A 243793-nucleotide genomic window follows, 5' to 3' on the forward strand; every position below is an offset into this window, starting at 1 on the left:
AGTGGCCACACCAGAGCCCTCGGACAGTTACCAGCCGCGACCCCGCGGTGTGAAGACAGAGATAAGACTCTGTTCACTGCGGTCTGGAAGGGAGGCAACATTACAGACCAGCTATTTGTGAGGCTTGGATGAGCGTTCGCTTTGGACCAAGGAAATTACAGACAGCTGCCCAAGGTGTGGGAAGGAAGCTTGTGGCACATCACCCAGTGTGGAGAGGAAGCTTACAGCACATCACAGAGGCTGGTGGAAAGAAGCTTGCAGCACCTGATGAGAGCCAGAGAGGAGGATGCTTGATTCTAGTCCTTGAAGGTGAGATCAAATCCCCTCTAGGCTCCAGAGAGCCAGAGAGGAGGATGCTTGATTCTAGTCCTTGAAGGTGAGATCAAATCCCCTCTAGGCTCCTCCCTTGCGCTGTGGGAGCCTGTACAAGCAGTAACTGGGAAGAGAGGCCAGTGAAGCAGACCCCACCTTTATTTTTGTGAACTCTGAGGGTATCAGGGTGAACTGGCACTCTGCCCAGCCACTACCCTTCTTCAGCTTGCCAGTGGCTACTGGACTAGTGGGACTCCAGTAAACTGTGCCAAGACATCCGGCACCTCTGATCAGATCCCTGACACCTCTAGAGCAGTGTCCTCACTCACAATGGGAGGGCACTTCTGTTGCTTTGGGTGGGGGGTTATGGGCCTGATCACGACCATTTGACTTTGCATCATATGCTGAAACTATATCCTTTCAATACAAAGTTTGGTATCAAGGCTCTATTGAATGAGAACAGCCCTGTGTAACATGATCTGTAATATGCAATGCTTACTGTGTGTTTTTATGTTAACTGTGTTTTTATAGTGCTTGGCGTCTAGGCGCTATAATACTGTTCGGGGTCAGAACTCTGCCCCAGAGGGTTGTAGAGACTTCTGGTTTTCACTGTTTATCCTAGTTTTATGTGTAGAATAATTATCTTATGTGTATTAAAGTACTTTTCTTTTATAAAAAGTAAAGCACTGACTGGACATTGAGTTTATCAGCTGGTGGTACGGTTTACACTGTAATCTGAATGTCTAACCCCACCTCACCTCCTTGAGTAAGCCTTGGACTGCTCTGTCTCGCTATCCTGAGAGAGTCAAGTGCTGGAGAGGAGTACTTGGTTATCCAGTTTTGGGTCCTTTAGTACTGAGGCCCCAGGACATCAGTGAGGGAACACTCCAGTTGATGCGATTGGAGCGCAGTTACCCCTGAGTGTCCTGGTGCCCAGGAAGCCGAATCTAACATTGGTGGCAAGCGGTGACGGATCACTAGACTTCAGACTCAGTGGACACTGAGGCCAGTTGATAATTCCAGTAGATATCCATAAGCTATATGTAAAATGGCAGATAACATTGGAGAGGAATTGGAATTGCAGAACTTGACTGTGGAGCAATTAAAGCAAATGTGTGCTGAAAGGGGGTGGAAGGTCCCAAGGTCTAATGACAGGGAACACCTGATTAGCCACATGAGAAAATGCTTTGAAGAAGAAGTCACTGTTGTGCAAGAGTTGGAGAGCACTGATACCACAAGCCTGCCAAGTCAGTCAGGGCAGGCTTCTCCTGTACCAGCCCCAAGGCATTCCCCAAGGCTTTCCCCCATGCTTTTCCCTAGGTATTCCCCTAGACCTGCCCCTAGACTTTCACCTCCCCCTATCTCCAGGGCTACCTTTTCCCCTGTCCCAGGATTCGTCTCCTTAGGAGGGACAGAGCTAGCAGAGACCCTTAAACTTCAGCTGAAACTCCAGGAAGCTAAGGATTTAGCAGAGGAGAAAGCAAGGGAGTTTGAAAGGGAGAAGCTAAGGATGGCCCGCCAGGCAGAAGAGGAGCAGCGAAGGGTCAGACAGGAAGAGTGGGCTTGGAAGGAGAAGGAGAGGGAAAGGGAGAGGCTGGAAAAAGAAAGGGAGAGACAGGAGAAAGAGAAGGAGAGGGAATGGGAGATGCTGGAGAAAGAAAGGGAGAGACAGGAGAAAGAGAAGGATAGGGAATTGGAGAAAGAGCGGATAGCCCTAGAGAAAGAGAAGCTCAAGTTAGCAGCTGATAGAGGGCTTAGCTCTGTGGATGGTGCATCCACTTCAAAGTCCCAGGGAAAGGAAAACACCACCAAGGTACCAAAAGAATTGATACACATGTATGTCCCTGGCACTGATATTCTCAGTTGGATGCGTGCCTTTCATTTAGCATGTAAGGCTCAAGGTCTTAATGGTCAGTCCAAAGCAGCGACTTTACTGAGTCGCCTCCCTCGGGAAGGGACTGAAGTGATTGAAAGGATGCCTGAGAAAGACAGTCTGGCATATGAGTGCATGAAGGATGCTTTGATTAGGCGGTTTGGGTTGAAACCACCCAGTACTTGCAGAGGTTCCGTGAGAACAAGAAGGCAGAGGGGGTTCCTTTTGAGAATTGGGTCCATGACATAGTGAGAGACTGGAATGAGTGGGTGAGAGGGATGGAAGCAAATGATTACCAGTCCCTAAATCAGGTGATGATTGCAGAGCGTCTCCGGGAGGAGTGCTCTGTCCCACTCAGACAGTATTTGTCTGACCTTCCTGAGAGGGATCCTGAGAAACTTGCAGTGATGGCAGATAAGTGGCTTGCCAACAGAGTGAACAGGGGGCAGGGGCAACCCCTTTCCAAGCCCAAGGGGGAGAAAAACTCCCAGCAGGCTCGCCCTAAACCAGAGGGGAAGGGCCAAAACGGTTCCCAAGGCTCTCAGTCAGGACAAGAGTCTAAGGGGAACGGGGCCTCTAGTCAGTACCAGGAGGGGAAAGGAGGTAAGGCTCCTTTCACTCCAAAGGTGATTACATGCTATAAGTGCCACCGAGAGGGTCACTTAAATCCAGACTGCCCAGTGAAGGACGTGGTGCCAGTGGTACCCGTGATAGCAAGTGTGCTTTCAGTGGGGGCAGACATGAAGGGAGGCCCAAGTGAGTTTAACTTAGTCACCAGGGACATCTGGGAACTTGACCCAGAAGCCCTTAAGCATGTTCACCCTAACTCAACGGGGTATATGAGTGTGGCAAGTATCAATGGAAGGAAGGTTCCTGCCATGAGGGATACTGGTGCCCACAGGACTATGGTTGAACGCAAATATCTCAAACCTGAAGAGATCATTCCTGGTTCCAAGGGGTATGGACTTGTAGCTAGTGGTGATGACATGGAGTACCCTCTTGCTAGAGTGCAGGTAGGGGTGAATGGCAAGAATGCCATGGTCAATGTCGGGGTGCGAGAGAAGCAGGGTGCTAGGTGCTTTCTGGGGAATGATCTTGTTGAACCCGGGTTAGTACCAGGCCCTGAGGCCTATATGGCCTGGATTTCATCAGCTGTGCTCACTAGGGCACAGACTGAAAAACTGCTTCCTAGTGAAGTGTGGACCGCTCTAGTGGAAGAGACACTAGAGGGGAACAGGCCAGAACAAGAACTAAGGGCAGATTCTGAGAAGGCACCTGTCCTGGTGTCTGCACCTCCTGCTCCTGTTGGAGAGGAGGGTGTGCATCCAGAGGCGGATAAGGTGTTGGAGTCTGGGTCCCTGCCAGAGCTGCAGGAGCTGCTTGTGGCAGGAGGACCGTCCCGTGAGGAGTTTTGTAAGGCACAGGCTGAGTGTCCTATACTTGTTGGCCTGCGGACGACTGCTCAGGAGCAGGTCTCCACTGGAGTAGTCGGAAAGCACAAGGTGGCTTGGGAAGATGGACTCCTTTACAGTGAGCCTCCTGACCCAGAGCCAGGAACCAGCAAAAGGTTGGTGGTTCCCCAGGTGCACAGGAATTTCCTGCTGCAGCTAGCCTATGATGGACCCCTAGCTGGGCACTTGGGCATCAAAAAGACAAAGGACAGGTTAGCACCTCTGTTTTACTGGCCAGGAGTAGGTCAGGATGTGGAGAGGTTTTGCCATACCTGTCTGGTCTGTCAGGCCAGCAGCATGTCTGGTGGCCCGATGAAGGCACCCTTGGTTCCTCTACCAGTCGTGGAGGTACACTTAGAGAGGGTGGTGTGTCTTCCCAGGAATGACACGGTTTCTTTACTTGTAATGGCTGAAGAGTTAGAAGAGGAGACTGAGTCCCTCCCTGACTTATTGCAAGGTGATGAGAAGGATGGTTCATTTGAGGGAGTTACGCTTGCCTCTGAACTGACACCTGAACAGCAGGTGGAGTGTAAAGAGCTGCTGGGGAGATTGTCCCGTCTCTTTTCACTTACCCCTGGGCTGACGCCTGTCTGTGCGCTTGACACAGACACAGGGGACACCCTGCCTGCTAAGAAGCAGCCCAGGAAGGTGATCTGGACTGAAGAGTGTCAGAAGGCATTTGATGGATTGAAGGCTGCACTATGCAATGCACCTGTACTGAAGGCCCCTGATTACAGTCAGACCTTCATTGTGCAGACGGATGCTTCAGACAAGGGAGTTGGGGCAGTTCTTGCCCAGCTCAATGAAAAGGGAAGGGAGCATCCGGTGGCCTTTATCAGCCGCCGACTACTCCCCAGGGAGCAGAACTGGTCTGCAGTTGAAAAAGAATGCTTTGCCATAGTGTGGGCCCTTCGAAGAGTCAGGCCTTACTTGTTTGGTGCAAAGTTTGTGGTTCAAACAGATCACAAGCCCCTCAAGTGGCTTATGGCAATGAAAGGTGAGAATCCCAAGTCGCTCAGGTGGTCCATATCTCTGCAGGGACTAGATTTTACAGTGGAACATAAAGCAGGCTTACAGCATGGTAATGCAGATGAACTTTCCCGCCGGTTTGTCCAATCAGATGATCGGTCTTCTCCCACTGGGAAGTAAGTACCGGCCATTCTGATCTGGGGAGGGCATATGTTTGGACGGAAAGTCTCCTGCATGTCTCTGGAGAGAGTGCTTCCCCTGCCTTATGCTAATCTCCAGGCAAGTCACTCAAAAAGCTACTGTATAGTTTCTAGATCCCTACCTCAGTGAGCATGACAATCATACATGTCCACTGAGGGTCTCCCTGTTTACCTGGATTGAGACCCTAGAGCTGGGCTCTGAGGTCGAGGGGGCATGCCTAGTGCACCCCTATTTTTCAGAAAGTGGCTACTGCCCTCTCTATTAAGGCTGTGGTAGACTGACAGTGGTGGCAGCAATAAATCTATAGTCAGGAGGAGTGAGTCCCTAGGCACCCTCCTGACCAAGTCTGTGCAGTTTGCCATGCCTGTGGGCCTGTTGCCGTTGTCTGGCTGATGTGTGTTTGAGAGCCCGTGGGTGGACAGGGGCGGAATGGTGATTTGAGCCAGTGTGAGGAATGCGAGCTGTCCTGCTGGACATCCCAGCTCCCCCGTCCCGTCCCTATTTTCTTGGAAAGGCCTGGTGGGCTGGGGGAGACCCTCAGCTCTTATCTGGGTTTAGCTGCACTAACTGTGTGTATAGGACCCTCCCTCACTTGTCAGGGCCTCCTGGGCTGGAGTTAATTAAAATTCCTCTCTAGAGGGTTGCGCAGCCTGATACCAGAACACGACCTGCTACATGCTTTACCCATGCATTGAACACGCGGTGAATGGTCTGTGATTGGAGGTGTAAAAAGTAGCAGACCCTCTGATTGGATGAGCCTATCAATCAGAGGTGATAAAAGTCTGGCCTGAGTGGTCAGCTGTTGTTCAAAACTGGTCTATGACTGTCAAGTGGCCACACCAGAGCCCTCGGACAGTTACCAGCCGCGACCCCGCGGTGTGAAGACAGAGATAAGACTCTGTTCACTGCGGTCTGGAAGGAAGGCAACATTACAGACCAGCTGTTTGTGAGGCTTGGATGAGCGTTCGCTTTGGACCAAGGAAATTACAGACAGCTGCCCAAGGTGTGGGAAGGAAGCTTGCGGCACATCACCCAGTGTGGAGAGGAAGCTTACAGCACATCACAGAGGCTGGTGGAAAGAAGCTTGCAGCACCTGACGAGAGCCAGAGAGGAGGATGCTTGATTCTAGTCCTTGAAGGTGAGATCAAATCCCCTCTAGGCTCCTCCCTTGCGCTGTGGGAGCCTGTACAAGCAGTAACTGGGTGGAGAGGCCAGTGAAGCAGACCCCAATTTTCTTTTTGTGAACTCTGAGGGTATCAGGGTGAACTTGCACTCTGCCCAGCCACTACCCTTCTTCAGCTAGCCAGTGGCTACTGGACTAGTGGGACTCCAGTAAACTGTGCCAAGACATCCGGCACCTCTGATCAGATCCCTGACACCTCTAGAGCAGTGTCCTCACTCACAATGGGAGGGCACTTCTGTTGCTTTGGGTGGGGGGTTATGGGCCTGATCACGACCATTTGACTTTGCATCATATGCTGAAAATATATCCTTTCAATACAAAGTTTGGTATCAAGGCTCTAGTGAATGAGAACAGCCCTGTGTAACATGATCTGTAATATGCAATGCTTACTGTGTGTTTTCATGTTAACTGTGCTTTTATAGTGCTTGGCGTCTAGGCGCTATAATACTGTTCGGGGTCAGAACTCTGCCCCAGAGGGTTGTAGAGACTTCTGGTTTTCACTGTTTATCCTAGTTTTATGTGTAGAATAATTATCTTATGTGTATTAAAGTACTTTTCTTTTATAAAAAGTAAAGCACTGACTGGACATTGAGTTTATCAGCTGGTGGTACGGTTTACACTGTAATCTGAATGTCTAACCCCACCTCACCTCCTTGAGTATGCCTTGGATTGCTCTGTCTCGCTACCCTGAGAGAGTCAAGTGCTGGAGAGGAGTACTTGGTTATCCAGTTTTGGGTCCTTTAGTACTGAGGCCCCAGGACATCAGTGAGGGAACACTCCAGTTGATGCGATTGGAGCGCAGTTACCCCTGAGTGCCCTGGTGCCCAGGAAGCCGGGTCTAACAACATGTGTATTTGTAAAGCACAGGTTCACCACTACGGGTATCTGAATAACAGATGTTTGTTGTTACCCAACTCAATGGTACCCATTTTATCGACCTCATATGGATGAAAGGCTGAGTGGACCAGCCGGGATTTGAACCTGTGAACATGCTGTCGAACACAGGCCACTGCAGTAGACGCATTAGTTCACTGAGTCACCAGACCCGGCCTTGCTCCTCATGAACTGCCAGATCAAATATGTCCCATCATCCTGCTTTCACACACTATGCCTGCTCTGTAGGATCTTCAAGTGGATCCCCACCGAGTCCAGAAAGACGGTCATTCATGCACTTATCAGCAGCAGAATCGACTACAGAAACGCACTCCACGCCAACATCACCCAGAAACTCTTCAAGAAACTACAGAACATTCAGAACGCCTCCGCCAGACTCATCCTCAACATCCCCTGCTGCTGCCACATCACCTGCCACCGGAGAGACATCCACTGGCTCCCAGTCAACAAAAGAATCACCTTCAAGCTCCTCAAACACACCTACAAAGCCCTAGACAACACAGGACCTGCGTACCTTAACCAACACCTCGCATTCCACACACCCGCCAAAGACCTCCGTTTCACCCAACTGGCCCTGGTCACCGGCCTCCATATCTGCAAGACCACGGCTGGAGGAAGATCGTTCTCCTTCCTCACAGCAAAGACCTGAAACACCCTGACTCTCCACCTTAGGCAATCACCATCACTGCCTCAAATCAGGAAGGGCCTCAAGACCTGGCTGTTCGACTGAACCACAGCACCTTCGAGGGATCAGCAGTCCCCCTCTCCAGTACCTTGAGACCCTTACGGGTGAGTAGACCCGCTTTACAAGACACTTGATTAATTGATTCATATCACAGTAAGAATTTATGTTTAAGAGAAACCAAATTATGACTGGGTTTAAGTGATTATTAATGAAGAAATGCTCACTGGAACTTGGTGGATTTATGGATATGAATGTATGTTGATGTTAACCTTCTAATGGAACATACCATAGGGGACTGGTATTGGAGTTTTTGGTACCCAGTTATTTAGTCCAGTACCCTGCATGATTGCTTTTGCAGTGTCAGCCACGGTGTCTCCTCATCCCAGCGCATCTTTAATGTATCCAGTTTTACCCTGCTCCCTTTTCCTGCCACGCACCAATGATATGAGCAGCTTACCCAAATCTGTAAAGAGATGCAGCTTCAATGGGCACATAAAATCTTGTATTGCTTAAAAACAACTGGGAAGAAAAACTGTCTTCACTAATGACAGCGCGCCCATAACTGAACGTGGCAGAATATATCCAGAATCGCATTGAGATTTTCAGTCCCTCTAGTAACCTTCTTATTTTCGAGTGCATGTGTAACTTGGATCTCCAGATATCAGAATCAATATATATCCAAATACAGACCCACTTCAGCGTATTTGGGCTTTGACAAACCAGGCATTCTCCCTGGTGAATATAATATACATTTCTCCTGGTTGATATATTGACCCCACATTGCCCGAAACAATTCCAATAACAGTACTGGCATTGAACTTTTCAGATGTCCTATGTAAATGAACGAATCGTCATCATGAAATGAAACAGGGTGCTTGGTGACACCTATTTTTATCTTCCAGTCCTGGGAGTGGTCAAATCCTCACACCCATAGGTTCAATTGCTAATGTGAGCAACAAGAGCAAGAGCAGACATCCCTGCCTTGTTGTCCCTTGCACTGATAAAGAGTATAATATTTTCACCCATCCAAGGAACTTGTGCCCACACCCCATTCTCTCAGCACCTGTATCATACAGCCCCATCTCAAAGTCTGTCTTTGTCTAGCACTGTAAGTGCATAAGAATGATCAGAGCTCTGAAATGCATGCAACAAATGTGTAAACCGATACAACTTTTGTGTGCTGCTACAGCCCGAGTTAAACCTACACTGATCCTGATTACCAGTTCAAGATTTTCATTTCAATAATAATCATTGCGAGTGAGTTCATATCAGGCTTGGTGATCAATGATAACAAGGCCTCCCTTCACGGTATCTGGCAAAACCCGACATCCAAGTCCTCCACCAAAATTTCTAGAAGCTTCTCTGAGAGAATGCCTTAAAACGTGTGATATATATATTTACATGGAAATCATCACTCACAGGTACCTTCCCACACAGTAAGTCTGGTATCGATTTCATTAGTACTTCTTTGGACAAGGTGGATTCAGCATCTTAACCTGCTCTGCTATCAATCTAGGTAAACTCAGCCCATCCAAAGAGGCACAAGCTGTGTGCACCCGGAAGTGACTTCTGATACACTGGAATTAAGAGGTCCAATCATTATTATTAGCTTGTGTGATTGCCTAACCACCATACTTACTACTCACATTTACAATTAGTGTATGTTGGACTTGACCCTTTTTACAGGGTCATCCCTGAACTTTTTGCCTTCCTTCTAGCCTTTGTTCTGACATGGTGTTGGTGGTTCTAGGACTCTGGGCACTTTAGCCTTGCTGTTCAGTGTAAAGTGTGTGTGTTCTCTGTGATAAACATGGTAAGATTGGTCTACACCTGTTTGGCTTATCTGATTAACTGTCAGTACCTTGTAGAGTGGTATCTCATATACCCAGCGCTGGTAAATTAAATGCAACTGGTGTGCTTGCTGCGCTGATTGTGCCACCCACCAAAGTTGCTTTGCAAACCTGTCTCAGGCCTCTGCCACTGCAGAGCCTGTGCGCGCATTGTTACTGCCGCTGTGACATGGCACCTAAAGTGTAAGCCATGTCTGTAACCCCTCTTTTACTGCATGTCAATCACTCATAAGGTAGGCCCTAGCTAGCCCTATGGGCAGGGTGCATTGTTGGTAAAAGGTAGGACATGTAACTTAAGTGTGTGACATGTCCTGGTAGTGACAAACAGCCATTTTGTTTTCTCACTGCGGTGAGGCTGCGGTCCCATAGGAATGCATTGGGGATTCCATGATAAGTTTTTCAGTGGTAATTCCTTATATCAGAGGAGCAGCGTGGTCAAGTTTGGTATATATGGAATAGTGATAATAAGTTGCTACACAATGGTGTGACAGATTTATTATATCTATTTTATAAGTGCCACTTCTAGAAGTTGGCATTTCTGTGTGCTATGTGTCTGCCTGCCTTATGTGTATTGCATGTCTGGCTTTGGAGTGACAGGGGCTGGTGAGGTGTGTGTGGCATGAAAAAACAAGAGGGAGAGCAAGGGTTATTGTTCACATAGGTGAACAGGGAGTACTCCTGTACCCCTGGGTATATCAGTAGAAACAAAGAGAGGAGTACCACCAACGAGAAATCACAGATTCCTAATGGGGTGTGTGGTTGGACAAAAGTGAGAAGTTCTCCTTTTGTTAAAAAAACCCTCACTCATCACCTAGTGATGACATGCTTCATCATCGGGGTCCACCCTAATGACCTAGCGTCATCAGGGTGTGCTACAACACCTGTTTACAGTGGAGCAGGTTGTGAGTGAAGGTGCGTGAAAAGAAAAGGTAGGTGTGTTAAAAATTGTCCTGGTTTGAACTTGAGAAAAATAAATTTTATTTGCAAGCAACTGGACAATGTTAAAATCGTGGCGAGATAAATTGAGGGTAACTATGAACCCGTGTATCTCTGTATGTGTCTGGTCTACATGTTTCAACCATGAAGGTTTGGATTAACCAGGTTTTCTTCAGGACCAAAATCCAGTAGAGTGGATGGTCTGCGTCCCCTAAAAGACGCACCCGGTCCTACTCTCTGGACCACTGAATGGCAAAAATGTGCCAGTGGTGTCAGCTAGCACCTCATTGGGTGAGCTTAAAAAGTCAAAAATACTCTCAATGGAGTAATGATTGACATCATAGGGCAGGGGAGGTTATCCTCGTTCTGAAACGTATTAGTTTAGCTGCGAGGTTTATGGCTGATAACCTACTTCCGTCCGCCGCCCAGGGCGGGGACGGGGTGCGTCTTTTAGGGGATGCAGACCATCCACTCTACTGGATTTTGGTCCTGAAGAAAACCTGGTTAATCCAAACCTTCAATCCAAATCCCTAAAAAAATGTCAGCCAACTGTGTCCTAACCTACTCTGAGAATTCATCAAACCAAGGTTATTGCCCCAGGACCTTCCTTCCACATCTTCAGCTCTATTTTCCAGAAAGTGAGTAACCTCTGACAAGCAAGGAACATTTGTTCTCAGATTTATTACTTTGCTTCTTAGTTGATCCGCTGTTTTTTCTGTAGGGATCAGTCAATCGATGTACACAGATCTACCCTGAGCAGGCCCCAGAGATCCTCAACGTACTCAATTCCCAGTACTCTGGACCCCAGCCACTAAGTCCCTTGTGATGTGAATTGTTACTGTTGTTCATTCAGGTGTCCCATATTCTACTAATACAGACAGCTCCCTTCCACCGTTTCATTAGACTATCTGACAGGCTTGAAATCGGGCTCCCCTTTAGATCCTTGCCCGATTTCCTGTCTTAATAAAATAGCCTTTGTGCTAAATGGACCCATAAACTCCATTTTGAACTCCTCACTATCGTCTGGCATTGTCCCACAGGCCTGGAAGAGTGCTCTTATTCTTCCATTAATTAAAAAACCAAATCTTGATCCCATCATACACGCCAACTATAGGCCTATCTCTCTCCTCCCCGCTCTGGCGAAGGTGGCGGAAAAACATGTGCATCGATCTATCTCGGATTTTATCGAGAATAACAACTTGTTGCACAGTACGCAATCTGGGTTTCGTGCGAATTACAGCACAGAGACCGCATTGCTGGAAGTCACCACCGCCATTAGAGAGGTCTTAGACTCGGGTGGCAAGGCCATGTTGGTTATGTTAGACCTGTCGGCGGCGTTTGACACCGTCCCCCATGATACCCTCCTAATTCGACTCTGGGAGTGTGGTCTTAGGGGGACGGTGTGGAACTGGCTTAAGTCATTTCTAGCCAGCCGTCGGCAAACGATCTGGGCGCCACCTCACTCCGCGGCTATGTCAGCCCTGGAAGTGGGGGTCCCTCAGGGGTCTATTCTTAGTCCCCTGCTTTTCAACATCTTTATGGCCCCCCTTGCAGAGGTTGCGGTGTCGTTTGGCGCTCAGATCGTGTCTTACGCTGATGACACCCAGCTCTTGTTCACTCAGAACAAGAACGAGATGTTTGATGGGACCCGTATCAGAGGCTGCTTAGAAGCAGTCTTTGATTGGTTCAAGAGACACGGCCTGAAATGCAACTCCGACAAATCGGAGCTGCTTTTTTTCGGGTGCGTCTCTGAACCAAACTGGAAAAGTTGGTGGCCTCAGGATCTGTTTCCCCCTGCCAATGCTAGCACCAAGGCTAAAAATCTGGGCATTATTGTCGACAACGAGTTGACTTTTGGACCCCAAATAGCCTGTCTTGCTGGGAAATGCTTTGGCATCCTGAGGATGCTCAGGAAATTCCTCCCTTTGATTTCCGTGAACCATCGCAGGGTTATCGTCCAAGCATTGGTAGGGTCACGTATGGATTATGTTAACGTCCTTTATCTGGGTCTCCCCAAATACCTAGTAAGGAGACTTCAGGTTGTGCAAAACTCAGCCGCTCGGGCTATCTATGGTCTCCCTAGAAGAGCTAGTGCCTCTAACTTGCTGAGGGAATTGCACTGGCTCCCCATTGCCAAAAGGGTGTTGTTTAAGAGCTTGACGTTAACTTATAAGGCTCTTCATGACTCAGGCCCCGGGTACATCAAAAAGCGTCTTGTGTTGTATAAACCGAGCAGAACTCTTCGTTCTGCCTCCTTGTTTCTAATGTCCGTTCCTTCCATCAAACGAACTAGACAAGGGGGGCGCTCTTTTCACTACCTGGCCCCACACGCGTGGAATAGATTGCCTCTTGCCCTTAGACAAGCCCCCAGCTTGATGTCCTTCAGGAAGGCATTAAAAACCTGGCTTTTTACTTGTGAATTGTGAAGTCTTTTAACCTTAGTTATGTTTCCTTTCCAATAAAGGTCCTCTTCGCCAAAGCGCCGGGACACTCCATTGCGAGTAGCCGTTGCGCTATAGAAGAACCCAATTAACATAACATAACATAACCGAGTACTCCTCAGGCTCCTCAATTGCACAGTTTGTTTGTGGTGCCACCGCCGAATTGAATGAGAACTATTGCTGGTCCCTCAAGAACTACCACATGCCTGTTGTTACCCTGGTGGGCTACAAACATCTCCCGGAAACGGTTTGCTCTAAAACCCAGGCAAAACCCCTCCCACAGTCTCTGACAAGCTTAGCTGCTCACACCCACACGTTGCTTGCTCTAAGTACCAACACCTGGTCCAGTCGCCAGCAGCTAATCGATACACGTGGTGCCTGTGCTCTCTTCGTCAATATGCCTCTCACCTTAGACCCTTCTCTAATTGGGTCTGTCACCTCATAGGACAGAGCCTCTCATTTGTTCACCATTCTGCGGCTGTTGATCTTGACCCAATGAGACCCACCCTCCCGGTCTTACATCGGCACCACAGAAGCCCAAACCAGCATTACACTCTCAAGTCCAGGCCTGTCAACACAGCTCATACTTCTCTTCCTTCTGTTCTACTGCTGCATTTGCTTCTGCCATTTTCAGGTCACTTTTTAGCATTTTATCTGTATAAGACTGAGCACAATTCCACAGGATATTGTTGTGGCTTCAGAGCTCCTCACTAGTGTGATCAGTAATCTTGCCAGGCCACGTTCCCTACATTAACAGAGTTAAGATATCCTGCCAAAGAAGACTGTCCTGAAAAGGAGTCAGAAGATGATTTGTCAGAGCAGAATTTGAAAGGCATACACAACATTTTGTATAGTAGATACCTTTTTTTAAGCATGTCTTTAATTTATGAACAGAAAAGGCTCTAAATAAGGAAATATGTTAAACGCAGACCTTTAAATGGGCCAGTTCACTTCTCGTCTCAGACCCAGTAGTAATTTAAAACGGACATTGAAACAGGACCTTTTCGTGCCCTGTATTTGTGTCAATGCAAAACATGGGACCCCCTCCATTAATTTGTTAAACAGGGTAGGGAACAAAGGCTAAAATATAGAATAGAGATCCCCATTCTGACCTTACTCTTTCATCTCCATCCGTCTTCAATTGTACATAATGTGTAAAAGGCTCAAAACAGTTTTAATTAACATCAAATTGTACTTATTTCATCATCTCTCAATTTATTTATCGACGATGAGGTAATCTTTTCTTTTCCCTCACATACATGTCCTAACACCGATCTAAGAATAAGATAACAATTATTTCAAACATATTGGGTACACATGCAGCCAGTTCCTATCATACAAACTGATTCATCTTGCTCCCACTTTCCTCACAGAGTAATTCCATGTACAAAAAGCCAAATTTACTGCTCAATTCTTGCAGTTCTCACTTATTTCAAATGCTGCTGAGTGATATCATTAATGATGTTCAATGCTAGACTTCTCTTTTTTCTAATTACACAGTAGAACAGTTAATGCTTCAACACTTCATCTATAATGTAATTTGCACAGTTTTATAATTTAATCTTCTTAATTTTTCTGTTGTTATTGTTAATTTCTGATGTGGTTTAACTAATCATCCTCAACACGCGTTTCAGCTAAAACACCTTTCTCGGGAGTGCCAGATAACTGACACCACATAACATCCAGTGCCTGCAATCAAATAATGTAAAAATACTGCTGAGCCACACATTCAAAAATGCACTGAACACTAAGGGCCAGATGTATGACCCTTTCATTTAGCGCCTCGCAATTTGCGACACATTGCGAGTCGCATATTGCGAGGTGCTAAATGAAATGTACAACACTGTCATTACACTGTTTTGCGATTCCCAATAGGGTTGCAAATTGCGAGGCTCATTAATGTTAATGAGCCTCTTGCAATTTGCGAGCCCATTGGGAATGCCAGCCCTCCCAGCAGACCACCATGTGTTGAACTGCTTTTCAATAAAGCAGCTCTTTTTGTTTAAATGCAGCCCGTTTTCCTTAAAGTAAAACAGGATTCATTTAAAAAAAAAAAAATGAAACATTTCTTTTCATTTTTTAAGGGCATGCAGTGGTCCCTGGGACCACTGCATGCCCTTAAAATATATTTTTAGATACAGTCACAAAGTGGAAGGGATCCCCAGGCAACTGCATTACCACCTCTTGACGAGGGTGGTAATTTGTGAGTATTTTGCGACCGCAATTGTGGTCACAAAACATTCACACATAGCATTGCGGACGCAATTAGGAAAAGAACGCCCTTCCTAATTTTGACTCGCAATTCCTAAATAGCGAGTCGCAAATAAATTGTGACTCGCTCTTTAGGAATTGTACATGGCCAACAGCGATTTTGCATGCGCAAACGGGTTCTGCGCATACAAAATCACGCCATACATCTGGCCCCATGTGCTTCTTTTGGATAAAAATGTACACCAAAGGTGTCCACCACCAGAAGAGTGAAATCAATGAAGATTTTGATCTAAAACACCTCTTAAGCCCAAAAAAGACCAAGTAAATAAAAAATTATCCCAAAAATGAAACGTGTTTGACAGAAACAGCTATTGCATGACCAAACCCCGCTTTCACCAATAGCTGCATTCCTGTAGATATATTATAAAAAGATAGCCATGCATACCGACCACAAGTAGAAGTGATCACTAGCCTTGGGGGCTCGACATAGTTCACGTAAAAGTGGCTCACGGAAATTAAGCTTGGAAGCTTCCAATGTAAACCTGCTCGGGCTCATTAACCGGATGTATTCTCTAGAAACAGGAAACATATCGTTACTCGATGTATATGGATACAATAGGCTGTGTATGAGAGATGCTTATATAACACACTAACTCAATTTCCACATCTAAATATAAACTGGCTTAGTTCCATAGCAAAGATGAAATACTGTTGAAGGTCATAGACCTTGTACTCCTTATTGTATAAGCAGCCCGTTCTGAAATAACAATTAGCACACATTTGTCAGACTGTGTGACTATTCAGCATTGGAGCATGATAAGAGGCCACAACGACCTTGCCTGATTGTGGCATGCCACCCAAATTGCCACAAGAGGTATAGTGCTCTAGCACTGCAATACCTGCGCATATGTATGTATCTATGCAGTATGGACATGAGAGAGCGCAAATCAAGAAAACATAGAAGTGCACCATATTTACAAGCACGTTGTATTAGTTAGTTAACATTATATAAGAGTGTTGAATCTATAGAGTGAAACCACATAAGAGTGTTTAATTAAAATAGAATACTTATATCAAGTGTGAAGAACTAATGTAGATGTTTGTAGTGATGTTAGAATGCTGTTGAAATCCCATGTTATGTGGCGGTGGTAGGGGAAAATGTAATGCTGCTAAACGTAGAAATGTGTAGGCCACATGGCAGTTCACATAGAGTACAAGATGCTGTTACACTCTTACACGATGGTGGATTTCAATGTTATTGTAATTCAAAGTAGTATTGATCCTAGAACTGAAATATGTTTTATAGACGTTTCATATAATCATTGTGTGTGTAATAAGTTAGAATATTGTTTAGAAGAAATTAAATGTTTTGCAGAGTGCACAGGCCCGTTCATGTAATTCTAGATAGGCCTGAATAGACAAAGTCATTTCGTTTGATCTGTATGTGCTCGTTAGAGAAAGGTCGTGCTAGGCACAATTTGTGGAGCTTGTTCGAATGGTTTACGACTTAAAGATATGGTGGAGGCCGGAATTTGGGGCCCACAGTACAAGTGTCTGTTTGCAGGTGCGAGGAGGTTTTAATCAAGAGAGTGATGAATAGACTTTTGTTCAAGAGAGCCAGGCACAGGCCTGGAGGAGTCTTCAGGAATTTCCTGGGGGTACCGTCTTGCCGGAGAGGAGCCTGGGAAGCAAGGTAAACGCTAACGATGGGCCCAGAGGAGTACCAGCATGGAACATACCAGAACCAACACCACGTGAGGGGCGTCTCTAAGGGGTGTCTCCAAAGGGCGTTTCTATTGTAAATGTGACTTTGTATTAGGGACAGTACCCCGGGGTGGAGTTAAGGCAGATGATCTGAGGAACCTAGGAGAGCGGATGGGTAGGCAGATAGGGAACTGCGAGACATCGTTTTTGAACCAAAGACTAAGGAAAGTGTGTGATCTTCTTTGGAAGTCACCACTGCTGACACCTTTTTAGGTTAAGATCTTGCTAAGTAGGGATGTCACTTAGTCTAGTGTAGGGACAGTCTAATCTGATTTTCTTCCTTTCTGTAAATGACTCATAAGCTACAGCTTGTGTCTATTCTTGCAACTTTGATGATTTTTGAATTGGTTTTGGTAATATTCTTCTGCCGACTAAGAGCATTTAGAAAATTCATGTTTGTATTGATACCCGTATATCTTTTGAACCTTATATTGAGATGTTTGTATCTCCAGTTAAGTTTGGCTTTGTAATAAACTTTTAAACTTTTTAAGCTTAAGTGGTTCTTTGGAGTGGAGTAAGTTATTAACTGATTGACCTAGTAGTGGATTGCCTTTTACTCTATGACAGGTACCAACGGTTCAGTCGACCGGAGTTGGGATCTAGATCTATAACAATAGACCAGAAATCCCGCGTTAACAGACACAGTATTGAGTCTGTGGACACCAGGAATTATACAATGTCATGTCCTTTCCAATAGCATATAATTGCTCCGGTCTCAATGCGGCTCCATGACTGAAAGGGCAGTCTATTGTGTTTCTTCAAGGAAGTTTGGTATTGAATATCATGTGTCTATTAAACCCCTAAATTGGATAAGGAGTCATCCTCATTGAACTATTGTAGTTTGTGCATCTTCTATTTTTACAAATCTAGCACGCCACGTAAAATCGCCGTCTAAGGGCACAAGGCTCTTTACTTACAAGGCAGCGCTTCTTTATCTCTACGCCTAGTAGACATTACAAAAAAGCATTGCCATGCTCCATGACCGTTGCGGGGGACCTCTTACCTACATCCACATTTGATCATCTTCGTAAAGTGTCAGATGCCGAAAACCTGCTGAACGCATTCACTTCTTTAAACACCTTTTTAAATAAACCAAACAGAGCCATATGGCCAAACCTGCCCCTCTTCAGTGGATAAGAACTAATACCTTGGCGGCAATCATCAAAAGGGAAAAGCCCAAATGTAAAACAACATCTTAAGTATCAAAATCAAATAGACCAAAACAAAATTGAGCCTGCCACGGGGACGCCATGAATACAACACACCCATGTGGCAATCTTTACAGTCCGTTGAGTTCTGAGAATTGAAAGGAACCAAACAATTCACTTAGGGCCAGATGTAGATAAATGTCATTTACCGATTCTTAAATACCGAATTTTACCGAATAGGTATTCAAAAATCGGTAAATGAGATGTAGGGAAAAAATCGGTATTTTTTAAGGATTCGGTAAAATTCGGTATCGGACTTTCGGAATTTACCGAATCGTTATTTACCGAATCGGTAATTCCCATTCATCCCTATGGGCCAAAAGGCCCATAGGAATGCATTGGAAATACCGAACCGGTAAATACCGATTCGGTAAATACCGAATCGGTAAATTCCGAATCGGAAAGCAAGCAAAAGTGAAACTAATGAAAACAGCCAATCAGGCGCTACCACCCTCCTCCTCCCTACAAGGAAGTGGCTACCCAGGCAGCTGCAACTCATTAGAAGGTTCTGGAGAGGCAGTCAGAGCTGAGCAGAGACACAGAGCAGCAGGGAGTGTTTTGTGGAAAGTTTACTACAGGAAAAATGGCAAGCAGCAGTGAGAGTCAGAAGGCAGAGAGGAAAATAAAAATTAAGTTCAGCAGCATGGAGCTGCAGGTACTGGTGGAGGAGGTTGTGAGGGTGCACAAGCAACTATTTGGCAGGCACTCCCTCACTGTTCCTGAGTCTGCTAAACGTAAAATGTGGCTTGCAATTGTAGAAAAAGTAAATGCAGTGGGAGTCACAAGCAGGAATATTGAGGCTTTGACGCTTTTATGACATCAGGAGCCACACCAAGAAGAAGATGTCTGAAATACAAAAGCAGGCTGGTGTCACCGGTGGAGGCAGGAACCCAGCGCCCCCCCCTGACTGACCTGGAGGAGTTGGTGGCCTCAACCATCGAGCCAGACAGCGTTGTGGGACTTGGAGATGTGGACAGCTCAGCCAGAGCAACCAGAAAAGGTAAGACGCATGTGCAGCATGACACCCCATACCAACCTGCTCCCCTTTACCCTCTGTGGACAGGCCAACCCCAGCCCAGTACTGCTAGCACTATACAGGAGCAATGCATTATGGGAAATGTAGTCAGCTAATGTAAGACCATGTGTAACTGCGCAGACTTCAGCAAGGCACTGAAAGTAATGCAGAAAAATGAAAGTTAAATGTGTAAAGCATTTATTGTAGTGACTGTGACACAGTAGCACTCAGTTGACATACGCTTATTTACACCTAGGGGCAACATCAGGCAGTCGACCCACAGCAACAGAAGGGACTGCACCAGCAAGGGAGGAGAGTGAGGAGGCAGGGCCAAGCCAAGTACAAGCCTCGCAGGAGGAAGATGACACGACTGCCATCTCCCATGAAGATGAGACAGTACAGACCCCAGAGTTTCCGCACTCCCCACACCTTTCACAATCCCCTCCATTGGTTTTCTCACCTGAAACCTCCCCATAACTGTTCCTGTCTGCACCTGCAACCTCACCAGCCAGGAGGCGTGTCGTGGCCCCACTGCCAGTAATGGAGGCAGCAGAGGGTGAGGCTCAAGCCACTGTACATGTGAGTCCTGCTGCACTGCAGTCCACCAATGAGCCAGTCATCTTGCGCAGAAGGCAACGCGGACCCAGCAGTGCAGGTGGACCTGGAGATGGCACTGTGTTCCGTGGGCTGGAGGGGAGCATGGTGCGCATACAACGGATGCAGGGTAAAGCCATTCAAGCCTGCCATCGCCAATTTCGAGTCCTAAATGAACAAATAGGAGACATGGGGAAGGGCATCAGAGACATTGTTGATTCCAATAAGGAGGTTGCAAAAACAAATGCGGACATTGCAGCAGGAATGCAGCAAATGAGCAACTCCATCACCCAGCTCTGCTCAAAACTAGACAGTATGGAACACACAAGGCGCAGGGATGCCCGTGTCCACAATACGGCCATTAATCGTCTGGCCACTGCCACATCACAGCTATGCCGTAGAGGCATTAATATGCAGGAGAGCCTGACACAGAACACGGCCGAGGTCACCAGGGGCATGGCCATGATCACAAGTGCACTGGAGACTATGCTCATTTCACACACTGCACAGAATCCTGCCCTGGATGTGGCAGAGGCAGATGACAGCAGTAGCCGCAGCAGCTTGGCAAGCGCTGGAGTGGAGCCACGTAGGAGTAGCAGGCGCCCGGCTGAGGCTGCAGGCCATGCTGAAAGCAGCGACCAACATCCCAGTGGCTCAGGGAAGCGCGGGGGCGCAAGTGACATTGCGGGTCTGGGTGAAGTAACCCGGGACATACAGTCCCCACGTTTATAATGTTTATTTTGTTGCACTTCAGTGCATGAACGTTGTGGCAACATAAAATGTCACAGTTCTCATTCACAACCTGTCTGTGTCTCATTACTTACTCCGAAATAGTTGCGTGTAATCTCCTCACGTCTGTATCTGCCACCACTTGGTGTTGACACTCCAGCAGGTTGTGTTTCTGGCACAGCAATGTCATCGTCATGATCCTCATAGTTTGACAACTCCACCTCAGTACCCTTCTTCACAGCAAGGTTGTGCAACATGGCACACGCAGCAATGATCTCACAGCAGGTGATGGGGGTATACTGCCTTGCACCTCCGCTCTTGTGCAAGCATCTGAACCTGCTTTTCCAGATACCAAACGTACGTTCAACGACATTCCTTGTGCTCTTGTGGGCCCGGTTATATCTCCTTTGGCTGGGTGTTGAGGGGTGGAGGTATGGGGTGAGTATGAAGGAGCGGAGGGCATATGCACTGTCTCCTAAAATGAAATGGAAATACGTTACTCACATGCATACTTGTACTTCTTACTGCAATAGGTGTTATGGGGGTCGCACACTGTGTCTCACCTAGGACGTATCCTTCTCCAAATTCCCCTGCAGTCAGCCGTGCATAGATGCCGCTGTTTTGAAATATATATAGGAGTCGTGGGTACTCCCAGGGAATTTTGCAACAAGGTCAGTGATGGTGCACTTTGCATTGCAAATCACCTGCACATTGATGGTGTGCGTTGACTTCCTATTCCTGTAGATATATTCTGTGGCAGCAGGGGGACAAATGGGAATGTGCGTGCCATCAATGCAGCCAATTATATTGGGGAATCGTGCCATCTGGTAAAAGTCAGATTTTGTTTGGACCAGTTCAGCATGGGTTGCAGGAAAAGATATATAATGCTCCATCCTATGTAACATGGCGTCAAGGAATTTGTGGAAAAACCTTGACAGGCTGCTCTGGGTCACCCCACCTACCGCAGCTACCACACTCTGGTAGCTTCCAGACGCTAGCAGGTGTAGGCTGCACAGCACCTGCACGTGGGGTGGAATAGCGTGTGCCCTTAGGGTAGTATGCTCCAACAGTGGGTGGAGGTCCCTGATGAGTTCCGTGATGGTGTCTGGGGCCAACCTGTACCTCTGGAGTATCTCTGCCTCTGTGAGCATGAACAGAGTGATCCTCTGTCTGTAGACCTGCTCCTCTCTCTGCCATTCCCTCTCTCCTTCCACCTGTAGCCGTAGCCGTCTTGCAATGACATAAAATGCCGCCATTGTGCAAGTCGAATTGCATTTTGGGTCCATTTTTATAGGTTGCACCTGGTTATCACCTGATTTCAATCCATGGTAAATACTGACTCTTAAATACCGAATTTCAAGCAAATTCGGTATTTAAGAGCTTCCCTACATCTCAATATTCATTTTTACCACTTCTTATTTACCGATTCGGTATTTTACCGAATCAGTAACTTTACCGATTCGGTAAATTTACCGAATCGCAAACCGTTGCGATTCGGTAAATTTACCGATTCGGTAATTTTTCTGATTCGGTATTTTACCGATTCGGTAACTTTACCGATTCGGTAAATTTACCGAATCTGCCGATTTTCTATTTCCTACATTCCTATTGCTCAATACCGGTCGGTAACGGCCGAAAATACCGATTTTGGGCCGTTACCGACCGGTAAATGGCTACCTACATCTGGCCCTAAGTGTATAGACAGTTTATTATATACAGGGATTCACCCACTTGAACCCTAGCTGGATATCTGGTATGACAATCAAAAGAAATGTGCCACTGGTGCAAAGGGTTTGTTGTAATCGATTATACTGATAATATCTCATGCTATTGACAGTGCCAATGTACATCCCATCTGCACTCATGATAACTTATGTAGGAAACTATGGACCTGAATGAGAGACAAGGGGAATTTTCATAGGGACCCCTGACTATAAATGGCTCTCTAGGTGTACCAATAGCATTTCCCTATGGTATCTCACTATTGAGTCCTCTTGAGTGGGTTTGGAGAGTTAAAATCTAAAATACCTCTCTCCTTTTCCTCACTTCGTATCTAACATAGTCCTCCTTTGGAGACACTTTTCTCTAGAATAAGCCATTTGAGACTTTCAGGTGAGTGTCACTTTTTGATGCACTATAGGGGTGCCGTTAGTTCGTGGGTTTTGATGGCGAATCTGTGTTCAGTCAATCGTGTATAAAAACTTCTATCTGTTTCACCCACGTAACCTTGGCCACACGAACATAACAGTAGGTATATAACATTTTGAGCTTTGCATTTTGTCATCCTCTGTAAATGGCCATTGTGTGTCCAGGTATCTGTTTCGATAGCGCTATCGCAAGCCATGCACTGGCCACATTTGAAATCTCCCACCACCGGATTGTTCCTATCGATATACATATGAGGCGTTGATGCATTAACTGTTTTACTGTGTAATTGGAAAAAAAAGGTCTACTATTGAGCATCTTTAATGATATCACTCGGCAGTATTTGAGCTAAGTGAGACCCGCAAGAGGTGAACAGTAAATTTGTTTTTTTGTATATGGAATTACTGTGTGAGGAATGTGGGACCAAGATGAATGGGTGTGTATGAAAGGACTGGCTGCATGTGTTCTCAATAGGTTTTTCATCATTTTATTCTTAGATTTGTGTTAGGATATGTATGTAAAGGAAAAGAAAAGATTACCTCATCGTAAATAAAAAAAAATGATATGTACATTGGAGATAATGAAACGAATATATTTTAATTTTAATCCAAACGTTTTTGAGCCTTTTACACATTCATTTGCAATTGAAGAGGGATGACGATTAAGGAGTAAGGTCTAATGGGGGTTCTCTTTTGTATATTTCAGTTGTGCCCTTAACTCTTCATGCAAAACACTGATCTATTTCTAAACAATGGGTGTAAAAAACATTAAGGTGATCCATGTCGTTGCTGCTCATATTTCACAAGCTTTACTTAATCTTGTATTCCCTATAAGTGATTGCTTTTCGAAGATGTTGTATTACTGTTTTTTTCAGGCAGCATAATACTCTTGTCTAGTGTATAATTTTAATTCACATGTATCCAGTTGTGTATAACGGGGCACAATTGAGTTGTGGAAGGCAGTGCCTGTCAGAGGCAAAAAGGTGTTCAGAATACATGGCCATCCAATCATTGGCCTCTCTGCAAGCTGCACAGAGCAATGGTCAGGTGCAAATACGTGTATGGAGTGGCACTCAACTTTAATGTATATGTTTAAGGAACATGCTTAACTATATAGGCCACGCCCCTTTCAGGGACCCACCCCGCCACCCCTTTTTTTTTCATCCCACTTGAAACCCTGGTTAAATGTCATGACCTTGATGACCAGCCTCTCTAAGCAATGGCAAGCCATGGAAAAAATAAATGAAAGCCAATGGTTGGAGAGGGGTTACCCAAAGCCCACAACCCCTTTGTACTTGTTCTTATTGTATTTTTCTGAGAATTGATGATGAGTTCTTCCAGGCAGTTAAAGTTCACTACAGTCAGACCTGAAGAGGATGTTTATGTGCAAATTAACATTTGCATACCATTACCACATCCAGAAATTTCGACCAGAAGTAAATGAAGTATTCCTAAATGTTTTGCACGGATATCTAAATATATGTTAGATTTCTTTTAGGTACTGCTCGGATCTTTTGTGTTCTCTAATTAATTTAGTACTGCGATTGTGATTTTCCTAATATTTGCCTGTGGTCTTTGGGATCTGGGGAAAACTGCACAAATGGTGTTCCTCCTGCGATTTGTTATTGTAAAAAGTTGATAACTACTATACATTTTGACATTTTTAAAAGCACTTCCCGCACATGTGGGGGAAGCCATTTCAATTTGGCAATATTGCAAGAAAGATCAATGGAAGAGGGAAGTAAGGGATCAAAACTTATGAATCCTTTCTCGTCACGCCTTGTTGTGCCTCTTGCTTTCATGATACCTTCCGTAAAGTTGCAAGACACTTCACGTCTTTATACTTAGATTCCAAATTTTAAAAAAACTTTCAGATCTCCAATTAGAAAGGTATTTTCTTCTTGCCTACCCTGAGCGATGTTATATAATGTTTTCTGTTTATCCAATTTAAGCAGAGTCTATTAGTCTTACAATTTATCGAAGAAATAAAGGCCTGGATTATGTAAATCTTCAGTGTGCCACTGAAGATTGGGTTAAATATTGGGCAATTCGGCATTTACAAAGAGTAGCACAGAGATTATACCATCGGTTTTATTTATACAAAGAACGCCATTGCTAAGCATTGCACCAGGGAGCAAAGTGAAAAGGGCGGTGCCTTTTGCGAGATCTGTATTAATTTCTCCGTGCAGACACCCGCCCGCACATGTATGTAAGTCAGTAGGGTTCATTGCTGTGGGGAACGCAGGATCTACGCTCCACACCCAGATGCACAGCGTAACTGGATACTAGATCCAACCGTTTAATCCATATTTCTCTTTACTCAAATTTAATCTGTGATTTATCTGTAATTATTCCTTTTATCTTTCTCATGTCCACATCAATCATCATTTGCATTTTTGGAAGCTTCATATATTTTCGTCTGCCCATCCAGACCTTCACTGAAATATGATCCAAATACAACCAATAGTTTCGAGCAGTATTTCTTTATTGAAAGCTCAATGCATTTCGGGCTGCGTCATGTTACGAGGGTGGTATTATTTAATCATGGGTTAGTGGGGGGACAAATGAATAAAGGGGAACTGGGTGAAGATTACGGTAATTGAGCACCTTTTTTACTTGATGAATCGGATTTAGAACATAAAAATGTATAATATTAAATTGAAAATTTCGTGTATAATGTGATAAACTGTATAATCTATTACTGATGGGTTTTCCTTGATTGGTTAATTTGCAGTTACCCCTGACGAAGGGCTGGTGACACAGCCCCAAATGCATTAGACAATTATCGCCGCTTTAGCGGCCGTTTTCGGCCGCTAAGTGGCGATAATTCTATCGCTCTATTAGCAAGCTGTCGCTAACAGCAGTTAGCGACAGCTTGAGGAGATAGCGAGCGGTTTGGGTCCCGCTTTGCATATCAGCGATATTTATCGCTAATGACTTGCAAAGTGGGCGTACCCAACCTGATAGCGACTGAAAGCAGTCGCTAACGTCGCTATCGCCTATTAGCATGGCAGGCGTAGCAATGGAAATATTCCCGCTATCGCCAAAAACTAACGCCTGCTCTGACCAGTTCTTAGCCATGTTATCCAAAGGGAGGTGGATAACATGGCTAAAAGCATTTTGTCGCTAATGCGTGAATATCGCTGTATTCTCAGCGATATTCACGCTATCGCCGGAAAATGTATCGCTTTGGAGATAACGTTGCTAATAGCACGTTATCTCAGCGATAATTTCCGGCGATGCTTAGCGATAAAAAATTTGTTGCTAAGTCTAGTTAGTGATAAATATCGCTAATCGTTGGTAATATGCCTCTAGATATGTTATATTTATATAGTGCACTTCTGGCCGAAAAGTAACAGAACACTGTAATGGATCCAAGGCAAAGACACAGACAACGTGATTGTAGGGGTAGCTGGTTTCTATGAGCAAAGGTAGATTGTTACATTATAATGATGTAATGATTTTTAAAGAGGTGTGTCTTTTTTGTAATTGTTTTGTCTTTATTTATCTTCAGGTACCGATATTGCACTGGGATGGCTTTAAGCACCTGAAGATTCCTGGAAAAACCATATGGGACCACTGAGAACTTTATTCGAGAGTCAATTGAGCAATTAGCTTAATCATTGGATAAATGCACCCTTAATTACATGTCCTCCACTCCAAGAAGCATGACCATGACATAGTTGTTCTCCTGTTATGTTGACAATAGTCCATGGAGGACACTCTATCTACTGCCTTTAACCAGTTATGCACGGTAGGTAGTTCAGAGTTTAGCCAAGTAACACAGATCTCTCCCCTGGCAATACGCATTAGGTAGGAAAGGCATTTCTGACAAGCCACCGAGATGCAGTTCCCCAGCTGCAAAACAGCATGTCAGAAATTATATTTCTTACTGCTTTGAGGCAGGACAACTCAGAAACATATGTTCGTCAATTGCTCCCTCTTCTCTACACCATCTGCCTCTAGGCACCACACCTATACTGAATCTCATCACTTTCCTCTGCGTCACATAGATTCTGTGCAAAATAAAGAAATGATTCTTCTTTAAGGCGGCAAGGTTAACTATAACTGGGTAAAGTTCACACATTAACTTAGAGAAAGCGGAGCACTTCATGACATGGCCCTTGTTGTCTTATTTTTGCTTCATGCTTTTTATGTTGTTCTTTGTTTTGGTGGCCTGGCTGCAGGTATGCCAAGAACCCCTGAATATGGTGAGATTATCGGCAAAAACAGGCAGAGGATCATAAATACCGAATTTTTCTTAATCTCAATTGGTTGTGCCCAGTTTATTTTACAATAATAACACACAAAGCCAGGTCATGCTATGTTAGTAGATCTGGTTTTGCGTACATTTCAAGTGTTTGCACTGTTTCAGCCCATTTATTCCATCTTTACATACATAGAACAGCATTTCAGTGCTAAAGAAATGTATGTAAAAATTGGTTTATGCAGCAACTTGTGCCACTCGGCACTGCCTAAGGGCTGCCACTAAAGTATATTAAATCCATACTGCATGTGTATTCGTGGGTAGGGGTACCTGAAAAGGAAAAGTACTGTGTTTTCTTGGAGCCCATGTAGCTGTACACTCAGCACAGTGCACCCTCTGTCAAACAACGTTTTGGGAGTCAGGGAAGGCCTTGTGCTGGTCTTATCTTTCCAGCATGAAGACAACTGACATGTAACAAGCTTTTGAACTCCTCTGCAGCAACCTTGAAAACATTGGAGCTGATCTCCGAACCATCAGATATGCTGACAACAAGCATTTCTCAGGCCCAGATTTGACATGGAGATCAAACGCTGTTTCAGGGAATCAATTATTACTTTTTTGTGGAGACTTTTTGAAGTCTGGAGATAATTTCCTCTGAAGGAGTTTGTGAGAGAGGTCTCTTAGGATTCCAACAAAGTACTCTAAAAAACATATCCATCCCGTCCATGAAAGTACAATGTTAACATGTATTTTTTCACACTGAATCATATTGCTTTATTGAGATGGTATTATTTAAGAAAATAAATATAGATCCATCTGCTGAATCACTTATATTTGTGCAAATATAAATGAATCAGGAGGGTCCTGAACTGCATTTGACATAGTGTGGTTGTAAAATATGAATAAAACATCAATGCCTAAATAGTGGTAACAAAGCATGAGGTTTTTGACAAGGTTTGGATTAGGGTTAATTTTTAATTTAATGGCACATACATGTCCTTCCAAAAAGGTTCATACATTTCAGAAATAGTTAGTTCCATGGATTAAGTTGTCAGTAATTTCAGCTGTGTGCATGTGCCCCTCTGATTGCTTCAAAGATGTGGAACATTGGGCCTGTTGTACTATTTCCATTGGAAAACTAGAAGTGTGCAATGTGTTATTTGTAAATGGGAATGTAATTTGTGATTCAATATATGCACTATTAGGTCTTATCGCAAACTGTGCTCGCAAAACAACCTGCCTACTCAATATTAATTGGGTCGCAATTTTTAACCCATTGTTTTTGACCAGAAAGGTGGATGGCGGCCTGCAAGGGACAGCAGATCCCCATCCCTGCACTGGCATTTGCAAATGTGAAAAAGCGATTTTAAAAGCAGCCATTGTCCATTAAAGGGATAGGTGCTTCTTTTAAAAATAACGCTTCCCATTTGTGAAGAAATCAGATAAAGCCTGAAGATGGTCTGATTTTATGGGCCACTGCCTGCTTCCCCCAAGGCTGCTGACATGCATTCCAAAAGGGAGGTAGGGACGGTTTCTCATTTGCAAATCTGCTACCACCCCAACATGGTGGATGGTAACTTCTCAATTGTTTGCAGCTCAGTTATGGTTACATGCCCATGATACATTTCATCACAGGTCCCAAATGAGAGGGGGGTTCCCTTTTTACATGCCCTCATATTTATGATTTATAGTGGATTTTAGAAGCATTTTTGTAGGAAGCTGGCTCTTTATATAGCGGTTCAAAAAGAGGTACACTGTGCAAGGAGTCCAGGCAAACCCCAAAAGAATTACAGAGGCACACATTACACTCCACATGCTCTCCTTTTTGGGTCTCGCTGGTAATGCATCCGCAAGGATGCATGTGTCCAGCTGGAGACGTATAGTGATCAGTCTGGGGGGAAGGACGGACAAGAAAGTGGTACGCGCTTTCTTCCTGGATTTGTGTGCGCGAACGCGCACGTCCCGTCCCGCGCCAGACAGACACTCGCTCACACACACACCCCCTCCCCCAGTCACACACACGCACTCCAAGACACATACACACACACACGCACGCACGCACACACACATACACAGCCCCCCCCCGCACGCGCGCGCGCACACACATGCCCCCCCCTCCCCCACCCCCACCACTTACCGGGCTCTTTCGGCGTGTTCAGTGTCTCATCTACGGCAGCGCTGGTACCAGGGGGCAGGACTTCACTTCCAGGGTTCCCTCCAGCACCTGGGAGTCCCGGGCTGCGGAGAGGCGATCAGTCGGCCGGCTCCACACTTCTTCCTCGGCGGCGGCGGGCGGGACTTCCTGCCGGATTGCAGGCCCCGCCCCCGTCTCAGGCAAAAGTGCCTGACTTCCGTTATTTTTGCTTAAGGCAAGACAGGCATACAGAAGGGACCAGTAAAAATGCATTTGGTCAGGAAAGTATTTTTGCTCTGCTCGGATTTGAAGCATTTGACATAATTGAGGAATGTTGGTGAAAGGGGCTATATCGCCACACACATTACTGATCTGCAGATTCATTAAAACATTAAAAATAGATCGCTTTCACACTGGAATACATCCTTGCTTGCCTAACCTACATCCTAAAATCAAGACACAAGCAGACGTAGGGCATTTGCGTTTCTTCAAATGTCACCTTTTTTGCTTCAGAGAAATCAAGCTAAATAAGAAAGGTCATCAACACCACGGCATTCCGGACAAAGGGCTCCCTTTACTGCTGGCCCATTCTTCTGTCATCTCTTTCAGCAAGGGAGGTCACCAACATAAACTAATTCACTTATTCTTGAAATTACCGTAAATATATTGGCTATTGATAACTGCAGTACATTTGTTTCTGCATGCGGTGGCTGTGATGGAAGAGATGATAGGGAAGGTAATGAAGTACTGACAACGGTATTCTTGGCTGCTGGACTCAGTTAAAAAGCAATAATATTTTTATTTTTCAAATGGCTGCCTTACATTAACCATTACTCGGAGACCAGTAAGAATGCCCATGTAATGAAGACTTGGCACGGTGGATATTGTACAGTTCGTTATTAAAAACTTTGCACGCAGTGTAAGGCATATAACAACATCACAGTGTGCAGTGTTTTCAGTAGGACATAACTGCACACGTAAGTATGCACTGACATAGGAAAGCTTACTCTCTGTGCTTTACCAAGAAGCTTGTTCCTTTATTTTTCAAATGTTTCCTTTTTTAGATGCTTCCGTTGCGCTTCTGGGATGCCATCTAAGTCATGTAAATACAAAACATATTGCATTACAAATGCTATAGGTATCACATTTGCAAAAGTTATAACGATTGGCATTGTAAATGACACAGCTATTAATTTAGCTATTTAAAAAAAAAACATAAATAAAAACTTTGCCATTTACAATACCAATAGCTCAAACTTTCCTAATGCGAGACCCATTGCGTTGCAAATGCTTGTTTGGTAATGTGGGCGAGCAGAGAGGGCAGTGCTAAGCATTTATTATATACACAGAGCCAGTAAGTGAGACACACTCAATAAAGAAACCAACAACAATTTATAAAAAATAACACACGCTTTTGTATGAATTTAGATACCTAGATCATCGGAATCAGGAAGTACATTTCCAGTTATGAATTTTTACAATTTTCAAAAGTTGACAGTGCAATTTTTGGGAGCGGTAATGTTTTCCTACGTAGGGAAAAACATGTACTGCATTTGGGCACTGGACAGCGACTTTTGGGACTGCTCTTCTGGCCTTAAGGTGAGTATGGGGCAAGGTCCAAGGCCACACCAACAGGTAACCTCAGGAGGTTATGAGGTGACCGGGTGCAGAGGTGTGTTACTGCGTCAGGTATCCCATGCACTTCAATGGAAGAACGATCCGGTTGGGAAGAGGATGCAAGCTGGGAATGGGGACCAGTCTGGGGGAACCTACAGGGGTGCTCAGGCATGGGGGACACTGCTGATCCACTTCCCCTTGGGCTGTAGGGCTTTGGTGCAGTGGTGTCTTTTTGCTCCAAGTTTCTGTGCTGTAGTCACTCACTGTTGGTAGGGAGCTGCAGAAAGAGGCTGCAGGCAGTGAAACCGAAGGATTTGCTCAGCTCTTGTGGGTCTGGGGACCTCGTTGGCATGTCACCTCCCTTGTACTCGGGCTGTGAAGTGCTGGTGCCGAGGTATTTTGAGGCGTCCGGTGGCAGCGGTCGAAGATTCATTTCTTTCTCTTGGTTTCTGCTGAAGAGGGGCGAACAGGACAGCTGGACTACTCCCAATGTGGGTCTCACTGTCCCTAAAGTCCCTCAATGTGCAGGTCGGTTTTTCTCAGCGTTAGTATCTGGTCTGGACACAACAAGCATTGGTTGCTGCAAGGAGTCCAGTGCCACAGGTGTTGGTGTTGTGTGGCTCCGGTCAGTCCAGGCATCCCCACACTTGGAGGGAGAACGATTCTGATCTGTAGGAGCACAGCTACCGCTTCCTGGGAGGCTGCTGCATCGGTAGTCTCCTAGGCGCAGGTCGGTATATGAGGTCTTCTTTGGTGCCTCCGGGTGCAGGGGAGTAGCTCTTTGTCAATTGGCAAAGCACTGGAAGCTCTCTGGGTTAGAGTTTGCACAGTTGTAGGATGAGTCGGTTGCTCCACAAGGTTGCGTGCAACAAGCAGGCTGGCAGGGTTAGTGCCAAGTCAGCCGTGCTCCTTGGTTCTCAGGTCATTAGTCTTTTTTTATCCACTTTTTTTTCTGCAGATTTATATAGCGCAAACTCAACCCAAAAGTTTTGAAGCACTTTACATGAGAACTAGTTGCGTTACACAAGGACACATTCATTTTTGTGGTAGGCACGGGTAGATTAAGTTATTTGCCCAGAATCACAGGATGTGTAGTCGACCCTGAGGCTTAAACCTTGGTTTCCCAGCTTCAGAGTTGGCAGTCTAGCCGTGAGACCACATCCTCTCTTTCTTTTGTGTGTGTTGAAAGCTCAAGTCCTGGTATCAGGTAGTTTACTAAATACTAAATTTAGGGGCCCTATGGGGAGTGAAGGGTAGTAGCCAATGGAATACTTACCCTGGGTTCACTACACCCCCTACCACTTCCTTTTGTGAGTAGGCATCACTCTGTCACTGAGTTCCTAATTCCATCACACCCAAGATGGTAGAATTTCTAAGTTTGTGTTGACTTCAGAATTGTGTGCAGCCTGGCAGCGCAACACACTTCCTGCATGGCTAATTTTCCCACGTGTCCTGGTGCCAGATGAGCCCAGGGCAGGGAGTAGCATCTCCCCTCTCTGGGGAAGCCTTGGGTCACAAATCAAAGGTCGCAGAGTTCTTTGAAGCCTCCTGTCTTGATATGCTGATTTACTGACCTTCCTGGGAGAGGAGATGACTATGCACCTCCCCACTGGAGGCATTGTTTCTGCCCTCTGAGAGCAAGACTCTCACCTCCTAGGGGGTCAGAAACTCATCTGTGGTGGCAGGCTGGACTGGACCAGCCAGCCAGCACACTAGTAGTAGGGTTCTTGGTGTACCTCTAAGGTCTAACCTCTGGGTGTATTTATTAATACATCCATCAAGATCTATGACTGAGGGTGAGTGTCTGAAAAGTTTCAGCGCTCCATCCATTATATCTTTGTGTTAGCTTTGTTCGCCCTAACTTGGCAGGGTATAACCAGACGTGGGTCCCTTGCTCACTTTGCCATTGGATTCAAGCTAGCTTGGCTGATGAGAGGTGTTACCCCGAAACCGGTCCCAGGATCATTGTTTCCGGTTCAGGGAAGACCTGGCTTGGCAGTTCAGGCTGGACTGTTCCCATGAGACAAAGGGTCAAGACTGATTTGAACATAGCTGGGTCTGAACTGGGATGGCGAAGTGAGCTAAAGAATGATGATGGATTCAACCCGGAAATGTGACTGGGGTGAGTGTCTGAAAAGTTTCAGTGCTCCGCCCATCATCTCTTTGTGTTTGGTTTGATACCAAACACCATATGTTTCCGTAAAACCATTATATAGCTGGGAAACTTGTTTTGACCAGTACCCAGTGCATACCTTAAGATGGCTTACCTATTCACTTGTACTGTCAGTAATTCAAATAGCCAGCACGGGCACACCTACTCATGCAGATATGTACTCACCTGTAATATAATGCACCCTACGGTAGGATTGTAAGGCCTAATGTAGGGGTGTCTACCAAATATTACATGCAGTGTTAGGGGACGTGGCATACAGGGGGTGTGCCATGTCATGTTTTCACTTTTTAGAGCACCTTGACACACATCCTACAGTGGCAGCCTGTATGAATTTGCTCCTGGGTCCCTTAGAGTGGCATAAGATATGCTGCCGCTCTTAAGGAACCTCATTAGTACCTATGCCCTAAGTAAAAGAGGTACCACTTACTATGAACGTACAGTGGTGCTACAGGCATGACCAGTTGGGGATAAATTGACTAGTTGGTATGGGGAAGAACACTTGCACTGGAAACCTGGCTAGCAGGAACCCAGAGCACATCAGTCAAAGTTACATCAAATACCAGGCCAAAGGTGTGGGACCTACTACCACAAAAACCCACATTCCTACACCTCTTAGGAGTCAGAAAGTACTTTCTAATTCTTAAAAGGACTGTTATACATTATAAAAATTGTTGTCGCAAACACTATGTGCAAAATGCATGCTTTGTTCATGGAAAATAACTTCTTGCTTGATTCTTTAGCCTTAATAGGTGTAAATGGAGTGAAGCAGCTGTATTGTAATTTTCAATTTGTAATGCTTCAGTATAGCACTGATGGGGATTTTGGTAGCAGTTGGACTCTGTGGCTTCGAGAAAGGAGCAGGAAATGCTGGTTCATAAATAGTTTTTGAATGATGATTGGAAGCAATTTATGTATTTTATCCATTTATTTAAAATAGTATTACTGAGGAACTACCGGTGTCACGCTGAATAGCAAAAGCCAGAGATTATACTTTTTGAGTAGCGCATATTTTAGGTTAGACTGCATCTGGGTTCTTGTGCTTTAACACACTGAAGGATATAGTTATCCATAGTGAAGATCACAAGATATAGGGGCATATGTAGGTAGCCGTTTGCGATTCGCAAATTTCGGCGTTTTGCTATGTAGGTGCATATTAGCAAAATAAGGAATTGCAAAAATTGTGATTCCTTATTTTACTCAAGCATTTCAGGAATCGCAATTTTGCGATTCCTTAAATGCTATGTAGGAGTCAATTAAAAAATGCGATTCAGGCTTAAGGAATCGCAAAATACCACCTACTTCAAGTAGATGGTATTTTGCGATTTCCTTTAAAAATGCATTTTTTTTAAAAATTCAAAGTGCCATGTGGCGCACAGAGATGCCCTTAGGGCATGTCTGTGCGCCACATGTACTTACAGGCACATTCCAAGGGTGCAACAGGTGTCCTTTGGACACCCTGGCACCCTTGGAATTGCGATTCTCAAATTGCGATTTTCTCATAGAAAATCGCAATTTCAGAATGTATCCCCCTTCATTCCTATGGGCCTCTTGGCCCATAGGAATGAATGGGACACTCATTCCTTAATTGCGATTCGCAATTTCCTAATCGCAATTAAGGAATATTAGGTAATCGCAAAAAAATCTGAATTATTGCCTACATTCCATTTTGCGATTCTCAAATAGCGATTCCTTAAACAATCACTATTTCAGAATCGCAAAATGGAGATTACCTACATATGCCCCATAGTGCGAAACCTCGAGATTCTGAATGTGTGGAACGTAATTAACTATCAATACAAAGCATAAAAGGATTAGATAAATATATCATATTTAACTAAACTTCAGACACCTTAAAGAATGGACAGGATCACCCACAAAGGCAAAAGACGCATGTTCTCCTGAAGGAAAACTAAAGTGAAAAAGACAAGACTGGGAGTGCTTGAATTGGATACATTTAGATTAATCCATTCCTATCCACAGGACAAAATGTACTGAAAGAAATATGTAGACAGCAAAAGCCGTGTCTAGACTTGGGTAAACTTTTATGGGGCTTTTGAATTTAGCTTTGTTTGTATATTCTAGTTTTACAGCATGTGGTCTCTGCCCTAGTACTGAAACAACATTTATCAATATTAATAGAAAAACATGATCACTGTGTAATACCTGTGGCAGCACACTCCTACCAGTATGCTAAAAAGGAACATGCCACATACACCCTGTGCCATCACAAGAGAGGATAAGGTAGTTACATATGACTTTGCCCACGCCACTCTTGGGGGTTTCATTTTTAAGGTTAGAAGTGTAGACTTTTCTTCTAGTGGCATAATCAAACGCGGGCCTACCATGAAAAGTACATGAAAGACTCCCCCCTCCTCCGACCCAGTCAGGAGCTCTCAGGCCAGGGGCCTGCCACCAGTGCACAGTGCCATGGAGGGCCCCTCTGGACCTCATAACCCCATCCCCTGCACCGTGGTGGCTAATGTTACGCCACTGTTTTCATCCTGTGCATTCTCTATCTACTGTTGATTCACAATGTCATGATTGTGGGGGGTTGGGAGGCGCTTATTGAGGGAGGGGTTGCCACTGCAATTTATTAAAAGGACCTCTTGCATTTTAGGTTGGGTATTAAAACAAAAATATACAATTTCCTTAACTTTTCTACACCATTTCTGAACTGCACCTTGAAGAAGCCAGCAAAGACATCCACACCAAAATGCAAGGCTACATTATAAAGTAAATAATTATGAGAGTAATTTAGACTCTGGTAGATGGTCCGCCAATCTGCCAGGAGGGCGGAGGCAATGATTTATGCAACCCTTGTGAGCATCATCCACCACGCTTACTTGGCGAGGGTCTCTGTACTGTGAGGGGAGCCACTGCTACGTCCACTCTACATTTGCCAAGTACATGTGATGTTTAAAGGACTCACTTGGCAAACATTTTTGTTTACAGAAAACAAACTCGAAAATGAGAGTTTGTTTACTGTAAACAATAAGCAAATAGCACCAACAGGAGGAGTGAAGATTCTCCCTCCACTTGGAGCCATTCTGCATTTTTCCTGCCTGCGTCCATGGTGCCTCACATGGCAGACATGGACAAGGAAAATGAGCAATGATTGCCTTGCCCTGAAAGGAATAGGGTGACCATCACTGCAACCTGGTGGTCTCTTGGCAATCAGGATACCATGTCTGAGGTTTACACTGGTAGAGCCAATGGGGGCTCCATTGGTGTAAACGTAGCACTTCCCCAACATGCCTGTTTCCTTTATAACCATGGATGTCATTTAGGGGTTGCCAAGGGTTGCAGCTCAAAACCCTAGCTTGCTCCTTGCAACCCCTGGCACTGCCTTTGCGACCCAAGCCTTAGGTGGCAAAATCAGTGCCAAGAACACAGGGGTGTCTTGCATTATCAGAGTCAGGCTCTAACCTCATTTTCTGCTCAGTCTTATTACATTATTAGTGAATAATAGTTTATTAGTCACTATTAGCGTAATAGAAAGTGGAGAAGCAAGATCTGGACTTCAGATAATAAATTGGTTTTAATGTATGATGTATGTGTACATGTGGGTGAGAGTGGGTTTATGTGAGAGAGCATGTATATGTGTGAGCATGTATGTTTGTATGTGAGATTGTGGATGTTGGTGTCAAAAGGAGTAAGTCTAAGTGAATCAGAGTAAGAGTGAGTGAGAGAGTGCAAATGGGGTCACAACAGTAGGTGAAAATGAAGGCGTGCAAGTCACTGCTAATGATAGGATGAGTGTAAGTGAATATAAGTGAGCATGTGTTGTTATGCTTGCAGGTCCGCTGTTGGACCGGTCATGCTTCTTTGCTTATAGTGAGCATCCTTGACAAAATATTGGCACTGGAATACTGGAGGCAATATTTGCATATGGGATACCCTCTGCAAAATGCTACTGCTGGCACTCTGTAGGCACATTTTGTCATGAAGCTCCGATTAAAATATTGCCAGCCCTGGCCTGCTAGAGGAAATTCTTGGGATAGTTGGCACCTGTGGCAAATTGCTTGTGATGGCACACTGGAGGAAGGTATTGGCATATGGAAGGTCATTGGGCCATTCATGACAAAATGTGGTCCTTGACATATTATACATGACCTTTTGTACAAGGGACCTCCATAGTGCAAGAGAAGCAGTATTAGGAAAATTCTGACACTGGCATATAGAATATAATGTCCAGGCAAAAGGGGCCTCCATGGCAAAATGCTGGTCCTAGCAATGGAGGACATTTTTGACATAAGGGGGCCCTCCTAGGACATTTTTAAAACAGAAATAGGTGAACTCATGCGGGCTGTCAGATTTCAGTAGCACAGCACACCATGAAAGGACATGAATATTTAGTGAGTGTTTTAAAAGCCTATGGTTTTTTAGCAAACTTATTTAAAAATTGGGCATTAAAATGCACTAGTAAACCTATTTGTTTCAACATTTTCTCATGGAAGAGAATCCACCACCGTTTGTTTTCCCATAGAAACATATATAATATTCATTGTGCAATTATGTAACTTCAGCAATGTTAAATATTGTGATATAATCAGGATTAAGGTTATGTGACATCGTTTCATGGGATGATGCAGGGTCAAAGTCATATAATGTCACTTCATGTGACATCTTTAAGGTCAAAGGGTATACGATGTCACTTCCGCTACCCCTATAAATCGACGTCCATGTGTATCACTGTGCATCAACTCCAAAGCACACTAAAAGTTTTCATTGTATTGCTTCCATGCTGTGATTAGAAAATCCTGCAAAATTCAATTAAACTAAACTGAGTGGCAATAAGGTGAAGCCATTTCTGTCCTTCTAAACACATTTAAATTAATATTACCCACAAGTATGCCCCGTGCCCCAAGGTGAGAGTTATTACAAGCAATTTACAATTCACTGTAACCACAAGGCTAAGCATCCAGCACTTTTCTTTGCAATTTTAATTTCAAACAGAAAGGCATTTTCACATTATCAACTTTCTACAACATTATGGCAGTACATACTACTGTTTGTTAGAAGCATTCCTTGTTCTGTTCTTGTCAAATAAAAGATGGATCAGCGAATCAACTTTTTATGTTTAAGCATTAATGTTCATTTGTAGATAAGATATGGAGACTGGGGACCTGAAAGCAGTTTTTCACCTGGGCCATGCAAAAGCTTCTGATGGTATTACATACACTTAACACAGAACAAATATGCCTTACAGTGCCCTATCACGTTGCACTCAACAGCACTTGCCACCAAGATCCACAAAACACAGAGCGCAATAAAGCACATAAGCCAGGGAATCTAAAAAGCACCAACCAAGCTCAAAGATGTCACAAAGCCAACAACACCAGGCATAGTCTATCTGTAATCAACATGCAAAGGAGATGTTACCCATCTAACAGATATGTAAACATTTGGTAAAGTTCACTGGTGATGTGCATCACTAAAATAAATGAAATGAAATTCCAGCATATGTAAAGTGCACAGCTACCTCTGGAGAGGTGTCCCAGCACTGGGGACAATCGGGAAGATTAAGCGAGCTATTGCCCAGAGTCACATGGTACTGGGCTAACCTGCCACCAGTGCCGGGGATCGAGGCATGAACCCCATTGTCCGGAGTCAGGCACCCTGGCCGCTTCCACAGGTTCATGAACACTAACAGCTCATTGAGCATGACCCAGACACTCAACAAGAGACAGGCCTGAATGTAATACAAAAAACATATTTTTGAAGGATTACAAAGACTGCTGCCTGCAAAGGAACCACCAAACATGTGCATTATGATCCCATAATAGTGGCAGATTGTGTGGTGTGCAAATGCCAACTACATAGCACCACATGATCACACCACTATACCCTCTAGCTTCATGAGCAGGATTTAGAGCACACTTTTTCAGAAGCAAAAAAGGCAAAGTATAATGTATTTTTCGCCCCACATCCTTCTCTTGTGATACCAATTCAATATTATTTCGTCACATGTTGTTAAAACTGCCAATTTCTTACCACAGTGAGACAATGCAGTTTCATTTGAATAGACCAGAGGCTTATATTATGGCTCACTTTTTTGCTTTATTAACTACCTTCATCACCAGAGAGTTAGCAATATAAGAAAAGATTGAATGAATTACAAGAAAAAAGTATTTGAAATTACACTACCCAGAAATCAAGGGCTTCGGTGGTGGCAGCATACTGCATTTTTGGATCTTGTTGACCAGACTTTTTTATATGTAGCACAGAGACTGTTGCTTCCTGTCCCATCTTGTGCAAAGTTCCACTGTTATGTGAAACTTAGAACGGTAAACTGTTTGTCGGGTGAGTGAACATGTATAGTGTACATGGAGTTAATGAGTGGCAGTAGGACTGTGTGTATGTGTTAGTCTGAGTATTGTAGCTGATGGGATCAACTATCGATTCCTCTGGGTGTAGCATGGCATAGGATGGAGGCTGAGGATAACTTCCCCAGACAGTTGCAGTGTATTACCTGCATGCTTGTGGCTAAAGGGTGGAGATCTAGATTTTGAAGTGAGGAGGATGAAGAGAGGCTTAACTTTAGAAAACTATGAAGAGTTTCTTGGGAAGAAGCTGCTGATTAGTTCTTCCTGACCACTGCTATTTAATACATGGTAGATGTAAAACGTTAGAGTGTACTTTCTGTTGTTCAAGTTACAGAAGTTACTAGGTCAGACATGTTCTTTTGTCTGTTCTTGATTACTGCTTTAAAGAGTCTGGTGGCAGCCAGGACCTGAAGCCTCACACTTTATTGGGCCACATGGTGAATGCCCCAGTTTGGAGACACACCCAGTGCTACCTGCTGTAAGAAGCATCACTTTACACAAAGGCTGTGTCTAGAGAGCAGCCTTAGGAGGATACCTGAAAGGGAACGACCCCAAGGTGGTTCTGAAGTTTAAGACAGTTGATCCACAACCCCTGTCTAGAAGTTTGTATAAAACTGGAACCAGAACAGCTCCACTTTCTTCCTTTTCTAAGTTCTTCACTAGCATGAAAGGGAGTGTTCCACTGAGTACTTGAAGGACTGCTGGGTTACAGAGGCCTGTGTCTGTCTAATAGCCAGTCACCTTGAAGTGAGGGAATATTACCTGAAATCTGTACTTTTCGGCTGGAGGAACTGAGAGTCTGTCTAATGCTAAAAGCCTGCCTGCCTGCTGAGAGAGGAAAGGAATCTGCCTCACTCTGCAGGAAGATATCTAGATATTAAGTTGAGTGATATCTTTCATGGAGGAAATATTCACATTCAGCTGAGTGCCAATGTGGTATGCCAGGTTCACTTGTTTGAAGTCTTGGACTAGGAACAGAAAATGCGAGGTGAAAACATGGCTCGGCAGAGCCCCTGAAATACAATGTCAAACTCAAATTAGTCAACTCTCCACTGGCCACGCCACATCCGTTCATGCACGAAATAAAAAATGTAGGCTTTAGTTCAAAACTCTTAAAAAATTCTTGAAGATGCATTAGCATTAAAAGTATTTTTGCAACAAAGCTTGTATATTTTTTCTTAAATATTTTACATTGTTGGAAAATATTCGAAAACCCGGACAAAACCGCATTTTTTATTAAACTACTTGCAGTGTTTATTACTTTCAACAAGTTTGCGGAGTGTAAAAAACCTCAATAAACATTTGCCTTCCCCGTCCACGTCAATCGTCACATGGCAATCAACATGTGCTTTATCCCTCTTTGTTTTGCAGGCTAGTCCATGGGAGGGCACTTGCAAGTCAATCAGACAGGCTTGTCTATCAGATTCCGGCAATACCTTGCCTTTCAGCCTTGATGGACATACTTTCCTGTCTCTTTTGATCTTTTTCGTTTCATGTTTGGTCTGCAAAGCACATGAAATCGTTTGCGAAGGTGCAGGTAAAAATGATTTACTCCTCAGCCTTCAAGGCCTATTTAGAGTTTTTTGATATTTTATTAAAAGAATTTCATGCATCAGATTATCATCAGTTTCTCAGAGCCCAGCACAGTTCCCAACCTGTAGACAATAAATGCAGTGTTTATCTCTATGGCAAGGAGTAAGAATCAGGCGTGACACTGGAGCATGGCGGTCAATTTCAGCCGCGGCACGTGGAGGGTGTTTCGGTGGGGCAAAGAGGCGGGGTGGGGGAGGGTTAGGGGTGGGGGGTGCTAAAAACCGGAGTATGGATAATTGAAGGTAAGTAAACAATTTATTAAATAAAACGAATTTCGTAGTGCGCCCTGCATCGCAAAATGTGATGCAGGGTGCGCTCCGAAATTCGTTTTATTTATTACATTGTTTACTTAACTTCAATATTCCATACTCCGGTTATTAGCACCCCCCCACCCTGCCCCTCCCCCGCCCGCCTCTCCGCCCCACCGAAACTCCCTCCACGGGCCGTGGCTGGTCAATTTACCAAAATGCCAGAGGTAGTGGAAGTAACATCACATCCCATTTGACTAGCACATACACACACACACACACACACACACACACACACACACACATACACACGCCGGCACGCCCGCCCGCACACATACACACACACTCTTTCCTGTAAACGCACTGCCACCCTCAAGGACACATTTAAAAGCGTTTTCTTTACTTGCCTTAGCAGCCTGAGAAGGTCATATTGAAGCTACTTATTTATTACATTAATAGTGTAAGATGTCATATTATTCCCCATTAGTGAAATAAAAAAAATTTACAGTAAACAAAGGGGCCGATTCCGAAGTCGGACGGACTTGAGTCCGTCCGACATCGGGCAGGAGCTGTAACCGACCGACCTGCTGTCGTCGGTTACAGCCCTGCTAGTACAAACCATGTTTGGTCGCATTCGGATACTTAACAATACAAGCATGCATTCCGAGCAGAATGCATGCCTGTATTGTTGAAAGCAGGGTGAAGTTCATCCCTGCACCTTGTGGCCGGCACCCCAAGGTGCCTGCCACCGGGTGCAGGGATCAACAGCGGGGCACCATAGGTGCCCCCAGGCTGCCATTTGGCGGCCTAGCACCTATGGGGGCCCTGCTGGGGGCCCCCAGAGGCAGTTTCCGACTGCCTTTTTGTGCCGGAGAAACCGGCACATAAAGTCAGTGAAAAACTGCCATCGTACTCCCTTGGTCGCAAAGAGGCGGCCGGGGGAGTACTGGTGGATTTCCGGACGGCGGACGGGCTCTCCGAGCCTGTCGTCCGCAATTCGGAAATCAGAGTTTGATTCCTTTCCAACCGAGCCCATCAGAATGGCTCGGTCGGAAAGGAATCCGGGCCACACTCTAAAAAACAAACAGCTTGATTTAGAGCAGCTTAGTAAGGATTAATTCACTAAAAATGTACTGTTAATACCTGCTTGTTTGATAACTGCTGATTGAACTCATGATTCTGAGTTTGGCGATACTCGTGATATTTGCTGCCCTCACTAATACAGATTTGCAGATGTGAAGTATTTACCAGATATGGTATATGCCTCTGAATATGAGTTTTGTCTGGGGAAATTATGAAAAATTAAGTGCAAAAAGAGGTGCTTACTGTGCCCATTTCTGCATGTATCATAACCTTTATACACTCTAGCCCCTGACAAATGACCTTTGTAAAAAGGAAATTGTGGCAGTACAGAGTTTAGCACAAATCATAACATTTTGCATAAACTCCTCTTTGAGCAGGAATCGTAATTTACTTCCCCACTCAGAATACGCGGCTTGGAGTTTAGCGGTGTATGGACATCCTGTGGCGTTGATTCTGTTCCCTCTGTCACGAGCTCTAGCAAGCAGATAAATGGGCAGATTTCCTAATATTTGGTGCAACGCAATGCGAAAAGTCACCTTGCTACACTGCGTGAAATATAGAACTAAGATATGGCGTGTTCCAGCTCTCTCTCTGCGTAGTCGCATTTGTGGCTGAAAAGCACCAACGCAGGCACCCATATACCACAGTGCAAGGGTACCTGTGTAGTAGAAAGGATTGTTTTTGTGTAGGAAAGGGCGCCTTCCTGCACAAAAACAATCCTCTGTGGCTTTTTCCTCTTTTTCTATGTGTGTTGGAGAATGCAGCACTTATCGAGGAAAAAACAAGGAGAAATAAACATACTTCTCCTACTTATACCTCCCCTTAAAAGCCGTACCATTTTGAGGCATTCCCAGGTTTACAAGTATTAGTAAATCTGGGAATGTGCCAAAAACCATACGTGGGAACACCCACAATCTACCCATGGAACACATTCCCAGGGCACAGTAAGGGAAGGCAGCGACTTGCTCTGCCTTGCGTTACTCCAGATTTTCCACATGGAAGGTGGCTCTGTGTGGCATAGTAAATCTCAGTGGCCTTCTGTTGCCCTTGTGTCACCTTACATGACACAGGTGCAATGTAATGCAACTCCTTGATAAATCTGGCCCAGAGTCACTCAATCTGGAATGGTGGCGGATTAACAATCTAATTTAATAGGTCTGGTTCACAACAATGTCTTGAGAAATTACCTTTATGCAAGCCCACCACAGAAAGATTAGTCAGGGAAAAATAAGTATGGGGTCCTTAAAATGTAGGCACCCACTTTTGGACTGCATTTATACTGTCTATTTAGTATGGTTGACATTATGTTAGCAGAGACTTGGTGGATTTTCTTCCAAGAGTTTCCCAGCCTTTGAACTCCTCTGACGATACAGTAGAAACCTCCATTGCCGTGGTGGAGTTCTGATAATATGCCAGATTGTCCTTTTCCACAATGGCTGAGGAGTATGCAGCAAGGCTAGAGAGGTTTCCACCGTCCAAACTCTAATTCAGGTCAACTATTTTTTTTCTGGCTAAAAATGACATAACCTAGACCTACAGTTTATAAAGAAATATATACAGACCGAGATAAAGATATTTCCTCAAGCTCTCCCAATTTGCTCAACAACACAAGTTGTCTACTGAACACTCTAATATTAGACCAACATCTTTATTTTTATTTTTATAAGTGTTATATTATGCTAACGATGCCACTGGCAAAATGGCTGAAAGAAAACTCGCTCCAGTTTAACAGCGGGAAAATGGAGATCCTACAGTGCAAGGTGGGGGGGATCCCCCGAAGCCTGCCAGCCGACTTCTGGCCGTTAGCATCAGATGGCCCACTGATATCGGTGAACACAGTGCGTAATTTGGGGGTCAGTTTCAACGTAAAGTTAAATCTGGAGACCCATGTTAATAAACTGGTGGGAAGTTGCTTCACCATAATACGAGGCCTTCGGAGGCTGCTGCCTTTGCTACCTGTACAGGCAAGAACAACAGTAGTCAGGAGTACCATCCTTAGCCGCCTGCACTACTGTAATGCCCTGTTATTGGAATCTCCGGGATATCTGATTGCCAGACTACAGAGTATCCAGGCGGCAGCAGCTAAGTTAGCACTCTCACGAACCCGTCGATCCACAACCACACATGCATTAGCAGACCTACATTGGCTCCCAGTACCTCAAAGGATCCTATTTAAGTCCTTATGCATTGTGTTCCGAGCATTGCATGGTCAGGGTCCCAAGCCACTTCAGAACAAGTTCCAGTGGTATGAGCCCACCCGGACCCTCCGCTCCTCCTCCACCAACCTTGTGAGAATACCCAGGGTAAAGAAAGTGACCCAGGGCAGAAGAGCGTTAAGTGTAGCAGCGGCCCGCCTTTTTTAATAGCCTCCCGCTTGAAATCAGGAAAACACATGAACTGCTGCAGGAAAATCAAGACCTTGGTATTTCCGAGGGCATAATCATCCCAGGTGCGATAGCAATAGCTTCTGCTGGTACACTTTCTGCTTGTTTTCACAGCTGACCACCTTTTTTCGATCTATCTCTCAGCGCCAGGATGCCTGCAGGGTTACAGTGCACTCTAAAAATTATATAAATAAATAAATAAAATAGCCAATTTGATTGCACTGTTGATCGGACAATATATGCTAGCTCTCTATCCCCTCAGCACGATGCACAAAGCTCCATCGGAGGACCAAGTCAACACTTAAAGTAGAGTAGAAGGAATGATCCAGCCAGAGAGGTATATATCGTCAGGAGAAGATAAAATTGTACCAGGTCCAATTCACTGGTTATGCTAAGCAGTGCACACAACATATGCCAGAACTCATTCCACCTGCCATGTTTTGTACTTGGTAGTCATTCTTTATTTCCTGTGCCATTTTCAAATTTTGAAATGTGTGTTTTGTTTTGAGTTTTTTACATAGTGGTTGACGTGTTGCATACCATAGTTGTCGAATTAAACTAGTTTTGGATGTTTGAGCCAGAACCATATCTCAAAAACTGTGGGGGGGAGTTCTAAATTTCATGGGATTTTTTTAAATGTACTTAATTTACAATCCCTCCCTTAACCTAATGTAGGGGTTAGACTCAGAGCCTGGAGCAAAGCCCTACATCCAACCTTCTGCTACTCTCCTACCCCAGTTGCAAATGGGCTATCAGTGGAGCCTGGGGTCTGCCACCAAAAAAGGCACTGCATTCTCCGGGTGCCATTTTCGGTGTCATGGTAATTTACATCCCAAAAAGGATCTGCAGACCATGCAACTCTTTATGTTTTTAACATTTTAAAAATAGGGGGCATTTGAGAGTACCCCCACTTTGCCCTAGGGGTCCGGGTGCACTCACCTTACCCCCTAATATATGGCCATTATTTCAGTACTCGAGGTCTGTGTCCTACCTCCTGAAATTGCAGCATCAAGAGACATTTTTCTCTTGAAACCAGCCAATAAGACCACAGGGATCCATGGTTCCATGTTATAGGAGGCCTTGTTTTTTAGTTTTTTTTATTCACAGATTGTAATGATGTTTCTGACTCAGGAAGTAGAAAAGTAATACTTTTATTCAGGAGCAAGCAGGTACATGTTATCACAGCAGTAGCTCCACACCAACTGGTACTCTCACCATATTCTAGAATCCAGCTATGTAGTATGCTTCCAGTTACCATGGCACTGGAAGCACCAAACCCAGGATGTCACAACCTCTCCCTATACATTGAAACAATAAGTAATACAAGACAGTATTTTAAATTAAATCCATACTGATGACAAAAGGAGGCAAGGCGCAACGTTATTCACAAAAGTAAATCACTGTGCAAAGTTAATCACAAAAGTAAATCACAGCAGTCACCATACCTCCTGCTTAATCACTTTTTTTTGTGTCACATAACATAACTCCTGTATTTTACAGACAAGTGCACTGGTCTGCCAGTGCATGTCACTTCATTGTTACTGCAAGAAGGTTGTACAACACTCTCAGTAGTACTCCCTCTCTGAGTATTAGGACGTTGAAAATCTTTCCCTTCATCAGTGACATCATTCCACATCCAATTTATTGATGATGTCTTCTTCTTGATATTGCTTCCTGAGTAGGTGCAATCTTGCTCACATTTGTCCATTCTACTGTGGTGCCATATTATGTTATCACTTACCTTGGCACATCTAGAATAAGTGTGTAAAAATTGTAGGGGCACAGAATAGCTCCTTTCCCCTTTTTTTACTTTTGTTCCAAGCTATATTTTAACTCAATCACCGACCTTCAGATCAGCATCCTTTGTGCAATGGCTCTTATCAAAGTTGATCTTGTAGGATTCATGTATTTTACGTAAGTTAGAGCGAACAACAGCAGGTGACTATTTGCCACAAATTTTCTCACAATTTCATGCTACATTGTCCTTGGTAAAGGGTTCTCTGCCTGTTAAAATCCTAAAAGGACTATAACTGGTATAGGTGGGTGTGATTCTGTACGCCCATATGGTGCTAAACAAGTCCTTTTCCCAATCTTTACCTGCACTCATTGAAGCTTGTACACTACCCATAATAACCCTATTGAAGCCCTTAACTATACCATTCCCAGCTGGGTGGTAGACAGGATTTTTTTTTACAAATACCATTCCTTTTTAAAAACTGTAAGAATTGTTCTGATGTTTACTGTGGGCCATTATCACTGAGGATACTCTTTGGTATGCCTTCTCGTATGAATAGTTTTTCCAAAAAATGTATGACTTCCTTGGAGTCAAAGTTCTCCGTAATCTCAATTTCAGTCCACTTGGAGTAGTTGTCAATGATGACAAGAATATGTTTCGTACTACCACTATCATCCAAGATAGGACCCAGCCAATTAATACTTAGGTCCTCTGTTAGAAATGGGATTTTTGGCAGGCTAGGGCATGTGCCAAAGCCAATCAGAAGCCACCACTCTAGTAAGGATAAGGGAGTTACACTCCTAAAATAACCCCTGCTCACCCCCTTGGTAGCTTGGCACGAACAGTCAGGTTTATGTTAGAGGCAATGTGTAAAGCATTTGCACATAGCCCACAGTAATACAGTGAAAGCAATACAAAAAGGCACCACACCAGTTAAAAAAAATCCAATATTTTTATATTATTAAGACAAGACCAAAAACTATACAAATCCACAATACAGTACTTAAGAATCTTCAGTTATCAAAAAAACCTTAAAGACAGTTCCTTGATGTCTATAGCTCCGTCCGTGGCTGTCACGGCGTCGTGAGCAAACAAATCCAAACAGTTCTGGCTGACCGCAGCCTCGCAGGTCAACTACGGTGTCGGGAAAATCCCCAAACAGTACCTTTAAGAAATGCAGGGCGTTGATGACCTCTAGTTGAGCTTCCGAAAACATGGCATCCGCAGGCGTTGGTTCCGGAGGTCGGTGCAGGAGTCGTCTGCGCCCTCGAAGTCACACGCGTTGCAGGTCGATCTCCTCTCTGATGGAGTCAGGAGCTCTGGTGTCGGCAGGCATTTTGCCTGCGGTGAGAAGTGCAGTGGTGCAGTGTGTGGTGCCCTCAAGACGCGTGCGAACAGCGGCTCGGTGGCAGCGTCATATGGCATCAGATGTGAGACCAGGGTCACGGTGCGAGATGAAGGCGCTGCTCGTCACGTTGCTGGCAGGTCACGGTGCACGCAGCATCTTCGTCATTGCTAAAGCGCAGTCGTCGGCTGACGAACTGGAGTAGATGGCATTGGTGTCGGTAGGCCAAGGCTGTGGTGTGGGATGAGGGTGTTGCATCATGTAACTTTACGAGCAGTGCCCTCGAACCACGGTGATACCAAGGCGTAGTCGTGAAGCGAGGTGGTGTGGAGTGCGGTTCCCACAGGTCGGAGTGTGAGCAGCGGCTCTGTGGGGGCATCAGCAGGCGTCGCCGGTGAGACCAGGGTCACGATGCGGCGTTATGGCAGTGCCCTCTGTGGTGCCGCCAGGACACGGAGTCGGCAGCGGCGTTGTAGACGTTGTCGAGTGGCATTTTCTCTGTTGCAGCAGAAAACACACAGTCCCCATCGCTGCCAGTGAAAGAGCTTGAAGTCTTTGTTGTTCCTGAGACTTCTTGAACAGGTGGCTAGCTCTACCTCAAGCCCTTGGAGAAACTCCAAAAGCAGATTACAGAAAGTTCAGTCCAGTCCTTTCAATGCCCAAGACAGACGCAGGCACTGCAGGCCAACACAGCAAAGCACACAGCAAAGTGGTAGGTCCTCCTCACAGCTTCTCCAGCTCTTCTTCTTAGCAGTCTTCTTGATCCAAAAGAGTTCTAAAGTTCAGGGGTCTGGGCCCCAATATTTATATCCCCAAATCCTTTGATCTCTTAGGCAGAGAGTGTCTGTGCCCTGCCAGAACCAGTTCTACCTTCTCTGGTGTAAATTCCTGGCAAGAGGTGGAAGCAGAATTGTCAGAGGCAGAGCAGGCCCTTTGAGGTTCAAGGAAATCTCCTCTCCCTTCCCCCATTGCAGCCCAGATCTATTCTGCCCTTTCCTGACCTTACCTAGACTATCTGGAGCCACTTCTGATCCCCAGTCTTCTGTCATCCAAAACCCAGACAGGCAATCCACATTCCAGCAGAGGCACACGGGATGAGTGAGCAAGAAAATACCTACTTTCTAAAAGTGGTATTTTCAAACACAGAATGTAAAAATCACCTTCACTAAAAGATGCATCTTTAGATTCTGAGTTCAGGCATACTAAACTTTATTTTCCTACCTAGTTCACAGGGCCTGTTATGTTTATAAGGTGTTATAAACAAACGTCTATCCTATGGGGAACAGGTAGCCTTGCCATAGTGAAAATTAAAATGGGCTGTAAATCACTATCAGGACATGCCACACACACCAGGGCATGTCCTACCTTTCACATACACTGCACCCTGCCCACATGGGTACCTTGGGCCTTCCTTGGGGTGCATGACATGTAAGAAAAGGGAAGGTTAGGGACTGGCAAGTGTGTGCATTGGCCAAGTCGACATGGCAGTTACAAACTGTGCACAGACTCTGCAATTTCAGATCTGAGTTACCTTTTTAGGGCTACTCACATGGGTCGCAAAATCCGTGCTGCAGGCCCACTAGTAGCATTTGATTAACAGGTCCTTGCACACTCACCGCACTTTACAAGGGACTACCAAGTAAATCAAATATCCAATCATGGCAACACCAATCCATAACACAATTTACACAGAGGGCATATGCACGTTAGCACTGATTAGCCGTGGTAACGTGCCCAGAGTCCTAAAACCAACACAAACAGGTCAGGAAAAAATAGGAGGAAGAAGCAAAAGGTTTGGGGATAACCCTGCAAAAGGGCCATTTCCAACATCCTCCCGAGAATGATCAGGAATATGTCTGGAGCCAAAGGTGGGTTTAAATATGAGTTGAGTCTTGTCAGAGTTCCTACAAATAGAACATTTCTTTAAAAACTTTTCAGTATCTTTATCAATCCCAGGCCACCAGTTGGACATCTTTATTTTATTTTTTAGATTGATGATACCTAGATGGCCCTCATGATTGATCTCTAAAATTCTGGGGCGTAATTGTGACGGTGGGACAACTCTTTCACCCCTGCATAAGTAGTTACTATTGTCAACAGATAATTCCTTTTTGATCTCCCACATTGCTCTTAAGTCACCATGCAAATCAATTTTGTTGGTCCAACCTTTAACAGCATAGATGACAACATCACACAGTACTTCATCATGATCACATTCAGTGTCCCATTCTTTTTTAGAACTTGCATTTGCAGAGTCATAAACAATAGCTACATTGAAATCGTCCCAATTGGCACTTCCTGTTTCTTGTAGGGGTAAAGGAGTCCTGCTGAGATAATCAGCCATGTGGTTCCTTTTACCTGGTAAATATTCAAATTCTTAAGTAAATTCTCTCATCTTCAAACTCATCCTAGCTAACCTGGGAGTAGCCTTAAGTATGCCTTCGGATGTCAAAACTTTGAGTAGGGGTTTGTGGTCAGTGCGTAACATAAATTGTGTGCCCCAAACAAACTGTCTGAATTTCTCCATGGCCCAAACAGTGGCCAAAATCTCTTTCTCTATAATGGAGAATTTCTCCTCAGTGAGAGATAGAGAACGAGATGCGAAAGCTATTGTCACTTTTAAGCCTTCTTTATTGACTTAAGACAGAACTGCGCCGAGTCCTTTGCCACTAGCATCAGTGGTGATGATGCTGTGGGCAAGGCTGTCAAATGCTTGTAAGGGAAATGCTGAGACTAAATCCTGTCTTATCTTATTCAAATCTTCCTGCATTTCTGTGTTCCAATAAAATTCTTGTTTTATTTTGAGCAGTTGTCTAAGATTATAAGTTTTGGTTGCAAAATTCTGTACATACTTGGAATAAAACTCAGCTAGGCCAAAAAAGGATCTTACATCGTCTTTTGATTTGGCCACGGGAGCATTACTGATCACTGTGATCAATTTCTTTTTGGGGGAAATCCCATCACCACTTACCTCATGCTTAGGTAAGTGACTGATTTCATTGCAAACGTACATATTTTAAACTCTGAGGTAAGTCTCTTTTTGCTAGAACGCTTAGCACAGCGGTGAGCTTATCGTCACACACAGTACGTGGAATAATTGTATAGGGAGATCCCGAATCTGGTACAATTTGTAATTGTATACCACCAATTGATATGTCACAAACAGGTTTTTTTCTTTGATTTAACATTCACATTTAAATCAACATTCTCAGGCTCACATGCATCTTCTATGCACAACATGCCATCATCACTAGAAGAATCAGAGTTGGTTTCACCTTCTATAACCATATCTTCAGTGCATCCTACTACAACTTTCTTGTTACTTCTATTTATTTTCTCCTGCAAACTTTTGCAAAATGTCAAATTTTGCCGCAAAATATGCACTTGGATCTTAAAGCAGGACACCTCTTATTATTTACGAAGTGACCATTCAACCAAATCTGTAACAAATAGAACTTTGTTTTCTACCTCACCTTTGCCAGATGAGGTGTATTTCTTACTCCTAACAATGAGTGATCGTTTATCATTTCTTTTTGCTTCAGATTTGCTTTTTGTAACTTTACTGACAACAAGTCCCTCATCGTTGTTCTTCAATGCAACTTTGGCACACCTTTTTGACATGCCAGCCTTTTTTACAATGGCAATGATTTCATTTAAAGGTGCATCACCACACAGCCACAACTTTTCTTGAATAGAAGAATTGTTTGTATGCATAACAAGTTGGTCTCTCACAAAGCTATCATGTAAAGTACCAAACTCACAGTTTATAGCTAATTTCTTCAATGCAGAAACATAGTCTTCAACACACTCCGATTTGTTTTGTTCCCTTTGGAAGAATTCATTCCTGTTGATTCCTACACATACAGTGGGGTAAAAGTGAGAGTCTAAATCATCTAGGGCTTCCAAGAAAACATTGACATTTTCAGAGGGTCTTACCTTCTGCTCCATCTGATTAAATACTCGGTTACCCTCTGGCCCCAAACTATGTTACCCTTTGGTCCCAAAGCATTTTTTTCTAGAAGGAGTAAATTCATCTTTATTCTCCTCTTCAAGTGCAGCTATATAATTTAAATAAATAATCTTTCCAGTCAGGCCATTTTAGTAGTGGTTCTCCTGGACGGGGTAGGAAAGGAACAGGTGGAGCTAACCCACACCCTGGAGATGCCATCTATACACGTTAAGTATAACAATGTACTATATATTAAGATATTATTGTGATAACAGCAGGTACACTTTTTATGTTGTAAAAATCATATGTAAATATTAAATACTTTTTAAAACACTATAATGTAATCTTTCCGTAGGTGTACACATCACCGTGTGCATAGACAGTCTGACTGTAAAATTGCGTAGAAAGTAGTGAAGAAAATTTTACATTGTGCATAAAATTATAGTAGATATGCGGTGTGTATATCAGAGTGGAATAAACCTCATTACGCTGGGTTAATTCTGTTAATATAAATATTCTTTTTTGAAGAAAGCAGAAGTCTTCTCAGGCCTTCTTGCAAAGCTGCATCTGCTTGTTGCCTGGTTACAAATGTGAAGTAAAGATGGCCGCCACGCAGGGTCACTTTGTGCGACCTTACATGATGACCAGGATGTATTCCGATGATATTCTAAAGTGTAGACTCAAGTCACTGAGGGAGACATTCGGAGGAAGAAGACGTCTTGAAGATTTTCCCTTCAGAGCAAATGATGCAGCCGATGGAGATAAGAGTAGAATCCAACCTCAGCTTGAATGATACGGCCAGAAAGGAATTCCACCAACGGTTCTCTTCCAGGTATGAGTCCAGTGTCTCAAAAAAAAAAAAATATCGCAAAATTATCCAATTTCAATACAGTCCAAGAACATGACGACTGATGAGTTACCCTAAGCAGGTAGCTGTGACAGTGCTGAGGTCATCATAAGGATTGTGAACTTTGTAGATCCTAGGATAAGTTGCTTCTGATCCACAATGGAAGTGGTGATTCTATTACAGGACTGGAGGCTTCGGATTATGCTTTCTCTTTCTGTTTATTGACACTCACAGCAGCCAATCAAAACTTTTTTGTATGCACAAAAACACTACATATCCCATGATGCTTTGGATACATCACTTCCTGTATGACCGTATAAGAGCCACCACAACTATTACATGAGCCTCTTTCTTTGCTGCTCACGCAGGAAGTAATTGCTCTATGATTTTATTTCATTACGTTGTGCTGTAAGGCATATTTTATGCATGTGCTACAATGTCAATGGCTATAGGTGTTTACCTTGGTCTAATGACTTTTGCATTGTTTGAATTCCTTTCATACGTGTGACTCGCGCTGTAGAATCAAGAAAAGCTCACCTCAAGGAGGAGTGGGGGCTTGGCGGTGTGGGAATCACCCGAGTCTACTCTTACCCTCCTTATATAATAAAGTGGACCCAGAAACCTTTGTCTGCAGAGAGAACCACCTTCATTACAATAGCCCGAGCTATGGAACAGAGTCCCAAGCTAGTCAGAGACAAAACCAAGGAGGCTGCTGCTTTACTCCACAGCAAACAAGCCTTATATACATTTTTATTCCACTCTTTTAGCATTCAGCCCATTGTTCAATCAGGGCGGTGTTTGTAGTTGATGACCTGATCAAGGCGGTGTTTGTAGTTGATGACCTGATCAAGGCTCGGCATTCAGACCATTGTTCAATCAGCTTGATCAAGACTCGGCATTCAGACCATTTTTCAATCAGCTTGATCAAGGCTCGGTCAGTCAGACCATTGTTCAATCATCTTGATCAAGGCTCGGTCAGTCAGACCATTATCCAGGGATCACTGACACAACATCGACAGACAAAATATCGAGAGGACAAAATATAGAAGTAAGAATATCGACTGCAAAAATATCGTCTTCCTATCTTCAAACAGGTAAGTACAAAAATATCGACTCCAAAGTATCGAGTGTAAAAAATATAGACTGTCAAAATATCGATTTTTTTAAATGTCTTAAAAGTACATTAGAAGAAATATAATAATAAATTAAATTAATTTAAACATATTTAAAATACTTAAATAAACGCAAAATTGAGAAATAATTAATGTAACTAAAAAATATATATATATTTTAAATACATATATATATATACATATTATTTACAATACATATACAATATTTGTACCGTAGGATAGCGAAAGGGTTAAAAATACTATTCAAACTCCAGTGAGTGCAACAGTAGGGAAAGCGTTGGATAGCGTAGGGTTAAAAATTACTATTACAACTCCAGAGAGTGCAACAGTAGGAAAAGCGTTGGATAGCGTAGGGGTAAAAATTAACCCTGGGCGAAGAACTACGCTCCGTTCGCGGAGCTTGCGGAGTTTCGGCAGCTCCGCGTTCCGCGGAGAACGCGTAGCTGTTGATAACTCCGCGATCCGGTGCGTAGCGTAGTTCTCGCGCGCTGAATAACATTATCGCGTGCGCGGCAATGGCTTACCTTCGTTCTGCGTTCGTTTTTTCCTGGTCGCTTGTGCCACCATGTTTGGAAACACTCTCGCACAGTCCCGTGCGACTGTGCGAACGCGATAACGTCATTTTGATGCGAGATAGCGTCATAAGGATGCGCGAGGATGCTTTTTGGTAAGATCGAGTTGCCGAACACGCAGAAACTGCATTCTTGCACAGAATAACTCGCGAGCATGTTAAAACCATAATAAATTACCATTTTGGTTAGGAAAAAAAAGCAAAAAACCTTAAAGATGTACCTTTGGCTTTATTTTTAGGGGGGAAGGACCCCTCTTTTTGTTTCTACTCTTGTTTTGCAGAGTAAGGAGGAAGGGCTTTTGAGTTTACAACTTCCTGTTCCTGTCCACCAGGCTCCTCCCAGTGCTTTGTCCATGTGGTGCTCACTTTCCTTTGGATTTTGAGCTGGAAGGATCACTTTCTGTCTGTGTTGGCTGCATTACTGATTTACCTTGGATTTAATGAGGACTTTTTGAATTGGAATTCTCTTTTTCAAGTAAGTTTGTGTAATGTATGAGTGATGTAGACTTGTGCTTGTTTGATTAGATTTTTTTTTTAACAACAGTATTCAATCCTGGAATGAAATTATTGATGGAGGCCTGTACTTTCATGAGGTCCCAAATTGTAATTTTTTTCTAACATTGCATTTTGTGGAATTTAAAATGTTTCTAATTTTTAAGCCAATATCTGACCCTAGTACCCCATGTAGTTAGTGTGTAGGCATGCATGAGTTCATTGTATTAACTTTCTGTGGTTGGCCTGGCCATGTGTTGGCGGCCATTTAATGTTTCCAGCCACTTTGCTCTTGCCATAGGCCTCCAACCTTGTGGCCTACTCTGGCAGTAGGCCATAGGTACTACTCATAGGGTCATGAAAGTTAATCAACTGTTTTTGTGGTGTACCCTTAATGTGAAAATCATGGATGTCTTGGATTGATATAGAAAATCTTATTTTTATGTGTGGGGTATTTCTGGTTTTGGGTGTGTTTAAACTTTAAATACTCTGTCAATTTCTGCCATTAGGTAACCCTAGGAATACAGCTTGGGTAGTTTTGGTAACTTCGCACCATGTGAGCACGTGAACTTACATTTTTTGTCTTGTTCGCGCACTCAATGTACTTGCTCGGGAACGCGAACACGACTTTTTATTCCGTTCGCGCTGCCGAACATGCCGATTTAGCATTCTCGCGGACAATATGTCCCGAGTTGCATAAAAGTTTCTCAAAAATGTTGGAGGTCTTTCTTGTGCACCTAAAAATTCCTCATTTATGTTATGTTCTCATTTTGGTAGTAGTTTTCTCTTTTTGGAGCATGGACCACTTCCATTTTCTCTCCTCTGTTATTTATTTTTTTTTTTTGGGGTGGGGTGACCAATTTGGGCGGTGGTGTGGTGTGTCCATTTTCTGAAGCAAAGCATTGTCCCTTTGCCATAGGCATTATTGTCTGTCTTCTCTTTCTTGTCATGTTGTTGTTGGTGGCCAGGCCATGTGGTGGCGGCCATTTTGTGTATGCTTCCTTTGTGATTTATTTTGCCATGTTGTTGTTGGTGGCCAGGCCATGTGGTGGAGGCCATTTTGTAAAGTTGTCCATGTTGTTGTTGGTGGCCAGGCCCTATGGTGGTGATCTTTTTGTGTATGCTTCCTTTGTGATTTATTTTGCCATGTTGTTGTTGGTGGCCAGGCCATGTGGTGGAGGCCATTTTGTGTGTCCTTCCTTTGTGCTTTTGCCATGTTGTTGTTGGTGGCCAGGCCATGTGGTGGCGGCCATTTTGTGTATGCTTCCTTTGTGATATATTTTGCCATGTTGTTGTTGGTGGCCAGGCCATGTGGTGGAGGCCATTTTGTAAAGTTGTCCATGTTGTTGTTGGTGGCCAGGCCCTATGGTGGTGATCTTTTTGTGTATGCTTCCTTTGTGATTTATTTTGCCATGTTGTTGTTGGTGGCCAGGCCATGTGGTGGAGGCCATTTTGTGTATACATCCTTTGTGATTTTGCCATGTTGTTGTTGGTGGCCAGGCCCTATGTCGGCGGCCATTTTGTGTGTCCTTCCTTTGTGCTTTTGCCATAGGCATAGGCCTCCAACCTTGTGGCCTACTCTGGCAGTAGGCCATAGGTACTACTCATAGTAGGGTCATGAAAGTTAATCAACTGTTTTTGTGGTGTACCCTTAATGTGAAAATCATGGATGTCTTGGATTGATATAGAAAATCTTATTTTTATGTGTGGGGTATTTCTGGTTTTGGGTGTGTTTAAACTTTAAATACTCTGTCAATTTCTGCCATTAGGTAACCCTAGGAATACAGCTTGGGTAGTTTTGGTAACTTCGCACCATGTGAGCACGTGAACTTACATTTTTTGTCGTGTTCGCGCACTCAATGTACTTGCTCGGGAACGCGAACACGACTTTTTATTCCGTTCGCGCTGCCGAACATGCCGATTTAGCATTCTCGCTGACAATATGTCCCGAGTTGCATAAAAGTTTCTCAAAAATATTGCAGGTCTTTCTTGTGCACCCAAAAAAACAGAATTTGTCATTTGGTTGTTGTTTTGGGAGCCTGGGCAGGGGTTTCTTTGTATGTGTTTTTGCGGTGTTATGTTTACAACCTCTGTCTTAGCCATGGGCTATTTATTCCTTGCACATTAACCTGTCATGTGCAGCAGGCATCCTCGTTTTTCTGTCCATATTGGTATCTATAGGCCTGCTTGACTTTATTGGTTCTTTCTGGACTTCATGTGGCCTTTGAGCTGTGGTGCTGCTGTACTGGTATTATTAGTCTTCTGTTTTGTCTTTTATACATTGACCTGTGTGTCTTTCAATTGTTCATGTTGCCTTACTGCTTGTTTGACTGATGTTGTTCTGCCTTCTTTACTTGTAGGTGCACAAAAAAGACTGAGGAGGTGCTGGTTGTTTTTTCATCCATCGCTCGTTCTACCGCCAGACGGACGTCCTTCAGTTGTACGCCACGTGTGGTGTGTGACTCATCTGACCAGACATCTCTGCAATTTGTGCTGCTGTGAGCTGACTGACATCAGAAGAAGATGGGCCCTAAGAAAGCTACCAGGTCCTCCACCACAAAGAAAGTTGCTGCGAAGAAGGAACAGCAGAAGGAAGTGTCACTTAAGTCTGGTATGGACCCCAAAACCTTTTTTGGCACCCCAAAAGTTACGCCTGCAGCAGCGGGGTCTGGGGTGCAAGCTGGGACCAGCACATCTGCATTAGTGGGGGCAAGCCAGCATCCCAGGGCCAAGCACATGATGAGGGTCGAAGAGGTAGCCAGCCTTCTGCTTGCGAGCAGTGATACTGAGCCAGAACTAAACTTATCGCTGTCTCAAAGTAGTACACAATCCACGCAAGATGGAAGTGCTCAACAACCACCGCCAGCAGTAGATGTTCAACAACCACAACCACCGCCCGCAATAGGAGTTGTTCACCCACAACCACAACCACTTCCCGCAACAGTTGTTGAACAACCACAACCACCGCCCGCAACAGTTGTTGTTGAAAAACCCCAGCCCGCAATAGTACTTCCTCAAGAACAACAACCACCATCTCCGCACCAAATAGTAGTAGTTGATCCTCCCGAAGTCGGGGCAGTTCAGGAAGTAGAGCCTCCTTCCGAGCAAGAAGAAGAGGAAGCCACTTCTGTAGGTGATCTATTTCCTTTGAATTCACCAAGGGAAAGGAGGGTTAGTGCATCGAGTTCTTCGCAAAGCATCCCTTCCGATGACCTTGATACGGATTGGCAGCCACAACTATCTGCGCATTCAAAGGAGAGACATCCCAAGAAGACCATGCTAGGAAAAAGGAAGTTTCCAGGCAGGCTTGAACTTATGGAGGTCGATGTAGGTGAGCAGGATACTGCTGGTGATAAAGACGGGTCTGACACTGTCATCATCACAAGCGTTATTCCTGGTGCAGAGGATGTAGAGACAAACATTTTCACCCTATCCAGAAATGCTGCAATGACTGATGAGCAGGTACCACGCATAACTCCTACACACTCAACACCCACAGTAACACCAGCTCCAATTTTTTCAACAGCGAAGGCCCGGCAGCATCCGACATCCAGCAGAAGCGCCACTTCAACAGAAGGAGGTAGTGGCAGTACTAGGACTGAGCTGTCCCATAGTGAAATTCCACAATCCTCCAGTCCATCCGGCATTGGCAGTGGGTCCTCCTCTTCCTATGGCAGGAGACAAAAGTTTACCTCCCCAGTGTGGGACTTCTTTACGGTTCACCCAGTTCAGGAGAACATTGCTGTATGCACCATTTGTCATGCCAATGTTAGTCGTGGTAAGCTTGGTACAAACTATGGGATTGGAGGCCAAACGACCCATTTGAAAAAAACACACGTGATCAGGTGGGAGAACCACCTTGCAAGCTTAAAAAATGTTAGCACTCGTGTTGGTGGGGATACAGTGGTACAAGGTCCACTCATGGTTGATCAGGAGGTAGAAGAAGAGGGAGACGATGACCTTCTATCTAGGAGTGGTACACAATCGACCCCTGTCGCCAGCACTGGAGTGGTAAAGACCACATCCTCCGCATCTGCAACTTCTCAGTGGCACCAGAGTCAGCTGGAAACACCAAGGAGTGCAAAGTCTGCGATGCAAGGTGGTCCGTCTAGCACAACTCAAAGACATGCAAAGCAGCTTACCATTCCTAGCATGTTAAGGCAGGAGGGAAAGTACGAGCGGAACCACCCAGTAGCACGTTTATACAATGCCAAACTTGCGAAAATGTTAGCACTGGACCTTCTCCCATTTTCATTTGTTGAGGCTGTTGGATTTCTGGAATTAGTGGCAACCCTCTGCCCAAAATGGAACGTTCCCAGTCGCTACTATTTTGCCCGAGTGGCTGTTCCAGCACTACACCACGATGTGCTGGAATTGATTGGGAAAGCCTTACAACAGAGTGTTGTCCATTGTATCCACCTGACAACAGACATGTGGAGCAGTTGCGATGCTACAGATTTCATGTGCATCACCGCACACTGGATCTCTTTTGCAGGTGTTAAAGACAAGTTAACTTCAGGCCTCCGTGACGTTGCTGGAATTTTTAATGATACGCGCAGACATGCAACTATAGCCATGTTTGGTATGGACAAAAGTCATACTGCTGAAAACATTTTGTCTGACTTTAATGACAAGGTCTTTGAATGGCTGAAACCAAGAGGCCTTAAGATTGGTTTTGTTTCCACCGACAATGGCAGTAATGTAGTGAAGGCAATGAGAGAAGGACATTATTTCAGGGTACCCTGTTTGGCACACTGCATAAACTTAGTCGTGCAAGACTTTCTGAAAAATGAAGCCAAAGTCAGCAACATAATGGCCATCTGCAGAAGAATATGCACGCACTTTAACCATTCTTTCAAAGGACGGAAGCTGCTACGGGTCATTCAGCAAGAGCATAGGTTGCCAGTCAAAGCACTGATACAGGAGGTCCCAACACGTTGGAACTCAACTTATTTCATGCTTGAGCGTCTCTTTGAGCAGTACATCCCACTGAATGCTTATGTCATGTCAAGAAGATTAGGGGATCCTACTGTTAATCTTAAAGCCCTGACCATTGAGATGTGGCAGTGGGACCTCATTAAATGCATCACAGAGATGCTACAACCCTTTGAGGTCTTCACACGTGCAGTTAGCAGGGAGGACTGTACTATGGGCCAAGCCATCCCATTGTTGTACATGCTTGAGCAACAGGTGAAGGAGGTCTGTGAAACATACGAAGGTGACGAACAAAAAGTTGATGCATATACCTTAGCCAAGGGCTTAGTCAACCGCTTGTGTGAAAATGTAAGGCTCAACAATATTGTGTCAGGTGAACATTACATAACTGCAACAATCTTGGATCCACGGTACAAATTATTTGTCAGCAGTAACGAAGTAATTCCATTTTCAGATGAGGATGTTGACAAGTACAAAACTTCCATAGCTGCGGAAGCTAATGAGTTAGAAACTGAACGGCTGTTACTTAAAGGCCTGCCACTGCCAGCCCAGGCCAGTCCAAGTACTCCTGACGCAAGTTCTTCACAGCGTGAGAGCAGTGCGTCTGCTTTCCAGCAGGCACCAACAGTACCAAAAGCAGCACCTACACGATCTGATTCAGCAGACCCAACCAAAAGCATAACTGCTTTTTTTCTACAGAAAGGGATGGGTAAGTCCGTTGCTGTTGCAAAGGGAAAAGAGGACCAGCAAAGCCGAGCACCAATGAACATTGAGCGGATGGTTCAGGCCTATCTGGATGACACAACAGAGGTGTTCATGGAGCAAAGCCCATTGGTCTATTGGTATGAAAGAAGGAGACAGTGGCCAGTGCTGAGCAGGCTGGCGATAAAGTATCTGGCTTGTCCTGTAGCCAGTGTCTCCTCTGAGCGGGTTTTCAGTGCTGCTGGTGCCATTGTCACATCGAAAAGGACTAGTCTCTCCCCCAAAAGCGTGGAGCGGCTGACAATGATAAAAATGAATCAACGCTTCATACCACCAGACTATCAAGTACGTGAATCACCGCCGGATGAAGAAAGCGAGTGTGAAGAAGACGTCCTCACTACTGGGTTACATGACCTACTTCTGTCTGAACGCACAGAGTTTGAGGACGAGCTCCTCTTCCCTGACAACTAGGACAGGTATATTAAAGGAATGATGCAATGCATTGCATAGGATTGTTTAGCCGACTCTGAGCAAATGTGCATGGAATTAAAGTATACTAGTAGTAACTTCAGACTCACGTGATGGGCAATTTTCCCATGTTATTTAATAATATAAATTATTTATGCACTTGTAACCCTACTACTACAGGTGCAGTCAGTACTTAATTTATCGTTCGTAGTTCATGTTCATGTTGCACAACGTACATTATTTGGTGAAACAGTCCCCCCTCCACCCCCCCAACAAACACAAATGAACTTCAAATGTTTTCTTGTGAAAATATCTTTGTTTTATTTTTATATTTTCATAATGATAATAGAAAAATAAAATATATAACAAATGTAACCCCCTGACCCAGAGCTGTCCCTACCCTCCCCTAACCCCAACCAAATTTCAACCCAAATGTACACCCCAACTCCCACATCCCACCCACCAACAAAAGGATTAAAAAAGGGGCAAAAAACAGGGTCCATTTCAAAGCCGGCGGGCTTTCAGGTGTTTGTCCACCAGTATCTTCACACGCTCCTCTAGACCGTCCTCCTGCTTCTTCCGCTCCTCCTCCAACTTCGCTACCCGGCGGAGAATCTTTGCTTTGAAATCCCGGCACCTACACTTGCATGCATGTTGTTGTTGTTGTTGTTGTGGGGGGGCCGCCGAAGATGTAACAATGCGGCGGCGGGCGGCTGCCTGACCACGGCGACGTAGTCCTGCAGGCTTGGGGCCCGGGGCATTGGAAGAGGCAGCAGCTGCTGCCGCCGCCTCCTCCTCCTCCTCCTCGGCCTGATCCACCAGCCGGCGGTAGGCCTCTACAATTGCCTGCAGTTTCCGCTGCCGGGCCCGGACTGCCAACTCCTTCCTGGTTGGTTTTTGGGAAGGAGTAACTATAAAGAAAGAAACAGAATTGTTAATCCAAACTCCCCGCAAATCAAGAACACAACATTGATTCAACACATAGTGGGCGGCACAGTAGCACTAGCAAGCAAGCTGAGTACCAGAAATTGTGTTGCGTCTATCTTGAACATTCTACAGCCTCTATTAATTTTTCGGACTTTTTGTCACGGCATTATGCCTGCCCTATTAGCATGGGTGTACTTCAACGGTCACACACATTAGAACGAACACCTGTCTTTTACATATCTCCTTTTGTTCCGGGAAGGCGGGAACACTCTCAAAGTAACATTAATTAACAGGGGGCAGCTAGTAGCACATGTCTAGTAAAGACTATAATACTTTATACCGCGCAACAAACCTTATTTGGTTTGTGTTTCACCAGCAACGACCCATGCACCCAGTCGTCCCCTCCTTCCCTTGCCTTTGGGTTTGCCCAAAACACCGCTGCTGCTGAGACTATCCACTAACCACCGGTATTGGGTGTGTCTCCCAACCACGCTGGCAGCTGTGTTTTCCCCTTTACATGCTTTAACAACAACCCATGCATCCGACTGCTATCAGGCACTTGCATTACTGTAGTGGTAATGCTTAGCATGCTAATGACAAGTAAAGGTAACATCATATATTTTCCAGTAGAGTACAGTGAGAAAGTTTTCCCCTCCCACCAAGTAATGCAGATCACTATTGAATGTAACTTACCATCGCCCGCCGCTGTTGGCTCCCCCCCCACTGCTGCTGGTGTAGGTGCCTCAGTTCCTCCTGTCCCCGCCGGGAGCGCTGAAGCTGCGCCGCTGTCCCCGTCGGCACTGGTCGATGGTAAGGGTTCTGCACCTATAAAAATAAGTACACCTTTTTAGATGATTGCACAGCCCCCTTTGTACTTGTTCACCAAGAATGGAGTTCTTCAAAACAGTTAAGTCCAACGTACGTAATCAGTATGAGTCCACATTGCATAGTACAGCAGAGTCACTACACATATTATTAGCATTCATTGTTATGGTATGGTACCCAAGCTCATCTCATCTGTCCTGCTACTCTAGTCCTTGGAAATTGGAAGTGAACTATGTAACCTTTGTACATCAATGTATCCAGTTTTGCGCATGTGTTAACTCGCAGCTTGTTGCGCAGTACGAGAAGACGCTCTGGGGCAACACATCATTGTTCAATGCATACACCTGAAGAGGTGGGAAAGTAAAAGGGCCCGTATTTAAGTTTTCTATGTGGATTGTGGGATAGAGTTTGCTTACAGGTTACAACTTCTTTTTAGCATGGCTGCATAAAACTGGCATAAATGTATTTAATACTGTCTAACGTGCACCACTTTTGTCATTATTTTTCGGCAGGTGAGAAGATTGCCTTCTACGAAGCGGACATTTCCATAGCTTACAAAAAAAGAGGAATATCTGACCAGTATACGTTGGTGAGAGGTCTCCGATAGTTGCCACATTTCCCTATTGTGCACTAGTAGCTGTACAAATGTTGATTACTTTATTATGCCTGTTTTAACTCTGGATTTTTTCTGGTGGGCCCTTCAACGTATTGGACGGAACAACTTAAAAACATTGATGTTACTTACTTACTTCTAACAAAATAAAGCTTTTGAATGACCACTTTGACTCTGAAGTTTATTTTCAGTGTCTGTTGTCTTAGAGACTCACACGAGTGAGTGAGCAAAAGGGGGTTTCTTAGGTAACGGTTTGTGTCCTAAAAGCATTCGGCATCTTGGTATTGGGGTTCAGGAGTGTGATTTGAACAATAGACCAATGACTCAGGCCATATAGGCTGACGTTCAGTGAATTGTGCGTTCCTCAGAGTTCTGTGACTGAGGTGTAAGTAAGGTCCAACCTGCCTATCAGTACCAACAACATCCAATTTTCGTGTGCATAGTTACATAGTTGTGTAATATGTATATAACTCCATAGGAGATAGAAGAATACCCACAAGACTAGTAGTGGTATACTAACGTTTACAAAAATACTAGACAAACATCATTCTGGATGCCTACTTGGTTGCTGTCAATTGACAAAGCACTGCAGACACATTACAGAGGAAAAAACAAGCACTGTTGGACTTACTGGGGACAGCAGCAGGATCCTCAGTAGAGGAGCTCTGTGTAACTAGTGGTTCACCCGCCGACTCGGTCCCTGTATTCTGCTTGCCCCTGGGTTCTGTGGTTCATGTAAAAATTAAAATAATAAACAAAGATAAAAACATTGAGTGATGTGAAACATAGACATCATTGCAAATCACACTGCTACAGTGGAACAGAGCCGGAGGCAACAAATCCATGCCAGGGGCCGCAACGCAAATATGTATCCATCCTTAGAGTATTATTAAATTAAGGATATCTATTGGTGCGGTGGCCCCTGAAGTTTGGTGCCCCTGTGCAGTTGCACAACTTGCACATGCCCCCTAGAGCCGGCCCTGGCTGAGGTAAGAAGAACAAAGTAACGTTAGCATTCTTTGCAAGAAAAGGATTCCATTCATGCAGAAGAGAAGGCCGTGAAAAAAATGCTACAATATGCAAACAACGTACAATTATCCATCCACCGCTATTTCACTGACGGACAAAGGAAGGACAAGACTCTATTAATAGCATTAACTAACTTCAGTTCTCAGCAATAAAGAAAATCTCACATCAATAAACAGCAACAGCTAGCGCCAAGTTGAAACAACACGCAAGAGCCAGTGAAGAAGAAGAACACTGTCATACAATGACAGTAGATATACCGGAATACATCGCAAATGTAACTAGGGGCAACAGTCATCGCGTTACTTATTCAGCCAATATTTACAAAGATACAATAACAATATTTATACAACTATATATATATATATGTATATATATATATATATATATATATATATATATATCTATATGTATATAAATATATATATATATATATATATATATATATATATATATATATATATATATATATATATATATACACACTTTATTTTTGGGGTAGCCACTCACCAAGACCCACAACCTCCACACCAAGCAGGTCCAACAGGTCCTGCTCCCGGTCCAAAATGTCGGCCCAGCGGTGGGACAGCTGATGGTGGGTACGCCGGATACCGGAGCAGCGGAAGACTGCACGGCGCACCTTCGCCCACCGCCGGAGACGCTCTTCAATGCGCTGGTATCCGGAGCCGGGCCTGCCGCCTGCTGCCAAAGTCAAGGGGAGGTGACGTTGGATAAAAAAGACCAGGGCGGCCACCTCCTCCTCCCCAAAAAGTTGGCGGGGCGTCACTCCTGCCGGGCGCATTCTGCCGCAAGGCAGCCTGGTTTTTTTAGGCACAGCCGCCTTGCCCTTTGAGCCGCCGATTCTGCTGGCACCCTTCACCATGGTTCTGGGTGGAGGGGAGAAGGAAAGTTGAAGACAAAAAGGTTAGGGGAAGAAAGAAGAAAGATAAAAGAAGGAAGTAATATAAAACAAGAGAAAAGTTGCAAAAAAAGTGGTAAAAGTAAAAATAAAATGAGAAATATAAACCTAGGCACAGACAGAAATAGGTAAGAAGTAAAGAAAGTTAGAAAAACTGAGGGAAAAGACCAGGATGGAAGAGATAGGAGTGAGATGCTGAAGTAGGCCCAAAACCATAGCCAGAGTGTGAAATCGAAGATGGCTCTGCCCGTCGCGACCGCCGCGGTAAGTTCGCGCGATATTTGACGCGATCACGCACTTTGGCAGTGCGAACGAGAAGATGAGTTCCCGAACATGTCTAACACAACGCGAACACGTTACTTGTGACCCGGAACCGGAAATAAGGGAACGCAAGCGGGCAGGACAAACCTCATTGAGTAACTTAGCGCGCTAGCTATTGCGAGCATGCAGGCAGCGCCCCGAACACGCGCACCGCGCTCCCGAAGACGAAAAACGGCGCGCGAACGGGTCTAGCAAGCTACTACGCATGTCCGCGGAGCTACACGTAGCTCGCGGAGTGCAAGTGCGTCTTCGCGTATCTTCGCGGAGTGCGGCTACGCGAACTACGCCCAGGGTTAGTAAAAATTACTATTCCAACTCCAGTGAGTGTAACAGTAGGGTAAGCGTTGGATAGCGTACGGATAAAAATTACTATTCCAACTCCAGAGAGTGCAACAGTAGGAAAAACATTGGATAGCATAGGGGTAAAAATTACTATTCCCACTCCAGAGAGTGCAACCGTAGGGAAAGCGTTGGATAGCGTAGGGGTAAAAATGACTATTCCCACTCCAGCGAATGCAACAGTAGGGAAAGCGTTGGATAGCGTAAGTGTAAAAATTACTATTCCCTCTCCAGTGAGTGCAACAGTAGGGAAAGCGTTGGATAGCGTAGGGGTAAAAATTACTATTCCCACTCCAGAGAGTGCAACAGTAGGGAAAGCCCTGGATAGCATGGGGTACATTTTAATATCCCCACTCTAGTGAAAATAAATTAATATAAATCACATATTTATAAGTTAAACAATTAATACATTTTAATTACCCCTTAATAATTTATTAATTACCAATTAAAAATTAATTAACAAATTATTTAAAATAAATACCAATTAATTAATTATCATGTTTAATTAATTATATTAAATTACTTCCCGCCCTATTCCCCTATAAACCCACAACCCGCTACTAAAAATAAAATAATATTATTCACATAATTATCAATTAATCAAATAATAACATTTAATTATCAATTAACAATTAATTAATTACCAATTAAAAATTAATTGACAAGTTATTCAAAATAAATACCAATCTATTAATTAATTAACATATTTAATTAATTATAATTAAATTACTTCCCACCCTATTCCCCTATAAACCCACAACCCGCTACAGAAAATAAATTACTAAAATTAAAATATTTAACAATTAATCAATTAAAATTAATTACCAATTACATTTTAATTAATTACCAATTAATAATTAATTAACAATTAATTCAAAATAAATACCACTTAATTAATTAACATATTTATTTAATTATAATTAAATTACTTCCCACCCTATTCCCCTATAAACCCACAACCCGCTACAGAATTATATTACACAAAAAATAAAAATTAATATTAACTTACCCAAAATTAGATATTTTTGTTGTCTATATTATGTCTAGTCGATTTTATGTCCATTCTATATTTTTTACTCGATATTATGTCTAGTCGAGATAAAAAACTTGATATTTTGACTCTACACCATTGTCCAGATGACGGCGTCAAGGATATTTACCAAGCAGGGAGCAGAAGATGAAACATAAGCTTGTTTACACTGGGCGTTGGTGTGTCATGGCTTTCTGTTGATGAATTGATCCCTCATCCCCATCTGGAAAGGAGGCCCCAAATCCAGCGCATGAGGGACCAGTCGTCTTGTTGTTGCTGAATCTCAGAGGAAAGTTTATGCAGACGTTGGATAGCTTGATAGACTGATGGAGCTTGATAGACTGATCAGGTATGTAAATGCAGCAGCTGGAGCCGATTAGTTTACATACACCACCACGGTCAGCAAGGATGATGTCAAGTACCATTCGATGTTGTAGTGTCATCAGGCGGTCCGCCTGAAGCTTTGCAGGGATGTTGCCCAATGCCCCTTCTGTTTCATTAATGGTTGCCTCCACCACTCGGGTAAGGTGTCGTATGTTGCGGCTGTTGACCATAGGACCAAAGAACGGCAGGAAACATTTGAAGAAGTCCCCCGCCTCCTGTCCTGCAGTGTCATCGGCCTCAATTACTCCCCTAGGCATACGGTGGTGGAGGTGGGGATTGGTCAAGTGATGTGTCCCAACAGCAGTAAAGGTAGGGGGAAGAAAAAAGGCCGAATAACACACACCTGACCAATTTCCTGGAAGCCAGGTATAAGCAGACTGTCCACAAACAAAATAGGTATTTGGAGCAGCGATTAGGAGTGGTGGTGAGGTAATATTCAGTGTACTGCCTAATGCGCAGTCACTGACTCCTACCTCCCGGGTCCCCAGTCCTTTTATGCACACTTGGCCATGCGTGTTTATCATACTGAAAGCCTGCACTTTGGTGGGAACTTTGTGTCTGGACCGAAAGCGGGAGAAGATTATTCTACTTGAGGTGTTGAACACAACCATCTCATTGCGTTCAGCACGACAGATGTTCAAGATGTCAGATGTCGTAGTAGGGCAGAAAGGATTACTGACATTCCCTGTTCTGTTTCGGGTGAAAGTGTCATAAAAATTGCCAATGATGGAGCTCGTTGTTCCATTCATCGTATATGCATCGGTGACAAGCATCCTCCAAGCCAGACAGGACCCAAAAACAGAAAATGGATAGACAAAATAGGGAACAGTGTGTGTCATACAGTGTGGCATGAGCCCACATACCCAACAGTTCGAGGTATTAATCACAAGCTGATGCTGGTGCAATAATTGTACAAAAGTATTGTTCATGAATTACAGGCGTCGTGGTAGTTCATGGGGTGACAAGGTGGCGTGGAGATGTTCTGCAGGTGTTGGTGTCATAGCCAGAGGAGGTGGGGAAAAGGTCAGTAACAGAAACCATCCCACTACCAGCAGGATGAGAAGAGCAAAAAGTATAACTATCTTGGGAAGGAAGCATTTATTGTTCAGAAGTTTGACATATTCCTTGTGCGCTTCAGACCCTCGGACCGCTGCCATTGTGCTCAGCCTGTTGTCACTAGCGGCTGTCTGTGATTGGTGGTTGCTTCACTGGATGTGGATACCAAGAGTCCTACGGACTTCCCATTGGTCTAGCATACCAGCACCGGTCTCAGCCGGAGATATCACAGCCCCACAGCCTATTAGACACCAGACAAAGTCAAGGGCCAGCCCCCTTTCTTGGTCTCAAGTTGTAGTGAGTGGAAGAAGATATGGAGTGGTCTGGAAAGAGAGCTTCTTGTTCCTTTCTCTCGTCCTGCAGAGGAGGGATGACTGGACCCCCCTAAGATTCAGTTTTGGCTTCCGTAGTGGTGTAATGAAGCTGAGCATCACTGAAAGGGACAAAGGTCGGTACTACTTCTGTGTCGCAATCCGCAGTCCTTCTTTCACCCATTGGTCGTACGGGAGGGGAAGAGGCACCCTTTTACAATGGGTAACATGTATCCAGTTCTTTCTCCCTTTGACTTTCACATTAGTGCGGGAGGCCAGAAGAACCTGTCAGAGGTGCGACCAGCGGGGCTCCAGACACTGGTACGCTGAAAATTTCAGGTCACCACCCAGTCATCTGGTTGAATGGTGTGACCTGGGCCTTCGCTCTTGTCGGGGATAGCAGTGTGTATGGCGGTCTGGTAATTGGGATTTCAATTGAAGAACATCCACTCTTTTCCATGGGACATGCACCCACATCCTAAGCCAGTGGGCTGGGGCTGCTCCAACATCCTGGTTATGGGCGAGCACTGCAGGGATAAAGACGGGAGCTGTCTCTCTCATAGGCATAGCTTTGTCATTCGGAGATGGCGGAAAAGCTGTTGTGTCTCTGAACGCAATCATGTTAACAAGGCTTCATGCAAATCATCTCCCTGAACATGACCCTTGGCAATAGTTAGTTTTAAATCAATCAATCCCCTAGGAGTATCTATGAACAATGCTTTGTATCTTTTCATTATAAGTGTGCACATGTACTCGGCCATGTCTGTTTGTTGTATGGCCGTCCTTGTCTAAACGTCGACCAGATATCTTTAACGCCATAAATATTACCATTATTTACCCAAAATGCACATTGTTTTCGCATAGCCCCCCTTTCACTACCCCCAGCGAGTTTAGCAGACCTCAAAGACTCCTTTCTAGGGGTACCGAAGAATCCAAACAGGGTATTGGGCATAAGGGAGGACCATCTTGTTCGGTCCGGAGTGGCATAGGGGTCAACAACAGGGGTACCAATAGACTGATTATCAAGCAGACGGGAATGTATGGTCGGGGTTGAGTCAATAGGTGGTGCGGTATGAACTGTTGGAGGGAGGGGTGCTGGCAGGACAACAGGAGTCAAAGGATTAGGCAGTGGTACAATGGGTGGGGCAGCCTGAACCACCGCTGGTGGGGGTGGAGCGTTAGGAACATTTTGAGGAAGAGCGGGATACATAGGAGCCGGAGCATAGGCAGGAGGTGGACCTTCAAGAATAGCATTCAACAACGAGTCCCCCTCTTCTCCTTCAACCTCAAGGTCCCTGGGAGAACGAGCTGGGTAACATTTTGTCGCCTTAGCCCTATGATGCCTATCGGCCATTTCAACCCCTTCCTGAAACTTATTTTCTAAATGAGCTTTCGCATGATCAGCCATAGACATCCTCTCTTTCTTTTTATTCAATGCTTGCTTTTTTTCATTTTTTGATCTATTTCTTTCCTCCACAACGCAGTGGCATCAAAAATGGTTTGACGAGACCGTTTTCGGAGCAGCTGCTCCTCCAGGCTCGAGAGGGCCTGAAGATCAAAGGAGCCAAACTGTGGCCACTTGTCAGATGCTGTGCTTCCACAATGCACAGGAGCAGAATGACGCTATTCCCAATGCCCCTCAGCAGATTCCCAGCACGCGCAATTACTAACTAGGCAATGCCAAGAAACCCACAGAGGGGAAAGGGGAAGGGACAGAGAAGAGACTGCTCACACCCGTCTGATTCTTTCTTCAGCCTCAGACACAGAGTTCTGCTTCTTCTGGCAACTTTCTGTTTTGCTGTAAAATATAATCATATACTGAAAACCTTTAACACCTCACAATACCCTACTCCACACCCGCTGACCTTTTCCTTACCCTGAAGTGGTGTAAACTGAGCTCCTCTTCTATTGTATGTGTTACTTGACTTTCTCTTATCCTAGAAGGTAATTAATATGTGTTAATGCTTCTTTCAATTTTGAATTTGTAATCTTATCTTTTTCCTATTCACAGATGCTTCACCTCCAGTAATACTTGCTGCCTTTTCTGTATTGTAGGTAAGAGTTCTTCTTATTCTTTTAATTATGTTTTTACTTCTTTCTTTCATTTGTACATATTATCACCAGAACCTTTCATTTGAATGCTTCCTTGTTAGCTAGAAGTTGAACTCACTTCTTACTCAAGTATGCTGGTGCTACAGTATTTATTTGAGTTCTCCCAGGAATGCTAGAAGTTGAACTCCCTTCTTGCTCTGGAATGCCAGTACTGCGATAAATGTTCCTTTACATTTAGCTCCTCCAAATAGTCGTCTTTTCCCTTGCACCAAACCGGGAAAAATACTTGTGCTGTCTCTGCCCTAAAAACGAACTAACTAAGAATTACTAAATGCGCATGCTCGGAAACACTACACTAACTTGCTGTATCATGCGCAGTACAATATTTGGAACAGTCTTACTGAAAATGCTGAGTCTGCCGCTTCACAACACTGAGCTCCTCAAACATTTTCTCTTCAGGAATACTTGACACGGAGATATTCAGAAAATGTCCTTGCCGCCTAACGGTTCAGGTGAAGTGCGCCAGAGAGCAGCCTCAACACCTGAACATTTCTGATTGCCGCTTAGCACTAGAACGCTCACTCACGTTCTCCGGTGCAGAATCTATGGTCGCCATTTTAGGTAAGTAATGTGATCGCTTGAACTGCCTCTGCTTTAGTCTTGACTTTAACATGATTACACTCACTGCGTATCTCTTTTTAAATGGGGCTTTAGTGTTCCAGACACCACTGTAATTCAACATTGCTTTGTTTTGTATATTTTACCCATAAGGAAGAAAAAATGATGGCAGATGGTTCATATTTAACATACATCTCATAACTTGGAGTTCCTTCTGGAGGAAGCGGGCAGGCTGCCTCCAAAAGGGAGTCCTCTGTACATACTCAACAACATAACTTTGGGAACTTACTACTGACTGGCATATTTTTACTTCAGGCAGACAACAGTGGGAGAAAAACACTCACCTCACTGGCTTGGCAAGTGGTGGATGATTACCCAAAAATGTTGTTCTCTTTTGCAGACGTAGGCACGAGTCCAGATCCAGACAGAGACTGCACTAAAGGGGCACCAGCGGCAAATAGTCAGGTGGCCCATACCGGATGGGGAAGACCGTGTGCAAGACTTCTGGTCTACCGGACTCAAAATGGTCCCTCGGGTAGGATACCTCCGTCGAACTTCCACCACGGGCCCCCTCATGACCACCGGGCCAGACCTATGTCTAAGCATGGGCGTAAAATCCGTTCCGCTCGCGGATTTTGCGGATTTTCAGTAAATTCGCAATCCGCAAACTCTCGCGAACTTACCGAAAATTCGTAAATCCGTGCGAAGCTGATTTTTTAGCTTGGTCGCACTTGCCAACTAGAATACTATACAATTTCGCGGGAGTAAACACTTGCGAAAACGTAGATGCGGCGGGCAGCGACAATCTCGCAATTGCGAGATTGCAAAATTTGCAATTTCGCACAAGAAATCCACCAGCAGGCAGCATAAACCTTGAAAATTATGATTTTTATCAGAATAACTCCTCAGGTTGACATTTGCCTGCACTTTTTTTTTGCAAGGAGTCCATTTTGGGGGGGGGGGGGTGGGAGGAAGGAAGTGCCCCACAGTCTCCAACTTCCTGTTCCTGTCCAGCAGGCTCCTCTCAGTGCTTTCTTCATGTGCTGGTCACTTTGATTTGGATCTTGACCTGGAAGCACTCAGCAGGTGCAAAAGTTCAATCTTATCATTAGTAACCATTCCCTGTAGTGCCTGGAAGGATTACTTTTTGTGGATGCTGCTGGATATTTGGATTTTTGCAAAACTGAAAGCACTCAGCAGGTGCAAAAGTTCAATCTTATCATTAGTAACCATTCCCTGTAGTGCTTCCTGAGGGGCCCCTTCAGAGTTCAGTTGCCTACTTGCAACTATTATATGACCCTGCTCTGACCCTCACAGCAGACTCAGAAAAAGCAATTACAGATAAGGAAGCAGGTTCCAGCCAGGAAGTTCAAATTCAGAAACACATTAATCAGCCCCTAATTCATTTATGTCAGTTGAGGCAGGGCAGGTGTGCTTTTCCACCCATAATCTACAGTGATGAACTAGAGGGTGGCATGGGTGAGCCAGAGGGTGGCATGGGTGAGCCAGAGGGTGGCAGTGGTGAAACAGAGGGTGGCAGTGGTGAAACAGAGGGTGCTGTGATGAACCAGATGTAGAAACAACATGTTCGCGACCGTTGCTACCCGAAAAGTAAGTTCGCGTTTGCGAACTGGTACAAAATCCTCGCGAACTGGCAGAAATCCTTGCGAACACAAAAAAATAAAAAATCCGCAAATTCGCGAGAGTTCGCGGATTTTGCGGATTGCGAATCCGTAAATACGCAATTTCGAGGATTGCCAATTCGCAAAATCCGCCCATGCTTACCTACGTCTCAGTGGTGTACCTGTTCAGGCACCATTCGTAGAACCAAGAAAAGCCCACCTCAAGGAGGAGTGGGGGCTTGGTGGTGTGGGAATCACCCGAGTCTACTCTTACCCTCCTTATATAATAAAGTGGACCCGGAAACCTTCGTCTGCAGAGAGAACCACCTTTATTACAATAGCCCGGGCTATGGAACAGAGTCCCAAGCTAGTCAGAGACAAAACCCAGGAGGCTGCTGCTCTACTCCAGAGTGAACAAGCCTTATATATATTTTTATTCCACTCTTTTGGTATTCAGTCCATTGTTCACTCAGGGCGGTGTTTGTAGATGATGAGCTGATCAAGGCGGTGTTTGTAGTTGATGACCTGATCAAGGCTCGGCATTCAGACCATTGTTCAATCAGCTTGATCAAGACTCTGTGTTAGACCTGACACCTTTGGCGTGGTTCTTCCCCCATCTTTTTGCCTCTGACTCATGTGTTTTGATGCTGTGCTGGATTTCGTTTTTGCTGATTTAGATGCTTTGGACACTCTGCCACTGCTGATCAGTGCCAGAGTGTAAGTGCTCCCTCTGTAAATTGCAAGATTGATTAAATATACCTGATTGGCATATTTGCATCACCCTGAAGTCCCTAGTAAAGAGCACTGTGTGTGCCAGGGCTGGTGATGACAGATGCTACTAGTGGGCCTGCAGCGCAGATTGCGCCACCCACATGAGTAGCCCTAAAAAGGTGACTCAGGCCTGCCAGCGCAGGGCCTGTGTGCAGTCAGCGACTGCCTGTCCCCCTGGCCAGTGTCTCCACTGGCTGGGCCTAACCCTTCCCTGTCTGTGCACCTCAGTCACCCCTATGGAAGGCTCAAGGTACACCCCTGGGCAGGGTGCAGTGTATGGATAAGGTAGAGCATGTACTAGTGCAGGTCACATGCTCTGGTAGTGGGCAGCAGCCATTTTATGTGCTCACTGCTGTAAGGCTCTCTTGCTCCATAGAGTAACATGGAGGTGGCTGGCCCCATGTGATGCCAGCCTATCTCCCCATAGGAACAAGATGGGACATAAGTGAAAGATATCCCTGATCTCAGAATTTAATGACACATCTTCTAGTGAAGGGTGTTTTTGAATCCTGTGTTGGAGAATAGCACTTTTAGAAAGTGGCTGTTCTCTTGTCTAAAACCTTTCTGTGTGCCTGGGTTTGTGGAATGCCTGTCTGGTCTGGGTGTGACAGGGGGGCTGCAGAGCCCCCGGAGGAGAGGGTCGGAGCCAGCCCGGGGATGAAAGGGCACATCTGCTGCCAGGGAGGTGGGAGGAAGAAAAGCCTGATAGTGCTGGGCTGTGCCTGCCTGCCCCCCCATGCTAGCTCCCTCCTGCCGGCCAACTGACACCTCTGACCCTGGAGCTGACAGGAAGAAGAAAACCAGAAACACCTCAGTGCTTCAGCAACCCCCAGAACTGGTTTACACTGGAGTCAGGGTCGCTTGCACAAAGACTTCAAAGGACTTCAAAGACATTGAGGGGTATAAGGAAAGGACCCCTGACTACAGAAGTTTAGATTCTAAGATCCTACAAGCAAGAAGGAACCTCTGCTGGAAGGAGGACGGCTGGAGAACTAAAGGAAGATTGCCTTGCTGTGTGCTCTAAGGGCTGACCTGTTCTGCTGTCTAACTGAAAGCTGAGGAGGAGAAAGGGACTTTGCTGTGTGCTGTGACCCTGCCTGCTTGAAACTGCCAAGACTTTTCTGTGTGCTGTGTCTGCAACTTGAATCTCCAAGGGCCTGAGAAGAGCTGGCCCCCTGTCTGCAACCCAGGGACATAAAGGTTGCCCAAGGACTACAAGACCCTGCTGTGCCCTCTGAAGCTGCTGCGTGGCGAGGAGATCGTGAAACCCTGTAGTTTGCCTGCTTAGCGCACGGGCTGCTCTCTAATCTGCTTGAGAGCGTCGCGCTGACCCAGCCTGCTGCGTGGCCAAGATCGACGTGTTCATCGACACATGTGTGTGGCAGACCGGAGACTTGTGGGCCTTCCCAGTGCAAGACGCACTGAAAACAACTGTGAGCGGTGTCACCGCCGCTGCCCGGGGCCAGGAATACCCCCCCCCCAAGATCGCCGAGCGTTGGGGAGCTGAAGCGGCGAAGAACGAAGCCGCCGTGCTCCCATTGGTTGAGGGAGCCGAGCCCCCTCACTAACGCCGCGACGGGATTGGCCCGTGCGGCGCAGCGTCATCCGTGGTGTTGGACCGTGATTGGCCGAAGGAGCGGAGCGTCATTGTTTGCCTGTCCCGGGAGCCGCTCTGCCATTGGCTGACTCCCGGGTGCTGCTGGAGGCTCGCCCCATTTGCCGCAACGGGATTGGCTGGTCCCAGCGAGGAGAGAAGAAGGAGAGAAGACGCCCCGTCCGCGAGAGCCGACCTCGCCGAGGGAATTGGAGCCGTCCTGCACCCCTGGCCAGCCGTCCCCCACCAGGTGAGCCGCACCGCCTCCCCCGCCGCTCGTTGGATTGTCGAGAGCGGGCGGGAGAGGACAGGGGACCGGCCGGGGTGGGGACGCGGGCGCTCTGCACGGCCCGTGGCGCCTGAGGCTCAGGAAGGAGCAAGGCGGCACCGGGGGAAAAGAAAGAGTCCCCGAGCCTCGCGCAGAAGCGCATTGACAGCGCTTGGAGCCCCTAGGTGGGATCACAAGGGGGCATTGTGTCTACTGCTCGTTTTTAGAGCTTACCTCACAGAAATCAGTATCCCTCGTTTTTGGGTATTGAGAAAGCCAGAGACTTGAGACTGTTTTGTTTTTCAGAACTTCCTATTCACAAGTACCATCCTAACAATTAAGTGCAACCATTAATATTAAGTGATACACCTTTCTAAAGAAGTGCTTATCGAGTAACTGCTTGATTTACATGCTGAAACTAGATAAAGTTATATATTTTTATAAAATATACTTACCTGTGTGGTCTCAGTTTGTGGTGGATTGGGGATCATTGTTGTGTTAAGTGCAAATGTTATCCACATTGCCTCTGTTTAGCCTAGACTGCTCGTGCCAAGCTACCTAGAGGGTGAGCAGGGGTTATCTCAGAGGGTTATTCCTTCACCCTGACTAGAAGCAAGGGTCCCTATTTGGTCTAAGGTACTTACCTCTGCCAACTAGAGACCCCCGGTTCTAACATTTGGTGGCAGCGGTGGGATTTTGAACTAATAGTTGCACTTGACCTGCAGTGATTTCTTGTACATCACTAGTCTAGTTTAGCAGCACAGGTTGCGCAAGATTTTTTCTTTTTGGGTGAAACCTTTTTAGTTGAAAAGGTTAGGAAGCATCATGTCTCAGAAAACGCCAAGCATGAATGGAGAAGTAGAAGTGGAATTTGAAATCCAGGAGTTGTTTACCTATAACAAGGAGCAACTGAGAAAATTCTGCAAACGTCTTGAATGCCCAGTAAGGGGCAGCGCAAACAAGGAAGAGCTACAGAAAGCTCTGAGGGCCTGGTGGGAGGCCAAACATGGTGATCCAGAAGCTGCTACTGGAGAGGAAGGCGCACAGGAGAATGCTTTTTTGCCCAGTGAGTTGCCAGTGACGAAGGCAGTGTCTAGGACTGGCAGCAACCACTCCGGTAGGATTATTTCTCTAGAGGAAGTGGAGGAGAATCAGAGAGCTAGGGCCCATGAGATTGAGCTTTTGAAGCTCAGAGCGCAAGCCGATGAGAAGAGACTACGCCTGGAAGTTGAGAAAGAGGCGCAGGAGAGAGCGGCGCAGGAGAGAAGACATACTCTCGCTTTGGAGGAGAAGAAACTCCAATTGGCTCATGAGTTGAGCATGAAGGAGTTGGACATCAAATTTAAAAAGGTGGTGTCCAGTTCTAATGGTGGCAGCGCACAACCAGTACAGGCGGGTAAGGTATACATACCAAAGGATCGGGTACAGAATTATCAGAGGGGTGAGGATATTTATGCGTGGTTCAGAGCGTATGAACTTGCCTTAAGGATGAATGAAGTGCCTGAGAAGAATTGGGGGGCAGGATTATGGAAGCATTTTGAGGCCTCTGGGAGGGATGTTTTGGCACCCTTAGAAGCAGAGGATGCTTTATCCTACCCCGCTATGAAGGAGGCTTTGTGCCTCAGGTATGGGCTCACTTCAGAACAGTACCGCCAGAGGTTTAGGAACTTCAAGAAGCTTGATTCAAGTACTTGGGTGGAGTGTGTGAGTATGTACACGCGTGCACTGGAAGGTTGGATAAAGGGCAGCAAAGTTACTGATTATGTGGGGTTGTGTCACTTGATTAGTAGGGAGCACTTAAGTAGTTTATGTGTCCCAGAGCTGCGCCAGCATCTTTTGGATAGCAAGTTAACTGATCCCAGTGAGCTTGCTAAAGAGGCGGACCGGTGGACTAACACCAGGGTCCACAAGGGGGTGGTAAGTACCCCAGCCAAAGGTGGACCGGGTCCCCAGCAGAAGAGTTGGGGGGACATGGGTAATCACAAGGAGTCTTCTAAAGGGCCCAAAAATGGTTCCCAGGAGAAGGTGTCTCAACCCCCCCAGCCTAAGAAGTCCTGGCCCCCTAAGGGCACGCAGGACAGAAGGGCCCCACTTACTTGCTATTCATGTAGGGAGGTGGGGCACATTGCCCCCAAATGTCCAAAGAAGAAATCAGCACCCACTGGTGCTCCAGCTCCAGCTCCGGCGTTAGCCAGTGTAGCTTTGGGAGGGGATTTGATTTCTAGTGGGGAGAAGGGGTTAGCATTGATGACCCTTGTCTCTCTAGGAGACCAAGAGATGGCCCCGGAAACCTTGCTGCCCCAAAACACTAAGAAATACGGGCGTAAGGTGACCATCAATGGACAGGAGGTAGAGGCTCTGAGAGACACGGGGCCAGCGTGACATCTGTCAGGTGTCGGTGGGTGTCTGAAGAGCAAATTGTTCCCAAGGTACTCCGGCCTGTGGTGGCAGCTGACAGTTCAGTGCGCTACTGCAAGTTGGCAAAGGTTCCATTTGAATGAGGAGGAGTCTCCGGTATTTTGGAAATTGTTATAAGTGATGCCTTGCCTGTAGATTGTCTATTAGGTAATGACCTGGAGAGCTCCCCATGGAAAGAGGTGGAGCACAGGACTCACTTGGAGATGTTGGGTTTGCCTGCGTGGATCTGTGTGTCCACCCGTGCAATGACAGCCAGAGAGGGCGGTCTAGCAGAACTGGAGCCTGGAACAATGGCCCAGGAACCTGCCAAGAGAGGAAGGGGTAGAGGGCGCGGGAAACCGGCCCCCACTGTTCCCCCGGTCCAGGTGGAGGCAGACCCAGAGGGGGATGCCCTGGAACCTACAGGGGAGCAGGTGGCCGAACTAGGGGAATTGCCTGAGCTGTCCCAGTGGCAGCAAGAGGGTGGTCCCTCCAGGGAGGAATTCTGCCAGGCTCAGAAGGAGTGCCCTTCTCTCATTGGTGTGCGTCAGCAGGCGGCAGACCAGGCAGCAGTCATGGGGTCCAAGGAGCATTTGATCTACTGGGAGGATGACTTACTTTATAGTGAGCCTAAGTTCGCTGAGCCCGGTGCAGCCCGTGTGCTGGTAGTACCGGAGCGCTTCAGGAACTTCCTACTGGGTCTGGCTCATGACGTGCCTCTCGCAGGACATCTGGGGCAAGACAAGACCTATCACAGGCTTGTCACCCATTTCTACTGGCCCCAGATGAAGACGCACGTCTCTGCCTTTTGTAAATCTTGCCAGACTTGTCAGGCCAGTGGCAAGAGCGGAGGGAAGCGCGTGGCCCCCCTCCAACCCTTTCCCGTGGTGAGCACCCCTTTTGAGCGGGTGGGCATTGACATCGTGGGGCCCCTGGATCCCAAGACAGCCCTAGGCAACAGGTTTATCCTGGTCTTGGTGGACCATGCCACTCGGTACCCGGAAGCCATCCCGCTCAGGACAGTCACAGCCCCAGTGGTGGGCCGTGCCCTGGTGGGGGTCTTTTCCCGTGTGGGATTTCCCAGGGAGGTGGTCTCAGACAGAGGGACAAACTTAATTTCTAGGTATATGAAGTCCCTGTGGAGTGAGTGTGGGGTGACATACAAATTCACCACTCCTTACCACCCTCAAGGAAATGGGCTGGTTGAGAGATTCAACCGCACATTGAAGGGCATGATTATGGGCCTGGAAGAGCCCATGAGGCGGAAATGGGACGTCTTGTTACCATGCCTGTTGTTTGCCTACAGGGAGGTGCCTCAGAAATCCTTAGGGTTCAGTCCCTTTGAGTTGCTGTATGGCCACCCTGTCAGAGGGCCTCTTACTCTGGTGAAGGAGGGGTGGGAGAAATCCCGTGGGAAAACCCCTCAGGATGTGTTCAGCTATGTGCTGGCCATTCGCAACCAGACCAAGCGCTTCCGGAAGCTCGCTCAAGAGAACCTGGAGGCTAGCCAGGAGGAAATGAAGAGGTGGTATGACCAGAACACTTCTCTGGTTGAGTTCCACCCTGGTCAGAAAATGTGGGTGATGGCGCCAGTGGAGCCTTGTGCGCTCCGTGACAAGTGGTCTGGGCCATATGAGGTGGTGGAGCGCAAGAGCGAGGTTACCTATTTGGTTAACCTGAAGACTCCCAGGCAGCCCCTGAGAGTGCTACATGTGAACCGCCTCAAACCCCACTTTGAGAGGACCGAAGTGACTATACTTATGGCTACAGATGCTGGAGGGGAGGAGGATAGTGATCCTCTCCCTGACCTCCTGGCAGTCAAAGAGCAAGATGGGTCAGTGGATGGTGTGGTCCTCTCCCCCACCCTGACTCCAGAGCAGCAGGATGGCTGTCGCCAAGTCTTGGGTCAGTTCGCCCCCCTGTTCTCCCTGACCCCAGGTGTCACCAAGTGGTGCGTCCACGACGTGGATACTGGAGACAGTCTGCCTGTGAAACAGAAGTTTTACAGGGTGGCTGACAAGGTCAGAGCCAGCATCAAGGAAGAAGTTTCCAAGATGTTGACGCTAGGGGTTATTGAGCCCTCCAGCAGCCCCTGGGCTAGCCCAGTGGTCTTAGTGCCTAAGAAAGCTGCTACCCCAGACGGTACCCCAGAACTCCGGTTCTGCGTGGACTACCGGGAGCTCAATGCGGTCACCAAGACTGACGCGCACCCCATCCCCAGAGCTGATGAGCTGGTGGATCGGTTGGGAGCTGCCCAGTACCTGAGCACTTTTGATTTGACTTCAGGTTACTGGCAGATTGCCTTAACCGAGGGGGCCAAGGAGAGGTCAGCATTTTCCACGCCAGAGGGGCACTTCCAGTTCCGTGTCATGCCCTTTGGGTTGAAAAATGCTCCCGCCACATTTCAGAGATTGGTCAACCAGGTGCTGGCGGGGCTGGAGCAATTCAGCGCAGCCTACCTGGATGACATTGCTGTGTTCAGCTCCACTTGGGAGGAACACCTGCAACACCTCACTGAAGTGTTGAAGGCTCTGCAGAAGGCAGGCCTCACTATCAAGGCCAGTAAATGCCAGATAGGGCAGGGATCGGTGGTGTACTTGGGACACCAGGTGGGGAGCGGCCAGGTGGCGCCCCTACAGGCAAAGATTGATACCATCCTGGCTTGGGAACCCCCCAAGACCCAGACTGCGGTGAGAGCCTTTTTAGGTCTCACCGGGTATTACAGACGGTTTGTCAAAGGTTATGGCACCATTGTGGCCCCCTTGACAGAGCTGACATCTAGAAATCAGCCCAGGAAAGTGAATTGGACCGAGGCCTGTCAAACTGCTTTTGACATCCTCAAAACTGCCATGTGCACAGCACCGGTGCTTAAGGCACCTGACTTTTCCAGTGAGTTCATTGTGCAAACTGACGCTTCAGAGCAAGGCGTGGGAGCAGTACTCTCACAGATCAACGAGGAGGGAGGAGATCAACCAGTGGCTTTCATTAGCCGGAGGCTAATCCCCAGGGAACAGAAATGGAGTGCCATTGAAAGAGAAGCTTTCGCTGTGGTCTGGGCTCTGAAGAAGCTGAGGCCCTACCTGTTTGGGACTCACTTCCGTGTTCAGACCGACCACAGGCCCCTCAGATGGTTAATGCAGATGAGGGGTGAGAATCCGAAATTGTTGAGGTGGTCCATTTCCCTACAGGGGATGGACTTTACGGTGGAGCACCGCCCTGGTACAGAACACGCCAATGCTGACGGTCTGTCCAGATTCTTCCGCCTTAGTGATGAGGACTCCCAAGAGATTGGGTAGTTCTCCCCACTTTCAGCTGGAGGGGACACGTGTTAGACCTGACACCTTTGGCGTGGTTCTTCCCCCATCTTTTTGCCTCTGACTCATGTGTTTTGATGCTGTGCTGGATTTCGTTTTTGCTGATTTAGATGCTTTGGACACTCTGCCACTGCCGATCAGTGCCAGAGTGTAAGTGCTCCCTCTGTAAATTGCAAGATTGATTAAATATACCTGATTGGCATATTTGCATCACCCTGAAGTCCCTAGTAAAGAGCACTGTGTGTGCCAGGGCTGGTGATGACAGATGCTACTAGTGGGCCTGCAGCGCAGATTGCGCCACCCACATGAGTAGCCCTAAAAAGGTGACTCAGGCCTGCCAGCGCAGGGCCTGTGTGCAGTCAGCGACTGCCTGTCCCCCTGGCCAGTGTCTCCACTGGCTGGGCCTAACCCTTCCCTGTCTGTGCACCTCAGTCACCCCTATGGAAAGCTCAAGGTACACCCCTGGGCAGGGTGCAGTGTATGGATAAGGTAGAGCATGTACTAGTGCAGGTCACATGCTCTGGTAGTGGGCAGCAGCCATTTTATGTGCTCACTGCTGTAAGGCTCTCTTGCTCCATAGAGTAACATGGAGGTGGCTGGCCCCATGTGATGCCAGCCTATCTCCCCATAGGAACAAGATGGGACATAAGTGAAAGATATCCCTGAACTCAGAATTTAATGACACATCTTTTAGTGAAGGGTGTTTTTTAATCCTGTGTTGGAGAATAGCACTTTTAGAAAGTGGCTGTTCTCTTGTCTAAAACCTTTCTGTGTGCCTGGGTTTGTGGAATGCCTGTCTGGTCTGGGTGTGACAGGGGGGCTGCAGAGCCCCCGGAGGAGAGGGTCGGAGCCAGCCCGGGGATGAAAGGGCACATCTGCTGCCAGGGAGGTGGGAGGAAGAAAAGCCTGATAGTGCTGGGCTGTGCCTGCCTGCCCCCCCCATGCTAGCTCCCTCCTGCCGGCCAACTGACACCTCTGACCCTGGAGCTGACAGGAAGAAGAAAACCAGAAACACCTCAGTGCTTCAGCAACCCCCAGAACTGGTTTAGACTGGAGTCAGGGCCGCTTGCACAAAGACTTCAAAGGACTTCAAAGACATTGAGGGGTATAAGGAAAGGACCCCTGACTACAGAAGTTTAGATTCTAAGATCCTACAAGCAAGAAGGAACCTCTGCTGGAAGGAGGACGACTGGAGAACTAAAGGAAGATTGCCTTGCTGTGTGCTCTAAGGGCTGACCTGTTCTGCTGTCTAACTGAAAGCTGAGGAGGAGAAAGGGACTTTGCTGTGTGCTGTGACCCTGCCTGCTTGAAACTGCCAAGACTTTGCTGTGTGCTGTGTCTGCAACTTGAATCTCCAAGGGCCTGAGAAGAGCTGGCCCCCTGTCTGCAACCCAGGGACATAAAGGTTGCCCAAGGACTACAAGACCCTGCTGTGCCCTCTGAAGCTGCTGTGTGGCGAGGAGATCGTGAAACCCTGTAGTTTGCCTGCTTAGCGCACGGGCTGCTCTCTAATCTGCTTGAGAGCGCCGCGCTGACCCAGCCTGCTGCGTGGCCAAGATCGACGTGTTCATCGACACGTGTGTGTGGCAGACCGGAGACTTGTGGGCCTTCCCAGTGCAAGACGCACTGAAAACAACTGTGAGCGGTGTCACAGCCGCTGCCCGGGGGCCAGGAATACCCCCCCCAAGATCGCCGAGCGTTGGGGAGCTGAAGCGGCGAAGAACGAAGCCGCCGCGCTCCCATTGGTTGAGGGAGCCGAGCCCCCTCACTAACGCCGCGACGGGATTGGCCCGTGCGGCGCAGCGTCATCCGTGGTGTTGGGCCGTGATTGGCCGAAGGAGCGGAGCGTCATTGTTTGCCTGTCCCGGGAGCCGCTCTGCCATTGGCTGACTCCCGGGTGCTGCTGGAGGCTCGCCCCATTTGCCGCAACGGGATTGGCTGGTCCCAGCGAGGAGAGAAGAAGGAGAGGAGACGCCCCGTCCGCGAGAGCCGACCTCGCCGAGGGAATTGGAGCCGTCCTGCACCCCTGGCCAGCCGTCCCCCACCAGGTGAGCCGCACCGCCTCCCCCACCGCTCGTTGGATTGTCGAGAGCGGGCGGGAGAGGACAGGGGACCGGCCGGGGTGGGGACGCGGGCGCTCTGCACGGCCCGTGGCGCCTGAGGCTCAGGAAGGAGCAAGGCGGCACCGGGGGAAAAGAAAGAGTCCCCGAGCCTCGCGCAGAAGCGCATTGACAGCGCTTGGAGCCCTAGGTGGGATCACAAGGGGGCATTGTGTCTACTGCTCGTTTTTAGAGCTTACCTCACAGAAATCAGTATCCCTCGTTTTTGGGTATTGAGAAAGCCAGAGACTTGAGACTGTTTTGTTTTTCAGAACTTCCTATTCACAAGTACCATCCTAACAATTAAGTGCAACCATTAATATTAAGTGATACACCTTTCTAAAGAAGTGCTTATCGAGTAACTGCTTGATTTACATGCTGAAACTAGATAAAGTTATATATTTTTATAAAATATACTTACCTGTGTGGTCTCAGTTTGTGGTGGATTGGGGATCATTGTTGTGTTAAGTGCAAATGTTATCCACATTGCCTCTGTTTAGCCTAGACTGCTCGTGCCAAGCTACCTAGAGGGTGAACATGGGTTATCTCAGAAGGTTATTCCTTCACCCTGACTAGAAGCAAGGGTCCCTATTTGGTCTAAGGTACTTACCTCTGCCAACTACAGACCCCCGGTTCTAACACTCTGCATTCAGACCATTGTTCAATCAGCTTGATCAAGGCTCAGTCAGTCAGACCATTGTTCAATCAGCTTGATCAAGGCTCGGTCAGTCAGATCATTGTTCAGATGACCTGATCACGGTGTCAAGGATGTTTACCAAGCAGGGAGCAGAAGATGAAAAACAAGCTAGTTTACACAGGGCGTAGGTGTTTTATGACTTTCTGTTGATGAATTGGTAACTGCAAAGAACAGGGGGTTTAGGTATGTGATCGTTTTTTTAGCGTCAGCAGAAATGGAGGCTGTAGGCAGGGTTTTGTCACGAGATGGCGAGAAATGCAGGGATGTAAGGAAATTAATAGGACCTAGTAAAAATTTATTTTCTTCAGTGATGTGTGTTCACCGATGCGTGACTCGCACTGTACATATTTATTCCCTGCTGTGCTTCTTCCATTAAATGTTAGCACATGCTTCGCGCTCCAATTCAGACCCCCGGACGCTCCGCCGATCGCGCTAAGTAGAGCTCATTGTGTTTTGAATGTGGGCAGCCCGGTCAAGCTTTTAAGTGCTCCCACGAGGCTCTGGGGTACTGCACTACTGCCGGCAGTGTCCAGCGGCCTGAAATTGCCGCTACAGGGCCCCCCTAGTAGCCGGTGCATCCTATTTTGGGAGCTTTTACAGATTCGACGTGCGTAGCCCAATTGGGATATTTTTTTTATAGGATTGGGCTAAGCACGTGCTATTCTTCCCCAGGTTGCTCCAGAGCTCATTAGCTCGGCATTTTTTCACATAGAGACACTCTGTTTTACGCCTGAGGGGGCTGCAAGAAAAATCTGGCCTTGGAGTGGGCACAAACTACTTAGATCTTGTTTCTTGCCTCGCCCTACACCCCTCTGTGGGCTGTAAGAATACTTATACAACTTTGCTGAGGAGCTAGGTACACTTATATATTTGTATTGTGGGTTAGCTCCCCCGTTACTCCTCTGATCTGTCCAATTTGAGTTTAATTCCTCCCTACAATGGAAGATTGGGTCAGTTATGAGGATGATAACTTATATGAGGAGGAAGTGTCTACCCCTTCCTAGGAGGATAATATTGTGGAAACCCTAGACGCTACCGTCCAGGAGTCCGTCAATAAGGCCATTGAAAAGGCAGTCCCTGGGACAGTGCAGCAGACACTGGCAGCTGCTTTGAAGCCGATAACAAAACAACCGGAACTCTTTGCCAAGCACCACAGCTTTACCTCCCCTGCTGATCCAACAAAGGATGCCACAGCTAGTGGGCCTCAGTATAAGTCTTGGTCACATGCTGATGCTCTTTCCTCTTTGCCCCCTCTGGAAAATTCAAATGCCCTGACACTGACACGGGCACGGGAACTGATACTACAGGGACTGACCCTGATGAGGACCCCCCCCAAAGAAAAAGGCCAAGAAAACTAAACACACAGAGCAAGACCTATCTCACTCTATGTCTACTCCATTCACTTTCAACCCTGCCAACATAGTCCACCCTAGGTCTTCGGACTGTGCTCCTGCGCCCGAAGTGGCGGCATATCTGCATGATAACATCCGACGGAGCTTTGATAAAGAGGTGCGTAATAGACTGCGCTTTGAATGTCCCAGACCGGATATTCCGGACAAAGTTGCAGATACTCCTGATATCGACGCAAACCTACTTACCTTCCTCAAGCAGTTCGCCAAGGACCCGAAGAAAGGTATTGATCGGGTCTGGCGGGCTGCCAGGACAAACTCCTGGATGTGGCTGGCCCTCTTGCCAAAATCCTAGAGATGGCCCTAGAGGCTCAGCAGTCGGGCACGGCAGTGGACCCAGACGTCCTTGCAGGGTGGACCCTATGGGCCATTTGTTTACTGGGTAATGCAAATTGCGCCATATCGACGGAACATTGCATGTCCCTTGTCATGTGGATGGACTCCAACCTTACTAAGTTGGCGGCAGCAGAGCCAGGGTCACTGGCAGATTGCAAGCTCTTCGGAGAACGCTTCGTCAAAGATGTCTCCAAGTACGTAGGCACATTCACGACTCTGGATAAGACCCAGTCTGGCATCAAACAAGTTTTTCAGACTGGCCTTTTTTTCCGGGCCCGAGCGAGGCCGAGGACACTCGCCAGGCCGCCAATTCTCCCACGGTCCTCATCGAGGAAATTACGGAAGGGGGTGCAGAGAGTTGGACTCCACCCGTGGGGGAACATTTTACCCTACCAGACAACGCTTCAATCAGAGGTGCTTCCACAGAGGTGGCCATCGAGGGGGCTTCCAAACCCCGGATTCTGCAGGTGAGTACTTCCCTTGGGGGGGGTCGTACTCAATTTTTCTATCACAATTGGTTTCGAATCTCTCAGGATGCATGGATCCTGCAACCGATTCAGGGGTTCCACTTAGATGTCTATCAGAAACCTTATCAATGCAGACAACCCCGGCAGCTTTCTTTTTCCCAACTAGAATGCGATTTTATTGATTCCGAACTAGACGAATTGCTGTGGAAACGCGCGATAGCACATTGCGAAGAGGGCCCTCAAAGTTTTTGCAGCAATATTTTCTTAGTGCAGAAGAAGGGCGGAGGTCACAGGTTAGTATTGAATTTAGTAGTTCAACCAATTCATGATCTACAAGCACTTCAAGATGGAGGGCATCCATCTCCTGAAAGAGGGAGACTGGATGGTCCGGCTGGACCTGAAGGACGTCTACCTGTCAATACCTATTTTCTTCCTCACAGCCGCTTCGTCCAATTTCGATGGCGGAACCAGTGGTTCAAGTACTTGGTCCTTTTTTTCGGACTCTCCTCAGCACCATGGTGCTTCACCAAGGTGATGAAACCAGTGATAGCTCATCTACGAGAGCAAGGTATTCGCATGATAGTGTATCTAGACAACATACTTACCAAGGCTCAATCTCCTCTGATAGCTGGCCAACAATTACAAATGACCATAGCTATTTTGCAAAACCTGGGGTTCATGATTAACGAACCCAAGTCAGCCCTTTCACCCTTGCAAACTGTGTATTTCCTTGGGTTCGTCAAAGAGTCCTAGATGGCCCAGTTGAGCTTTTCCCACTCCAAGTTGAAAACAATCAGAAAGGAGCTCTCCACCCTAATATAAAACAAAACAGTTTCACTCAGAGTAATTGCCAGGATCGTGGGTCTCTGGCATCCTCCATTTAGGCAATCTTCCCGGGTCCTCTTCATTATCGTGCCCTTCCGAGGTTGAAGATACAGCATCTTCAGAGAGGTCTCTCCTACACGGACGTCGTACCTCTCTCTCAGGAAGTGCGGGAAGAAATTCAGTGGTGGCTAAGCCACGTAGAGGCATGGAACGGCAGGGCTATTTTCAGCTCTCAGCCAGAAGTGGTTACAGAATACGACACGAGCCGTTGGGGCTGGGGTGCGCGTTACGGCGATATCTCCACAGGCGGACGATGGTCCCTACGCAAACTCGATCTGCATATCAATTGCCTAGAGCTCTTAGCGGGATCGTTCACGATCTGGACTCTGTCACCCAAAAGACTCTCTTGTTGCATCCTGCTTTGGATGGACAACCTCTCGGCGGTGAGGTACATCAACAAATTGGGAGGCAGGAGGTCCTCTCTGTTGGCGGAGATTGCGAAGGACTTCTGGCATTACTGCCTAAGTCATCAGATATTGGTTATTGCCGAATATATCCCGGGACAGTCGAACATAGTGGCGGACTGGAATTCCTGACATCTCAAGGATTACAGCGAGTGGCAACTCCAGCCGCAGATATTCAAATGGCTGCAAGCGATCTTTGGCAACTGCGAAATAGACTTATTTGCGTCCAGACTGAATCGACAGTTGGAGAAGTTCTTCAGCTGGAGACCGGATCCGTTAGCACTGGCGACGGATGCGTTTTCTCAGGATTGGTCTCAGGGCCTAAATCATGCCTGTATCCCGTTCATACTCATCCCCAGGGTGACTACCCAGGTATCTCGCCATCTGGTGGAAGTGATTCTAGTAACTCCCATGTAGAAGTCACAGCCTTGGTTCCCAATATTACTGTAGATGAGCTGCGACTTCCCCAGGATGATTTCGTCATCCTCGATGGCACTCCAGGGCCCTCATGGAGAGATGCACCCGATGATGTTAACAGGACAGTTGTCATTGATGGCCTGGAGACTTTCAGGCAACATTGGCAATTGCCGAGATGTTCTGACGCAGCTATGGCTTTCATCAACCAAGCCTTGGCTCCCTCCACCAGGAAACGATATTCTTCGGCCTGGAAAGGCTGTGTTCGTTGGTGCGTGGAATGGCACCTGGAACCCGTGGGGCAGACTTACCCCACATTGTAAATGTCCTTTCTGAAAAAGCATCAGAATGTCTAACATACCACTAGGTTAATAATTTTTGTTCGTCCATTTCAGCTGGTCATTCTCAGATAGATGGAAAGTCGGTAGGTATGCATCCAGTAATGTGTAAGGTATTAAAAGGTATTAGGGTAGCAAATCCCCCTAAACCAAAGTATTCCTCTCTGTGGGATGTAACTTTAGTTCTTTCCTTATTTGACAAAATGGCTACATAACAACATGTTTACGCAGAAACAACTATCGTGTAAGTTAGCTATGCTCTTATGTTTATCTGCCTGTCGGCGGCCCTCCAATGTGAAGGCACTGGACCTTACAGGTATTTACTCCGGAAGGAGTTTCCTTTAACATTACAGTCAGTACTAAGACTTAGTCAAGATGTGTTGAATACCATGCTTTTCCTGGTAATGCAAAGTTATGTGCAGTTCAATGTCTTAAACCTTATGAAGAATGTACAAGCTCTGTAAGACCTGATGGTGGAGCTCAATTGTTAATTGCACTGCATAAACCTTATAAACCTGTGTCTAGGGCTACTTTAGCCCGATGGTTAAAATGTGGCATGCAAGAAGTGGGTATTGATGCCCAGGTGTATGGAGGGCATTCTGTCAATGGAGCTATGGCCTCCAAATCATTTATGTTGGGTTCTACTGTCCAAGATATCATGCGATCTGCTGATTCTTCTTCTGAATCAACTTTCAAACTGTTTTATTATAAACCGGTGGGTGATATAGCTTCAGTTGTGTTTGATAAGCGCTAAGCTAGCATAATCCGAAGCCTCCGGTCTTGTAATAGAATAAAAAATTAGCTAGCATTTGCGCCAAGAATTTTCAATTCTATTAAGGACACAGAGACGAGGATTATCCCACCCGGATGTATTACAGTATACGCAATGTTTACCCACCTGTATGTATTGATTATTGTTTTGGCAGAACTTACGGGTTTCTTGTATCTCCCTCCTTCCAGGTTTTGAGAAGAAGATGGAGTAGCGGTATTTCTCGTTAGGAAGATGTTAACTTTCCAGTTTGTTCTTCTCCGTTAAAGGATTTGTTTGGACTTGTATTATTCTTTGGACTAAAAACGTTTAAGCAAAGAAAGAGGCTCATGTAATAGTTACGGTGGCTCTCATACGGTCAAACAGGAAGTGATGTATCCAAAGCATCATGGGATATGTAGTTTTTTATGCGCATACAAAAAAGTTTTGATTGGCTGCTCTGAGCGGCAATAAATGGTACGAGAAAGCATAATGCTAGCCTCCATGTCCTTAATAGAATTGAAAATTCTTGGCGCGAATGCTAGCTAATTTTTTATTCTTCTTGCGTCTTTTTTTTTTGTAAAAACTACAGAATCCACGTACAGTCCAACTCTTGCAAAGTCTCATTTGCACAATATTCAACGAGTCACCCGGTTCCTTGTGTAACAACGAAAGTAGATACAAACGTTAAAATCTGTATAGAGGTTTATGGGTACGACGAGTGCCTTCCTCTGCTTGCTTCTTGTAGTTGTAGTGACTATCGATCGTCGCCAAAATGTAATGATGCTTCTGACTCAGGAAGTAGAAAAATAATACTTTTATTGATGAGCAAGCAGGTACATGGTATCACAGCAGTAGCTCCACACCAACTGTTACTCTAACCGTATTCTAGAATTCAGCTATGTAGTATGCTTCCAGTTACCATGGCATTGGAAGCACCATGGCCAGGATGTCACACAGATATCTGCGTATCACATTTTCTAATCCTCCTATTAAAAAAGCAAAGATATACAAAAATGTTAACCCTTTAAATACGTATCGTAAACTTTTATGGCTGCTTATATCTCAAAATCTATGGAACAGACATATTGAATCTATAAAAGCACGTTTTCTGGCCAGTTTTCTGGCCAAAGTTCACCTTTCCTCCAAGTTTGGTGTAAATCCCTTTATCAATTGTGTCTGTAAGTGCGAGCAAAATATCCTATGGACCATAAAATGAGAAAGCACATCTTTTTGTTACACCCATTAATTTTTAGTTTGCGCAATTTATTGCTCTGAACTTATTACATGTGACCAAACTCTCTTGAACAAGCGGCTTTCTCACAATGCATGTTGTGTACTGGAGCGTGAAGCTTCCCCAGGCGCGCGCTTTGCCTCACTCACACCCCATATGCCTGCTCCCCCTCCCCCGCCCCCCACGCCTCGAACCAGACTCCCCCGCCGCTTGCCATATGCTCGTTCCCTCCCACTGGCAGCCTGTGGCCACTGCCGAGAAGCTTGTTTTAGGTGGTCCCTACGATGCTTGTAAATCATGCTTTATCTCCTTTCATTTACTGTGCATTTAAAGATCGAGCCCAAATGTTACCAGCAGTTTTGGAGTGGCCTCTTCCCTAGTAAAGCTTCTGGGTCTTTAAAGCGCACTGCTGTCAGAGTAAACTTCCTGCAAGGAAAGAACACTGCCTCAGCTTTGGGAGCGCGTGAACGTCAATGTTCACTTATTATTTACCGGAGCACTTCACAGAAGTTCCTGCGCTGCTGTTAAATCCTGGCTGAAAGCTCTGGCTGAGTGCGCGCACACACGTCTGCTAGCGTGGCATGGGCAAAGTACCTTATATATGATTGCATTTTCCCAGGCCGTCCGATCTAGCACAACCTCCCCCTCCCCCACCCCCTCCGCTGGGTATTTACTTGAGTCACCACCAGTCCCTCCCTTCCTCCTCTCACGTCTCTGCTTTTAACTCCCGCCCAGTCTCCTGTGTGTTGCTGCTCATTAACGCCCCCCCCACTACTACCCCGCCCTTGTTGCTTTATTCCGAGCAGGTCATTGCATGTGAACGTTAACAGATGCATGTTTCAGCTGTGGGAGCGCGTGAACGTCAATGCTCACTTATTATTTACCGGAGCACTTCACAGAAGTTCCTACACTGCTGTTAAATCCTGGCTGAAAGCTCTGGTTGTGTGCGCGCACACACGTCTGCTAGCGTGGCATGTGCAAAGTACCTTATATACGATTCAATTTTCCCAGGCCGTCCGATCAAGCACAACCTCCACCCCCCCACCCCCACCCACTCTGCTAGGTATTTACTTGAGTCACCACCAGTCCTTCCCTTCCTCCTCTCACGCCTCTGCTTTTAACTCCAACCCGGTCTCCGGTGTGTTGCTGCTCATTAACGCCCCCCCTCTGCTACTACCCCGCCCTTGTTGCTTTATTCCGAGCAGGTCATTGAATGTGAACGTTAACAGATGCATGTATCTGCTGTAAAATAAACAGCTTTTCGACATGCCATTACCTTTATCTTAAGAGCATCTTTTCTGCTTGTTTTACCTGGTTCATCTAGAGAGATCGTACCACGCCCACTGTGGAGTTTGTACTGAGGCTTTTAGCAGGAGAAGATTCTCTGAGATCTGCCCCCAAAGAATCGCATGCTAAGAAACCCTGCAGTGTTCATGCAGGGGCATGTGAACATGAAAGCCAGGGGTTGCAAAAATGTATTTATTTGGATGTAGGTTGTAATCAAAATGTGACACGGGCCTACAAATCACAGTTAGGAAGCAGCAGTATTCATACATGTGGATATGTCAGGGCCCGGAGTTAATGAGAGGTTTCAATAACAAGGACATTCCAGGGCTTCTCCATTTTAGTTACAGCTAAAAGTGGCAGTGACGTGAGGCCTCGAGGGCAATGGCGGTCTAGCGCTTACCTAGCGCCATCACCAGGCTACCACCAGGCACTTCGCGTAAGCCGTGAGGGCAACGGCAGAGACTACACTTCCCGGCTGCCCCGTGGGAACACCAGCGCACCTCTGATGCTCCCGACGCGCCCGGAGGCGCTACAAGAGCAGGGAGCGCCGAGAGTGCTGAGGGGGCTCTAAGTGGCAGTGACGTGAGGCCGTGAGGGCAATGGCGGTCTAGCGCTTACCTAGCGCCATCACCAGGCTACCACCAGGCACTTCGCGTAAGCCATGAGGGCAACGGCAGAGACTACACTTCCCGGCTGCCCCGGGGGAACACCAGCGCACCTCTTATGCTCCCGCCGCGCCCGGAGGTGCTACAAGAGCGGGGAATGCCTCCCGCCCCGCGGGACGCGCACTGGCGAAGCCCGGGCAAAGGGCGGGCCGTCTGTGGCCGTCCGGGGCCAGAGGAGGCCGGGCTGGGCCTCCTCCCTTGGCATTTCGAGAGAGGAGCAGTGGTTTATCGCAGCAAGGTAACATTTACCCTAAGTATCATAGCTAGCGACCATGTCCTCATTGAGCAAGCGAAAGGGAGCCGCGGGCACTCTGGATGACTTTATTGTAAGGGCTGAGTCTGTACTCATTCACCAAATCCAAGCCACGGAGAGACAGTTATCCTTAGACCTTGCAGTGTCCCAACCTCGCTTGTCCAGTGGGGGAACAAAGGAGCTACTCCCTGCTTCTCAATCAGGAGCAAAATCTGTCCGACTGAGCCCTGACATACAGATAATAAATGCCCCTTTGACTGTGTCACAGACCGCCCAAGTCCCAGCCAGTAATACCCGAGGCAAGCTAACTAAATGACAGGCACTGACTGCTTCAGCATCGACCAGTAAAACTCTAACCAGAGGGAATATAGAAGAAAATCACAAGACCCCGTTATGGATACTATGGGAAAGAATTAAGGAGGAGCCGACACTGAACTATTCAATGCTAGATTGACTAACTCTATCTCCACCCAAACTGTCTTTTCTCCAGCCATTGACTCTCAGGCAAAAGATTTGGGGATTGAAATCCTGAACACTTTGATGGAGGGTTTCGAATCTAGGTTGGATGATTTAGTGGGGGTGTTTGCTACGAAACTTGACGGTTTGTGGAAAGAAATACACAAAATGAATGATGTTGCAGCAATTATAAAAAGGGTGGGAGAGGGTATAATTGCTCTGGAACCTACATTGTTTGGTAAATTAAACTGTGATAAAGCCCCTAACCCCGATAGAGCACCCGATGTTATAACATCTTCTCCACTAACTCAGGGTGATAGTCGTGGGGAGAGAGGGAGCCCACGCAAAGAAAATGCTGTTAACCGCATACCCCCCAAGCCCATCTTAGAGCCAAATAATGGCAATAAAGATGCAACCCAAATAACTTAAGAATTAAGTGTTAGTTATAATCAGGATGTTTTGCATCTCCCACCGGACTCCGCACCATATGTACTGGTCCTAAGTGGAGTCCCCCCATTAAAAAGAGGCCAGAGGGAGTCTTGGCCAGATCTGCAAAGAAAGTCAGTGGGCTGGCTTTGTAAGCAAAAATGTTTTGCTAATAGAAGGAATGATATAATTATGGCCAGACGAGTTGGGTGGATAGGTCCCACCCACAAAGACATCCAGGGGGACTGTGTGGTCTTAAATTTTAGAAGGCCCCAGCAGGTTCGCCATCTTTTGTCTATTAACGATGCAACCTTTAATCCTTATACTGATATTAGTGCCCTTCCTTTGGGCCATTTTTACAAACCCCGTATTTTATCCAACTGTGGCACTGGAACACCTATACCCCTGTCCAACAACTTTCATGTCCTTCAAAGTTTGGATCGACAAGACTGACCACCAACACCTCTAGACTTAGATGATTGTATCAGTTTCCCATCTAGAATAGCACTGACAACAGCACCCCAAGGGAGGAAAGCCCCAGTAAGAAGAAATGATGGGACAAGTCTGAGAATACTTAGTTGGAACGTAGCAGGCCTTCGATCGAAAATTGATGACATTGAATGGTTAAATGTTGTCAAGGAACATGATATTTTGTTGTTCCAAGAAACTTGGGCTACCGAAAACTTATACATTGAGGGCTTTCACTGTCATAGTGTCCTTTCACAAATACCAAGGAAGGGAAGGCCCTCAGGGGGTCTGTTCATAGGATTCAAGGTGACAGCTGGTGGGACATTTGAAATAATCCCAACACATAGCCTAGATTTTCAAGTTGCATTGTTTAATAGGGGCATTCAATTTTATCTATTACATTTTTATAATAATGATTTTCAGTCAGTCCCTAACAAAAGCTTTTTAAAGTTATTTGATTTTATGTCCGATTTAGATAACCGGTCCGCAAAAGGAGATACTTTGGGCATCTTATTAGGCGGCGACTTTAATGCCAAATTCCAAAGCCATGGCATTGATGTGTTAACAGCATCCTGCACTCAACCCCCCTATATTAGAGGCCGAGAACTTGCAAGACTTATTGATTCGCATAATCTTTCTAATGCTATGAAGCTAGTTGCAAGTTCTCATAGGATTAACCATCCGACATATAGAGGAAGGGGGAAAGGCTTCACATTAGACCATGTCTTTGTATGCCCCCTAATTGGAAAATTGGTGACTTCTGCTGCCGTGATACCGTCTGATTTTGGTGACCACAACCCGATTAAGGTAGTATTAAAAGCAGCTAGATGGACTATTACTCATAGTGATTGTGTAGCGTCAAACTTATTAGTCTCAACAGATAATTTAAGAATATGCTGGTAAGGGGCAGATAATGCGGAAGTTTTTAAGGCATTGGCACAAAATAACATGTCTTTGATCGAGTCTTGGCACCTGAGCATATAATTGAGGACTTCGGCAAGATATGTTCGACTGTTAAAAGCCTTATATCTAAACCACCCAAAAAGGCAGCACCAGCCCCCAGTTGGTTCAATCGAGACTGCTCAAAAGCAAATAGGAACCTTCTCAGGGCTTTAACTACTACCCCGAGATGCCCCATAACGGTTAGGCAGGCTAGAAATAATTATAAGGTTGCAATTAAAAGCAGGAGAAATTAAGTCCTAAAGGAGCAATGGGACAAGTTGTCTGACGCTGCCAACCTTAATAATGCAAACATTTTCTGGGCGGCAGTGAGGGAAGGGCGTTCCATGGGGCAGTCACTGACCCCCATTAGCTGCAATATAACTAGCGAAGCCTGGGTGGCCCATTTTGCATCTATTTATAGTGCCCCACCCTTATCTGACCTAGCCCCCATTCTTGGTAATCCTACACCTATAGACATTGGCATTGCAGAAGTAATAGAAGCAATTGACCAAAGCTTGGGCAACAAAGCACCCGGCCCTGATGGGCTGCCAATAGATTTAATTAAATGGAATCCGGTGTTTTGGGCCCCCCTACTTCTGAATATTTTTAACAATTTGACTTTGGCGAAAATTCCAGAAACATGGGCCAGAAGTGTAATAGTCCCGATTTTTAAAAAAGGCGATAGATCACTACCGTGCAACTATCGACCTATCTCCCTAATAGATAACACCCTCAAAATCTTAGGTAGAGTTCTTTACAATAAAATTTTAGATTGGGCAGAGGAAACAAACATCTTGGACCCTTGTCATCTGGGCTTCAGGAATAAGGTAGGAACAAGAGAGCAATGCCTTAACCTGAATCTAATTATTAACAAATACGCTATTGCAAAGAAATCCCCGGTCTATATGGCTTTTATGGATTTATCCACAGCTTTTGACCTAGTCAATAGGTCTAAGCTGTGGGCAATCCTTTTATCCAAGGGCCTGGATGAAACTCTGGTTAATTTCCTGGCTTATTTACACAGAGATCTTAAGGCCCAAGTAAGAATGGGGGCGGGAGGAGAGGTGTCAGGGTTTATTGATATTGGCAGGGGGGTTAGACAAGAATGTGTTCTGGCTCCCCTGCTCTTTATTATATATATCAATGACCTAAACGCCTCCGTGAAATTGGCCACGCAAGACGTCCCATGTATTAACAAAGAACCTATTCCTGCGTTGCTCTATGCCGACGACGCGGTTTTAATAGGGCATACATCAAATTCATTACGCCTCCTTGTCGAAGGTTTTAACATTTTTATGAAAAAACTAGATTTACAAGTTAATTTAAAAAAATCCTTTTTAATGAGCATTGGTCTTGGTAAACGGGCCATACGCCCGATTAGAGTAGATGACCATAAGATGACGGTGGTAAAATCCTTTCCATATCTGGGTTTGGTCTTTGCTGCGAATGGCTCCTGGAGTGAGCAATTAACTCACGCCAGGAGCAAGTTCTCAAAGGACAATAACTCGATTTTAAGCATCCCACTCCCTAAGACGATGTGTGTAGTATTAGCCGTTCAAAGGATCTATAAACATCAGTGTGCCCCGGTAGCGACCTATGGCGCTGAGATCTGGGGGACGGTTAACTGCACCGGTATACAGCAGGAGGAGAATAGATTTTGCAGAAAATTATTGAACGTTCCAATCTCAACCTCCCACTATATATCTCATAAAGAGCTCAATATTAGTTTTATTACCGATTTTATCAGGACTCGCCCAGCCCTTATGTGGATTGCTATATGGAAGAACGAAGCAGGCACCCTGACCCAGTCAATTATTAAGGATTGGCTAGGATGTGCTAGGGGTCTTGACATCCCATGGCTGGATGGAGTGTTGAGCAGTTTGCGCAGTATTAATATGGAAAGTATTTTCTGGGACCCTTCACTTGCTGCTTTGGTTTCAAAAAAGGATTTGCAGAATGCCCTGTACTCCTTATATAAGACCGAGCGCGAGGCAGTGGAGGTCAACAAAACCACTGTGCGTAACTATATGACTATCGAACATTATAGCCATCCACTCCACACCTACTTGTTATTACCAATGACTCGCTGGGAGACAAGTTTATTGTTTTGTTTAAGGGCTGGCACAATTTGTTTTGCATTCTCCTTCCCACTTGGTTATAGCTCTAATTTAAACTTAATCCCATGTCCGTGCGATAGGAGGAGTGAGCAAACTATAAAGCACTTTATATTCTCCTGTAAATTTTATATTAAATATTTTAGGCAGTTTTTATGTTCCTATTTTAATAAGAGAAAACCAATTAGCTTAGCGGCAGCATTTGACTCCATGTTAATTTTAGATGACAAGGACCTCATTTTCCGCACTTGCACTTTCCTAAAAATGGCAGTAAGGGCACGCAGATCTATGGTTGAAGATTGAGAGTGATGTAAATAGTCTTTTTTAATTGCGATGTTCCTAAATTTTGCACTATGTGATTTATGATCTGTATAATGAATGTATTTAAACCGGTATAATTTTACTTGTATGTAATGTATTGTGCTTTTATGGGTACTGTGGTATCCAAATAAAGTTGATTGACTGACTGACTTTAGTTACAGCCCTTGTCTGGCTCCATTCCCCAGCGATGAATGGTGCCACCGAGGAAATCAAGCACAGTACTCCTCAATACTTAATATTGGATAAATTCCCATCCACCCCCCCACTCCATCCCCCCATCCATCCATCCCCCCACTCCATCCATCCCCCATCCATCCATCCCCCCACTCCATCCCCCATCCATCCATCCCCCCACTCCATCCCCCATCCATCCACCCCCCAGTCCATCCCCCCACTCCATCCCCCAACTCCATCATTCCATCCATCCCCCACTCCATCCTCCCCAGTCCATCCATCCATCCACCCCCACTCCATCCATCCATCCATCCAACCATCCCCCCATTTCACCTATCCCACTCCATCCATCCATCCCACTCCATCCATCCATCCATCCCCCACTCCATCCCCCACTCCATCCATCCCCCACTCCATCCATCCATCCATCCCACTCCATCCATCCATTCATCCCACTCCATCCATCCATCCATCCATTCCACCCACTCCATACATCCATCCCCCCACTCCATCCAGCCATCCATCACCCCACTCCATCCATCCATCCATCCCCCTACTCCATCCATCCATCCATCCATCCATTACCCCGACTCCATCCATCCATCCATCCCTCCCCCGCCCCACAATCCATCCCTCCCCCGCCCCACACCCCATTCCTCCCCCGCCCAACACTCCATCCCTCCCCCGACCCACACTCCATCCTGTAGGATTGTGTGATGTAGTCTAGTGGCTGGGGGGGTGGAGTTGAAGGGAGGAGCAGGAACGGGAGGAGCCGGGGACAGGAACTAAGTTAGTTAGAGTAGGGGCAGGGAAGATACTGGATGTGGATAATAAAGCTACAGTAAGATACCAAGAAGTGTCTGTATTTATTTGTAGCACGATGCTACAACTGGCGACGAGGGTGGGATGGGCATGAACACAGCCCACAGAACCCCACAAGAGTGCCCTGTCCCGTGCAGCGCCGAAAGGAAGAAAACGCTGCCGTGTGGAGCTGCCGCCTAAGGAGATAGCCTAGCTGCAGGTGACCCTGTCCCTCCAGTAGTGGCAAGGGAGTGAAGAGGGAGCCGCAGCAACGAGCGCCGAAACGCTCGAGAGAGGTGCAGCAGCAAGCGCTGGAACGCTCGAGGAGAAAGAGCAGTTCGCGCCGAAACGTGACCCCGCCGGAAGCATGTAATCCGGCGTGTGCGGAGAAAACAGAGGTCGGGAGCCCACTCCGACTCTGTCCAGTGTCCCCAAGAAGTGTAGGACCACTGCCCTGGGTGAAGAAAGCTGCCCCAAAGAAGTCCGGCGGTCAGCGCAGTCGAGCGCGGTAGAACCGGAGCTTGAAGAGCCGCCGGCATCGGAAATCTCACGCCCGATGCGTGAGTTTTGGCACCGTGTCGCCGAGTAGACGCGGGACCAAGCAAAGCAAGTCAAAGAGGAAACTGGGAGCCCACCCCAGCCCTCTTGAGGCGCCCTGAGGAGTGAGGGGTGTCCAGAGAAGCGAGAGACCCTGAGGAGGCGCCGGAAGAAAAGCGCCGATCCTGCCGACATCGGGGCTCACCCCCGATGCGTGAGAGACGGCACGTGGGCACGTGGGCACAAGGAAGAAATCGGGAGTCCATCCCTGGCCTACCTGAAGGGTGGAAAGTGGCCAAAGATCGTGGGCTGCGCTGGAAAGGACCTGCTGGCCGCGGAAGAAGCTCCCGGTGAGTGTCTGGTGTGACTCGGTGAGCAGGAGACTGAATGTATCCCAAATCTCGTGGAGAGTGAGATGTTCGGGCGGCCATCTTGGAGTCAGGCAGGTTTTGTCCCAAACCCTGTCAAGAATCCAGAGCAGCCATTTTGAGGTCAGGCAGGCAGAGGTGGAAACAAGCATTGGCAACTGTGATGAAGTAAGCATTGGTGACTGTAACCAACAAGCATTAACACATGCAAACAAGCATTGGCGAATGCAAGTGAAGAATAATAAAGCGCTGAAAAGACAAACGAACAAGCACGAGTCAGTGCAAGGAAGAAACAGCAAACAAGCACGAGCACCTACAAAAGTGATGCAACAAACACTGGCCAACGCAAGTGAGGAAAAGAAACAAGCCCAAGCAGACGCAAGAGGCCTAATAAGGAAACATAAACAAGCACTGGAGAGAAGAAGCAAACAAGCATAAGCAAACGCAAGCAACAGGTAAAGGTGATGGTGAACACACACCGAAGAGCGTAAAAGGGAGAAGAGTTGCTGGACAGAATCGCATGAGATTCAGCAGAGGGCAAGACTGCGAAGGACAGTCCCAGGAACAAGCACAACATACACTGAAGTGACTGGAGGACTTGCACTAGTGTAAAGGGAACGCCCGAACGAACAAAGATGTCAAATGTGCCCAGCATCACCGCGGAAGAGTCGGTAACCACCTGCCACTAGCATGCGACTCGAAAGAGAAGGAGCCCTGTGTATAGCACCGTGCAGCTGAGTGGTGGACATCTCGGAACGCAAGAAACCTAAGCTTTATTCTCTGGCGCATACTGTGATGGTTGCAAAGATTATCAACGTCCCAGCAAATGACCAGACCGAAGGCCTCGACTAAAGAAGATCAACTAAGAAGACGAGGAGCCGAGTGAACAGCCCGTGCCCTGCGAATATAATTGATCAGAATCCTCCTCTCATGGCGGGGGAAGAAGTAGCACAATGATTCAACCCCTGCCTTAAAGTACCACCCCCAGGGGTGCAGACTGACACTTGGAGTCTGTGTCTCAAACGGAACCAATGGCTGGCAACATTGGGTGACTTCCTGGACGCCAATGGTGAACAAAGAGAGAGAAAATGTCTAATGCTACTCCTCCATCTGGTGGGTCCTGAGGGCCGATGCCCAATCAGAACATTTTCCAAAGAAGACACAGAAATCTATGAAAGACTCCAAGAGAAGCTATGTGCCCATCTCTCCGCACAAGCAGATGTGGATCATGATCGCATCGTTTTCAACACAGCTCGGCAGGAACCAGGCGAACCATTGCCAACCTTCATCATTCGGTTGCAAAACCTGGTACAAGGCTGCCACTTCAACACCTTTACGAATGAGGTCGCAGTTCGACTCCGGATAATTGAAGGCTGCGCAAACCCCGACACAAAGCGCAAGATCCTGCGAGAGCATTGGTCGTTAGAAGAAATAATTAGGAAGGCTGAAATTGGAATGCACGTCACGGCAAGAGACAGATCAAAAGACCTAGCTCTGAAGGCAGAATGTCAAGATGCCTGGACAGATAAAACTCGGAAAACAAACAAAACGAAAAGGAGAGAGAGGGAAGGCAGACCAGTGAAAAGACAACGGGAGAGACAAAGTGACAAGGAGTACTCCGAGTCAACCAGTCAAAGGACAACCCCAAGGAGTTCTTCACCCTCAAGGTGTCATTCAAAGTCTGACGAGGAGGGAGCATCAAGTGGGACAGATCGCACCCCTGACAAGATGGCAACCTGCACAACAAGAGGGTAAGGAAGACCAACTATAGAAGAAGAGATCAAAATGGTCAATACTGGAAGTCGGCGCAGGAACACTCTTCGCCAAGTTGTGAAGATGAGTCCGAGGGAACATCCAGCAGGAGAACGCATCACACCCGCATCATAGGTGTCCGAGCACCAAAGAAGTGGGAAGAAGAAATAGGTCGCATAAGACGAACTGATCCTCCCCAACAACGAACAGGAAAAGACCAACGCATCAATGGCACCCGTGACAACAAAGAAATTGAGAAGAAGTCGTTGACCTCATGTGAGAAGGGCAAAGATGAAAAACCTCGAGATCAAACACAAAGAACAAGCACGTGGTTGTTGAACAACTTCTCAAATGAAACAACGTCAAAGACAAGTCGACGAAGGTGCCCGGAGAAGCCTTTTAAAGACAACCCTGAGTCAAAGAACAACGTGTCACAGCCTACTCATTTCAGAAATCCATTATTCGATACACTCTCAAAGGAACGTCTTAAAAAGAATATGGCTAGGAACTCCTCTAATTCAGAGAGCGCGTCTGTCCGATCCTGGAAGTCGACAAAAGACTTCTCTGACTCAGAAAGCATGTCTGTCCAATCCCTTGAGTCGACCGAGTCATGGTCCCGACAACAGCCATGGCGTCAACCACCCGAACGCACCATGGAACCAAAGGACATCCTTTCCGTCAAGAGCAACATGTCCCACCCTAAGGTCTCTGAATACTCAGTCACTCCACAAGACAACCTGTCATGTCAGTCACAAGTACATCCAGACATAGTTCATACACCGTCACCCCTGAAGGGGTCCGCGAGGCTGACTCAAAGGGCCTACAAAAGGAAACCAGAGATAGTGGACCTTAGTCACCGGTTGGGAAGGGATCAGCCAGTCACTCCGCAAGGAAAGCCGGACGTGTCAGTAGAGAGAGATCATCATCGGATGAGAGAGGAACATGCCTATGCACAGATAGCCCAAGAGTTCGCCAGACAACCCGAGGCCGCGAATGAGTTACCGAACCAAACCAAGACAATCTCTTCAGATAGTGTCTGGTATACATGACCCTGAACTGGAGGGCAGTGATTGCCCTCGACCGCACAAGACAAAAGGAAGTAAAAGTAGATGCGGGTGCTCGGAAGAAAACCAGAACATTATCCACTCATGAAATAGATCGAGCATCTGAGCCAACAGCAGTTACACCACAAGAAGGAAACATGATGACTGCGGAATGTGAGAATAAACAGTTCACACGCAACGTAGTGAAGTATGCCCTGATTAAGACAACGGAAAGATTGACCAAAGCCAAGCCCACCACTGATTCGACACTACTGAGGCTTGAAGAACAGGCTGTCCGCCGACCCGTGTGGTGGATTGAAGAATTGCGAACACTGTGGAAATTAAGCTCATTTTGTTAAGAAAGGGGGAGATGTAGGATTGTGTGATGTAGTCTAGTGGTTGGGGGTGGAGTTGAAGGGAGGAGCAGGAACGGGAGGAGCCGGGGACAGGAACTAAGTTAGTTAGAGTAGGGACAGGGAAGATACTGGATGTGGATAATAAAGCTCCAGTAAGATACCAAGAAGTGTCTGTATTTATTTGTAGCACGATGCTACACATCCCTCACCCGACCCACACTTCATCCCTCGCCCACACTCCATCCCTCGCCCACACTCCATCCCTCGCCCACACTCCATCCCTCGCCCAACCTCTATCCCTCGCCCTTCCTCTATCTCTCGCTCTCCCTCTATCTCTCGCCCTCCCTCTATCTCTCTCTCGCCCTCCCTCTATCTCTCTCTCGCCCTTGCTCTATCTCTTGCCCTCCCTCTATCTCACGCCCTCCCTCTATCTATCTCTCGCCCTCCCTCTATCTCTCGCCCTCCCTCTATCTATCTTTTGCCCTCCCTCTATCTATCTTTTGCCCTCCCTCTATCTATCTTTCGCCCTCCCTCTATCTATGTATCGCCCTCACTATCTATCGCATCACCACAGCATCACTCGGCACCACCACAGCATCACTCAGGGGTACCACAACATCACTATGCGCTACCACAGCATCACTGAACGCTACAGCATCACTCGTCGCCGCCACAACATCATTCAGCGCCACCACAGCATCAATCTGTGCAACCATTCAACAACAACTGATTCAAATATGTTCTCTCAATGTTCTCTCAATGTTTCAAGCTTTATTACAAATGTCACAAAAAGATGTTGATATTTCACTTCGGTTCTTGGATTGTGTCACAATAAAATACACTGAACATAATCTTCACAAAAGTTATTTACAAAAATGTAAGCTATTAAGCTATTGCCATTATAAATTACAATACCTCTTATTTAAGTATTAATTATTTAAAAAAATTAAAAGCCATTGTTATTTCTAATATCATCTAAGTCACTTAAATACAACACATATTGCATTACAAATGCTATAGGTGTCACATTTGCGAAAGTTAAAACTATTGGCATTGTAAATGACAAAGCTATTAATTTCGCTATTTTCAAAACCAACACATAAGTAAAAAATGTGTCATTTACAATACCAATAGCTCAAACTTTCCTGATGCGAGACCTATTGCATTGCAAATGCTTGTTTTGCTCCTGCATTGGTTGACACAAAAGTTTGCATATGTCGGACTTTAGCTGATTACGCCAAGCACATGCCAAATTTCATGCAGACCGGTACACGGAGTCAAACGTTACAGGCAAACCAAAAAATGCCTTTTCAAAGGAACGTGCAGCTGAACCAAAAATACACAGTGACTTTTTATACTTACTCATCATTTGGATTCCTTCATCTGTACTTCTTTACCTGGATTTTGTAGTGTGCGCATTCTAGCTTATGCATGTCACGTAGACGTGACGTGCGGCGGCCATGTTGGCGCGCTGCGCGCGCACCTCGTATTGCGCGCCGAGCAACGAGAAGGATCGGCAGCGCCGGCCGGCGCTCCTTAATTAAGCTTGTTTACTTTATTAATAAATATAATACTGCAGAACCTTACCTAGCAGTCTGCCCATCATTATTGCATCTACAAACTTTACAGTGGCGACGAGGACGGGAGGCTCCAGTCGGGGAAGTCGAAGAAAATAACGGACCCCCCCACGTGGGCAGAAGCAGGGTAGGCAACCCTCCAAACCCCCAGTCATAGCGCAGAGCTGCCCTACACAACCCAATGGCACACAGCATAAGGGGGCACAGCTGTACCACCTAGACACGACAAGCTTGAGGAGCGTGGCAGAGCCACAGCCACCCCGGAGGCGGCGAAGGGGCCGGAGAGACAGCAACAAGCCCCGGGGAAGATAAGCCCACCGTGCAATCCTTCCCACGACACCGCGCCAGGGAGGAACAGCGCTGGCTACCAAAGAGGAGGAGGCGGGGACCAGTATTGAGAGTCCCCAGGAGGACACCAACACAGAAGCAAAGGACAGCACCCCAGGGAGTCCCACCAGCAAAGACGTCAAAGCGACAGCGATCAGGGAGGTGAGAATGAGCACGCCAGCAGGCTATGCGATTGCACCAGTGCAATTTCTACCGAAACCAGGGGACCCCCTGATGAAGTGGGAGGACTGGAAAGAATATATTGATAATTTCATAGGGGTCCTGGAGGATGAAAATGAAGAATCATTCACCCCCCAAAGAAAGAAACGAATCCTGTTGCTGAACCTGGGACCGGAGGGTCTCAGGATTTACAAGAGTCTGGTGCCCAAGAAGAGGGAGGATGCTGATAAGGATGTATATGCCCATGCTTTGGAAGACTTGGACGAACGTTATCGCCCCACCATCTGCGTGTCAGTGGACAGGTTTAACTTCCAGCAGAGAAAACAACGGGCTGGAGAAACCATAGAAGAATACGTAGGGGCCTTGAGGAAGCTGGCTGCCCCGTGTAAATACGCACTGTGGGAAGACGAATTCATAAAGGACCAGATCGTGATGCATACCACGAGCACAAATGTCCAAGACAAATTATGGGCAAGCGGCGACACCACACTCAAGGATGTAATGGTCATCGTAAAGAAGGCGGAACTCGCAAGGAGGTGCGCTGACGCAACAAAGAAAGACATAGCCCCCCCTATGATGGTGAACAGGATACAAGAAGAAGACCACCGCAAAGACCAGAGAGGCAAAGACCCAGCGACCAAAGGAACAAACAGATGGCAGGGAAAGCAGACGGGTACCGATGGCAGGAAATCATGCTACAGATGCGGCAGTTGGTCCCACGATGCACGTGATAGAAGATGTCCAGCGTTCCGAGCCAAGTGTCTACACTGTGGCATCTTAGGCCACTATGAGAAGGTGTGTAGGAAGAAACATTCCAAGGGAATGGTGAAATGTATCGATCAAGGCGAAGAAGATCTGGAGGAGGTTGCAGAGTAAGAGGTGGTCACCGTCTTATGTATATATGACCAGGTACTAAGCGTAGAAGGGAAGAAATCTACAAAACCCATCCTGGACATGTCTATGGGCGGGATCACCATCACTGTAGTGGCAGACACCGGATCCCCATTCACTATAGTCCAACGGGCAGTGTGGGAAGAAACGTTCAGACCCAAGTTGGGCCCAGAATTGGAGAAACTAGACATTCGACCGGTCACCTACAACGGCGACCGTATTCCAATGGTGGGGTTCCGACGCCTGTTGTTTGAATTTAGAGGCCGATCAGCGTGGTGCAAGCTGTACATTGCAGAAAAAGGACCCTCCGTTCTAGGATGGCTAGACCAGGGTGATCTAGGAATAAAGCTGGACCCAGGAGGGAAGGAGCAAATATTACTCACAGAGCAAGAGGAATGGCCAGACCTAAACAAATGGAAGGAGACTTACCCAAAAGTGTTTGGAGGCACGGTGGGACGGATGGAGAAATTCCAACACAAGATCGTGCTCAAGGAAGGGGCCATCCCGGTAGCTCACAAAGTGAGGAACGTACCAATTGCGGTGAGAGAGGCAGTCCAGAAAGAACTCCAAGAGTTGGAGCAGAAAGGAATAATAGAACCGATAACCTGTGCAGAATGGTTGGCGCCCTTAGTGGTTGTGATGAAGCCAAATGGGAAGGTCCGGCTCTGTGTGGACCTGAGAGAACTGAACAAAAATATTGTGGTGGAGAAATTTCCCCTCCCCAGAATCGAAGAAATGTTGGCCAAGACCAGAGGAGTAAGGTGGTACTCCACTATCGATTTGACATCGGCCTACCACCAAATAGCTCTTCACCCGGACAGCAAGAGTCTCACATCCTTCATCACTCCATTTGGGTGTTACCAGTTCTGTCGTATGCCATTTGGGCTGGCCTCGGCGGCTGCAGTTTTCCAGAAAATGATGCACCAACTATTCAGAGACTGCGAGGACGTCCAATATTTCCAGGACGACATCCTGGTGATGCGGCGGGACAGGCAGGATCACGATCAGAAGCTGGGGAAAGTGTTACAAACGCTGGAGAACAAGGGCCTTACGGCGGAGTGGACAAAGTGCCGGTTGGGCCTACAATCGGTGACGTACCTAGGACATGAGATTGGACAACAAGGCGTTACACCCAAGTCGGAAAATGTGAAGGCCATCGCTGAAGCACCGCCCCCCAGGAACAAGGAAGAAGTAAGGTCGTTCTTGGGGATGGCGGAGTACTACAGCAAGTTTGTGGTACACTTCGCCTCCAAGACCCACCACATGAGGCTGCTGACCAGGGAAAGCACCGTGTTCCAGTGGACACCGGAAGCCCAAGCAGAGTTCGAAACCATCAAGAAAGATGTCACAGGAGCTGTCCCCCTCAAGGGTTATGACCCTCAAGGCAACCCTTGTACTGACGACTGATGCAAGTGACAAGGGCCTTGGCGCTGTACTCATGCAAGACAGAGGAAGAGGGGAAATGGACACAATCAGTTTTGCGTCCAGAGCACTGACGGACACAGAGAGCAAATACAGCGTGATTGAAAAGGAGATGCTGGCAGTAGTATGGGCCATGGCGAGATTCCGGCAATTTCTGTGGGGAACACGTTTTCTGCTCAAAACAGATCACAAGCCCTTGGTAAAGGTGCTAACGTCGAGTGGACACGCCAGTGCCACCCCCAGGATATCCAAAATGTCCCTAAAGTTACTCGAGTTTAGGTATGACGTGAAGTACATTCCGGGGAACCGGAACCGAGTAGCAGATTACCTAAGTAGAGCAGTCGCCATGGAACCTGGAGAGGAAGATCCTGCAGGCAGTGGGGAGTTGGTAGCTCTCATAGAAGACCAAGAGAGATTAATTAGCCAACAAGAATGGACAGAGGCATACGAGGAGGACACCGACATGAAGGAAGTGAAGGTGCACATTGTACAAGGATGGCCAGAGAAAAGAAATGTGAGGGCGAACCTCAGGCCCTACTATGAAGTGCGGGAAGAACTGTCGGTAGGAGACAAGGGGGTATTCATTTACAGAGGAGACAAGGTGATCCCCCCAAGGAACCTCACCACAAAACTTTTGGACCTGCTACATGAAGGCCACTTGGGCATAGGGAAACTCAAGGCAAGGGCGAAACAGAACTACTGGTGGCCAGGCATGGACATAAGGGCCGAAAGGCATGTCAGGGAATGTCCACAATGTCAGCGAGCAGACAAGACCTTAAAACCCTTGAGGCCAGCGATAGGGAAGTTTGACCCCCCTTCAAACCCATGGGAAGAACTATCTGTTGACATATTGGGACCGGTCCTAGATGACCAAGGCACGCAGAAATATGTGTGTGTACTCATGGACAGATATTCAAAATGGCCGGAGTTGAGAGTGGATGAGTCCATGGACACAGAGAACATCATAAAGTTTCTGTCAGAGACATTCACCAGGGAAGGAATACCCAAATCAATTTTGAGTGACAATGGACCCCAGTTCACGTCGGAAAGGTGGAACAAGTTCATGCAAAGAAATGGCATCACTATCAAACACACGGCCATTTACCATCCGGCCGGTAACGGCCTAGTGGAGCGTTTTAACAGGGTAGTGATGGGAGCCATACAAGCCGCCATATCAAGTGAACAGAACTGGGAGAAGGCGCTTGAGAACATGGTGTGGGCCTACAGAATAACCCCCACTGGCACGGGGTACAGTCCATTCCAAATATTGAGGGGGCGTGAACCATTCACGCACGACAACAGGATTTGGAAGGAAAAGGTCGTCACCAGCGAATGGTCCCCTGCTGTGGTGCGGGCCAACCTGGAAAGAGCACAGACAATTTACAGTAATCATTACAACAAGCGAAGGAATGTCAGAAGGACAGGCCTGGAACAAGGAGAGTGGGTGAGAGTAAAGTTAGCCACGCTACAGAAGAAAGGAGACAGCAAGTATAGCAAGCCGATGCAAGTTGTGGAAGTGTATGATCGAGCGGCCCGGCTGAGGGATGGGAACGTGTGGTCCCAGGACCGCATGGCCAGGTGCAACAAAGTCCTGGGCTGGGAGCAACATGGAACCGAATGGGAAGACGCAGATGATTCGAACATAGAGAGGAGACAAGATGCCGGTGAGCAGCAAGATGGAGTAAGAGCGGGGACGGAAGGAGAAGAAGAAGAAGAAGAGAACGGAAGTCAAGGAACAGAAATGGACAGGTGGGAGAGAAGCAGGAATGAAGGGGGAGCTGTGAGTGAAGGAGCAGAAGGCCATGAAACGCAGAGCCAAGAGACTATGGAGAACCCCGTCAGAGTTACAAGGAGTGGAAGGCAGGTGGTAAGACCTTCCAGATATCGAGATTTCGAATTGGACACTGAACTGTAAGTGACTCAGCAAAGCTTGGTAAAAAAGGGGAGATATGTAGTGTGCGCATTCTAGCTTATGCACGCCACGTAGACGTGACGTGCGGCGGCCATGTTGGCGCGCAGCGCGCGCACCTCGTATTGCGCGCCGAGCAACGAGAAGGATCGGCAGCGCCGGCCGGCGCTCCTTAATTAAGCTTGTTTACTTTATTAATAAATATAATACTGCAGAACCTTACCTAGCAGTCTGCCCATCATTATTGCATCTACAAACTTTACAGATTTGTAAGAGCGTTTCATTTTAAAGGTGGATGTAAACAGCTATTAAGGTGTGCTGCATTACGTATGCACGTATATTTTATAGTACGTTTAAGGTTATGTGTTAAGAGTTCTATAGAAAACTAATGTTCTTGGTACCGTTTTCTTAACATTTAATGTGGCTATATTTCACGATAAGGTAACCAATATTTACGGGGTTGTGTGACCTTGCATACAGAACTCCGAGCACCATGCCTTCAGGGTTCCTTCCTATCCCTCGCAGACTCAGTCCTGCCTAGTCTTGTCTGACCTGACCCCCCACAAAGGCCTCCTCCCCTCCTACCGGCAGTAGTTGCTAAGGCTGAGAGAGTCCATAGCAACCTGCACAACCCGGAACCCTGGTAGGCATTCCTTTACTCATCCTTCACTCAGATAGGCTCCGATCGTTCCCTGATCCGCCCTTGTCGTGAGAATCCGATTGTCAATTGGTTTAGTCGACTGCCACTTCGTTAACGTCACAATGGTTAAGGTTCGTCTGCCTTGGAGGTTGGTGTGAGAGCGCAAAGATGCCAGAGCTGTGTCAGTGCAGGAAAGACAAGAGAGGCAGGAGGAAAGGGACCCAGGCAGCTCGAAGGGGCATCGCCAGGTGAGTTAGAGCTACCAGGAAATAAAAGCCCAATTTAACCCGAACTCTTCAGTTGACATCTTAGGGGCGAGAATGGGATATTGAGAATTATATTTCTTTCATGGGATACACGTTTCATTATTTTATTTTAAATTCAAAACACCAACACAATATATATATATATATATATATATATATATATATATATATATATATATATATATATATATATATATATATATATATATATATATATATATATATATATATATATATATATATATATTTCTAGTACAGTATTTAGGTGGAGTATGATTTTTTTTTAAAGAAAGTTAAACCTGTTATTTTTTCAAAACGGAAAACCATATTTTAAAGTAGATTGTAATTTTCAATGACAATACATAGATACTTTCAGTGACAAATTATATTCGTCATGTTTCACGCTTAAACTTATGACTGCTTTTCGCGGAGGAGCACTTTGCCGGATGTCTTCAGATGAACAACTACATTAAATCTGGAAAATGCACAAGGAACCTGCATTCCATTGCCTAAAATGATGAAAACTACCTAGATTAGATGACGATGTTGCAAATGAGAAAGACATTCTAGGAAGAGAACATTGAATAAAAGACTATAAACGAACAGTTTCTGCCACGAACTGACTTTTTCACATTCGGAGTGCCTGAGATCTTAAAAGAGAAAATATACCATATATAGATTATGATCGAAAGCCACACCGAACATTTTAGGTGGGTCGACCTATTTCATACCTCCCTCCTCGCCGCAGCCCGGACACAGGATGCCCCAGTGGTTGAGCCTGTTTATTTTCATAAGCATAGTTGTTCCAGGACCAGTCTGAAATATTTATAGCGCCAAGAAGCCCCTATGAAAACATTTAGGGGATTTACAGATACCATAGTACTATACGCAAACTATGACTGGGCATAACTTATAGTGACGTGTGGCATATAAAATAAAATAACAAATATCGTAATTTGCATAGCATAGCATTGGATTTCAGGATAGCACATTACATATCATGATCGCACATAACATCGGTACAACACAAATAGCAGTAGGTGTTGCTGAAAAGGAGCTCGGTTTCCATTGTAACTGTTGTATTGCAGCCACAGATAAATATATCAGACCTCTGCAACCTGCACATTGTGTAATAAATCGTTTCGCGGAGCTAGCAAAGGTAAACATTTGAGTTGAAAGTATAGCTACCGTATTCCGAACCCAGAATTATTCTATTTTACTAAATACGTTACGTTGGTTTGGAGAAAAGGTTGTTGCATTTTCAAAGTGTGCACCAGTGCCTTCTGTGCCCAGGGCACAGCGCCAGGCATATTAGCAGGTGTGGGATATCTTTGTGTACAGTAAGTACATATTTGTATAAGATTGCCATGATAACAGTAGCCTGTTTATTTTAGATTGCTAATGACCTCAGGGACGAGGAACAATGAAACGTAAAAGGCAGCCTTATTGCAGGTGCACCTCCCTTGTGGTTCTTGGCTGGCTCCAGGGAATTAATGGCTGAGTACGAGTTGTGTGAATGTGACATGTGCACCAAACTGCCCATCAGTATCATTGCATCCCCCAGCAACATGAGTGCATACAACTATAACACAAATCGCTTCTTTATATGCATCAGTTTTGTCTCAAGCGTTTCACTTGGACATTTTTTTACAATCAGTTTGCCAAGTTGAAATATGTACTCATATTATCAGCCCCTTGCTCACTACCTGGCCCTTTAATTGGCTTATATTTTATATTGCTGAATGTCCATAACACTATACTTTTTATTATAAAGTATGTTCTTGGTACTGGGCCTCCTTGGTGTTCGGAAAGATTGTTTGCAGATGTCATAAGTCTAGTCATTGTCTCTGTTGCACTAGTAAATGTCAGCTTAATTTCTCCTGCTCAGCAGCATTCTGAAGGTCGGAAATTTGCTCTCATTTACAAAAGAGTGTTTTGTGGAGCACTCTCTGGGCTCTGGTACAGCTTCTCAGTTGTCTGGAGCCAGGGGCTGTATTATGCATGGATGCTACACAGACATTTTACCCTGAAATACCTTTGCACCAGGAGAAACCCTTTACTGACGAGTTGACGCAATAGAGTGTGCAACTTGAGCTGAGCACACCAGCTGGACTATGATCATGTTTTTTGTAATATTATGGTAGCAGAGGCCATATTGTGTATAGGAAACCTCAATAATTTCAGGAAGGAGCAGGGAGGAAGCCCTAGTCTCTGATGCAAACTGGTCTAGCACCCCTGGATGGGCATTAATACGGTCTTCAAAATGGTCTGATCCAAATGGACATTGTAAATATGGGAGCCCCTGAAAAATGTGTGCAAGAGGATGGGGGCAAACCAAAATATCAGGTATACGTAGGGCGAAGTCCTCCATTATATAAAGAACAACCTTTTCTGGGGCCAGGTGGGCACTACTCTGGAGTGTGCCTCAGTGGGTGACAGTCTGATCAGTCAATCAATGTGTGCTGGATGACCCACCAGCCTATAGATGTACCTGAGGGGCCCTACAATGGCAATTGCTGTCAATCACAGCACTTGTCTTGGAGAGGGACTCGAACTCCCAGCAAAACCATAGATTAATTTGCCCTTTTGCATCTACCTGCTAAGGGCCCATATTGTGTTTTCTATACATCTGCTGGTGAACCTTGGGGCTAGCTTTTGATTGTCGACCAACCAAAAAATGGGGCTTATAGTCCTCCTTGCATTTTCCACAAATGTAGACCACTCCTATTTTGCATATATTTTGTGCTCTTTTCGCATAGGTAAGGTTTCCTGGGGTCGTGATAGTCCACAATCTAACAAGACCCATGGGAAGGGCAGTTTTATTTCTTTACAGGGGTACTGTCCCGCATCAAAACAAGTGGCGGGTGTAACTCGCGTAATTTGTTGTACTGTAATGACGCTAAATTACAGCGAACATACATGAGATTACACAGAATTACACAAGGATCAAAATCCAGTATTTAGCACTATTTGCTTAGCACAAAATGCACCCTTGCATCCAAAATGAACCCAAGGATCCATACTGCGGCAGAGCTCAAACAGCAGCAGCCATCAGTCTCTCACCCTGACTAAATTACAGCGGCGGCTGCCATAAACAAAGGGTGGTGGGGTGTGTTGGGTCATGCGGGATGGGTTGGGGGGCGTTAGAAAGTAAAATACATTATTTAAACAAAAAAAACATACTTTTGCCACCGCCCGCCTCCAGCTCATGTGTGTATTGGTCGGTTTGAGACGGCTGGCCAAAACACATATGCGCCCTTAGGGCGTGGAGTGCACGTAGCACTCCTCCACCCCTGTCCCATGCCTAGGCCCCACCCCTCCCAACACCGCTGGCTAAGAGCTGGCAAATGCAAAATACAACGATGCAAGAACATGGTTTTATTTTACATTTGCTGGCTCTGTGCCAGGCAGTAGGAGCTAGGCAGTAGGAGCCCATTTCCATCTTTCATAGGAAGTTCATCCCACAACCATCATTTTGTCTTTCATAGACTGAGACATCTGTGGACCTCCCAATAGGCCTTCTACGGGAGAAACGTCCCTCATGTGAAAACAAAGTATGGAAATTTATGAAGGCTTATTCTGCTTTGTATCTATAAACAATAATGTTGTTGTATGTTGAGTTATGCTCTAAACCTGTACCACTGATGTGTTCTTACGACTTGGTAGGGAGCAGTTAAGTTTAGCAGATTTATAGCCAGGTGGTTATAAAACCGTGGCTCCTAGCTCTTTCTTCACATAGTATATGTGCCAGCTCGAGGTGTCACCATGCTCTTCAGGTCGCTTTTCAAGTTGATATGAGATGAATGGCAGGTGGGCCTCTCCCCAATGGAAGTTGACAATTTGGAGAACACTTTATTTATAGGATTTTTAATGCGCAGCTAATACCCGAGGGTGTCTAGGCGCAGAAGATACTCTAGGATACGATGATCAGCGCACAAACTTATTGGTTGAAGAGCCAGGTCTTCAAGGCCCTACGGAAACAGATGAGAGTGGGGGCAGTTTTGATGTTTGGAGGGAGGGAATTCCACAATCTAGGAGTTGCTACCAGGAATCGTCTGTCTCCCCAGGTAGCAGTTCTTGTTCGGGGAACAGATAGTAGGCAACTAGCTGCTGATCTTAGGTTCCTTATAGGGGTAAATACCTGAAATGCCTCCTTTAGAAACTTCGGGCCAGTATGATGAATGGCCTTATAGGCAATGCATAAGGCCACTCATCATTTTCCCTGAGACTCAACTTTTCCCTGGTAACACAAGTCTGAAGTAAACCTTTTTGTTAATGTATTCCAAGCTCCCAAACTCTGTTTTAGGTATTTTACATCGTTATCCATGTAACCAAAGTTACACACGTGGTCTATGTGCATGCCACACACTCTTGACGCTGTCTGTCTTTGTATGACAGATTACTTCGACCCTACTCACAATGGCTACTGCACAGCTCCAAGCTGACCAAGTGCTCCTGGCTCTTCACAATGTCTGCCCATATGCCCTAAACTCAACACACTGTCTGTCTATGTGTGTTTGGCACTTCCCACTGTCTGCGCATGTCCCAAACTCATGTATTTTGGTGCACTGACCATCCTCTTACATAATTTGATCACGCATGTGAAACAATGTGATAAGTCACTTTTGGTTCAAAAGTCACACTGGCTTTTTATGCACAGATTGTTTACATTCATTTAATTTTGCTGTCATTCACCGTTGAGAATGTCGTTTTCACTTGATTTACCTGTTAATGCTATGCTGGTACAAACTTAGATCGTTCTCATTCCTTCACAGAGCTCCTTGAGAAAGAGTTTTCAACTCGAAATGCATTGGAGCAATGTTGTTTTTGTGTAAAGGATAAACCTGGATGAAAAACAATCCATTAATGAAAATATGAATTTCAATTCAAACCAATAAATGTTTGAACAAAAACAGAGGAGTCCTTTTTGTGAACCAGAGGGAGTGCCCACTATACTGGGATGTGCGCATTGATTTGCTCACACATATCTTTAGTCCAAACTCATGTATCCCAGGATCTTCACACTGTCTGCACATGCTTCTAACACAACACACTGGCTTCCCACGTGTCCCGGCATCTTTATACTGTCTGCACATGCCATTAACAGAACACACTGTCTGTCCATATGTCCCGGGGTCTTTATACTGTCTGCACATGCCGCTATTTCAACACACTGACTGTCTATAGGTCCATGTATGTTCACGCTTCTTGCATGTGCCCATGCTCAACACACTATCTATAACACACTATCTATAACCATATATCAAAGGGTCTTACACTGTCTGCACATGCCTCTAGCTCAACACACTGACTGTCTTTGTGCCCTGGGATCTTCATAATGCTAACACATGTCCAAACAAATCACAATATTCAACCTTGTGTTAAATGGTCTTACACTGTCTGCCCTTGTCCCTAGCTCAGCATACTGACTGTCCATGTGTCCCAGGCTATTCACACTGCCTACACATGCTGCTAACTCAACATTCTGACTGTCCATGTGGCCCAGGCTCTTCACACTGGCTGTACATGTCCGAACTCATCACATTGTCCATCTGTGTGCCCATGGCTCATCTTGCAGTGGAGGTCTTTTTAGCACCAAGTTTAGATTTTATTGTTAAAAATCTATGGCAAAAGAAGATTTTGTTTTGTGCTTGTTTTGCACCCATTTGTTATGATATGTGTGCTTCATTTTACCACAAGCTCATGTCTGATAAGAAATCGGAGTACAAAATCTGGTCAAGGTAGTACTATTGTTATTTGCCATGTAATTAGAACAATGGTGAAAGCAGATACAACTAATATGTTTTGAGCCTAAAGATGGTCCTATCAGTTTATGTACCCCTTCATTCTCAATCTCTCTCAAATTCCTGTCTAGGTGCCTCGACCACATCATATGGTCTATCAATGCGTCCCTGAACTCTTCACAGTGTCTGTATGTGTGTCTATATGTGTCACGGCCTCCGCATTCTGTTAATGCACCCTTAGCTCCTCTCACTGTCGCTTAATATGCTTTTAGCTCAATGCACTATCTGTCTGACCATGCACAACCGGATCCTTGCATTATCTGTTTATGCCTCCGGGGTACTCACAATGTCTGTCCAACCTCCTCAGCTCTTCCAAGGTGGCAGCAAGGAGTCTGTAGCAGAACTCAAGCAACAAGAGAGCAGCAAAACCATGTTGTACGTCATGAGTTTTGTGGAAATACTCTTACTGTCCCTCACTAAGAAAGTAATCAAATCCACCCAACTCTTCCCCACCTAAGAGGGCATATTGGAAGTCGTCCTACTTTCCCTCACCAGGAGAGAATAGCCAAATTCACCCTGCTCTTGTTCTGTGGAGGAGGCAGTAGTGGAAGCCTTATCTCCTCCACCAAAGACGGAGTAGCTGCAACTATGCTTACTCCTCGTTGATTAGAGGGTGGAGCTCAAGGAGACTGCTCAGTTGCTTAGTTACTCACACGCTTACCCACCCACACACTCGTTCACTCACAGAACAACGGCGGTCATCCTTCTCAGTCCTATTTAAGAGACTGGACAAACATGGCTACAGTTTCCATGCATCAGAAAAAGTGGTAGTAGCCATATGACGCTCTACAACCAAGAGAGACTAAAGGGAACCATCCTTGTCTCCCCTCCTCTAAAAGGTAAGTTGAATCCAAGATAGATTAGTACAAGCAATCCCTTCCTCACCATCTTACATACAGCCCAGTTATGTTGTGTTATGTTAGAGGGATTTATAGAGCGTATGGTGACCTGGAGGCATCCAAGTGTTAGTTGAACGAACACAGACTATAGACGCAGGCTCCAAGGAGTTAGTTCACAAACAGAAAGGGTTTGCGCCATTTTCTGTAAAAGAGTGCATTTTCAATTGTCCGCAAGGTAAGGGGCAGGGTGTTCCAGAGGTTTGCCACATGGTAAATAAAAGATGCTCCTCCTTTTCTAGCCCTCTTAATGAGTGGAATTATAGCCCACGGCGTGTTAGAGTATCTGAGATCTCTGCCAGGTTTGTAAGGAGCAATCATTCGTCAGGTGATGGAGGGACATTGGCCTCAAAAGGCACTGTGTGCAAAGCAAAGTGCCTTGAAATTGATTTTCTGCATGACTGGGAGCCAATGAAGGTTGGCCAGGGCCTGACATGCTGACTGGTGTCTAGTGATATTTAAAACAGTCCTTTGCCGCTGCATTCTGTACCACCTGAAGTTTACCAATCTTTTAAGAGCTCCCAAAGTAGAGGGAATTTCCATAATCCAGGAGAAAGAAAATCAAAGGCTGGACTACTAGCCTACTAGAAAGCTTGGGGATCAAGGGCAGTAAGTTTGCAGAATTCTAAGAATCATGTAGCAGCAGAGTGAAAGTTTGGTTGCTTGGGTCTCCATGGAGAGGGAATGATCAAGCCATACCCCCAAACTTATCACTACAGATTTGGGGGCAGGGGGAGGGACAAGATGTGTAGGCCAGCCCAGGAACATGTAAGGATTTACATTGTTGCCTAATATCATCAGATTGGTTTTGTTAGCATTGAGCTTGAGACAGGACTTGTTCTTCTATCTGGCTACCCTCTTCAGGCAGTATGTAAGGGAAGGAGTCGGGTCGCTATGGTCAAGGAGGAGGATGTTGGCTACTGTACCTCCTCAATCCAATTTCATTTTTGCCTTCTCTGTGACCGCCAAAAGGGTGGTTTCGGTGCTAGGCTTTGGCCAGAACCCTGTCTGTGTGGGATGCAGAATGTTGTTGGCCTCTATGGAGTCCGAGTGGTCCAAGTCAACGTATTTATCCAGCACCTTACTCAATCCCAGAAGAAGAGAGATAGGTCGAAAATTCTTAGGGCAACATGGGTCAAGATTAGTTTTTGTTAATACATAGATCTTACCATAGCGTGTTTCCATACTACGGGTATGATTCCCTTCTCAAGGGATAGGTTTGCCATATCAGTAAAGACTGGGAGAAGGGTGTTAGCTGCTTTTAGAAGAATATGAGGGGGTCACGGTCTAGTGGAGAGCCCGATTTAACTTTCGTTAAAGTCTATCATAATTCTCATGGGAGATGCATGGAAATTCCATGAGTCTTGGTATATAATCGTCTCTTTCTGTCTGGAGGGCTCCTGCTCTGGATCTCCTCCAAAGTCCAGAAATATCAAGTAATTGTCCTTTATTTATTTTTTAAAGAAGAGAACAAGGTCATTGAATCTCGCATTTGAGAGGTTGAGAATCGGGGCCCTAGAGGAAGGTTCTAATAGTGAATTAGTAATTCTGAACATTTCCCTGGTAGAGTTAGCAGCCCCCTGGACTTTAGTTTAATAATGGAAGGCCTTTGATGAATGAATTTCAGAATGATAGTGCCTGACTACCTCTAGATATATTTCTTCCTATTGGATTTTGTGTATTTTTTTCTCCATTGTCTTTCTGCAATTTTGCATTGTTTTTAGAGACATTAAATGGGGGGGTATACCAGGGAACAGTTTTCAGATTTATCGTCAAATTTCTTGGTTTGGGTGGATATATGGATGATCTGGTCCAGAGAATGTTTGATCAATCTGAACATGCACATTTGAAGTCATGCCCCAACTCTGATCTAGCTTAACAGAGGGCTGTAGCCTATTGAACCTCATTCAGCTTAGACCATCTGCGGCCCCTCCAATTGAAGGGTTTAGGGTAAGGGGGTCAGCAAGGCATTATCAAAGTGAATGGGACCAAGAAATGGTTTGACCAAGTACTAGCTCCTCTGCATTTAAGTAAGGATAGTTAGCGAAGATAGGATCAAGTAATTGATCCTTTTATGGGTGGGGCTGTGTACCCTCTGGGTGAGCTGAATAGTAGCAAGATCATGTAGGAACCCCACAACTTGAGGGTTGATGTGAACCTCTAGATGCATATTAAGGTCACCTAACACCACAAAGTGGGCTTTATTTATCACTGGGCAAGCAATCAGGTCTGGAACAGTTTGATTAAATCAGCCAGGGGGTGCCGGAGGCCGGTAAATAAGTGCACAGAAAAAAGTAAATTTGGGAGAAAATGAGATAGCGAAAGTATAACTTTTGCAATCCGGCAGCTGTAGGGGTTTGACTAGACCCTTTAACGAATCCTTGAGTATGCAATTCTCCTACCCTTTTGGCGGCTAATGTAATAATCTGGGGAAGGAGCCTGATGGATATCTGGATAAGATTCATCAGGAAGCCAGGTTTCAGTCAGGAAGATCACATCAGGCTTTTTGTCCTCCAAGAGTGGGAACATTTCCAGTCTGTAGCAGGGTAGGGATCTACAATTGACTAGGTAAATTTTCTACTTGAGTGTATCCTTGATGTGATTGCTGATTGTGGGGATACAAGGAAGAGTATGCAAGCAGGAGTTGCTTGTAAATTTTCCCAGAGCCAGGTATAGTGAATGCAAGCAGTTAATTTGACGGACCCGCCCCCCCCCCCATGGGCGTGAAGTTGAGAGGCCGAATACCTGAGCAACTCAGGTTTGGCAGGAACAGGATTCCTGGCTCCTGGTCCAGTCGGGTGTTGATGGGTGCAGACGAGCTTGCCTTTGGTACACCATCAGTGCACCAGTGGTGGGCGCGCTGCATGTGCCCACTTACCACACCTGCTACATGACCGCACCCCTAGCTCCATTTTATGCTGCAGGAAGGAATGAACAGCTAGAACCACCACCTGTATTCTGTCTGCCTGTGTCCATGTCCCCTCTACTACTGTGCAGTGCTTTTAGAACAGAGCGTCAAGTGGTGGCTGCCATCTATCTCTCTTTCGCTCGTTCTCTATCTCTATCTTGCTCGCTCTATCTCTTCAAACTGTGAAGCCTGTGAATGCCTGTGAATGTCCAAAGGTGATACACTCTATTTACATGGCATTTCATTGGGGAGATAAGTTAGAACGCAGCTCTTTGTCATTCTTTCAAGCTCAGAACTCCCCTAATGGTTATGAACTGCATTCCATGAAGTGTGCAATACCAGGTATGCAAATTTATTTTCAGTGTTGGTGTCTGTGTCTGTAAATGGATAGGTTCTTTGTCCCTTTAGAGTTACTGATCTCATGATTACCTCTCTCATATTTTGCCTGCAGGAGCCACGTTGAATGAAGAAGTTGCACTATGGAACTTCTAGGATCAACGTTAACCGCAACCTATGGCCGCCCCAGGCCCACACCCACCAACTTCCTGCCTGCAATCTCCACAATGACCTCAAGTTACAAGAACCGGATTCCTCACTACTCAATGAACCAGAGCTTGACCCTTCCATGGAGGCCCAGCACCTACTACAAGGTAGCATCGGTCACCCCCTGCTTGGCTCCCTTCACAAAAACCTCTGGGAGTGTCACCCCATCCAAGCTCCTGCCCTTTCCCTCCAATAGGACTGCCCTCTTCACCCGGTACTCTCACGACGACTGGTACAAATCCAACCAGCTCAACTATAGGGAATCTGAGTCCTCTCGGCACAGTGCCGAAAGATTGCGAGTCGACACCAGCCGCCTGCTGCAGGATAAGGACCAGCAGACCCGAAGGACCCAGACAGACACCAGCAAAAACATTGGTGAGCGCGTCAACGACATCGCCTTCTGGAAATCAGAGATCAATCATGAAATTGACCAGATCATTGGAGAGACAAATTCCCTGTCTGACATGAAGAGGAGAATAGAAAGAGCCTTGGCGGAAACAGAAGGACCCCTTCAGGTAAAGCAAGGAGTGCAGGGCAGGGTTGGTCCTACTTTGCAGGGTATACCTCCCAGCATGAGCGACACGGTCGCCTAGCAGTGACGGTCAACAGTGCATCGGCCTTCCTATCTGGTGTCATGGTTCATGTTATGTCTGCAGGGTGTTTGCAGTGAGGTTGTTAGCCATAATGGAAGTAAACAAGCCATCTGATACATAGTAACTAAAGACAATAGGCAGGACTGCGTGTCAGTATTAGGTGACAGCATCCGCCATGAAAGGCATGCTCGAAGCCTACACAGTTAAGTGCAGGCTTTGTCTCACTCCATAGCAACGGGAGCCTGCCAATGTGTGTGCAAATAGCATTACTTCGCAAAATGAGCAATGTTCGAGCTGTCATAATAATATGACAGGACAGGAACAGGGTGAGACCTTTGATTTCCATACAATGATGCATTTTTTTTTTTTTTTTTTAATAAATGTGTACCTTTCAGTTCCTCTTCCTTTGGCTCCTAGAGTGGTGCCTCTCACGTTACTGGGATATTCAGTGACATTATTTGAAATAGAGCCAAAATGCCACCTGTTCGACCTGTATTTTAAGCCGCTAAGGCAACTCAGCGGGTGGCGCGCTTGCTGTTGAGTTCTATGTGTGTAGCCTAAGGTGCAAGGTACCTCAATATTTCATCCACCCGAGGCCGGTAAAACGAGTACCAAATTGATAATCATTGTACATCAGAAAGTTCTATGTAAATCGCTTTGGATAAAAGCCCCACGGTAATAACAGATTTTTATTTATAAATGGGGGAATCAAGTGGTCTAATGATTGAAGCGTGGACTTCAGATCCACAACACAGGGGTTCACTATCTAATTACGCCAATTAATACTCTGTGTGATCTTTGGGGTATGACATGCAGCCCCCTTCTAATTACAAGAAATGGGGGTTTGCCTCTCATAAAGCGCTAAAGAACCTGCCATACTCATTGACTGCAACAAAGCGCTCTTTATTCATGGGCAAAATAAACCGTCTGTTTCACTCCCCAGTTGCCAGCTACCGATCAAAAACTACAGCTCGAACGGGTAGGTGCTGAAAACTCCTGAATGGATGAATGGATGAGTGAATGAATGAAGTTCAAGTTCAAGTTCAGGCATTTATATAGCGCACTACTCACCCAGAGGGTCTCAAGGCGCTAGAGGGAAGGGTTCATTGTTTATCGAAAAGCCAAGTTTTCAATTCTTTTCTGAAGGAGATGTGATTTTGAGTGAGGCGGAGGTGGGTGGGGAGTGAGTTCCAGGCCTTGGCAGCCAGGAAGGAGAAGGATCTGCCGCCCATGGTGGTTTTTCGGATGCGCGGGACTGCGGCGAGGGCTTGACCGGATGATCTAAGTTGGCGGGTGGGATAGTAGAAGGACAGTCGGGAGTTGAGGCATTCTGGTCCTAGATTATAGAGGGCCTTGTGTGCGTGGGTAAGAAGGCGGAAAGTGATTCTCTTGTTGACGGGAAGCCAGTGGAGGTTTTTTAAGTGTCCGGTGATGTGCTCTTGGCGCGGGATGTCTAATATGAGTCTCGCTGATGCGTTTTGGATGCGCTGGAGCTTTTTCTGTAATTTTGTTGTAATTCCGGCGTAGAGAGTGTTGCCATAGTCCAGTCGACTTGTGACCAGTGCATGGGTGACAGTCTTTCTTGTTTCGAGGGGGATCCAGCGGAAGATCTTTTTGAGGATGCGAAGGACGTTGAAGCAGGAGGACGATACGGCGTTGACTTGTCTGGACATTGAGAGAGAGGAGTCTAGAATGAAGCCAAGGTTACGTGCATGGTCAGTGGGAGTGGGCGCTGATCCCAGAGTGGAAGGCCACCAAGAGTCGTCCCACGCTGAGGGGGAGGATCCAAGGATGAGCACTTCAGTTTTGTCTGAGTTGAGTTTTAAGCGGCTCTGTTGCATCCATTCGGCTACTTCTTTCATGCCTTCGTGAAGATTGTCCTTGGCGGTGTTGGGGTCTTTGGTGAGGGAAAGTATCAGCTGGGTGTCGTCTGCGTAGGAGATGATGTTGAGGTTGTGTCGACGTGCGATGGGGGCGAGGGGACTCATGTAGACGTTGAAGAGGGTGGGACTGAGTGAGGAGCCTTGAGGTACGCCGCAGATGACTTCGGTGGGCTCTGAGTAGAAGGGGGGGAGTCGGACTCTCTGGGTTCTCCCGGCTAGGAATGAGCTAATCCAGTCTAAGGCTTTTCCTTGTATGCCGATGTTGTTGAGGCTTGTATGAGGGTGCTGTGACAGACAGTGTCGAAGGCGGCGGAGAGGTCGAGGAGAATGAGGGCCACTGTTTCACCGTTGTCCAAGAGTGCACGGATGTCGTCGGTCGCCGCAATGAGGGCGGTCTCGGTGCTGTGTTTGGCTCGAAAGCCGTTCTGTGAGGGATCCAGGGAGTTGTTGGATTCAAGGAAGGCTGCGAGTTGGCTGTTGACGGCTTTCTCGATGACTTTGGCCGGGAAAGGGAGGAGGGAGATGGGTCGGTAGTTTTTCAGTTCTGAGGGGTCTGCTGTTGGTTTTTTCAGAAGGGCGCTGAGATCGGCGTGTTTCCATATTTCTGGAAAGGAGGCTGAGTTGTAGGAGCAGTTGATGACATCACGGAGTTGGGGAGCGATGATGGAGTCCGCTTTGTTGAAGATGTAGTGGGGGCAGGGGTCAGAAGGTGAGCCAGAGTGGATTGAGTTCATGAGGCGAATGGTGTCTTCAATGGTGATTGGGTTCCAGGAATTGAGGTAGATAGTTGGAGGGGTGGGATCGGAAGGGGGTGGGGTGAGTTGGTCATTGGGAGTGTTCTTGAAGCTGTTGTGGATGTCGGCAATTTTGTTGTAGAAGAAGGAGGATAGCGCATTGCAGAGGTCTTGGGAGGGGGTGATGTCGTTGGATGCTGCGGGAGGGTTGGTGAATTCTTTGACGATATTGAAGAGTTCCTTGCTGTTGTGAGAGTTGTTGTCGAGACGGTCCTTAAATGCTGATTTCTTTGCGGAACGAATCAGTTGGTGGTGTTTGCGGGTGGCTGTCTTGAGAGAGGTCATGTTGTCTGAGGTTGGTTCTTTCCTCCAAATCTTCTCGAGGGTGCGGCAAGTCTTCTTGGATTTTTTAAGGTCATCATTGAACCAGGGAGCCTTTTTGCTGAATGATTTCAACTGGTGTTTTTTCAGGGGTGCTAGTTCGTCTGCGCTGTGTGTAATCCATTGCCTGAGGTTTGTGGCCGCTTGGTCTGGGTCCGTTGTTAGGGTGGGAGTGTTTTGGCTGAGGGATGTGAGGAGTTGGTCGATGGTGATTTTGTTCCAATTTCTTCGGGGTATGGGTTGTGGACGGTTGTGGGTCAGGGTTGTTTTGTAGCTGAAGTGGACACAGCTGTGATCCGTCCAGTGGAGAGCTGTAGTGTGATCGAAGGAAATGTGCTTGCTGGAGGTGAAGATGAATGGATGGGTGAGCCAATGAGTGAGTGAATGAATGAATGGATGAATTAATGCATACATTAATTTCATTCCACGCACCACCGCTTCCAGCCTGGCCTCTTTGACTGTGCCCTAGAACATATCAAGCCGCACTCTTGAGAGGCCAGATGGGTTGATGGACAGATAGTGACAGTCCAGCTCCTAGTAGCTTTTTGGAAATGTGGCTTCCACCACCTCAGCCGCACTCGTCTATCAGAGGGACCGGTCTGTCTCGAAGTCTCCCAGCTGGCCCTCCTTTGAACACTTTTGACTTATTGGACAATACATCTATTGTGTGCGCTGGGCTTTGTTCCACAGTATACTCTGGCCTTACTGAGTGCTGTGGAGTTTTGAGTCAAATTGTGACTGATTTGCCAGTGGGCTGTAGGCCGCTCCGCAGCTTAACTGTGAATCTGTTATTTGTGAACAATTTGTGACCCCGTGTGAAGATTGAGGATTAGCTCTGAAGAGCACATTAAACCTAGGGTGGCTTTCAAGAAAAATAAATCAACCATGATCGACAACAAAAGATGCCTTCCCTCCTGCCGACAGGGGATATGAACGAAACACGCCACGGGAGCCAGTGTATCTTGTAGCAGCTTGAGAACGTTTATTTGTGTAACACTAAACCACATTTTCAAAAGCCACACAACATGAAAAGTGAAAGTGGATGTGCGTTCGGACACGTCAGTAGACACACAAACCTTTACTGAGGAGCCTCACTAGGGTTATGTCGTGTCCAGACTCAGTGAAGACAGACACGATATATCTTTATAAGGATCTTTATTTACCACGTCCTTCTCCTTCCATGTCCCTACTCTAACTGCCCTAGTTCCCGTCCCTGGCTCCTCCTGTTCCTGCTCCTCCCTTTTACTCCACCCGCCAACCACTAGACTACATCACACAATCTTACATCTCCCCCTTTCTTAACAAAATGAACTTAATTTCCACAGTGTTCGCAATTCTTTAATCAGCCACACAGGTCGGCGGACAGCCTGTTCTTCAAGCATCAGTAGTGTCGAATCAGTGGTGGGCCTAACTTTGGTCGATCTTTCTTGTTGTGTGACTGCTACTGGCTCAGCTCGGCAGTGGCAGTCTGTTTTCCTTGGTGGCTCTTGTTCTATTGACGCTCGATCTCCTTCATGAGTGGATGATGTTCTGGTTCTCTTCCGAGCTCCCACCTGTAAGGTTACTTCTTTTTGTCTTGTCCGGTTGGGAGCAGCACTGTTCTTCTGTTCACTGTCAGGCATGCCAGACGTTAATGTGCTATCTGAAATGGGTGTCCTGGTTTGATCCTTGGACTCATTTGCTGCCTCTGTTTGTCTCACCCACTCGTGTTTGAGACTGGGGCACCCCTTGGCCATCCAGGCATGTACCTGTTTCTTTCTCATCCGGTGACAATCTATCTCTGTCACCACACCTGGTCTTCCTTGCAGGGTGACAGGATAGTCCTTTTCCACCTGGTAGATGCTGTCCCATCTCTTTGTTTTCCTTCGGTCAGTCCTTTGAGTCAGCCTCGCTGACCCCATCAGGGGTGACGGTATGTTACTCATGTCTTGATATGGCGATGACTGACATGAAACGTTGTCCTTTGGTTCTATTGTGCGTTCGGGTGATTGATGCCATGGACGTAGTCGGGACCATGATTTTGTTGACCCGAGTGATCGGACAGACATGCTTTCCCAGTCAGAGAAGTCGTTCGCCGATTCCCTTTGAGAACGTTCCTTTGGGAGTGTCTTGACTGGTAAGTTCATTGCATTGGTAGTCTGTGATGACATGCACCTGGAGTCAGAGCTATCTGTAGGACATTCCTTTGGGTATGTCTCTTTACATGTCTTCAGTGTTGTTGCTGTGGAAAGGTTGTTTGCTAACCACGCGTTTACTTCTTTAGTTTGATCTTGGAACATTTGGTCCTTGCCCCTCTCACGTGACATCAATTGTCTCTTCTCCGTTTTCTCATCGCCATGACAGTCTCGAGTGCACATGCCTCTCCCTTTTTGGTGTCTGAGTGGCTTACCACTCCTCATGTGGTTAGTTTCTTCTTCTCGCTTGTTGGGTGTACTGAAGTCCGTGCCATTGGGGTGATGTGTCCCACTGCTTGATGCTTCCTCGGACTCATCTGCAGAATTTGGCGAATAGTGGGAGGATGCCCGGGGGTGTTCGTGTGCCGATTTCCAGTGTTGACAGGATTGGTCCCATCTTCTGTAGTTTGTCTTTCTTGCCCGCTTGTTGGGCAGGCTGACATCTTGTCCATGGGTGCGATCTGTCCCACTTGACGCTTCATCCTCTTCAGAATAGTTTGTGCTATACTTTGAATGACTCCTTGAGGTTGAATGCCTCCTTGAGGTTGTGTCAGTGAGACTCTCACAATCCTGGATTGTCCCGGTCTGTTTTATTGTTGACTCTGAGTATTCCATGTCACTTTGTCTCTCCCTCTGTCTTCTCTCTGGTCTGCCTTCACCCTCCCTCTTTCTGGTTTTGTTTGGTTCTTGGGCATTGTTCCCAGACATGAGGGAAGTCTCTTTCCTGGTACCTTTGTGTCTGGCCTTTGGGTGCAATTCTTTTGATATGTCTCTTGCTTCGACCCGCACTCCAACCTCGGCCCTTCTGATGATTCTCCTTAGCGACCACTGCCCCTGAAGCATCTTGCGCTTCGTGTCTGCATTTGAACAGCCTTCGATTATCCGAAGCCGAACGGCTTCTTCATTTGTAAAGGTATTGAAGTAGCAGCCGGGTACCAAGCTTTGCAACCGGGAGATGAATTTTGGCAATGGTTCTCCTGGTTCCTGCCGTGCTGTGGTGAAGGCGATGCGAGCATGATCCACGTCTACCGGTGCATGGAAATGGGTACGTAGCTTCTTTTGGAGTCTCTCATAGGTCTCTGTGTCCTTTTCAGGGAATGTTCTGACTAAACGTCGGCCCTCCTGACCTACCAGCTGGAGGAGTAGTGTCAGACATTTTCTATCTCTTCGTTCAATGATTCCAGCCACCGGTTCCATTTGGGGCCCAAACTCTGACTGTCAGTCTGTGTCACTGGGGGAGGTACTTAAAGCAGGGATTGGACCGATGGGTTGCTGTAACCACCGCCATGAGGGAGGAAAGGTTTCGTCTGCTGCCGACGCAGGATTGTTCACTTTGCCTCCCGTCTTATTTGCTGACCTTCTTCCGCCGAGATCCTGTGTCTAGTCGTCTCCTTTGGTTTTGGGAAGGTTTGCCACTCCTGGGTGACTACTGTATTCTGTCCACCCTTAGTACGACTGTCTCGGCAGGCTTCAATGAGTTGGGCCTGGAGTCCTGATTTCGAAATGGCCACTACTCCGATCATTTGATCTCTTAGCTCTTCTTACTGTTGATCATTTATCTTCGCGTGGTGCTGGAAATTTACTTCGGTACTTGCCTTTGCTCGTGTTTGTTGCGTTCAGGATTTGCATTTGCTTGTGTTAGTTTCGTTCGAGATTTGTGTGGGCTAGTGCTTGTTTGCGTCGAGGCTTGCATTTGCTCGGGCTTGTTTATACTTGAAGCATGTGCTTGTCTGTGCTTGTTTCCAATGTATCTCTTGCACTTGCCAGTGCTTGTTGTGTTTATTGTTGTCTTTATTTGTATCTTGCATTTGTTTATGCTCGTTTTGTTACTCTTCTTGCGTTCGATTATGCTTGTTCTGCTGCACTTCTTGTAGTTGCCTGTGCTTGTGTATTCGTTTCATTTCTTGCCTTAGCTTGTGCTTGTTTTCTTGTTGCACCTCTTGTACTCGCTCGTGTTTGTTTTGTGTCTGTCCCATGCATTCGCTTATGCTTGTTTTCTTGCTTCACTTCTTGTATTGGCTCGTGCTTGATAGCAAGACTGGAGGTCGCCTGACTTCAAGATGGCCGCCCAGTATCTTTAACATGGGGTGGGAGCAGAGTGCCTGACTCCAAAATGGCCGCCGCTGTGTTTTCAACGAGATTTGGCCATTCTTTCTCTGTCTCTCACCGGAGACACTCCATTCATCAGCGCTCTTGCTCCCACTCAGCCAGAGGTCGTTTCCTGATCACCGATCCAGGTAGGGCAGCAATTTTCTTCGTTGTGCCTTTCCTCTTCTGTTGCCGCCAGGGTGGGCTCTCGGTAGGCAACAGGCAGTATGCTCTAGCCCCCACACGCGGGGTGAGCCCTGATTGTTCCGCCGCCGGGGTGAGCTCCCGGTCGGCAAGCAGACAATGCGCTCCCAGCCCCACACGCGGGGCGAGCTCGGGTTCTTCCGCCGCCGGGGTGGGCTCCCGGTGGGCGGGCAACAACACGCTCTAGCCCCCACACATGGGCGAGCTCCGCTCCACGTGGCTTCCCGACCACGGAGCTTTTCAGCACACGACTGCGCCCTCACAGATTTGCTCCACGTGGCTTCCCGACCACGGAGCTTCTCGGCGCGCAACAGCGCTCACTGTCGGGGCAATCCCGAGTTGCTTTGGGTAGCAGGCAGAGTCGGAGTGGGCTCCCGATTTCTGCTTCTTCAAGGCGTGCCAACTTGCACGCATTAGGCGTGAGTCGCGTTTTGGCGCGAGCGAGTTCTCCGTTTCTCGAGCGTCTCGGCGCTCGTTACCTCGGCTCCTCATGTTCCCTCACAGTCGCCTGACTGGGGAGTAGGGTCACCTGCTGCTGGCCTCTCACATCAGGCGGCAGCTTCACTCTTTGCAGCAGCACTTCTCTTGGCAGACGCTGCTCGGGACAGGACGTTTCTGAAGGTTCCGTGGGTGGTGGACTCACTCTATCCCACCCTCGTCGCTAGTTGTCGTGTCCAGACTCAGTGAAGACAGACACGATATATCTTTATAAGGATCTTTATTTACCACGTCCTTCTCCTTCCATGTCCCTACTCTAACTGCCCTAGTTCCCGTCCCTGGCTCCTCCTGTTCCTGCTCCTCCCTTTTACTCCACCCCCCAACCACTAGACTACATCACACAATCTTACAGGTTAGTAATGTAACGTTTAAACTCTGTGTTCGAAATGCACTCTGCAGGCACGTAAGAGTGGACCCTACGACCGCCACTCGACTTTATGAATTACCGAGAACGGCTGAAATCACCTTCACAGTGACCTACTTTCACCTCATCACATATTTTCAGCCCCTTATCGGCGCTGCACACATGATCAGGTGAACATCTTCATTGAATGAATGAGGAAGCCAGACGAATTGAAAACCAAGCCCTCCAAGCGAGTTAGTGTTTGCCATTTGACCCTACCAGGCTAACTAGGGGGTAGAGGAGGATTAAGACATGGTTGTGTTAGAGTGTACCATAGCATATGTATTTATGAAGCACAAATTGACCCGTAGACATCTTGGGGCGAAAACAGATGTTTGTTGTTACCCAACTCAATGATATTCATATTATCGACCTCAGATGGATGAAAGGCTAAATGGACCCGCTGGGATTTTAACTTGTGACCAAGAAGTCGAAGACAGGCCCATGCAGTGGATGCATTAGTCCACTGAGCCACCAGACCCGGCTCGGGGCCCTTTGCAAGTATTTTGACCTGAGGACCCCATCACACATGAACGAAGCATGTTTCTTCCCTTCCCACAAAAGTGGGACGGTGAACATATGATTCTGTCCACTTCCCATTGTACTTGAGAAGAGGTGACAACCCAGAGGGTAACTCGCTCTAGCTTTTGAAGGAGTTGGAGGCATGCCACCTTAGGGCTGGTCTCTGATCCTTAGCGTGGCTGCAGCCTCCTGCAGGGCTCCAGGCTTGTCCTGGGGAAGGAGGCCAGACAAGTGCAAGTGAGAGATTTGATGGTGATCAGGGCTGCTTGCACAAGCATACACTCACAGAGACGACTATATAATAATACAAATATGACTACATAGCACATCCTGGTGTTTCCAACAACTGCAAATAATGGTTGTTACATTTCCCTCTTTAATGGCACTCGGTTTAATGATCTCAGAGGAATGTAAAGCTGAGTTGGTTGGAATTTGAACTCATGATCTGCAGGTCACAGCAGAAGTCAGTGTCGAGCATTCATTCATGCATTCAGCAGTGTTGCATACTAGGGAGTCTCCTCCCCTGCTGGCATACAAGGAGCCGCTCTGAGGTCCCCGTACTATAAAGCTTAGCTCCTGATCTTGGGAATTACAGGGAAAATACTGCCACTCTGCTTTTGTTTTGAAGTCTCGAGTAGCTGAATACGATGATTTTGTTTGTGTCACCTTTGTTTTGAGGACTCTTTTTATTGTCCAGATTAGAACAGATAAGTCAAGGTGATGGTACAACATCCGCTCTGCACATATACAAATATACATAGGTGTGGGTGTTGTTTGCATACGTACCGCCTCCTGTGGATGGAAAGCTGGGATCCCACAGGAGGGAGTCTGACATCTAAGGTGTAAGATAAGGAGATGGGATCATTCCCTGGGCACTCCATGAGGACGCATCATCTGGAAACAGCTGGAAAGAAACCAACGCCTTCGCTTTGGAGTCTGTTCGAAAGGAAGGAGTGTCCGCCAAGAAGGTTAAGGTGCCCTGAAATGTAGCAGAACAGCAGGAGCTCGAAGTTTGCCCAGAATATACATTAATCATTACGTCACTCAACAAGTTTATGCGAGCGGGATCAATTTTGGAATTTCACAACGTGTATTCTTGTGCAGAGGTTAGGCAGTTTTGACACTGTTCACAGGAATAGTGTGAATTAGTTTTGAATAAGGTGAATTGCTTTTTAGTTGTTCCTATGTAAGAGTTGAACTCTTTCTGAGGAGAGTCAACCAATGGTCTGCGCTTGCACACGCTCATTCACCCTAAGTGACACATGTCTTATGAGGATGGAATGAGGGCAGAAGTTTCACTTAAGGCCAGGATGCTCAAAACCAACCAGGTTCCATCGTGTGTAGATCACAGATACAATCAAATAATGCAATTTTCCGTTCTCTAATCTACTACGACTTAGTCATTGCTAGACAACATCACCATTTGTTTAAAGCGGTAAACAACCTTTACAACACAACTTTTACATCGCAGAGCCTTTACAACGCAACCATTACAACGCAAACTATTACAACGCATTGCTCTGGGGGGCGCTCTAGAATAGGGAATAGGTTAATTTACTATCCAATAACCTTCCCTAGTGTCCACGGGGACTGGAGTTGGAATAGTAAATTAAACTATTCACTATCCAGCACCCCAAAGCACTTTGCGTTGTAATGGACTGCGTTGTAATACTTGTGTTGTAAAGGCATGCGATGTAAAAGCATGCGTTGTAATGTCATACATCCGTTTAAAGCGTATTTCCTAGCCTACCAGGCCACCTATTTGTTTTGCAAGACAAATGGCTCAAAACAATATAAAGAATATAATTGAAGATTAATGCCCAGATTTAATAGGATTCAATGCCATTCAACACAGCATCCACATGTGCTGTCCTGCAATGAATGAATGAATGAATGAAAAAGCACAGCAGAGCGCCATGTCTACACAGACTGGCCTGCTGCTGCTGGTGTCATTCCCTCTGCTGGCGCACTAACAGGCAGCCTGGTGTGATGCACAGCCTCACGCCATACAAGAAAAACGAAAAAATAACTGTGGGTCTGACAGAGAATTCAAAACATGCTATGTATAGCTGGCTATGTGTCTGTTATTCCTCTAGAGATGGAAGACAGAATGGACAGTGAACCACTGTGGAAAAATGTCCATCAGTTACGCGATAGTGGGCGCCCAGTACATCATGTGGTCTACTCCACAGTAGTATACCCACCACTCTATCACCATAGATCAATATTGGAGAAGAAGAGTGATGGATGGATGTCTGGTGGATTGAGTTGTCGTAACTGTGAGCAGTGCAGAAAAAATTAAAGTGTGAAAATTGAAAAGTATAAGATTGGATGGTGCATACAATTATATTTTATTCTGGCGTTACGCACCTCCAAGGTTAAAAATAAAGTGCAAGTAAGTCAGGTGGTTCAAACAAATACCTTCTGACTGGGCTATCTGGTCGACATGTTTCTGCGGTTATTGGTCAAGTGTTACCATCCGCTTCCTCAGGACCCATTAACTTAGTTGCTACTGCTAAATAAATAATAAGTGAAAAAAGGACATTATACAAACATACAAAGTGTCACCTGTACACTTCCATTTTTCTCCTGTGAGTGTCCATTTTTGATAAAGCCAGCGAATCCACATGTAATGAAAAACACAATAAAATAGCACTCACATTAGTTAAGGCTATCCCAAGACATAATTTGTCAGTATTTATGCCACTACATCTAGGTCAAAGCTACCTTAGAGTGTGCCACATTGTCTACAATAATCAATGTCTCACCTTAATTTGTAAGGGAAAACGCCTCACCTCACCTGGCAAACAGCTCAGGAAAATGAAGCACCGCTCTGTAGTGCAGAAAAATGTATACATGGTCAGTGTCAAAACAGCAGTGTCAGGCAATTACAGAAGCACATCCAAGGTGGGTGCCCAGAAAGACCACCCACACGTGGGGGGCCCGTTAACCTCTCGTGATGCCCGCAAATGGGCTGGATTCAGTGTATTCAACATCTATATACCGTGATATCAACAGTAAGAGTATTTCAGAGCTGTGATGTTGTTAATTGTTATGTCTCATTAGTCATTCGCCAAAGCTCAAGAGAAAAAACTTCAATTGACGAAATGTAATCATGGTCTCTCGATGTTAGTACCATCAAATAATGTGCATCAATATCGGTAATGTTGCTCGCTTAAATAAGACTAAGACCGAGTGACAGGAGCGCTCCCACCCATTCAGGCAAGCGGCATATAACTCGCGCTGCTGGTCTATCAAGGAGTTAAATGAAGCCCCTCCTGCTGCCTTACCTATCCGTCGGTACTTCTGACAGCCGGCCGGGCTGTTTGGGGAGGTGCCGTACACGCCGCCGTGCACTTCCTTATTGATTCTGTGCCTGCGCATCAGTGCATGCGCGCAAGGCCAGAACTACAGATTCTCCTGGGAAGTGTAGTCCGCATGGGTGACAACGCGCGTCTGCGCGCGTGTGTGTTCAAAAAACTACAAAATAGGGAAATGTAGTTTTTCGAAAAGGCGTCACGATCGCGCTTGATTCTGTCAGTCATTAGACAGGATGACACGTCATAGCCCACCACACCGAGGGGCATGGATCTAGTCGTACCTACATTCAGGCTCAGTTTATAATACTCTACAGTCAGATATCAGCACTAGTGACATGGTGACATGAATCACAACTATAATTGCACGGAGGCTCCCTGATTGAGAAAAGAGGCTTAGTGGTGTGCGAGCTCGTGTTCTCTCTTAATGTGGTCTTATTACGTACCCTGTATGAAAACGGCCAACACACGTAACGATTATTAGTGTGATGAAAAGGTCTTGAGTTATATTATTGATTTCCTAATATTTCCTGATTTTAAGTTTTATTCATGATGGGGCTCACCCGCCCGAGAGTGCGCGACCAGAGTTGTCTGCACGCCCCATGGGAGAGTAAGGATATAGAAGCATCTTACGTTAGGGGTTCAATCATTTTTGTTTCTATAGAGAAAATCGTCAGTCAAAGGATGGTCAAATGATCTGAAACTCTCTTTTTTATGAAGCGACCCAGTGTGTATAGGGCTACATCCTCCATCTCAGTCTGAGACAGGGGACTACTATTAAATAGAGGACCTAACAGTAACTCTATCAGGACACCCTGGGTAGGCTCTGTTCCCTGTCTCGTAGGCAGGGCCTATCTCAGGATAGCAGACGATGGCCAGCCAGACATACTTCTCAGAGTACATGCATTACTGGAGTGTCTATAGTGTCATCCACGGGATGTCTTCGTTGAGCCCGTTCTTATCGCAGTTAAGCTTGTAGACCCATTTTTGTTCGATTCTGAACAAGTATCTGGATATATCAGTGATTTGGTTGGGAATATTGGGTTGTTCCAACACAGTCCACTCGAAATCCGTGGGTCTGTGCCCTACTTGAAAGAAGTGATTGGTCAGTCTTGTTGACTGCTTATGGCATCTTATTGTGCTCTTATGTTCTGAGATCCTAGTCTTCACCTTACGGGTGGTCATGCCAACATATCTCAAGGCGCAAGGGCAGGTGATCAGATAGATCAAATTGCTGCTGTTGCAGTTAGTGAACCTCCTCTGCTCCCAGGGTCGAGTGGTTCCTATGTCTACTGAGGTAGTTCTTCTCGTTTGCGGACATGCCGCACAGTTGCCACAGGGGTGGTGTCCCGTCACTGGTGGCATATTCCAAACAGTGCCCACTTGATGGATTGGCTTGGGTGGAGGTCTGGTATGTACCAGTCTGTCTCTCAGACTAGTCGCTCTTTTGAATGCAAATAGCGGTTGCGGAAGGGAATCTTCTCCTGTATTCAGGATCCTCCAATGCTTGCGGACAATGCGTTGTATGGCGTTGGATCTTGTGCTAAAAGTATTGACGCATGTAAGCCTGTCGTTCTTGGTCTTGGGGACCGGTGGTTCCAACAAGGATTCCCTATTATTGTTAGCCGCTCTTTTTCTTGAGCGACGGATCAGTTTCTTGGGGTAGCTCCGTTCAGCCAGTTTAGATGTCAGATCATCTGAATATTTGACCGTGTCCTCCTTGTTGGTGCAGTTCCGCTGCACTCGCAGAAACTGCCCATATGGGAGATTGTCCCGTAAAGATTTAGGGTGACAACTGGTATATTGCAATAGAGAGTTTCGAGCCATTGGTTTTCTGTACAGCTCGGACTTCAGGCCCTGTGGTGTTATCGTAATTAACAGGTCCAGGAATGCCAAAGATTGTCGGCTGTTCTCCAAGGTGAATCGTAGGAACGGGTTCTGCTCGTTGAGCCAGTTATGGAAGTCATGGAGGGATTGTTCATCACCACGCCAAATCACAAGGATATCGTCGATATACCTCTTCCAAGTACATATCGATTCCAAAAATGGGTTCGTATTGATGAGAACCAGGTCTTGTTCGAACTTGTGCATGTACAGATTCGCCAGGGACGGAGCAAAAACGCTGCCCATGCTCGTCCCAGACGTCTGCAGATAGAACTGGCCTTCGAACTCAAAAAAGTTCTCCTTCATGGCAATCGTTGCCAGGTTCATCACTAGTGGAATGGGTGTTATTGATTCCCACGTAAGATTCCCCAACAAAGACTCAATCGCCTCAAGTGTCTCATTCTGGGGGATGGAAGTATACAGTGACTCCACATCGAAGGATACCAGGTGGTCGGTCAAGATGTTAAAATCAAGCTCTGGTAATAGTCTGAGGAGGTCTTTGGTGTCACCAAAGACCTCCTCAGACTATTACCAGAGCTTGATTCTTTGTTGGGGAATCTTACGTGGGAATCAATAACACCCATTCCACTAGTGATGAACCTGGCAACGATTGCCATGAAGGAGAACTTTTTTGAGTTCGAAGGCCAGTTCTATCTGCAGACGTCTGGGACGAGCATGGGCAGCGTTTTTGCTCCGTCCCTGGCGAATCTGTACATGCACAAGTTCGAACAAGACCTGGTTCTCATCAATACGAACCCATTTTTGGAATCGATATGTACTTGGAAGAGGTATATCGACGATATCCTTGTGATTTGGCGTGGTGATGAACAATCCCTCCATGACTTCCATAACTGGCTCAACGAGCAGAACCCGTTCCTACGATTCACCTTGGAGAACAGCCGACAATCTTTGGCATTCCTGGACCTGTTAATTACGATAACACCACAGGGCCTGAAGTCCGAGCTGTACAGAAAACCAATGGCTCGAAACTCTCTATTGCAATATACCAGTTGTCACCCTAAATCTTTACGGGACAATCTCCCATATGGGCAGTTTCTGCGAGTGCAGCGGAACTGCACCAACAAGGAGGACACGGTCAAATATTCAGATGATCTGACATCTAAACTGGCTGAACGGAGCTACCCCAAGAAACTGATCCGTCGCTCAAGAAAAAGAGCGGCTAACAATAATAGGGAATCCTTGTTGGAACCACCGGTCCCCAAGACCAAGAACGACAGGCTTACATGCGTCAATACTTTTAGCACAAGATCCAACGCCATACAACGCATTGTCCGCAAGCATTGGAGGATCCTGAATACAGGAGAAGATTCCCTTCCGCAACCGCTATTTGCATTCAAAAGAGCGACTAGTCTGAGAGACAGACTGGTACATACCAGACCTCCACCCAAGCCAATCCATCAAGTGGGCACTGTTTGGAATATGCCACCAGTGACGGGACACCACCCCTGTGGCAACTGTGCGGCATGTCCGCAAACGAGAAGAACTACCTCAGTAGACATAGGAACCACTCGACCCTGGGAGCAGAGGAGGTTCACTAACTGCAACAGCAGCAATTTGATCTATCTGATCACCTGCCCTTGCGCCTTGAGATATGTTGGCATGACCACCCGTAAGGTGAAGACTAGGATCTCAGAACATAAGAGCACAATAAGATGCCATAAGCAGTCAACAAGACTGACCAATCACTTCATTCAAGTAGGGCACAGACCCACGGATTTCGAGTGGACTGTGTTGGAACAACCCAATATTCCCAACCAAATCACTGATATATCCAGATACTTGTTCAGAATCGAACAAAAATGGGTCTACAAGCTTAACTGCGATAAGAACGGGCTCAACGAAGACATCCCGTGGATGACACTATAGACACTCCAGTAATGCATGTACTCTAAGAAGTATGTCTGGCTGGCCATCGTCTGCTATCCTGAGATAGGCCCTGCCTACGAGACAGGGAACAGAGCCTACCCAGGGTGTCCTGATAGAGTTACTGTTAGGTCCTCTATTTAATAGTAGTCCCCTGTCTCAGACTGAGATGGAGGATGTAGCCCTATACACACTGGGTCGCTTCATAAAAAAGAGAGTTTCAGATCATTTGACCATCCTTTGACTGACGATTTTCTCTATAGAAACAAAAATGATTGAACCCCTAACGTAAGATGCTTCTATATCCTTACTCTCCCATGGGGCGTGCAGACAACTCTGGTCGCGCACTCTCGGGCGGGTGAGCCCCATCATGAATAAAACTTAAAATCAGGAAATATTAGGAAATCAATAATATAACTCAAGACCTTTTCATCACACTAATAATCGTTACGTGTGTTGGCCGTTTTCATACAGGGTACGTAATAAAACCACATTAAGAGAGAACACGAGCTCGCACACCACTGAGCCTCTTTTCTCAATCAGGGAGCCTCCGTGCAATTATAGTTGTGATTCATGTCACCATGTCACTAGTGCTGATATCTGACTGTAGAGTATTATAAACTGAGCCTGAATGTAGGTACGATTAGATCCATGCCCCTCGGTGTGGTGGGCTATGACGTGTCATCCTGTCTAATGACTGACAGAATCAAGCGCGATCGTGACGCCTTTTCGAAAAACTACATTTCCCTATTTTGTAGTTTTTTGAACACACACGCGCGCAGACGCGCGTTGTCACCCATGCGGACTACACTTCCCAGGAGAATCTGTAGTTCTGGCCTTGCGCGCATGCACTGATGCGCAGGCACAGAATCAATAAGGAAGTGCACGGCGGCGTGTACGGCACCTCCCCAAACAGCCCGGCCGGCTGTCAGAAGTACCGACGGATAGGTAAGGCAGCAGGAGGGGCTTCATTTAACTCCTTGATAGACCAGCAGCGCGAGTTATATGCCGCTTGCCTGAATGGGTGGGAGCGCTCCTGTCACTCGGTCTTAGTCTTATTTAAGCGAGCAACATTACCGATATTGATGCACATTATTTGATGGTACTAACATCGAGAGACCATGATTACATTTCGTCAATTGAAGTTTTTTCTCTTGAGCTTTGGCGAATGACTAATGAGACATAACAATTAACAACATCACAGCTCTGAAATACTCTTACTGTTGATATCACGGTATATAGATGTTGAATACACTGAATCCAGCCCATTTGCGGGCATCACGAGAGGTTAACGGGCCCCCCACGTGTGGGTGGTCTTTCTGGGCACCCACCTTGGATGTGCTTCTGTAATTGCCTGACACTGCTGTTTTGACACTGACCATGTATACATTTTTCTGCACTACAGAGCGGTGCTTCATTTTCCTGAGCTGTTTGCCAGGTGAGGTGAGGCGTTTTCCCTTACAAATTAAGGTGAGACATTGATTATTGTAGACAATGTGGCACACTCTAAGGTAGCTTTGACCTAGATGTAGTGGCATAAATACTGACAAATTATGTCTTGGGATAGCCTTAACTAATGTGAGTGCTATTTTATTGTGTTTTTCATTACATGTGGATTCGCTGGCTTTATCAAAAATGGACACTCACAGGAGAAAAATGGAAGTGTACAGGTGACACTTTGTATGTTTGTATAATGTCCTTTTTTCACTTATTATTTATTTAGCAGTAGCAACTAAGTTAATGGGTCCTGAGGAAGCGGATGGTAACACTTGACCAATAACCGCAGAAACATGTCGACCAGATAGCCCAGTCAGAAGGTATTTGTTTGAACCACCTGACTTACTTGCACTTTATTTTTAACCTTGGAGGTGCGTAACGCCAGAATAAAATATAATTGTATGCACCATCCAATCTTATACTTTTCAATTTTCACACTTTAATTTTTTCTGCACTGCTCACAGTTACGACAACTCAATCCACCAGACATCCATCCATCACTCTTCTTCTCCAATATTGATCTATGGTGATAGAGTGGTGGGTATACTACTGTGGAGTAGACCACATGATGTACTGGGCGCCCACTATCGCGTAACTGATGGACATTTTTCCACAGTGGTTCACTGTCCATTCTGTCTTCCATCTCTAGAGGAATAACAGACACATAGCCAGCTATACATAGCATGTTTTGAATTCTCTGTCAGACCCACAGTTATTTTTTCGTTTTTCTTGTATGCTGTTACGGGGGATATAACTGTGCTATGGTCTTAAAACACACCCCTTGAACCCCAGAATAATTGATAGTTGATTGCAGCCTCACGCCATGCCACAGAGCAGTGTCTGAATTGTCTTGCATAGGATTTGGGCTCGTGACATACCCTTCCAGGCGAGACTGCAGTAAATAGACACGCGTCGAAGGCATCCGGCACTTGTACTACGCATTACAGCTCCCATGCAATGCATCGATTTCTGTGGAAAATCGATATATTCCCCCTTCTTTTGCTTGCTTCCAGTATACATTCGTTTTTGACACAAAGTCTGGCCAGGCTGTCTTAGTTGAGAGGGCTTTGAATTAAAACTTGGGGGCATATTTACCCATATGTCACCCAGCGCAGCGCAGCACAGCACAGCAAGCCACCTTTCTGCTCTGCGCTGCATGACAGTGAAAGGGTAGGAATGCGCCGTATTGAACGTAATATGGCACATTCCTGCCTTTTTCCAATGCTAGCTCACAATGTGATGTCTAGCACCAATGCAGGCACTCCTGCACCTTGGGGCAAGTGTGCCTGCATTGTTAGCAGGACCGTTTTTGTGCGGAATGCAGCACACATATAAACAGGAAAAATAGAGGAGAAATAATCAGATTTCTCCTTGTTATGCCTCACCTTGGGAGGAGTAGTAGTTTTAGCGCATTCCCTGGTCCAACACTTATGATAAATCTGGGAATGCGTCAAAATCTATGGGTTTTGTGTGGGAACACTCATGCACTACCCATGGAACACCTCCGTCGAGCAGAGTGATACAAAACAGCAATTTGCGTTGCATTGCATTGCGTTACTCTGGATTTATCAAGCCGCCCTTGCATGGCTTGATAAATCTCATTTAAGGGTTGCACTGTGCATGCATCCCTTTGCAAGCAAAGGGGTGCATGCACAATGCAACCCAATCCTTTCATAGATATGACACTGGGGTTTTTTGGTTCTCCAACCTCTTGACGCATGGTGGTGTAAAATGCATTGGGCGCTGTGAAAAAGTCACCTTTGTGGCACACAGCACCTTTTGGGCTGGAAATAAACCACTTCTGCTTTTTTGTGCAGCTTTGCAGTGCTTTGAGGCTAGTGTGGAAGCAAATCCTCATGAATTCTGAGACACTATGGGCCCGATTAGGATAGCGGTTGGTTGGACTGCCGACTGCTATCGCGGCATTCAGGAGACTGCCCGACAAGCAGTCAGTGGTCTGACCATCACATTTCGATGCAGCCACTGGGCTGGATGTCAAAAAGTGCTCATCCGCACAGTGGCTCTTGTTGCAGCTCAAGAAAAGGGCCACAGCACAAGCTGCAGTGTAAATGAGCCCTTTGTGCACATCCATTTACTGTGTGCATAGAAGTGTGTTGAGGCACTACATGTGCCCCCAGGGCCACTTTACCATGGCCCACGATGGATGGAGACCCTATTTGGGGCCCCCAAAATCCCGTTCTGGCAGCCTTTCTATGACGGTCTGTCCGACATGAAAGGGCTATCGGAAGGTGGATCTTTCATCCTTACACTATTCTGTCCACCTTTCCATCCAGTTATCCATCTCTGATATCAATTCTTTCTTCCATTCTTGCACCAACTGATTATTTCTCCTTCTATCCATCCATTCATTCTTTCAACCATCCATCCTTGCACTCACTCTTCATTTTTCTTTTCTTTTTTTTGATTTCAATAGTTTTTTATTAGCAAATTTTCTTATATACATACAGTACAGTGATAGCATTCAAACACATGTGGTCGATGGTGAAATGGGGGTCACCCATTTGACCATCTCACGGGGGTTCGTACGTTCCCAGGTGTTTGTCTAGGGATGTCCACATTTCGCCTCTCGCTGTGTGGTCGGGGGCGTGTGTTGCCGCTATGTTGTCTGCCCCCCTCAGGAAGGTAATCCAGTTAACCCAGCGCTTGAACGTGGCTTTCCCTGTGTTTTTCCAGTTTGCTAGTATCGTTTTGACTGCTGTCGTGAGGAGGAGGTCTATCAGGTCGCCGTCCTCTTTTGATCACAAGTATGGTTAGAGCTAGAGAGAGCCATGCTAGGAGGTCTGGACCCCATAGCATTGCTCACGGCGAAAAAACACCCAGAGGCCGACAATGCTATCCTTAAAAACACTAAGGCAGCCCTACTAAAGGTAGACAAAAAAATGGACCAGAGCATAAGCTACACCAAATGGGAATCCATATGGTACAACCCCAAAGTTAAGAACAAGGGGAAGCTCCTAGCCAACACCACCTGGTCTGGGAAGGACATATCCACTCCCCAACAGCTGGAAAAGAACAATGCATCCCTGACCTTCGAAGCCTTAAAAAACCTCCACAACCTAACCGAGTTAATTATTAAGTCCGACAACGTCAAAACTCAACAACAAAACAATAGGATTCTGGGAAGAGCTCCTAGGCAGACAACTAAACGAGAGGGAAAAGAGCCGCTTGTGGCTGTCCACGTCCCAAAATAAAATCTCACCCCAAGTCGCGCAGACAAAATACTGGCTGCTACACAGAGCTTACTGGACTTCATTTTTCTTTTCAACAACCTTTCCTTTCACTTTGCTATTTCCTTTTTTCTTTGCACCTTTCATTACTTTCACCATCTGCATTCTTACGTTCCTCCTTTATAGTTTCTAACTACCACAATTCTTTCTTTCTCATATTAGATTTTTCTTACATGCCTCTCTAATACACTATTTTCTCCTCTCCTTGGAACGTGTCTCAAATAGCAGCATTCATACCCCACTTTTTAGACCTGCCCTGGCCTTTACCTGAAGCCCTGCAGAGGCCACTGTAAAAGTATTAAACTTTTAGTAGTTTCCTCCACTTAAGCTGCCAAAGCAGAGGGGATCATAGCGCCATTGGTCACACGACACTGATATCAAAACATGATCTGTTACTTTGTATCATAATATTATTTCCCCTCTGCATTTTACACAACCTGTTACTGTAACTTCAGGAAAAGCCAAAATCAGGAGGAAGATTGTGTTACTAACATATTTGTAACCCAAACGACAGGGCATGATTATGATGTTGGTCGAACCACCACCAACAGGCCATCGATGACGGTCTGACCAACTGACAACCCTTAAGTCCAACCGCTGCATTATGATGCAGCCAGGATGGATGGAAAGGTGAAAGGCTGATGGATGTGTGGAAGAGTGGCAAGATAAATGGATAGATGAGTGGATGCAGGTTGTAGTAAACAAATATAAGAAGGACCAGGCTTACATTCTTCGCTTGCTTGGTGTCATTAGAGGTTTGGTTCAAAGTGGGTGGTATTTGACATTTCTGGCTACTCCCTAGTGTGTAACTTAATACATTTTGTCAGCTCAGAGCAATGCTCCAGGGACAGAATACATTTTCTGTGCCTGTACATAAATGATTTGCTGCAGAGAAGAAATGATTCCCTTGGCTATTGTGCCAGATCTTTATTTATGATAACATGTCATGAGAATTAAATCAGGGCTGCCCATTAAACTACATACCTGAATGTGTGAGTGTGGGGGCAGGCGTGGCTGGATCAGGGACTGCTGGGAGAGTGTTCATGCTCCCATCAGTAGGGAGCGGTGAAAGTCTCTGCTCTTTAGCTCTGCCCTCAGTGACAGGTGTGCTTCAGTTCCCTGTGAAAATGCCATGTCACACACCCAGAATCGCCTGGCGCAGTATCCTCCAGCGTAGTATTTTTTAAAATTGTCACAGTGATAACGTTTGCAAACTCTGGTTTATGACATCCTGCAACACACAACCTTATCCGACTTCCATCCGACAGCAGCAGATATTCTCATAGTCAGTCACCCCTAGTGGCTCTTTTGAGCAAAGAGGGCAAACGCCAGCATTAATTTATGACCCATAATGGGCTAGGGTAAAGGCTGAATACTACTCCGGGTTTCACCAAAATCTATTAACATCTGCCATTACTCTATTCCTCAACCCATACCCTGTAAATAATGCAGCACCCTTCCACAATTACCATTCCACTCCCTCTTTCCTCAATCGATAATCTACACCACTCAGGGCCGAACCGGCTACCAGGTTTTCCTTAATAAACAATGCAAAACAAATGTTTTAAAAAGTATGCTTTAAAGCTATTTCTGCACTAAAGATAGCTAATATGAGCAAATAAAATGAAAGCAAATCACTTCTACAATGATAACAAATTAGACGCATGATTCTTATGAGTGGGTTGCCTCTTTCTCCTCTGGTGTAGCACCATTACAACTCAGATCCTGTTCAGCAATAGGGAGAATTTCTAGCCCTTTGAACACAAGTTCACAATGTCATAACTTTGTGAAAAATGTTGCAGTTTCGAACAGAAATCCCAGAATGGGTAAATAGTGACCACAAAAGACCGACCTATAAGAATGTATGATGTTACATCGCATACATTCTCAACGCATGGCTTTACAACACGGTTGTTACAATGACCGCGTTGTTACAGCGCGTGCCATTACATCGCAAGTCGTTTCAATGACTTGCTGTAGGGGGCGTGCTGGACTTAAGAATAGTATTAATTACGATTCCTACTCCAGTTTGCGCAACGGCAGGGAAGGTGTTGGATTTAAAATCCAACACCTTCCCTGGTGTTGCACGCCCCCTACAGCAAGTCCTTGATACGACTTGCGATGTAATGGCATGCGTGGTAACAACACGTCCTTATAACGACCGCGTTGATAGCCATTGCGTTGTGGAAACAGCGTTCTAAACGCTGTTTTCCACATATAAGCTCCACCGTGCAATGGGATTTATTACGGTAAGGATTTGCTAAGTTCTACATGGGCAAGTCCCAATTATTATTCTTCCTATGAGGCCACAGAGTTTCACAGTTTTCATAGCCGTGGGCCTGATGTAGTCTTTTGACGCTACCAAGATACATTTTCCCATATAAGCTCCACTGTGTAATGGGATTTATTACAGTAAGGATTTGCTAAATTCTATTACATGGGCAAGTCCCAATTATTAATCTTCCTATGAGGCCACAGAGTCTCACGGTTTTCATAGCTGTGGACCTGATGTAGTCTTTTCATGCTAGCTAGATACATTTACCCAAGAGTGCTCATTGGTACTGAAAATGTATAATTTGTAATCACTTCCCTGGTTCACTACTTTCTGCACCTATCAAACCGGCACGGCCGCAACTTTTGGAAGTTGTGCTTTTGCCCCTAAATGTAACTACAGGATACCCTTCCTTACCCTTGGTGCAACGAGTCACCACCGGCAGCGAATCATGACTAGGGCTAGAATTGTAACTCTGATGCCCTTACATTTCTGTTGTGCTTGGAGGCATTCTTAACATAGCTTCATGATCAACATGTGTTCAGAGACACTTCTTATAGAGAGCACAGACAATTAATTTGCTTTGTGCAAGTGTGTTATTAGCCAAGCATGCTCTAGGCTCTTCTGCACCATTAACAAAACTGGTAACCCGATAAACAATAGCTTTTGTTGGTGCTGCACCCCCATAGTTACACATGACTTCCACAACCGGTTTTGGGACAGTCCTCTTTCTCCAGCTAATTGTCATTACCTAATGCACATTAGCATGGCATTACCTAGACCATTAGTTTTATACATTGGTTAGATGGCCTGTAAAAGTCCTCAAATGTCCTCAAGAGGATTTTGTGAATCTAGATTTTTAGTATATTTGTAGGTATTTTCTGGACACTACATATACGACAGTCACTCCCCAAGTCTGGATATCCCAGGGTCACTGCCCAAGAAACAGCTTCACTAAACACTCTCAACATCACCAGTCTGTGATGGAATGTTTACTTCATCCCAAGTCCATGGCCATTATATCGGTCAAATTGTTGCTATCTCTCCTTTTGAAAGGGCCCACGCAGTGGAAATGATCAACATTGTCCTACTGTCCAATCTTACATTGTCAGCAATAAGGGTTTCAGTAGATGCTGTTTTGTTGGGCTGCAAAAACTATTTATATATTTTTCACTTGATAGTCCCTTTTTAAAATCCTCTTAGAGTATGCTTTTAAGAAAAACTAATGTAAATTAGCGTGGCTTTAAGAACAGCACACATTTAATAAATAAATATGTTATGAAGTTAATCTCCCATAAAATTATTTGTTAATTAATATTTTGAAAGCTGAACACACACTTTCAAGCTCTGCTTTGAGAAAACTGTTTCTCCTTAGCACCCTGGAAAGCTTCCCTACTGATTTCTTTACACTCCTGTGCAGGGTCCCTTATGAATCATCGCTTAGTCCCACTCTTTTTCATGTATACATCAGCCCCATCCCCCCCCCATGATCAAGGTCCCATGAGGACCGAATTGCGTAATGGCGGCGGTGCTGGGCTGTAAATAAACTACAAAAATAGCACTGAAATATCGGGTTTGCTTCGTCTATTTTCCAAAGAGGTGGAGTGTTGGGCGAATACTATATATATATATATATATATATATATATATATATATATATATATATATATATATATATATATATGTCACACACAAAAGAGTTGCCCCCTTGGAGAAGCCACACAAAGGCAGGTTTTCGCATTCCGTTTATTCAAGGAAGTAACAGCTCAGCATAGTGTAACACCCTGCATGAAGATTATTCCCAAATCGCCGACGCGTTTCGTGCTTGCTAGCACTTCTTCATAGGCATGGAATGTCAAAACAACGCGAGGCAGCGTTGTGCACTTTTATTTCAACCTGACTCCCGCACCTGTGGGCGTTGGCTCCTCGCAGAGCTTTGTGGTCTCAGTAGTGCACCCAAGTATTCCTCTCGTGAGTTTGCTCAAAGCGTTGCAGGTGAAGACAATGTTAAAACCCCAGTGGGTATGCAAACTGTTCCACTTCCACTGCACTATTATTATAAACCTTTCAAAACACCCTCCTTTCCAAACGCAGTGCCTTCTTTCGATAACACCACTGGACTGCTTTGCTGCAGCGGGGCTTCTCCACGGCCGGACCAGCCGTAATTACATCACACACAAAAGAGTTGCCCCCTTGGAGAAGCCACACAAAGGCAGGTTTTCGCATTCCGTTTATTCAAGGAAGTAACAGCTCAGCATAGTGTAACACCCTGCATGAAGATTATTCCCAAATCGCCGACGCGTTTCGTGCTTGCTAGCACTTCTTCATAGGCATGGAATGTCAAAACAACGCGAGGCAACGTTGTGCACTTTTATTTCAACCTGACTCCCGCCCCTGTGGGCGTTGGCTCCTCGCAGAGCTTTATGGTCTCAGTAGTGCACCCAAGTATTCCTCTCGTGAGTTTGCTCAAAGCGTTGCAGGTGAAGACAATGTTAAAACCCCAGTGGGTATGCAAACTGTTCCACTTCCACTGCACTATTATTATAAACCTTCCAAAACGCCCTCCTTTCCAAACGCAGTGCCTTCTTTCGATAACACCACTGGACTGCTTTGCTGCAGCGGGGCTTCTCCACGGCCGGACCAGCCGTAATTACATCACACACAAAAGAGTTGCCCCTTGGAGAAGCCACACAAAGGCAGGTTTTCGCATTCCGTTTATTCAAGGAAGTAACAGCTCAGCATAGTGTAACACCCTGCATGAAGATTATTCCCAAATCGCCGACGTGTTTCGTGCTTGCTAGCACTTCTTCATAGGCATGGAATGTCAAAACAACGCGAGGCAGCGTTGTGCACTTTTATTTCAACCTGACTCCCGCCCCTGTGGGCGTTGGCTCCTCGCAGAGCTTTATGGTCTCAGTAGTGCACCCAAGTATTCCTCTCGTGAGTTTGCTCAAAGCGTTGCAGGTGAAGACAATGTTAAAACCCCAGTGGGTATGCAAACTGTTCCACTTCCACTGCACTATTATTATAAACCTTCCAAAACGCCCTCCTTTCCAAACGCAGTGCCTTCTTTCGATAACACCACTGGACTGCTTTGCTGCAGCGGGGCTTCTCCACGGCCGGACCAGCCGTAATTACATCACACACAAAAGAGTTGCCCCCTTGGAGAAGCCACACAAAGTCAGGTTTTCGCATTCCGTTTATTCAAGGAAGTAACAGCTCAGCATAGTGTAACACCCTGCATGAAGATTATTCCCAAATCGCCGACGCGTTTCGTGCTTGCTAGCACTTCTTCATAGGCATGGAATGTCAAAACAACGCGAGGCAGCGTTGTGCACTTTTATTTCAACCTGACTCCCGCCCCTGTGGGCGTTGGCTCCTCGCAGAGCTTTATGGTCTCAGTAGTGCACCCAAGTATTCCTCTCGTGAGTTTGCTCAAAGCGTTGCAGGTGAAGACAATGTTAAAACCCCAGTGGGTATGCAAACTGTTCCACTTCCACTGCACTATTATTATAAACCTTCCAAAACGCCCTCCTTTCCAAACGCAGTGCCTTCTTTCGATAACACCACTGGACTGCTTTGCTGCAGCGGGGCTTCTCCACGGCCAGACCAGCCGTAATTACATCACACACAAAAGAGTTGCCCCCTTGGAGAAGCCACACAAAGGCAGGTTTTCGCATTCCGTTTATTCAAGGAAGTAACAGCTCAGCATAGTGTAACACCCTGCATGAAGATTATTCCCAAATCGACGACGCGTTTCGTGCTTGCTAGCACTTCTTCATAGGCATGGAATGTCAAAACAACACGAGGCAGCGTTGTGCACTTTTATTTCAACCTGACTCCCGCCCCTGTGGGCGTTGGCTCCTCGCAGAGCTTATGGTCTCAGTAGTGCACCCAAGTATTCCTCTCGTGAGTTTGCTCAAAGCGTTGCAGGTGAAGACAATGTTAAAACCCCAGTGGGTATGCAAACTGTTCCACTTCCACTGCACTATTATTATAAACCTTCCAAAACGCCCTCCTTTCCAAACGCAGTGCCTTCTTTCGATAACACCACTGGACTGCTTTGCTGCAGCGGGGCTTCTCCACGGCCGGACAAGCCGTAATTACATCACACACAAAAGAGTTGCCCCCTTGGAGAAGCCACACAAAGGCAGGTTTTCGCATTCCGTTTATTCAAGGAAGTAACAGCTCAGCATAGTGTAACACCCTGCATGAAGATTATTCCCAAATCGCCGACGCGTTTCGTGCTTGCTAGCACTTCTTCATAGGCATGGAATGTCAAAACAACGCGAGGCAGCGTTGTGCACTTTTATTTCAACCTGACTCCTGCCCCTGTGGGCGTTGGCTCCTCGCAGAGCTTTATGGTCTCAGTAGTGCACCCAAGTATTCCTCTCGTGAGTTTGCTCAAAGCGTTGCAGGTGAAGACAATGTTAAAACCCCAGTGGGTATGCAAACTGTTCCACTTCCACTGCACTATTATTATAAACCTTCCAAAACGCCCTCCTTTCCAAACGCAGTGCCTTCTTTCGATAACACCACTGGACTGCTTTGCTGCAGCGGGGCTTCTCCACGGCCGGACCAGCCGTAATTACATCACACACAAAAGAGTTGCCCCCTTGGAGAAGCCACACAAAGGCAGGTTTTCGCATTCCGTTTATTCAAGGAAGTAACAGCTCAGCATAGTGTAACACCCTGCATGAAGATTATTCCCAAATCGCCGACGCGTTTCGTGCTTGCTAGCACTTCTTCATAGGCATGGAATGTCAAAACAACGCGAGGCAACGTTGTGCACTTTTATTTCAACCTGACTCCCGCCCCTGTGGGCGTTGGCTCCTCGCAGAGCTTTATGGTCTCAGTAGTGCACCCAAGTATTCCTCTCGTGAGTTTGCTCAAAGCGTTGCAGGTGAAGACAATGTTAAAACCCCAGTGGGTATGCAAACTGTTCCACTTCCACTGCACTATTATTATAAACCTTCCAAAACGCCCTCCTTTCCAAACGCAGTGCCTTCTTTCGATAACACCACTGGACTGCTTTGCTGCAGCGGGGCTTCTCCACGGCCGGACCAGCCGTAATTACATCACACACAAAAGAGTTGCCCCTTGGAGAAGCCACACAAAGGCAGGTTTTCGCATTCCGTTTATTCAAGGAAGTAACAGCTCAGCATAGTGTAACACCCTGCATGAAGATTATTCCCAAATCGCCGACGCGTTTCGTGCTTGCTAGCACTTCTTCATAGGCATGGAATGTCAAAACAACGCGAGGCAGCGTTGTGCACTTTTATTTCAACCTGACTCCCGCCCCTGTGGGCGTTGGCTCCTCGCAGAGCTTTATGGTCTCAGTAGTGCACCCAAGTATTCCTCTCGTGAGTTTGCTCAAAGCGTTGCAGGTGAAGACAATGTTAAAACCCCAGTGGGTATGCAAACTGTTCCACTTCCACTGCACTATTATTATAAACCTTCCAAAACGCCCTCCTTTCCAAACGCAGTGCCTTCTTTCGATAACACCACTGGACTGCTTTGCTGCAGCGGGGCTTCTCCACGGCCGGACCAGCCGTAATTACATCACACACAAAAGAGTTGCCCCCTTGGAGAAGCCACACAAAGTCAGGTTTTCGCATTCCGTTTATTCAAGGAAGTAACAGCTCAGCATAGTGTAACACCCTGCATGAAGATTATTCCCAAATCGCCGACGCGTTTCGTGCTTGCTAGCACTTCTTCATAGGCATGGAATGTCAAAACAACGCGAGGCAGCGTTGTGCACTTTTATTTCAACCTGACTCCCGCCCCTGTGGGCGTTGGCTCCTCGCAGAGCTTTATGGTCTCAGTAGTGCACCCAAGTATTCCTCTCGTGAGTTTGCTCAAAGCGTTGCAGGTGAAGACAATGTTAAAACCCCAGTGGGTATGCAAACTGTTCCACTTCCACTGCACTATTATTATAAACCTTCCAAAACGCCCTCCTTTCCAAACGCAGTGCCTTCTTTCGATAACACCACTGGACTGCTTTGCTGCAGCGGGGCTTCTCCACGGCCGGACCAGCCGTAATTACATCACACACAAAAGAGTTTCCCCCTTGGAGAAGCCACACAAAGGCAGGTTTTCGCATTCCGTTTATTCAAGGAAGTAACAGCTCAGCATAGTGTAACACCCTGCATGAAGATTATTCCCAAATCGACAACGCGTTTCGTGCTTGCTAGCACTTCTTCATAGGCATGGAATGTCAAAACACGCGAGGCAGCGTTGTGCACTTTTATTTCAACCTGACTCCCGCCCCTGTGGGCGTTGGCTCCTCGCAGAGCTTATGGTCTCAGTAGTGCACCCAAGTATTCCTCTCGTGAGTTTGCTCAAAGCGTTGCAGGTGAAGACAATGTTAAAACCCCAGTGGGTATGCAAACTGTTCCACTTCCACTGCACTATTATTATAAACCTTCCAAAACGCCCTCCTTTCCAAAAGCAGTGCCTTCTTTCGATAACACCACTGGACTGCTTTGCTGCAGCGGGGCTTCTCCACGGCCGGACAAGCCGTATTTACATCACACACAAAAGAGTTGCCCCCTTGGAGAAGCCACACAAAGGCAGGTTTTCGCATTCCGTTTATTCAAGGAAGTAACAGCTCAGCATAGTGTAACACCCTGCATGAAGATTATTCCCAAATCGCCGACGCGTTTCGTGCTTGCTAGCACTTCTTCATAGGCATGGAATGTCAAAACAACGCGAGGCAGCGTTGTGCACTTTTATTTATACCTGACTCCTGCCCCTGTGGGCGTTGGCTCCTCGCAGAGCTTTATGGTCTCAGTAGTGCACCCAAGTATTCCTCTCGTGAGTTTGCTCAAAGCGTTGCAGGTGAAGACAATGTTAAAACCCCAGTGGGTATGCAAACTGTTCCACTTCCACTGCACTATTATTATAAACCTTCCAAAACGCCCTCCTTTCCAAACGCAGTGCCTTCTTTCGATAACACCACTGGACTGCTTTGCTGCAGCGGGGCTTCTCCACGGCCGGACCAGCCGTAATTACATCACACACAAAAGAGTTGCCCCCTTGGAGAAGCCACACAAAGGCAGGTTTTCGCATTCCGTTTATTCAAGGAAGTAACAGCTCAGCATAGTGTAACACCCTGCATGAAGATTATTCCCAAATCGCCGACGCGTTTCGTGCTTGCTAGCACTTCTTCATAGGCATGGAATGTCAAAACAACGCGGGGCAGCGTTGTGCACTTTTATTTCAACCTGACTCCCCCCCCTGTGGGCGTTGGCTCCTCGCAGAGCTTTATGGTCTCAGTAGTGCACCCAAGTATTCCTCTCGTGAGCTTGCTCAAAGCGTTGCAGGTGAAGACAATGTTAAAACCCCAGTGGGTATGCAAACTGTTCCACTTCCACTGCACTATTATTATAAACCTTCCAAAACGCCCTCCTTTCCAAACGCAGTGCCTTCTTTCGATAACACCACTGGACTGCTTTGCTGCAGCGGGGCTTCTCCACGGCCGGACCAGCCTTAATTACATCACACACAAAAGAGTTGCCCCCTTGGAGAAGCCACACAAAGGCAGGTTTTCGCATTCCGTTTATTCAAGGAAGTAACAGCTCAGCATAGTGTAACACCCTGCATGAAGATTATTCCCAAATCGACAACGCGTTTCGTGCTTGCTAGCACTTCTTCATAGGCATGGAATGTCAAAACACGCGAGGCAGCGTTGTGCACTTTTATTTCAACCTGACTCCCGCCCCTGTGGGCGTTGGCTCCTCGCAGAGCTTATGGTCTCAGTAGTGCACCCAAGTATTCCTCTCGTGAGTTTGCTCAAAGCGTTGCAGGTGAAGACAATGTTAAAACCCCAGTGGGTATGCAAACTGTTCCACTTCCACTGCACTATTATTATAAACCTTCCAAAACGCCCTCCTTTCCAAACGCAGTGCCTTCTTTCGATAACACCACTGGACTGCTTTGCTGCAGCGGGGCTTCTCCACGGCCGGACCAGCCGTAATTACATCACACACAAAAGAGTTGCCCCCTTGGAGAAGCCACACAAAGGCAGGTTTTCGCATTCCGTTTATTCAAGGAAGTAACAGCTCAGCATAGTGTAACACCCTGCATGAAAATTATTCCCAAATCGACAACGCGTTTCGTGCTTGCTAGCACTTCTTCATAGGCATGGAATGTCAAAACACGCGAGGCAGCGTTGTGCACTTTTATTTCAACCTGACTCCCGCCCCTGTGGGCGTTGGCTCCTCGCAGAGCTTATGGTCTCAGTAGTGCACCCAAGTATTCCTCTCGTGAGTTTGCTCAAAGCGTTGCAGGTGAAGACAATGTTAAAACCCCAGTGGGTATGCAAACTGTTCCACTTCCACTGCACTATTATTATAAACCTTCCAAAACGCCCTCCTTTCCAAAAGCAGTGCCTTCTTTCGATAACACCACTGGACTGCTTTGCTGCAGCGGGGCTTCTCCACGGCCGGACAAGCCGTATTTACATCACACACAAAAGAGTTGCCCCCTTGGAGAAGCCACACAAAGGCAGGTTTTCGCATTCCGTTTATTCAAGGAAGTAACAGCTCAGCATAGTGTAACACCCTGCATGAAGATTATTCCCAAATCGCCGACGCGTTTCGTGCTTGCTAGCACTTCTTCATAGGCATGGAATGTCAAAACAACGCGAGGCAGCGTTGTGCACTTTTATTTATACCTGACTCCTGCCCCTGTGGGCGTTGGCTCCTCGCAGAGCTTTATGGTCTCAGTAGTGCACCCAAGTATTCCTCTCGTGAGTTTGCTCAAAGCGTTGCAGGTGAAGACAATGTTAAAACCCCAGTGGGTATGCAAACTGTTCCACTTCCACTGCACTATTATTATAAACCTTCCAAAACGCCCTCCTTTCCAAACGCAGTGCCTTCTTTCGATAACACCACTGGACTGCTTTGCTGCAGCGGGGCTTCTCCACGGCCGGACCAGCCGTAATTACATCACACACAAAAGAGTTGCCCCCTTGGAGAAGCCACACAAAGGCAGGTTTTCGCATTCCGTTTATTCAAGGAAGTAACAGCTCAGCATAGTGTAACACCCTGCATGAAGATTATTCCCAAATCGCCGACGCGTTTCGTGCTTGCTAGCACTTCTTCATAGGCATGGAATGTCAAAACAACGCGGGGCAGCGTTGTGCACTTTTATTTCAACCTGACTCCCCCCCCTGTGGGCGTTGGCTCCTCGCAGAGCTTTATGGTCTCAGTAGTGCACCCAAGTATTCCTCTCGTGAGCTTGCTCAAAGCGTTGCAGGTGAAGACAATGTTAAAACCCCAGTGGGTATGCAAACTGTTCCACTTCCACTGCACTATTATTATAAACCTTCCAAAACGCCCTCCTTTCCAAACGCAGTGCCTTCTTTCGATAACACCACTGGACTGCTTTGCTGCAGCGGGGCTTCTCCACGGCCGGACCAGCCTTAATTACATCACACACAAAAGAGTTGCCCCCTTGGAGAAGCCACACAAAGGCAGGTTTTCGCATTCCGTTTATTCAAGGAAGTAACAGCTCAGCATAGTGTAACACCCTGCATGAAGATTATTCCCAAATCGACAACGCGTTTCGTGCTTGCTAGCACTTCTTCATAGGCATGGAATGTCAAAACACGCGAGGCAGCGTTGTGCACTTTTATTTCAACCTGACTCCCGCCCCTGTGGGCGTTGGCTCCTCGCAGAGCTTATGGTCTCAGTAGTGCACCCAAGTATTCCTCTCGTGAGTTTGCTCAAAGCGTTGCAGGTGAAGACAATGTTAAAACCCCAGTGGGTATGCAAACTGTTCCACTTCCACTGCACTATTATTATAAACCTTCCAAAACGCCCTCCTTTCCAAACGCAGTGCCTTCTTTCGATAACACCACTGGACTGCTTTGCTGCAGCGGGGCTTCTCCACGGCCGGACCAGCCGTAATTACATCACACACAAAAGAGTTGCCCCCTTGGAGAAGCCACACAAAGTCAGGTTTTCGCATTCCGTTTATTCAAGGAAGTAACAGCTCAGCATAGTGTAACACCCTGCATGAAGATTATTCCCAAATCGCCGACGCGTTTCGTGCTTGCTAGCACTTCTTCATAGGCATGGAATGTCAAAACAACGCGAGGCAGCGTTGTGCACTTTTATTTCAACCTGACTCCCGCCCCTGTGGGCGTTGGCTCCTCGCAGAGCTTTATGGTCTCAGTAGTGCACCCAAGTATTCCTCTCGTGAGTTTGCTCAAAGCGTTGCAGGTGAAGACAATGTTAAAACCCCAGTGGGTATGCAAACTGTTCCACTTCCACTGCACTATTATTATAAACCTTCCAAAACGCCCTCCTTTCCAAACGCAGTGCCTTCTTTCGATAACACCACTGGACTGCTTTGCTGCAGCGGGGCTTCTCCACGGCCGGACCAGCCGTAATTACATCACACACAAAAGAGTTTCCCCCTTGGAGAAGCCACACAAAGGCAGGTTTTCGCATTCCGTTTATTCAAGGAAGTAACAGCTCAGCATAGTGTAACACCCTGCATGAAGATTATTCCCAAATCGACAACGCGTTTCGTGCTTGCTAGCACTTCTTCATAGGCATGGAATGTCAAAACACGCGAGGCAGCGTTGTGCACTTTTATTTCAACCTGACTCCCGCCCCTGTGGGCGTTGGCTCCTCGCAGAGCTTATGGTCTCAGTAGTGCACCCAAGTATTCCTCTCGTGAGTTTGCTCAAAGCGTTGCAGGTGAAGACAATGTTAAAACCCCAGTGGGTATGCAAACTGTTCCACTTCCACTGCACTATTATTATAAACCTTCCAAAACGCCCTCCTTTCCAAACGCAGTGCCTTCTTTCGATAACACCACTGGACTGCTTTGCTGCAGCGGGGCTTCTCCACGGCCGGACCAGCCGTAATTACATCACACACAAAAGAGTTGCCCCCTTGGAGAAGCCACACAAAGTCAGGTTTTCGCATTCCGTTTATTCAAGGAAGTAACAGCTCAGCATAGTGTAACACCCTGCATGAAGATTATTCCCAAATCGCCGACGCGTTTCGTGCTTGCTAGCACTTCTTCATAGGCATGGAATGTCAAAACAACGCGAGGCAGCGTTGTGCACTTTTATTTCAACCTGACTCCCGCCCCTGTGGGCGTTGGCTCCTCGCAGAGCTTTATGGTCTCAGTAGTGCACCCAAGTATTCCTCTCGTGAGTTTGCTCAAAGCGTTGCAGGTGAAGACAATGTTAAAACCCCAGTGGGTATGCAAACTGTTCCACTTCCACTGCACTATTATTATAAACCTTCCAAAACGCCCTCCTTTCCAAACGCAGTGCCTTCTTTCGATAACACCACTGGACTGCTTTGCTGCAGCGGGGCTTCTCCACGGCCGGACCAGCCGTAATTACATCACACACAAAAGAGTTTCCCCCTTGGAGAAGCCACACAAAGGCAGGTTTTCGCATTCCGTTTATTCAAAGAAGTAACAGCTCAGCATAGTGTAACACCCTGCATGAAGATTATTCCCAAATCGACAACGCGTTTCGTGCTTGCTAGCACTTCTTCATAGGCATGGAATGTCAAAACACGCGAGGCAGCGTTGTGCACTTTTATTTCAACCTGACTCCCGCCCCTGTGGGCGTTGGCTCCTCGCAGAGCTTATGGTCTCAGTAGTGCACCCAAGTATTCCTCTCGTGAGTTTGCTCAAAGCGTTGCAGGTGAAGACAATGTTAAAACCCCAGTGGGTATGCAAACTGTTCCACTTCCACTGCACTATTATTATAAACCTTCCAAAACGCCCTCCTTTCCAAAAGCAGTGCCTTCTTTCGATAACACCACTGGACTGCTTTGCTGCAGCGGGGCTTCTCCACGGCCGGACAAGCCGTATTTACATCACACACAAAAGAGTTGCCCCCTTGGAGAAGCCACACAAAGGCAGGTTTTCGCATTCCGTTTATTCAAGGAAGTAACAGCTCAGCATAGTGTAACACCCTGCATGAAGATTATTCCCAAATCGCCGACGCGTTTCGTGCTTGCTAGCACTTCTTCATAGGCATGGAATGTCAACACAACGCGAGGCAGCGTTGTGCACTTTTATTTATACCTGACTCCTGCCCCTGTGGGCGTTGGCTCCTCGCAGAGCTTTATGGTCTCAGTAGTGCACCCAAGTATTCCTCTCGTGAGTTTGCTCAAAGCGTTGCAGGTGAAGACAATGTTAAAACCCCAGTGGGTATGCAAACTGTTCCACTTCCACTGCACTATTATTATAAACCTTCCAAAACGCCCTCCTTTCCAAACGCAGTGCCTTCTTTCGATAACACCACTGGACTGCTTTGCTGCAGCGGGGCTTCTCCACGGCCGGACCAGCCGTAATTACATCACACACAAAAGAGTTGCCCCCTTGGAGAAGCCACACAAAGGCAGGTTTTCGCATTCCGTTTATTCAAGGAAGTAACAGCTCAGCATAGTGTAACACCCTGCATGAAGATTATTCCCAAATCGCCGACGCGTTTCGTGCTTGCTAGCACTTCTTCATAGGCATGGAATGTCAAAACAACGCGGGGCAGCGTTGTGCACTTTTATTTCAACCTGACTCCCCCCCCTGTGGGCGTTGGCTCCTCGCAGAGCTTTATGGTCTCAGTAGTGCACCCAAGTATTCCTCTCGTGAGCTTGCTCAAAGCGTTGCAGGTGAAGACAATGTTAAAACCCCAGTGGGTATGCAAACTGTTCCACTTCCACTGCACTATTATTATAAACCTTCCAAAACGCCCTCCTTTCCAAACGCAGTGCCTTCTTTCGATAACACCACTGGACTGCTTTGCTGCAGCGGGGCTTCTCCACGGCCGGACCAGCCGTAATTACATCACACACAAAAGAGTTGCCCCCTTGGAGAAGCCACACAAAGGCAGGTTTTCGCATTCCGTTTATTCAAGGAAGTAACAGCTCAGCATAGTGTAACACCCTGCATGAAGATTATTCCCAAATCGACAACGCGTTTCGTGCTTGCTAGCACTTCTTCATAGGCATGGAATGTCAAAACACGCGAGGCAGCGTTGTGCACTTTTATTTCAACCTGACTCCCGCCCCTGTGGGCGTTGGCTCCTCGCAGAGCTTATGGTCTCAGTAGTGCACCCAAGTATTCCTCTCGTGAGTTTGCTCAAAGCGTTGCAGGTGAAGACAATGTTAAAACCCCAGTGGGTATGCAAACTGTTCCACTTCCACTGCACTATTATTATAAACCTTCCAAAACGCCCTCCTTTCCAAAAGCAGTGCCTTCTTTCGATAACACCACTGGACTGCTTTGCTGCAGCGGGGCTTCTCCACGGCCGGACAAGCCGTATTTACATCACACACAAAAGAGTTGCCCCCTTGGAGAAGCCACACAAAGGCAGGTTTTCGCATTCCGTTTATTCAAGGAAGTAACAGCTCAGCATAGTGTAACACCCTGCATGAAGATTATTCCCAAATCGCCGACGCGTTTCGTGCTTGCTAGCACTTCTTCATAGGCATGGAATGTCAAAACAACGCGAGGCAGCGTTGTGCACTTTTATTTATACCTGACTCCTGCCCCTGTGGGCGTTGGCTCCTCGCAGAGCTTTATGGTCTCAGTAGTGCACCCAAGTATTCCTCTCGTGAGTTTGCTCAAAGCGTTGCAGGTGAAGACAATGTTAAAACCCCAGTGGGTATGCAAACTGTTCCACTTCCACTGCACTATTATTATAAACCTTCCAAAACGCCCTCCTTTCCAAACGCAGTGCCTTCTTTCGATAACACCACTGGACTGCTTTGCTGCAGCGGGGCTTCTCCACGGCCGGACCAGCCGTAATTACATCACACACAAAAGAGTTGCCCCCTTGGAGAAGCCACACAAAGGCAGGTTTTCGCATTCCGTTTATTCAAGAAAGTAACAGCTCAGCATAGTGTAACACCCTGCATGAAGATTATTCCCAAATCGACGACGCGTTTCGTGCTTGCTAGCACTTCTTCATAGGCATGGAATGTCAAAACAACGCGAGGCAGCGTTGTGCACTTTTATTTCAACCTGACTCCCGCCCCTGTGGGCGTTGGCTCCTCGCAGAGCTTTATGGTCTCAGTAGTGCACCCAAGTATTCCTCTCGTGAGTTTGCTCAAAGCGTTGCAGGTGAAGACAATGTTAAAACCCCAGTGGGTATGCAAACTGTTCCACTTCCACTGCACTATTATTATAAACCTTCCAAAACGCCCTCCTTTCCAAACGCAGTGCCTTCTTTCGATAACACCACTGGACTGCTTTGCTGCAGCGGGGCTTATCCACGGCCGGACCAGCCGTAATTACATCACACACAAAAGAGTTACCCCATTGGAGAAGCCACACAAAGGCAGGTTTTCGCATTCCGTTTATTCAAGGAAGTAACAGCTCAGCATAGTGTAACACCCTGCATGAAGATTATTCCCAAATCGCTGACGCGTTTCGTGCTTGCTAGCACTTCTTCATAGGCATGGAATGTCAAAACAACGCGAGGCAGCGTTGTGCACTTTTATTTCAACCTGACTCCCGCCCCTGTGGGCGTTGGCTCCTCGCAGAGCTTTATGGTCTCAGTAGTGCACCCAAGTATTCCTCTCGTGAGTTTGCTCAAAGCGTTGCAGGTGAAGACAATGTTAAAACCCCAGTGGGTATGCAAACTGTTCCACTTCCACTGCACTATTATTATAAACCTTCCAAAACGCCCTCCTTTCCAAACGCAGTGCCTTCTTTCGATAACACCACTGGACTGCTTTGCTGCAGCGGGGCTTCTCCACGGCCGGTCCAGCCGTAATTACATCACACACAAAAGAGTTGCCCCCTTGGAGAAGCCACACAAAGGCAGGTTTTCGCATTCCGTTTATTCAAGGAAGTAACAGCTCAGCATAGTGTAACACTCTGCATGAAGATTATTCCCAAATCGCCGATGCGTTTCGTGCTTGCTAGCACTTCTTCATAGGCATGGAATGTCAAAACAACGCGAGGCAGCGTTGTGCACTTTTATTTCAACCTGACTCCCGCCCCTGTGGGCGTTGGCTCCTCGCAGAGCTTTATGGTCTCAGTAGTGCACCCAAGTATTCCTCTCGTGAGTTTGCTCAAAGCGTTGCAGGTGAAGACAATGTTAAAACCCCAGTGGGTATGCAAACTGTTCCACTTCCACTGCACTATTATTATAAACCTTCCAAAACGCCCTCCTTTCCAAACGCAGTGCCTTCTTTCGATAACACCACTGGACTGCTTTGCTGCAGTGTGGCTTCTCCAAGGGGGCAACTCTTTTGTGTGTGATATATATATATATATATATATATATATATATATATACGTCCACAGTAGTCTCCCACCACACCGCCACCACGATAGTAGAGACTACGCAAATCCAAACGTATTTCTTCGGCAAAGATATTTATTTTAGTAGAGTCACTTAGTCTGACGCGTTTCGGGCGTCCGCCCTTGCTCACAGATCGTCAGGCAATGAACCATCCACCATTTAAATACATTATTTTCTCACAATTTTTTTCGCAGTTTTTTTCACACAACACCCATGTGATAATGAAATGCAAGGACATACTACCGGCTATGGACATAAAAGTCTGTCTTCTAATTTTTCGTAGTTACTACTTCTGATGTCAAATAACAATGGATAAAAACATAGTTGTTATATATTAAATCAATAATCTATTTTATCCCCTGAGTATATGTTTAAAAACATAATAAAATGTGCATGAAAATTCGTATGAATGTAAAGGCATAAATGCAATGACCAACAAGATTACTGTATGGAATACATGTGCAACAATACGCCATTTGTGTATTCGTGCAAATCCTGCAATAAAGTGCAAAGTGGAAAATGTGCAAATTACGCAAAGGTATATAAATACAGGAACAATGTGCAAATTGGCAAATGTAAACCTTAATCCTCATAATTGTACAAGGAGGTACCACAGTAAACTGCTAATTTATCTGCATAAATGCATGTAGGGTCAATATTATAAACTCATTATAGGATGCAGGAAAATGAAAACATGAAAACCCAAATCCTGCTTCTAATATCAAGCACAAAAAAACAAAAAAAAATCACATATTTGAGAACTCGTGATTCTAATAGGAAAAGAACCACAACACAGAAGGTCATATAAACAAAAAAGACAAAATAATGTAAAAATGCCAAAATGTCTATGTCCAAATTTTGAAAAGTGTCAAAACGAGATACATACTAACAAGTGAAATAGATAAAATCGTGTAAATTATGAAAGGAAGGTGAAATATAGAGGGAAAATTCAGGAATGAATACGCATAGAGACGACTGGGCAGAGCACTCAACCCAAAAATTCTCTTCCAAAAGTTACTAAATTCATACATTTATAAAAATACATGTAAATCCTCTGTAGTATTTAAACCGTTAGGGAATCTGCTGTCTAGTTCTAGAATCATGTGTGATTCAAGTCTTCTGAGCATTTTGTCTCTATCCCCTCCTCTGCGTGGCTTGGGAACTGAGGCGATGACATAGTAGCTAAGGCACTGTAAGTTGTTGTTATGTATGGCTTTAAAGTGCCTAGCCACCGGATATGTGACATTGTTATTAACAATCGCCCGGAGGTGCTGGAGAATCCTGACATGCACCTGTAGCCTAGTACTGCCAACATATCTAAGGCCACATGTGCATGTCAGGACATAGATCGCAAATTCGGTTTTACAGGTTGTAAAACTTTGTGTGTGATGTAATTACGGCTGGTCCGGCCGTGGATAAGCCCCGCTGCAGCAAAGCAGTCCAGTGGTGTTATCGAAAGAAGGCACTGCGTTTGGAAAGGAGGGCGTTTTGGAAGGTTTATAATAATAGTGCAGTGGAAGTGGAACAGTTAATTAATCAATGTTAATCATATTTGGGCTAAACGGTGTAGAATATTGGGTGGTGTTAATCCCAAATTTACATGCCCTACAACTAGAGCAACGTTTAAATCCCGGCCGGGATTTTAGCCATTCTTCTTTTCTTACAAGCTCAGGAAAATCACGACTTATTTGGGTTCTTAAAGAAGGTCCCTTCCGATAAGTAATAGTGGGGCCATCGGGCAGTCTAGGTGACAGGACTAGATCAGTTTTTAAAATAGGCCATCTTTGCTTCATTATGGACCTGATCTTTCTTTCCTGTTTACTGAAGCTGGTAATAAATCTAGGAGCTTGGTCATCCATATCTGAAACAGCTTCTGAAGGAGTGCTCTCAACGGACAGAAGCAAAGATTCACGAGTTCTAGCATTGGTCTTTGAGACTGCTTGTTTTAGTATGGATTCCTTATAGCTCCTACATCTAAACCTGTCCAGAGCCTCCTTTGTACAGATTTCCAAATCCGCGTCTGTACTACAAATCCGTTTGAGCCTAAGAAGCTCTCCAAAAGGAATGTTGTCGATGATATGTCTGGGGTGAGCACTGCTGGCATGTAAGATGTTGTTGCCAGCAGTGCTCTTTCTATGCAGTTTAGTGCTTAATAGCCCATTATGCACAATATTTTGCCATCAAGAAATTCTGCTTCAGAATCACTAATGGCGGATGTAAACTTGAGATTCTCCTGGTTAGCATTAATAGACATAAAGAAGGTTTTGGCACTGTCAAAATCACCCCTCCATAGAATAAAAACATTGTCTATATAACGCATCCAATGTACCACATGTTTGTCAAAGGTGGCCCCATGTGTGCGTATGAGGACCTGCTCCTCCCACCAGCCTACGTAAAGACACGCATAGCTGGGGGAGAAGCAGGCCCCCAACGCAACACCACGTTTCTGGAGATAAACATCATTGCCAAATAGAAAAAAGTTGTTATAAGGACATATATATACTTATAGAAACACAACCACACATATTTGTTGCATTTATATAAATATAAATATATATATATATATATATTTGTTAATAAATAGTAACATAATTAATAACAATATTTATTTAAAATTAGATAAATTTTTGTATATAAGTAAATGTGTTACTATGATAATATATACATATAATATACTTAATACACATATGCATTTAGCATTTTCTTAATGTTTTAATATTGTACTCTTATAAATATAACGGTAAGGAAAGCGTTGGATTTCATAAGGGTGAAATGTACTATTCCCACTCCAATCAGTGCAACAATAGGGAAAGTGTCGGACTTTGGAGGGGTTAAATTTACTATTCCAACTCCAGTCTCTGCAACAATAGGGAAAGCTTTGGATTTAGGAGGGGTGAAATTTACTATTCCACTCCAAACAGCACAACAGTATAGAGTGTAGTGAATTTAGAAGAGGTTAATTTTACTATTCTTACTGCAGTCTGAGCATGAGTAGGGAAAATATTCACTACACACACATTATATGTATTAGTAATCGTATGAATGTAAAAAAATATTAAACTGCTCACAAAAAATATTATTTAACATAAAAAAATATGTATTAAAAACAAAAAAGTAATTAATTCATTTACTTAATTACTATTCAATAAAAAATTAATTATCAATTAATAAACACTTGTTATGCAGTTATTAATTAACTTTAATTAACTTTGTAACCTGTACCCCTACAAGCGTAGGGGCCTGCACCTGAAATAGAATGAAATAAATCACTATTCCATAACTTGCACATTTAAAATAAATTAAATAATTAATGAACTAATATTCAATTGATTTTAAATATGTAAGTTATAGAATAGTTATGGAACAGTGTTTTTTTTAGTTCTATCTTAGGTGCAGGCCACTAGGTTTGTAGGGGTAAAGGTTGGGAAGCTAATTAATAATTGAATAACAATTATTTATTAATTTCTCATTTGTTTTGTATTGAATTAACTTCCCACCCTAGCCCCCTAAAAAACGATCCTTTTGCAACTAAAATAAAATAAAGTTAAATAACTATTCCACAATTTACATATTTAAACTTCAATGACATAATTCATTTACAGTTACTAGTTTAATGAACTATCACTTCCAACCCTCTACCCTGACAAACCTAGCATCCCGTAACTAAAATATATGTAAAATATATGTAAAATAAATCAGTACTCCATATTTTACACTTTAAAAATCAATTAAATAATTAATTAACAATTATTAATGAATTCCTAACTAATTACTATTTAATTAACTACCCACCCTATACCCCTACAAACCTAACATCAAATAACATATAACAAAAAATAATCAATTGTGCTTAAATTATATAATAAATATCAATCATATATATTTAATAAAAAGTGTAAAATAATTCTTCATTATTTCTTTCCTAATTGACTTCCCTCCCTATCCCTGTACAAACCCAACAACCCGCAATGACACTCTAAATTGCTATTAAAACTTATTAGAAAGTTCCAAATCGCTTAAAATTTCAAGCTGTATTTTAAAAACATTTGTATAAAGAATAGTATCACATAAATGAATATATCAGCTAAAATGTATTATAATAATTAAAAAACAATGTTTTAATCACCGTATTAGTGAAAACAATATTAAAAATATCAAGAGTATTTACAAAAATATACCTTACTTCAAAAATGATATTCTTGTCAACAGTATTTCTGCATCACAATATTTGTGTTTCCCCATATTTAATTTCCATTTTGTCTGTTTCCCAATATTTTTTAAATTATATTTTGCCCAAATACCTTGAAAGACTAGGAACATGACCCCCATTCAGCTTATATAAGCATAAGACACCTGATTGTTGTCCTGGACCCAGATTGCCATATCCTGGCGGTGTGAAGCAAAGGACAGAAGAGCCAGGTACCTGCTGACAGCTCTCTCGAGTTGTTAGACTGAACCAAATAAACTTGTGGATCATATACCTTGATTTACGGCAGCCTACAAGTTGCTCCCTATGCTGTGCTGCTGGCCTCAGTGGTTAAGGTCATCATGTGAGACGGGGGAGGTTGCAATGAAATTCCTTTGTCTATGTGGATCGGTATGTCGAATTAGAGAAGTAACTAGGGCTACAGACTTGAGTCACCCGATAAAGAGCTCTAGTGCTTCATAAGATGATGGAGAAGTGGCTGGAGGCGAAGATAAGCCCGGGGAACACCAGCAGGGAGGCTACGTTTTGGCCTTGAACTCATAACCTGTCCGTAGCCAATGCTTCTGGAATCTTAGCAAAGCTCTGATGCTGGAAACCAGTATCAATTTCTGAAGAACAGTAAAGGAAAACCTGCACGATAAGTTGCAAGGTATGGGATACTACCAAATGGAAACTGTTGAAGTAGAAAGCAGGGCTTTGCAAACCAGCTGAGTATCTCCACATCTTCTTAGAAAAAGAAGAGAAACAAATGAATCAACCATCCAAGTAGAAAAAGTGCTGGAACCCCTCAAGAGAGATGGAACAGTATATGTGTCATAATTATTTGCTGAGGAAGCAGAGTTAGAGGCAGAAAAAGCACTCTGTAGAGCTGTGTTCGCTTCTGTATTCATAGCTCCCATAGGGGAAGCATATTCCAAGATTAAAGACTCCTCAGAAGAGTGTCCCACCATAATAGAGTCAACTTTAACTAAAGAATGGAATTATTTTCCAAACCTGGAGAGAAAGAGGCTGCACAAGAAACATGGAAAACATTGGACCGTCTACATCCTTCCATTCCATGGTCTATGGACAACTTGGTGCTATCTAACACAATCAGGATCCATCCTCTGATAACATTGAAATAAGTCATCTTCATTAAATAGAGAGCTGGTTCTGGAAAGCAAGGTTCATCCTGATATGATGAAGGAACTCAATAAGATTTGCTCCTAGAACATAATAACCTCTCAGGTCCTGCACGTCTTCCATGTCAATGTCAGAGTCCAGCTGCTCAGACTCTTAAGGGCGTTTAAAGGCAGGAGGCATATTCATGAACACTCAGTGCAGTGGCTACAGACAGATTGATAAATTGTATTTGTAGGATTTAGGACCTGAGTGTGAGCGGACTTCGCAAATTTCCTGTTCTGAGGCAGATGATTCAGCGGTAGCAGAACAATTCCTTCCTTCTTTACAGTCCTCAGAAAATGATCCTCGCCTTGGTCATACAGAAGCAAGAAAGACGCGTACACTGGTATTTAGAGTGACCAAACATTATGATTCCCTGCCTCTGGCAAGACTGCTGCCATCACTAATTCAGCAACCACCGGCTGTTGCGATCTTCAGGGAGGACCAGGAGCAGGATCTGCCTCCCCCCTGCTCAATGGGGGAGTAAGAAGTGCAAACTTCCCTGGAACTTCTCACAATATTGAGACCTCAAGCCTGCTTCCCATACCACTGGACAGTACCAAAACACTGCACCTGCTGCCGAGGAATTTGGACACTCTGCCACCGGTGAGATCAGCCTAGAGGTGGGTAACCACGGCCAAAAATCCAGATAGAGATTACCCTGCACTGGTTAGACACAGCCTTAGAGACCAGGGATCACCCGGCTAAAGATTTTATTTACATTTGGCATATATAAATAACAGTTAAAAAAATGCTTCCCACTTCTATGGTTCTCGCCAAGGAAAGTTATGGTGACTATCTGAAAAGACATGAATAAAAGAAGCTCTGTAGCTTTGGTCCTGTTCTATCCCAGTCATTAGGGGCGGGATACTAGGTTTGCGATCAAGAATATTTACTGGGATTTAAATATTTTATAAAGGGTTGGAGAGACTCAATCTGCTGAGGAATGAGCCTGATTGATTGATTGATTGTGGGTTTCTAAAGCGCTAGAATTGACTCCCGAAGGAGTATCTCTGCGCTGTAGACCGCTGGGGAACCCATCCTGGCTTTCCCTGTGAGATGGTCCCTACTGGGTATCTCCAAGGTGAAACCAGGCATCCCCAGCGTATGTGGGGGGCCGTTGTGGAGATGAGGCAAGCTAATGCCCAGAGTTGCCAAGTGTGATCCCTAGTTAGAGTAGGCACCGAGGCGAGAATTATCGAGTCCGTTGACCCTGGTCCAAGACCCTGCCGCGTCGGGGATTGAACCCTGGTCCCGGGCCGTCCTCTGCTCCCGGGTCTGCCGCCTCTAACCAGTGAGCCACACCACTCCTGAACCTCATTATGTAAAATGTGTGATGTGGAAGACAGACAGACAGATGACGTGGTGCACCCATTGTGCACCACGTGTAACTGCAGATGCAGAATGTTGTGGTTTTTTAAGTGAATTTCCACCTACTGAGGCTCAGGTGGCATTCCAGGAGAAAGTCGATAACCAGGAAGGAAGGGAATTGGAACATTATAAATGGAAGTTTGACCAACCAAATACAATAGCACGAAGTCGTATTGACCATCGTTTATTAATCATCAGTACTATATAGATCTAGTCTGATATAGGAATTATAAATTCATATTCTGAAAAGTCTTTCCGAGTCACGCTTTGAGCAAAATGTACTGAATTGTTTTTTTCCCCGGTGACCTAATTGAATCAATTTTAATTGTTATAAAGCATAAAGTGGAACACTGATAAGTAAGTTACGCTGATGTTTCCTATTATTTAGAAATCAAAATCTTCTCCCAAAAGACCCTTGAATCGATAATCTATGTTGTTGCTTTTTTAAGGGGAAATCGGGAATAGGGAAGCTCTACTGAAGCATTACTACATGCACAAACATTTTCCCTCAGTGTACTGGTCCAAGTAGAACTTGTGTCACAAAAGACCAGTCCCCTTGTTTGTGTATGACGTAACATTTGAACGCCAGGTATAGCCTCACTCTACATTTTCACATGCAAATTGAATTTCAATAAAAATTGTATCATTTTCTCAAAATTTTCCAAAAATGGTAATTCAGTGAAAGTATGAACCACTTCACATATTGATTAGAGGCTGCATGGATCCACGACCTGGTGGCGACCGCCCAGCTACTCAGCAGTCTGTTTACCCAGCTCGCGTTAGTGGTGGTGTCACCTTGTGGCAACAGGTAATATCTGATAGCAGCAGCTGACCGATTTGGCCTCACATTTAATAGGGTTAGTGGTGATAGTTGCCAAGCATACCAGAGCAGCCTATAAATTATAAATGGACGGAGTTGTAACTGTTATCCATTTTATATAGCAGACTTCTCCCAATTATTTAGGCCCTCAGCGTCTTTCTGTACAGATGTACGTGTCTTCAGTTGTTGGATTGCTGCCAATGGAGAGCTTCAGGGCTGTCCATGGACATACCATACCAAATATGGTAAGAGTGGTGTTATGTTGGGTTTTCACTTTGATCGTGTCCTAAGGAGTAGTGCATCACTGCGACCTGTCAACCAAATCCAAGCACGTTGAGGTGTTTTTAGAGTTTATTTCTGCAGAGTGATTCACAGTGGTTCATTGGACACTTCTCCTTAACCCGCCCGCTGTATCACTCAGCGCGGACCCTGCAGGTAAGAGCGGTGAGGCCGGCTGGAGGGAGATTTCAACGGAAGATGATGAGGAGAAATAAAATAAATAATTAATTTTCCCTAGTCATCCTCCGTAGAAATCTTCCCCCTCCTGGCCCCACTGCCCACCGCTCTTACCTGCACTAAACGCGACTGCTTGGGATCTTGATGGACTTCGTGTTAATCAGGGTTGAACTATACTTTTCTAGGTGTTAGTGGAGAGTTAGGGGCATATTTACAAGAAGGTGGCGAGGCGTGTTGTTAAGCCACGAAGGCTAACAACACGCTCCCTCACTTTAGAAACACAGGGCCCCACAATATTTCATATATAATATTATGCAGCCCTGTATTTCCCCAGCGCTGGCGCTAAATTAAGCTGCCTAGCGCCAACGCGGGCACCCTTGCACCAAAGTGCATGGGTGCCTGTGTTGGGTGAAAAACTTTTATGTGTAGGAAGTTCCTGCTTCCTGCACATAAACAGTCTTTAAATGCCATTTTGTAACTTCTATGTGTGCTGCTTAATGCAGCACACATAGAGATGCATAACAGCATTTTTTTTAAATGATTGTTTATGTGCAGGAAGGTGGACCTTCCTGCACACAAACTATCATTGGTGTTTTGCTGTTTCTACGTGTGCTGCCTGTTTAAGACCCGGCTTTCCCTGGTCTCAATTTTGCTGCTGCTTCGTATTTAGGATGCTCTTGTAAATAGGGGGCAGCGTCAAAATCTAAAAAACACCCAATACCCACCCCTTTCACGCTGAGTGTTGTGTGAAAGGGGGCCTTATGTACAAGGCAACGCTAAACCACATTGAGTGGCTTAACGCTGTCTTGTAAATAAGGCAAAGCTCCTATCGCCATCACAACGTCACGAAAAGTGATGTTGTGGTGGAGATAGGGGCTTGTAAATATGACCGTTAGTGTGAAAGTCATTTAGGATCAACTCTATTGCACCGAGGGTGTAAATTGATCCTAATGTCAAGCAGATGGGTTGGTGATCAGTTTAATTCTCCAGTGTGGGTTCTTATCTCGATGTAAGACTGACAATGCCTTCGCTCTTCAGGAGAGTGATCGTGACAACCTCTTTACTCAGTGAATTCCATTTTATGGTATTTGGCATTACTGTATCTTTATTCTCAGTAAACAATTTCTGAAAAAAACTAAAAACTTTTGCCACCTTTTAAGCTCAGGTTGCGTTGAGTCACCCTTCTCTCACGTGTATGTAACAAGTTGGTTGTGATTTAGGAGATGGATGTTCAGGCAGATGATGGCTCAATTTGCACCAGTTCTGTCAGTCACACCTCAACACTTCCAGCGAGTAGGGGTGAGGCCCTTCTGAACTTTGTTTTTGTAATTTTATATAGCAGAAATTTGCCATAGGGGCATTAGAACACCAAAATATGTTACACTTTTGTTTTTAGACACGGAGAGGCTAAGTGATTCGTCCAGAATCACAAGATGTTAAGGCCAGGATTCGGACTGTGGGGCATATTTACAAAAAAATGTTGGAGCATGGAACAGCGCCAAAATCAGCAGCACCACATTCCGACATTTTTAAAATGCAGGGAGGTGCCATATTCACAAGAAAACGGTGCACATGAATATGGTGCACCCCTGTTCTACCCCAGCTCTAGAGCAAAAAAAGCAGCCTAGTGCATGTGCAGGCTCCCTGCCGCCATGTAGCACGGGTGCCTGTGCTGCTGAGGCAATTATTTACATGCAGTAAGTGACAACTTCCTGCACATAAACTATCATTCATGGTGATTTGCTCTTTCTATGTATGCTGAGAAATTAATGAATTCTCCTCGTATTGTCATTCTAAAGCCTGGTGATCCATGGCATTAGAATGGCACTGTTTTTGGCACTGCCTCAGCCTTGTAAATCTGGGGCAGCGCCAAAAGCAATGGGTTTTGCAGTACAACGCCCACACCCATTGCACACACCTTAGGCATATTTACAAGGTGGAGTTAATCCATGTTAATTGGCTTAGCGCCACCTTTAAATATAGGGGGAAAAGTAATGCTCCAGTGATGATTGGGGCTTGTAAATATGCCCATTAGTTCCCCAGTCTGAGGGTTTCACAAGTAAGCAGCTTAGCTGAAACATTGCTTCCCTGGGTGGTCCCTTTGAAGTAACCTTGTGTGCACTTCTTGTTAAACAGGTGGCTCAAGAATGTTTGTACTTCAGAGAAAAGAGGATGTCCATCGACCTTGTTCTGGACGACGTCGAAAAAGAGCTATTGAAGGTAGGTCAACAAAGGCCTAGGAATACATGCTGCTCATGGAAATCAAGCGTGAACTCAAGCTAGGAAACATGCTATTTAATTTCTTTGGGAAATGGGTTCAGAAAACCTCTCTTGTTTTCTAGTGTGCAAGTTTCATATGAATGATAGGGAGCTAGAGAGAGGAAGAGGAGAAGGAAGAGACAGAACCACAGAGAACAAGGGCGGGAGAGGGAGAGAGAAGTGTAGCATGAGAGAGAGTGGAGAGATTAAGAGCGAGAGAGCAAGAAAGAGAAAGAAAATGAGAGAGAGAAAAGGAGTACAACGTGTGTGTGTGTGTGTGCATGTGTATGACAGAAAGAAAGACGAGAAGAGGTAAAGGGAGAAGGCTAGACAGAGAGAGAGAGGAAAAATAAAGTTAGCAGAAGAGTGAAAGAGATAAAAATGAGGACTAAATAGAGAAAGAGAGCGAGAGAAAGAGATAAGAATCAGAGAGTGAGAAAAATGGAATCGGGTGTGTGTGAGAGAGCAAGAAAGTGAAAAACAGACAGGTAAGAATGTGAGAAAGAGAGGTTGAAGACAAAGAGATGAATAAAGGGGCAAATAGAATGACAACAATGATAAAGAGAGGCAAAGAGAGTAAAAGAGAGAGACAGAAATGGGTGGGATGTTGGAGGGAGGAAGGATCAGACTGAGTCAGAGAAAGAAAGATCTTGTATCAGTAGTGAACTGCGTTTTGTGTAGCTCTTGGCCATAATTCTCTTTCAAATCTCGATCAGTGTATGCGGTTTGAGGACTCGGGTCTTGGTCCTAGGGCCGCCAACTCTGCTAACATGGCAACAGACCTCAGAGGGACGTGGGGGATTGGATTGCTGGTCTTGTGGACCTAGTCCAACTACCACTTCAAAATATGCAGCTAATCTTAGGGTCTGATAGTCTTGTGGACCACACAAAAGCTTACAGTGGGCCTACAGCCCCTCATTGCTTACGACTGAGTGACTTTCTTATCACTATCATTTATTTTTTCTTATTAGATGACTTTTAGTCCTCTTCTTGTGTTTGTCCTTCCTGTGGAGCAGAGCCTCCATAAAATCATTTTGATGAACTTGTATTCTTCCACTGTACATTTAGGAAACAAATTTTAGGTCTCACCTAACAGTGCGCATGCGCTGTCGCTGGAAGTGGTATTGTAAATAGTAAAGGGCTTGGAGCCAGCCCATTACTTAACATTTGCTGGCTTGATTGTCATTCTTTTTAGTTGCCGCCTAATTGGCCACCATATGACTCATGTCACTTCCTTTTATTTCTCTGGAGTATGGGCAAAGTACTAATTGATTTCATTTGAATAGTGTCCTTCCGCTTGCGCTGTGATTCAGAGTACTTCTTTCATCATTTTCTGTCCATCATTTCCACTTCCATGCTACACTTTTGGTCAGTGCTGCAGTTAGTCCATTTCTCCTTAAAACCAATGTCGTCAGCCCCACATGGATTCCACCTCTTCTATGCGCATACAAAGTATGGGTCTCTTTAAAGTGCTTCAGTTTTGTGCAGCACAATAACCAGGGTTGGACTGGGATAGAAAATGGGACCAAGCACCAAAATATGTAGCGCCTATTAGCGAATCAAATAGCTAAAATAGTGGCCCACATTTGCAAATCAAGGCAATTTTTACCCAAAAACACAACTGTATAAGTGTTTTGTAATGTTTTGGGGGAGGGGGAGCTGCATGTGTTTGTGCTTACTGCAGGCAATGTTTGTAGTAATATGATGATAATCAACAGAAAACCAGACCATAAAATATGCTTTCTGTGAAAAAAACAGCCTACACACTTACTTATCAGACTAGCCCATCGGGCACTGCCAGGTTGCACTGTAGACCTGTCCAACCCTGTCAGCAATGACTCCATTTCTCCTTAAAACCTGTGCCTAAGTCCTCATTCGGATATATATTCCGCCAAAAGCCCTTTCCGGCACCCTTCATTCATAAACACTTAGGTGCAAGAGATGTAACCTAATGGCCACTCCACTCCACTCCAATCTACTGCACTCCACTCTACTCCACTCCCTTCTACCTCACTCCACTCCAATCTACCTCACTACATTCCAATCTATCCAAATCTTCCCTCTCCCCTCCAATCTATCCCAATCAACCCAAATCCATTCCACTCCAATCTACCCCACTCTATTCCAATCTACCCCCATCGATCTCACTCCACACAAATTTACCCCAATCTATCCCACTTCACCATACCCCAATCTATTCCACTCAACTTCACTCTATCCCACTCCACTCCAATATACCCTACTCCACTCCACTTTAACCTACCCTAATCTACGCCACTCTACTCCACTCAAACCTAATCGACCCCACTCCACTCCACTCCAATCTCCCCCACTCTATTCAAATCTACCTCACTCCAATCTACCCCGCTCCACTGCAATCTACCCTACACCACTCCACTCCTATCTGCCCCACCTAAGTCCACCCCAGTCTACCTCAGTCCAATCTACTCTACCCCATTCCAAACTACCCTACTTGACTCCAATCCACACAAGCCTATCCCACTCCATTCAAATCTGCCTCAGCCCAATCTACCCCGCTCCACTCCACTCCACTCTCCACGCCACTCCACACTACCCCACTGTATTCCACTCCAATACGCCACTTCACTCCAAAGTACTCCACCCCAGTCTACCTCAGTCCAATCTACTGTACCTCACTCCAACTACCCTACCAATCTGCACAAGCCTATGCAACTGTTCTTCACTCCACTCTACCCAAATCTACCCCACCCCACTATAACCCAATATACCCCACTTCATTCCAATTTAGCCAATGTATCGGAATCCACTCCACTCCATCCTACCCCACTCCACTACAATCTCCCCCAATCTGCCTACTCCACATCTATCTAACCCTATCTACGTACTCCACACCTAGCTACCCCAGTCTACCTCACTCCACTTCAATCAACCCCACTCCACTCCAATCTCCCCACTCCACTCCAATCTACCACACTCTAACTCACTCCAATGTATCCTCTACTCCCATCCACTCCAATCCCCACTCCAATCTACCCCACTCCAATCCACTCCACTCCACTCCAATATATACCCCACTCCACTCCACTCTACCACAATCAATCTCACTCTACTCCACACCAATCTACCATACTCCACTCCTATCTACCCAATCAATCCCACTGCATTTCACTCTCCCCCAAATTTCCCCACTCCGCTCCAACCTTCCACACTCCACACCAATCTAACCTCACTGCAATCCACTCCACTCTACCCCAATCTACCCAAGTCTACCTAATTCCATTGTACCTTACCCCATTCCAATATACCCAACTCCAACCTATCTCAATATATCCAAATCTACCCCACTTGACTACAACCCACCCAAGTACACCCAATTTAACGCACTCAACTCTATCCCAGTTTACCCCACCCCACTCCAATTTATCCCACTCTGCTCCAATCTATTCCAATCTACCCCAGTGTACCAGAATCCATTCCACTCCATTCTACCCCACTCCACTCCAATCGACCCCCACTCCACTCTAATGTTCTCTAATCTACCCCACTCCACTCTACCCCAATCTACCTCACTCCAATCCAATCTACCCCACTCCACCACAATATACCCCACACTACTCCACTTCAATCTACCCCAATCTACCACACTCCCCTCTAATCTATCCCTCTCCACTCCAACCTACCCCACTCCTCTCCAATCTCCCCTACTCAACTCTAATCATCCACAACATAACCAACTGCAATCTACCACAATCTAACCCACTCCAATGTATCCCACTCCACTCCCCCATACTACCACACCCCAGTCCAATCTACGCCAATCCATCCCAATTCACTCCACTCTACTCCAAGCTACCCCACTCCAATATACTCCATGTAGGAAGCTATAATCTGACTACATGGTTGCGTCCACTGTTTTTCTGGTGTTTTGATGGTTTTTGACTTCGTTTTTGTTGGGATCCTGCTACCCAGGACCCCAGCCTAGCTGCTGCCTCTCTGAATTGATTCCAAGTGATTTAGGTACACTCCAGTTTGGTTACTGGGGTACCCTTATGAGTCCCTAGTATATGGTACCTTAGGTACCAATGGCATATGTACCCCAGAGGCCTACCCAGAAGCATGTATTATGCCACCCCTGGGAAGCCTTCTAAAATGACACCACAGGTCTGCTACTGCAGCCTGTGTAAGGTGGTGTATGCACCCCTTACTTAGATATAGGTTCCCTATATCTACCTTATATCACTACACATGTAAACCTATTAGTCACCCCTATGGCAGGCCTTACCAATCCTGAAGGCAGGGTGTTGGGTTTTGTGTGAGAGTGTGTGTTTTTATTTAGCTACATTTCTTTTGAAATCTATTAGTGTTAGGAAATCTATGATCATTGACACTTGACAGTAAGATTTCTAGGGCCTTACATGTAACTATCTGCACCTGCACTTTTTGTATTAGTACCTATACATGTTTATGTAGACCGCTAGGGTCCAATTTACGAGCTATGGTACTCGCACTTTCTGTACTAGGATTACAATATGTTTATGAATTTCTATGTACACATACCTTAACAGTCCTGTAGTTTTATATTCTATAATCATTATTGTAGATTGATTTTATGATTGTATTGCTTATATAGTTGATTTATTTTAACTGAATAAAAGCTTTCAAATGACACCACAGGTCTGCTACTGCAGCCTGTGTAAGGTGGTGTATGCACCCCTTACTTAGATATAGGTTCCCTATATCTACCTTATATCACTACACATGTAAACCTATCAGTCACCCCTATGGCAGACCTTACCAATCCTGAAGGCAGGGTGCTGGGTTTTGTGTGGGAGGGTGCCCATGCATGAGCAGGGCCCCTCTGCAGCCTTCGGAATCTATTCTCTGGGGCTGTTCTGTGATGCAGCCAGACTATATACTCTTAAGTGCATTATAACCTGGCGATAAATGCTAACTTTGGAATGGCTGCAAGGAAATATGTCGTGTTTGGTGTCGAACACTTTGGAATCATACCCGCCCGCCAGTCCTGGAGGCGGGGGTATGATTCCACCCTTTCTAGAGGGAAACATATGTACACACAGGTACACCCGGTACCAGTTTAAAAGAACCCTGGCGTCATAAAATGGATGCCACAGACACAAGTCTGGCCTCCTGCTGCTGGACGAAACTCGGGCAGGGGAACCCTGGGCAATAGGTTTCCTATCACAGGGAGGTGTCACCACCTCCCAGACAGTCTTAGTGTATTGGGGCTGGGTGGGTGCACTCTAAGAGTGCTTTGAAGTCAGCACTGGGGGCACATTTGGTGCCCCTGTGCATAGCCCAGTTCAAACCGGTTGCAGGGGCTACCAGCCCCTGCTCTGGCGCAAAACTGGACAAAGGAAATGGGTGTAGCCACAGCAGCGGCCAGTGGAGGGAGTTGCGGTGGGGCGAAAGGCGGGGCGGGGGATGCTAAAAAGGGAGAATGGATAATTGGATGTAAGAAAACAATTTAATTAATAAAGTGAATTTCGTAGCGCAGGCTGCATCACATTTTGCGATGCAGGGCGCGCTACGAAATTCATTTTATTTTTTTAATTGTTTACTTACCTCCAATTATCCATACTCCGTTTTTTAGCATCCCCCACCGTGCCCCTCCCCCGCCCCGCCTTTCGCTTCACCGCAACTCCCTCCACAGGCCGCAGCTGTGTAGCCACCCCTCTTTCCTGACCCTCCCATAGGTGGGTCCCCACGGTATGTCCACCCCCTTCCTGGCAACAAGACTTTAGATTACACCTGGACAAAACTCTGATACTGAATCCTGGAACTTCGACAACCTGCACGATGCTGGATGACTTAAGAATCTCCCTTGGAGTAAAGTAGTTACTCCCCTGAGTGGCAGGCACCAAAGACGCATCTGACCGGTTTGTATCTCCGACGCTCCCGTCGGACTCCGAAGTATTTGCAACACAGGAAGTGGGTTTCCAGAATTCTCCGAGGCCAACCTGAGTCCCCAGCAAAGCTGAGACCTGCAGCCCTTGTGAGTACTGTGGAACCAGAACCCCTGGACACCGTTCACATTTGCAAGTGCATCAGCTTCTCGACAACCCTTGGGGCTGTGCATTGGGTTACTTGTAGCCCAGACCCTGAGTGCCTTTTCCACTGAAGATTGCTGGCCTACACTCCATGAGTATTCCGTGAGCCGGCCCTTTGTGTTTTTGCTCGAGGTACCTTCGCGATCCGTTGGCTGGTGGGTCCCTGAGAAGGCAACTTTGACTTTCCTTGGGCTGCCCTGGTTGCTCCAGACATGCCCTGACTCACCACCACTTGGTTAGTCCTCCAGACCTTGCTGGTCCGCACCGAAGCATCTTTTCCCTTCTTTCTTGACGGCAGCAGCACTTTGCAGCCGATCACCATTGAAATCAACGCCGATTCCCAACACCAAAAGACACCTATGCACCCGGCTTCCCTGGGTGAGGTTACTCGAGTACTCCGGTGCTCTTGTGGGTGTTGGCCCTAGAACCCCTTAACTCTAAAGGGGTTTGCTCAAAGTATTCTCCTAAGTGTCCCTAATCTTTAAATTTCCAACCGCGTCTTTCCCCATAGAAGATAACGGCGATTCGCGGCTGTGTTCTCACTCCCCTGTGTCACTACTTTGGGTGGTTCCTTGTGCTCCCTTTGATTCTATAGGCTCTAGGCCTTGTGTCTAGTCAAGTTGTCGTTCTTATACCACTTTCTTAATATATGGTTTGGTACCCCCCCCTCCCCCCCCCCGGGGCCCAGTGTATATTGTGCTATTTGCTGAAGTTCTAGTGCATTGAAATTGTGTACTTTGCTCTGTAATCTCATAAAGGGATTACTAGAGAGTGTTCATATATTTTATATATATACCTTGTGTGGTTCTCTTTTCATTTAGATATCTAAGAAACCAAGCTGCTTTACACTCCTTCAAGACTTAGCCTGAAGGCTGCTCTCCATAGCTACCACTAGGATAGCTTTCAATAAAGGTTGTCTTAAACCTATCAGCATAAGGGTTGTTTGGACTGGTGCAAGGTGCCCACTAGAATAGTGGACACCATATGCCAGTCCAACTTCTCACACTCCACTCACATCAACCTCAATCTGCCCTACTCCACTACAATATACCCCACTCCAATCCACTCCATCTACCCCAATCTATCAAACTGTTCTCAACTCCAGTCTACACTCACTCCCCTCCACTCTACCCCACTCCACCCCATTCTACCCTAATCTGCCACACTCCACTCCAATTTACCCCAAGCTATCCCACTCCACTCTACCCCAATCTACCCTGCTCCACTCTAATCTACCCCAATGTACCCCACTCCACAACAATATACCACACTCAACTATAATCCCCACTCCAGTCCTATCTATCCTACTCCACCCCATTCCAACCTACCCACTCCATTAAAATCTACTCCAGTCTACCCACTCCATTCCAATTTACATCACTCCACCCCAATCTACCCCATTCAACCCCAATCCACTACAGTCCACTCCACCCACTCCAGGCTACCCTAAAACACTCCACCCCAATCTACCTTGCTCCAAACTTCTCCCCCACTACAATCTACCCAATCACCTCCACTCCACTCCAATCTGCACCAATCAACCCCACTCCACTCTACCCTAGTCTGCCCCACACTACTCCAATCTACCCCAATCGAGCCCAATCCACTCCATTCCAATCTACCCCTCTCCACTTCAATCTACGCACTCCACTCCAATTTTCCCCAATCTAACCCCACTGCACTTCAATCCAATCTTTCCAACTCCAGTCTCCCCCACTCCACACCAATCTAACACAGCTACCCCACTTCAATCTACCACAATCTAACCCACTTCACTTCACCCCAATCTATCCCACTCAGCTACAAACTACCCAACTCCGTTCAAATCTACACACTCCTCTAGACATCATTCTACCCCGCTCCACTCCAATGTATCCCACTCTTCTCCACTCTAATATACCCCATTCCATTCAAATTTACCCTACTTATATCTAATCTATCCTATTCCACTCCTGTCTACCCCACTCCACTCTAATCTACCCCACTTCACTCCACTCCAATCTATGCCAAATTACTCCACTCAACTCCCATCTACCCCACTCTCTCTCAATCTACCTCACTCCACTCCAAACAATCTCAATCTACCCATTCCACCCGCTCCATCCTGATCTAATCTACCCACCCCACTCCACCTCACCCTAATATACCTCACGCCAATCTACCCAACTCCCATCTAACTAATATACCCCACTCTACCCCACTCCACTCCAATCCACCCCAATCCACTCCACTCCAATCTACCTCAATCTACTCCATTCCACTTCACTCTACCCACAATCTACCCTATTCCACTCCACTCCAATCTACTCCACTTCACTCCAGTCTACCCAATTGCATTCCAATCATCCCCACTCTGACACTCCATCCCAACGTGCCCTAATCTATCCCAAGACACCCCACCCTACCCACTCCAATCTTTTCCAACCCACTCCAATCTCTCCCAAACTACCCCACTCCACTCCAACCTTCCCCACTCCACTTCCACTACTCTAATCTACCCCACTCCACTCTAACCTACCCCACTCCACTCTGATCAACCACAATCTACCCCACTCCAGTGAACCCCAATTAGCCTCACTCCAATCTCCCCCCTCTCCTCCACTCTATCCCAATCCACTCCACTCTAATCTACCTCACTCCACTCCAATCTACCTCACTCCAGTATTCACTACTCCACTCCAAGCTACCCCAATCTACCCCACTGCACTCCAATCTACCCCACCTCAATGTACCCCAGTCCACCCCAATCCATCCCACTTCACCCCACCCCATTCTAATCAACCCCACAACTCTCCACTCTAACCCTATCTACCTTACTCCAATCTACTCCACCCCACTCCAATTTACTCCAGTATACCCCAATCTACTCCTCTCCACTCCAGTCCACCCCAGTCTACCCCAATCTACCCAACTCCACTCCACTCCACTCCAATCTACACCAATCTGTCCCTCTCAACTCCAATCTACCCCAGTCTACCTCCCTCCACTCCAATCTACCCTACTCTATCCCACTCTGCGGTAATCTGCCCCGATCTAGCCCAATCCAATCCACTCCAATCTACTACTCTCTATTCCAATCTACCCCACTCCACTCCACTTCAATTTACCCCAATCCATCCCACCATGCTCTATCGTATCTACCCCACTCCACTTCGTTGTATCCCACTCCACTCCAACCTACCCCACTCCACTCATTCTACTTTGCTCCACTCTGATCTACCCCAATCTACTCCACTTCAGTGTGACCCAATCAACCCCACTCCAATGTACCCCCTCCACTCTACCCCAATCCACTCCACTCCAATCTATCCCATTTCAATCTATCCCAATCTACTTCACTCCAATCTACCTCACTTCAATCTGCCCCACTTCGAAATAACATACTGCACTCCAGACTACCCCAATCTACCCTATACAACTCCAGTTTACCCAAATCTACCCCACTGTACTCCAACCCACCTCACTCCACCCCAATGTACACCATCCCACCCCAATCCACCCCACTTTACCCTGCCCATCCCCACTCTACCCAACAAAACTACACTCCAACCCCATCTATCTCACTCCAATCTACTCCACCCCACTCCAATCTACCAAGCATATCCCAATCTACTCCACTCCAGTCCATCCCAGTCTACCACAATCTACCCAACTCCACTCCACTTCACCCCAAGCTACCCCACCCCACTCCACTCTACCCAATCTACCCAACTCCACTTCAGTTTACTACACTCAACTCTAATCAACCCCACTCCAATCTACACCACTCTCTCCAATCTACCCCACTCCAATCTACCCCTTCATTCCACCCACTCCACTCCAAACCATTCCAATCTACCCCATACCACTAAATATATCCCCTTCTACCTCACTCCACTCCAATCTACCCCATTCCACTCCACTTTAACCCATTCCAGTTCCATGTATCCCAATCTACCCCATTCCAACCCACTCCACTCCAATCGACATCACTTCTATCTACCCCCTGCACTCTTTTACCCCCACTCCAATCTACTCCACCCTGCCTCAATCTACCCCACTCAACTCCAATCTACACCACTCAACTCAAATCTACCCCAATCTACCCTACTCCAAGTTACCCATTTCACTACAATCTAATTAATCTACTCTTCTCCAATCTACTCCCCTCTACAACAATTTATACCATTCCATTCTACCTCAATCTACCCCTCTCAACCCCACTCCAGTCTATCCGCTCTATTCTACACCAATCTATAGAGGAGAGGTGTGGCGCCGCGGCCAGGGCGACTGACGCTGGAATCTGGGGATCAGGGTTTGATCCCCGGCTCCGGCGGCAGATTAGCCCAGCACCATGCGACTCTGGGCAATAGCTTGCTTAATCTTCCCGACGGCCCCCAGCGCCTAGAGACCCTAACGGGTGATTGTGCGCTATACAAATGTGGATTATTATTATCCCATTCCAGTCTACTTTAATTCATCCCAGTAGAATCCACCCTAATCGATCCCACTGCAATATACTCCACTCCCATCTAACCCAGGCTACCCCACCACATATCACCCTACTCCACCCTCCCCACTAACTTTTAGACATGCAGTACAGCAGCAAATCTGGTGTATAATATGGCTAAAACACATTGCCAAAGCCAATAGCACGTGCATAGGCGGGACCTATTGACTTTGCCAATGTTTGTTTCTCTTTCTTTCAGCACTCCATGAGAGTGCATGTGTTCACTAGCTCTCTTCCTCATGAGCTGCTTTGCTCTCCGAAACCTACTGTCTGCTATGTGGTCTGTTTTGCGCCCTCATTCACCACCACCTTGCTGTCCCCGCTCCTCCCTGGCAAATTTTTCTTGGCCTCCCCTTCCCTGGCCTAGACTGCTCAGTTGCCCACACCCAGTTGCTTTGCTCTCCACCCCTACCACTCCCCCACACCCATTTCTCTGTTGCTCCCAAAGACGTTGAGCTCCATAACATGTTTCTTTATTCATGTTATGTTTTATGGAGAGCCTGGGCTGGAAGCTGTCATGTTTTACTGAAATCTGGTCTCTTTTCACAGCATATCCACCTTTTCTTAGCAGGTAGAAATATGTGCCCAAAACTACTTTTTTGCCCACAAACGGGGTTACCAAGTCACTCAGAAGGAGGCCCATAGTATATTTTCTTATGAAATTGTCCATGACCGGAGTTCTCTGAAGAGACTGGATTATTTGGGCTGCTGGGAAATAACCCGTTGAGGGCTTTGACGGTGTCTGGCTGGGCCTTTGGAGATGTCCTCATTAAGCACTCTATAAATACTCTGAGCTCGCCTGCCGAGGTGAGCAGTGTACTGGTGAATAGTTACCTGGATACGACAGCACCTTGCAGAAGGGGCCAGAATACACCTCAAACGTATGGTGGGCACTGTACGTTACTTACTGTGATTTAATTCAGATTTGTAAAATCAGGGCTGAAATCACCACTGAAGACAGAGGCTAAGATTTATTAAACATTAACGCGTTATGCAAAGAGGCGCAGATAACAGCGTCAATCAACTTTCACACCTAGCGAAATTGTTAAGTAGCTGTTGACGTAGTACTGAAACAACATTGCGTTACGTACTGAAAAACACCTGCTGCTCTATGCAAAGTGAGTGTAAAAGACCCCTAAAATTCTACGTTTTGTAAGATCAACTAAAGTTGCTCAAAGTGGCGCAAACTGACTCTATGTCGAACACCAGAACCAAATAAAAACACTTCCCAATAATTGGCAAAGGGTACACTGCTCAATATGTTAGGTAAAAAGTGTAATGTCTTCAAAAGTTCACATATTGCACAATTTTCCCTCGGGCGGTTGATTGTCTGGTTGTAGATTTCTGTCCTGGATGCTCACCTTTGAGCATGAAAGGCGAGCAAGACACTGCCAGGGGCGGCCTATGCTCTAACAGCGACCTGGGTTGGAATCATATTTGGCGACCTCTTCCATGTCGTTTTTTTTCATCCTGGTACTTGTAGTCTCGTGACGACAACAGTAGCGGCCGGCATAGCTTACGGGTGGGGGGCCAGCGTGGGTTCGCGTGGAGGGAGGGGTTGCACGGGGAGTGGGGAGTCAATAATAAAAATAAAATAAAACCTACCTTTCTGCCGGCCCAGGTTCCGCGTCTTCACTGCTCCTGCTTTCCTGCCTCTGGCAGGAACAGGAAGCGGGCAGCCTTCCTCCCCTTTCCTAATCGCAATGCTCCCATGGAGCGTTGTGATTGGTCGGGACGCCACCCAGCCAGGGGCTTTAGGCGATGGCATGTTCTCCATGTAGGCTGCAATGGAGAAGTGCAAAGTGCACATGCCTGTTTTGAGCGGCCCGAGGGGGCCGACCTAACCAGTCATGCACATTCAGGAGTGGGCAAGCCACTCCTGCCCTGCCCGGGCAGCTCCACCCACCTCTAAGGAGGGTCAATAGGCTGAAACATGTAGACCTTTTTCTTCTCATCAGCTTTTTGTTTTAATCCTGGCCCCAGGACGAGCCAATAAAGTTCTATTACGTAACTGGTAGCTAGTTTTATCTCACTTCCTCACTACTTTAGATTCTTATGCACTGCGTACCTTACCCCACCTAGTTTCTCATTATTGGATTTAGTACAGCCGAGACTAGGAAAAAAAAGACTAGGAACAAAACATCCCTGAGATTTTCCCTCTCAGAGATGGGGTTGTAGCCCATGGCGGGACTAGGCTTTCCCATCACGAGGAGAATCCCAATAATGACACATGCTACCTTTGGTGGGTGAAGGATTTCGTTCTAATAAAGGGATATCCCCTGGGGTTTATTTTAGCTGTTGTCTCTATTATTTTTGTTATCATTTTAGACTCAAAGATTCTTTGTAGTGTTATAGCTCCGACCACCCACCCGCCCGCAATGCAGTAAGAAACATAAAATGGTAATAACCAAAAGTTATTACCATTTTATGTTTTGGCTTTCTCATACTGCGAGAAAGAAGAGGGGCGATGCTTCTCCGCCCTAGTGGAAGAGTCGCCCCTGGAGGACAAACAAAACTGAAAGCATTAGAATTCGAAGAGAAACCAAATAACTTAATAAAATAACACTAGTCATCTAAGACAAATTAGTTCAAAGATCATACCAGACAGCATAGCTGTCTGGGAAAGCATCCCTGGGAATGCATTTCACCCTTTGCTTACCATTGGCTTCATGGTTTGTAACTCACATTTGCTTGCTTTCTATTTGCTGACTTTATTTGTTTTAGACTGTCCAGCTCGAGTTTGCCCCTTCCCATGTCCAAATCCTTTCTACTGTATCCTTCCACCAGAACTAATTTTCTGTAAACAGGCCTTTACATCTTCTTGTTGTCTTGTCACATTTACTGAGTATATAAAGACAGAGATCAAATGTCAGGCTCTGTCTTTCAGGGAACTTGGTGTTTACTTTTCTTTCTCTGACTTCAAAGTGAGAGGATTTATGTGACCATCATGCTGGCTACTCAGGGTATGCTGTACTGTGTTATTTTTTCTCTAGCACAAAACAAAATGTAAATGTCTATAAATTAACTGTGCAGATATTTCAGAATATGGAAAGCACAAATTAAGCAAATTTTTGGCAATTCTGAAGTGTGGTGGAAACAAATATTTTAATACGAGCAAAACAAATCAATACACTAGGTGATGACATTTCCTCACATTGTCGTTTGTGATTTGTATACTTTTGTAAGTAAAACTGTATGTCTATGCAAATCTAAAGTTCATTTCAACTGAAGATGTGTTGTCTGCAATGTCAGTGCGCTACCATACCATGCATACTCTACTTTAACCTGACTCCATTCTATTCTGCCCCACTCCATGACACTTCAGTCTATCTTGCACAACTCCACACTGCACCACTCCACGTCACTCCAAACGGTGTCACTGCTCTATACTCTCCACCACTCTTTGCCACTCCACTCCAATCCACACTGTGTCACTGCACACTACTCTACATTTCTCTACTCTGTGCCAATGCACTCTACTCCATACTATTGTATTAGGTACCACTGCACTCTTTGCCACTGACCTCTATGCCAATCCACTTTTAGCCACTCTAATCTATTCTGCACCACTGTGCTCTTCAACACTGTATGCCACTGCAATCTCTGCAACTTCACACTATTCTGAAAAATCTATTCTATGCCACTCTTTTCTGCTCTCCGCCATTCCACTCTACATCACTCCTCTCTTTGCCACTATAATCAATCCTGTGCCACTCCACTCTACCCTACTGCACTCTTTGCCACTGTTCTCCATGCCAATGCACTCTATACCACTTTACGCAAAATATGTGCACGCTACACCACTGCACTCTATGCCACTCGATTCTGTGCCACTCTACTCTGCGCCGCTGCACTCTACTTTATTATCCTCTACGCCAGTTCACTCTACATCACTCTAATTTACTGTGCACACTGCACTCTATGGCACTGCACTCCACACCACTTCACTCTACAACACTGTACTCTGCACCACTATGCTCTATGGCAGTGCACTCAACCCCACTCTACCATGCACCACTGCACTCTATGCTACTGCATTTTTTATCAATGCACTCTGCAAGACTTCACTGTAAGTCACTGTACTCTAGGCCACTCTAAACCACTTCACTCTATGCTACTGCACACCATGCCACTGCACCACTCACCTCTGTGCTGCTCTATTGCACGCTATGCCAATGTACCTTACAGCACTTACTCAAAACCAATACACTCTGCAGCACTGCAATCTACACAAATCTACTCTGCACCACTGGACTGAACACATCTATAATCTGCAACAGTCTACGCCACTTCACGCTTCACCATTGCACTCTACATCACTTTACCCTGCACCACTCTATGCCATTGCACTCTACACTAATGCACTCTACACCACTATACTCTATATAATTGCACTCTACGACACTTTACTTTGCAACACTGCACTCTACGCCAATCTACTCTGTGGCACTGCACTCTAAGCCACTGCATTCTATGCAACTGCACTCTACTCTGCATCACCCTACTCTACTGCACTCTACGCCAATGCACTCTTTGCCAATGCACTCTATGCCACTCTAATCTACTGTGCCCCACTGCACTCTATGGCACTGCACTTTATGCCACCTCACTCTGTGTCTCTCTACTCTGCACCATTCTACTCTTTGCCTCACTCTACACCTCTCTACTCTACACCACTCTACCCTATGAGAGTGCACTCTACCCCACTCTACTATGCACCCATGCACTCCATACCACTGCACTTTATGCCACTGCACACTGCAAGACTGCACTCTATGCCCAACTTCTCTATACCACTCTACCCCACTGCAGTCTATGCTACTGCACTACTCAACTCTACACCACTCTACGCCAATGTACTCTACGCCACTACACTCTACTCTGCATCACGCCACTCTACTCTATTCTGAAACACTGCCTTCCACACCAGTGCATGCTACACCACTCTAGTCCAGGCCACTACACCACTCTTCTCTGTACTTCTGCACTCTATCCTGCACCACTCAATTCTACCCACACCACTCCACCTTCCCAACACCACTCTACTCTGAAACAATCTACTCTATGCCTCTGGACTTTACGCCACTCTACTACACTCTGCACACTGCACTCTTTGCCATTACGCTCGACACCTCGGCAATCTTCTCTACACCAATCTACTCTACTCCATTGCACTCTGCACCAATGGACTATACACCACTTTAGTCAAAGACAGTGCACTCTACTATTCACCACTATATTTTACACTACCTCACTCTAGTCAACTCTACGACACTCCATTCTGCAACACTTCACTCCACGATACCCCACTCTATGAGGCTCTACTCCATTAAGCTCTACTCAAGTCTGACACTTTACTCCGCTGTATGCCACTCCACTCTACAACACTCCACTCCACTGTGGGAAACTATACCACTCTATGACACTTGACGCAACTCCCTCTACACCACTCCATGTCACTATACTCCACTCATTCTTCAATACATTACTCCACTCTACTCCATTGCTCCACTCTAAGCCACTTGCCTCCACTTCACTCTGACACGCTATACCACTCCATACTACTCTACACCACTTCCTCTATGCCATTTCACTCTCCTACACTGCTCCACTCTATGCCACTCCACTCTACAAACTCGACTCCGCTCTGACACTCTACTCCTCTCTATGCCACTCAACTCTACTCTATGCTCTATCACTCTATAAAGACTGTACTCCCTTTTGACACTCCACAAAACTCTACAGCACTCCACTCTATAACACTCTACTTACTCCACGCCACAAAACTCTACAACATTCCACTCTATGCTACTCCATGACACTCCACTTACTCCACAATACTTAAATCTTCCCTACTGTACGCTTCTCAGTGTCACTCTATGACTCTCTACGCCACTCCATAACACTCCACTCTACCTCACTTTCCGACACTCCACTCCACTTTACAACACTCCACTTCCCCACTAACTTTTAGCCACGCTGAACAGTTGGTGTACAACATGGATAAAACATACTGGCAAAGCCTATACCTCTTCCATAGGTGAGATCTATTGGTTTTGCTAATGCTTGTCTTGTACTTGCAAACATTTGCCCAGAGAGAAGACCACCACATTTACAAAACAGTAATTAGAAATGTGGGTGCTCTCGCCTGAGACCTTCCCTGCCTGGCTCGCTCTCTCTTTTTCGACTTCGTCTTCCTCGCTGCTCTTGAGTAGAATGCCTCTACGGGAGTGGATAGGAGCGCATGTAGTCATTGGCCAGGCCTTCCCCTCTCCCCACCCTCACTTGGACTATCCACATCCAGCTCATTCCTGCAGGTGCCAAACTGAAGGTGAGAGGCCCAGTGGGTGGAGGTGTGAAGTTGCTGGGAGGGGGAGATGATCTTAAATAAAGGTGCGTACAGCCTCTGTAAGGAAAACAGACGATTAATTGCAGGATGGGCTGACTGGAGCCAGGTTAGAGGGAGAGTGAGTGCTGCATGATATGTTTGCAGACTGCTCCTGCGCCCCTCTGAAGTTCAGCGCCCTGGGCGTGGGCCCAGCTCGCCCATGCTAAAAACCAGCCTTGAACACTGCTCTGTTGCACTTGCACCGTGTTCATGCATCATGCTTAGCGTTGTATGAACAAAGTGTATCGAGCTGGAGCCCAGGCAGTGAAATCGCTGGCACAGTTGCTTGGTAAATACAGCACTGTTTAATTTGCCTCTCGCACAATCTGGTGCTGCAGATTTTCGTACAGTGTTGCATTTGCCAATAATGGTACATTTTGGCCAGCGTCTGCTCTGGAAGAGATCTCTCAGCTTATTTCTTATTTGTTTTACAATCTTGGTGAAATCCTACTGGCTAGTGCCTGTGAAAAGCCTGCAGAGTCACTCTCATGTCAAGCGCATGCATGCTTTGAATGGTTAACGTGGGCTAGGTACCCTATAGGCAACTACACGTTTGAGCCTGCCAGTCACTTACTGGGTCTTTTCTTACCTAGGAGCCACAGGCAAAGCAATTTTGAAGAGAGCGTGGTACTGTGTCACATTTGATTTTATGATGTACCATCTGATGCTACTCACTTTTTTGCTGTGAAACATTCCACTGTACTACTACATATTGACTAGATTTAAAATTAATTTGAATTTATAGAAGTGAAACTAATACCCTATAAATGTATTCTTGTGCTATGTGCTGCAATCCATTAGGCCCAGCACCTTTTGCTATAAGCAGTCCTTCCTGATTTGGACCATAATCAGGACACCTGTGACACATAATGTAACGTTTAAAAAAATTTAAAAAAATTGAGAAATAGCGCCAAATGTACTGAGAAGGTACCCCTACCCTAGTCTCGCATGAGATAATAGAAATATTTTACATTTTTTCTCTCCATGTGGAAAATTGTTTTCCTTATAGTGAAACGTCTTCCCCTACACTTCTACCCAGAATACGGATGTACAACGTCGTTGATATGTGAGCTATGGGTGTGCACAAACTTCCCAGTGCATCCTCACACTGTCCTCCAACCCCTAGTTCAATCAGAGGAATCTACATAATGTTATGCAATAGAAGAACATTTTACAAGTGTAAAACCAATGTTTGTGAACAGCAACAGTGGTTTTACAGTAGAAAAAAGGCTATTTTTATGTTCAGGCTGACTGTGCGTGTGCAAAAAGCAATGTGAATAGACCCCAAAATGCGTTAAAAAAAAAGAAGAGCAGACATTTCAGAGGATCCGTATCCTAACTGAATGAGCAAATTCAGAATGACCAATAATAAACTGATAACTCATAAGTCCTCTTTGGCCCCACATTGTCCCAATGATATAAAACACAGAGCTTTCAGGGGGGAACAACCTTTACAACGCTGGTATTACCACGTGCTACCATTACAACGCTGCTATTACAATGCAAGTCGTTACAACGACTTGCGCTGGAGGGCGCTGTTGGATAGGGAATAGTTTAATTTTCTATTCCAACACCTTCCCTACTGTAACGTGGGCTGGAGTTGGAATAGAAAATTAAACTATTCCACTATCCAGCGCTTACAGCGCAAGTCTTTGTAACGACTTGCGTTGTAAAAACAGCGTTGTAATGGCACGCGTGGTAAAAGCCCGCGTTGTAATGCCATACAAGCCTTTCAGGAGTGAGCCGACAGAATACCTGCAGAAATTGTCCCTGCATTGTTTCCCGGGATGACATCTCATCTGATCCACTCCAGGGGGTCATTCAAGTATAATTAAAGTGAAATAGGCAAAGAAACAAAGCCATGTAAATGCGTTGTTCGTTCAAGTGACAATCTTTAACCCTCATCTAAAGCCCATTAGCAAACTCTCATTGTCCAAGAGGACTTTGGAAACAGTCCTTTCCAACAGAGACTTCAGATTCCATGCAGTCACTGACAGAACATGACTACAGCCTGCTCTATGTGGTTGTATGATTTTACAACGCATTCCATTGTAACGCATGCCTTTACCACGCATGCATTACAACGTGAATGCAATCACCACGCAGTTCCTTTACCACGAAAATACCTTTTACACGCATACTTTTACAACGATTTTCCTTGTAAAAGTATGCATGTAAATGGTATTTTCATGTTAAAGGATTTTCATCCTAAAAATGTACTTTTTTAATTTAACTCTCCGCTACACCACCCGAAAATTCCTCCTTACCTCTCCTCTCCTTTTTTTTCCGTGATGAAGTTGTACGTCATTAAGAGGAAGCGGATGTGTTTTTCCTTTTCCACTTATGACACTGATTTTTTCAGAAACAGATGCGTTTTTTTCTTTTTAAACCCACACTTTTTTTGTGGGGGGGAGACCCCACAAACTCCCCCCCTTTTTTTTTACATTAGCACACATGCCTTTACTACATATTTCGTAGTAAAGGTATGCGTGGTAAAGGCTTCTCGTTGTAACCATGCATGAGTTGTAACACATGTGTGGTTATGGTGTGCGTGGAAACGGCCGCGTTGTAGTGCCCCTGTGGTCCCATAACCCCCTCTAGAGCTCCACTCCTTGGTCCCCACATCATTGTCTTTTACCAAAAGCATCATTGTGACACAGACCAATCCAATCACACTTTCTTCCAGTGCATTCTGACAGTTACTTATGGTTAGCCTATCTCCAAAGGTTTAGCTCTAATTGTAAATTTGGAGCTGTACACGTATACAGATGAAAACTGCATCATTTACACCTGTCACAAATTCACAGAAGGCTTCCTGACAGCAGTAAATGGTTTACTACTGCAGATTGTTCTGTAATAATGGTGTAGAAACACGGCATAATTGCAAAGAATCTTAATTGGTAAACCACACACCAATGGTGGGGATTTGATGGATCAATACATGGTTTGCCTTTATAGTTTGTGAAGGCTGCTAAACTTATAAATGTCTTGAAATTCACAGACTCTGATGACAATTGTTGGGTAACCCTCCTTCTTGGGTGGGAAGGGCAATTGATCACCTCCAAACTTGATGTGGAGGTCTAGCAAACCACAAACCCATGGTGGGGAGTTGGCAGATCAATGCATGGGTTGCCTTTAAAGTTTATCTATGCTCATAAACTCATAATTTCCTTGATATTCGCAGACTGTGATACAATTGTGAGGTAACCACTCTTCAAGGGTGGGAAGGGGAATTAATCACCTCTAAACTTGATGTGGAGGCCTAAGGAAACAGATTTTTCCATTAGGAAAATTATATTCTTAAGGGAGGAAAAAGAAAAGAAAAGGAAAAAACTGTGCATTTGCAAATTGGGCTTCATTTCCCCAGTGCATAATTGTACATTATGTACAACTATGCATTGTAGAATTACGGGAGAACAAGGAATATCTAACATGACATTCCATGTAGTGCAGATGGAAATCTGCGCCTGGTGCAGCTTTCAAGGCAGGGGTAAGTTTGGGAATTCTCAAAAGCAGTACATTTTCACCTGTTAGTGGGAGTCACAGGAGAAAATCACTAATGTTTTTTTGTTTGATTGGGTTGATTTATTTAGGAGGTGGATATCATCAAGGCCTGTCAGGAGAAGATGAGAAGATATCTGGAAAAAGTCATTGCTCAGCTTGCGTAAGAAATCTCCTCTTCTCCTCATTGTATGTACCTCTTTACCAGGTGGCTTTCATTTGTATTTCTACGGCTATGGATCAGTGTCTTGAAACTACTAAGTAAGAGTAGAGAACCTTGCTAAGAAGTGAAAACAAAGTTATCCTAATGTTTTTCAACAATCTAAAGATGAATATAGCCGAGAGTAAAGATGAGTAAATAAACACAACCCTTCCTTTTGAAAACAATTCACTGGAGGACGCAATCACTACAGTTTCTACCTGTAGTATACCATATACAATCAGTTGCATCATCTAGTGTAGATAATCGGTTCAGGTCTTGCTTGTAGAATACACCATCTCTAGAGATGAATCCACACTTCCATTTGGACAGATATATATGAAGAAGGACTGAATAATTGAGAATAACTCCTTTCCGGATAGGATCCCAGATGTGGGCAGCACAAATTACTGCAATATGCCAGTGCTGGATGTGAACAGGGTTGAAGCAGGAGTAAAGATGGTTAGTACCGCTGAGTTAATACTGAACAGGGATTAAAAGCAATAGAGTATACAAAGAAATGATCTTCTAAGGGCAAGAAACATAGTGTAACCCTCAATTGAACTATCTTTAAAACTAGGCACTCAACCCATGCTAGAACCCTCCTCTTTCTGAACTGAGCAAACAAGGGTGGAGTTCAACAGCATCAATAGCTTTCCCACTGTGACCCCAAAACTATCAAGCTAAATTGAGGTACTGAAGGATTATAAGATACCACTGTCTACTCCTCACTCAGCTGCTGTCTACTAGCCAGCTAGCCCATTCATTTCTCTGGGAACTATAATTTAACTGCTCAACCATACCTTAGCATTGTGTGCACCTCTATTTCACAGTTGACAAGCTCAACCGGTGTAATGAGTTGCCACAGTGATCAACACCTTGTAATGTTAAATTGCAGTCAAGCAGTCATTAATTTTTATAATGCATGGTTTGTATCTTAGCTCAAACAGGGCAGCGCAGCACGAGTTAGAACGAGATATCGGGGACAAGCAGACTGCCTACCGGATTGATGACAAGTGCCAGCACCTCAGGAACTCTTCCGATGGCATTGGTTACTACAGAGGAGTTGAGCGCATCGATGCAACGTAAGTGTCCAGACTCTCTTGCCACAAAGGTACAAAGTGATCATTTAGCCTTTCAGAGAGGTGGGCAAGGTGGAGATGCACTGCGTTTTGTTCCATGTATGATGTGATGTCATAAAATGGAGGTACAGTTAATACTTGTGTTTGATTAGAACAGTTTTCTCTCCTTATATTGCCACTTTTATGAAGATAAAATGCATTTGGACCGGGGCTTTGAAGTACTGAAGCACTAAAAGGGATATTCACTTGTAAAACGTTGAAAATTCTAATGGATCAGCAAACCCATTCTAGCTCCAGGGCCTGCCACAGCAGCTTCATGCCATATTTTCTCTTTGGGTACCCTGGGTCACAGATATGTTACTGTTCTGCAACCATCGTCGGTTGTTACTCGCAACATCACATCTCCCCAGAGTGTGCACCCCTCTCTGCCTCAGGCAGGTGTCACAGCACCTGTGGTGCTATCACTGCATAGGAGCCTGAGGGGGGAACATGGTGTCTAGCAGCTAATGTATCGTCCAGTTCCAAGGTTAGTAACTCCTCATCGGAACGAAAAAAATAATTGAAAACTATTTCCAGTACGGATAAAATCATAGGGGAAGACCTCAGTCTAGTTTTATATTTTGTTTTGTACCTTGGAAGACGCCCCTCATATATCTCAACCATGCAATGCAAAAAAACGCCACCTCTGTTTAGTCCCTAACAAACCCATACACACCCTACCCCCACACGTACATAGAAAACCGAAATATTATCTGTCGGCTCTCAGGTAAACAAAAGAACTTAACTCCATGACACTGGCACAAAACTGAAAAGCGTGGTGTAAATCAAAACAAAAACACAATCTCAAATCTTTCGCATTAGCTTGCTATGATCACAAACACAAATCAATTTAGGAACGTTTGACGGCTAACTAAAAAGCACCATCAATCCAGCAATTAAAATAATGCCAACTTTGAAGTATTCAGGAACTGTGTCAATTCTCTCCTCCCATACATCATTTTCCTCCTCCAATTCCACACATTCACAACTCTGCAAGAAAAGTCCTTTATGTCATTATGTGTTATCAAAAGAGACTAGCTTAAATATGACCAATATTGTTAGGACTCTGATTAGATTTGTCTTGGGCACCTCGTTGGTGAGTTCAACCCTGGATCAATTCATCATCTGGCTCAACGGCAGGGACCCATACTTGAAGTTCACCAGCACTATCAGTGCAAACCAACTTGCTTTCCTGGACCTAAACATAACAGTCAAAGATGGCAGACTCACCACGACAACCTACTATAAACCCACGGCCAGAAACTCTTTACTCCACTTCACAAGCTTCCACCCACGCCCGCTAAGGGAGAACCTTCCCTTCAGGCAATTCTTACGTATACGCAGGAATTGCAGTGATATAGCAGACTATAAAAAACAGTCCGCTGAACTATTCAAGAAACTGGAGGCCCGGGGCTACCCACCAGCCATCATCTCCAAAACTAGGAAGAGGGCCAGGAACCAGAATAGAGAGGCCCTCCTTGAAACCACAGCTAAAGAGGAGCAGGAACAACCTATCACCTGCGTCACTACGTACAACACAGCCTCCAATGAGGTAGCCAAACTCATTAAGAAGAACTGGAAGATCTTGAATTCTGGCCAGAGGCAGTGGGACATACCGCGTTTTGCTTACAAGAGAAGCAATAACTTGAAGGACCAACTAGTTAACACCCGTCCCAAAACGCATAACACACAAGAACCAAACACCATTCTGAATGCATGGGGCCTACCAAAAGTAACTGGACACTACCCCTGCAATGATTGCAGTGTGTGTCACTTAACCACCCACACCAAAACTCTAACCCTAGAACCTAACAAGGTGTAGACACAACGCAGCCACACCAACTGTAATTCACGTAATGTGATTTACCTTATCACCTGCTCCTGTGGTCTCCGCTATATCGGCATGACCACCCGCAAAATACGCACTAGGGTCACTGAGCACAGAAGCACCATTAGGTGTAAGAAAAACATCAGTAAATTAACCAACCACTTCATCACCCATGGCCATACCCCCAATGACCTCACATGGACAGTCATCGTACAAATCCCTGAGTAGGCATTAGACAATGAAAGAAGACTGATGAGCAAAGAACAGCATTGGATCTATCGCCTTTCCTCACACATCAATGGCCTGAACGATGCGATCCCTTGGAACTCAGTCACATGCTGACGTAAACCTCTATACAGAGGTCTTTACTAGTACCCATTCAACCCAGTTGACCTATGAACTCCCACTCAACTGAGGCTACCACCCCTAATCGTGCCCAACCCATATCGGGTTGTGACTAGTTGCCATACCCAGCCATAGCCTCCCGCTCCTACAGCAACCTGTGATGATTCATTGCACCTCCTTGAAATTCCATGCCCGCACTATTGATAGTGGCAGATTGCATACTTCAACACAACACATACTCTACCGCGCACCTGCACTAATAACTAGTGTCTCACCCCCGCTCATGCGCAATAGACACAAGCAGCCCGTGCATGTGCTAGAGACTAGTGTCTTTCCACCAACTAGTGTCTCACCCCGCTCATGCGCAATAGACCCAAGCAGCACCGCACATGTGCTAGAGACTAGTGTCTTTCCACTGCCAATGAGCAGACAGCTAGGAACACACCCGGGGTAGTCTTTCTACTCTTACTCCCAGCTACAGGTGCAGATAGTTAATCCAATTAGCAAGCATATAAAAACGAACAAGAAACTCCAGCTCTTTCTACCAGAGTACGAGGACGGTGCAACAGGTACAAGGCAGGCTCTGACCAGAAAAGCTGTGAGTATGACAACCTCCAAGCAACAATCTCTGGGTAAGCGCTTTTCCCTCCTTACAGGTCTCTAACTCCCAGTGGCCAACATTATTTCCCGACAGGGTCAACCCCTTACCGCTTCACTCCTGGAAGCATTGGCTGCAAAATCTAAGCGTAAGAGTGTTTACTTACACCCCATCACACTTTGTATCTCATGCATATGTGTGATACCCGTGTTTTAGCGACACCACCCCCAATTATTTGTGATAATCACAATAATGGTACCACCAGTGCCATTACACTTTTGCCGACTGTAGTCTACCCACTCAGCACTGTAGATTCGGCATTCTATGTATATGACTATGTGGCGAAAACGCCTATTTGACTCTCCTCTTCTTACATGTTTTGTCTATGTCTTCAATGTTGTCGGTACAGGCATATATGAGAAGGGAATCCTCCCTCTCACACTTAGAGAAACACCTTAGTGAGTGTAACACATAGCCTGGATTACACTCCTTTTTAACCTGCACTACACTCTTTTTTAAAAAGGTCCTGAGGAAAGCCAGATTTAGTTTAAGGCACTGGCTGAAACATGTCGACCAACTGATGGATGTAGGAGGTAGTAACTCGCCTCCCTTAAACATCCCCAAGCCTTATTTTAACCGCTGACGGGGGCCCAGTTATTAAAATTTAATTTACCTTTGGGTACTGGGACCCTCGTCAAGCCGTTTTAACTCACACTTCATTTTACACCTCACACTGCACTCTCAGTAAAATACCAGCTCCGCTGTAATCAGGCGTCGCAGCACACCCGGGACACATTAGGTGTCACTGGGTGGGCCCGATGATGAAGCATGCCACCAACCAGGTTGGTGGGTGAGGGCTTCATGAACTCACCAACGAGGTGCCTAAGACAAATCTAATCAGAGTCCTAACAATATTGGTCATATTTAAGCAAGTCTCTTTTGATAACACATATAAACTACGGGGACTCAGACTAGCTTTCTAGTCCTCTCTCTCTCTCTCTTGATACGCGCGCACTTTATGTCATTATGTCATCCATAATTTCAGTACAACCACATACATCATCTTCACTGCAAACACCATACTAACAAACCTCATGTACCTCCACGCCATTCTCTCGTATGATTAATTTCAGCCCCTGACTAGCTCATCTATAGCCAGGATCAGCAAATTTGTCTAAGCCAATATTTATGACATCACCCAGTTGCTTCAGAGTTATTAAATGGATAACCAAAATAGGACTCCATGTCTCACGGTGACCACGATTTAGCTACACTCTTACAATCATGGCCTGCTTGTAACCTGTCTTTCCAAAGGGCAACTCTGACTTTGTCTGGCATAGGTAACCGTCTGGCTCTAGGACAGGAATTATCCTGGTCCTATGGGCTCCTCAATATCAATGAACACCTCGGGATCCTCTTCCCTCTAAATGCATGGATGTTGACTCCAATAAAAATTAAAACCTTACCTTTGAGCTTCTTAGAATTACACTCACCCAACAAGGCATCTCTTTCCATCAATATGGTAAGAACGAGCAGCTCTACCTCAAAATATCTCTGGCAGCAGCTGATGGCAGCAGATACTTCACAGCATAACTTGCCACCATAATAGCATGGAGATCCACTATTTTTATGAAATGTAACCATATAAACATACAGTTAATAGTGGGAATCTGTGAGAAGTTGGCCTGATGTGCAGTGTTCACTATTCTAGTGATCACTATATATCAGTCCAAACAACCCTTATTGATGATTGGTTGTAAGTCAACCTTATAGACCAGCTATCCTAGTAGCATGGATACAAGCAGTCTAAGGCTAAGACTCTAGAGGGCGTGTTAAGCCAGCTGTTTTACCATCACATTACCCATTGAACACCCAGTGAAAGGACACCACACAAGTGTTATGAAAATAAACAGTGTATTTATTAGAATCACAACAACCCTGTACTCTTTATGAGGACAGGGTGCTAGGCACACAACAAAACTCTTACGAAAATACTTAAGTTAGCACGGTATACACAAATGCCCGAGGGGCACGAAAAACCATATACTTTAAAAGTGGAATGCGAAATTACTAGCAGGTAAGTACAGTACTAATAGGCTTTGGAATTGCTAGGACTTGACTATGGAATCGTTAGATTACTTCTAGGAGGCCTAGGGGACTCGGGTGCAGAGTGTGCACTCTCACGCGGGATGCGGGACAAAGTCTATGGTAGCTAGTAACGCTAAAGTTAGTGTTCACGGGCTAACCCGACCTGGTAGGGAGAAAACGACAGTGGATCCTGACCCTTGGATAGTGAGGCTATGCTGGGGCACCGAAATGCCGAAGTTACCTAGCCCAGGGGCTGCAGCTGCATAGGTCTCAAAAGACGTCGGGAATCCTCGTTGCCGGACCAGGAGCCTGGAAGAAAGATGCTGGCAGGTGACCAGTGAAGATAGTTCGAAGTGATCCAAGCCTGGATCTGGAAGATGGATGACACCTGAAAGCAGAGGGGACCAAGTTCGTGACTACTAGCCAGTAGTCAGTGGGCACCAGGAGGGCACCGGATGGTAGTCACCTCGACTAGGTGAGTGGGCGACGCTGTGCTCTGCAGATCTCACGGACCAGGAGGCGTTGTCGGCGACCAGGATGGAGAGGCGAGCTGTCCCACGATGGATGAAGCTGTCGGCGTCGAAGAACCCAGGATTGGGCAACAAAGCCTTGGCTAATTCAAGCCCACGCGGTGGACTCAAAATGGCGTCTTGAGTGGACCAGGCGGGTCCGGGGTGCTCCTCTTCTGGAAGGGAGCAAGAGCCAGTCTGGAGCAACCAGACTAGCAGCAGTGATGTCGTCGGGCGTCGTTCAGAAGGCCACAAGCCAGCGGGCTAGTAGCCAAACAACGCAGTGAGCAGCAAAAAGCAGAAGGGCCCCACGCCGATCGTGGAGATGCTGGGGGGCTACTCTTCGGTGCTGGAGCTGCTCAGGGTCGGGGCTTCTCGGACCCCAAAGCACTCGCCAGGAAATTACTCGGCGGGCTTGCTGTGCAGAAGTCGTGCAGTCTTGGCAATAGTCGGTCCCTTGAGGTCTCGTCGCACTCACGGTTCTCAGCTTGGCTGTAGAGGTGAGTAGAGGTCGGAGGTGCCAGGGAAGCCGGGTCTTGTCGAGCTGGGCAGTCGGATTCCGGAGGAAGGACTTACAGCAGACCGCAGTGTTCTTGCGATGGTGCCTGCGGATGCAGGGTGACTACTCCTTAGTCACAAGGGAGAATCTTGAAGAAGGAAATCTTGAAGTCCTTTCGCAGAAAGTCGTGTCTTGATTCCAAAGATGATCTAATTTGGAAGGGGGCCTGCTCCTACCTTTATCTGGGAAAAGGGGCTGGCACGCGACTAAGTCCTGCCCTATGGGTGGGACCAGGAGGGGGGTGGTTACACCCACTTCCTTGGCGGGCTTTTCCCCAGCTCAGGGTCTGGAGTGTCCCTGGAACTGGTTCAAGCCGGCCTATGCATAGTGAGCACCGGGGTGCCACTTGCAGTCACCTTCCTCTGAAGCCCTGCCTACCTAGGATACACAAAATCCTGTCTGGGACGGTGCTGGCACCGCCCCTGGCAGGAAACCCTTTGTCCTTATCTCCTGCTCTGGGAGGACTCCCAGCAGCAGGAGGGCAGACTTGTGTCTCGGTGGCAGCATCCATTTTGTGGAGCTGAGGCTCTGTTGGACTTTAACCGGGGTTAGGGGTTACATACATGTCTTGTCCCTCTAGAAGGGTGGAATGCTAACCCCGTCGCCAGAATTGGCGAGGGGTTAGTATTCCAATTCGTATGACACCTTACTCGACATGTTTTGATAAAGCGATACCAGAGTTGGCATATAACCGCGAGGATTATAATGCACTTAAGAGTATATGGTATGCGATATCATGGAAACGGCTAAGGGATAGATCCCGAAAGCCGCAGACAGGCTCAGCTCATGCCAGAGCACCATCTCACACGATTCCAAGCACTCTGCCTTCAGGATTGTTAAGGCCTGCCATAGGAGTGACTGATAGGAGATCTGTGTGTCCATTTAGGTTTAGATATAGGTATACTATATCTATAGCAAGGGGTGATTATACCACCTTGCCCCAGCTGTCGTGCAGCCAGTTGTGTCAGTTTTGGATGGCCAGCCAGGGGTGGCATAATACATGCTTCAGCCCCTGGTAGGCCCTGGATACACCTATGCCCTGGGCACCTAAGGTACTCTGTACAGGGACTGATAAGGTGACTCAGTATCCAATTAGATATGTACCTAAGGTACATGGAATCCATTTTACAGAGAGAGCAGTAGGCCTGGGGTCCTGAATAGTAGGGCCCCAGGTCAACTAAGTCAGAAAACCAGCAAAACACCAGGCAAAAAGTTGGGGGCAACCATAGTCAGGGATCTACCTTCCTACATAACCCCCCCCAAACGAAAGGAGATAAGGCTATCCTTGCCAGGTAAGCCTATATGGCCTGAGTGGCCATATAAGGAAGTACCAGCACTGGCATGGTTACCCCCTATCTCATGGTCCACTAAGCAATCCCTCACCCTAAGGGTATCTGAGGGTCTCCACCATAGGGAATCTCTACCTGTGGTGTGTTTTGGCAAAGGAAAAGGCTGGTGCTGAAATGGAGTACTGAAGTGAGGCTCCACTAATTTTGGGCTCAGCTTCCTCCAATCATTTTCCACCATAGAGGCCTTTCTTTCCAAGACTGAGTTGTTTTGGGCTCTCAGGGTCAACCTCTGGCTACCTACAGCTGGAGGTTGGGTCCCTCTGTTTGGCTTACTGGAGGGACAGGTCAGGTTTGGGGCCCTTAGGTCCCAGGTCTGGCTGTGCCCAACAGTGTCCATCTGTGGGAGGTCCCTAACTAAATTTAAGGGGGATCCCTCAGGAGTTTGTTTTATTTTCACTTGGCTAGGACTGCTAGCTTCAGTGCCCTTAATCTGCTGATTGGGGGATTCTTTTGGACAGGGGGCCCTTTGGGGTCCAACACTGGCCTCCCTGACCTCTACAGCCCTGGGCTGACTGAGGCAGGGTAGAGAGGGGCAGGTTACCTGCTCCAGACTGGGTCCCACCTTGGAAGGGTCCACTGACATCAGGGGTTCTGCCAGGCTAGGCCTGACTACCTCTGTGGCAGTTTCTTCACAAGGGGTCAGATCAGTTCCCTGAGGAGGCTGACCCTTTCCTAAAGTCTGGTGGGAGGGAGATTTCTCTTCCTCCTCAATGCTCTCTGTCTGAGTGGAGTGATCCATAGTTTCAGGCTTCACAACACTATCATCTGTCTGAGTTTGAGCTGTGGCCATCACAACTCTCCCAACCTTTTCAGGAGGGGGCTCAGTTTGGGTGTGGGCTGTGACCATCACAGCCTTGACAACCTGTTCTGGGAAGGAAGTTGTCTGAGATTGGGCTGTGACTGGCACAGCCCTCCTGACCTGTTCAGGGAGGATATCTTGGACTGGGGCTGTGGCTATCACTGCCCCACTAACCTTACCATGGATGTTTACCATTTTAAAATGGGTTTCTTGCTCTACTTCAGCCCAGGCTGAGAGCTCTAAATCATTCCCCAGTAGGCAATCTACAGGCAAGTTTGGTGACACTGCCACTCTCTTGTGGCCAGTGACACCTCCCCAGCTGAGATTGACCACTGCCATGGGATGATCTCTCTGTACTCCATCAATATTGGTCACCTGGTATGTGGCACCAGGTAAAAGTTGCCTTGAGGGGACTAGACTCTCAGTCACCATAGTGATGCTAGCCCCTGTATCTCTATAGGCCTCAACTTTTATACCATTGATGAGGGGCTCCTGTCTGTACTTGCCCAAAGTGTTGGGACAAGTTGTGAAGTTGGCAAACCCCATGCCAGTCTCACAGACAAGAGTATCTACGTTTGGGGACCTGGTTAGGCCAGAGTCCCCAGGAACTCCCAAAGTAAATGCACCCAAATTCTTGGGGGCACTCCCACCACCTGGGGGATTACTACTAGTAGTAACAGGAGGTTTGGGAATGTTACTTGGGGGTATGTTCTCCTTATTGTTATTCTTTGGGCAACTGCTGTCAGTTTTCAAATGACCCACCTGTTTACAGGGATAACAATAAGGTTTCTTTTGGTTATTAGAAGGATTCTGGGACCCACCCCCTCAGAGGATTTTTGGGGCCCTGATGTGGTTTGATCTGGAGATTTTTTCCCACCCTTCTCTTGAGGCTTGGTTGATTCCTTTTTCTGGTCACCACCTTGGTTCTTGGGCCTAATCCTGGTTCTGACCCATTTGTCTGCCCTCTTACCCAATTCTTGTGGAGAGGTCAGATCAGAGTCTACCAGGTGCTGGTGTAATAACTGGTTCTGACAATTATTTAAGACTTGCTCTCTCATAATAAGATTATATAATCCTGTGAAGTCAGTAACCTTGCTACCCAGTAGCCAGCCTTCCAAAGCCTTAGTGGCACAATCAACAAAGTCAGACCAGTCCTGAGACTGAGTTTTCTGGGTGTCTCTGAACAGCAACCTGTACTGCTCAGTGGTTAAGCCAAACCCATCAACCAGTGCATTTTTCAGGACCTGGTAATCATTAGCATCCTCCACTCTTGTAGTGAGGAGCTTATCTCTACCTTTACCATCAAAGGAGAGCCACAGTATAGCTGCCCACTGACTTTGGGGAATGCACTGCACAGTGCAGGCCCTCTCCAAAGCAGCCATCCATTTCTGGATGTCATCCCCTTGCTTAAAGGGGGGCACTATCTTTGTCAGGTGTTTAGTATCTAAACCCTTCTCTTTTTCTCTTGGGAGATTGCTGCCACCAGTGGGAGCTAACCCACTCATCTGCTGCTCTCTAGCAAATGCAAGCTTTTCTTTGGCCAGGGCAAGTTCTTCCCTTTCAATCCTCAGTCTAGCTTGTCTCATCCTTGCTTCATGCTCTCTTCTCTGAGGGGAAGTCAATCTCCTCTGGGGAGAGTTCCTTCTCCCCTGAGAAGAGGCATTAGAGTGCAGAGATCTAATGGAGTCCCTAGAAGGAGATCTATCTCTCCTAACTCCAAGGTTAGGCCTCATTAGAGTCAGTACTGGGGGTCCCCCAGATCCTTCCCCAAGTAGGTCTAAGTTGGCCCTGGTTAGCCTTCTGACTACCTCAAGACCTTTGTCTACCTCATCCCCAGAGAGTTCCTCCTGATCCTCCTCCTCCCCAACTGCATTGGCAATGTTGGGGAGGTCTGGATCCCCAGAGGTTCCCTCTAAGGCTGGCATATTCTCATGTAACTGAGAAATCTTTCTGGCATCATATGTCTCTAAGAGACCTATCAGAAAGGTAATGGTGGGGTTAGACCCCTGCTTCAGTTTCCTGGAGGTACAGACTTGTCTCATCTCCTGGAAACTGAGAGCTGCATATCTTGAAGTGACCTGTGGAGGGTCAACACTGACCAGGGGAGTCTCAGTAGATTCTCCCTGGGTAGACATGCTTTTCTAGTGAGGTGCAAGTGGTGCACTTACCTACACTATGTGTTTGCTTACTGATCCCTTGCTAGAGTTGTAGTTTAGGGTGTGCTAGGCCCTAGGAGCTACAACAGCTGGTTCAGTAGAACTCAGAGTATTCTAAGCTAAGTTATATGTACCTTTAGTACTTATGTGATCTTTCACAAGATATTCTTAGGGCATGTGTGGTAAAACAACAGCAAGCTCAAATCCCAACCGCTGCTCACCAATGTGAGAAGTTGGCCTGATGTGCAGTGTTCACTATTCTAGTGATCACTATATATCAGTCCAAACAAACCTTATTGATGATTGGTTGTAAGTCAACCTTATAGACCAGCTATCCTAGTAGCATGGATACGAGCAGTCTAAGGCTAAGACTCTAGAGGGCGTGTTAAGCCAGCTGTTTTACCATCACATTACCCCTTGAACACCCAGTGAAAGGACACCACACAAGTGTTATGAAAATAAACAGTGTATTTATTAGAATCACAACAACCCTGTACTCTTTATGAGGACAGGGTGCTAGGCACACAACAAAACTCTTACGAAAATACTTAAGTTAGCACGGTATACACAAATGCCCGAGGGGCACGAAAAACCATATACTTTAAAAGTGGAATGCGAAATTACTAGCAGGTAAGTACAGTACTAATAGGCTTTGGAATTGCTAGGACTTGACTATGGAATCGTTAGATTACTTCTAGGAGGCCTAGGGGACTCGGGTGCAGAGTGTGCACTCTCACGTGGGATGCGGGACAAAGTCTATGGTAGCTAGTAACGCTAAAGTTAGTGTTCACGGGCTAACCCGACCTGGTAGGGAGAAAACGACAGTGGATCCTGACCCTTGGATAGTGAGGCTATGCTGGGGCACCGAAATGCCGAAGTTACCTAGCCCAGGGGCTGCAGCTGCATAGGTCTCAAAAGACGTCGGGAATCCTCGTTGCCGGACCAGGAGCCTGGAAGAAAGATGCTGGCAGGTGACCAGTGAAGATAGTTCGAAGTGATCCAAGCCTGGATCTGGAAGATGGATGACACCTGAAAGCAGAGGGGACCAAGTTCGTGACTACTAGCCAGTAGTCAGTGGGCACCAGGAGGGCACCGGATGGTAGTCACCTCGACTAGGTGAGTGGGCGACGCTGTGCTCTGCAGATCTCACGGACCAGGAGGCGTTGTCGGCGACCAGGATGGAGAGGCGAGCTGTCCCACGATGGATGAAGCTGTCGGCGTCGAAGAACCCAGGATTGGGCAACAAAGCCTTGGCTAATTCAAGCCCACGCGGTGGACTCAAAATGGCGTCTTGAGTGGACCAGGAGGGTCCGGGGTGCTCCTCTTCTGGAAGGGAGCAAGAGCCAATCTGGAGCAACCAGACTAGCAGCAGTGATGTCGTCGGGCGTCATTCAGAAGGCCACAAGCCAGCGGGCTAGTAGCCAAACAACGCGGTGAGCAGCAAAAAGCAGAAGGGCCCCACGCCGATCGTGGAGATGCTGGGGGGGCTACTCTTCGGTGCTGGAGCTGCTCAGGGTCGGGGCTTCTCGGACCCCAAAGCACTCGCCAGGAAATTACTCGGCGGGCTTGCTGTGCAGAAGTCGTGCAGTCTTGGCAATAGTCGGTCCCTTGAGGTCTCGTCGCACTCACGGTTCTCAGCTTGGCTGTAGAGGTGAGTAGAGGTCGGAGGTGCCAGGGAAGCCGGGTCTTGTCGAGCTGGGCAGTCGGATTCCGGAGGAAGGACTTACAGCAGACCGCAGTGTTCTTGCGATGGTGCCTGCGGATGCAGGGTGACTACTCCTTAGTCACAAGGGAGAATCTTGAAGAAGGAAATCTTGAAGTCCTTTCGCAGAAAGTCGTGTCTTGATTCCAAAGATGATCTAATTTGGAAGGGGGCCTGCTCCTACCTTTATCTGGGAAAAGGGGGCTGGCACGCGACTAAGTCCTGCCCTATGGGTGGGACCAGGAGGGGGGTGGTTACACCCACTTCCTTGGCGGGCTTTTCCCCAGCTCAGGGTCTGGAGTGTCCCTGGAACTGGTTCAAGCCTATGCATAGTGAGCACCGGGGTGCCATTTGCAGTCACCTTCCTCTGAAGCCCTGCCTACCTAGGATACACAAAATCCTGTCTGGGACGGTGCTGGCACCGCCCCTGGCAGGAAACCCTTTGTCCTTATCTCCTGCTCTGGGAGGACTCCCAGCAGCAGGAGGGCAGACTTGTGTCTCGGTGGCAGCATCCATTTTGTGGAGCTGAGGCTCTGTTGGACTTTAACCAGGGTTAGGGGTTACATACATGTCGTGTCCCTCTAGAAGGGTGGAATGCTAACCCCGTCGCCAGAATTGGCGAGGGGTTAGTATTCCAATTCGTATGACACCTTACTCGACATGTTTTGATAAAGCGATACCAGAGTTGGCATATAACCGCGAGGATTATAATGCACTTAAGAGTATATGGTATGCGATATCATGGAAACGGCTAAGGGATAGATCCCGAAAGCCGCAGACAAGCTCAGCTCATGCCAGAGCACCATCTCACACGATTCCAAGCACTCTGCCTTCAGGATTGTTAAGGCCTGCCATAGGAGTGACTGATAGGAGATCTGTGTGTCCATTTAGGTTTAGATATAGGTATACTATATCTATAGCAAGGGGTGATTATACCACCTTGCCCCAGCTGTCGTGCAGCCAGTTGTGTCAGTTTTGGATGGCCAGCCAGGGGTGGCATAATACATGCTTCAGCCCCTGGTAGGCCCTGGGTACACCTATGCCCTGGGCACCTAAGGTACTCTGTACAGGGACTGATAAGGTGACTCAGTATCCAATTGGATATGTACCTAAGGTACATGGAATCCATTTTACAGAGAGAGCAGTAGGCCTGGGGTCCTGAATAGCAGGGCCCCAGGTCAACTAAGTCAGAAAACCAGCAAAACACCAGGCAAAAAGTTGGGGGCAACCATAGTCAGGGATCTACCTTCCTACAGAATCCCTTCAATCAAAAATCCAGGACGGCTTTCTGACAAAACCTATATCACTTCTCTCCCTGCATAAACCACTGCACAAAATTCCAGTGCCCACCCTGTTCTTCTAGAAGCATGCCAAGAAGGAAACCCGGACAACCTTTTTTCAAAGGAGGTTTCTTATGAAAATCAACACCACTACTTCTTCCCAGCAATATCTGTCCTGTAGTCCAGGGTTTTGACCAGTCCTGCATAGTTAGTGGCAGCACGGGTTATTAATCTGTGCACAGACTTCCTTACTGACAGTTTCTGTATCACCAGAGGCCTCCACACAATCTACAGTTCATCCTGTCATAACCGTGAGATACAGAAGGAACACAAAACACACCATAAACAAACCTTCTCTACCATTATCCCAAGAAATTTCAATGTTATCCCTGCATCTCAGGATATCTGCAGCACTTCAGAATGTTATGTTATGTTATGTTATGTACCCACTCTTTTATAGCGCACGGCTACCCAAACGGGTGTCCCGGCGCTTTAGCAAAGAGATCAGAGACCGGTCAATCCAGCCCGCAGCTCAGAAAGTCGTGATGATCACGCAGAAAAGAGCCACGTCTTTAGTTCTTTTCTAAACATCAGGAGACTGTTGGCTTTCCGCAAAGAGATCGGAAGCCCATTCCAATGGAGGGCCGCTAGATAGCGGAAGGACCGACCACCCATCCGAGCGCGTTTAAAGGAAGGGACCACAATCGTGGCAGATGAAGCTGAACGCAACACCCTCTTTGGGACATAAAAGGCCAGTCTCTTCCTAATGTACAAAGGGCCTACAGAATGCAGGGCTTTAAATGCCAGAGTCAAAGTTTTAAAAATGACTCTTTTGGAAATCGGTAGCCAATGTAACTCTTTAAGTAAACCAGAGGCTCTAGCTCTGCGTGGAAGGCCAAAAATTGCCCTTGCAGCAGAATTTTGGACTATCTGCAATCTTGCCACCAAATACTTCGGCAGGCCCGCATAGAGTGCATTAGCATAGTCGAAACGTGATCCAACTAATGCCTGCACCACAATTTTCTTATATTGCAGTGACAGCAGCGGCAAAAATTTCCTGAGCATCCGCAGGATGCTAAAACATTTCCCTGATAATACATTGATCTGGGATCTAAATGACAGATCAACGTCACAGATCACACCCAGATTTTTGGCCTGCGTTGACACCGCGTCTGGAGGAAACATGTCTCGAGGCCACCAAGATTTCCAACATGGATCCGGAGCACAGCCAAAAAAAAGCAACTCAGACTTGTCTGAGTTGCATTTAAGGCTGTGTTGTTGAAACCATGAAAAAACGGAGTCAAGGCAGTCCCTGATTCTAGCCCCATCAAATGCCTCTCCCTTCCTGCAAGTAAACAGGAGCTGGGTGTCATCAGCGTAGGATATGACCTGGGCACCATAAGCCTCCGCCACCGCCGCCAGAGGGGCCATGTAGATATTAAAAAGGATGGGGCTCAGAATGGATCCTTGAGGAACCCCCACCCCTAGCGACGGCATTTCAGCGGAGAACGGTGGTGCCCAGATCACCTGTCGGCGGTCAGATGAAAAAGATCTAAACCAGTCCAACACCGTCCCGCGAAACCCGATCTCCTGGAGTCTTAAAAGGAGACCGTCATGCGGGACGGTGTCGAAAGCCGCCGACAGATCCAGCATGACTAGTACAGCCTTACCTCCAAGATCGAGCGTCTCCCTGATAGCTTCAGTGACCTCCAGAAGGGCTGTCTCTGTACTGTAATTAGCACGAAACCCCGACTGTGTGTCATGAAGAAGGTTGTTGCTCTCGATATAGTTGGTAATCGAGAGCTGCACGTGTTTTTCAACAACCTTAGCTAGAGCAGGGAGAAGGGATATCGGTCTGTAATTAGCATGCGTCAAGGGATCTAAATTTGGCTTTTTGATTAGGGGCAAAATCAGTGCATGCTTCCATGCTAAGGGAACCACTCCCGTAGACAAAGACATGTTCATCAGAGGGTTCAACAAACTATTTACAGCTGCAGCTACTCTGCCCAAGAATTTAGCCGGGCAGGGGTCCATAGGCGAACCTGACTGCAGTCGAGATAAAAGATCAAACGAGGTCAAACAGGACATTTGAGGGAATGTCGAAAGGAAGGGCATAGTATCCTCACTCAAGGAGGTAAAAGTAGAGCTATATACTAGCAGTGTGGGGTCTACAGCCGGAAAAGACTCCTGAATAGTCTTAATTTTTTTAGCAAAAAAGACTGCAAGCTGTTTTATCCACTCTTCGGAATGTGAGTGGGCAGAAGAGCAGGCAGCCGGTGAGGTGAACTCCCTAACTATTTTAAAAAGCTCCTTACTAGTATTAGTGGCTTCGTCTATTCTATGCTCCAGATAGCTTTGCTTGCTCTCGGCAATCTGTTTATGATACGTTTTAATCATATCTTTATATCTTTGTTTATCCTCAGGGTCATATTTTCTTCGCCAGAGCCTTTCAGTTTTTTTACACTCTTGGCGTATTAATCTTAATGAGGAGGTAAACCATGGAGCAGAGGCCAAGTGACGGGCTGAATTAACAGTCTTCATAGGGGCCAAATCATCAAGTCTATCCGTTAGCCACTTTTGCACCATCTCCAGGTCTGCCTCCAGATCATCAGTGAGCTTGCAAGGATGAAGGCGGAAAGCTTCAGTCATTGCTTCCACCGAAATACGGTGGAAGGCTCTGGATTGTCGAAACCCGTTAGTCTGTCCTCTCTGCCCTGTGGCCGTATAAAAGGGAATTTTAAAATTTAGCAAAAAATGATCAGACCACAACACTGGGAGTGGAGATGATACTTCAATCGGTTTGGTAGAGAAGATTTGATCCAGAATATGCCCTTTATTGTGGGTGGGGCTCTTAATATAAGGGACAAGACCAAGCAATGCCGCAACATCTTGGATTCTAACAGCATTTGGATCCATTGCTAGATCCATATGAAAATTAAAATCCCCTAGCAAAAGACAATGCGCCGAGCGCATACAAGGAATGGAGAGCGCGGCTTGTAGATCTTCAAAAAAGGTACCAATCGGACCTGGTGGTCTGTAGACAAGCAGTCCGGTACATGTCTGACAAGGTGAAAGTGACAGCTTGAAGCCAATGGCTTCACACCCAGATATATTGTCTATCACAAAAGAGGAACAGATTAGGTCCTCTTTCACAATAAGTGCTACACCTCCTCCTCTCCCCTCAACTCTATCATTTCTGAGGATGATATAGTTCGGGGGTAGTGCTTTAGCCACATCCGGCCCTGAGCCTTCCCCGAGCCATGTCTCTGTTAGAAACAGACAAGAAAGTTGAGAGTTAGCGAGCAGATCCCAGATATCCGTGGAATGCCTACCAAGCGACCTGGTGTTCAAAAGAGCGCATTGGCAGTATTGGGAGGGGGGTGGTGTTGATAATTCCGATGGGACAACTGGCCGCCAGCCACAGATCAGACACCCTTTCCTCAAAACCCGCCGACCCGGAGGTAAACAAGGGCACAGCGGAGAGGGGGGACGCAACGCGAACAGCTCAGCAAAGCCGTAAACAATCATCCCAGAAACAATAGAAAATAATAATGTACACAACAAGAATAAAAGAGTGTGACAGAGTCCTACCTCTCCGCGACCGAGACGCGGACGGGCGCAGACGGGCAGGACTCTGGCACGACTCCGGCGCAGGGAAGGCGCCACCGCTGCGCGTCTCCGCTGCGCGCACCAAGCGAGCATTAAATAGCGTGCTCACCGCGTCCCTGCTGACCTGGGACGCTCCAAAATGGCGCTCACCCTCCTCTGCCCAAGGCAAGATGTCCGCCGTCACCACAACCTCCCCAGAACCGGGCCCGCCAAACAGCGGTGGGTTTAACCAGAATTATGGTGCAAGGTAGGGGGCAAGCGGGAGGCTAAGAACAGGGGATAATAAAAATTAAAAATAAAATAAATCCAAAAAACGTGTCATTAAAAGTTAAAGAGCGGAGCTCAAGAAAACGCGACCAGCGCGACCAACAGCGAGGTGCTGACGTCAATCTCAGCCTCAGAATTCCTTTGCAGGTTTGAATGTAACGACAACCCACCTTTTCCACATATTCCTTTCCTTCCACTGACTGATCAACTTTATTACTGTATTGTGGTGGGTCCTTGAAGTTTCCATTGCTATGGCTTACACACAACTCCACATCTAACTGCTCTATGGATATATAAGGTTCTTTAGGCTATGTTATGGCATAGTATGGTAAAAACTAAAAGTGTGTAAACTTGTAACTACGGTCAACAGGATAGGTAAAGTCAGAAAGCCCTACTTCGAGGCGGTGGTACTGGAATTTTCGACATATTGCTACACTGTTGTAGGCGTCAGTGGATGTAATATTTAATATATATTAAATGTCGACATTGGATCTATTTCAATTCTCTGCTCCTGATCTCATCGCTTTCCTTCCTATTCTTGTGGTTGTCCAGACTCAGAAGGATAGTGATTTCACCATGTTCGTTATTTGATTAGTTATATCTATCCTTCCACTGCTGCCGCAAGGGAACTAAGTTTCCTTTTGCATGGTTCAATAATATTTGACTTTTAATACTTAATGGGAACCTACGGCTTTCCTTGCTCTCTTCTTCTTCCCTCTTTTCAGTGATCTCTCTCACTGTTGTGCTCTCTCCCTTACCTTTCCTCCTCTAAGCTCTACTCGCTGCTGTTCATCCCACACACACCCTCCTTCCCCATTTCCGTGGTCCCACTTGCTCATTCTCCCAACCCCTCTTCCTCTTTTTCTTTGTCCCTGCTCTTTCCTCCCCACCAATGATCCTCTGCGCCTCCACACTACTTTCGTTTCCTGTCTAGCTTTGCATGCTGCTTGAATTACATTGCAAGCATTGCTTAAGTCTATAGCGGTGGATGTCCGTCTTTTAATGCTATTTTGTATACTTCTGAGATGGGTGTCACATCATTGTGGAATGGAATGCTCACTGTTATAGGAAGGAATCTGCTATTTAAAGTCATGCAATTACTCAGACTTAGAGACATGATTTTTTAGATGTGTCAGCAGGGGCGGCCTTAGGCATGTGCAAGCTGTGCACCTGCACAGGGCCACCAAACCCCAGGGGCCACCACACCAATATATATCCTTAATATAATAATCCTCTGAGGATGGATACATATTTGTGTGGCGTCCACTGGCAGGGATTTGGTGGCCTCAGGCTCTGTTCCACTTCCAAACACCCTGAACCCCCCCCTCTTCACTGGCCTTCGCGGTCCGCCCTGCCCGGAACCCCTCTTCCGGCGCCCCCTACCTACGCTCCCTGCCTAGGGCTGCCATTAGCCTAGAGCCGCCCCTGGTGTCAGAGCAGCAATTGTACATGATTTATTGAGGAGACTGGTGAGATTTGTGCCAATAATGACCTGTGCACCCATTGATTCCCTTGCTATGGGAAAATTACATCATATCGCTGCTTAACTTACAACCATCTATAAATTACACAAATGCATGGAATCATCCCTACCTCTCCTTACTAGGAAGCAGTGCTTAATTTGAACCGGTGGTTTCAGGTGCTTGGCACCGGCACTTAATTGTCAGTACCAGTACTTATGACAGTCTGCCACATGGTAGGGCTGTTTAACTCATTTAGAGATGCGCCCAGCAACAGTTAGTTAACATTTAAATTTGCTAATACCTGTGTCCCAAGCATTCTTATAGCATTGGGGGCCTGTAATAGTCTGAATTGTCACCTCTGTAGGCGTGTGATGGTTGTTTGCTGTGTTGGTACTTTTGTTGGCAGCTCTGACAGTGGCAATGGATGGTGCAACTTGCAGTGGCCTCTTGACGAGGGCCCTGGTGTTTTTTCTTTTTTTGACACATTAAGCACTACTAGGAAGCACCACACAACTGTTGTCTGAAGCATCAACGAACAAAACCGATGAACGATTGATAAATTAATGATGAACTAGTTCTCAATGTCGAAAAATGTTTGAGTGCACTTTGTGTGACTTAAAAAGAAGAGCCCAAAGAAGTTAAAGAAAATGTCTCTAAGTGTCTGCCAAGTGGAGGGGCTCTGTAATGTCAAATCAATGTGGTCCACTATGGTGATTTAAAGGGACTAAACGCAACGGCCCCGATTCACAAAGGTAAAGTGAGAGGAAAGTCTAACTTTACGACTTTCTGGTAAAGTTAGACTTCCGTCTCACTTTACCTTTGTGAATCGGACCCAAAGACAATTCCTCAGAAAGGGTTTAAATACCGAGTCAATGATGAGCTTCTGTGCCCATTGCAATAGGAACGCCATCAACCTAAACGCCTACAATCTTGCAAGATAGGGGGAGGAGGCAAACTTGAATATACAGGAAATATGCACTTGTTTTACTTCCACCGGCCATATAGTAATTGCACTGAAAAGCCAACGAAAAAACAAAGGAAATAACTACTGAGGTATGAACTTAACATTAATAACAGAAACACCCGACAGAGAAACCGTGCATGTCTCATTACAAGACCCAGCTGCATGTGTACTCCTGGAAGCCAACAACAGCATTCTGACTGTCTAACTCTGTGGCGACCTAATATTTCATGACAGCTTGCTGCCACGCGGACACCACGAGACAAAGCTTTATTCAAACCCCCTGACTGGCACTGTGAGCTTCCGCACATACACTGAATGCTGCATTTTCTTAAAAGCATAGGGCGGTAATATGTTTCTTCATCACCACGAGCATTATCATGCGACTGCAGAGCAACTGCCGATAAAAACGGGTTTCCTGTGGTCACACAAACGCCCTGCATATTAATAATATCCTTGGCGGCGTAGGGTGTGGGTAGGAAGAGATAGTTACACTACAAAAGCATAACTGGTAAATTCCAGTATTTTTTGCACTTTCCATCGTGAAGACCCTTTTTTAAAAATTGCTGGTTGACGAATCTGCGCAAAAGTTGTCAGACAATTGGACAACACCCTTTGAGAGCTCATTTCGAACCATAAATGCGACTCCTTCCTTTTTCTCTCATGCCTGCTGTTCTCAGACTCTTCAAACTGATGGGTGGTCTCACACTGGCTTCCACCACATAAGCAGTTCTTGAACTGTTCACATACCCATAGTACGCGCACAAGGAAACACTCAGCCACTTTCACCTCAACATCCCACAACGTCCACTGGGCCCAAGAATATTCAGAATCGATTATGTTGTCCAAGGCGTAGACTTTTATTCACATTAAGAATATGAATCTACACAACCACTACAGGATTAAGTATTATTTGGATACATATATATATACTCATAGCAACAAACTACCTTTGCAACATCCACATGTCAAAAGCGGTAATAAAATTAGGCATAACATTATATTGTATTACAACTTTGCCATACATGTGTAGTTACATTTTGTTGGCCGACTCGGCAGACTCACTCAGCTGCGCACATTGTGCCGGCAGGCCCCAACGCGCAACAGCAAACATTGCATTACTTGAAATACAGGGCACTGCCTAGCGCACCGTCCCAACGAGGTACCTGAACGCAGGCATCCTCCCAAATTAGTCCACACAGTCCATACATTGCGGGATAGGTCAGTAGAGACAGGATCACCGGCAGGTCAGTCCCCTCCCTGCGCCTACCCTCTGCAGTAGAGTCCAGGACCACCTGCAGGTCAGTCCCCTCACCGCTTATCCAATGCATAGTTCCATCGTACCCATTCTTGGGGTCCATCCAATCGCGAAACCTCCATTGCTGCGCATGCCCCCTTTGGTGTTAACATTCAGCGTTCCACCGCGCTCTACCATGCCACTTTTGCCGGGTGGGAGGGTGGTTCCTGACGTTACCGCGGCTTCCCTGGATCCAAGGAGACAAAGAGGAGGAGACCCCAGGGACGCCACCTTAAATACTCATTCCGACCTAGGTTTCAGTTTCCGAACGTCACTAGCCAACTAACCATCCCTGAATGAGCCCCTCCAACTACAGGCTCAGTTTCATGGCGCGACTAAGGGCACCCCCTCCTCTAGGTGAGGGGGGCACCTAGTCATAGTACACGCACAATGAAACACTCAGCCACTTTCACCTCAACATCCCACAACGCCCACTGGGCCCAAGAATGTTCAGAATCAATTATGTTGTCCAAGGTGTAGACTTTTATTCGCATAAAGCATATTAATCTACACAACCACTACAGGATTAAGTATTATTTGGATACATATTTATATATTCATAGCAACAAACTACCTTTGCAACATCCACATGTCAAAAGCCGTAATAAAATTAGGCATAACATTATATTGTATTTCAACTTTGTCATACACGTGTACTTACATTTTGGTGGCCGACTCGGCCGACTCAGTCAGCTGCGCACATTGTACCGGCAGGCCCCAAGGCGCAACAGCAATCATTGCATTACTTGAAATACAGGGCACTACCTAGCGCACCGTCCCAACGAGGTACCTGAACACAGGCATCCTCCCGAATTAGTCCACACAGTCCATACATTGCGGGATAGGTCAGTAGAGACAGGACCAACGGCAGGTCAGGCCCCTCCCTGTGCCTACCCTCTGCAGTAGAGTCCAGGACCACCTGCAGGTCAGTCCCCTCACCTCTTATCCAATGCATAGTTCCATCGTACCCCTTCTTGGGGTCCTTTCAATCGCTGAACCTCCATTGCTGCGCATGCCCCCTTTGGTGTTAACTGTCAGCGTTCCGCCACAGGGCAAGATGGTCACTGGCGCACTCGCCTTCCCCCCTCCACCAGGCGCTGACTGTTCTTAACAATAGCCCCCAGTACAGTGTGGATAAAGATCGCCAACCCTTTGGCCGACAAACGCACCCCATCTTCATGGAACAACTCTCTCAACCCTGGATGTAATAATTTGTGCCTAATAGTGCCCATGGATCCTTTTAGGAGCCACAAATTCATTTGATATACAGATCCCCCCTATTGACCGTTGGTGCTCGCCTCAAGAGGGCTAAGACACATGGCAAGATGTACCCATGAGAGTATAAAGGGTAGATTCACTTATGATAATATACCGCATGATGAGTGATCACTCCGCACCCGGTTACAAGCCTAACCCTATGGTACCTTATCACCACCTCTATAAGTGGCCTCATGAAAAAGCACTGCTCTGAAATTGTTCCAGGAAACTTAACCACCATTGTCACTGGTAAGAGTATTGGGACCGCACATACTGAAACACGTCAGAGACAAACAGCAGACGTTATTCCTGCCCGGGCACTCAGCCCTGCAGGTCATATTAAATCTGTAAGCAAGACTTCGCTGGCCAGCATTGATGATCGCGTTTTTAGAGTGGCAGACCATACACACCAGTCCTGTCCCCGCCCATGTGAACAGGAAGTTCAGTAAATTTAGCAAGAATGCCTGTTGAGTTTTGCCCTATTATGGTGCAAGGGGAAGGACTGTATGGCACCGCACAGGCCAGGCTCTAAGTACCCCCGAGTTCGATTGCCTAAACCATACAAACCAATTCCCACAGGGGGCACTAGATCCTTCCCAAGCATGCTGGTACTGATATCACGGTCATCCCGAAATCCTGTGTAGTTGCTGTCTTGAAAACATGTTGCCACCATGTTTGCGTGGTGCGCCTCCCGCGAATATATAAGGGAAGAGAATGACAAGCCATTAATGTTTGGTGTGCTTCCGCCTTCATTATACAAAATCAGATGCATTTATTTCCCCGTGACTGAGGAGGATAGCCCTTATGCTTGCACACAGCCAATATGATTGCACACCTACAATATACATACACCAACCCTCAGAAAATGTTGCTTAGATCAAGCTCTGAGACTCGAACCCTGAACTCCCATAAGCTAACTTGGCAGGTCTGGCTGTAATGCCACCTATCTTAATTGTGTCCCTGTAACCTCCAAAAGTTACTGGTTTGCAAAATATTTGTGACAGAGTTCAAGTCTCCAACGCCTATTGAGTAGTTATGCATTCTCCTGCATGCATTAGGTGTTCAGTACATGATTTATCATAATGCCCTAACTAATCACAGGCTATGACATCCAGGCTATGACATTATTTTAGCGTATACAACATATTAGAATTACGAGAACAAGCATTGACATTGAGCAACTGTGAGGAATTGCTATAAAAGAGAAACATGCCCCCCCCCTATTTTGAGGTTACTCAGTAAACAAAACATAATGGGAGTACAGTGGGTCCCTCCCACCTTAGGAGCCGGTGCCACGGCACCTGTTGCACTATTGAAGGCTACGTCCTGGGCACCACTTCCCCATAGCCTTCAATGCCACACTACTGAACGCCCTTAAATACTCATTCCCACCTAGGTTTCGGTTTCTGAAAGTCACTAGCCAACTAACCATCCCTGAACGAGCCCCTCCAACTACAGACTCGGTTTCATGGCGCGACTAAGGGCACCCCCCTCCTCTAGGTGAGGGGGGGCACCTAGTCATTAGGGGTGGTCCGAACTCGTGGAGATTCACTGTAATTTAACACCAGTAGCACGAGCAGTGCTGAAAAACATTGCCAATGGCACCAACCTATGTGCAGAAGAGCGTGGCTATTCAAGTTGATTTTGCTGCTGCTCGAGGAGAAAATCTACCCGTATCAGCAAATCTATCCGCGAAGCAGACAGCTTACTGTGCTCGCTCACAACCTATCGCCACTGCCTGTGTTAGAAAATGGCACATGGGGATGCCTAATCTTGCTTGCATTTCTGGAGCTTTGCGGGTAACAATTCCACCACACAGCAACTGGCTTAATTTAGCCGGAACTCTACGCTTACTTCCACCAATTCTGTGAAACATTACACCTACCCCTAATGGCCATCTTGTCTAGGGGGAAAATTGAAGTGAAAGACAGCACATATCAAACAATAGCGAGATCTGGGAGCACCCAAGAAGGATGTAAAATAGCTTTTACTTGAACAACGATAACGTAACTCAAGGCTCTTAATTCCAAAACTCCAAACTAGTTTTCAGAAGTGTTTGAGAATGGTTTCAGACAAGAAAAGAAGCTGCAAACACTCAAACAATGTTAGAATTAGAAGGACAAGGGGTTAGAGTTTGTGTTTAGAGACTGTTGAAGGCTTGATGGCTGAGGAGAGTAGGTGGTCAGAGACTGCTGCACATGACTCAGTACTATGAGCTGTTGGCTCAGAGTACATAAAGTTAGTACAATGTTACTGAGCATGACATAACTTTTGTGGAGTAGGTCTGAGACCAGGAAGACTTGATGCAAAGTATGGTAGCACACACCTGCAAAAGGCCACCTGCAGCACATTTTCAGGGTAGGGTGAGCACAAAATGGTCAAAGGCTGGAATACGTTAAGGAAGTTACACACAACAAGCTCTGTGGTCAAGGGGTTTGGATGTGGGCACCAGAGTGTGCTATGCCCCACCTCACCATCTTTAGTAGGCTCTTATGGTGCATGTAATAGCAATGAGTGTGGCCAAAGACCACATCATACGTCCAAGGCTGCTGCACACAAATGAAAGTCATGCATTGTAGGGTCTAAGGCTGTGAGAAGGTGGTGTAGGGCTTACCTGCAAGCCACACCTTGCCACCAGAACCTACACCACATGGTCAAAGTCTGTGAATAGTAGGCTGTGGAAGTTCATGGAGTGAAGCGATGGCATGGAAAACTCCACAAACTTCGTCCTTGGATACAGCATCAGTGATATCTGTGAGACCGGAGGGTCCGTGCTCGATCTGCCATATTGTAAAGTGACTGGGACGGGATCCTGCAGGCCGAGGGAGAGTTCCACTGATTGTTTGGGTGAAGAAGCTGGGACTGGGCCCGGGTCAGAGCTCTAGTTGACTCTGGGGTGGAAACTCTATCTGTAGGCTCATATCTCCAGGCCGCTGTGTCATAAAGCACCAGGGACATGGTCCTGCAGGCCCTAGACGGGTTCCTATGGCTGGGAGAACAAGCACTGTACCGGCTCCAAGTCAGCTCCAGCAGGCTAGGGCTGATGCCTCCATCCCTGGGCTAAATTCTCTGGGCTACCATTTCTCAAAGGGTCTCACAGGTCTGAGCAGGGCTCCTGTGCCTTCCCCGTCTAGGTAGCTTTGACTGGGCCCTGTCAGAGTTCCAGCAGGCCCTGGGGGTGGAGGAGAAGTGGGGAAGCCTTCAGGTTTAGAGTCCCTCCTTCCTGACTGACTGAAATATTTATTAAGCGCACTTATGCCGAGGCGTCTTGGCACTGCGTGGAGGATTTGGCTACTACAGAATGACTAGGCCGGTGTGAAAAGCCAGATCTTTAGTGCCTTTCTGAAGCGAATCTTGCTTGTTTCTAGGCGAAGCTTGGTGGGCGTGGTATTCCATAGCTTAGCTGCCTGGTGTGAGAAAGACTTACCACCCCAGCATGCTTTCTTTATTCTTGCGATGTTTTTTTTTTTTTTTTATTAAAAACTTTTATTGAGCAATAAAATAAGAGTTACAGAGATGGGCCTACAACCACACGGGCTGGCCGCTAGTAGCAACGCACAACATAAGTAGCGAACGATCATTCCCGTGGCCGGGCACAAGGAAGGAACCAATTATTGCTCGAAGCATAGGACAGGACATGACAATTTTTATAATAATCATAAAAACAACAAACTTTAAAACAAGGCGAATGCACAGTAATCAAGTCAGCCCAGGAGGCGGAGGGGAAAGCAACTAATCAGGAAGACAAAAGCAAAGCAATGAAACTCGGCATGGCCGGGGGGGGGCGGGGGGCCAGCGGGGAGGGCAGGAAAATCCTAAAACCATATGAAAAATTTCCGGGAACGTCAGCCTAGGGAGATAGGGTCACATCTGGCGCGTCAACCAGGGGAGGGGCACAAATATCTCCACGATATGCATTCCACTGACCCCAAATCTTCGTCCACGCCCTGGGTCTGCCCCTAGCCACATAGACGGTCTTCTCTCGGAACATGGACCAGTCCATGTTATCCTCCCACACCGAAACTTCGGGAGGTCTGGATGCGCCCCAAAGTTGCGCAATGTCCCGCTTCGCGACCATGTATCCCAAGGTCGCCCATCTGGTCTGGGCCACAGAATAGTCGGTGGGTTCCCACACGTTCAACAGGCATCGTCGGGCCTCAGGCCGCAGGGTAATACCAGTCACAACAGTCATCACCGCAAGCACATCAATCCAGTAGGCTGCTACCACCGGGCACTCCCAAAGAATATGCAGAAATGTGGCACTCATCCCACAACCACGCTTACATAAACCATCCGGGGAAAAACCCATCACAACCAGACGCGGACCAGTTACATACACCCGGTGGAGGATCTTAAGTTGAACCAAACGGAGACGGGCGGGGATGGCGACCTCTTTCGGAGAAGAGAGTGCCGACTGCCAATCCTCGTCATCCAAGTCCAATCCGTCACCAACCCAAACCTCCCGAAGTCGGACCAATAAGTCAGCGCGATTATTAATAAGTTTCTTGTAGATAAGGGAGATAGTGCTATCGGGCAGGTGTCCATCCAGTATACGATCCTCAAGGGGAGAGGACCGGGCAGAGTCACATCAGGAGTCAGAACTGAGGCCAGGGCATGCCGGACCTGCAAATACCGAAAAAACTCTCTATCACTCAAGTCATATTCTGCCTTAAGGGCCTGGAAAGACTTCACTCTACCCTGCACACAGACGTCACCCACTTTACTTATCCCAATCATATCCCAGCGGTCAAAGCCCTTAGTAGACCAGAGACACCCCAAACGTTCAGAAGCATAAAGCGGGGTCGCCATTGTCAGTCGGTTCTCCCATCCCAAACTCACATTCGCGGCGCGCCACACATTGACTGCGATCCTGGACGGGCCCACAAGATGGCGCCCGGCCGATCTGGAATAAAGCGCTCTATTAAAATCCCCTCCCGGCAGCTGGAGTCTATCCATCTCAAAGGCCGGATCTCGACCCGGGGAATACATTACGTGGTTAATGGCAGACAGCTGGGCAGCCCAATAATATCTCTTGATATCGGGGAGCGCCATGCCCCCGTCATACCAAGGGATAGTAAGTTTCGCAAGGGCGATACGTGGACGCCCGTCCCAGATCAGTTGCCTTTGAAGACTCTCGATCTCCCGGAAATAGGTAGCGGGAATGTCGTCATAAGAATTTTGAAGCGCGTATAGGAATCGCGGCAAAGACATCATTTTAAAAAGGGCAGCCCTGCCCAGAGGAGACAGGGGTAGCTTACGCCAACAGGCCACATCCAGTCGCAGTCTAAGAAGCGGGGGAAGGAGGTTACGCTCGAACCGGAGTGAGGAGTCCAGCGTGATAAAAATCCCCAAATATTTGAAGCCAGAGTGGACAACCTGGATAGGAAACCTGTCCGGTAATGGGGGCAAAACACCCGAGAGAACATATACACAGGACTTAGCCCAATTAATAACCAGACCCGAGTTAGCACCAAACGAAGTAAGAACGTCGAATAGGACATTTAAAGATTTACGCGGGGAAGTAAGGTACAGAAGAATGTCATCCTCGTAAAGCGAGACGCGGGCTTCAAAATCCGGTGACCAACGGATCCCTTTGAGTGAAGGTTCCCATCGCAGCCACGCAGCCAACGGTTCCAGAGCAAGCGCGAAAAGCAACGGAGACAGGGGGCACCCCTGACGGGTCCCCCTACCAAGACAGAAGGGGACAGAAACTCGACCGTTTACTACTACCTGTGCCAAGGGTTCGGCGTATAACAACTTCACCCAACCAATAAACTCAGGCCCAAAACCGAATTTCTCAAGAGCTGCCCAAAGATAGGGCCACTCTACCATGTCAAAGGCCATCGAGGCGTCCAGCGAAGCCAAAATGGCCGGCTCCGTCAGCAGCCCCGCCCTCGCAACAGCTCCGTGGAGACGGCGTAGATTGAGAGCCGTGTTGCGATGTGGGATAAATCCGGACTGATCCGGATGAACCAAGCCACTAATGACCGTCAAGAGGCGGGTTGCCAGGAGCTTAGCCAGGACCTTGGGTTCAACATTCAAAAGGGAAATGGGCCTGTAAGACGAACAAAGGTCCCGAGGTTTACCTTCTTTGGGAATAACAACTATCGTAGCCAAACGCTGATCATATGGGAGAATACCCCGTTCGCGGGATTCCAAAAACATGGCACGAAGATAGGGTGCCACCTTGTCAGGACGTAGCTTGTACAATTCAATTGGCAATCCATTCGGGCCCAAAGCCTTGCCCGAACGGAGTGAGCGAATGGCCGTCGCTATCTCGTCCGTAGTAAAAGGGGACTCCAAAGAGACTCGGTCTAAATCGGAGACACTGGGCAGAGCTATATCACGCAACAAAAGGCGAGAGTCATCAACATCCCGTTCAGACACAGGGGTATAAACCGCACGAAAATAATCCGCAAAACATTCAACTATTTCAACCGGGTCTGTCACTCCCACGCCACTCGAAGTCTGAATCACAGGCACCACACGATTCGCCCTCTCCGTCTTATCTAACCATGCCAGTAATTTACCCGCTTTGTCCCCCACATCATACAAACGACCCTGTTGCTCCCGAAACATCAGTTTAGCCGCATCTGTGACCAAAGACTTATAAGCAAATTGCTTCAGACCCAGGGCGTGGAGTTTATCAGATGTAACGTTCGATTCTAGGTCAGCCTCTATCTCAGCAATCTCCCTCTCAAGGTCTACCACCTCCCGATTCCTCGCCTTCTTGGATTCGGCAATAAGGGCGAGGGCCTGCCCGCGAATCACTGTCTTAAAGGCCTCCCACAGGGATACAGCAAAGGAGACGGAACCCTCGTTGTCCAAAAAATAATTGTCCAAAGACTTAATCAAGAGATTGCGGGTCTCGGGGGAGGTGAGGTACCATGGGTTGATAGGAGCCACCCGGCCCGCCGCCTCCACCCCCACCTCAAAACAAAGCCAGAGCGGGGAATGATCGGAGATGCCCCGGGGAAGGTGCCTAATCTCACGAACCGCTGGCGACTGCGCCGCAGGCATCAGGAAATAATCCAGTCTAGACAGACTCCCATGGGCCCCAGAGTGGAAAGTGTATTGAAGCTGAGTAGGATGCATAAGTCTCCAACAATCCACCAAGCCGAACGTATCCAGAAACCCACCCAGCCACTGTTGGGACAAAGGGGTGTCCCTAGGGGGGTGACGATCATGTAGACCGGAGAGCACAGAATTAAAGTCACCTGCTATGAAGAGAGTACTATCAGGGAGGTTCAACAACACACGGCCCAAATCGGAAAAGGTAGAGGTCTGTAGACCGGGGGGCACATAAACGGCAAACAAGGAAAGGGTTCGACCCTCATAGCGACCCACGAGGACGGCGTATCGCCCCCGATCATCAAGGATCACATCATCAATAGCTAGGGGGAGGGAAGCCCGAACAAGGATACCCACCCCCCTGGAACCCGTGGTAAACCCCGAATGTGCGGCGAGGCGATAGCCCCACCTATTCATTGCACGACATGTATTGCCTACCAAGTGAGTCTCCTGCAGAAAAACAATATCTGGAGACAAACGTCGTATACATCGCAACACCACACCCCGTTTAATACGATCCCCCAGACCATTAACATTCCACGAAATAAACCTCAACCTGCTACCCCCCATCCCATAAAGTAACGCCGCAACCCCCCTCCAATGAGCATGACATCAAAAACATCATTAGCAAGATAGAATCGCCTTGAGAACACAACACACAAACATCAAACTTCCCATCCACCCACCCCCCAACAATCAAGAAAACACCCCCCACCCTGCACCCCTGCAAGAAGCTAAAAAGCCACCCCAACATGCAGTGTGCCTGTCGCCCAAGAACCCCCATTCTACAAAAAGACCCCGGAGGAGGAAAGGCTCTGACCCACCCGCCACCCCAACAAGAAAAATAACAAAGATATCACTCAGACAGCAGAGGCACTTGGGCATAGAATCCCAGAAGAAGTTACTTGACACGAGGACCCGGGCAGAAACAAACAGTTCAGCTCTCTACACCACCCTCAGCACCACCCGGGTGGGCGGCGGACTCAGCCGCAGGAGGTCTGTCCGGCAGGGAGTCCAGCCAGTCATTCACAGAATCAGGCCGATCAAAGAAAAAGGTTCGTTCATTGTACTCAACTCGCAGCCTGGTCGGAAAAAGCATAGCGTAGCGCAGTCCCATGTCCCGGAGACGCTTCTTGACTCCACGGAATCCCATACGCTGTTTCTGCACCAGTTGAGAAAAGTCCGGATAAAAGTTCACCGTGGCATTCTCAAAGGCCACCGGGCCCTTCACACGTGATGCCTGCAGGATAGCGTCCCGATCCCTATAGTGGAAGAGTTTCGCAACAATAGGCCTCGGCGGGGCGCCAGGCTTACCCTGGCCTCCCGGAACACGATGGGCACGCTCCACTGCGAAGAACTTACTCAGCCCAGACGGAGAGAGGTAGTTATGGATCAGGTCCTCAACCAGGAGATCAACAGAGTGCGGTTCTGGATTCTCCGGAACGCCGACCACACGCACATTACAGCGACGTGCCCTGTTCTCAAAGTCCTCCAAGCGCCGGGTCATGAAATCGTTCACCCTACGGAGATTGCCAATCTCTGTCTGTATCTCCGAGACGTCTGCTGTGAGGCTGGATGACTTGAGATCCAATGACTTCACCTTCTCATTGGTTTTAGATAGGTCGGCCCGAATCAAGTTCACATCAATGGCCACGGTGTCGATTTTGTGGGCCAAAGCTTCATATTGTTGACCTATCGTTTCCTTTATGCCAGAAATGGCGCCCATGATGTCCTGCAAGGACGGTTCCGTTGATGCGTCCACGATGTGATCAACCGCACTTGGGCCAGGCAGGGCGGCTCCGGGGGACCCCTTCGCATGGGTGTAACGGTCCATAACGTTAGACTGGACCGGGCCCCCACGCAGGGGCGTCTTGGTCTTTCGTGTCTCTCGGTTCCCTCTGCCCGCCATGTCGGAAACCGCGCCACCAGGAGACTCACTCGACCCGATGGAAATGGCCACAGGAAAGTAGGGAGTCGGGACCAGAAGGCCGCTGCAAGGGTACCACTAGGAGAGGACCAGCTTGAAAGGAGAATAAGCTAGCCAAAGGCCCGACAGCCGTACCGTGTGCCGGACCCAGCCCAGGCCAGACTCCCCTGCCAGATGTCTCAGTCTGAGGCAGAATCGAAACCGAAACTTAAGAGGGGGACCCACAAGTCCAATCCCCCTGCCGTTGTTGTTCAACTCCGAGTCGGCCAGAGAACCTCACCCAGTCCCGGGCACACCCCAAGGGCGGACCCCGAAAGTTCAAATCGCCATATCTTCGGCGCCCCGGGTCCAAATCAAATTCCAAAAATCACAGGAAGATCAGCCCAGCGTCCTCTACATAAATCCTCGTGAAGAATCAGGATATGTTCAGGATATCATGCCGGGAGTGGCGGGGGTCCGGAGAGCGATGTGCTCACGCGGCCATCACGGATGCCCGCCAAGCTCCTCCTCCTATTCTTGCGATGTTGATCAGGCCCAACCCGCCAGATCTTACTGTGCGGGTTGGAACATAGCGAGGAAAGAGAGTTATCATGTCCTCGGCCCCTCCTCCAATTATGGTTTTCTGAACTAGACAGAGGGCCTTGAACTGTACTCTTTGACGAACTGGGAGCCAGTGGAGTTGGCGTATGCCCTTCGATGTAGGGTGGCACTTCGGAAGATCCAGCAATACTCTTGCCGCGGCATTTTGCAGTAAGTGGAGTTTGGAAAGCTGCCTTTCACCCATTCCCAGGTACATAGCGTTGCAGTAGTCGATGCGAGAAAGAATTAGAGCTCCGACAACCGTTTTCCTTAGTGTGGGCGGTATGAAAGGCAGTATTTTTCTAAGGATTTTAATAGTAAAGAAGCAGGCTGATGTAACTTGGTTGACTTGTGAGGTGAGTGTAAGATCATTATCGATCCAAAACCCTAAGTTCCCGACTTTTTGTGCTGACACAGGACAGATGCCAGCTTCTGGAGGCCACCACAGTTGACTGCAGATGGAGGGTTTATGTCCGAATTCAATCACCTCAGTTTTTTCAGTGTTTAGCTTTAGGAAGGTCTTGTTCATCCAGCTCTTTACTTAGGAGGCAGTTTTGGAACTGCTACGCGGTGACTTCTACAGTCTGAGTAAGTGACACCATTAGTTGTGTGTCATCAGCGTAAGACACCAGTTGCAGGCCATGCGCTTTTATTAGTTTGGCTAGTGGAGTCACATATAGGTTATAAAGGTTAGGGGAAAGTGCTGAGCCCTGTGGGACTCCACACAGGAGAGAAAACTCTTCTGACTGAAAACCATCCCAGTAGATTTGGTGGATTCTGGTGTCTAAAAAGGATTTGAATAGGGTTAGGACAGTGTCTCTGATACCTACTGATTTTAGCCTGTCTAATAGGACCCCATGATTGACGGTATCAAACGCTGCCGTCAGATCCAGTAGAACTAGGACAGCTCTGCCTCCCTTGTCCATGGTCCTGCGGGCTTCCTCTGTGGATATTATTAGAGCTGTTTCAGTGGAGTGACATGATCTGAAGCCATGTTGGGTGTTGTCGAAAATATTATTGAGGTCAACGAACTCCATTAGTTCCTGGTTTAGGGCTTTTTCTAATATTTTGGTAGGTAGGGGAAGACAGGATATGGGGCGGTAATTTTTGGTTTCCAGTGGATCTCGGGAGTCCTTCTTCCTCAGTTCACTGTGTCACTTGGAGCCCAGGACCAGATCCCACAGGCCCTGGGATGCCTCTGCTTCCTACCCAGATTCAGAAGCTCTGACCATGCCATGAGTGAGAGCTCCAGCTGGCCCAAGAGTGGATGCCACTGCACAGTGCACAGGAGAGGGTCCTGCAACCCTAGGAAGGTCTCCCCTACCTGTCGGGGTTTAGAAGCTCTGACCTTACTCCAGATCAGAACTCCAGCGAGCTCTCTGAAGGAAGCTCCCAGCCCTTGGCTACATTTTCTGGCTCACCATATCACTTGGAGCCCAGGATGGGGCCCTATATGCTTGGGCAGAACTTTCCTGCCTGGCACGGTTAAAAAGCTTTGACCGGGCCCTGGGTCAAAGATCTGACAGGCCCTGGAGTGGAAGACCCTGACCCTGGGCTCCCCTCTATGTTCCGCCTTGTCTCTTGGAGCCAGGGACTGGGTCTGGCAGGCCCTGGAATGCCTCCGCTGCTTGTGCAGGTTCAAAAGTTGTGATCAAGCCCCATATATATATATGTATATATATATATGGGGAGAGGATGTGGTCCGTCGGCTAGACTTCAGACTTTGGTGCTGGAAACCAAGGTTCGAGCCTCGGGGTAGTGTCCATGTCCTGTGATTCTGGGCAAATCGCTTAATCTCCCCGTGCCTGAATGTTTTAACGGTGCTCATGTAAAGCGCTCCAATACCTTTGGGTCGAATTTGCACTATATAAAATCTGCAACAAAAATATATATGTATAGGTGCTTAAGCTGACCCGGGAGAGTTCGTGATGCCTTACAGCATCTGTGATTCCTTACAATTGTTGAAAAATGCGAGATATTGGGACAAAAAGTGACACCACACACACTTTTCATCCTCTGGCTAAAGAGGTCAGAATACCCCTTTAAAAATAGTGGAGAGACTTCTTACAATCATGTCTACTCCCGAGGTACTCTGGATTTATGCCTTGTGCATTTGACTCCCGCCTCATGTGTAATGACCACCTTACGCTGGTAGTCATGGCTGCTGCATTTTCTGTTGTCCATAATTGACAAACCTCGAGCTCACATGGCTCCAAACTATTAACAAAGCACAACCTGTTCTTTTTTTGTTACACACACACAAATGCTAAATATAAAATTCCTTCCTTAAGTCCTCTTAATGTTATGCAAACAAAGCACATCCTTGTGCTCAACCTCCAGATGTTTTTCACTATAATCATGAAGCCATACTTATTGTCTTTGTCAAATGCTTGCTCATTTTTGCAGCATTTATTGATACCAGAAATAAGCATGTTTATACAGAGCGAGTTATTTGTTGGAATTAGACATTTCCCTCTAGTTATGACTTTCACATTCCACTCTGGTCAAAAACGTTGTGCCAATATTAGGACAAAAACATTTTCCTTGTGGATCAAAATAATAAAAAGGTTAAGGGAGAACATAATTTGGAAGCTATCTTGTGTGAGTCCTAGAGTTGTTTAATACATTGGCAAATGTAAAATTTAAAGTTGCAGGATTGTGTTTTATATTGATCGGAAGTTCTATATAAATAGAGAAATCGTCAGGTGCGTGATAACCACATTCGCCGCAGAACGTGGGTGTGCTCATAAGCAGTTGGCAATTCCACAACTCGTGTTGCCTTGGGGTATCTACGACTTATGAACTGAGTAAAGGAAAGAGAACTTTAGTTTATTTGTGTTGGATCTGAAATCACACTGCAGCTCCTGTTTGTAAATAGACTGGAAGGCAATCACAATTTCCTGCCCAAAAATATGAGCTTGAAGGCGACTACGCCCCACCTGAAGGATTAAATGGTGGCTGAGCCTCCTGGGCTTGTGAGCAGTTTTCTCAGTGTGACTCTCTGTTTTCGTTTCCCAGGATCTCGGTGCCAGAGTCCTGGGCCAAGTTCTCAGATGACAACATCCTCCGATCCCAGAGTGAGCGCGCTGCCTCCGCCAAACTCCGCGAGGACGCGGAGACTATGCTCAATGTGACTTCCAATGAGATGTGGAGTCAGTTCAATGCTGTCAATGTCGCCTTCACCAACCGCATCTCGGAGACAGCAGATGCCAAGAACAAGCTGCAGGTTCATCTCGCCAAGGTGGGCTTGAGTGATCAAGTTTATATGTGTGGGGTGTGTGCACGAGAGCAGAAGAGATGCTACTTGGCAGATATGGTGAAACGTGACTACATGCCACCAATGGGATATTGTTTACAGTTCTGGGATTTCCTTTTACGAACCATTGTCACCTGAAATGTTATCTCTGTTTGTTCATTAAACGTGAATCAAGATTTCAAATCCCATAGGATGTTAAATGGATACAGACATGGGTATAGGACCATAGTGTATCACTCTCAGTGAATTATCTGGTCCCTTGCTTCCAGATCGTTCAAGATGGACATTGGAATTTGCAACCCATAACCCATTCTCTTCCCCTCCACTTTACCTCACTGCCATCCTACTGCTTTTTACTCATGTCTTGGGGAAATTATCTTAGATTCGCAACATCTCTGATTCCGTTTTGGCGTTCAGGAAACGTATTTAAAGAACACGAATGACATCGCAACAGAAAACAATAGCTTCTGCTGCTAGTTGAGAGTGCCACCTAGTAAAAGTACTAAACCAACCTGCAAATGGAGTTAGGGGAATTACACAGGATCTTACAACTTCAAAAAAAGGCATGAGTCCATTGCCTGAGGTCTTCACAGGTAGAGCAAAAACGAAACAGGAGAAACACGGTTAAATCTCTTGCAGTTACAAAGATATCATATGCCAAAAAATGAATATTGCATACCATAACAGAGTTAGTGTGAGGCATCTCATTCCATAGACAGGGTATTCTTGGTTTCACATTTAAAATGCCATTATACAGTTCCTGACAAGGATTTGCTTTGACAAAAAAGGTTGTTGTGTAGGCTTAAATTACTGTAAAGTAGTTAAAACCTACACAACGTGTGTCCCCTCTCTCTAGCAATTATGAATGCAGAACAGCCATATTGTCCTGCTTCTCCAAAAGGAGGCAGTCAGCAGCAGCCTTTTAGGGGGGTCAAAGAGTACAGGCAGGTTCTGAATAAGACCTTAATGGAATTTTGGTGACAGTCACATTGAACAGTTCCCACTGACCCCCTGTTTGAGAGATAGCTATAGGAGATCATGGGATGGCAAAGGCAATGCCAGAGGCAAGGCCTGTTAAGTACCATATTACAGCACCTCCCCTGGGTTTGTGGCACAAGAGGAGACGCTGTGCGCGCAGCTGACTCTCAGTACTAAAATATAACAATGATACAAGGATTTTCACTATTCAAAATAACATTATACTTTTTTGGACCCCTCCCCATACTCTTGACAAGTGATTGGCAAAGCCTGACTTTTGACTTTGTCAATGCATGTTTTGTTTTGAGATTTCTTTTAATACTTTAGTACAACTTTATTGTTGCTGGAACTGTCAGGGCGTTGCCAATCAAAAAAGAGACATAATTGGCTAAATACTAAAATGTTTTGGGGCTCAAAAAGCAAATCTTACTGTAGTAGTCCCTGGCATTGAATGGAACTACTTTTTGACCGAATGTGCTTGCTCTTGTAAAAGAGAAGAATGGGTCACTCAGAATGAAGTTACCCAATGGCTGAAGTGGGCAGACCCATTGGCCCATGCTGTATTCTGTAGTGGGTCAGCACAAAATTGTGAATAACACATGAACAAACCAATGGATGATCAGGGCTTGCTGAAAGTCCTTAGCAGTATGTTGTATATATCATTTTAGTAAAGAAAACGCATGATGTCTTGCAAAGGAGGGATACTGGTAGGATCTAACGGGAGGGGTCAGGGGGCAGTGAGTCAACCACAGTGGCCCTGCTGGTCCATGCCCACAGTGGTATTGAATCTGGCAGCAGGGCCAGGCAATGGAACAAGCTGCTGCACCGTGCTCCACCTGTCAGTCAAATAGCTGCCCATCTGACGGATGCCTCAAAATACACTGCATACAACATTGTGTGCTCAAAGTGGCCAGTGAGCTTGCTAATTAGCTGAGCCTCTTCTATTGCACCTGAACTAGTCACTTTCTTCAGACAAAGTTATTCACCAATGGACGAGGTCTGTCCTTGGGTAGTCAAGGATTCTTAGTCAGTACTCTGTATGGATTTTTTGTTTACCATTGATGTCCCACACACCCCAATCTAATGCACTCTGTTTGTGGACATTGCTGTCCGGGGATGGTTAAGCTGTGCAGTCAAGGGTTCCTCCCTGTGGTTGGGAACTCAACCGCAGCATAAAACATTTATTAGTACCCAACAAACTCGTACAGTTGGTGCTAGAACTACAAATAACAGTAGCAAGTTTAATAATAAGTAAGTGTTACAGTTATAAAACCCAAACAAACCCAAAAGGTGCTACCACCTTCTAGAGCCTAGAAAAGACACTATATGTTGTAATAGTGCTTTCCTGTTAGGCACTATATTTTTAAAAGGAAGTCTTATCATCAAGGTTATCTAGTTAAGATGCGTTGTTAGATGTTCTCCATAACCATCTGGACTATTTGTGTTCACTCTAATGTTTACAGACAGTAAAGTTAATGGGACAGAGCTGTCAGACAGAAAGACACAATGTCACAAGTTTGCTCTGATATGTTTGGCCCTCTGTTTTAGTGTTCTGTGGCTCCAGGTTTAAACTGGACAGACTCGTGGTGTGAGACTAAGTAGATGAGTTTCTGGTTAAAAAGTACCAATCATATTATGATCATTTACCAAATAACAAGGGTTACACACAAATAAAATAAAATTGCAAATGAAGATGCAGCGATACTCGGTGTCCAATGCAGTAGGGGTTCCAGATCCCCATTAGCCCTTTTGAACTGGATACCAAAACGGAAGGCATCCTCATTCACAATTTCTTTTTACATGTTTGTGACACTTGTTTATGCACACCAATTGTCTTCACATCTTGAAAGTTCTACGTAGATACGTGTTGTAGCAAATCAGCTCATGCTATGACGTCCTTAGAGGGCATCAGAACTAGAGGGTCGAATAGTGAGGGCGCCCCCTCCACTGTGGGCAACCACATTAAGCAAGAACTCAACAAGTCTTAAATGTGAACTAGAAAATGGACTTACGGTTGGACTGCAAATTCAGCTCACAATATCTACAGATCTGGGATAACTGGCAAGATGGTTCATATAGTTCCAGAATCCAGGCAACTGGTTGCAAACATGACAATTGCAGTCAGAAGGGCCAATTGGGCTGCAAGGGGGCCGAAACAGGAATGATTCGGGTTAAGTATGAAGTAGGCTTACCACAGTTGCAAGCAGAGAAGCACTTTTCCAGTTCATCAACCTGAGAGGCGACAATCTTCAATTCCTTCAGTGAGTATTGCAAGATGAGCTCTATGAAACAAGTAACTCCTAGGGACATCCTCACAGATCTTCAGTCTGCTGGGACGTGTTCAAGTCTTGCTGTCAATCAAGGACTGTCTCCTTGCCACTCTGGGTGGCACAACAACGTTTTTGTGGCACTTACAGAGCAAGGATTATACCTAGTTGTAAGGATGTGCGACACCCACAACGGTTCTGTTCTTGTTAACTGTATATCACATCAGGGGCGGCTCCTCCATTTGAGCTGAGGAGTGTCGCCCCACAAGCCCCAGAGCTGAAAAATAAAATGGTAATAAAATGTATTTATTACTGTTTTATTTTTCAGCAACCCGTTCTGAACTAAATGCCAGGACGGGCGGGGTCAGTGTTGCCCAGTGTCAGCAGCAGCAAGCTGTGCACTTTAAAATGTGCATGCCTCCTTGGCTTAGACGGCTGGCTTGGATAGCATGCAGGTCTCCAGTGCTCTTAGGAGTGCTGAGAGAGGCCACGCTATCCAATCCTGGTGCTGTTTTCATGCTGTGAAAGCAGCGCCAAAATTGGGTAGTGCAGTTTCCTGAATCGGGAGCTTCCTGGAAGACACCCGAGGGAGGAGGACATTGCTCTACGAAGGTAAGTGAATGTATTGTATTATTTTTAGTGTGCCCCCGCCTCACCACCCGTTGTACACTCCAGCCGGCACTGCACAACATTAACGTGACATGTCACCTCAAAGTCAGTCTACAGTACAAGTTACTGCCTGTGGATGCACTTGCAAGGAAAATGGGCAAAACGAAGAAGCAGCTCTACTTGACCTTTATCAATGGCTTAGCACGCTGTACATCGTCAGAGTCACAAGTAGCCAAGGATTAGAATTTAGGGATGGGTAATTTTTTTATGCCTGTACATTCATGCGAAAGTGGGAAAGGTACAAAATTTCACTATAGGAGGCGTAGCAGAATTCTACTGCCCCCCTTCCCTTGAAAATGTCGTGCTCCAGGGTGTACTTTTAGGGGAATATCCTCGTGCAGGCAATCATATAAAGAAAGCTGAGAGCTGTGCTGTCCTTGATCCCCAATAAAACAAACCAGGGAGGGTGGCAGTGTAGTGATGGGGGTTTGCAGGGAGTGGTGGCACTGGGAGCAGGGCACGGGGCAAGTGCAGCTGAAAAACTTTGTGGGGGTGCTCACTGACTGGCAAACTTTGGTGTGAAGTTTGGGGGCTCAGGGTAGCAGTTGGGGTGATGCTGCATAAAATCAGTCCCCCAATGCCCTAAGCGGCCCTTTGGGACACTAACTGTTTGCCACTGCTGCTCACGACTGCTAAGCCTGTCCCTCTTGTTTTGTATTTCAATAGCTTTGCAGTTTTAAAACATGTGCAAAGTTGGAAATCTACGGAATGCAAAGCATAGTTCAAGACCGATTTGATGTGTATTTGAGCCAAACTTGTGCATCCTGAGGGATCTCATTGCAAGCAGAAAGGCACAATGGTGACTGGTGAAGAGAAAACCAATGATCACAGTAAATGGCTGTCATGTCCACCATATACAAAGGAAAGCAGGAAGCCCAACCATCTTGTGTAGTCGTACACAGGATTGCCTATATTCACTTATTCTGTCCAGGTTAAACACAAATATTTGCCATATATGTGCTGCTGGATTTGCTGAAGCCAACCCAAGCAAAATGGACATCTTATTGTTTGGGGGATCCCCGTCCAGGATGGGTAGGAGCATGGCCCAATGCCGTTACCCCATAGCCCCTTCCAAAAGGGGTGGCTAGCAATTTGGGCATTATGTTTGATGCCCAACTCTCATTTGGGGCACAGATATAAACAGTGGTGAAAGCTTGTTTCTTGATCTTCCTCATATTGAAGACGTTTCTTCACCTGGTCCCATATGAAGCCCAAGTTACAGTGGTCAGGACACTGATTCTTTCTAGGCTGGCTTATGCCAATGTCCTGTACCTGGGTCTATATCACACAAAAAGGAGATACGAATGTGTTTTCCGGTAGTGGCAGGTGCTTTGTGAGAAAAAACTGCCCTCACTTACAAAACTGTGACATGCTTCATCAACAGGCTTGCTAACTGACACCCCTGCGCAGACCAATGGCTGGGGTGGAGCAAAGGGGAGGGGAAGACTATACAAACATAAAGTTGTAGGATCACCAAAGAAAAGAGCAGCAGGTGGAAATTAAAACCAGCTCAGATGTGCTCCTGATACTATTTTTATTCCTGGACCTCCCGACCCGGGTTAAAAACATGAAGGATGATGGTGAAAGGAGAAAGTTAGGATCACTTCACCCTTCCTTACTGCAAAGCTTTTGACATGTTTCTGCCGATACGACTGCACCCACAGTGTTGGGTCACTCTGGCATTCATCAGGACCTTCAGGATTCCAAATACAATACCCTCTAACCCTAATTTCGGATTCACTCAGGGCCGGACTGGGAACCAAAACCGGCCCCGGTAAAGTGCTCGGCCGCCCCCCCGGGGGACCGAGCTCTTTGCCTTGTTTTCGGCCGATTTTATTGCAGTGGCGATTTTGCAGCTATGCTGCATAAACTGCCCTGTAACAAAAACGGCCCCTGGGGCCAAAAACCGGGCCCCATCCTTGCGGCGCACCGGGGGATTGCCCGGTGCCCGCAGCGGCCAGGCCGGCTCTGGATTCACCGGGCTATTCCCTTTAAGAAAGGGTTTCAGTAACTCACACTCTCAAGAACCGAGGTCCGTTAATCGATTGGCTTGAACAGGCGAGGACGTAGGAGCGGCACCCTGTAGTTAGACATTCGTCAAGGTGAGACCGTAGCCTGGCAACTGCCTTCCTCTCGCCGTGTAGAACTTTTCTCATTTGCTCCCATATGAGACGCAAGTCACAGTGGTCAGGACACAGATTTTTTCTAGTTTAAATTATCCCAGTGTCCTGTACCTGGGTCTCAGAAAATATCTGATCTATTGGTTACAAGTAATGCAGAACATAGCAGTTTGCCTACTGTATAAAATGCCAAAACATGCATTAGCATCATCATTTCGGGAGCGACTCCGCTGGCTGCCTGTTCATCAACAGATAATGTATAAGGCATTGATGCTAACACATCAAGTTCTTCACAACGGGGGGCCTGGGTACCTTAATAAACGAATTAAGGAATACAGCTCAGTGAAGCTGCTGTGCTCCAGCAATGCTGGACTCATCACATGTCCTCGATTACAGAAACAACAGAGGAGAGGCTCTCACTTTAACACCTTGCGCGCTAGCGGTTTTCCCGCTGTGCGCTGACTTTTGCGGAAGTCCGCGTTACATGACGAGCTGAGCTCGTCATGAGCGTACGAGAGGCGTAACTCATGACGAGCTGAGCTCGTCGTCATGAGCGTAGAAGAGTTAAGATCAGAGCGGCAGTTATGTGGAACCAACTCCCGGTTTACCTGAGCTCTGTCTTGGAGGAAGTAAAATGTAAAAAGGAATTTGAAACCACTTTTATTCAGACTTCAACCATGTTAAGATTTCTGTGAGTCTCTGCTTTGATTCCCTTCAGTGTCTAAAAAAAGCACTGGGAAACTCATCTGAGTAGCTGTGCACTACGGAAGACTCCTTCATCCATACATTCATATATTTGCTATACTTAGACATGCAAGAAGATAGGTAAGCACCCCAGTTATGGGGGAAATGTCAGGCCTTTAACAAGGGACTGTGGAAACTCCCACTGGCTGTTGGTGGTGTGCACTCTTTTGCTTGAACCATATAGGTTCTCATCCATACATAGAAAAAATAGAAAAAATATTTCATCCAAAACTCTTCTCAATTTCAATCATTGATTTTAATTGGTTTCATTAATTCATTTCGACTGTTAATCCATTAATGTGGCAACTTTCAAATTTAACTTTTTACATCTAGGGGGAAGAGAAAGATGGAAAGGCAAAAAGCAGGAAACTGCAAACGAGTGATAAAGAAGGAAGGAGTGTCTGGTAGTGGATTAAAGAGTCCTGAAGTGAACTGAAGACTGCAGAGCTTTGTTTTTTGGTGGCCCAACATTTAATTACACCCGCTGTGGGCTTCTGAGGAGAGCTTCGGGCACCAGCACTCATTCATTTACAAATTAACCATTGTGGCCTAGCCAGCCAGTCACCTGATAGCATTGCACGAAGGGGAGCAGCGGTCCTTACTATGGTCAATGCATGCATTAACATCTCTTGTAGAAAAGTTGGGGACCCGCAGTGGGCTCACTGATTGTCTAGTCTAGTGTAGTGGACGAAAAACATAGGACAGGCCAGATAAAAAACAGGGAGGAGAAAAACACAGGTCAGACGCGCATGCTGAGGACTTCTACCCTAACGCCCCTTTGCAGGGCCGCCTCTCAAGAGTTATGAAGACCTGCATTGATAAGTCATCCCAACTGCAACTTTCTGAACGGGATATCGGTGCTAAATTGTCCACAGGAATAAGATCTGAGGGGTTAAAACCAAAATTGGGCTTAACAGAAAATAGTGATTCTCAGGTTAGAGACTCTGGTAAAGACATCTGGGAGATTGCGGGCAACCCCTCCTATGTCTGCCGGAGGAATAACCTATTAAGCTACTGCTTGTGCCCAGATGTGACATTCTGACTGTTTTCTACATCATTGATAACATCTTGATTTTCAGGTGATTATTCACAGAAAGATATTATTGTTTAAAGATAGGAGTCTAGTGCTGGTTTGGTTGTATGACATTACAACGCATGCTAATACATCGCATGCCATTACATCGCGTTTTTTACAACGCAAGCCGTTACAACGACTTGCGTTGGAGGGCGCTGGACTTAGGAGTAGTATAATTTACTATTCCAACTCCAGTCTACATACAGTAGAGAAGGTGTTGGATAGTAAATTATACTATTCCTTGTCCTAGAGCGCCATCCAGCGCAAGTCGTTGTAACGACTTGCGTTCTAAAAACCGCGATGTAATGGCATCGCGATGTAACGACCGCGTTGTAAACGACGTTTCCCGCTGGTTTAGTTCCTGCCTATTCATTATTTAATGTTCCAAAATAAACACGCGGAAAGGCAGGGCCGGGATTAGTTCTGTGGCGCCAAGTGGGACAATCATTTTTACCCCCTACAACCCATGACTGCCTCATTGTATTCTCTCACAACCACCCCGCAAAAGTGCCCCACATTTCTTCAATAATATGTGATTGCTAAACGCAGCCCCCTCCCTCCCACCCTCCCCCCCCCCACACACACACTCCCCTTTTGAGCTGTGCGTCCAGTGCGGCCGCACCGGTAGCACTGCTCTAAAGCCTGCCCTGCGGAAAGTACCTCTGCCTTAATACTGTTTACTTAAACAGGGGCGAGGCCACAGACTGCTTGCATTTAAGTGTCACACTTCTGCACCTGGGGCACACGCATTGCAGACGTTTTTATATTCGTTTTCTGAACTGCAAGCCCCTCTGCAGCACGAGGTAACAGAGCAGAAACGAAAAATCACTTGCATTACTTTGTACACGGAATGCTAGCAAAGAATTTGCATTTGACGCTGTATGTCATACAACTATGTGTAGCATACACATATGAATAATATAACATGACGTCAAGTTTGGTGCGTTAGACACCGCAGTGCCAGACCTGGATTTTGTACAAAGAGAGAGTGCACACATGCAGGTTAGGTAGAATAGCCGTAGGTGAAACAATAGGAGGCAGGTTTACTAAGAATTCATGCAACGCAGTGCAGCAAGGCAGGCTGCTGTTCTGGGGAGCTGAAGAACGCCATATCTACTAAGATGGTGCTCTTCAGCTCTCCCTGAGCTGGCGCGCTTGAGGCTGCCTAGAGCCCACGCAGGCACCCTTGCACTATGGCGCAAGGGCATTACGGGCAAGGTTGTTTTGTGCAGGAAAGGAAACCTTCCTGCACAAAAACAATCCTTAGAGGTCTATACCTCTTTCTATGGGTGCCTCAAAACGCAGCACACATAGGAAGAGGAAGCAACAAGGAATAATAAAGATATTTCTCCTTGTTACACCTCACTGGGGAAGGCATAGCACTTTGATGCATTCCCAAGTTTGCTTATATATGGATGCACAAAATCCACGGGTGAATGTATGAGAACACCTATGCTCCAGCCATAGAACGTCTTTCCAACATAAATAAGGCAAGGCAGCGATATCAACTGCCTTGCATCATTTTGTATATAGTAAACCATCCAAATGATTTTGCACTAGGTCTGTGTCACAAAAGTGACACAACCCGATGCAACAACATTGTAAATCTGCCCCTGAATAGCCTGAGACAAGTTGGAAACTGCCTAAAGGGGTAGACCGCAAAACAGGATTTGAATGCAGAGTAAGAATGCACACATGCGAGTACAAAACAATAACTCATATTATTTGGATGTCGATTCACCAAGCAAAGTCACATCATGCCCAGTGTATAATTTGTGTAAAAACAATAATTGCAGAGAGGGTCCAAAGATTTTCTCAGGAGCCTGTAGCCGAATGCCAGTGTTGCCAAAGTCCAAGGGTGCCTAGTCTTGATTCCTCCTCATGCCTTTTTCGTCATCCTACTCTTCCTGTCGCTATCTCACTCTTGCAGGTTCGTTTTCCCCTACTTTCTCCTTTTGTCACAGTTTTGCTACATTTCCCTGCCTTCTTTGTCTCTTTTCTGCGTTTCTGTGTTTCTCGCTCTTGCTCTGCTTCTTGAGTCCTTTGGTTCCTGATGGCATCACAAGTATGCTTGTTTGCCCCATTCATCAGCCTATTTGAAGCTGGAAGGCTTAAGGAACCAAGGTGAAAAAACAGAAAAGAACAGGGATGAGCCCAGTTTGTATTTTGTTCCTGCTGCCACCCTCGCAGACTCTGAAACCATTGGTAGCTACACTGCTGGCTGGGGTACAAATGGACACATCAATGGTAGTACCTGCTACCCACAGCCACCACTAAATGATGCCATTTACCGATCAAATGTATTGTAGCAGGTGTACACTACTGGATGAGTTGGCATTTTGTAAGCAGGAGCCTCGCCCCCATATCTTCCTTCTGGGTGAGGTGTAAGGCCCAGCAAGGGACTTGTTTCTGAAGGACATTTGGCAGCAGGACAAGATAATAGTGTCAATATTGTTCCAGGTTCCTCACTCTGCGATGGAATGTCTAACTTGGCGTCTCCCACAACATAACAACCGGTCAGGATGTATAAAGTTCTTGGAAAGGCGAAAAAGATATTTTATGTATGTAACATGAGCAAACAATTCAACAATACACATATAGCACGTGCCCTTAATGTTGGCTGGATTTGCTCACCCAGTAAGCTTCTTCCAATCCCAGAGTTTTGTTTTTTGTTGGTGGAGGCTCAGGGTAGAACAGTAGTTGTAAAGTAAACTAATATGATGTATAACCTTGAAAGGCAGAAAAAATAGTTTTTCGGTCCATTCTATGTGACCAGTGAAATACTGTCTCCATCTTCAGGATAGCTAAAAGGTGAGCTGAGCTACTAGGATATGTGACTTCCCATCACTTCCTATGGTACCCATTTGTGGAGAGCCTCTGAAGGAATGGGCACCCAACTACTTCATAAGTACAGGACCCTGAGGCAAGCCTTAGCATGGGCATTCATTTCTGTGTCACCTTGGTAACAGAGTGATACACCAATTGTCTCATTCTGTACCCAGTAACTCTGCCTCAACAGAGATACCAAATTTAGGGCCATCTGCAGCTATGGTGAAGGGGTGCTGCATTACCCAATCTTATGAATTGCCACAATACGTCACTTGGAAACAAGGAATTAGCTGGGGAATTGGTAATTCCTTTACTGGTTCCCCTGGTTATTTTTTATTTTATCCTGGTATTTCACCTGGAGCTTCCTGGTCAAACATCTGTGACTGCTAAGTTATTGTAGGAATGGTAATTCGATAACTTCCATCACAACCTTATTGTATTTGATATGGCAGGCCAATTAAACTATAGGGGCACACTAGCAAATGAAATGCATACAATGGGTTACTTAAAAGATCATGCGCCTCAGAACAATGGGGAAAGAAGGGGTCTACTGGCACTCCTCTCACTTCCGTAAGGAATGGGTCTTTTTCTAGGAGTGGCTTTTGAGGTTCCAGAGAAACTGGTCTCAAGGTTTAAAGCAGTGCAGGCCAAGCACTAACTTCGATAAGGCTGCCAGGGATAGGCTGCTGAGCAGTCTTGCGTCAGTATAGAGGTATTTCAAGGTTTCCACGGACCCTAATGTAAGACTTGGAAATGGAGTCCCCTGCTTGCTGGTGATGAAATAAATGACAAGCAGTGGGGGCCGTTTGGGCCTCTACTGCACCTGCTGGCCTAATGATAGTGCTGCTCCTGTCTAGATACAGTGGCAAGTTATCCAGACAGGTCCTAGTACAATAGAGATAACGCTACATTGGTTGCAGACAGACCCTTGCATAGCGTTTGGTTTCCAAAAGAGATTTCTAAAGAATCCTCAATTTGATGGCCTCTGGAATTTGTTACAAGCCTGAGAAATCTCAGGGTTCCTCAAAAGTACAGGTCCTCAAGAACCCTACAAATCACCATTCTCTACCACCGTAGATTGAACCTTATTGTTCTGGATCCCAAAAGAACTACCTTTATCTTTACAATAGACAAAGATACGTGATAGTCTTACTCTCCATTTCCTTGCGTGCTTCATATTGTGTCCCATTGACGCCAATCTTTAGTGCATCAAAGATTACAAAGCATTTAGTTTGCTTGGACCAGTTTTCTTGGCTCGGCATACATTTTCTTTGTTCTATGTTTTTAGGGAATACATTAGCTATTACCTGTTGGTGAATACCTTGATGTTGATCTATTGACACATGTGTTTCTGTGTCATACTGGGTTTTGCTCCACCCAAGCTACCCCCTGGCAGTGTTCCTCCGCCACCACACCATGATGGGTCTGAAGGCTCATCGGGGTTATGTGACAGTTCTCTTAATTTATTATTATTTGACGATTTCCTCTTTTCTGTTTAATCTCAGACTCTTCAAGAGATCTTCCAAACTGAAATGACCATCGAATCGATCAAGAAAGCAATTAAGGATAAGCAGGCACCTATGAGAGTGGCTCAAACTCGGCTAGATGAGCGCACAAGACGGCCCAATGTGGAACTCTGCCGGGACCCTGCACAACTACGGTAAGGGCTAAACCTCAAATGATACAACGGGTATGATGACACCAAATCATGAATAACTACCAATCAAGGGGCAGTTAAAAACGGCAAATGATCAAGTGTGGATTTGATCTACTTGCCATGCATAGTTAAAAAAACACAGACGCAAATGATATGATTGACAGTCAACCAAATGGTTGTGACTATTACCCAGAGTACAGGGATGTCGTATGCTAATGGCTCCGTATATTTCCATGTCATCCACTCCATGTTAGTTTCGCTTCATATGTATTTTAGTCCACTTTTTCTTTTGAACAATTAAAGACCAAATGGACAGATTTGTTTATTAATGAAATCATTTCCTGTGTCCTGGCCCCCATGTTTATTTCCAGGTAATTAGCTACCAAAAAATGCCATTGTTTAATTTTATTTTTTTATACTATGATTGGCATAGAGTGGAATATTAGAAACCCATCCTTAATGTTCCTGAGGTCTGACTGAAGTGCAGTGCATGTGCCTTAGTATGATCAGATAGAAACTTTGGGGCTAATTTTGATGTCTTACTAATGTCACACACGTTCTGGTGTAAAGAGGGTACTGTGGGTGAGGTAAGCAGGGCACTGTCTGACTCAAGTATGTAGGGGCATGCATAACCTGGGATTGAGGCCTTGTTGTCACTGTCTTCCATGATATTCTTGTAATAATCCTTCTGTGAATCCTCCATTATGTTCCTAATCATCTCCTCATTTGGCAAACAACCGTGGTCAGGCATACGCAACTTAGTAGTGCTCGGAGCAGGGATCCCACTACCCTGTGTTTATGACCAGAGTGTCAGGCAGCCCATGCCCTGGTGCTCTGGGGTCACCAGGTACCAGGGACTGTCACTCAGCACTGTGGAGAGGACTTCCACTGCTAACCTTGCTTGATAATAACTTCCTCCTTCAGGCCCGAACTCCTATGGAATTAGGATGGAGTATACCTAGTTGTGCTTCCGCTACACTTCTATCATGTCTTTCTGCACTGCTGTGGTCTGTTCAACGAGAGGGAGGGCCCAGTGTGCCTTCATGATTTCCTTGCTTGTGTCAGAGTAAGCCAAAGAGGCAATGTGGCTGTGGTACTGCTAGGGTCAGACTCAACTGGGGTGCAGTGTAGGCATCTCACTGGGGTCTTACAGAGCCCTAGTTGGCAATTCTTGCTCTGTAAAAAAAGGTGTTTGTTTGCCACTGTGGTGGGGACACTGTTGGGGGTCAGAGAGTACCAGTGTACCAACATGGGGGCCTTTCCAGTGCTAATTTAAGCAAGGAGTGGGTTGCTAGAGTCAACCAGAGAAAAGGCCAGCGTAGGTCCCTCATTCGGGTTAGACAGAGTCCCAGATGCTAACGAAATGCACTGAAAATATAAGACAAAAAAGTATGTGAGCTTGAGTGCCAGTGTAGGTCTAGAGTGCCCTGAGTGCCTACATAGTTGCCTTGCTGATGTCAGGTTACGCCTAAGTACAGAGCGCTACCTTGGAGAGAGACCTTTCAAGTCATGTTGGGTGATGTTTGTCGCATTGCCTCAGACCATGCTCACGTCTCTCGCTTGCCCGGACTTTGTCTTGCAGGTTGGTGAATGAGGTACATGAAATTGATGACACCATCCAGACATTGCAGCTGAGGCTGCGCGAAGCAGAGGACACCCTGCAGATGCTGGTCCACACCAAGGCCAACCTGGAGCACGACCTCTCCATCAAAGCCAACTCGCTCTTCATCGACCAGGAGAAGTGCATGGGCATGCGCAAGAGCTTCCCCAGCACCCCACGGCTAGTGGGATACACATAGGCAGGCACTAAGCTAACTCGCATAACCCCAACAACACTTTTAAAGTGTGCCGCAATTACTTGGCCTCACTGTTTTAATGTCTCTTTTTATTTTCCCTCCGTGTTGTGTTGACATATGACTCCATTTTCCACTTTGAAAAAGTATAATTAATAGAACAAATAAATATATCACATTATATTTAAGACAGTCTGCTTATCCTTTTAGTTGTACAGTAAAAAAAAAGTACACTGAGATCAAGCTTCCATACAGCTTTACTCAGTGAAGCTTGGCCTCAGCTGCCCAAAACAACCAATTGTAAAAAAAAATGTATCGCCATGCAACGTGACAATAGCTTTGTACGGCTGGCAATACAAGGAGCAGAGCCACTTACATTCATGTATTTACTTATGTGTTTTTATATAGCACGGACATGACCCAAAGGTGTTAGAGCGCCTTACAATAGAACAAAATAATGTTACATGAGACATTTTTGAGTAAAATGGTAGTAGGTGAAAATACTTGTAGCTACTACAGTTTAGTTACTCATGGTGAGAGTTACATATTTACATATTCCATATTCATTACAAATTACAAATTTAGAAAAGTTAAAGTGATTAGGGTTACATACACGCATATTACAGATTTACAGAGCTGAAGCAGAAAGCTCTCAAGGGTGCCATCATGTAACAGGCAAGGTCACGCCATTAAATGCGAGGGCGTATGCCTGGTGGGGAGGCTGGCGAGGAGTATTACTGAGAAAAATGTCCTTGGAAGAGAAGAGTTTCATGGTCCAGTTTGAAGTACTGAAAAGAGGTAATGGTGCAGAGGTTTGGAGATAGTGGATTCCAAATTGTAGTCGCATTACCTAAAAAAGATTGTGCCATAAGTCTTTCCCTTTTGAAAGTTGGAGGATCGAGCAGCAGATTTTCAGCATGTCATGTAGGTCTAGAGCCACCTGATATCCTGAGTTTGTTTTCAAGCAGCATATCAACTGACTTACTGTCCGACACCATCTTCTTCATTCAGGTGAGTCTTGCAGGAAAGGACTGGCGATTCTGCAACTCTAGCATTTTCCCGCTGTGCTGCAGGCTAAGGGGCGCCAGTCACAGAAAGATGGGCTACAGTAATCCAGCGATGCTGCTCCCATTCTATAGCCCCATGCAGTGACCAGCTAGGTGAATGTTTTTCCAGGGCTGATTTTGGTTTCCAGAGCAACCCTGCTGCCTTGACATGTGGGTTTCTAGCCATGATTTGAAAGCAGGTGAACGTGAGAGACCTCGAACTATTTGCTCTTGAAAAGCATTTCAGAAGGGTTCCTGTAATGAAGAAACAGGCGGTAAGGTTTAACTCGTATTATTTCTCAGAGCACCAACAACTGTTAAACAAGTGCCCGTTCTAACTGTCATGAACTGTTCACAGTATTCCATTACAGAGTGCTTGGAGAACGGACGCGCACACACAAAACACGTATGACAGACAAGGGAAAACAACATAAAGGAAAACACATTGCTGAAATCAAAATGATAAACAATGTCAGTGAATACAGCATACTGTATGTTTTCCCTTTATAGAAGAGATCAATCCATGACATTATCCTTAAATCATAAGGAAGGTGCTGTATTTCGTTTGGAGTAACCTTTCCATTTCGGCATTTCCCCTTCGCTCCATGCACATGCACTCGTGGAACATCCAGCATCAGAAATTCTGCCTAATGCTTTATTACCCACATCCTGCAGAGTTCCATTCTGGGCACTGGCAGAACCATAGAATGTAGACTGAGAACATGACCCCTTTGAGAAGTGCTTGCATACCATAAACTACAAGTTTGGAACAATTACACGTAAACCATTCCACCACTGACCATTTTCCAAAAAAGTGAAGTACTCCTCATTTTCACCATATGAATGGTTTCATTATAATTGTCTCTGCTGAATCTCATTCCAACATATTTTATTCTAAACTGTTCACCAGCTTGCACAGTCAATTTCTTCATAGCATTTCTGGTATAGTATTTGCATTGTTTCTACAAAATAACATCATACACTTTGGGTTGGTCCCTAGCAAGACTATTTACTTTCCTACCTCTTCCACATTAATGACAATAAGGCTGCAGGTTGCGATTGGCCAACCTTCCTTTGAGGAATTCAAATGAAGTCTTCCCGGTTGTATTGTGGGGTTTTCAGTGATAAGGCCATAATCTGAACCTGAGCACTGCTTTAATGTGAATGTGGGATTTAGTCCATTCATACTTGTTTCACATACATCATTCAATCTCTGCATTGGTTACATTTTCTCTGCAATTATTTTTTACAACACATTGAGCAGAAATCACTTCTGCCAAAAAGGATGCCAATACATCATTGTTGCTGGGTAGGCCTGACTTAGAAATAGCTGAAGCTAAAGATTGTTTCGGATGTACACAATTTTCCCCAATGACACGTCCCAAATATTCAACACTGGATATCAAAAATTAGCATTTTTCCCTTTAGAATGTTAACCCACTGTCTTAGCTTCTTCGTAACGCCTGCTTTAACATTGAAACATGTTCATCAAATGTTTCATTCTAAACAAGCACATTGTCCTAGAACGCTCCTACTCCACACTTTCTGTCCATCAGTTTGTTAAGCAAGCGTTGAAAAATTGCTAAAACAGAACTGAGACTAAACAACATTCTTCGAAACTGGCTTGGTCCATATGAAGTGATAAACACCCATTTACCTTCTGGAGGCTTCATGCAGAAGGATTTGGTTGTGGGCTGAACCAGAATCCAGGGTGGCAAGGATCTTAGCTTGGGACAAAGTCCTCACCATCTCATTAATCAATGGCCAAGGTTTCAATTAGCCACCACGTTTCAACAGAGTTGGCTCAGGTCAATGCAAAGTCTGATTCATGCCTCTTTTTCTTGGCAATGATATTGGGTGACAACCATTCTTAATCTATTCTTCTAGCATTCTCTACACTTGCGTGCAAGCCTACAGAAGTATATTCCTCACCTTCTGCTTGATAGATTTAGCATTGTTCTTCAAGACAATGACTGAATACTGAACATATAAGGTGGCTTGCAGGGATTAGTGTACATCTTATGTTTTTGCTGCTTCAATAATTCTTGGATGTTCACATTGTAATCAAGAACATGTACCCTTGTTCCAAAGTTCCTCTCTTTAAATGTCAGCCAGCCATGGGACACGCCTTTCAACTTGATTCTGTATTCTCTATATGACCCAGTTATTAATCAGCTTGATTTCAAGGGATCTTTCCCTTGATGTTATTAAAAACGTTTTTTGGGTGGGATAAGGTATTCTTAGACCCTTAGATGAGTAGGACTTCCTCCTCGTTTCTACTCATTTTTATATTCCACCAGGGCTGATTCTCAGCCTCACCAGTTCCTATAATTGCCACTAATAATAACAAGTTTTGCAACAGTTCAAAATCTCCCAATGTTTCTTCTTATGCCTTAAAGGTGTTCACTCTTTACTTCCAAGATCTCTTGCACACTTTGAGAAAATGGCCTCTCTATCGGCACCCTTTGCACATTTTAGGTATCGTAGGAGATGCTTTGCTGGAGCTGATATCAAATGTAGCTCTACATCTTGCCCCGCATTTCTTCTTTCTGTTTGACATTATTACTAGTACAAGCCTAATTTTAATCACTATGTTGGAGAATCCTGTTGACCTCAAAGTGTGGACCACCCTCATCCCAATCACTGATGACATCTAGATGATAATAAACAGCGGTGGCACCACAGCCCTTATCCAACTGGATCTTTCCTCAACCTTCAACAGCACCTCCAACCCCATCATTATTCAACGGCTGCATGAAACTGGCATCCAAGAATCTGAACTTTCTTGGATTTGCTCCTTCCTGACAGGCCCACACCTAGTCGGTCAGCCTGACTTTGGAGGCTGTCAACCCAACTGAGTTCCGCATGATACTTACTCAGCCAACTCTGTTGAAAACCTTCATGATCCTGCTCACCAGCATCATCTGCACCCATGGAACAAATTGACACTCATCTCATACCCTCCCTCTCCGACAAGATGCCAAACACCAACTGGACAAATTTCTCCGCCTGTATGACAGAACTCCCCAAATGGATAAAAATCAACTGCCTCAAGCTCAACTCAGACATGATGGAAGTAGTAATCTTCAGAAAAAACACCTCACTTTTGGACTCTACTTGGTGGCTTGCTGAATTCAGTCCCACACCCCTCCTGGTAAACCACGCAAACAGCTCAGAATACTAATCGTCAGTCAACTCACCAAGACCGGCCAAGTGAACGCAGTCTCTGTCTCCTGCTTCCACACACTCAAGATGCTCAAGAAGATCTTCACATGGCTACCCATAAACACTCACAGAACCATCACCCAATCCCTCATTACCAGTAAGCTGGACTACAGCAAAACTCTCTATGTTTGAGTCAACACTCAACTGACCAGAAGACTTCTGCCCTACAAAACTCAACTTACCAGGCTCACTGCAAGCTCTCACCCCATACTCACATCACCCTGCACCTCAAGGAGCTCCACTGGATCGCAATCCGCAAACGATAACTCTCCAAACTCCTCACACACACATACAAAGTCTTACACAACACTGGCCCCATCTCAACAACCACATAAAGTCATAAACTTCTACAAACCGACCATACACCTTTGCTCAGCTGTACTCCCACTCCCACACCCTCCGCAGATGCAGAAGCAGATTTGGTAGTCATGCCTTCTCTTACGTCGCT

The 243793-nt window shown here is 46.2% G+C and overlaps 2 protein-coding genes across 2 annotated transcripts; both read left to right on the forward strand.

The window, feature by feature from the left end:
* The first annotated feature begins 57375 nt into the window (after nucleotides 1–57375).
* LOC144767414 (zinc finger BED domain-containing protein 6-like) lies at nucleotides 57376–62931 on the forward strand. Its single transcript, XM_078650859.1, has 2 exons — nucleotides 57376–60410; nucleotides 62667–62931. The coding sequence occupies exon 1, from the start codon at nucleotides 57574–57576 to the stop codon at nucleotides 60403–60405; it is 2832 nt and encodes a 943-aa protein (XP_078506985.1). The 5' UTR covers nucleotides 57376–57573; the 3' UTR covers nucleotides 60406–60410; nucleotides 62667–62931.
* Nucleotides 62932–108860: 45929 nt separating this feature from the next.
* Nucleotides 108861–239257, forward strand: TEKT3 (tektin 3). Its single transcript, XM_078650860.1, has 8 exons — nucleotides 108861–108977; nucleotides 119055–119661; nucleotides 168172–168255; nucleotides 188815–188885; nucleotides 189863–190006; nucleotides 224705–224927; nucleotides 237130–237284; nucleotides 238864–239257. The coding sequence occupies exons 2-8, from the start codon at nucleotides 119083–119085 to the stop codon at nucleotides 239078–239080; spliced, it is 1473 nt and encodes a 490-aa protein (XP_078506986.1). The 5' UTR covers nucleotides 108861–108977; nucleotides 119055–119082; the 3' UTR covers nucleotides 239081–239257.
* The last annotated feature ends 4536 nt before the right edge of the window (nucleotides 239258–243793 follow it).

Source organism: Lissotriton helveticus, chromosome 7 (genome assembly GCF_964261635.1).
Source record: "Lissotriton helveticus chromosome 7, aLisHel1.1, whole genome shotgun sequence".
In the NCBI taxonomy this organism is placed as follows: domain Eukaryota; kingdom Metazoa; phylum Chordata; class Amphibia; order Caudata; family Salamandridae; genus Lissotriton; species Lissotriton helveticus.

Excerpts from the sequence above, each read along its gene's own strand:
- TEKT3 (XM_078650860.1), top strand. The coding sequence starts at position 119,083 with ATGGAACTTCTAGGATCAACGTTAACCGCAACCTATGGCCGCCCCAGG. Across the intron at positions 188,886-189,862 it reads AAAGTCATTGCTCAGCTTGC|CTCAAACAGGGCAGCGCAGC; the intron begins GTAAGAAATCTC and ends TTTGTATCTTAG. Across the intron at positions 190,007-224,704 it reads GTTGAGCGCATCGATGCAAC|GATCTCGGTGCCAGAGTCCT; the intron begins GTAAGTGTCCAG and ends TTCGTTTCCCAG.
- LOC144767414 (XM_078650859.1), top strand. The coding sequence starts at position 57,574 with ATGCTAGGAAAAAGGAAGTTTCCAGGCAGGCTTGAACTTATGGAGGTC.